We start from the raw sequence: 245496 nt of genomic DNA on the forward strand, positions 1-245496 counted from the left end.
TTACCGACAGCTGTGTGTTCCTAGGGAAGTCCCTTCACCTCTCTGGGCCTTGAATTACTCCTCTGTGATGAAGCTTTATTATGGTTCCTAAGGTTGAGTAACAGGATGATGATGTTGGTTTGGACAGAAGAATAGGAGAGCCACAGCTCTGGGTTTGGGTCTCAATTCAAAGTGTGATCTTGGGTGCGTCTCTGAGCCTCAGTGTTGCCATCTGTGAAATGGGGTTAAGAATATTCCCCATATTTGATTGTGGGGAAGATTAATTGAAATGATGCACATGAAAGATATATTATAAACTGCTACTGTCTGTACAAAGGTTGATTATGGTTATATCAGGCTCTCTCTCCTACCCTCACCATCCCCAATCTCAAATTCTAGTTTGGCAGTGCTGTGTCAGAGGGGTGCAGGAAGCCAGAGCAGATTGCCAGGAGATGCAGCTTGGCCCTTTATCCAGCCTGTTGCAACTGCTGCCAGGAGAATGAGTGGAGCAGAGGGGTGGAGAGAGGGGCACAGGCTCATCTGTGGTTGCTATGGCGCCCCATCCTGGATTTACCCATCTCTCCTAATGAAGCAAAGGGCAGAGGGTGGGAGATAGAGAGAGGATGGCTGGTCCCTTCACCCCCCTCCCTTCTCTCTCTGGAACAGATGTGGTGGGGGGGTAGAGGGAGCCTGGATGCTGGATAAGAGAGGGAGGGAAGAATAGTGTATCCGGATTAAGAGGGGATGGGGTGGGGGGGCACTCAGAGAGGAGGGAGCAGGGCCCTCATGCCTACGTCCAAAAGTCAGCTGATGACGTTAGAAGAGAAAACGGGTGAGACAGTGCCGGCAAGAGAGAGAGAGCACAGGAGAGGGAGGGAGAGCGGGAGAGGGAAAGAGGAAATTTGAGGATAGGCGGTGTGGAGGCAGGCAGCTCCTGGGCTGCAGCCAGCCTCTTTCTGGGCTCTCCTGGGCCCCAGGGTCTCTGCTTGCTGCCCTGAGGATGGCCACCAGGATACCCCCTCCTGTGTGGGGGCTGCTGGGCTGCTGCTTCCTCTTTGGGGTGCTGGGAGGTCCGCGGTCTCCCCGCTCTCTGCCCCCACTGTCCTCCCAGGTCAGGCCAGAACCCGAGCCCTCATGGGTGGCCCCGGACGGGGCCGAGGCAGCCCTGGCTTTTCTCTACTCTGGAGAAGCCCAGCTTCTGTCCGGGGCTAACTGCAGCGAGCATTATGAAGCCCGTGGGGCAGAAGCCAGACCAGCACTTCCCCCAATCCTTCAGAGGGCAGCAGGCACCCTTGCCCAGGCCGCCAATTTCCTCAACATGCTTCTGCAAGCCAACGACATCCGCGAGTCCAGTGTGGAGGAGGACGTGGAGTGGTACCAGGCCCTCGTCCGTAGCATAGCCGAAGGGGACCCAAGGGCGTACCGGGCTTTGCTGACCTTTAACCCCCCACCAGGGGCCAGCCACCTGCAGCTGGCACTGCAGGCCACCCGGAGGGGGGAGGAGACCATCCTTCAAGAATTGTCTGGGAACAGAGTGCAGGAGGAGAGCCTTCCCAGGGACCTGGACACCCCTACCCTGCAGAAGCGGGCACTGACCAATGACTTGGGGAGCCTCGGCAGCCCCAAGTGGCTACGGGGGGATGGATATCTGGGGGACATGCAGCACGTGAGGCTGTCTGTTCCCTTCCTGGAATGCCAGGAGGGCCGGCTTCGTCCTGGCTGGCTTGTCACACTCTCAGCCACCTTCTATGGACTCAAGCCAGACCTCAGCCCAGAGGTCAGGTAAGTGGGTTTGTGCAGGATTTGATGCATTTGTGAGTATGTGGGTATGTGGGGGGTGCAAGTACACCCAGCTGCGTATAGACCATTTGGCACTCACATATGTATGGGGGGCACAGATGTGTGTATTTGCATTCAGCTCTGGGAATCTATAACTTTGTGTTAATGCATATAAGTGTGAGGGTACATACTGCTCTAAGAATCAAGCCACTTACACGTATTTATCTGGGTGTGTCTATTTGTATTTATGTGTTTGAGCACATGAATGAATGTCTATGAGCGGGTGCGTATACGTGTTTAGGTGTAAACATATGTGTGGGTGCAGATGTGTGGGGAGAGGTCTTGGCCCCCAGCTCTAAGTAGTGGGTGTAAGAGGCTGGAGAGGGTGTGACAGTGACAATCCATGTACCAGGCATGTTGGAGGAGTCAGGTGGGCACCTTAGGAGTTAAACCTGCTGCTCTAATGAGGGCTTCTACAGGGAAAGGAAAAGTTTTGGGCCAGGGAGGGGGTCTGGAACTTCCTTCCAGGAGGTGGCTGAGTTCCAAGAATCACTACCCATGGCCATACTCTGATCTCACTGCCCTGCCTGTCCTCATCCAGGAGCCTCAAGTCATATTGCTCAGACAACTGAACTCCTCTCTCAATCAGAGTAAAGTAGGGGACTGGGAGCCCATTGGGAAGGGGACAGTAAATGGGGACAGTACTGCAAGGCATTCAACAATCAACATTGCTTTTTCAGTTATTGTGTCCCCATTCATTGTCCCCAGCAGGGTGCCCCCCTCCTGGCAGGCAGCCTGGCTCCTTGCCAGCTCTCTCCCCACTCAGGCCAGAGCACAGCTGAGGGGTAGCTAGCATCAGGAAGCTCCAGCTCAGGGCTTCTCCATTCCCTGTGTCCTTTGCTGGAATTAGTTTGGACCTGGCTTGGGCAGAGTGAGGGGGTGATTAATAACCGAGCCCTGTGTGTGTGTGTGTGTGTGTGTGTGTGTGTGTGTGTGTGTGTAAGTACAAAAATCCCCTTCAGAGCCCCAGTTCCCACATGTTTTGACATGCTCTCTACCCCTACCATTGATAGAAACTAGGAAATTATAGGATGTTGGAAACCTGAGGGGTGGAGGGGAGCAACCTTAGAGGAGAAGAATTTTTGCCCAGAGACAGTGAGGAGTCACTGAACTGGAGAAATGGAATACATTTTGTGCTCTCTTTCCCGACACGCTGCAGCCATGATGCTGAAGTTTGCGAAGCTTGCACCACGGTCTGGTGCCCAGGGACACACACCCACCTTGGCCTGCCTCACTGTGCCCCTAACTGTTCTTTCACTGCCCTAGGGGACAGGTGCAGATGGACATGGAACTTCAGAATGTGGACATCAATCAGTGTGCCAGCGGCCCAGGCTGGTACTCGAACACACACCTGTGTGACCTCAACAGCACCCAGGTAAGGATAAGGAAGATTGGAATCTGTGCACTAGGATCCGACTTCCCTCTCTTTTTCCCATCTTTGCCACAATCTGGCTCCCAGGAGGAGCTGACAAAGCCAAATCAGCCTCTCAAGACTTCAGAGAAGTCTCTAGTAATTAGCAAAGGTGAGATACCAGGCTTTTTGAAAGTGAGGCTACTTACAGCCCAACCTCTCCCCTTTACCTCCCCACCCCCACCCCACCCCCAGAGAGCCACTTCTCCTTTCCTCTGAAATCTCAGTGTATCTCCCTCTCTGCTTTCCTTCCTGGTGCTCAACGCTCCAGGATCCTTCCCCAATGCCACTCCTGAACCTCTGTTAACCATCCTCTTTACCTGCCTTGGACCACATTCTCCATGTCGAAAGAGCTCAACAGATGCTCCACTGATGTTTATTGAAATAAATGGAACTAGTTGGAGTGTGGGAAGAATCCAGCCAAAGATGTTTGAAGAGTTCTGGGATTGGTGAGGTGACAGAACCCAGGCCAGATGCAGGCAGAATCAAAGTCGCAGATGTAGGTGAGTCAGGAGTGGTGGAGGACAATGACCGGCATTTCTGCAAGCCTAGCAGGGGGAATCTGGGAGGTCAGTGAACTAATCTGTTCCACATTCCTGCCTGCATGCTTGTTCCTGAGCTGAACTGAAACCAGAGTGAGCTTTGCAGCTTACTGGGAGGTGGGGTGGGCTTGGGCATAATCTCTCTTTGTACACAGGTGGCCCTGCTGCTCTTCAGGACACACGTGTTTGGAATTCTAAGCCCTGGGATGGAGAAGGGCTCCTACTGTCCAGTTTACTTTTTAACCCAATCATACTCATTTCTTTGGGTATACATTTGTCTGATTGTGGGGCAAGAACAGAGTATGTTCTGGTGTTCCAGACAAGAGGGGAAGCTGGGCCACAATTTTATAAGCCCCAAGCTCTAATCCTGCTAGGTGATGTTAGGGCATGAATATGGAATCCCCCAAAGTTACCCCCCCCCTTTGCCCCTCTGATGTCTGTTCCTCGCCACTCTCCACAGCAGATCTGACCTCATTCATGAGCTCATCTTCCTTATCTGGCTTTGAGACATGTTTCATCCCCTGCAGGGCAAACATCAATGGGAGGAGGTGGCATAAAGGGCTGGGCTTGGCATCCCACCAGCCTGGCATTAGCCTGGCATTAGGGCTGGAGAAAGTAGTCCTGTGCCAAAGCCAGATGGCCCCTGACAGAGGAAGCTGCTCCTCCATGGGAGACTTTTCAACCCACCCATGTGCCAAAGAGAGCAGCTGATGCGAGGACCTTTAAAGCAGGAAACAGACACACAAAGTGTGGTTGGGCTCAGAGCTCTGCTTGATGTCCATCTCCTCCCAGCACCTTGCTATAGCAGCTGGTGGACACTGGGGGTCTCCTGTCACTTTCAGTCTTAAAAAAATGGGTGATCCATTGCCATTTCCTTTGCTTGGGGTCTCTTTGAGAAGAGAGGCAATAGAGCGGGTGGGGTAGGTTTTCCATAGAAGGAAGGCTTCCCAAGGGCTTCTGGTGGGCTTCCCTAGTGAGGAACCAGGTGCCATGGATAGGGAGTTAGATGAGCCCTCCGTCTCTTCTCAAGAGGTAATGATCTTCCAGGGAAAGTCCCCCTATAAATACATATCATGTGTGTTGTCCTCACAGTGTGTTCCCCTGGAGAGTCAGGGCTTTGTCCTTGGCCGCTACCTCTGCCGCTGCCGGCCCGGCTTCTACGGGGCAAGCCGCTCTGGGGGTATGTAACCACGGTGAGGGGCAGCCAGGCATTTTACAGGCTGGGCTGGTGGGGGAGCTTCTGGAAAAGAAAGGCAGGGTCAGGGTGAGACACTGGGAGGAAACCCACAGGGCAGGGGCAGAAAGCGGAGAGGAGAACGGCAGGCAGGGTCCAGTCTGGGGTGTGTGTACCTTTTGAGAATGAGCTTACACCATGCCTATCTGATAGAAGTTGTCCTTTCAATCAGCCCTAGCCAGGATCACCTCTACCTGTCACTCCACCTTCCCCAAGGACTACCCACTTCTACCTCATTCCTCCCCCTCCCAACCCCATCCCATGAGCTACAGACCACAGGAGGGCAGGGAGGAGGTAAGCGGTGACCATGAGCTGAGAAGCCTGGGGTCTCGGATTGTACCAGCCGTTCTCCTCTCCCCACACCCATCTTCTTCTTTACAGGGTTAGAGGAAAGTGCCCGCCAACCTACTGAACAATTTGGGTCCCTGCAAGGAAGGCTGCTGAGGTGCCAGCCATGTTCTAAGGGCTGCACCACCTGCATGGATGCCACACCGTGCCTGGCGGAGGAAGCTCCAGTGCTGCGGGCGGCAGTGCTGACGTGCCAGGCCTGCTGCATGTTGGCCGTCTTCCTGAGCATGCTGGTCTTATATCGCTGCCGCCAGAGCAAGGCGAGGAATGCCCCACGTCTCTCTCCTGCACACAGGCCATGCCCATCTCAGGTTTTTACCATGAGCTGGAGACCTGAGACTACCTAAGACTAGAGCTTGGGAGAAATGGGTTATGATCTTAATTTTCAACCTAACTCACTACCTGACATAAGGCAATGACTTCTCTGCCTTAGATGTGCTTCCTCATCTGCAAAGTGAAGGCGTTAGACTTGATTCAACAAATGCTTGTTGAGTGTCTGGTCTGTGCAAAACCTTGAGCATTAGGGAAGTGATTTTGAACCTCATAGAGCTCCCAGTTTAATGGAGGAACAGACAGGAGTAAATAAAATGATGGCACATGAGACAGGGGCTTGGATGGAATTGTGTGGTCAGTTGCTGTGGGCGCTCAGAGAAGGGACCCATTTGTTCTGCCTGAGATGGACTGGGACTCTTTAGAGTCAGGCTTGAAGGTTTACTGGGTATGTATCAGGCAGATAAAGGGGTGTCATATTCTAAACAAGGAAACAGCCTGACCCAAAGGTTGGAGGCAACCATGAGATCCCTTCTGCAGCAGGGACCAGGGTGGGCTTTGGTGGGGCATAGGGCTGGGGTGGTGGGGAATTATGTGAAACCTTGGCCTTAGTCAGGCTTAAGCCCAGCAGAGCTGAGAGCCTGGGGTAGGGGCAGGGGCATAGTGATTGATAGAGAGTGGGTGGGGGGCAACGTTACAGGGTGAGGCCTTAGCCCCAGAGCCACTAAGTGACCCCTAAAGAAGTCAGAGACCCTCCCACCCCAGGGCCCAGGCTCTGCCCTCCTGCTGCCCTATTCACACACCTCCCTCTCCTGACTTCACAGAGGATCCGGGCATCTGGCATTATCCTGCTGGAAATCATCCTTTTCGGATCCCTGCTGCTCTACTTCCCTGTGAGTCTGTGGTCAGAGGCTGGCCTTACCTCTCAGGCAGGATCCCCCACAGTCCCAATCGAGCACCCTCCAAACCCTTGGAAACCCTCTTCCTCTCTGCCCTCTTGGGAGGGATTCGGCAACCTTGAATTTCCCTACTCCTACCAAAAATGACAGGTTATTTAAGTCAGTCCTGGAGCCAAACAGCTCCGGGCTTCAAACAGCTAGCTCTATGACTCACTGTGTGACCAAGAATAAGTTACTTGACCTCTCTGATACTTAAGCTGCTCTTCAGCAGAATGGAGGTGAAGACACCTCCATTGCAGGGCTGTTAGGATGATGGGCAATGATGTGCTGAGCATAAAGCCCAGTACATGGCAAGAACACAGAGAGGAGCAGTTATTTTTTTCTCCCCACCCCCAGGTCTTCATCCTGTACTTCAAGCCCAGTGTATTCCGCTGCATCGCTCTCCGCTGGGTCCAGCTGCTGGGTTTTGCCATTGTCTACGGCACCGTTACACTCAAGCTTTATAGGTAGGGCCTGGGACAGACCCTGCTCCCATGCTGCTCACCCAGATCACCCCAGATCATTCATAGAATGGAATTCTTCAAAGTTAGACCATTGCCAGCTTCCATCGCCTGTGACTCCAAGACCTGCCCCCAGCACTAGAGCCCTTCTCTCCATGCAGTTTTTTTTTGGGGGGGTGGGGTAAGGAGAGGCAGTCAATCCTCCTTTTAGGTGTGTGAGGAAGGGAAGCAATGGCTGGAGAGGCGAAGGCCCTGGTTCCCCTGGCCAATGCACCATATGTGCACACTCTCACCTTGCAGAGTGCTGCAGCTGTTTCTATGTCGAACGGCCCAGCGGACACCCCACTTGAGCAGCGGGCGGCTGCTGCAGCGTCTGGGGCTCCTCCTGCTGCTTGTGCTGGGCTTTCTGGTGCTGTGGACAGCAGGGGTCCTGGAGGGAGGCATTCAGCACACGCCCCTGGTGACCCGAGGCCATACTCCCTCTGGCCGCCACTTCCACCTCTGTCGCCACGACCACTGGGACTACGCCATGGTAGTGGGTGAGCTGCTTCTGCTGAGCTGCTCATTCTGGCCCCCACCTCTGCACCTGAGGCGTCCTCCCCTCCTGCCCTGTACCCAGACCCCTGGCTCTTGGCCCAGTCACCCCCCCCCCAGCATGCCCTACAGAGAAAGGGGTGGCATGGCTGCTGAGATGGTGTGTCTCTCCCCACTTCCCGACAGGTGAGCTGCTAATCCTGTGCTGGGGCAGCTTCCTCTGCTATGCCACCCGGGCTGTGCCCTCTGCCTTCCATGAGCCACGCTACATGGGCATTGCCCTGCACAACGAGCTGCTGCTCTCCACAGCCTTCCACACTGCCAGGTGAGGACCGTCCCACATACCCATGCCTCCTCCTACCCCAGTACCACCCCTCACTTCGCCCGGGTGAGGTTACTCCCATCCCATGGTCATCCTTGCAACTTTGCTATGCTGTAGCAAGGTGAGGACAGTCCCCCACCGGTATCTTTTCCTACATCACGGATACTCATCCCGCACCCCACATCTCCCTCAGGTGAAGGGTCTTAAAACCCAAAGAGTGGATGCACACCCCACTCCTAATTCCTCCCCCAATCCTAAAGCCACCTCTCCAACATCCGCATCACACCCCTTCCATGCGTGTGCAATCAACCCTGCCTTCCTCCCCCTGCCTGGTGCCTCCGTAAGGACCTGGCCTCGTGGTGGAGGCAGAATCAATTCACAGAGCAGGCCCTAGCAGAGTTGTGTGCTTTAGGCAGCCAGAGAAGGTGAGCCCTGCGAGGGCTTCTTGGAGGTGGGGAATAATCTGAGCCTTGAGGTAGGACTGACACCCTGGAGAGGGCAGGGAGAAGGAGGGGCATCTCCAGGGAGACTCAGAGCTGGAGCGGGGAGAAGAGCCAGTGAGGCAGAACAGGCCTTTCCCACGTGCAGCTAACCACCCCCTCCTGGCCCCACCCGCAGGTTTGCCCTGGCGCCCTCCCTGCACCCGGACTGGACCCTCCTCCTCTTCTTCTTGCACACGCACGGCACAGTCACTGCCACGCTGGCTCTGATCTTCATTCCAAAGGTGAGGGCGAACTCCCCTTCCTGGATGTGAGAATGTGCAATACCCTCCCATGCCCCGTGCGTGAGGCAGCCACCTTTGTGAAGGGACACTGAGGTCTACTGCGGCCACTGCGGCACCCTTTGCAGGGCAGCGTGAGTAGGACAGAAGGTGCTGGGGTGGGTGAGCCTTAAGCCAGAAACGGACTGAGAGGAGGAGGTGGGGAAGCAACTGCCTCTCGCTTTCCCTGCTTCCACTTCCTGGGTAAGAGCTAGGGCTGGAATACTTGTGACACCGGTTGGAAGGTTGGCAGACTCTAAAAATCTGTTAGGAAGCTGTGTCTTATAAGAGAGATAGGTGAAGGAGTTGAAGGGCATGGCTAGGAATCGCAGGGCGCAGGAGATTGGGCTCCCTATCCTGGCCTCCAAGCCACAGAAGATCAGGAAGAATGAGGGGGAGCAAAACTCTGCAGAGCCCAGAATTCTGAATTGTAGAGGAAGGTTCATGAAAAGAAAGGGTGGGTTGGAGTAGGAGTGGACGGGAGTCAAGGTGAGACTTTTTCGCACTCGTGTCCCTCCCTGGCTAGTTATGGAAGCGGGGCGCCCCTTGCCGGGAGGAGATGGTGGATGAAGTGTGCGAGGATGAACTGGACCTGCAGCGCTCAAGCTCCTACCTCAACAGTAGCATCGCCTCAGCCTGGAGCGAGCGCAGTCTGGATCCTAAAGACATTCGGGTGCGTGCCACTCTTCCCACCTGCTCTGCAGGACCTGGCAGAGTAACTGCTGCTGTCCTGCCACCTGGGCCACTACTGCACGTCTCCCCTTCTCCTGGCTTTCCCTCTCTCCAAGACCTGCCTTCTCCATCCGTCACCCTAAACTGCTTCCCCTGACTCAATTCAAAGGAGGCCACACACTACCCAAGTGGAAAGACCCCAACAATTCCAGAGCCCGGAGACCTGAGGCTCCAGGCCACATGAATTACGGCAGAGCCACGAGCAGAGCCCTAATCCCTCATGTCCTCCACTCCCACTCCACAGTGGCATTGTGGGGAGCAGGTTGGGGCACCCCTCAGCCCCCAGCAGTCCAGGATAGTTGGTCAGCCTGAGGCCAGCTGTGGGGCTGAGGTAGTTCAGGCTGAGAATGGCTACCAGGGATTTCCACACCAGGATGCCGTTTTCCTGGACCTGGTGGAATTTACAGAAAGGAAGTTCTTCCTGGTTCTTACAATAGGAGGGCATCCTTACTCTTATTTTCTGCTGAAGGGGGTAGGGAAGAAGGAGACCTGGTGATCAAAACCCATTGTTTTATAAGACGTAAGGTGTAGGATCAATCTCAGGAAGTCATTTTGTCTATTCTCTCTACCTCCACTGTGGCCACCTCTTGTTTATACGCCTCACAAAGGAGAGTCTACCACATCATCCAATTCCTCATCCCCACTGCCCCCTCCTCTCTCTCTCCCCTGCATCCTCACCCTCTGAGCCCTGCTTTCTGTTCCCCTGGGATAAGCTAAGACCCCAATCCAGCAAGAAGGCCAGGGAGTGTGGATGGGCACGACCATAGCCGTGCCCACCCTTAGCCCGCCATCTTCCGAAGCAGCAGCCAATTGTCTACCCTACCCCTGGGCTGGCTCTGGGGAGAAATCCAGAGTAGAAAACAGGAGAGATTTTCAAAGCTCCGTTCCATTATTTGCACTTCACTATGGCGCTTTACATGAATACATATATATATTACTCTCAAGGAAGCTAACACAGATTGGCCAATTACCATTATTTTAGAGAAGTGGAGGCTCAGAGAGGTCATGAAAAGAGCATAGGGTCACATGAAGTGTCAGCAGTTTAGAACCCAGGTTCCCTGTCCCCTAAGTCAGTGATTTTCCACCAGACCACAGTGCCCCAGAGAAATGCATGCTGCATCCTCCGAGCTGAGTGGATCCAGCTCACAAGCCTTTGGTGTTGGGTCTTGGGTGAATGGTGGGGTGAATCCTGAGGCAGTCTTGTTTAGAATTGGGGAGGAGACCTAGCTTGGTGGAAAAGAGACTGCCCCCTAGATGGTCTAAATAAGTGCTGAGGGGAAGAAGAGAGCAGCTGCAGGGTGGGGAGAGCTCAGGCCGTCCCGTCTCAACATCTGCTCTGCTCCCTGCGCCTCTCCCCTCAGGACGAGCTGAAGAAGCTCTACGCCCGGCTAGAGGTGCACAGGACCAGGGAGATGGCTGTCAACAACCCCCACCTGACCAAGAAGCGGGGCAGCTCACGCCAGGGGCTGGGCCGTTCCTTCATGAAGTACCTGGCTGAGTTCCCCGAGGCGCTGGCCCGGCAGCACTCCCGGGACTCGGGCCCCCCAGGCCGCAGCAGCCTACCCGGCTCCTCCCGCCACCGTCTCCTCAGCTTCAGCCTCCAGGAAGCCAAGGGGCCGCTGGCCCTGCGCAAATCCCGCAGCACCTACGACCACCCCAGGGAGCAGGACCCACCTCTCCTCGACTCTCTGCTGAGGAGGAAGCTGGCCAAGAAGGCCTCGCGGCCTGAGAGCCGGGAGTTGGCAGAGGGGCCCCCTGCCCTGGGCTTCAAGTCAGCCAGCGCCCACAACCTGACGGTGGGAGAGCAGCTCCCCAGGGCACGGCCCGCCTCTCTGCAGAAGTCGCTCAGTGTCGCGGCTGGCTCCAGGGAAAAGGCCCTGCTTGTTGCCAGCCAGGCCTACCTGGAGGAGACCTATCGGCAGGCGAGGGAGCGGGAGTTGCAAAAGAAAACAGAAGCGACCTTGGTGAACCCGGTGCGGAGGCCATCAAACAGAAGGCTGGAGCGAGCTGGGGCTGCCCCCCTGTCAGCCCCGCCTTCCCCTACCAAGAGCAGGAGCGTGGACAGCTCCCACGCTTCAGGGAAGCTTCACGAGGAGAACAGGCAAAGGCTGCCTCACTCACCCATGAGGCACCAGGTCTCCACACCCATCTTGGCCCTGTCTGGACCGTATGTGGGAGAGCCGAGGATGCTGTCTCCCAGTTCCACCTTGGCTCCAGCTTTGAGGCCACCTCCAGCACCAGCCCCAGCCCCTGCCCTGGCACCAGCCTCAGTATCCCCCCAAAGCTCCAGCTTACTCACCTACATCTGCCCCTGGGAGACTACAGAACTGCCAGTCAAGAAAGAAAATGTGGCCCAAGAAAGTCTCTCAGGGCCAGAGAGAGGCAACCACTCGCCTGCCCCAGCTCGGGCCAGGCTCTGGAGGGCCCTCTCTGTTGCAATAGAGAAAAGGGGAGCTAGGGAGAATGAGATGTACACAGAAGATGGCGGTTGCCAGGGGGAAGCTAATGATGTGGGTGAGGACAGACCCAAGATCTCTAAATCTCATAGCCTCAAGGCCCCTGTTCAGCAGGGCTCCATATGCAACCTGGGACTTGCTATCAAAGCTCTGACCCGTTCTCGGAGCACATACAGAGAGAAGGAGAGTGGGAAAGAAAGTTCTGAGAAAGGGGAGAAGGACAGAGCTTCGGGAGAGGGCATGGGGGCAGCCCTCAGATCTCCTGGGGTAGGTCGGCCCAAGGCAATGAGTAAGCAGGCTGCCCTTGCCTCCTGTGATGATGAGGAGTCCCTCCAGAACCAACAGAATGCTCACACCAGCAGAATCCTCCAAGTTTATCACCAGGGGGGTAGCCAGGAGCAAGAAGACAGAGACAGGAAGACATCCCAGGGCCTATGGGAGGGGAAAGCTGAGAGAGCGGACAAAACAGGGCCTGACACACTGAGGCAAGCCAGGCAGGACACAGCTGGGGACAACAATGCTGAGAGAACAAAAGAAGCCCCTTTGGGGTGTTGGGAACCACCTAAAGCTGGCCTCCAGCCCCTGGGCAGCGCTGACCACAGGGTCACAGTGGTATGCCCCTGGGAAGTCACTGACTCAGAAATGTGTCAGCTTGATGGTAGCAACAAGGCCAAAATCTGCCCCTGGGAGGTGAGTGAAGGAACTCATGAGAGGAGGGCATTAAGACAGGATCTAGTTGACTCCCAAGAAAAGCGGGGGAAAGCCCCAGAAAAATCAGAGCCCAAAGAAGTGATTGTCATTGTTCAGAAAAAGCCCGAGAGGCTGGTCAGGGGGCAGGAGGCCGTATACCCCTGGGAGAGCACCGATCCTGGGGGCCTGTCCCCTAGATTAGCCCCTCAGGGCTCTGACAGAACTAAGGGCAAGTCTGAAGCAGGGGGCAGTGTGGAGGCTAGGGAGGTGGCTATGTGTCAGCAGGAAGCCACTGGCTCAGGAGCTTATCAGCATGATGTCACCAGGGCAGAGCTCTGCCCCTGGGAGGCAAGGGAAGGGCAAGAGAGTGGGAAACCATTCCAGGAGGTGGTGAAGGGGCTCCCCCAGGAAAAGCAGAACCCCCCCAAGAAGGCAACATTTTGGAATGAACAGAAACTGGGTGGAGACTGGAAATCTCTCTGTCCCTGGGAGAGTACAGATTTCCGGAGCCCATCAGTGGTCTCAACTCAGGCCCCAGGAACCCCAGAGTCCTCCAAGAGTTTGGAAAGTAGAGTCTCTGAAGAGTGTCCACAGGAGGTAGGGGATGCTCCTGCTGCCAGGAAAGCAGAGGTCTGTCCCTGGGAGTTGGATGATGAGATAATAGGGAAAGAAATGCTGAGTCAGGGGACAGGCAGAGAATCTCTCCAGGAAAAGGGGAAAACCTCCAAAAAAGAGAGCTTTGCAAAGAAGCGTGAAGAAACTGCAAAAGCAGTGCAGAAATTAAGTCAACAGCAGGTATGTACCTGGGAGAGCGCAACCCCCGGACACTCCATCCCATGTGTAGACAATTCCTTTTCCAAAGCTGGTGACCAACTCCTAAGCGATGGAGACAGCAGAGCAACAGAAGTGTGTCCACGGAAAGATTTCAAGCTAAAGGTAAAAGATGCAATATCTATCAAAGCAGAAATCTGTCCCTGGGAGGTAAACGAAAGGACAACACAGGACTGGACATCGGGACAGGCTTCAAAAGGAGAATCTGAAAAACACAAGGAGAAAATACCTGGAAAATCAGGAATCAAAGAAATAGATGCCAATGCTTGGGAAAAGCCTGAGGGGCAGATTCACAAGCAGGAAGCAGTCTGTCCCCAGGAGAGTGTGAACCCTGGCAGCCTCCCCCCACAGCCAGGCCCTCAAGACACAGATAAACTCCAAGCCAGTTTCCAGATGTCAAGCAGTATTGGAAGCAAAACTACTGAGATCTGCCCATGGGATGTGGAGGAGACCCCGACTTTTGGGAAGACAAAGATCTGTCCCTGGGAGGTGAGTACTGGAGCAGGGGAGGAAAGGGCTTTGGGAGTTGACACCATTATGAAGTTTGCAAATGATACAGGAAAAACTCCTGCAGCTTCTGGAACCAGAGAGATATCTGTTTTCCTTCCAAATAAGCCAGAGAGAACAGCTCGAGAGCGGGAGGTAGTCTGTCCCTGGGAGAGCTTGGATCCCCAGGGCTTCTTTCAGCATTCAGATACTCTGGACACTGACAGACCAAAGGCTGGATTCCAGGAACTGGACCATGTGGGGGTCAGGACAGCTGAGGTGTGTCCCTGGGAAGTAGAGGAAGCTCCTGCCAGTGAAAAGTCCAAGGTCTGTCCCTGGGAGGGGAATGAAGGAGCTACTGAGAAGGGATTGGGACAGGAGATGGAGAGGGACTTAGCAGGACAGAGGGAGAGAACTCTGGAAAAGGAAAGACACACCTCACTGGGAGAAGATACATCAAAATGGGAGGCAAAACAGCCAGAAGACGTTTATGCTCGGGAGGGCAAGGACTTGAGGGAACCCACTGTTCAAGTCCCTGAGATCGCAGATTTATTCAACAGCATGAGCAGCAAAGTGGTAGGGGGGCATTCCTTGGCAGCTAATGATGAGGCAGAGAAAGAGGGCCTAAGACAAGACCCAAAGAGGGCCTCTCTCCCAGAACATGTGATAACCAGAGAAAAAGCTGCATCTTTAAAAGCAGAATTCACTACTGAAAATGGAAAAAGAATAAGCGATGAGCTGCCATCTGTCTGTCCATGGAAGAGTATAACCCCCTCCTACCCAGACAGTCAGTGTACCGACCAACCTGAAGCCAGCTCCCTCCTGGGCAGTGTTAGGGACAGAGTTACTGAGCTGTGCCCATGGGATGTTCCCCACCCAGATGCTTATGAACCTGATAAAAGCGCCACAGCTGAAATCTATCGCTGGGAGACAAATGAAAGAAACGCTAAGGAAGGGGTGTTAAGACAGGATGGAAAAGGGGAATCCCAAGAGGAGAAAGGGAAAGCCCCAGAAAAATCAGAGCCCAAAGATATGGCAGCAATTCAGAAAAAGCCAGAGAGGGCAGATATGAGGCAGGAGGCTGTGTGTCCCTGGGAGAGTCAAGAGTGTGGAGGTCTGTCTCCACAACCGGCCCTCCAAGTTTCTGATAGAAACAAAGGCTGTTCTGAGGCAGCAGACGGTACAGGCACCACGGTAGCAGAAGATCGTCCACGGGATATGGAAGAGGCTCCCTCTGCCAAGAAAGCAGAGATCTGCCATTGGGAGATGAATAAAGGAACAGCAGAGAACAGGGGACTAAAACAGGAGGTAGACTCACAAAGGCAAGGAGAGATGTTCCTTCAAAAGGTAAGATCTGGAGGGACTGTGGCTCACTTTTCAAAAGAAGTAGCAGAATGCAGCAGAGAGCAGGAGACAGAATGCCCCCTGGAAGGCACAGGTTCAGGAGAGCTCTTTCCCCAGTTAGATGTCCTGGACACTGACCAATTCAGAGTCAGTCACCACAGAGCAAGCAATATAGGGAGCAGGACAGCAGAATTGTGTCGATGGGAAGTCACAGATCCAGAAGGAAATAAAATAAAGAGCACCATGGCAGAAATCTGTCCCTGGGAGGGAACTGGAGCTCCAGCTGAGAAATCTGGCCTCTTAGCTTTAACAGCCATTCAGACAGAAAGCTTCTTCCCCACAGCATCTGAGAAATCACCATGCCTTTCAATCCACGGGCCTCTGGGCAACTTCCTTCCAGAAAGCAAAAGCCTCTGCCCAAAGGTAAGCAGACCAGCCACTATTTTTACTCTGGAAGGTAAAATAGAACCCCAAGGACATTCAGGGCTTGGGCCAGGAACCAGCTTATCCTCAAAGCTAAGACTCCAAGATGCTGAGCCTCAGAAGTCTTCCTCTTTAACTGAAGATCAAGAAGAAGCAGCTTTTAGAGCTCAAAATGAAGAACTCATCCCTCCAACTGCCTATCCCTGGGACAGGGAGTAACACCTCCATCAGAGAAGGTCAAACACAGAGCTGGTTTTCAGGAGCCAAGATCCTTCCCAGGTCCTAGGTGTTCCTAAAAAGTTGAATCAAAGACACTTGGCCACTTTCCTTCCCAGGAAGGCCAGAAATCAACTTATTCCAAAGGCAAAATGTACAAAGAGGGGGCAGCTTGGACTCCAACATGAAATCCCACCCTCTCTTCACCTCCAACTCTTCTTCCTGCTCCAAGGGACAAAGTCTAGGCCCCCTGCTTCTAAAGAACCCTCCCATCCAAGTAGAGTATTCACACAAGCTGTCTGAATTTGGACACCTGTAAAGCCAATATGAAGGATGAAAATGAAAGGAAGTCAACAGTGCGCAGCCTACGTTTTCTCATATGGAGACCCCATTCTTCTCTCAAGTCTACAAAGGGACATTTCTTGAGAACCACAGAAGACATTGGTAATATAGGGACCATGGGCCATAGTAAACTCCTGGCCTGGGACTTTACCCCTCTGTAATGATAGCTGTGGTTGATTTGGACAAGAGAGTTATAAAGATCACTATAGGAATCTTGAAAAGCCACTTAATTCAAGTTCAAACAAGAGAAATTTGGGGGGAAACGTGAAAGTGATTAAAAATAAATGGCTGAAATGCCTTGAGGACCTTGTCATTTTAACTTTAGATTTCCCACTTCTGCTTTATTCTCACACCTGACCTGCTAGACTGCTGAAGCAGAGACACACTTTCATCCATAACATCACCTGGCATCCAAAGCAAAACCAGAAACAGAGAATCTAGGAGGAAAAACAATTTCTCCAGGTCTTTGTCACACCGGTGATGGTAGACTTCTCCCTTCCAGACATCCTTGCTCCCAGGCCAAGGGGCTTGCCTCTTGCAAGCGTGTTTAGATGTTCTCCCTCTTACTGCCCCATTCTTGCAGTCTCCTGAGATCATCTCTCTCACTCATACTTCTCCTCCCAGCCTTTCAGTGCTGTCATTACAGGGACCCCTCTCTGTAGCCAATGCAACTGGAACCAAGGAGGAACTCTGCTTTTGAGGTGAGAACCATTCCAAATCACCAATGTTAACAGTAGGGTAAATTGTGTGTGAAATTTTTTGGCTGAAATATTATTCAGCCATAAAAAGGAATGAAGTTCTGATGCATGTGACTACATGACCAAACCTTGAAGACATCTTATTGCGTGAAATAAGCTAGACCCAAAAGGACTAATATTGTTTGATCTCACTGATAAGAAATGATTGGAATAAGGAAATTCTTTTTCAGAAACTACATACAGGTTGTCAGGGGTTCAGGAGGGGATAGTGAATGGGGATTTAAGCTTAATTGGTCACTTCTGTCTGAGTTGATGGAAAAGTTTTGGTAATGGCTTGTGGTAGTTAGGCTCAGGTGTCAACCTTGGCCAAGTGAAGGTGCCTAGTTCTGTTGCATGGACATGAGCCATTGGCATGTAAAACTCATCTATCACTGATTGCATCGGTTATCAGCTGGGGGTTGTGGCTCCTACCATGAGGGATGTTTAATTTAATTGACTGGATGCTTGAGAGCTCAACACAGCACAGCCCAAGCAGCTCAGCATACCTCATCTCGGCACTTGCAGCTCAGCCCAGACCTTTGGAGATCTTAGAAAGGAATCACCCCAGAGAAAGCTGTGGGAACCCAGAAGCAGGAAAGAAAAGGTCAACAGAAATCGCCGTATGCCTTCCTGTGTAAGATAGAACCTCAGATGAAAGTTAGCTGTCTTCCCTCCGAAGAACTATAAGTTTTAAACTAAATAAATCCCCCTTTATTAAAAGCCAATCCATCTCTGGTGTGTTGCATTCTGGCAGTTTTAGCAAACTAAAATATGGCTGATGACAATGGTAGCACAATACTGTGAATATAATCAACACCAGTGAATTATATATTTGAATGTGGTTAAAAGGGGAAATTTTAAGTTGTGTGTAAGTTACTAGAATAAAAATTACTAAAAACCTAGGACAGTACAACACTAACAATGAATCCTAATATAAACTATGGACTACAGTTAACAGTATAATTATAATATTAATTATGACAGGTACCACACTGATGCAGTGTTAATAGTAAATTGTGTGTGTGAGGAGGGATATATAGGAACATTCTCTGCATGATTTTGCTGTAAACCTACTTCTCTAATTAAAAACAAAAAACAAGGTACCTGTATCAGTGTCCTTCCCTGAGAAACCTGAGAAAGAAAGGAGATTCTGTTTATGGTCAACACTATACCAGCCTCTGCACTCAAGGAGGGTAATATGATGGGGCAGTTGAGAGGTCTGAGAGTCGTGAAAAGGGCATCATGTAAACACAATGCCTTCTTTTTTGTTTTGTTTTATTAATAAAACCAATCAACATAAAATATGAACATTCTTTTTTCAATCACATAGTTGTATATTCATCATCATGATCATTTCTTAGAACATTTGCATCAATTCAGAAAAAGAAAACAGAAAAAATTCATACATATCATACCCCTTCCCCCTTCCATTCATTGATCACTAGCATTTAAATCTACTAAATTTATTTTGACGTTTGTTCCCCCTATTATTTATTTTTAATCCAAATGTTTTACTCATCTGTCCATAAGGTAGATAAAAGAAGCATCAGACAGGTTTTCACAATCACACAGTCACGTTGAGAAAGCGCTATCATTATACAATCATCTTCAAGAAACATGGCTACTGGAACACAGATCCACATTTTCAGGCAGTTCCCTCCAGCCTCTGTTATGCCTTAACTAAAAAGGTATTATCTATTTAATGTGTAAAAATAATCTCCAGGATAACCTCTCGACTCTGGAATCTCTCATCCATTGACACTTTATTTTGTCTCATTTCTCTCTTCCCTCTGTTGGTCGAGGTTTTCTTAATCCCTTAGTGCTGAGTCTCAGCTCATTCTAGGATTTCTGTCCCACATTACCAGGAAGGTCCACACCCCTGGGAGTCATGCCCCACATAGAAAGGGGGAGGGCAGTGAGTTTGCTTTTGTATTGGCTGAGAGAGGCCACATCTGAGCAACAAAAGAGGTTCTCTTGGGGGTGACTCTTAGGCCTAATTTTAAGTAGACTTAGCCTATCCTCTGTGCGGTTACGTTTCATATGAACAAACCCCAAGATTGGGGGCTCAGCCTATTGCTCTAGTTGTCTCCACTAATGCCTTCTTTCTTACTTCTCCCTAGCCCAATTCTCTTCTTTCAACAGTAAGGTTAGGCTACTCTTGCCTAAGCACTGCTAGATAGGAGTGCTGGAGTTTGAATATGCTACCAGAGGAAATGAGGGAGGTAGAAAAAAAAAAATCACTAGTTCAAAGAAGTCCCAGGATCGGCAGGGATGAGGTGGGAGTGGAAACCAGCAGGCTAGAAATGGCAGAGCTGGGCAGGGGCACTAAAGATGGCAATTAATCCCCACCCTCTAACTGTACAGACAGTGATGTCATTTGTGTGGACGAAAGACAGTAAAAGAGACAAAATACCCAATGGGGTATTTGTGAGTCTGCATGCAAATACTTTGTGAAGTTACAGGACTTCAAAAGAAAAATCAGCAGAGTGATGCATTTACAAAAAAACAGCAGAAGGAATGAAGGCATTCCTTCAGGGACCAAATGCTGTTGTTTCCATATTCGACTTACCCAGGTCCCTTGCCCTGGGCTTTCAAGTAATTGAAGTCCGTTATTGCTTTGGGTTCTGGCTAGTTAATCCCTAGCTTCTGAGCCAATGTGAATTTTGCTAACTGCTCCCCAGAACAATTCCATGTCTGGTTTAGCTGGGAAGAGCAAAGTACCTTCGCATCCACTCTTGTCAAATAATCCACAGGAAAAGAAATAAAGAATCCTGTTCCTTGACCATCGCAGTTGGCTCTAGCGTGATACTGATGATTTTCTTTCTCAAAGTTTTAAGACAGGACAGGTAAGCCTGCTCCAAATTCCAGGGTGAAAACACTGCAGCTTTCAGGACTCGGGGGCTGTTTGGCTAATTCTCTGTCAGTGCCTGGCTCTGTGGCTGACACTACAGATGGTTTCTGCATATTACTTCATGTCAATCCTTCACATCTAAGGCCGTTTGCTCAGTTGGATTTGATTCCAAAGGGAAATGAAAATTGCTCTTATCCTCTAGCTCCCTAGGGGCTTAGCTGCTATGCTTAGCTGCTATTCAGGATTATCTAGAGACCCAGAGACAGATCCAGGAGAGTGGGTGAAACAGCTTATATGATAAACACTCTTTTTACATATCCAAAGAAATCAAAGTATCATTTGCCCATTAAGTGTGTTTGTTTCTCCGCTTCCCCTCCCTCCATATTTCCCAGCTGTGGATTCTGCTCAAAGCACCTTCCTTCTCACTTTGCTTTAATCCAGGGCTCAGGCAAATGGGATGTGACCAAAACTCACTTGGGCAGTAATGCTGTAAACTGACGTACATTTTAAGCCAAAAGGGCAGAGATTTAGTAGCAAAAAACAAGTGGCTATTTTGGAATAACCCATCAGTGCTGTTTCTGCCAGAAGTGTATACATCTTTGTTTCCACAGTCTGTACTCAGCAGCTGTGGTAAAAATACTAATTTTCCACCGGGAGGCCTGACCAGTTTGCTCCTTTGCTGAGATGATAACTTTAGGACTGAACATTTAAGCTATTCTTGAGAAGATTTCAGTTAGTTTGGACTCTCAGGACATGGTCAGAACAGATTAATCCTTACCCTAAATGACAAACTCCTTAAAAAGAAAAAAAATTAGCCAATCTTGTTGGCATGCAGTGATTTCCCTTGTCATAGCTCAGATGATCCCTGAACACATGAGCACCTGATGTCCCACATCCACCTCCTGACTGCCCAGCTGGAACTGAGGAACAAGGAGGGGCTGGGCTTTTTCACTTTACACAGGTCTACTACATTTGCCTTCCCAATGCTGAGCTGGAAAGAACTGTCACCATCTCCAGGAGGTGCTAAAGATCAGGGAACCATGTCTTACAGATGGACTTTCCAAATACATCAACACTTCCAGGGCCCTGCCTCCCCCTGCGTTCCCCCAGGCTTCCTGTGAGGATACCAGGATGCAGCTGATAATTAAGAATACACTCCAGGGCAGGCCACGGTGGCTCAGCAGGTAAGAATGCTTGCCTGCCACGCCTGAGGACCCGGGTTCGATTCCCGGTGCCTGCCCATGTTAAAAAAAAAAAAAGAATACACTCCAAACACAGAAGGAATAAATGATTTATTTGCATTTATATTCTTCTATGAAATGCAAATATTGATTCAGGAAGTCAGTGTATGAGAAAAGACACTCTGAAATGACTTTTTATAAACACAAATTATTTTTCCCAAGTCTGGATTTCCTGGAATTCACCTCAGTCACAACTAAGCTTTTCTTCCACTTCTACCATCTGAAGGTCCAGCTATTACCAGCCTGAACCAGGGGACATGTACAGAATCCACCACAGCTTGTTCAATACCCTGACAGTATTTTATTTCAAACTATGTTGCCTGTCCTGTGATTAGAAATAGAACACTCCCAGTTTGCTCCCAACAGTCACTACTGTGGGAAAAACTGGTATAAGATGTTCTCTGAAACATATCATCTTTCATCTAGACTCAGAAGCTAGAAATACAATTAAAAAAAAGAAAGAAAGAAAGAAAAAGGAGAAAGAAGCAGTGGAAGTCCATGGCTATGCCTACAGGCAACCCACCAGGGCCCAGCCATGGTTGTTGAAGATGAGGCTGCTGAAAAGACCTAGGAGGACAGAAGAAAACAAAGATAGTTCTTTCTACTGCATGACAGAGATATGTGGCTTCTCGGCTCCCAGACTCAGATATTTTACAGCTTCTAGCTGCCTCACAACCTGTTTCACCTAGGAGATATTTTTGCCATCAGGCTAGTTGAGGTTTATGGGCTTTCCCTTGTGGCTCTTCATAGTCTTCCCATGGTTTCAACTGGGGACCAGGGATCATCACCGTCTGAAAGAACGGAAACTGAGTTACATACCAGCAAAGCCCATGGCTAACACCACATGAGCCATTTCCCCCACAAGATTCCCCTTCCCTGGTGCTATATATCCTCTCTCCACTAAGTGGAGCCCAAGAGAAACAGCTTAGGATGTCAAAATTACTGTTTCATCTCTCTCAAACCACACAAGTTGTCTTACCTTAAGGATGGGCTGCTTAGGGGGTGCCCATGGGGGAACGATCTTTCCATGCATTCTCCAGTTCCCATAGGGGTTTACCAGGTGCTTTTCAAATACAACATACTCCAGGACATCCTTGGGTACATCTTCCTGTCCATACATCAACCGTCCAAACCGGTCATAGATGGCCAGTGTCTACAAGGATGAATGCAGATATGGCCTGTTGGTTCTCAGGGTTTTATTTTATGCCAAACAATTATGAAAGAACCAAAACAAAATTTTTAATAGATGGAAAAAAATTATCTCCAAATTCTGAATAACTATTGACACTTTATTCTTAGAGGATTTTTTTTGGGGGGTAAGGAGAGTGTAGAACAGAGTATTTTTATACCATGTCTTAGTACAGCTAACATTAACCAGTGGAAGAAACAGAAACAGAGCAAGGAAGGTCATGGAGAACGCTTCCACAGAACTATAGTCCTGGGCAGCTATACCCAGTACCCCAGAAGTAGATGCCCACCGAGAATGAAGAAAAGCTGGAGGAAAGCAGGCTGGTGCCTCTACCTGCCGGGTATGCATGCGTACGGTGACCTGGCCATACATGTTGCCCTGGTTCACGAGACTTGAACAGCGAACCTGAACCACCTGGGGTGGTTCTAAAGATTCCACGAAGCACCAGCGGACGGTCTTATATTTGATGTCCCAGACCATGTCCTAAGGGGAGAGGGAAACAAGTTCAACTGGGTTTTTCCTCCCTTTAGGGAAGCTGGTCCTGCCACACCTGCTTTTGCTTTCTCTGATACTGAGACCAACAGGCAACATTTACCCCAAGTGCTTTCTTGTGCTTTCTCTCTCACCTTCCCAAGATTTGATCGAGTTATTGCTCAAACTAATCTCAAGCTTATCTGGAATATGCCTCATGACAACTCACTTTTCATTCTAAATCACAACCCAAGACCCACCTACCTCGAGGTAACTTCTCCAAATCAATGAAAATCCATTCAAATTGTCAGTATACCCAATACACCATTATTTTTACATACACTTTTTCATTTTATTTTAATTTTGAAATAAGTTCAAACTTCCAGGACAGTTGCAAAAATAATACAAAACCAAGTCAGAGAACTCCAATATGCCAGTACACTTTTATAATCTAATTATTACATGTACTTCTGTTGACCGCCATGTCTTCCCTCCCCCTCACTTTTGTGTGTATATGTGAGGGGGAGGTGCATGGTCTGGGACTCGAACTTGGGTCTCCCCATCACTTTTAACAGAGAGAAGTGGCTTAAGTTAACTATACTTGCTCCTGGGGACATTAGGCTGAACTAACAGAAACTGAAGTTCTTCTCCTTAAATCTCTAATTAAACCACAAAGTATAATTCTTAGCTGTACCCCAAAAATACCTAACACCACTGGTAGCACAGAATATATATGCCTCATTCATTTTTTTAAAAAATAGGCATGTGTAAGTATGGCCTAACGTAGCCCATATCTTGACCTCAGGACCTGCACTCTGTGGTTTCAGTGATGGTCATCCTCTCTCTAACAGCCTTGCCAGGACCTTTCCAGAGTTTGCATCAAGTCACTGTCACTCAGTCAAAGGTAACAGATCTGAAGATACAAGAACTCAAGATTGTGCCCTAAACTTCCTGCACTTTCAAAACCAAAGGTGATATCTAGATATCACTTAGATGTCTGTGGGTGATATCAGGCATCCCCACAGTTCTAAGGAGGGTGAGAGCCTACCGGAAAACAGTGTTCTGTCACCAAAGTATGAAGCCGGTCATGGTCTGAGCTAGAAGAGAAAGAGATACAGATCACTAACTCCTCCTTTTATGATATCCTGTATGGAAATGGAAAACGATTTATTTTTACAAACATTTCCTGAATACTTACTATAAGTCAAGTTATATGCTAAGTTTTAGGGACACAGAACTGAGCAGTAGCATGATTTACCAGAAAACCTTGAGATCTAATAGCAAAGTAAAGTTATGTGAATCTCAGGAGCAGAAAGAAATTTCAACATTACTATATTTCCTTTAAGATGAGCAAGTGACCCTCACTAGGACTGATTTTTGCTCTAAGCTGGTATGGGAAACAAAATCCAACCAAATAACAATCAAGGACTCACCTCCTTTGACTTCTGACACATCATCAGTATCAACTGTCTCGGCCTTGTATCTTACACCATTATCTTTGAAACAAGCCAAAAAATAATCCTCTTTTTTTGTGTGTTCCTTTCTTATTTTTTTTATCTCCATCCTTGTTGCTGCCAGATTGCCTAGAATACTGATTCTATAGAATTACAGTTAGAAAACAGGCAGCAACCTCCAACTCCTACAGACACAAGATTTTAGGAAGTGTGGTGGTTTGATTCAGTTGTCAACTTGGCCAGGTGAAGACACCTAGTTCTGTTGCTGTGGACATGAGCAAATGGTATGTGAACCTCATCTGTTGCTCATTACATCTGCAGTGGGCTAGGAGATGTGCCTGCTGCAATGAATGATGTTTGATTTAATTGGCTAGTGCTTAAATGAGACAGCTCAACATAGCACAGTCCAAGCAGCTCAGCATACCTCATCTCAGCACTCGCAGCTCAGCCCAGGCCTTTGGAGATGCAGGAAGAAATCACCCTAGGGAAAGTTGCTGGAACCCAGAGGCCTGGAGAGAAGGCCAGCAGAGATCACCCTGTGCCTTCCCACATAAGAAAGAACCTCAGTTGAAAGTTAGCTGCCTTTCCTCGGAAGAACTAACGAAAAAAATCCCCTTTTATTAATAGCCAATCCGTCTCTGGTGTGTTGCATTCCTGCAGTTAGCAAACTAGAACAGGAGGGTTCCCAACTGAGGGGTTTTACATAAACCTAAGACCACAGATTAGTTTCTGTCAGATATATACATGATTTTTCACCACCATTTCATATAGCTTAGGCAGTTTAGTTCTTTGTTCTCTTTGAAAAATCTCAAATTTCTAATCCTGGAATGGGTAAGAGACAGGCTTTAACCTGCCCATCTGCTTCCCTCCCACCTTTATTACTAATAGGAAAGGTTCCAAGTCACAACCTTTTCTGTTGCTCTTGACCAACTAGACTGAGTTGTGGTGATAGTTACCATGACCACTATACTTGGCACCTCTGATCGACACTTTCACCTCACTCTCCTGGCCCAGAGCTCTTCAGCAGAAACATATTCCCTTTCCTATGAGTTCACTTACTATTTTGCAAATGAAGTTACACTGAAAAAGAATGTTTCTGCTGACATAATGGACTGAGATCATGTGAAACTACTCCCACTATATACATCTAGGAATGTATGATAAAACATAACAATACACATACATACATATATACTTTTAAATACTCTAGCCTAGTTTATAAGAAAGGTAAATCCTCAGATGCCAGAAAGGAAAGCATGAATTTGATATGACAACCTGAGGGATGACTAAGGAATTTTAGCTTCTCAAAGGGCAACAAACTGCCACAGAGATATTTTCCTAAAGCTACCACTTTCAAAAAACTGCATCTTACAAAAAAAAAAAAAAGATTGCATCTGCTGCAAAAGGGAGATTAGAGAAATAACCCATCAACCACCAACCCAGAGACAAAGTTTGTCTCTGTCGAGAACTCTGAGTGGGAGACGAACATAAAAAGCAAAACACTACTGTGAAAAATTAAACCCCCAAGCCCATTTATACAGATTTGGATGCAGAATTTATGCTACCTTTATGTTTTAGTAATTCTTATTTCCTACTCCTAGGGTTCCTTGCAGAAGCCAACACAAAACTTCTCAAGCTCCTGTACAAAATGGCAACAAAGGTGGAAGATGAAGAAAAAGGCATGGAGAGATTTCCAGACAATTACCCAGACACATGACCTTGGACCTGAGCCTTCATTTGGGTGCTCTGGCCTTCAGGCACATTGCATGTTGGGAACTGTATTTGGGTCAAAGGTCCCTAGAGCGGCTGAGAGCCTGTGAGACATTTGTCCTCTGGCAAAGAAAGCTAATGCCTCTGTGGCAATTTCCACTCAAGTGATTTGTGGAAACCTCTGCTTCCACCTTGGTGAATAAAGGCTGGCCCCACTGGGCTTGAAAGTTCTGGATATATTTTAAAAAGCATTTTTTTATATTGTAAAACAATATTCCAAGGATAGTTACTATCCTGATAGAAAGATGAAGCTGAAGGAAAGCAATTCACCAAAGAAGAGATACACGTTGCAGGAAAGAATGTGCAACCTTACTAATCAAAGAAACATAAGTTTAAATGCACCATTTCACACTTATCAAAAGAGCAGTGTTCTTATTGATGTGAGCCGGGCACTCTCTTATATTGCTGGTGAAACTATGAAGTAGAAAACCTTTCTTGAAAAAAATTTGGTTGCATTTATTTTTTGTAAGCCCTTGAATGCTCCTCCTCTTTGACTCAGAAATTCTCTGACCCAGATTTTCATTATTTATTATTTTATTCTCGAGGAATGGAGTACCTTTAAACTCTTCATCCTCTTTGACCTAGTAATATCACTTCTAGGAATGTATCCTGACGAAATTATCAAAAATGCAATCAGAGATTCCATTTAATAGATGTGCATTCCTTAATACGATTATGTTGGTTTCTCATCAGAAATCATGGGGGCAAGAAGACAGAGGAAAAACATATTTAAAGTGTTGAAGCAAAAATTGCCAACTAAGAATTCTGTATCTGGCAAAACTATCATTCAAAATGAGGCAGAAATTAAGACATTCCCATAGAAACAAAAGCTGAGAGACTTTGTCACCATTAAACTAGCCCTACAAGAAATTCTAAAGGGAATTCTACAGGTTGAAAGTAGAGGACACTAGACAATTGACTAAGCCACATAAAATAAAGATATCTGGTAAAGATAATGACGTGGTAAAAAATAAATATAAGTACTATTGTATTTTTGATTTGTAACTCCATTTTTTACTTCCTACAGGATATAAAAGGCCAATGCACAAAATATAATGATAAATCAATTATTTGGGACTCACAATGTATAAATAAGTAATTTGTGACAAGAACTACATAAAGATGGAGAGTGGAGTAGGATAAGAACATAGTTTATGTATGCTATTGACATTAAGTTGGTATCAAAGCCAATGAGATTGTTGTAGATTTAGGATGTTAAACTTAAGTTCCATGTGGTATTGTGCTTTGAAATTTATTGCTTTTTTGTATATATGTTATTTTTCACAAAAAAGAAAAAAAATTGATTGTGATGATACAAAAATATTTATGCCTTCTAGCCTCCCATATTCTGGAGCAGCGAGAAGGAAAATTCTAAGAGGGTCATGTGGTGGCCCATGACAAATTCTGAGATCTGTCCTTTAACTACCTGTTGAAGAGTGCTTTGAAAATTATTGCTTTTTTATTTCTTTGCTTTGTATGTATGTTATATTATACAATAAAAAAGTTAAAAAAAAGATGTGCATTGCAGGTTATAGAACTAAAAAACTGGAAACAAGTAAATGCTTAACCAATGGTAAATGACTAAATAAATTATAGTATCTTCACTTGATAAAAAAAGGAGATATTAAAAGTATGTTTTTTAAGAATATTTTATGTTGAGAAAATTTTCATGCTGTAAGATATGAAAACCGCAAAACTACATAGCATTGTGAAAAAATTATCAAAGAAAAGAAAATAAAAGATTAATAATTAATCCTGGGAAAAAAAATTTCTCTAGAGGGCTGTTCTAGTTTACATAAGCTGCTAGAATGCAATTATACCAGAAAGGGAATAGCTTTTAAAAAGGGGAATTTACTAAGTTTTAAGTTTGCAGTTCTAAGGCTGTGAAAATGTTCAACTTGAAGCAAGGCTACAGAAATGTCGAAACTAAGGCATCCAGGAAAAGATACCTTGGTTCAAGAGGCTGATGAGATCCAGGATTTCCCTCTCAACTGGAAAGGCACATGGCAAACATGGCAACATTTGCTAGTTTTCTCTCCAGGTTTTTTTGTTTCATGAAGCTCCCCTGGGGGCATTTTCCTTCATCTTCAAAGGTCTCTGGCTACATGGGCTCTACAGGCTTGTTCCAAAATGGTTCTCTCTTAAAAGGTTCCAGTAAACAAACCCACCTTGAATGAGTGAAGACATATCTCCACGCAAACCATCTAATCAAAAGTTACCACCCACAATTGGATGGGTCATACCTCCATGGAAACAATCAAGAAGTTCCCACCTAGTATACTGAATGAGGATTAAAGAACTTGGCTTTTCTGGAGTACATATCAGTCTCAAACTGGCACAAGGGCATATTCATAATTCAGGTTGCATGGAATTCTTTCAGAAGAAACAATCTCTACTGAAAATGAGTTTACAACTAAACATCACAAAACACACCTAGAATCTTCCTAGCAAAAGTCAATAGACAGGGTGGGCCTGTCTATTGAGAAGATTTAAAAAAATCTTAAAAGAGAGATTTAAAAAAAAAATCAGATTTTCTCAAAGGAACAAGATTAGAGTGACTGCAGATTTGTAATCAGTAATAAGAGGCCAAAAGAAAATGAAATAGTATTTTTGAAGCATTGTAAGAGGGAAACTATGAACCTAGGATTCTATACCCTGCTAAACTATCATTCCAAAGTAAGCACAAAACAAAGACATTTTCAGACAAAAATAGAGATGGTACTATAACCTTTGCTGAAAAAACAGATTAAAGGATGTATTCCAGAAAAAATCAAATCCAGAAGGAAAAAGTGTTGAAACCAAAGGAAATGGTAACCAAAGAGCAGGTAACTATAAATTAGCATTTACAGTAAAAATAATAACACAATAATTCAGGAGGACAGGGATTAAAAACAGGATGAGGGTGGGCAACAATGGCTCAGTGGCAGAGTTCTCACCTGTCATGCCAGAGACCCGGGTTTGGTTCCCGGTGCCTGTCTATGTTAAAAAAAAAAAATTAGGGTGGTTTTCACTTCCAAACTACTACAGACCATCCCTCTTACAGAACTGGAGAAACAAAGACTGGATGTCAGAGGCCACATCAGTCATTTATAAGGAACTCCCCCAAAGGTGATACCCCCAGAATAAAGGTAATCAAGAAATAAATTAGACTTTGCAAAGACCAATGCCCAGCTTCAAACTAGTTCAATTCCTATTGGAAAGTGATCTGCAGCCTTTACGTAACTGCCTGCCAGCAGTAAAAAAAAAGTAAATTCTTCTCTAAAAGATAACATGATCCAGAGTACTGAATTATCTCTGTTAATTTTTCATATACGAGGCATGCCATTTAATCAAAAAACAAGGAAGAATACTAAAAAAAGACAAGAACTAATCAAAAAGTAAAAGGAGGGGGGGTGGGGAGATAAGAAACAGACCTATATGAGATCCAGATTTTTGATTTCTCAGACACAGACTTTAAAATAACTGTGATTAGTATATTCAAAAATTAGATGACAGGTTGGAGAATTTTAGCAGAAAACTGGAAGCAATAAAAAAGAATCAAACGAAAATCCTAAAAGTGAAAAATACAAATAACTATAAAATAAATTAAGAACTCAATAGATAGGTTTAACAGTGGATAGTGCACAGGAAGAAAAACCAAAGGTTTCCAGACCGAAGCTGAAAGGGGGGAAAAAAGATTGGAAAATAAAGAAAAGAGCCAAGAACATTCGGCACAGTGAAAAGATCTAACTTATGTGCATATTCAGAATCTCAGAATGAGAAGAAAGAATGAACAAAATAACATTTAAAGTGATGTATGGACTGAGATTTTCCAACATGACAAAAAGTATCCGGAGATTTAAGAAACAATAAAGGACTTCTGAGAAGATGGTGAACAGGATAGGCTGAGTTCACCCCTGTTTCATAGAATAACAAGAGAAGGGACAGAAAAATGACTAGGACTGCAGTTCCGGGGTGCAAATGACCAAAGAAGATCTTCTACATTATATAGGGAGAACCTGGATGAAAAAATGGAGAAATTGAGATGGAGAAAACAGAGTGAGTGAGCTTGGACATGACCCAACAGGGGATAAATGGCAGCACGCGGTAAACTGTGGACCCGAAGGAATAGACAGTCCCTCTACTCCGGCCTATCCCACAGCTAGCTTGGGAGATCTTCCCACATAGCTCCATAGCCAGGAGCTCCTGTGGGAAACCCAGAAGCATGCCCAGATGCCCACCATGACAAGGTGTCTTGCTAGGCACTGCGAATAGCCACCCTGCACTGGGACCAATCGCCCCACCATGCGCCAGGACCAACCGCCTCCTACACTAGGACCAACCACCAGGCATTTCCAGGCTGGCTGTGGGCAGCTGAAATACCAAGCTCCACAGCCAAGGTCATCCCAAGCAGGAGCCTGGGGGCCACCAGACCCATAAATGGACTCTCAGCTGAGTATACACTGCTCACTCCCCTGTCCTAGGGCTAGAGGCTTTCAGCATGCACTGAGATCAGTGGCCCTGGCTGGAATCACAGTCTCCAGCTTACTCAGACACTCACCACAGTTGGGGAGAGCCAGGCTGGAAGGCAAGAGGTGGCTCAAGAGTGCCATCTATTGAGCTAGTGATCAGTGAAAGGGAGGGGTAAGGGATATGGTATGTATCAATTTTTTTTTGTTTTCTTTTTCTTTTTCTGAATTGATACAAATGTTCTAAGAAATGATCATGATGGTGAATATACAACTATGTGATGAAAAAAAGAATGTTCATATTGTATGTTGACTGGTTTTATTAATAATAATAATAAAAAAAAAGAGTGCCATCCATTGAGAAGCTTCAAGTACAACTGCATGCCCTCCATGAGATTCGAGCCTTGACTTGGAGGGGAATTACTGACAAGCCAAGTACAAAAAGGGACCTTCAACACAAACCTAAGCAAATACAAAACCTTGGAGGAGTGAAGGAAACTAAAGCGGAAAATAACCTAATCAAGTAAATCAAATGCCCTGAGCATAACAGAAAATCACAAAGCACATGAAGATTCAGGCAGATATGGTCGATCCAAACAACTAAGTTAAAACACCAGAGGGGACATGGAATTTGGAACAATTAATCAAGGATGTTCATCAGGAAATAAAGAATATCAGGAATTTGGAAAAATTAATCAAGGATGTTCATCAGGAAATAAAGAATATCAAGAAGACAGTGGAAGAGCATAAAGAATAATTTGAAAGACTAAACAGAAAAATAGTAGCTGATCACAGAGATGAAAGATGCTGTACACCAAATTAAAAACATACTAGAGACACTTGTCAAAAATCAGTTGACAGGAGAGTGCCAAGATGGTGGCTTAGCAAGGTGTGGGATTTAGTTCGTCCTCCAGAACACTATTAAATAGTCAGGAACAGTACAGAACAACTGCTGGGGCCATGTCAGTGACTGGACACACAGCATACCCTAGTCTGGACCAGCTGCAAGCCCCCCCAGAACCGTGAGATCCCCCAGCCGCGGGGCCAGTGCCCCTCCCCCACAGGCTGCTTCCCAGACAGGAAAGGAAAGGGACTTTACCAGTAGCAGGGGCTGAGTGCAACTAAGCTTCAATTGTAGAATTAATTCACAAATTCTGACTACTAAAAATAGGCCCCCAACTCAGCTGAACCTGGTCAAAGCAGAGGTTGCTGGTTTTTGCCCTGGCACCGAGGGGACAGGGATGATGGAAAAAGAAACAGAGGTTTTTTGTTTGGATCGGATAGCACATAATACTTGAAAGGGTCTGGGCTCTGAAGGAAAGGAGGGGGCACACAAGATATGAAGGTACACAAAGCAACATACCAACTTATGCTCTTGATTGGCAAACCTGAGGAATGGGGGTCCTGCACTGAGAAAGCTTTTTCTCTTTCTTTCTTTCTTTTTTTTTTTTTGTGGCTATGTTACTACAAAGGCTGGACTGCCTTTAGATACAGCTGCAGAGCTCCTCAGGCTGCAACTGTCCCAGGCACAGGCAGAAACAAGCTTGTTGGAGAACTTGTCTGGAGCCTGTGCTTTCCCCAGGAGAGGGGTGGGGCCCAGCTCAAGGGGATTCCCTCCCTCACGGAATCCAGACCCCAGGGTTTGGAAATTTGAAGCAATTAAAGCCAGTCTACAACCTCTCCTCTATCTCCACCAAGCCTCCATCAGGGAGAGTCTGCCGAAGTTAAAGGTACCACATAACCTTATGCTGGTGGGACCCACAGGCAGACAACCGCCACATACTGGACAGAATAGGAAAAACACAGAGTCCAGAGGTTTCACAGGAAAGTCTTTCAATCTGCTGGGTCTCACCCACAGGGAAAACTGACACAGGTGACTCTTTCCTCCTGAGAGGAGGGCAGTTTGGTCTGGGAAAATCTGGCTGGGATCAATAACACCTAAGTAGACCCTCCTAAGGGTCGGCGGGGAAAGGCCCATACAGGCAGGGGCAGAAACAAGAAAAAAAGAACTGAAAAATTCTGCTCTGTTAAACAAAACCTAAGCTAGCGGTCCATATAACCTAAACTGAATATCAAAGAACAGACTGACAACAAAATCATCCAGGAAGAAAATCCTAGGTAAAAGAAGTGAAAACAATCTCCAGAATAAACTAATTAAGTAATTAAATGCCTGGATGCCAGCAAAAAATAATGAATCACACTAGGAAAATTGAAGATATGGCCCAAAGGAACAAACCAACAATTCAAATGAGATACAGGAGTTGAAACAATTAATTCAGAATGTTCGAACAGACATGGAAAACCTCAGCAAAAATCAAATCAATGAATTGAGGGAGGCTATAAAGAAGGCAAGGAATGAACAAAAAGAAGAAATCGAAAGTATGAAAAACAAATCACAGAACTTATGGGAATGAAAGCCACAGTTGAAGAGATGAAAAAAACAATGGAAACCTACAATGTCAGATTTCAAGAGGCAGAAGATAGGATTAGTGAACTGGAGGATGGAACAGCTGAAATCCGACAAGAAAAAGAAAACATAGGGAACAGAATGGAAAAATAAGAGCAGGGACTTAGGGAACTGAATGACAGCATGAAGCGCATGAATATAGGTGTTGTGGGTGTCCCAGAAGGAGAACAGAAGGGAAAAGGAGGAGAAAAATTAATGGAGGAAATTATCACTGAAAATTCCCCAACTTTTATGAAAGACTTAAAATTACAGATCTAAGAAGTCCAGCGTACACCAAACAGGAGAGATCCAAATAGACGTACTCCAAGACACTTAATAATCAGAATGTCATATGTCAAAGAGAAAGAGAGAATCTTTTTGAAAGCAGCAAGAGAAAAGCAATCCATCACATACAAGGGAAGCCGAATAAGACTATGCGTAGATTTCTCAGCAGAAACCATAGAGGCGAGAAGACAGTGGGATGATATATTCAAATTACTAAAAGAGAAAAACTGCCAGCCAAGAATTCTATATCCAGCAAAATTGTCCTTCAAAAATGAGGGAGAAATTAAAACATTTTCAGACCAAAAAATCACTGAATTTGTGACTAAGAGATTGGCTGTGCAAGAAATACTAAAGGGAGCATTAGAGGCAGATACGAAAAGACAGGAAAGGTGTGGAGAAGAGTGTAGAAATGAAGACTATCAGTAAAGGTAAAAAGAAGAAAAATTAGACATGCATATAAAATCCAAAATGCAAAATGGTAGAAGAAAGTATTACTCGTACAGTAATAACACTAAAAGTTAATGGATTAAACTCCACACTCAAAAGACACAGACTGGCAGAATGGATTGAAAAACAGGACCCATCTATATGCTGTCTACAGGAAATACATCTTAGACCCAACAATAAACATAGGTTGAAAGTGAAAGGTTGGGAAAAGATATTTCGCGCAAATAACAATCAGAAAAGAGCAGGAGTAGCTATACTAATATCCAACAAATTAGACTTTAAATGTAAAACAGTTAAAAGAAATAAAGAAGAACACCATGTATTAATAAAAGCAACAATTCAACAAGACATAACAATCATAAATATTTATGCCCCGAGCCAGAATGCTCCAAAATACATGAGGCAAACACAGAAAAGAGAAATAGACACATCTACCGTAATAGGTGGAGACGTCAATTCCCCACTCTCATCAATGGACAGGACATCTAGACAGAGGATCAATAAGGAAACAGAGAATTTGAATAATACAATAAATGAGCTAGACTTAACAAACATTTGTAGAACATTACACCCTACAACAGCAGGATACACCTTTTTCTCAAGTGCTCATGGATCATTCTCAAGGATAGACCATATGCTGGGTCACAAAGCAAGTCTCAATAAATTTACAAACACTGAAATCATACACAACACTTTCTCAGATCATAAAGGAATGAAGTTGGAAATCAGTAATAGGCAGAGTGCCAGAAAATTCACAAATATGTGGAGGCTCAACAACACACTCTTAAATAACCAGTGGGTCAAGGAAGAAATTACAAGAGAAATCAGTAAATATCTTGAGGCAAATGAAAATGAAAATACAACATATCAAAATTTATGGGATGCAGCAAAGGCAGTGCTAAGAGGGAAATTTATTGCTCTAAATGCCTATATCAAAAAAGAAGAAAGGGCAAAAGTCGAGGAATTAACTGTCCACTTGGAAGAACTAGAGAAAGAACAGCAAACTAACCCCAAAGCAAGCAAAAGGCAAGAAATAATGAAGATTAGAGCAAAAATAAATGAAATTGAGAGCATGAAAACAATTGAGAAAATCAACAAAACAAGAAATTGGTTCCATGAGAAAATCAATAAGATTGATGGACCCTTAGGGAGGCTGACAAAAAGAAGAAGAGAGAGGATGCAAATAAATAAAATCAGCAATGGAAGAGGACACATAACCACTGGCTCCACAGAAATAAAGGAAGTAATGAAAGGATACTATAAACAACTTTATGCTAATAAATTCAACAATGTAGATGAAACGGACAACTTTCTGGAAAGGCATGAACAACCAACACTGACTCAAGAAGAAATAGACAACTTCAACAAACCAATCGCAAGTAAAGAAATTGAATCAGTGATTAAGAAGCCCCCCAAAAAAGAAAAGTCCAGGACCCGATGGCTCCACATGTGAATTCTTCAAACATTCAAGAAAGAATTAGTACCAATCCTGCTTAAACTCTTCAAAAAAAATTGAAGAGGACAGAAAGCTACCTAACTCATTCTATGAAGTTAACATCACCCTCATACCAAAGCCAGACAAAGATATTACAAAAAAAGAAAACTACAGACCAATCTCTTTAATGAACATAGATGCAAAAATCCTCAACAAAATTCTAGCAAATAGAATTCAGCAGCACATTAAAAGAATTATACACCATGACCACGTAGGGTTCATCCCAAGTATGTGTGGATGGTTCAACATAAGGAAATCAATTAAAGTAATATACCATAACAACAAATCAAAGCAGAAAAACCACATGATCATCTTGATTGGTGCAGAAAAAGCAGTTGACAAAATTTAACATCCCTTCCTGCTGAAAACACTTCAAAGGATAGGAAAAGAAGGGAACTTCCTCAAAATGATAAAGGGAATATATGAAAAACCCACAGCTAACATCATCCTCAATGGGGAAAAACTGAAAACTTTCCCCTTAAGATCAGGAACAAGACAAGGATGTTCACTGTCACCACTGTTATTTGACAAGAAAAATACAAGGCATCAAAATTGGAAAGGAAAAAGTAAAACTCTCACTGTTTGCAGATGATATGATACTATATGTCAAAAACCCTGAAAGATCCACAGCAAAACTACTAGAGCTAATAAATAAGTACAGCAAAGTGGCAGGTTACAAGATCAACACTCAAAAATTTGTAGTGTTTCTATACACTAGTAATGAACAATCTGAGGGGAAAATCAAGAAAAAAATTCCATTTACAATTGCAACCAAAAGAATAATATATTTAGGAATAAATTTAACTAGAGACACAAAAGACCTATACAAAGGAAACTACAACAAATTGTTAAAAGAAATCACAGAAGACCTAAATAGATGGAATGGCATACCGTGTTCATGGACTGGAAAACTAAATATAGTTAAGATGTCAATTCTACCTAAAATGATTTACAGATTCAATGCAATACCAATCAAAATCCCAACAACTTACTTTTCAGAAATAGAAAAACCAATAACCAAATTTATCTGGAAGGGCAGGGTGCCCTGAATAGCTAAAAGTATCCTGAGAAAAAAAATAAAGTCGGAGGACTCACACTACCTGACTTTAAAGCATATTATGAAGCTACAGTGGTCAAAACAGCATGGTACTGGCATAAAGATAGATATACTGACCAATGGAATAGAATAGAGTATTCAGATATAGACCCTCTCATCTATGGACAATTGATCTTTGATAAGGCCGTCAAGCCAACTCGCCTGGGACAGAACAGTCTCTTCAATAAATGATGCCTAAAGAACTGAATATCCACATGCAAAAGAATGAAAGAGGATCCATATCTCACTGTCCATACAAAAATTAACTCAAAATGGATCAAAGACCTAAACATTAGATCTAAGACCATAAAACTGTTAGAAGAAAATGTAGGGAATATCTTATAAATCTTATAATAGGAGGCAGTTTCCTAGACCTTACACCCAAAGCATGAGCACTGAAGAAAGAAAGAAATAAAGGGGACCTCCTCAAAATTAAGCACTTTTGTGCATCAAAGAACTTCATCAAGAAAGTAAAAAGACAGCCTACACAATGGGAGACAATATTTGGAAACAACCTATCAGATAAAGGTTTAATATCCAGAATATATAAAGAGATCATTCAACTCAACAACAAAAAGACAGACAACCCATTTACAAAATGGGCAAAAGCCTGAACAGATACTTCTCAGAAGAGGAAATACAAATGGCCAAAAGGCACATGAAAAGATGCTCAATTTCTTGGCTATTAGGGAAATGTAAATCAAAACTACAATGACATATCATCTCACACCCACCAGAATGGCCATTATCAATAAAACAGAAAACAACAAGTGCCAGAGAGGATATGGAGAAAGAGGCACACGTATCCACTGTTGGTGGGAATGTCAAATGGTACAAACGCTGTGGAAGGCAGTTTGGTAGTTCCTCAGGAAGCTAAATACAGAATTGCCATATGACCTGGCAATACCACTGTTATTGGTATTGTTAGGTATCTACTCAGAGAACATGAGGGCAAGGACACAAATGGACATTTGCACACCAATGTTTATAGCAGCACTATTTACAATTGTGAAGAGATGGAAACAGCCAAATGTCCATCAACAGACGAGTGGCTAAACAAACTGTGGTATATACATAAGATGGAATATTATGCAGCTGTAAGACAGAATAAACTTATGAAGTATGTAACAACATGGATGGATCTTAAGGACATTATGCTGAGTGAGATTAGCCAGAAACAAAAGGACAAATACTGTATGGTCTCACTGATATGACTGATGTTAGTGAATAAACTTGGAGAACTTCATAGGTAACAGAGACCATGAGGAGACAGAAATAGGATAAGATATTGGGTAACTGAAGCTGAAGGGATACAGATTGTGCAACAGGACTGATTATAAAAACTCAGAAATGGATAGCACAATACTACCTAACTGTAATACAATTATGTTAGAACACTGAATGAAGCTGAATGTGAGAATGATAGAGGGAGGAAGGCTGGGGGCACAAATGAAATCAGAAAGAATGATAGATGATAAAGATTGAGATGGTATAATCTATGAATGCCTAGAGTATATAATAATAGTGACTAAATGTACACATTAAAAAAATGTTTTTGCATGAGGGAGAACAAAGGAATGTCATTACTGCAGGGTATTGAAAACAGATAGTAATTAATATTTTAAAATTTTAACTTACGTGTGAGACTAAAGCAAAAAATGTTTATTTGGTACAAAATTTGTATTTGACTACTGCATTTCCTAATATAACTTATGTAGACAGCTTAACTGAACACTGTAAGTACATGAAACCTTGAGTAGGGCACGAGATTTTGTTGGTTTGTCTAGAGTGATGCCCGATAAATCCCAGAGTGATTCTATCAATGAGCGGAAAAGCACCTGCAAAGAACTCTTCAGGGAAGGGTGAGAAAGGGGGAAAACTCAACTTCTCCAAGTTGAATTCTTGATATTCACAAAAGCAGTGGGGACAACAAAAGCAATAGGCTGAGCCCCCAATCTTGGAGTTTATTCATATGAAACTTAACGCCACAAAGGATAGGCTAAGCCTACTTAAAATGAGGCCTGAGAGTCACCCCCAAGAGAACCTCTTTTGTTGCTCAGATGTGGCCTCTCTCTCCAGCCAACACAAGTAAACTCACCGCCCTCCCCGTCTACATGGGACATGACTCCCAGGGGTGTGGGCCTTCCTGGCAAGGTGGGAAAGAAATTCTAGAATGAGCTGAGACTCAGCATCAATGGATTGAGAAAACCTTCTCGACCAAAAGGGGAAAGATTGAAATGAGACAAAATAAAGTGTCAAGGGCTGAGAGATTCCAAACAGAGTGGAGAAGTTATCCTGGAGGTTATTCTTAAGCATTAAATAGATATCACCTTGTTAGTCAAGATGTAATGGAGAGACTGGAGGGAACTGCCTGAAAATGTAGAGCTGTGTTCCAGTAGCCATGTCTCTTGATGATGATTGTATAATGATATAGCTTTCACAATGTGACTGTGTGATTGTGAAAACCTTGTATCTGACGCTTCTTTTATCTACCTTGTCAACAGATGAGTAGAACATATGGAATAAAAATAAATAATAGGGGGAACAAATGTTAAAATAAATTTAGTTTGAAATGTTAGTGATCAATGAAAATGAGGGGTAAGGGGTATGGTATGTATAATCTTTTTTTTTTTTTCTATTTGTTTTATTTCTTTTTCTGTTGTCTTTTTCTTTTTCTGAATTGATGCAAATGTTCTAAGAAATGATGAATATGCAACTAAATGATGATATTGTGAATTATTGATAATATATGTAGAACAGAAGATCACATGTTAATGTTTTAGTTTGTATGTTAAATTTCTTTTTTAATAAATAAACTAATTAAAAAAAAAAGATGTGATTTTCCGCGCTGTGCCGACTGTTGAGCGGAGGCATGGAACTGGGGCTAGCGGTGGATGCGAGGCCCATCAGGAAGTGTTCCTTTGGGGCTAGAGTCTAGGTATATATGAATGCAAAACCTCATCCATTCCTAAATAAGCCCAGGATTTTCAACTGACAGGATCACTTCTCTGTAGATCACTTGCCCAGTTCCTCCTCCAGAGCAACTACTAGGTGAACAGAAACAGTGCAGAACAGCTCCCGGGGCCACGGCAGGGAATGGACACCCAGCGTACCCCAGTCTGGTCTGACTAGACTGACTGCGAGACTCTGCTGCAGTGAGATCCCCGAGCGCGCGCGACTCCCCGAGCAGCGGCAGCTGGCGGCCGGAGCACCTCCCTCCCTCCTTCCCGGGCCGGCTGAGAGTCTCGGAGAGGCAAGTTTCCCAAGCCGCGGCGGCCGGCGCCCCTCTTTTGCGGGCGGCTTCCTGGACCGGCTACGAGTCTCGGATCAGAGGGCTACCCAAGCCGCGGTGGCCAGCAACCGGTGCCCCTCTCCCGCGGGCGGCTTCCTGGTCCAGTGGCGAATTCCCCAGGCCACGGCGGCCGGTGACTGACGCCACTCCCCCGCGGGCGGCTTCCTGGTCTGGTGGCGAATTCCCCGGGCCGCTGCGGCCGGCGACTGACACCCCTCCAGGAAGAGGAGGGAATTTCCGACAGTGGCAGGGACTGGGTCCAACCAAACACCAATAGGGGAATTAATAAAGGAGCCACAGGGTCCCCTCAAGCCGCGGCGGCTGACGCCCCCACCACGCGTGGCCCCCTGGACCAACTGAGAGAATTGGATCGGAAATCCCCAGGCCGCGGAAAACGGTGACCGGGGGGATTCCTTCCAAACACGTGAGACAAACGTGTGCCACGAGCACCACCTACTGGGCAGGATAAGAAAAACAGAACCCAGAGATTTCACAGAAAAATCTTACAACCTTGTTGGGTCGGACACCCAGGGAAATCTGACTAAATGCCCAGACGCCAGCAGAAGATAACGGTCCACACTCAGAAGATTGAGAACATGGCCCAGTCAAAGGAACAAACCAATAGTTCAAATGAGATACGGGAGCTGAGACAACTAATGCTGAATATACGAACAGAAATGGAAAACCTCTTCAAAAATGAAATCAATAATTGAGGGAGGACATGAAGAAGACATGGGCTGAACACAAAGAAGAAATAGAAAAACTGAAAAAACAAATCACAGAACTTATGGAAGTGAAGGATAAAGTAGAAAAGATGAAAAAACAATGGATACCTACAATGATAGATTTAAAGAGACAGAAGATAGAATTAGTGATTTGGAGGATGGAACATCTGAATTCCAAAAAGAAACAGAAACTATCCGGAAAAGAATGGAAAAATTTGAACAGGGCATCAGGGAACTCAAGGACAATGTGAACCGCACAAATATACGTGTTGTGGGTGTCCCAGAAGGAGAAGAGAAGGGAAAAGGAGGAGAAAAACTAATGGAAGAAATTATCACTGAAAATTTCCCAACTCTTATGAAAGACATAAAATTACAGATCCAAGAAGTGCAGCATACCCCAAAGAGATTAGACCCAAATAGGCGTTCTCCATGACACTTACTAGTTAGAATGTCAGAGGTCAAAGAGAAAGAGAGGATCTTGAAAGCAGCAAGAGAAAAACAATCCATCACATACAAGGGAAACCCAATAAGACTATGTGTAGATTTCTCAGCAGAAACCATGGAAGCTAGAAGACAGTGGGATGATATATTTAAATTACTAAAAGAGAAAAACTGCCAACCAAGACTCCTATATCCAGCAAAATTGTCCTTCAAAAATGAGGGAGAAATTAAAACATTCTCAGACAAAAAGTCACTGAGAGAATTTGTGACCAAGAGACCAGCTCTGCAAGAAATACTAAAGGGAGCACTAGAGTCAGATACAAAAAGACAGAAGAGAGAGGTATGGAGAAGAGTGTAGAAAGAAGGAAAATCAGATATGATATATATAATACAAAAGGCAAAATGTTAGAGGAAAATATTATCCAAACAGTAATAACACTAAATGTTAATGGACTGAATTCCCCAATCAAAAGACAGAGATTGGCAGAATGGATTAAAAAACAGGATCCTTCTATTTGCTGTCTACAGGAAACACATCTTAGACCCAAAGATAAACATAGGTTGAAAGTGAAAGGTTGGGAAAAGATATTTCATGCAAATAACAACCAGAAAAGAGCAGGAGTGGCTATACTAATATCCAACAAATTAGACTTCAAATGTAAAACAGTTAAAAGAGACAAAGAAGGACACTATATACTAATAAAAGGAACAATTAAACAAGAAGACATAACAATCATAAATATTTACGCGCCGAACCAGAATGCCCCAAAATACGTGAGGAATACACTGCAAACACTGAAAAGGGAAATAGACTCATATACCATAATAGTTGGAGACTTCAATTCACCACTCTCATCAATGGACAGAACATCTAGACAGAGGATCAATAAAGAAATAGAGAATCTGAATATTACTATAAAAGAGCTAGACTTAACAGACATTTATAGGACATTACATCCCACAACAGCAGGATACACCTTTTTCTCAAGTGCTCATGGATCATTCTCAAAGATAGACCATATGCTGGGTCACAAAGCAAGTCTTAACAAATTTAAAAAGATTGAAATCATACACAACACTTTCTCAGATCATAAAGGAATGAAGTTGGAAATCAATAATAGACAGAGTGCCAGAAAATCCACAAATACGTGGAGGCTCAACAACACACTCTTAAACAACGAGTGGGTCAAAGAAGAAATTGCAAGAGAAATTAGCAAATACCTCGAGGCGAATGAAAATGAAAACACAACATATCAAAACTTATGGGACGCAGCAAAGGCGGTGCTAAGAGGAAAATTTATTGCCCTAAATTCCTATATCAGAAAAGAAGAAAAGGCAAAAATTCAGGAATTAACTGTCCACTTGGAAGAACTGGAGAAAGAACAGCAAACTAACCCCAAAACAAGCAAAAGGAAAGAAATAACAAAGATCAGAGCAGAAATAAATGAAATTGAAAACATGAAAACAATAGAGAAAATCAATAAGACCAGAAGTTGGTTCTATGAGAAAATCAATAAGATCGATGGGCCCTTATCAAGATTGACAAAAAGAAGAAGAGAGAGGACGCAAATAAATAAGATCAGAAATGGAAGAGGAGACATAACTACTGACCTCACAGAAATAAAGAAGGTAATAACAGGATACTATGAACAACTTTATGCTAATAAATACAACAATTTAGATGAAATGGACGGGTTCCTGGAAAGACATGAACAACCAACTTTGACTCAAGAAGACACAGATGATCTCAACAAACCAATCACAAGTAAAGAAATTGAATTAGTCATTCAAAACCATCCTAAAAAGAAAAGTCCAGGACCAGACAGCTTCACATGTGAATTCTATCAAACATTCCAGAAAGAATTAGTACCAACTCTCCTCAAACTCTTCAAAAAAATCGAAGTAGAGGGAAAACTACCTAATTCATTCTATGAAGCCAACATCACCCTCATACCAAAACCAGGCAAAGATATTACAAAAAAAAGAAAACTACAGGCCAATCTCTCTAATGAATATAGATGAAAAATTCTCAATAAAACTCTAGCAAACCGTATCCAACAACACATTAAAAGAATTATACATCATGACCAAGTAGGATTCACCCCAGGTATGCAAGGATGGTTCAACATAAGAAAATCAATTAATGTAATACACCATATCAACAAATCAAAGCAGAAAAATCACATGATCATCTCAATTGATGCAGAGAAGGCATTTGACAAGATTCAACATCCTTTCCTGTTGAAAACACTTCAAAAGATAGGAATACAAGGGAACTTCCTTAAAATGATAGAGGGAACATATGAAAAACCCACAGCTAATATCATCCTCAATGGGGAAAAACTGAAAACTTTCCCCCTAAGATCAGGAACAAGACAAGGATGTCCACTATCACCACTATTATTCAACATTGTGTTGGAGGTTCTAGCCAGAACAATTAGACAAGAAAAAGAAATACAAGGCATCAAAATTGGAAAGGAAGAAGGAAAACTATCACTGTTTGCAGACGATATGATACTATACGTCGAAAACCCGGAAAAATCCACAACAAAACTACTAGAGCTAATAAATGAGTACAGCAAAGTAGCAGGTTACAAGATCAACATTCAAAAATCTATAGCATTTCTATACACTAGTAATGAACAAGCTGAGGGGAAAATCAAGAAACGAATCCCATTTACAATTGCAACTAAAAGAATGAAATACCTAGGAATAAATTTAACTAAAGAGACAAAAATCCTATATAAAGAAAACTACAAAAAACTGCTAAAAGAAATCACAGAAGACCTAAATAGATGGAAGGGCATACCGTGTTCATGGATTGGAAGACTAAATATAGTTAAGATGTCAATCCTACCTAAATTGATTTACAGATTCAATGCAATACCAATCAAAATCCCAACAACTTATTTTTCAGAAATAGAAAAACCAAATAAGCAAATTTATCTGGAAGGGCAGGGTGCCCCGAATTGCTAAAAACATCTTGAGGAAAAAAAACGAAGCTGGAGGTCTCACACTGCCTGACTTTAAGGCATATTATGAAGCCACAGTGGTCAAAACAGCATGGTATTGGCATAAAGATAGATATATCAACCAATGGAATCGAATAGAGTGCTCAGATATAGACCCTCTCATCTATGGACATTTGATCTTTGATAAGGCAGTCAAGCCAACTCACCTGGGACAGAACAGTCTCTTCAATAAATGGTGCCTAGAGAACTGGATATCCATATGCAAAAGAATGAAAGAAGACCCATATCTCACACCCTATACAAAAGTTAACTCAAAATGGATCAAAGATCTAAACATTAGGTCTAAGACCATAAAACAGTTAGAGGAAAATGTAGGGAGATATCTTATGAATCTTACAATTGGAGGCGGTTTATGGACCTTAAACCTAAAGCAAGAGCACTGAAGAAATAAATAAATAAATGGGAGCTCCTCAAAATTAAACACTTTTGTGCATCAAAGAACTTCATCAAGAAAGTAGAAAGACAGCCTACACAATGGGAGACAATATTTGGAAATGACATATCAGATAAAGGTCTAGTATCCAGAATCTATAAAGAGATTGTTTAACTCAACAACAAAAAGACAGCCAACCCAATTACAAAATGGGAAAAAGACTTGAACAGACACCGATCAGAAGAGGAAATACAAATGGCCAAAAGGCACATGAAGAGATGCTCAATGCCCCTGGCCATTAGAGAAATGCAAATCAAAACCACAATGAGATATCATCTCACACCCACCAGAATGGCCATTATCAACAAAACAGAAAATGACAAGTGCTCGAGAGGATGCGGAGAAAGAGGCACACTTATCCACTGTTGGTGGGAATGTCAAATGGTGCAAACACTGTGGAAGGCAGTTTGGCGGTTCCTCAAAAAGTTGAATATAGAATTGCCATACGACCCAGCAATACCATTGCTGGGAATCTACTCAAAGGACTTAAGGGCAAAAACTCAAACGGACATTTGCACACTAATGTTTATAGCAGCGTTATTTACAATTGCAAAGAAATGGAAACAGCCAAAATGTCCATCAACAGACGAGTGGCTAAACAAACTGTGGTATATACATACGATGGAATATTATGCAGCTTTAAGATAGGATAAACTTATGAAGCATGTAATAACATGGATGGACCTAGAGAACATTATGCTGAGTGAGTCTAGCCAAAAACTAAAAGACAAATACTGTATGGTCCCAATGATGTGAATCGACATTCGAGAATAAACTTGGAATATGTCATTGGTAACAGAGTTCAGCAGGAGTTAGAAACAGGGTAAGATAATGGGTAATTGGAGCTGATGGGATACAGACTGTGCAATAGGACTAGATACAAAAACTCAAAAATGGACAGCACAATAATACCTAATTGTAAAGTAATCATGTTAAAACACTGAATGAAGCTGCATCCGAGCTATAGGTTTTGTTTTGTTTTGTTTTGTTCTTACTATTATTACTTTTATTTTTTTTTCTCTATATTAACATTCTATATCTTTTTTGGTTATATTGCTAGTTCTTCTAAACCGATGCAAATGTACTAAGAAACGATGATCATGCATCTATGTGATGTTAAGAATTACTGATTGCATATGTAGAATGGTATGATTTCTTAAAAAAAAAAAAAAGGTCAGCACAATACTACCTAATTGTAATGTAATTATGTTAAAACACTGAATGAAGCTGCATCTGAGCTATAGTTTTTTTTTTTCTTATATATTTTTGTACTTTTTATTTTTATTTTTATTTTCTCTCTATATTATCATTTTTTCTTTTTCTGTTTTCTTGCTATTTCTTTCTCTAAATCGATGCATATGTACTAAGAAATGATGACCATACACCTATGTGATGATATTAAGAATTACTTATTGCATATGTAGAATGGAATGATTTCTAAATGTTGTGTTAGTTAATTTTTTTTAATTAATTAAAAAAAAATGGACAGCACAATAATACCTAATTGTAAAGTAATCATGTTAAAACACTGAATGAAGCTGCATCCGAGCTATAGGTTTTTGTTTTGTTTTGTTTTGTTTTTTACTATTACTTTTATTTTTTTCTCTATATTAACATTCTATATCTTTTTCGGTTGTGTTGCTAGTTCTTCTAAACCGATGCAAATGTACTAAGAAACGATGATCATGCATCTATGTGATGATGTTAAGAATTACTGATTGCATATGTAGAATGGTATGATTTCTAAATGTTGGGTTAATTTCTTTTTTCCGTTAATTAATAAAAAAATAAAAAATAATAAATTAATTAATTAAAAATTAAAGAAAAAAAAAAAGATGTATTGGAGAGGCTGGAGGGAACTGCCTGAAAATGTAGAGCTGTGTTCCAGTAGCCATGTTTCTTGAAGATGATTATATAATGATATAGCTTTCACAATGTGACTGTGTGATTGTGAAAACCTTGTGTCTGATGCTCCTTTTATCTACCTTATCAACAGATGAGTAAAACATATGGAATAAAAATAAATAATAGGGGGAACAAATGTTAAAACAAATTTAGATTGAAATGCTAGTGATCAATGAAAGGGAGGGGTAAGGAGTATGTATGTAAGAATTTTTTTCCATTGTCTTTTTATTTTTTTTTCTGAATTGATGCACATGTTCTAAGAAATGATCGTGATGATGAATATGCAACTATGTGATGATATTGTGAATTATTGATTATATATGTAGAACGGAATGATCATAAGTTAAGATGTTTGTGTTTGTCTGCTGCTATATATATATTTTTTAATTAAAAAATTAAAAACAAAATAAAACTATAGTTCTTCAGAGAAAAGGCAGCTAACTTTCATCTGAGGTTCTGTCTTACACAGGAAGGCATAGGGTGATCTCTGTTGGCTTCTCTCCAGGCTTCTGGGTTCCAACAGTTTTCCCCAGGGTGCTTCCTTTCTGTATCTCCAAAGGCCTGGGCTGAGCTGTGAGGTGATGGTGCCCAGTTGTTCTGTTGCTGTGGACTTAAATCATCAACATATGAAATCCATCTAAGGCTGATTATATTTGCAATCAGATGAGATGAGGTATGCTAAGCTGCTTGGGCAGTGCTGCTTTGAGCGCTCTCATTTAAGCATACAACCAATTAAATCAAACGCCTTTCACTACAGCAGACACTCCCCCTAGCCAACCAGAGATGTAATCAGTAACAGATGAGCTGCACATGCCAAACAGCTCATGTCCACAGCAACAGAACTAGGTACTTTCACCTGGCCAAGCTGATACCTGAACCTAATCACCACATAGGGAAACTTCCCTTATCCCTCTCCCAGGCTTGGAGCAGAATTTATTTCACTTCCAGCACCAGGGGTAGTCTGTGACTCAGACTTAGCACCCAGAGAATTGTTTTCCATAATAACCATGATTGGTTCAGGAGGTGTAGTGGGAAAAAAAAAGTAAACAAGCTCAGGAGAGGCAATAGAACTTGTAGTGTTGCTGCTGGGAGACAAGCACACCTTCTTTCTTGCTAAACCCAAATCTGGGAGGCTGTAGCTATTGTCTACTAGATAGACATGGTAGCTATTGTTGCCAGCATGCGGAATCTGAGAATGAAGTCCACAGGGAAGAGGACAGATTCAGAAGCAGAGAGCCTGGATCCTGGTAATATTATTTGATCTGCACTCAAAACACCCAACATTTGCACTTTATGTGCACCTAAAATATCCAAACTACACAGAGTGAAAGATTCAAACTGCAGCAGTTAGGTTCAGGTGTCAATTTAGCCAGGCGATGGTGCCCAGTTGTTCTGTTCTGTTGCTGCGGACTTAAATCATCAGCATATGAAACTCATCTATGGCTGATTACATTTGCAGTTGTGTAAGCCGAGTGCCTTCTGCAATGAGTGAGGCTTAAAAGAAGAGTCAGAACAGAGAGCTCAGAGCTCAGACCCAGATATTTGGAGAGGAAAAAAGGAACTCCCCAGGGAAAGCTGTTTGAACTCGGAAGCTGAGGAAGGGCCAGCAGATGTTGTTGTGTACCTTCCCATGTGACAGAGGAACTCAGATGAAAGCTACCAACCTTTCATCTAAATTTGTAACTAAATAAATCCCCTTTATAAAAGTCAGCCCATTTCTGGTGACTGCATCTGGGCAGCATTAGCAAACTGAAACAAAGTGAATCTGACCTAGAAAGGAGAGAAACAAGGTAGAAAATAGAAGTTGACAGAAAACTTGAGATAGAAGCTGCTATACTGTAAATAATGAAATCTAGGACGAAGGGGCAGCACAATGTGTTAGTAACAGAGGTAACAGAGCAGCTGAAAGTTCAATTCTTACCAAGTCCAGTTGTTATTAAGAAATGTATTGAAGGAATATTTGGCACAAACAACTGAGGACTGCAAAGCACACACAGATGTAGCATAAAGTCATGCAGAAATTTGATTTATTCTTGGACTACACTCTTCACATGGACTAGGAAGTTCTTTCAAATCATTAAATATTCAGATGACCATCTCTTCTATTAAATTACAGTACGTATTCTAGGCCATTCAGGTCAAGTTTTTACTCCCTTTGAGAGTTTGCAACATCAGTTGATTGTCAGGCTTTTCAACATTTATCCCCTGGCTTCAAGCAAGCATCAGAAGTAATAAAGCTTGCAATCTTTCCAAGACTGAAAAATGAAAACTAACTACAAAATCATGATCTCAGAAAGAGAACTATAGAAATTATTCATGGGGGGGCAGGGGAGAGGTATATAAGTACAACACATGAATATGTATGGAAGATAAGATCATGGTTCAATGCCTATATCTTCTAAGACCAAAAAAAAACCTTATATAAAAGTATATTCCATCAAAAAGAGATGTGGAAATCCTCTATTGATAAATGTGATGTATCTGTATATACAATACAATATTATGTTATTTGTTAATAGAAAGATATTCACCATATATTATCAAAATGTTAAAATTTAAAAAAATAATAGATACTATGTAATTTTGTTTGTTAAAACCTAAAAATGTAGTGAATGCTGTCATAGATTGAATTATGTACCTGAATAAAGACATGTTCTTAATCTTAATTCATATTCTTATGGGTATGAACTCATTTGTAAATAGGACCCTTTGAAGATGTATTATCACTTAAGGTGTAGAAGCATTTATGAATAGGATCTTCTAAGATACTATTCAGGTGTGGCCAACTGAGTCAGCCTAGGCCTTAGTTCAAATTACTGGAGTGCTTTATGAGCAGAAGAAATCTGGACACAGAGAAAACACACAGAAGGAGCTGGAAGCCTGCAGAAACCAGAAGAGCAGAGAGAGATAGTCATGCAGCAGGAGACAGAGATGGAACCCAAGGAACCCTAAGGACTATAGCAAGCCAGCACCAGAACACTACAGACCTGGGAGAAAGCACGGCTTTGCCAATTCCTTCATTTCGGTCTTCTAGCCTTCCAACTATGAGCCATCCTTTTGGGTGGTATTTGTCATAGCAGACCAGGGAAACTACGACAGTGCCCCTGCTATACTACTTCTACTGGACCAGTGCACTCAAACTCCTGCTACTATAAAGGGTACCTGCTGATAACCTCACCACTATCCCTTTTCTCAGGAGAAAGGCACTTAGCCAAATAGGAACTGCCTTGCCCAGAAAGTTACAATGCCACCTCCCAGGAACATTCCACTTTCAGTGACTGATTTATACAGGGTAAAAATACCTCACCCCATAGTCTCAAATTCAGACCAACCTGTGATACAGTCCATGCTCCGAGTTCCCCAAGACACCAACAAAGTAAAACCTCAGCTGTTTCCCCAACATTCCTCAGCTGTTTCCCCTGTTCTTCTCTGCTCCCCTCACTTTCCTTGCCTTGGAGCACTTCAATTAATAGTGTGCATCTGACTCTCTTTCTCAGGCTTAGTTTCTAGGGAACTAGACCTAAGAGAGACATAAAATAAAATGTTAAAAAGTAATTCTGCATCAAGGGATTGAGAAAAACTTCTCCACCAAAAGGGGGAAGAGTAAAATGAGACTAAGTGTCAATGGCTGAGAGATTCCAAACAGAATCAAGAAGTTATCCTGGAGGTTATTCTTATGCATTAAGTAGATATCACCTTGTTATCCAAGATGTAATGGAGAGGCTGGAGGGAACTGCCTGAAAATGTAGAGCAGTGTTCCAGTAGCCATGTTTCTTGATGACGATTGTATAATGATATAGCTTTCACAATGTGAGCGTGTGATTGTGAAAACCTTGTGTCTGATGCTCCTTTTACCTACCTTGTCAACAAAGGAGTAGAACACACAGAATAAAAATAAATAATAGGGGGAACAAATGCTAAAATAAATTTAGTTTGAAATGCTAGTGATTAATGAAAGCGAGGGGTAAGGGGTATGGTATGTATAATCTTTTTTTTCTTTTCTGTGTTCATTTTATTTCTTTTTCTGTTGTCTTTTTATTTCTTTTTCTGAATTGATGCAAATGTTCTAAGAAATTATGAATATGTAAATTAAGTGATGATATTGTGAATTACTGATTATATATGTTGATGTTTTATTTGGTTTGTTTTTTTTTAAATTAATAAATAAATTTTTTTTAAAAAGTAATTCTGCAGGTACTGGGATCAGAGACAGGTTTCAGTTTCTTCACTGTGCTCTTTTCTAATTAAAATATAGTATTTGCATAGTAAAAATAAATTATATAACATTAAAAAAAGAATGCATGTTAAACATTTCAATGATAACCACTAAAAGAACAGAATTAGAGTGCATTCTTTCCAAACAAGTGAAGGGATTAAAAAAGGGAGAAGGAAATTTTATCAAGTCAACACATTAAAGGAGAAAAAGAAGCAAAGAGAAATGATAAACATAATAAAGAAAATAGTGGTAGAAAAAAACCAAATATACAAAAAACAATGTTGAACAATAAAAACAGTAGGTTTTTATATAAAGGATATATACAATGATACATTCGATGTATTTTTATAAAAATACATAAAACAATAACATATATTGTTTATAGATGCATATATGCAGTGAAAGTATAAAAAATATGCATGGAAATGACACCAGGATAGAGTCGTTATCTCTACGAAGGGAGAGCGATGAAGAAATGGGAGATGGGGCTTTAATTATCTCTAAAATGTTTTATTTCTTCCCCTCTGTCCCCAAACTAGGGATTTCTGAAGCAAATATGACAACTTGTACACATTTTTAATCTGGATGGTACTATTCTATGTATTTGAAATTATTTCATAATTTTTTTTTAAAGTTTAAATAAATAAAAGTGAAAAAGAAATAATTTATGAATTAGAAAGTTCAGGTTTTGATTCTATCTAAAGCCAAGTCACTGCCACAGCTCAAAAAAATGTCAGGAACAGTGCAAGAACTGATACTTTAGACCATTCCTGGTTCCTCGTGTGACTTTCTTCTCTCTCCAACAATCCTGACTTTTCCCTTGGTTGAACCAAGAAAAAGCTAAAAAATTTTAAAATAAACTTATTCAAATGAATTAAGGAAAGGGAAATGTATAGACACAAGACAAACACACAAAAAGGATCACGATGAATTAAGGGACCAGGTTTGATAAAAACAGCAGCCATTCCACCACACAGTCCCAATAGCTAGCTGGTGGTGAAGCTGTGACAGACCAAATGGTGAAAGCTCCCAAAAGCAGGGAGAGGAGAAAAGGACAGCTTTACTCACTAATTATTTCCCACAGAAAGTTTTCTGACTCTAGTACTCTCATCTGAAAAAAAAAGAAAAGAAAACTCTGCCCAAGAATAGCTGCTGCTAATAGAATGGGTACCAGATAGGGAGTCACTTACTTGTTTAGACAAAGGTGAGCTTCAATGAAGATATCCTTAGCTTTTTCAGCAAAGTCCTTTGGTTTAAAATTAGCATCATACTCTTTTATCTTCCGGAGTCTGTAAAATTAAGCATGATAATATTTCTGAAGGAGACGTCATAAAATTTTTATAACACTTTATATTATCCTCCATTTATATCTGTCCAGTTATTCAACAATTATTTTTTCAAAATGTCAAGTCCTGTAAATTTAATCATCTAAAACTCTCTCAAATCAACTATTCTAAATAAAGACCAAAGTTCTTCATAGTGAAATTTCAGAATTCCGGGGTCAAAGAAAATAACCTATAAGCATTAAGAAAGAAAAAAAGCTTTCATACAAAACATCAAGAGTCAGAATGACAATGGGCTTCTCAACAGCAACATTGAAAGTTAGAAAGATAATGAAGCAATGCTTTTAATTGGGGAAAAATTATTTCTAACCCACAATTCTATACCTGGGAACATTAGAAATCAAGAGAGAATAACAACTTTTTTAGACTTAGAAAATTTCAATTGTACTCTTTGTCAGGAATCTGCTGGGGAATGTGCTCCACTTAAACAAGGGAATAAGTAATGAAAGAGAAAGACATGGGATATAGGAAACAGGGAATACAACACAAAAGAGAAGCAAAAGGAATATTAGGATGATGGTAAAGATAGATCCTCTTGCTGGTGGGAATATAAAATGATACAGCCACTTTTTGGAAAACAGTCTGGCAGTTCCTCAAAAAGTTAATGAAATTACCATGTGATTCAGCAACTGCACTCCTAGATACATACCCCAAATAAATGAAAACCTATGTCCATACATGCACATGTATGTTCATAGCAGCATTATTCATAATAGCCCAAATGTGTAAACAATCCAAATGTCTCTCAACTGATGAATTCGTGGTACACAAAAATCTTATCTGGCAATAAAAAAATGAAGTACTGATGCATGCAACAATATAGATGAACACTGAAAACATTATGCTAAATGAAAGAAGCCAGTTACAAAGGACCACCTATCATATGATTCCATTTATATGAAATGTCCAAAACAGGTAAATGCATTAAGACAGAAAGTGCCTTAGTTGTTGCCTAGGGTTAGAGGGGGCTGGGGGAATGAGGTGTTAGAACTAGGGAGATTGACTGGGTGAAAGCTAAGAGGTATGGGGATTCTTGGGGGTGATGAAAATGCCCTACAATTTGTTATGGAGATTGTTGCACAAATCAGTGAATATATTTAACACCATTGACTTGTACACTTCAAATGGGTGAATTGTATGGTGGGTGAATTATATCTCAATAAAGCTGTTAACAAAAAAAAAAGGATGAAAAAAGCTGTTTTTTTTTTTAAATAGGATCAGAGAATGAGAAATATATGCATATATGAGGACATATGCCATATTTAGAGGGCTAAATTCTCATCTTCTAAAGTGAAAACTCAGTTAGTACCAATACAAATATGCTATTTAGTTCACATAGACAAATGCCAAAATAACCAGTTAAGAGTTGAGAGTAAGTGGCTCTAAGAAGAAGAAAAGGGGGCAATGGAAGAGAATAGTGGGGAGTGAAATATTTTATAAAAAGCTCTATATAACTATTTGACTCTGTATAACTCTGATACAATTAAATACTACCATACTACATTTTTAAAACCTACCTACTTCTCCCCTCCCTGGTCTAAACTACCATATTTTCCCTGAACTACTGCCAGAGCCTCACAACTCGTTCTCCCATATGCACCCTTGCCTTCTTTCCACACCAATCCACTCTCCACACTGTAGGCAGAGTAAATTTTGAAAGATCAAACCTTTATCAAGTCCTTTCTTCATTTAAACTGCCGTTTCCCAAAAGCTTTTGAATGAAGTTAGGGTGAGAAATTCCTTAGCATGGCCGTGCCTATTTCTGCAGCCTCATTTGGCTCCTCTCTTGCCCTCATTTCTCCAAACACACTGGCTTTATTTGTTTACCATTTACCATGTTCTTTACACTTCAGAGTCTCTCCTTGTACTGTCCTGTCTCCCTAGAATGCTCTTCCTCACAATATTCCTCTATGTGGTTAACTCCAAACTATCCATTAGGTCCCAGCTTTAAATGTCATTTCCTTAGGGACACCTTCCCTGACCTCTCAAATCAAGTCATGTTTCCTTGTCACATGCTCCCATGGAACCAGGACTTCATATACCCGTAAAATAATTATTTAATTGTGGGCAATTAGTATTTAATGACTTGTTTTTCTCTCCTAAATGATCACTTTGATGATAAAACCACGTGTTCTGTTCACTATTGTGGACTTGACCATCACAGAGTTCAAAGTCCAGAAGGAAATACATGAAAGGAAATAATTGCTTGCAGACTTGAAGATAAAAGTATACAATTACAATTATAGTAAAGGCAGCTCCAAAAGGAATCAGGGAAGGCTTAAAAGTAGACAAGATACTTGAACTGGGTCTTGAGGAATGAGATGGCATTGTCAGACAAAGGAAGGGGCATGTAAAAGCATGCACAGTACAATCAAAGAAATGCAATAAATTTGGAAATGTTGAAGTACTACGGTGAGAAAAAAAGGGACAGAATATGACAGTGGAGGGCAAGGCAAAGACAGGTTATGAGATGCCTTGAATGCAAAGAAATGTGGATTTTATTCTTCAGTCATTAGGGAGCCACAAAACAGTTCTAAGCAAGGAAGATAACATGACGAAATCTATATTTAAAGAAATAAATTATGGCCACATGAAGAATTAACATTGACTCAGTATTACTTGTGCACATAAACCTATACACAACTCTGAAGAAACTATGATTTAATCAGAGCTAAAATGAGAAATATGAAGTGTTTTTATCCCTTCAACTAAAAGAGAGAATAAAAAGAAAGTTCAGGGTTATGCTCCTTAACTAAGGTCCAGTTAACTCTCTACCACAAGTCTGACTTCTTGACCCTTCCTGGCTTTTCCTACCCTCTGAAATATAAACTCTAAGAGACTTCTTAAAGTAACAGGATCTAATAAATATGTTCTCATTTACTATTATTTTAAATTTTAAAATACGTGATCACGAAGGGTCCTATAAATTCCAAAATAAACTCCCTAACTAGCGTGACAAAAACTACCAATACAGGCTGACACACTAAGAATAAAAATGCCCACATTTCTTCACATCAAATACAGACTCTATTACAGAAGAAGAGCAATACTGTCAAGTTATCCGGGAAGTTATACCAAACTCAACCCAAAAGGTCTTTCTGGGATAAAGAAGCAACAAGAAACTCATTATTCTAATATGAACTCTCAGTTGTCCCAGACACCTACGAAAACTGTGATGCCACATTCTTCTTCAGTTGCTCAGTTCTCTGTTTCAGTCCTTCCTTTGAAAGAGATGACATACGAGCATCACCTTCAGGAGGAACATAGGCATCAAGAATACTAGCTGTAATGAGAGAAGGAGACAGTGAAGAAAGTTTTGAAAAGACTGAGAAAAAGTCACCTTGAGATATTATAATATTGGGAGGAATCCTGGATATAAAGTGTAAAGAAAGAGACTTGCATGCGGAGGGATACATGTTTCATTAGAAGTATGGAATAAAATAATTTAAGTCTCTCCTCAAAGCCTCACTTTTCACTTCCACAAAATGGGGAGATTTCATCCTTGTCTTGTTGGAATAGTGTATAAACAAGATCAAAGATGACCCATTAAATATATATAAGGTTAATCATTATTGAGACTGAACTGTTTTTGTGGTTAACTTAATGCTGTCAATTATATTCCAGTCATTCTACTTCCCAGAAGATCTCTGACAGAAGGGGATTGGGTGCGAGTCCCAGAAATACCATACCTCACCTGTACAGGCTAGATGTATGGGACGCTCCATACGTTCCTGAGGAATGACCAATCCTGCTTTCCGCATATGTTCTATAAACTCCTTTTCTGTTTTGTATTTGGATTCATAAACAGGGGGTGTAAAACGTTTTGCAGTTCTCACTGGAATTACAGCTGCAGACTGAGTCACCCGGGCTGGCTGGAAGGTGAGAAAAAGATTAAGTACAGATAACCTGGGGGGAAAGTCTATCTTGAACAAGCTCTAAGTAAAGCCTTATAGAAAGAATCAGTCAAAGAATGACTGAGGAACAATCATAAAGCCATTTATCAGAGGAAAAATACATTATTACCTAACTTACAGGTACCTCTTACTAGAAGCCAGTAAGCAACTTTTATTAACATTATTCAACATTTACTTAACGTCTTCCATGAACCCTTCTACATAACAGGACTTTCGCTAACTCCTAGGGATGAAAAGTTGATTAAAGTAAGGCTTCTGCTTTCAAAGAACTGTATTTAATGGGGAACTTAAATACGAACCCAAGACTGAAATAAACGGAAGGTTATTGTTTAAGCATTCTCTTCTTGACACCTTCTCCACATCTACTCAGATTATAATCTACTCATTCTATTGAGAGCCTCACGTTAATTTTATTCTGTCCTCTTTCCCTATTGACCATGAGCTCCTTAAAGTCCCAGGGGCGGAGAGCTTTTCTTTCTGATCATAAAGTTTGCTAAGACAGGGACAGTGACGATGTGGAAATCCCTCCTTTCTAGCTACTGTTCATTTAGCACCATATTCATGAAAATCAAGAAGCTAGCCCACCTTCCAAGCCATTACTTCGCTCCCTTCAGTAAACCCCCTGACAGGAAGAAACTCAATCCTCGCGTACTCGCTCACCATCTTGGGCCCGCCCAGGACTTCGTTACTCAGCCACTGAACTGAGAAACCAGGTCCCGTCTACCCCAAACTCTTTCCCAGCCTAAATCAGATCTGTAGTGTCCAAGAGCACCAATGACAACTACAAAACGATTATTTCCCTCTACTCACTCCGTCCCCTTTCTCCAGATCTTTGGGTCCTATCTGCTCAGTTCCTACCCACCTGGTGAGACCACCAGCACCAAACCCTGGGTAAGTAAAACAATCCCCGTGGCATAGGCGCTGCCATTTTGTTCACGCAAAGGCCGCTGGGATGGAAGCTGAGAGTGAAGCGCGTGAGAAAGGGAGAAGACGCATTGGGCGGGGCTAGCTCCGAGTGGAATTTTCCAGGGCGCGCGCCCTCTGCCGAAGTGTTTGCGCTGCGCGGACGCGCACGTGCGCGTGGGGGTTAGGGGCAGGGTCGAGGCCGGTTGCGCGTGCGCAAAAGGTAGCGTTGTGGTAGGATGAAAAGCACGGCTCTCACGCGCCCGGAACTTTTTTTTTCTAGCGCTCGGGCGAGGACTAGAGCACGAACTGCGCTTGCGCACGGAGCCCTTGCCCAGTTTGGGTTGCTGCATGTTTATGTTTGGAACATTGCTGCACCTTACTTTCGGTAAAGAATAAGATGTTTTCCTTCTGAAGTTGGAGAGCTCTGAGACAAGTGCTTTAATTCACTGCTTAGAGTAGGTCGAAGGTACTTAGATATCACATAAAGGGCGAGAATGAATAATTTGAGGGTTCTTTCTGACCTCGATATGTCAGGTAACCTTAAACCTGAGCCCTAGTTTTGCCATCTGTACCATGTGAAGGAAATTATTCCTTACTGTCCGTTAAGGGAGGTAATGAGGTCTATGTTTCCTGAAACAAAAGATACGTGAACTGATGAAAATCTTTTTTGTTTGCCATTTTGAGAACGATTCATAGGTTTAATATTGTCATCCAAAAATGGCTTATACTTAGAAGTTGTTTACCACGAACAGGCCTTTTTCCAAGCCTTTTACATTTATTAGCTCAATTCATTCTCACAGAAAACAAGAATAAAATTCCTGTTGTAGGTATGTAGTTGGGGCATAGGGAAATTAAGAATGTAATTTATCTAAGATCACACAGCAGAACTGGAATTCAAATTCCAAGAAATCAAACTCCAGAACCCAGGGAGGTAACCGCTATGCCGTACTGCCTCATATTCAGCTATTACACTGTTGAGATCATCATGGAAAATCTAATACTGTAATCATTACTGAATGGCAAATACTCTCAACACTTATTCCCTAGTTATTTTATTGTGCCAATTAGTGTTTAGTGAGCACACACTTAAAATATTTTGCAATGAAATGTTAGGCGCTATGGCCATACATAGAAGAGCTTAAAGGCTGCAATAGACTTGCCACAAAAAATCCAGGTAAAGTGCTAGTGGGAGAGAGACTACTTTTGGGCTTGGAGGTCATATGTTTTGCCTTAATTTTAATTATACCTTAAATTCTTCAAGGGTAAAATGTCCCCACAAGTCTTAGCTACAGCACTGAACTTATAGAATAACACAATAATAGTGAAATAAAATTAGGAGCCTTCTGTATGTATCAGTTAAAAATATATATTAAGGGTGCACGGGTGGTTCAATGGTAGAATGCTTGCCTTTCATGCGGGAGACCCGGGTTAGATTCCTGGACCATGCACTCCCTCCCCACCAAAAAAAGTTAAAAAAAATATATTAAGCATTAAAATGAGAAATATCTATTTCTTATCTACTCCTGTCTACCCACTCTACGCCCTAGAAAATGTAGCTTGAATTCTTTTTACTGGTCTCCCCACTGAAGTATTGAAACCCCACTCCATGGAGGAGTGATTATTGATTAATTCAGGACATTAACCCAGTCCATTTGGGATTATCTGCTCCATTGTTGAGTCATGTTGGCCTCATTCGGTAGCCAACACATCCCAGATCATCTCTGTCCACTCTCTGATCATTCAGGGAACGCAAAGTTGTTCCACAGCAGCCTGGATTTTAATAAGGGGAGTCAATACCATTTAATTTATACTGAGATGGATTATAAATTTTTTTATTAACTGCTCTTTTAGAAAATTCCTATTATTCTCCTACCTAATTAACTCCTGCTGAGAAAATAACCCTAGCAAGAATATTTCTTAATCTTACAACCCTAGCAGTTCATATTTCATGAAAGAAAAAAGCGAAGGATGATGTTCTAGTTTGCTAGGTGCAGGAATGCAATATATCAGGAACAGAATGGCTTTTAAAAAGGGAATTTAATAAGTTGCTAGTTTACAGTTCTAAGGCCGAGAAAATGTCCCAATTAAAACAAGTCTATAGAAATGTCCAATCTAAGGCATCCAGGGAAAGATACCTTGGTTCAAGAAGGCCGATGAAGTTCAGGGTTTCTCTCTCAAGTGAGAAGGCACATGGCGAACATAGTCAGGGCTTCTCTCTCAGCTGGAAGGGCACATGATGAACACGGCATCATCTGCCAGCTTTCTCTCCTGGTTTCCAGCTTCATGAAGCTCCCTGGGAGGCATTTTCCTTCATCTCCAAAGGTTGCTGGCTCATGGACTGTCTGCTTCATGGTGTTGCAGCATTCTCTGTTCTCTCCTAATCTCCCATTCTCCAAAATGTTTCCTCTTTTATAGAACTCCACTAAACCAATCAAGACCCACCCAAATGGGTGGAGACACATCCCCCCTAATCCAGTTTAACAACCACTCTTGTTGGTTTACATCTCTGGGGAGATGATCTAATTACAGATTCAAACATGCAGTATGAATAGGGATTATTCTGCCTTTACGAAATGGGATTTTGATTAAAACTGGCTTTTCTAGGGTCCATACATCCTTTCAAACCAGCACAGATGAAAAGATGTTTCCCTGGTGATATGAGAAAGCAGAAGGAACTTGTGCAATTAGAGGAAGGAATAAGGTGGTTAGGGGCTAAGCTTTATGAAGAACAGTTTTGCATGTAGTAGACACAATAGTATTTATTCAATGAATAGATGGGTAGAATCCCAGATGAAATTATAAGGCAGAGGGCAAAGTTAATTTCCCGTTTCTCCAAATACAAGGGGTTTCTGGAATCCTTTGTTGTGCTATTGAAACTTCCAAATGGATCCCAAAGGAAATGGGATTCCCTATAAGCAATGGGGCATATGCATGCCTTTTTTTTTCTCCCAGTAGAAAATGCCATCAAAGATTGGAACTTGTGAAATTCTACTTGAAAACCTACATTCTAGGGGAAGTACAGTTGATTTAGGCAATGAAAGTCCTTCTGGAGAATTGGGAGAATCCGATTCTAAGCAATATGATGCTTTGGAATGACACAAGTAGTTGGTTTGCCACGTGGTTATATTATACCTTCCTTCCTGGAAGTTGAGAGCATGGGGAGCAACAGAAGTGAATTATCCAAGATAAGGTAACATGGAAAAAACCAAGAATATTGACTTTCTAAGAAATGTTCTTGACTGATCTTTAGGTAACTATATTAGCAGACTTCTCTGTCACTCCAAGAGTTAACTATCCATGGCTCTTGCATAGTGGCTAAGAGTGCTATAGTGCCTGAGTTCACATCTTTGTTCCATTTCTTTTCCTCATCTATAGAAAGGGGGCAATTGGTACCTAACTCACAGAGTTGTTATTGACTCAGAAAATGAATTACTACCCATCTCCACTGGGGTTAGTTATGGCCACTTTTTCCAAGCTGTGTGATAACCCTGGAAAGGACGTATGAAACCTAGCAGAATCCTGGCGAGGACTGTTCTTTGTATTGAACCTCCTTTATCACGGAGTCCACCCCAGTGCAGTGTCCCTAAAGCAAGAAAGTGCCTAACCTCAATATGAACTGGAAGTCCTCAGGAAGCCTTTTATGTACCTGTTTCTCCTAGGGAGCAGTTCTCACCTCTGTTGAAATTAAGGCCATTAAAATACGAGTTGTTTCCAACCAAAAAGTGATTCATTATTACTGTCCTACATGACTTTCTTCTCCTAGCTGTTGTTCTTTCTCATCTATCCTTCCAGCCATCCCTGCTGCTGAAAGCCTTTTCCTTTACCTCTTACTGCCTGCTCCAGACTCCTTATTCTAGAGATATGCTCAGGAAGAGATATTGCTCATCCTGGCTCAGACACAAAAGAAACCCATGCATTCCACTGTTTAAGCTAATTCTAGAACTAATCCCTTGCCTTTCTTGCTCTACTTTTGTCGCAGATGGCTAAATCAAGCAATAATCCTAAAAGGGAATTTCAGGCTATTTGTGATTTCCCCTCTCCCTCCATACCATATTATGGAGGAAGGGCAAATCCCCTGAATAAGAGTAATCTTTTTCTAACCCACTTCCATTCTTACCTCTGCAGGGGAAGGGAGACAGAAATAAATGACATCTTAGTGCTGGGAACTTGGGGAAGAACTGCCAGGAGTGTCTGGAGGGCTCCAAGCATAGGGTTCCAGGAGTCTGGGGGTCTGTTCTCACATGCTGGGGTATGTACAGAAGGGCCTATGAACTTGAAAAGCAATGCCTAGAGTAGTACTGGCAATAATAGGCACTCAAAAATGTATTAAAAGAAAGAATAAAAAGTATATGGGGTATGGACAGATGAAGGCAAAAACAATTCCCTGGATATATCTACCACTCTTATGTCACCTGCGGTAGTTAGAGTCAGTTGTTAACTTGGCCAGGTGAATGTACCTAGTTTTGTTGCTGCGGACATGAGCCAATGGTATGTGAACCTCATCTGTTGCTGATTTTCATCTGCAGTCGGCTAGGAGGCATGTCTGCTGCAAGGAATGGCGTTTGACTTAATTGGCTGGTGCTTAAATGAGAGAGTGCAAGTAGCACAGCCCAAGCAGCTCAGCATACCTCATCTCAGCACTCGTAGCTCAGCCCAGGCCTTTGGAGATGCAGAAAGGAATCACCCTGGGGAAAGTTGTTGGAACCAAGGGGCCTGGAGAGAAGCCAGAAGAGACCATCCTGTGCCACATAAGAAAGAACCTCAGTGGAAAGTTAGCTGCCTTTCCCCTGAAGTACTAACAAAATAAATCCCCTTTTATTAAAAGCCAATCATCTCTGGTGTGTTGCATTCCAGCAGCTAGCAAACTAGAACATCACCCTTATATGTACACAAAGTTTTGGCTAAAATCAATCAACAACCCATAAGGAGGTGTGATACAGTAGTAAGAACTTTGGATTGGGAGGCAGGCGACCTGAGTCCTTGTCTCACCACTTTTGACGCTGACTTGCACTGTAGCTTTATAGAAGTCACTTCACATCTCTGATCACTAATTTTCCTCATTAATAAATAAAATCTCTCTCTAGTCCTAAAAGCCTACAGTCACATGTGATGCATATAGAAGTCCTATTACTGATATATAAAAGGTCTAAACTCATTTATGTCCTCAGAGTGACTCTCTTTTGAGGTCCCTTGTGAATCAAGTGCTTGGCACACATTTTTCCTAGCCTGTATTCCCTTCCTTTACTCCACCTGGACCCTGACATACAAACGTATATCTTCCAACTAACCATTCTTTAAGGATGCTTCCAGTGGCTGGGTGAGGGCTTCCTTCCTAACTTTGGGGTTGAAGCCAGAGAGGCTAAGTGAATGCGAGAAACTTCCACTAGAGGGTACCAAGGTTGCATTGAGATCTCAGTTTTCAGGGAAGCCTGTGCACACCCAACAATTCTAGGATTTTAAATACCTATGTAATTCAGAGATTTAGAGCACTCTGTTCATTGTCCATTACTTGGTCTGCTCCTGACTGCCAGTTGGAAGGCTTTAGAAGTCTCTACTACTTTGACATCATTTTGATTAGATGATTTCAAATCATAGGTAGCTTGGTATATTGGAATCTATGGGGACTTTGGCAACTGATATAGGCCTGGCTCCTCAACTTCCAAACTCTCGGAGCAAATTACTTAAATTCTGTAGGTCTTAGTGTCCTCCTCTGTATAATGGGGATAATAATACCTCCTCAAAAGTATCTGCAAAGTCCCCTTTGGGGAATGGTGAGAACGGGGAGAAATTCAACATCCCCAAGTTGAATTCTTGATATTCTCACAAGCAGTGTGGACAACCAAAGCTATAGGCTGAGCCCCCAGTCTTGGGGTTTGTTCATATGAAACTTAACCCCACAAAGGATAGGTCAAGCCTAGTTAAAATTAGGCCTGGGCGGGCCACGGTGGCTCAGCAGGCAAGGATAGTTGCCTGCCATGCCAGAGGACCCGGGTTCGATTCCCAGTGCCTGCCCATGTTAAAAAAAAAAAAATTAGGCCTAAGAGTCATCCCCAAGAGAGCCTCTTTTGTTGCTCAGATGTGGCCTCTCTCTCCAGCCAACACAACAGGCAAACTCACCACCCTCCCCGTCTACGTGGGACATGACTCCCAGGGGTGTAGACCTTCCTGGCAACATGGGACAGAAGTTCTAGAATGAGCTGACACTCAGCATCAAGGGATTGAGAAAAACCCTAGAATGAGCTGAGACTCAGCATCAATGAATTGAGAAAAACTTCTCGACCAAAAGAGGGAAGAGTGAAATGAGACAAAGTGGCAATGGCTGAGAGATTCCAAACAGAGTCGAGTGCTTATCCTGGAGGTTATTCTTACGCATTAAGTAAATATCACCTTGTAATTCAAGATGTAATGGAAATGTACTAAGAAATGATGAATATGCAACTATGTGATGATATTAAGAATTACTGATTATATATGTAGAATGGAATGATTTCTAAATGTTTTGTTTGTTAATTTTTTTAAATTAATAATAATAAAAAAGAGATGTAATGGAGAGGCTGGAGGGACCTGCCTGAAAATGTAGAGCTGTGTTTCAGTAGCCATGTTTCTTGTGATGATTGAATAATGATGTAGCTTTCACAATGTGACTGTGTGATTGTGAAAACCTTGTGTCTGATGCTCCTTTTATCTACCTTGTCAAGGGACAAGTAGAACATATGGAATAAAAATAAATAATGGGGGAACAAATGTTAAAATAAATTTAGTTTGAAATGCTAGTGATCAATGAAAGGGAGGGGGTAAGGGGTATGGTAAGTATAAATTTTTTTTTTCTGCTTTCATTTTATTTCTTTTTCTGAATAGATGCAAATGTTCCAAGAAATGATTATGATGATGAATATGCAACTATGTGATGACAATGTGAATTACTGATTATATATGTAGAACAGAATGATCAAAATATGAATGTTTGCATTTGCTTTGTGTTTTTTGGTATTTAAAAAAATAAAATAAAAAAAATTTTAAATACTTAACAAGTAAAAAAATAATAATACCTCCTCATAAGGCTCTTGTGAGCACTAAATGGATCATATATGGAAACGTAGTCTAAAATTGTTTTTGCACCAGAGGAGAGTTCTAAGAACTATACCACAAACAGGTAATGTTGTTGAGGAAAGAGAGGTGGATTTGCAGGAGCTGAGCACCTCCAACCAAAAATACATGTTTTCGCCATTTTTCTCTTGAGTCTTCCAAGTTGTAAGGCTACTGTCGCTTGGCACTCCTCAGCCTTTTCCCTCAATCCTGCTCTACCATCTATGCAAGTCAAGCCATGTCATTACTCTGCCCTTTTCTTATTAGGGTTTCCTTGGAGGTGAATTTAGTTGTGACTTCCTTCTCTTCCTCCTAGATGAAAAGTCTCTTTGTATTTTCCCTGTGTTTTCTAAAGTGCACAACTCCACCAAGCTTTGCTCTTCCCTTTTCTCTCATCCCTCCTACAGTCACTCCTGGGGTAGAATATGCTAGCTATTTCTGAGACTGGGAAAGGGAGAGGAACAGTGTGACCCGGGCTTGTGTGTCAGAAGACACATTACAGTTGTAGGGCAAACTAAGGTGAAACCTCAAACCAGAGGCCCCAGGGCAAGCAGCTGTGAGGCCCACCCCTGAGATCCTCTCTCATCTCTATCTCACCCCAGAGGTTTCCTGGCAAAAGTGGGAGAGGTTGGTATCAAGTACTTGAACCCTGACTCATTCTCTGACCTAGTTGGCTAGTACCCAGTTATCTCCCAACACTTTGGTAGCAACAGGACAGTGTCATCCCAGGACACAGAAGAGAATCAGAAGAGAACAAGAAAGCAGACCACCTATTTATATCATCCCATCTGACGATCCCAACACCAGACAAGCAGTGTACAGTCCTCATGGTTTTATATATCACCCAGGCGGGTACACTGGTTATGAAATGAGCAAAATCACCTACACTAAGGAGACTGGCTATTTTCCAGACTGCTTTATAAAAACAGTCATGCTAAATTTTCTCAAGAAACAATAAAATAATTATTTTGTTTTACGTGAGCAGGGGAAAGGACAGGGGGAGGAGGAGGGAAGGGACTAGAGAGAGTGCTGAGTCAGGAAGTGACCAGTCATTTACACACTGTGAGTCAGGGGCCTATCCTGGGACTTAACTCAGGTTTCCCAACCCCACCCCAAATTCCATTCCTCTTCCCTTCACCCAGTTACTTATAGACTACCGTAGTGTTAATACTAAGTTATAGTATTATAACTTTCTAAAGAGTTATAATAACCTCAAATTATTGAGGGTTCAGCAGGAAATCAATTGTATTACACTTCTGGGCTTCATATGTGTCCTGTGTAATATTTGACCCATGGAAAATGTGAGATAATTGTCTGTTGCTTCCCAGGCAGGTTGTTGGAAACACTCTAGAGTTGTCTAAGTTCAGAGAAGACCAAAGTAGTAGTTTTTGATCCTCTCTGAGGTCAGGTCTCAGAGAGAAGAGATTCCAGTTCCAAATCATTCATTGTTTCATGACACTAATATCTTTGGGGTGATGGAAAAGTTTTGGTAATGGATAGTAGTGAAGGTAGCACAACATTGTGAAAGTAATTAACGTAACCGAATTATATACTTGAAAGGGTTAATATAGGAAATGTTATGCTGTTTATTTGTAACCACAATAAAATTATAAAATTAAAAAAGAAAGAAAGAAAGAAAAGAAAGAGGACCCTAATATCTTTTTGGGTCACTATACCACTGGATGCTGAAAACTTTCTAACCTCTCTTTTATTCAAAGGTCCCAGTTTCTCCTGACTTCCTAAAGCCATTAGCTGGTTTCCAAAAAAGCAGACTTTAGTCTCATCCCTTGGCAGAGAGAATGGAGTTATTGCACATAGGCCAGAACATTCTTTCTGCCAGAGTTCCCCATCTGGAAGAAAAAGTTTCAAAGTTTCCAGGATAGCTGCCTAAAAGGGCGGAAAGGAGAGTGAGCCATAGGGAGGGAAGAAGAAAGTTACAGGGCTGCTACCCCAAGCTGCGTAGTCTGAAAAAATGATCAGACTCAGTAAGTCTAAACACCTGACTCAGTAACACCACACTTTCTCCCTTCCCCCTAACCTTTAGCCAGGATTTTTTCCCTCTCCATTCCTTTATCCTTTACACGTACTTATCTATTGTGATTGTCCCACTTCAGAATGTGCTTTCCCTAAAACTTTCCTAGACTACTTCTTAATGTTTCTCAGAAAAATAGGATTGCAGAGTTAGAAGGAACTTTCACGAAACCTGTGATCCATGAGAGGACTTAAGTGGGTCCAAGAAGCTTCAAAATAGAATGCCATTTATAGTGTGTATGTGTTATCTTTCTGGCGAGAAGGTCCATAGCATCTACAAGATTCTCAAAGGGTTTCATGGCATACACCTTCCCTTCAAATACTACGGATCATGCGGTTCAGTGTTTTTCAGATTGAGGCTGAGAAACAATTGGTAGGCCATGAAGTTAATTTTGTGGGTCACAACCTCCATTAAAACAAACAAACAAAAATAATAATATAGAATAGAAAATAAGGACATTAACTTTTGAAATATTTGATTCAAAATACACACACACACACACATATATAAAACTTTTCTGATTTTACATATATATGATATCAAAATATCCAACCTCATTCATTTAATCTGCCAGATAGTGCTTTAGTCCCCAGGAATATAAGGATGAAAGAGACACGTTTCCTATGCACAAACAGTTTACCATTTGTAGACAAGAGACAAATACACAAAAAAATTACAAAATAATGATGTGTCACTATGGAGACAAGCATGAGATACAAGGTGGTTCAAAGGAGAGCATGACAGACCATTTGGGGAGCTCTGGTGAGGCCACAGAGATGAGTTATATGAATTTGCAAGAAGCAGAGTAGGGAGAGATGGGAGACACAGGCTGGACCATAGAGTGTTTCACTGAATGCAGAAAATTCTAAACATCCTCAGTAGAGGGTCACCCAGTTTTTCCCGGTCCTTCTTAATGACAAGGAACTAGAGCTTTGTAAGGCAATTCATTCTGCTCTTGAGCATGTGATTGTTACAAAATTCTTCCTATATTGAGGTAATATTTGCTTCCCTCTTTCACCTAATGATTTCTGTTTGACCTCTGTAGCAATGTAGTTCATTACAAAATGAACGTACATCTTCTTGTATTAGGTTGAAACAAATGAAATTGCCATTTTTTTTTTTGGTAAAAAATGGTTCAATATTGGCAATTTCACATAGTTAACCTAATACATTTCAATTGGCTATTTGAGGACATCTGTTATTTATCCACATTGGCATTGTCATCTCCATATTTAGAATTTCTAAACTCCATTAAACTCTTCCTTTACTGGAGAGGTATCTCCTCCATCTTGCTCTCTTATTGGGTATATACTACTTTATCAGTATCTTTCTTAATATGTGTCATGCAGAACTGGTCAATTCAAAATAGATTAAGACTATTATCTCTCAAATCTCATTATATCATGATTTGACATTGTATCTTTTCATGAAACTATCACTGCTCTGGGTTTGGTAAGACTGTCTTTTTCACATAAAATGCTGTCAAGCCAGTTTTACTCCTTCCTGTGCAATTGATTTTATTTTTAACCAAAATGTAGGTCTTAATTCTATTCCTGCTAAGTTTCATCTTGTTGATTTTGGCACCTTGTTCTAATGTGTTGAGATGATTTTAAATCTTGCTTCTATCATCCATCTTACTAATTGTCTTTCCCAGCTATATCACTATCCAAGTTATTGATTTAAAAATATTTAATAGGACTATAAGGCTCTTCTCTATGTTGATCTGAATCTCTTAATATCCTTTGAGTACAGTTGAAAAACTAGTTAAAAATCCACATAATTGTGATTATCCACCCACAACCACCCAGGCTCATTTCCTTGGGTCCATCTTTGTGTTCTGCTGCTTCCTTTCTCTGTTCTACCCCTGGTCAATTAAATAAAATAGATCCATCCAGGCATCTACACAGGCACCTACACAGCTACAAATCTCTGAAGTTGAGAGACAAATACCAGCTGTGTTTAAAGGATCATCAAGGACCTTTTCTCTTGTTTGATCCCCACTGGCTGACATGCTGATCCACCCTCCATGCAACTGTGAGACTCCGTCATTGCCAACTTTATTCTTCTACCAGCCATGACAAACAAGATGTTTTTGTGTTCTAGGTGCTTAGACTCTAGTTTGGACTTTGGCTTGGCTCTTGGTGCACTCCTTCTACCTTTGGGAGAATTCCTCTTTATAGCTTGGTGTAATACCACTGAATTGTATACTTGAAAGTGGTTAAAATGGGGGGGATTTTATGTTGTATATATGTTTCCACAAAAACAATTTTTTAAAAAGATACTTTGCTATTCTACAATTGGAAATTTCAGATTGCTTCTAATTTCTTTCTCCTCTTCTCATTTCTCCTCTTCATTCTCTCCTTCTCTGATTGCTCCCCAATCTGGAACTCCAAATTCTTCTCAATTATACAAAATAATTCAGCTCTTTCCAGCTCCTACTACTTAACTCTGCATTAAGTACTACTTAACTATGCAAACCTCAACATCTAGAAGTCATCCTTCTTAGTAATAGCAATTTGAACGCTAATGCATATCAGCCCTTTTAATCCTTTCAACAGTCTTATGATTTGGCACTATTATCACTATTTCGTGGTTGAGGAAACTGAGGTATAGAAAAGTTAGGTAATATGTCCAAGGTCATATAGTTAGAAAGTTGCACAGATACAACTTGAATCCAGTTACTACTTGAATTCAGACAGCAGGTCTCCTACATACTCTTGGGAGAGTAGTTTATGGGGGTCCCTATCAAATTCTAACCTCATTTTCTTAGGGATCCCCAGGATACAACTGAGGCTCTGTTCTCTATCCTGATCCCTACCTAGCCCACAGTCTGTTCTATTGGCAACTCTGCCTGTAAAAAGGTCTGTATCAGCCTAGAACAAACAAGTTCTAGGACTGCCTTAGTCTGTGGCAGAGGTCAAAGTATGGGCAAGGGTAGAAGGGGACATCAGTCAGGCCCTCTTCCTCTGCAGAGGTGCAGCCTCCCAGTTCTGGTCTCTGGGTGTATCCTTCCAGACAGAAAGGGAGCAGTTAGCTTAGTCAGCCTTCTCTTCCCTGGAACCTGGCACACCATGAAATTCAAGAGATGCCTGAGGCCAATTTAGGTAAGTTCCACACAATAAACATTGAGTCCCAAGGATGGGCCAGGCCCTGTGTTGGGTTGAGGTACAATGATAAATAGGTTACATGCTTTAGAGGTGAAGAGAAGTATTTTAGCTGCCAGTTACCTTCAGTGGAATAAGTACCTTGGTAGCTAGAGACCTGAGTGTACTATTTGGAGTGAGTGAAAACAAGAGGAAATAGGGAGGAGGGAAAGTAGAGATAAGGTTTTATCCCAGGGTTTTTGATTTTAGGAAACCAACCTGATTAGAAAAAGAAATAACTCTGTAAGGATTGCTGGCAGAGGGGAGGCACCTTCAAAAGCACTGAGCTCTTCAACTCCAGGTGAGGTCAACTACATTCCTGTTTATCTGGAATGGAGGGCAAAGGGCAATCAGGGAAAAGTTTCAAGATCCATAATAGTGGGAGGTTCTGTGAAATGTTAATTCCTGCTTTTTCTTGGCAGTTTTTCTGGAATTTGTGATGAAATCTAGTGAAACTACTAGTGACCACAGCTATTTCCCTGCTTCTAGGTGGCTGGCTATCACCTGAGCCATTCCAGATAGCAAGCTGCTAGGAATTTTTTTTCTCATTTAAATAATAAAGAGAAGGTACCATTGTTTTTGTTTTTGTTTTTGGTGGGGGTGGTAGGAAGGAAAGAAGAGAGAGGTTCATTTTCCAAGAGCAGTGAATAAGCAAGCCACATACTCTACATTCAGGAGACGTTCTTGCAGGAGAAAGAGTCGTGGACAAGAGACCCTGTTACTGGTTTCAGATCTGCTCCAACTCATTGTGAGCTTTAGAAATTCACAGCTTATCTGTACATCCATTTTCTCATTTTTTCTGTGGGAATAAAAAATTCTTTTCTTTTGATGATATTGTGAAAATGAAAGAAAGGAATAATAGGTAAATATTTCAAGTCCTTAGGAAATATTACTCCTTAAAGATTTATTTTAATGGTTTTAATAATTTCTCAGACTATTTCAGGAAAGTGAAAAGGCCATAGTCAATATGCCATTTTAAAAATAGATGCTGGGGTTATTTAGAGGGCCTCTTTTGAGTAACTTCCTCCTCTTAATTGGGTCAGAAATTCTGGCATTGACAGAGACATAGATGGGCCAAAATAGAACTTAACTGTTTTACAACTTCTGGTTCTCAACAGATACCACTTAATCATTTGGTCCCATTTCCAAAGCTAAGTTATTAAAGTATGGGCCAGTTCTAATAAAGAAAATACTTATGAAGAAAGATGGATAACAAAAAGAGAAGGCAAAAAATAAGTCAAGAAAAAGCCCAGTGATGAACTACAGAGTGGTAATAAAATGTAGAAACATTGGCAAATATATATAATAAAAGTCCTATGAACTCCATGGCAACATGGGACAGGAATCCTAGAATGAGCTGGCACTCAGCATCAGGGGACTGAGAAAACCTTCTCAACCGAAAGGAGGAAGAGAGGAATGAGACAAAATAAAGTGTCAGCGGCTGAGAGATTTCCAACAGAGTCGAGAGGTTATCCTGGAGGTTATTCTTATGGATTATATAGATATCCCTTTTTAGTTTATGATGCATTGGAGTGCCTAGAGGAAAGTACCTGAAACTAAAGAGCTGTGTTCCAGTAGCCATTTTTCTTGAAGATGATTGTATAATGGTATAGCTTTTGCAATGTGACTGTATGATTGTGAAAACCTCGTGTCTGATGCTCCTTTTATTTAAGGTATGGACAGATGAGTAAAAAAATATGGATAAGAAATAAACAAATAATGGGGGGATAAAGGTTAAAATAAACTGAGCAGATTGAAATACTAGTGGTCAATGAGAGGGAGGGGTAAGGGGTAGAGCATGTATGAGTTTTTTCTATTTTCTTTCTTTTGCGGAGAGATGCAGATGTTAAAAAAATGATCATGGTGATGAATACACAATTATGTGATGATATTGTGAGCCATTGATTGTAACCATGTCAAGAATGTATGTTTACAATAAAAATATTTTTTTTAAAAAAAGGCCTATGGATATCATAATACAATACATGATATGTTCAGTGATATTACATGATATGGTCAATATATTGTCTCTCATTAGGAATGCTCAGTTCAATGTGCTGTGTCAATCTGCAGTGCAGGCAGTGCTAATGCAGAATTTCTATCAATCCCTGCAAATGAATCTGTGATGCCTTGTCTTATATAATTTATTTTTGATTTTTAACTGAATAAGCGTACATACCACAGAAGAAGTGATCAAAGGGGTTCAATCTGTAAAAAATATAAACTATTATCTATGCTTCCAGACTTTATTGCCACCCTGTAGCTTCCACAGAAACGACAGAGAGAATAGAAGGGAAAAAAAAAAAACAATGGATCCTTATCTAGAGAAATATAGAGAAGAAAATTAAACATGTATAAAATGACCATGGGAACAAAAGTAGGGAGAAAAAATCCAAATCCAGGTGTGCCGGTTTGAAACTGTTATGTTCCCCAGAAAACTCATGTTCTTCAATCCTGATTTAATATGTAGCGTGGGATCTTTTTGACTAAGTTGTTTCCATGCAGATGTGACCATTTGTGGGTAGGACCATTTGATTAGGTGGTTTCCATGGAGATGTGCCTCCACCTATTCAAGGTGGGTCACTTACTGGAGTCTTTTAAGAGGGACCCATTTTGGAAAAAGCTTCAGAGCTCACACAGACAGAGACATTTGGAGATGCAGAAAGAAAAAAAGAAAATGCCCCCAGGGAAGCTGTTTGAAACCAGAAGCCAAAGTATCAGCAGATGACAGCCGTGTGCCTTCCCAGATCAACTTTTCTTTCTTTTTTTCTCTTTTTGGCATGGCAGGCACTGGGAATCAAACCTGGGTCTCTGGCATGGTGGGTGAGAACTCTACCTGCTGAGCCACCATGGCCTGCCAGTTGGATATTTTTATGGCCTTAGAACTATAAACTTGTAACTCAATAAATTCCCTTTATAAAAGCCAACCTATTTCTGTTATATTGCATTTCCAGCAGAATTAACAAACTAAAACAGGGAATTGAGAGAGATAGATCTTCAAGAACATAATGTAATGTGTTAAGGGGAGAAGACAGTGAGACGCACAGTAAAAAAATATATAGTTCAGAAAGGAAGCAGCAATTCTTCAGGGAAATGTCCTAAACTTCACAAATTGTTGAATGCAGCCCCCCTTATTATGTCTGTAAGCATAATAACTTTTTCCAAAATTAGTAGAGTTGGAAAGGACTTTAAAGATTAGTAGAGGCCTTGCAGATACCACAGTTCCCCTCCTGCAGCCATGGTCAACCCCACTGTGTTCTTTGACATTGCCATTGACATGAGCCTTTAGGCTGCATCTTCTTCGAGCTGTTTGCACACAAAGTTCCAAAGATAGCAGAACATTTTCGTGATCTGAGCACTGGGAAAAAAGGATTTGGTTATAAGGTTTCCTGCTTTCACAGAATTATTCCTGGGTTTATGTGCCAGGGTGGTGATGTAAAATACCATAACAGCACTGGTGGCAAATCCATCTATGAGGAGAAGTTTGATGATGAGAATTTCATTCTGAAACATATGGGTCCTGGTATCTTGTTCTGGTCAAAGCTGGACCCAACACAAATGGTTCCCAGTTTGTCATCTGCACTGTTAAGACTGAGTAGTTGGATGGCAAGCATGTGGTCTTCAGCAAGGTAAAAGAGGGCACGAATATTGTGGAAGCCATGGAGCCCTTTGGGTCCAAGAATGGCAAAACAGCAAGATCACCATTGCTGGCTGTGGATATATGTAATAAATATGCTTTGTGTTTTGTTTTTACCACCAGACCACTCCTTCTGTAGCTCAGGAAAGCATCCCACATCTCCTGGTCTGCCTCAGTATCCTATCATTGTGCTCTCGCTGCAGTTCTTTGGGTTCTACATTACCTTCCTCTTCCAAGTCTAGCTGGATTGCAGAGTTAAGTTTATGATTATGGAATAAAAACTTAAAAAGAAAAAAATATTAGTAGACTTGGAAAGGACTTTAAAGATTATCTAGTCCAAACACTAATTTTATAGATGAGTAAATTAAGACACCGAGAGCTTCTAGAGACAGATAAAGGATTTGGGTGGCACAGCTGGAAAGCCAGACTATTCTGATGACCCTCAAGGAAAAAGAATGTCTTTTAATAGTTCTTAATATTTAAACAAAACAGGTGATGGAAACCCATCTGCTCTTGGATGGGCCAAGTTATGCACCATCTGTTAAGGAAGAGCTAAATGGGAACTCAAACTTTATTCCTCCTTGTCTTGTTCTGGCCATTCTCTGGGTAAAATTACATCAACCTTGGCACTTACAGAAAGAGATCATGGGGATTCTGAACATTGAGGAGGAAAGAGTGTCTGTTCTCTGTCAGGCTGACCTGGGTTCTGGCACTAGTTATCACTAAGTAGCCACTGAGATCTGGGCAAATTAATTAATTCATGCAGTCCTTGGTTTTCCAAAACGGGAATAATCTACTTCATGTGGTTCTTGGAGGAATAAGTGAAAGAACTACATAGTATAAAATAGAAAGGGGGCCGGCCACGGTGGCACAGCAGGCAGAGTTCTTGCCTGCCATGTTGGAGACGTAGGTTCGATTCTTGGTGCCTGCCCATGTAATAAATAAATAAATAAATAAAAAATAATAAAATAAAAATAAAAGGGAAAGGAATTCACCAAGGTAATAAAAATGGTGAATATTGGGGTGGGAAAAAAAAGCCCTCTTCCTAATCAGGAATTTTTTTTTAACTGCAAATAAACAGCAACGTGATACCAATTTCACCAAATTGGCAAAGATGAAAAGGAAACAAAACTAATATTCAATACAGGAAGGTGTGGAAGCAGATATTCTTTTTTTTTTTTTTTTTTTTTTTTTTTTTAAAGGAAAGACAGAGAGAAGGAAGGAAGGAAGGAAGAAAGGGAAACATTTTTAAACATTTTCTTGTTTTATTGTATTCTGTTTCTCCGTTTTTGTTACATGGGCTGGGGCCGGGAATCGAACCGAGGTCCTCCGGCATAGCAGGCAAGCACTTTGCCCGCTGAGCCACCGCGGCCCGCCCAGATATTCTTATATATTGTTGAAACAAGTATAAATTGGCATATTTCTGGAGGTAATTTTGGGAATGTGTATTAAGAGCATTAAAAAATGTTCACACTTGTTAATCTAGTACATTATTTCCAGATACTTAGTCTAAGGAAACAATCATATGTAGGGAAAAAAGGATATATGTATGTTTGTCCCTATATGTTCTTTATATGATAGGAAAAAGTATAGTAAGTGACGAGTTCCTCTTTCCCACATGGCACAACCTTCCTCTCTTCTGTTAGCCAAGAAGAATGCTTTGCTCCTAGTAAAATGAGGATTGGGCTCTGGAGAAAATGAAATATAGCTTTGATTTAATTTACATCGAAAAAAAGGCATATATTTACAGGAAAGGGAGTAGAATTTTATCAGAAAAATTGGAGAGGAGGAGAGGATGGGAAGTGGTAAAAGGGAAGGGTGGAGAATGGGGCGGGGGGAAGAAGGCAATGGAAAGGAAGGAGGAGAGAAGGGTAAGGAAAAGGGGGCTGGGGAAGGGAAGGAAGAAGAGGAAGGCTAGTTGGAAATGAGGCTTCAAGTGGTTGTCCTATGTGTGAGGTTACTAAGAGAGAGATGGAGAAGAGAGGATTTTTAGAAGCTATGCATGAGATTATTTTCTTTGAGATTACTCTGAGTGTTTTGGTTTGCCAAACCTGCTGGAATGCAATATACCAGAAATGGGTTGGCTTTTAACAATAGGGATTTATTAAGTTACAAGTTTATAGTTCTAAGGCCATGAAAATGTCCACATTGAGGCATCCAGAGAAAGATACCCTGACTCTGAAGAAAGGCCAATAGTATCCTGGATTCCTCTGTCACATGGGAAGGAACATGGTGATGTCTGCTGTTTCCTCGCTCCTGGGATCCACTGCTTTAAGTATGTGTGGGTCCTTGCTTGCTTTTCAGAGAACAACTCTCTGAGCTCTCTGTTGTCATGTGAGTCTCTTCTTAGTGTTTCCCAGGCATCTCTCTCCCTTTGTGTCCTTTATTTGGTTTCATCTCTCTACTCTCTGTTTCAGCTCTGAACTCTCTATGTTTTCTGTCTTTTATTCTCTTCATAGAGGTCTCCAGTGAAAAGGATCAAGACCCACCTTGAATTGGGTGGGCCACGTCACCAGAGAAACAATTAAATTAAAAGGTCTCACCCAATACCAGATCTGCACCCACAGAAATGGATTAGATGAACATGGCTTTTCTGTGGTATATAATAGATTCAAACCAACATAGAGAGACAAGACTTTCTTTTCTTTTGTTCTCTCTTCCCTCTCCTTTTTATTCTTCCTTTCTTCTCTTCCTCTTCATACTCATGCTTTAAAAGCTATTGTTCACTTTTATTCTTACTCCTCTTTTCCTTTGTATTCTTTTTCGTTTTAAATGCTGGAATGAGTGTTCTTTAAAATCTTAGCATTGGCTGTCCATCAGCTTGGTTTTATATGGTTTATATTTAAAACAACAAAAAAGCAGAAACACTCTATTATAGCCAAGAATAGGAAATTAGTTAAATAAGTTAAATATATATCCATAGCCATGAAATTGTTCTGAAGAATATTTAATAGTATGAATATTTTTAATGCTATATTAAGTAAAATAGTTCATGTCCTAATATATTAAGTATATGTGTGTTATGTATATGTACATGAAGACAGACACTACCAAAATGTTAATAGTGATATTTTTGGAATTACTGATTATTTTTATTTACTTAATGCTCATCTAAATTTTCTGAATTCCATATATTGACCAAATAATACTTTTGTAAACAGAAACCCACTCACAATACATTTTATTTTTAAACGTGAGCAGCACAAGAACCATACAACTTCTAGAAAAAAACACAGAAGATTATCTTTGTGACTTTGGGAGAGGCAAAGATTTCTTGGCAGGACACAAAACATGAGCCATAAAAGGAAACACTGAAAAATCGGACTTCATCAAAATAAAAAATGTATACTCACCAAAAAGATACAAATAAGAAGATGAATTGATAAACCAAAGAACAGGAAAAAATATTAATGTAACATATACTTCACAAAGGACTCATATTAAGACAATATAAAGAATGTCGATAAAACAACAAAAAGTATGACCAGCCTTAAAAAATGGGGAAAGACTTGAACAGTCACTTCACACACACACAAAAAAGATAAATAAATGGCCAATAAGCCATGAAAAATACTTGCAGTAAATGCTAGGGTGTGTACCCTAATTCTACTTTAGCTATGAGGAACTTATCAATTGTTGGTAAGGTTTCCAGCAGACAACCCTCAACTGTAAGCTCAGTTCAAGGATTGCCTCAGCTGAAGAGCCCTGATTTGCCTAAAGTCACTCCTTCTTCCTAGGATGGCTTGCATCCAGTGATTAATTAATAGGGGAGTCTTAAGGCCTAGCCCCTCCCCAAAACTCAGAACATCTTTGAAGACTCACTCAGCTTCAGTGCTCTTCTTAGGTCAGCTGAGGTCTCTAATCATAGCTCAATTTCTTTCTTGGCCCAATCCTGCTTCCATCTCTTCTCTTCCACAGGTATGGATGCCAAGAGCACACCCTTAAAAACTTCCAACCCACTAATCTCCCTCTCAAGTTAAAATTCTAATGAGATACCATTTCACATCCACTAGAAGGTTGAAAAATGACTGATGACACTAAATATTGGTAAAGATGTGGTGAAACTGAAACTCTCATACATTGCTGTGGTAGTCTAAAATGGTTCAACCAGGTGAGATGATTAATTGGCAGTTTCTTATAAGTTAAAAATACATTTCATCTACAATCTAACAATTCCACTCCTAAGTATGTACCCAAGAGAAATAAAGACATATATCCAAAAAAAAAAAGACTTGTACAAAAATGTTCATAGTAGCCTAAGTTATAATAGCCCCTAAATTTAAAAAAAAACAAATGTCTATCGATAAAATAATGGCTAAATAAATTGTGGTACAGTCATAAAATACTACCAAGCAACAAGCAACATACTGATACACACAATATGGATAAATATTAAAAAAACCATTATGTTGTGGAAAAAAGCCAGACATACACACACACAAAAAAAACACATACTGAATGATTCCATTGATACGAAGTACAAGATCAGGCAAAACAAATCTATGGTGATAAAAATCAGAGAGTAGCTGCTTCGGTGAGGTGAATCTCAGGGGTTGGGGATTTACTGAAAAGGGCCATGAGAAGATTTTCTGTGGCGATTAAAAGATTCTATATTTTGGGCGGGCCGCGGTGGCTCAGCGGGCAAGAGCGCTTGCCTGCCGTGCCGGAGGACCCCGGTTCGATTCCCGGCCCCAGCCCATGTAAAAAATAAACAAACAAACAAAATATAATAAAACAAGAAAATGTTTAAAAATGTTTCCCTTTCTTCCTCCCTTCCTTCCTTCTCTGTCTTTCCTTCCTTTAAAAAAAAAAAAAAAAAAGATTCTATATTTTATTTTGGGGTGGTACTTTCACAGTGGTTACAAATGTTACAAAATAGTCATTTACCTGAACATTTAAGATTTGTCCATTTTATCGCATGAAAATTATACTTCAATAAAAGCTTATTTACAAACACAAAAGTGGGTGAAACTACACACTCAGAAAATGTTTAATCAACAAGTAAAGAGATGACTTTTCTAAAGAATCAAATTATTAATCATTATGGAATAGATTCCACTCCCCTGGGTTATGGTGAATTGGGAGATTCTGTGGGAATCCTCCTTGATTAAAATCCTATGAATATTTCTTTTCATAGGATTTTTTCCTCCCTCATTAAAATATTTAAGCTCTAATATCCACAGGAGTGGCAGAATCAGGTCTATGTCTGACTGCTATTGCAGGTGAGTGGAAATGCTAAAATACTAAGAGAGAAAAGTGATGAGAGGAAGAAATAAAAAACGATAATTGATTTCCTAGTGTGATGTATCAGTACTCAACATTATCAATGAATAGTTTTTTTAGCATGAGTACGCCCCAACTACTGCATATCTATCCCATGCAATATTTGGAGCATACTCATGCTTTAAAAGCTATTGTTTATCTGAAATTCAGATTTAACTAGGGGTCCTGTATTTTATTTGACAACCTTTGTACCGGAGAGAGCTACTTGGCATAACCTGTTCATTACTTTGCAGAGCAAGAGGTCCCAACCTAGCTGAAGAGAACTGAAACTTTCTTCTGCTCTGTTATTTCTACTCTGTCTCCTTATTGCTGAAACATACTGAGGGAAAAACAAGCACATGTAAATATATAGATTAATGGATTAATTGTGCTAAATAAAGAGTATACTTTATTTCCATCTCTGGGGTTTGGTTATGAAGGTGCTAAGGAACTAAGATTAACCACATGAACTTCCATACCTAGAAACTTGTTTCTCTTGCTAGGTTTGCTCTTCCTAGTGAATAATGAACAGATTCTATTTTGTAAGCCATTTGAGTCAGACTTCAAAGATGTTACAGGAAAATATATATTTTTTCTAATGAAGTTATCCTCTACCCTTTCACTAAGGGATTTCCCTATATTATTCTGCTTTTACAGGACTTGTCATACAATGTCAGATCTCCAGGGTAGAAGCCTGCTTCTCATTGTGGCTATTACCTAGTACTACAAAGGTGGGTTAAAAACAGCAAAGTTGCTGTGTCTGATTTAAGCACTCATAGAGACAACATTCTTTTCAGCGTCAGCTGATGCTCTGCAGCACAGGATTCTCTTACTCTCATTTGAGCTGCCTGGTTATTCTAGCAATCAGATCTTTCTGTCTCCTTCCTTTCACCTGGCCTTGACACTAGCTATCATGTGTCCTCTTTGCCTTGACTCACAGGCACACAATTCTTCTTTCATTTTCTTTAAATTCAAATGCCAGAATATTGGAATTTCTAGTACATTTACATGGCTTATGTCAACAATGTAATGGAGTATTTAAAATCAGGCCTGTCCTGGGAAATCTAGGACATGTGATCCCCCTCATATTTCAACAGTTGTCCTCTGACAGTTACCTAGGATAACAAAGATATCCGGAAAGGGGGCAGGTCTGGGAGTCAGGAATTCTTTTCATCAAGGCTCCAGTCATTGCTTTGCAGTTAACCTTGGACAAATTACTGTGTCGATCTCTGTCCCATGTCCATTTTTTATCCTCTTTTATTCAAAGTCCACTATAACAATAATAAAAAAGAACAAAGCAAAAGGAACTCATTCCAAGTTTCTTTTGCTATCTTTAAAATTTAAACTCCGAGTCCGAGTGTTTGTAACATGGCATACTGGGCTTCTCTGTTCCTTTACTATGAAAGGGGGAAAAGTTATCATGGGAAAAAAACAGATCTTAAAGAATTTTCCATTTTAATTCCTGGTTTCGAAGAAAGATAGAACATGCATCTGCTTTCAAGAGAACAGCTTGTAAAAATCAAGCTTGACCAAAACCAAGCCTGAATCTGATCAAACCTCAAATCTTAGTTCAAATTTACAGAAATATAGGACACAGAGGAACATGGTAAACACTATCAAAAGGACACAATCAACAAAACAACCGTGGGAAATTCGGCAAGACAAATCACTGGGTTTCTTCAACAACAAAAAATTGGCAAGACAAAAATAAATGGAATGGGAACCTATAGATTAAAATAAAGTTAAAAGACATGTTAACCAATTGTAATGTATCAAACTTGTTTGGATACTGGTTGAAACAAACTGTAAAAATGAAATAAAAGTTTTAAAAAAGAAAAAAAAAAATCAAGCTTGAGCCCAACCTGGATAGAGCTACAGTGCTCTAATTCATGAGAAAAATTAAAGGAGACCGGGATTATAAACTAAAGAAAGTGATTTGCCCTTTCATAAAGTAGTAATAACACGCTCTGTAAAATAGTGAAATAATGACCCTCTTTTTCCTTCCACTTCCTCAGTTCCTTCGATCACTCTCCTCCCTGTAAACTGGTATCAACTTCCTTTAATATTGAGATAAGAGGGTAATAAATCACTTTAGTAAAAGTACATAGGGCCAAACCAAGACATTTTGGCATCTCTTGGCACTGAGGCACATCAGGATAGGGCACAGCAAAAATACAGGGCTTCCTGACGCATAGTTCCTAAAACTGTGGCCTTTGCTTCATAACTTATGTAGGTTTGGGGCCAAAACAGTATAAATCTCTCCTGAATGGTTTGAATGGTGCCTTTCTGCCTAAAGAATCTGTCTTTTTTTTTGGCCTGTCCTAATTCCTGATGCCAAGGCCCTGTGGTTTCTGTGCTATGCCTCGTTCTAAATGAATGTATATTTTATACAGTGCGATCACACTTTGAACTAAAATAGACAATATCCAGAAACCTGCTGGTATGGCTTCCCAGGGGTAAAGAATATGACTAGTCTGCATCACTTTTTGTCTCTTTGGCTTCATCTTGAGTCCATACACAATTACATTGTCATCTATATCTTATTTAAAGAAAGTAAAGAAAGGGAAAGAAAAAAAGAGAGGAAGGAAGGAAGAAAAGGTACCAAATCCTAAAGGCTAGCTTCAGGACTATTTTCCTAAATTCATCTTAAAAATGTTTATCTTAAAATGAAAGGGTCCTAGATGCTCACCTTAAAGTCTATTTTCAGCTTTGGTGTTATTTATTAGGGACAAGATGACTCAGTTCAGTCCTGTGAATAAGCAGGCTACAAGCCAACTTCTAGCTCCCCTATACTATTTTAAGTATTCATTAATTTTGATTCTTATGCAAATTCTGTAGGGAGGCTAACATACTCATCCTCAGATATTTAAGATATACAGCTAACATTCCTGGGTAAATTGCTGTCATAAAATCACACCCCATGAGATGTGATTCTACCAGTTTGGCAGGCATTAATGTCTTGGATCTTTTCTGAGAAACAATACCAGATATCTGTTTAAAATTTCATTCCACCCTTAACCTAGGGTCAGACAAAGGTCAGATTATTCTCTTTGTGAGGCATGAAATCAGGTATTGAGTGAGGACTAATTCTGATGTTAATTCTTCTTGTCAGGGACTTAAAAAGCAAACACATGTCAAAATCAAGTCTGAACCCAGTCGGATAAAACTACAACCTGAAGAGAGCCAACGGTGGAGAAACTGAGGCATTTGACTATTTGTTTCCAAGTTGTTGAGACTGCTAATCCTCTTGGCTACTTCACCTGTGTGGTTCAACCTGCGTGCACACTTCTTTGTTTTTGTTTTTATAAAATTTGAAGTCAAGGCAAGCATCATTGTTAATTGCAGAATGCTAAATCCAGAACACGGTAACCTTTAAAGACTTGGGAATCCATGAGAAATGTAGCAGCATTCTGGAGACCCACACATCAACCACAGATGTGTGCATTTGTGCCTGCGGCAGAGTGCTGGCTTCACTCCAGGGGCAGGTGAAGCCTGACCTCACATTCAGCCAAGCCCTGGTTGCTTAAGCCTTCAAATGAGGACATAGCCAAACAGGTTTATACTAATTTGAAGATCACCAACAAAGGGGCTGGGTTTAGTCATCTAGATGACATTCATTCAGGATTGGCAAATAACTCTGGAGAGTGCTTATGAAAAAGAAGGTAGGAATACTGAAAAAAAAAGAGAGGCTAGAAAGGAAGACAGGTAGAAATGTATGACTTTTTCAACTTCCTGAATATCAACAGAAATAAAATTCTTTCTGCCCATGATGACCTTTTTTTGGCCACACCTAGATGCATAATGTCTGTCACCCTCAAGTATATTTATACGTATATATCATATTATTATATCATATATAGTTGTTATCCATCAGTATAGTATATATTTTAAAGTACAGGGAATTAACTTACTTCCCTTTAATGAAGAACGCAGGATGGGAAGGCAAAATTCTATCCTCTCACATTTCCAACAGTCATTCCAACGGCCATTCCAACGGCCATTTTAAGTTAAAAACAGTCAAGGCTGGGAACTCATGGCATCAGCTTCCTATGGCTTGCTCTCCAGCTTTTTGTGTTCCTAGTTTTTGGAACCCCTTCACCATATTCCGCAGGTAACACTCCTATTAGTATAATGAGAGTTATAATAATTTTCATGCCTGAAAATGACATCGCAGGGCATAATTTCTAAAGGAGGTTAAATATTAACAGTCATGCTTTGTTTTTATCTAATGTGGGAGGTTTTACAATGGTCTCCCAAACTCTTCACATCTTTTTTCTTCCTTTCAATGTTCCACTGACAGTTAGGGTTTCTTTCCCTTCTGGCTGAATATTTTGGCTCCCTAACCCAACTCCTTTATATTCTCTTTGCTTTGAAATATGTCTTTCAATGCCTTACATTTGTTCTGTATGTCCTTTATTCCAATCCTTTAACATTCTACTACCAAAAGCATTCTGATATTAAGAAAATGCTAGGAATTTTTTTAGAAACTCCCAAGCCAAGGTGAAATAGTACTTTTCTTTGAAAAAAGCATGCATAAATCTGCTTTATAGATGGGAAAACTGAGGCAGAAAAATCATGAAATCTGCTCTGTTTCCTAGAGAAAGTCAGTGATAAGACTGGGATTATTTCCTCAAGTTAGATTCTCAAACTAGTGTTTGAAACCTGAAGACAAAAGTGCCCAAGACTAGAATAACTTTGCCAAAGGTCTTTCTTTATTTTTTAAACTTTTGGTTGAAGTATATAGAGACTTGCATAGGTTTTTTCACTTGCAGATTTTCAAGGGCTTAGGTAACAGAGAAGTTTAGAAATGTTAGAAGTGAGGCTAATGACCTTAAGACATTACTGATTTCCCCACCCCTAAGGAAATTAATTTCCAAGGGCCTTGTCTTCCTCATTTCAGTTATTTGAGAGACTCTCGCGTAGGAAATATATTAGGTTGTTATTCAGTCTCATTTAAGGATGTTATATATTACCTTTCACTGCTCCATCCCAACTTGAGATCTGGATTCACTCTTGATTTGCTTCCCTAGATCCTCCTGCATCATGGGACTTGAGCAGCAGAGGATCACAATTACTGCTCCCATGAAGTCCATGGGCCCATTTTTTTCTGTGTGTTTTACTTTTTCTGAGATTTGTATAAAAAAGGTTGCCTGTAGGTAGGGAGGGTAAAATATTATTCCCTTGTAGTCAATCAGGTCAATAACAATTGAGATGTACCTTGTGAAGGGTCCAGTTCTGACAGTTATAAAAAAATTGAAGGCAAGCTCTCACTAGTAATACATCTTGCAGAGGTACACATATAAAGCAAATTAAAAACACAATTACAGAACAACAGAGTAAATATAAGTAAGTCAGCAAAAGCCGCGTATCTGGAGCTGATGAGAAAAGGGTTGGAGTTGGGTGGAATTAGTCAATGGAGACTTTCTCGAAAAGGTGAGTTTTGGAGGAAGGGAGGGGCACAGGCTTGCGGAAAAGAATGAGGTCATACCAGCAACAGAAAATGGAATGAGCAATGGTAGAGAAGAGAGAATGAACATGCTGTATAGGCCAACTGGTAAATGGGTCATCTTGCTAACACTAGAGAATCTACCTTAAAGTGTCAGAAGAAACAAGTCTGGGGAAATGGTCAGGACAGTCCATGGGGAACCTCAAAAGGTTATAAGTCAAATTTGCTTTAACAAAGGAGAGCTTTATAGGTTTTTGCATAATGAAAATAATGTTTTAAGAAGCTGAGTTACAAATGGATTATAATTAAACGAAATTGAAAAGTTATAAAAATAGGGAAGTTGCTATAAAATTCTCTAGGAGAGAAATATTTTTTTCTGGGTCTCAATGCCAGCTCTGCCCTTTATTAGCACGTGCTAATTATCCGCTGTGTGCCCTTGGACAAGTCATTGGTTCTGTATGCCTATATTCTCATCTGTAAAATGGGGATAATGGTACTCACCTAACAGATTTGTTGATAGGATTAAATGAGTTAAGACATGAAAAGTGTTTAGTAAGTACTCAATGTTAGCCATTATTATTCAAGAAGTGGTGATAGCAATGCACCCATGTGACAAAAGGCCCTGAATCATATCTCAGTTTGGAAGGATTGCAGCTTTTCTGTCTTTCTATACAGGAGGGTATGATTCAGAGTATAAGAGGGCAGGCCTGGTGTCCAGGATTATGTTGCCCACTACAACAGCCACTAGCCACATGTGGCTAATGAGCACCTGAATTGTGGCTAGTCTGAATTGAGATGTGTTTTAAGTATAAGATCTACACTAGATTTTGAAGATTTAACAGGAAAAAAAAAGTTAAATATCTCATTAATATTTTTATATTGATTATATGCTGACATGGTAATAGTTTAGATATGTTGGGCTAAATAAGCTGTATAATTAAAATTAATCTCACCTGTTTCCTTTTTACTTTTTTAAATGTGACTACTAGAAAATTTTAAGTTACTTAGTGGTTCAAGTTGTATTTCTATCGGACAGCACACTGGTCTAGGACAGCATTCTGAATTGAGTTTTGGAAATTAAGGGGTTCGACCTGAGAAGTTTTTAGAAAGGAATGTGAGGATTATGTATGAATCTCCTTGACACTTAAAAAAAAAAAATAGATGTACCTCAATTTGAAAGATATTTTACAGAATTAAGTGAGCCATTAAAGAGGCCATGTCAGTGAAAGATCTTTTAGTTTTAAAAAAAGAAACAGATGAAAATGGGACAAGGTGAAAAATCTTATTTTAAACAGTAAACCATGGAAACAAATTAAAATTTTTTCCTAACTTTTGGAATCACTCCTTCAAAGCTCCAAATAGCACTGGTTTGAATTAACCTGGGTTAGTGAAGGTTTTCTGACAAAATTTTTTCAAATCATTCCTTGAAGTTGCTAGTTAAAATAACAGGAAAAATAAAGCTCAAGGAGTCTCACGTCAGGGCTTTCCGGTGATATAAAATAAAACTCAATTTGGGGGTTTGCTTTGAATTAATGTTAAAAATTTCACTGACAGCATTTACTGACCGCCCGCACAGACCATAACTAGCAAAGACAGGTAAAAGGCCGCACGCCTTTCCTTCCGCTTCGCAAGTGTTTCGAGCTCCTTCCGGCTAGCAGGGCATCCATCTATGGGATGGCTTCGACAGGTGCAGCGCTGGGAGCCGCCTCCTGCCCACAGCTCAGAAGGGTGACCCCGCGCTCGCCCTCTCCGCTCCGCCCCCTGACCCAGCACGCGCGCGCACGCTGGCGGGGGCGTGCCCGGCTGGCGGGGCCGCGCACGCAGCCGGCGCTGCCTCCTCCCTCCCTCCCTGCCAGCCCTCCTCCCCTTTCCTCCCCTCCACCCCCTTCCCGGTAGGCAGCCCGGCCGCCTGCCCGCCCTGCCTCTCTCCCGGCCCCTAGCGCTCCGGCTGGGTCTCTCCCCCGCCCCCCCCCCTAGGTTTCCCCGGTCGCCCTCCTCAGGCGGTCGCTCGCGCTCGGTGGATGTGGCTGGCAGCCGCCGCCCCCTCCTTCTTTCGCCGTCTGCTCTTCCTCGGCCCTCCGCCTCCTCCCGTCCTCCTTCTCCTCCTCAGCCGCTCCTCTCGCCGCCGCCTCCACAGTCTGGGCCTCGCCGCGATGCCGGAGAAGAGGCCCTTCGAGCGGCTACCCGCTGATGTCTCCCCCATCAACTACAGCCTTTGCCTCAAGCCCGACTTGCTGGACTTCACCTTCGAGGGCAAGCTGGAGGCCGCCGCCCAGGTACAGCGACCCTCCGGCGCCGGGGGGTGAGCTGCGGAGCAAGCAGTTAGGCCGCGCCCGAGGGCTGGGCTGGGCTGGGCTGGGGGCCCGGCTGGGAAGGGCGGGCCTCGGCGCTTCGGGGCTGGGGCGGGGGAGACTGGCTGGGAGAACCGGCGCGCCCCTCTGGGCGGCCGCAAGGCGCCGGGTCTGGCGTGCTCTACCCGGCTCTGCCGGGGTCGCGCTGCGGGGCCTGCGGGCCCGGACGGTGAGCCTCTCAGGGTCGCGCACACCTGTGTGGGGCTTTCTCCCGGGCCTTCTGGGCTTGGGAGAGGGCGGAAGGGTGTTGGGGGAGGCCGAAGGGGTCTCGGAGTCCACCCTCCGTCTCAGTGTCCAGAGGTCTTTTCTCTGGTTCATTTCACACCCTACGGGGAATAGATTGGAAAGGGCGGTCATCTGGTAGTCCGGCCGCCGCGCTGTAACAAGGAGGGGAGCTTCTAGAAGGGGGGAGAGGGCGAGAACGAGAATGTTAATCCCAGGCAGCCTTGCTGAGTTCTCTCCGCCTGCTCCAGCCATGGGTGCTTTTTTTTTTTTTTTTTTTTTTTTTAACTGATCCGCCCCTTCCCTTTTCCCCGCAAGTGACAGTGCAGCAGTGACTTTGTTCTCCCCTAACCTCTAGAGAAACTGCGGCAGAACCCCATCTCCCCTTTTTTACCCTTGACTTCCTTGTTTTGAAGCCTTTGAAACAGGTGGATTTAGTGCTATAGTGATGGTTGCTTAGCAGCACCTTTTTCTCTGAAAGAAGCTATTAGTTATAGGATGCTATTGGTGAACTATTCCATTACTCTTCATTGCAGTTTTGGTGAATCATTACCCCGCCCCCCGCCCCCCACCCCCCGCAACAGTATCCGAAGTATTGTTTGATTTTGGAGGCCATTACATAGGTGCCCAACAAAGGTACTTACAATAGACTTTTGTAGTACTATGTTATATGAAGTCTGCAGTGGAAAATGGGAGCTGTTTAGTAGCTACCTTTAAAAATAGTGATGGTCAATATAATTTCTTTTCGGACCTCAGCAAGGAAATGGGGCCCATAATCAAATCAGTAGGTCTCAGCCTTAAGAATAGGGTGTATGTTGAAGCAAAATCAAAGAAATGTACACTAGTAATCAAATGAACTGAAGGTAGGCAGTTGTCTTTGAAAGCCAAGAGGGTCCAATAGTCAGATTGGGAATGTGTCTAAAAGTGTAGAGTTAAAACGTGTGCTGTCAGATTTGGGGCACTGATGTGATAGCATGAGATTTTTAGGGTCTGGCTGCAGCATTAGGCAAAAATCCCCGTGCAAGTCAGGTGACAGAATTTTTCCATTAAGAAAGGGAATCAGAATGAGGGCATTTGGGTCTAAATTAGGATTTGAGGGGGCTCTTTGGGACACTGTAACGTTTCAGCCAAGTTACTAGAGTGTTTGATGTAATATATTGGCAGGGGGTAGATGGGAGAGATTGTAAACAGTAGTGTGTCTTGTGACTTGGCAAACCTGCTGGAAGAGGGACCTAGTGATGAATGAGTTTGCATTATGTGAACAGACTAACGTTTAAAAAAGTATCGTCTTTGTCTTTACACTCTTAGTTGGTATAATGGCTTTCATAATTTTGGGAAGCATGCGTATTTAGAAAAAATATTTAGAAAAAATGGTCAAAGAATTTAAAAAGATTAATTATTATGAAGTGACAGCTTTATTTAAGTGTTAGGATAGAACAACAAGCAGTGACATGCTTCTTCTTCACTCTTTCTGTTTGCTTTTCAAAAAAGATGAGCAACATGTAGATTTGTTGGGTCATTGAGGGAGCGTGAACTAATACCAGATAATAACAAGGAAATCTGATACAAGGAAATAAATGAATTGGATCTTTTTAGTAATATGAACATTTCAGACATTTCTTTTCAGCTAGGTGACAACGCAAAGATGATAGTAAATCTAACAGATTTTAGTAAAGGATGATTGGACTTTTAATTGCACCCATTGCCACATTTGGAAGTATAAATGAGGTATTAATATTAGTAAGAAGTAAAAAAGCATATATTAATGTTTTTGAAATCATAGAGTGGAGCAATGTGTTTAAATTAATAATGTTAGAAATATTTTATTGTGGAAAATTAAAAATAGTGACAAAATTCGTATCTCTAGACACCTAGATTTATGACTGGTATCAGGCTAGTTTCTTTTTTTATTTTATTTTTTTTACGTTTTATTAATAAACCAATCAACATACAATATGAATATTCTTTTTTTATCACATAGTTGTATATTCATCATCATGATCATTTCTTAGAACATTTTCATCAATTCAGAGAAAGAAATAAAAAGAACAGACAAAAAATTCATGCATACCATACCCCTTACCCCTCCCTTTCATTGATCAATAGCATTTTCAGGTTAGTTTCTTAACAGTTGGAGTCATATTACACAAAGTATGCAAGTTACTCAGTTGCTTTAGTTGCAAAATTTTATGATAAGCTCAGAATATTTGTACAGGTTACGTATTAGGAAATTAGTGGAATTTTAACCTGGCTTGTGGTATGAACTCCTGGGGAAGGTGAAGAAATTAGTCAATGTGCAGTGATTTAAAAATTAGTTGCCTTTCAGATGAGTGGGTGTGGTCTGTTTCAGTAGGTTTTGAAAATGGTTACCATGGGTCTAGAGAAATGGGACATTCTTCCTCCCCTACCTTTTTCTCTGATTTTTTTTTTTTTTTTATCATGGGCAGGCACCGGAAATCGAACCCGGGTCCTTGGGCATGGCAGGGAAGGAATCTTACCTGCTGAGCCACCGTGGCCCGCCCCCCTACCTTTTTATATTGGCTATTATTTGAATGCAGTGGATTATTGTAGATATTTCAATTTCTGACTCTTTTGCTTTGTGGATAAGTAGTTAAAATGGGTTATGATTTTACAAATGTGGTACAATTCCTGGTTGTATGAGTCTGTTGTGGTTGGTACTGTAGTTGGAAGGATTTTACCTGTGCCAGAGAAATGAACGTCATTCTTTAAGCCAGAAATCAGGATTTCTGATTCTGCCAACAAAGTATTCATATTGGTGTTGATTAAATCTGAAACTAAGAGAATAGTTACAGATATAGTTTTGGCAGTCTAAAAACTTGGCGCCTAAGTGGATGTTATTGTCAACTCTGTGTTAATGGAATTTTCTACCCAAATTTTGCATATTTTCCATGCAACTCTTTTGGTAGTTTTTTATTACTTTGTAAAAAAAAAAAATACATAAAATTCATCAAATTCATCACTTGTCCAGCATTGTGCCAGATGACTATATGATCTTAAGAAATTATCTAAATTTGAAAGATTGATAAGAAAATGAACTTTAGTTTTTCTGAACTGTTCCTTGAAATGCATCTGTGGGGAAACACCCAATTATAAGAAACTTTTATGTTAGGGTTTATCCATTATCATCAAGCAGTGAATTCTGCAGTGGATTTTCCAAATAACTGAACTTTACCTTTTGAGACACTTTGACTTAAAATATATTTACTTATTTGGATGGGAATATTTCTAAAATGAAGTATCTTTTTAAGCAATATTTGATTATTCCTTATAATCTAGATTTTTTTTTTAAATACTGGCTATCATTCTGAGAAATTGCCATTAGTAGTAGAATACTTAAAACTGTGGAGACTACCTAAGATGTGTACTATAACTTTTTAATTTCATATCTGTCTTTGAAGTTTTTTGTTTTCTTTACTCTCAGGTTATCATTTCTTATTGCTGATTGTGCTTTGTAGCTGCCTATTGTGCAATTTTTTCCCTTTTCTGTTTTACTGAGCTTGATCCAAAGAGGTCTTAGTACCCAGATAAACAAGCTCATTTGAATTTAAAAATAAATAATTTCTAAGTGAGGATTTGATGGATTCTTTTCTGAGTGAAAGATATGAGCTTTTTGGACTTTGTATCATATCATGTATCCTGGCTTTTCATACAGGCCTGTTTTTTTTATTGTATAGTGTAACATATATACAAATCAAAGAAATAAAAAAGCAATAGTTTTCAAAGTGCTCTTCAGCAAGTAGTTACAGGACAGATCCCAGAATTTGTCATGGGCTACTATATGATCCTCTCATATTTTTCCTTCTAGCTGTTCCAGAGTAAGAGGGCTTAAATACTATTTTTTATCATTGCGATTGACTTTTTTTCCCTCTTTTTTTTTGTGAAAAATAACATATATCCAAAAAAGCAATAAATTTCAAAGCACAGCACCACAAATAGTTGTAGAACATATGTCAGAGTTTGACATGAGTTGCAGTTTCACAATTTTAGTTTTTTACTTCTAGCTACTCTAAAATAGTGGAAATTAAAAGAGATATCAATTTAATAATTCAGCATTGATAGTCATTTGTTTAATCATCTCTTCTCTGTATAACTCCACCATCACCTTTGATCTTTCCATCCCTCCCTTTAGGGGTGTTTGGGCTATGGCAATTCTAAATTTCTTATATTGGAAGGGTCTGTCACTAATATGGGCTGGGGAGATGGAACTATCTGATGTTCTGGAGAGGCTGGGCTAAGTTTCAGGACTTACCTGTACCACGGACCCATCTGGAGGTTGTAGATTTCTGGAAAGTTACTCTAGTGCGTGGAAGCCTTGTGGAATCTTATCCCTTGGTGTTTTTTAGGATTGGCTGGAATGGTCCTGGTTGGGGGGTTGGCAGGTTATGATAGGTAGCAAGGTCTAATGGAAGCTTGTGCATACAGGCCTTTTAAAAAAAAAAATTTTTTTTTAAAGCTTCCTGGTTCTGGAAAATTGATGTTGTCTAATTTAACCTGGACAAATATGATCTAGAGTAATAAATTATCTATGACACTACTCTGAACTTTTTTATATAAATGAGCCTATTTCTATTGTAAAGTATCTTATATTCAACCTTCTACAATGTGCTCTTTTAACTATCCATTTTGGGTGCATGGGTGGTTTAGTGGTAGAATGTTCACGTTTCATGCAGGAGACCCAGGTTTGATTCCCGGACCATGCACCCAACAACAACAACAAAATGTCTATTTAATTTGAAAACTGGCTCATTTTAAATTTACTAATTATTTCTCTGTATTGTCTTTAGGAATTATAGCATCATTCCACCAAGGCAATGATTATTATAAAGTTTTAATGATGAAATATCTTGTTAGGCAAAGTCACTCAGGCTTTAGACTGATTGACATTTGCAGTTGTCACACTGGAGATTTCCATTTATTGAAATCTCAGGACTTTGGCAATGAATAAAAAATCCTCTTGGCCTTTACTATAGTAAATGTAAGGTATTTTCCTGAGTGATTTTAGTGACGACTCATTCAGGAAAAAATGAACTCAGATTGCTGCCTCCCACCTCCTAGGAAACTTCCACTGTAAAATTGTCACCAAGGGTCAAGCTACCTTTTTAGTAGAGCCATTACGTAGTATTTGGTTCACTTGAAGTGTAGTCTGTATAGTACTCCAAGAAGACTTTAGCCTGGGTTTGAGACAAGAAAAGATACGTTAACATTCCATTCTTTAGTATGTCAAATGGAAAAGTTGAAAATGAATTTTATCAAAACAATTTATAAGCCAACTTTAACATTTTACTTCTAATTTAAATTTGGAAACTGAAGACCTTAATGTGGAAATGCCTTTGAATTGTTACTTGTGATTTCATAATGAAATACAGGTAATATTTGCTAACATGATGGTGTTAATATGTGAGAAATCGCATCCTACATCATCAGGTCAGTGGTATTGTTTGGGAAACATCAAAAAGAACGTTAGAGTCAGCATGTATGTTTATATCCACGCTGATGTTTTGAATTACTTTCCTGGGGCAGTACATATATGCTAATATTCAAAGTGCACCAGTTCTTAAATTTTCTATCATTCTGATCAGAGACTTTACACTTGATCTTAGCCAAAAGGCCGAGAAGCGGTGATCAGAGACTTTATATACTTAAATGAATGTTGTTAGATGATATTCAGAGTAACATCTTTATGGTTAGAACAACATTTAATCTTTTTTGTTTGTTTTCAGGATGTTTTATTTCTTTAAAACAAAAGGTCTTAAGAAATTACAGCAAAAAAGAAACATGGATCTTTTTTATGTTATTTTTACCCTCGCCTTATATGCTTGGTATATTTCATTGGAAAAGAAAGCATGTCAGCACAATGCAAAGTGCTAAGAGAGGGGTGAAGTTGGAATTTGGTTCCATCCTTCTGACATCCTGGGATCAGGGGACTGGGAATGTTGAAAGAGGAGATTTTTTAGCCAAAGTGAATTTGGGGGCTGATTCTGGGGTGGCGGTGTTGGTGGTGCTGGGCGGTTGGGGCGGGGCCATGGGGAGTGGAAATGACAAGCTCCTGAACCACATCCCGGATATGCCTACGGCCCCCATCTATTTCCCTGCCCCTCTTCTTGGGCCACCTTGGGCAGAGTTGATGCTCAAGAGTTGTTCAATAACAGCAATTAAAATAGAACATATTTAATCTTGTTCTGTATATGTGTTAATAGTAAATGATAACTGTAGGTATTAGGAACTAAGCTCTAAAAGAAGCGCTTTCTACGGATTATCCCATTTTTGCTCACCTTTAAATGAATGCATCTCTAATATGGGAAAGAGTATACTAACCCATTTAAAAGATTTTAGTGGAGTTCTATTTTGATGATAAGTATTTTTGTTCCTTTGGTTCTTCCCTCCCACTCTTTCAGAAATGACAGTATCTTGAAAAAAAAAAAGTAGCTATTCAATAAGCAGCCTTATTTGTTAATATAAACAGGTAGGTTTTCTCTAAATACAGGAGGAATTGGAATATACTTGTAATTAAATTGGATGGTGGAGACTGTGCCTTTCTAAATAAAGTACACACTTTCCCTTAGAATGGTTACTGTAGTAGTGTCCTAAGTGTGATTTGGCATATGCAGTGTTATACAGGTATCTTAATATTGATAGATATTTGCTTGGCTACCATTAAATTTGTAGATTTTGGTGGTTGAAAATGTGCTTGCCTAGGTAAGGATTAAGACCAGTAACTAAACCACAGTTATTCTTCTGTTGGCATAACCATCAAACTCGAAAAGATCTGTATTTTAAAATTCTACTCTTTGAGGCATATTCCAGTAAGTGCTTCATTTCTCTGTTTCTGAATTGCTTTGTTTTGATTATTTTTAAGCAGTTTATGAATAGTCAAAGAGTTTTTTTCTTTTTTGTTTTAGTGTAGCACTATAAAAGCCAGTTGAGACATAAAGGTTTAGTGCTATTATATTCTTTTTTTTTGACATGGGCAGGCTCCAGGAATTGAACCTGGGTCTCTGGCTTGGCAGGTGAGAATTCTGCCACTGAGCCACCATTGCCCCACCCCAGAGTTTTTTCCTTTTTTTCTTTCTTTTTTTTTGCATGAGCAGGCACTGGGAAACGAACCCGGGTCTTGGGTCTCCCGCATGGCAGGTGAGAACTCTGCCTGCTGAGCCACCATGGCCCCCAGAGTTGTTTTTGAACAGTCTTTTTCTGTGTAAAAAATCTTCCTTGAGGATACCAATAAGCTGCCGTTCACGTCTTGTGCTCTTTTGACTACTGCAGCCATTTACATTCTTGCCTGGCTGGCTCATTTTGGCCTTTGTTTGTGATTTAGGGCATCTGTATTTTTATTATTTTGAATTAGATCATTCACATGTCTGAAAATAAATTTGAGATTTTATTTAATGTAACAAAGTAAATGTGCATAAACAAGGTTACAGCCAAATTGAAAAATGGGCAAGGATTATAAATAAGCAATTCACAAAGAAAAACTCAATGGCGAAAAAAAATATATGAGAAGATGCTTAGTAATCAATGTTACAGTAACCAAGGAAGTTCTAAAATGAATGCCATTAAACACCCATCAGATTGTCAAAAATTTTAAAGTTTTTTTGAAGGATTTCTCTATTCTCTGCTGATAGGAATGTCAATTGAAACCACTTTTGGAGGATATTCTGGCAATTCTAATAAAATTCAACCCAGGAAGTCCACTACTAGGTGCGGAGAAGTTCTCCCACGTGTACACAAGAAGAAATGTAGCAAGATGTTTATTATGATAATTGTTTTAAATAACAAAAAAGTGGAAATAATCTAACTTCCTTCAGGAAGGGAATGGATGAATAACTGTGCTTTGTTCGTAGTATGGAATATTACTATGCAGGAGTGAAGATGAATGAAATGCATCTACATCTGTCAGCATTAACTAACCCATTAAAACAAAAACATGTTAAATGGAAAAAGTAAGGTGCCAAAGGTTATCATACGCAGTTTGACTCCATTTGTGTAAAGTTTAAAAAGCATTGTTTGTGGAGCTTCAGCTATGTAGCAGAAGTACTAAAACATACACAGGAAACATGTACCAGCAGTCTCAGGATAGTGTTTATTACCTCTGAGGATTGAGAGAGAGAGACAGGTATTTTCGTTATAGATATAGCTATAGATTTTTTTTTTTATCTGAAACAAATAAGGCAAAGTTTATTTAATCTTGTTGGAAGTGGTTGTATTACATCTGTAATGTTTCTTTGGGAAAAGAAAAAATTTAAAAGAGAGTTTTATGGAATTTTGGCATTATAGACTATGATACGGCCTTCTTCATCATAGGCGGCCTCATTGTGGGTGTGTGCAGGTTAAAATACATAATTATTGCAATATATAAGAAATGTTTCATAATTAAAATTTTTAAATCAAGTTTTAGATAGGAAAATTTGCTTCTTTTTGGCTCACTGGTCAGCTGTTTAAATACTGTGAAGTACTTATGCATTTATTATTGCATTTGATATAATTTGGAAAAAATAAATTGCTTTGGAGTATTAAAACTCCTCTACTCATTTATTTCTACTGATGCATAAGTAGTCTACGTCTTAGTGGAGTTTGGGTTAAAAATAGTCTAGATCTTAGTGGAGTCTGATTTGCCTGTGAACCAAGATCAAGCTTAATATATTATTAACCTAGGGTATTCCTGACACTGATGATTTCTGTACCTACCCCACCCCCTTTCCAGGTGAGGCAGGCGACCAATCAGATTGTGATGAATTGTGCTGATATTGACATTATTACAGCTTCATATGCACCAGAGGGAGATGAAGGTAAGAACCATGTTCTGTTCCCATTTTAATTTGCTATCTGTGTGTGTACATGTTTGTGTGTGTCTATGTACAATATAAACATTTTCAGGTTAAGATATCAGTGTTTGTTACTTTGGATGTTTATGGAAGATATTTGAACAGTGTGATCTGACCATATGAGAGAAAGGAAATAATACAGTATAAATTCTTCTTCTGACATTCAGTTATTTTGTGACTCGAGGCATTCCTATTTTATAAGTATAAAATGAAAAATATAATACCATGTATGTAAGACTGAAAAATTATTAAAAAAAATTAAGGACTTTGAACATGAAAACTTCACCGAGGGGGCTTAGTCTATATATTTGGTTTTTTCTTTTCTTGGACTGTAGATTAAAATTGAGATAATAACTCTTACTCATAATTGGGAGAAAAATATTTGCTTTATAAGACTGAATGTGTTAGAAGCAAGATGATGGAGTTAGTTACAAAGGAAGATAGGTTTGTTTTTTTAAAAAACATGGTATATAATGTGTGAGAATTCTATTGGCATCTTTAAAATGAGAACTATTTTAGATTGGGTATAGTAAGGATTACATAGAGTAATCAGTTTTAGCCTGAAATCTTATTCCCACATAAGCTGTGTTTTTAAAAGTTATCAAGTTTGGCATAAACTCATACGAGTACATTAATATTGGATCTGAATTGCTTTTTACTCCTTACTTCATTTTGGCATTCCTTGTCAGAATGTCTTAGAAAGTATTCTCATTTGATAAAAATTATGTTAGAAATTTGACCTTTTAAATTATAGGTGGTACTACTCTTTCCCCTCTTCATAATATTGCAGGAAGCATACAAATAATACTATAAGACTTAGAAATATTCACTCCATGAATTTTTCTTAAACTGTCTTGCCCATAGAAAGATGAAAAATTAAGTAGCAATCGAGCATGTTATTGCCAAGAAGTGCTTTATAAATGAAATCAAACAACTGTGATTATAAGTTTAAAGGAACAGATCTGTCGAATGGACTTGAATGAGTGCCAACTTAAAAAAATTGTTTGATAAGTGAAAGAGTGATTATTTAATGTCTTAACTGTGAAGAAAAATGGAAGCACCTTAGCCAGGCAAGCTTTCTTTGTCATAGGTAGAGAACATTAAATTTCAACATAGAGGGCTTTATAGTGGTATTCATTATATAGATAAGTAAATTTAGTAAAACAATAGTGCACACTCTGGTTGGCATGATTTCATCTCAGGCTAGTTTTTTTTAGAGAACTTACATGTTTTGAACATTTGTAGCTGAATGGCCTTAGGTTCATAATGATCCTCATCCAAGTAAGCAGTGTTACTCTTCTCACTAAGAGGGTCAGATGAGAAATGAAAACTTACAGAAAGTGAAAAAAAGATTTGGAAAGAAATTCAGATAAAACATTAAGTTTATTTTTAGATGAGTAAAGTGTTTTTCTTTAGAACTAGTTAAGGTATATTTCTCAATCTTTTTTTTTTGAAAAACCCATAGTCGTGTGTGAGCCCCTTTAATGTTAGGGTGTAAGAGAATGGGAAGTTGTATGAATTTGCTATTTTAAGATTTGGTTCAAGAATAGGGATAGATTTGGCCTTCCAGTTTGTACATAGCTTAATTTCTTCTTGGAAATAGACACATTTCATGATTTTTTACCATACGGAAAGGTATAATATGCTGTTTCTTTAGAAGTTAGTAGTTGTGAATTTGACTGCCTGCTATTTCCAGGACTCTGTGCTGGTGCAAGGGAATAAATGAGCCAATAGGAGAGATAACATTATTTAATACAGTTAATCTCATCTAGTACTTAATACTTAAATGATTGCCTTCTGCAAGATTCATTTAGATATCTGTAGGTGCTAAATCTTGGTGCTTGAAGGTAAAATCAGAAAAATATTTGAAGCATGAAATTGTTGCTTCTTTGTGTAAGTTTTTAATTGATGAAAAATGCCATCATGTGATATGTGCCATAAGGCTGAAAGACTTATTGGCATGTGCCTTCTTAAATTAAGGCACTATCTTTTAAACAGAAATAATTTATTTTAAAACCTATTTGAAATCTTACTTTGTAATATTTAAAAAATGAGACATCAGTAAGAAAAACGGCTGAAAACTGTTTTTTTACTGTTCTGCACTTCAAGGGTTGGTGAAATCACTAGCACTTAAGCCAGTGCAAGGAATGCACCTCCCTACACAGTGCAGGGATTAGTATTGTCATCAGCTTCTGCAAGAAAAATACGAAACTCTTGAGTGCCTGAACTCAGGTCCTGACAGGTAAAGAGCCTTTTAATTTATCATTAATAAATGGCTTGGGCTTAAGCACGTAAAAAATGATCACTTAAGAGTTTTGTGCTAACTTTTCCCTTAGTATACTCTGTCAGGTATATATTTGTAGAATTAGTTGTGTAAGAAAAGAATTTCCGTCTGTAATATAACATTTCGTACAAAGTTCTAATAATGTAGTATTAGATCTCACAGCATCACTTTGTTTTGTCCATTTCAGGCATATAAATTTTAGCATGTTTATTCTTGAAGTAGGATTGTATATTTGAATGTGTGCATATGTATGCATGTGTATGTTTACTGGAAGGATAAACTGTTAACTTGACAAAAATGAATGGTTCTCACGCTTGATCATAAGCCCTTATTTAACTATTACATATTGTCATATTGTATGTCTATCGATAATAAGCATAATAACCCCCACTCTCTGTTTACAATACAGCTGTTTGTCATTCAGAAAATCTGTGCAGCTTAAATGTTTAGCTAAGTGCTAGTACTCAAGATAGGAAGATTGAAAAAGAAGAGAGAAAATACATTTCTAATGCGTTGTATTGAAATTTAGTGTAAAAATGATAATGGAAGTTTCATAAAGAAATTTTAAATGAAAAGGATCCGAGTATCACTACAGTTCTACAAATAATGATAGAACCTTAAACCAAGGTTCCTGTTGAGGTTAAGCAAATAACAAAAATCAATGACTTGCACTAGGTATAGGAAATTAAGAATGATGGGGCAGAGGCCAAACCGAAAAGTACATCTCCCACATACAGTTATTCAAGTTTTAAACTTATTTGCTATACAAAACATTTCTGTGATATAACAACTGTTGTTCATCTTTTCCTTAAAACAGGACACTACTTTTTTTTTATTGGCTATGGCTTTGTTAGTTTCTTTTTAGCTAATATTTTCAAGTATTCCTAAATTTAGTCTCTTAATATTAGTCCATTTTATAGCAGTGCCCAGCACTACCATATCAGGATGCTTCCTTAAGTGGTTTAATGCATAGAGCTACACTGTCTATGTGTGGTAGTTGTTAACCACATATGAATATTGATCACTTGAAATCTGAATTGAAATGTGCTGTAAGTGTAAAAGGCCACCAAATTTCAAAGACTTAGTATTTTAAAAATGTAAAATATCTTGTAATTTTTATATTGATTACATGTTGAAATAATAATATTTTAGATATAGTGGGTTAAAAATATTTATTATAGGTAATTTCACCTGGTTTTTTTAAACCTTCTTACTAGAAAACTTAAAAATTAGATTTGTGGCCTGCACTGTATTTCTGTTAGATAGTGCTCATATAGAGAGCCCTTAACTTATAAGTGAATTTGTTCGTTCAGAAAGCATTCATTAAGCACCTATTATATGTCAGATACTGTACTAAATACATCAGGGATATAAAGAGAAAAGACTGTCTTTGTGTTCATGGTTGTGTTTCATAAGTTTGAAACTCAATTATTTTTTGGGGGGGGCTGTATCATATTACTTAAGTTTCCTACTGATACATTGTATTTTTTAAATTGTGAAATATAACATTTATACAAAACAGTAAATTCCAAAATACATTTTAACAAGTAGTTCCAGAACAGATTTCAGAGTTTGGTATTGGTTATAGTTCCACAATTTCAGGTTTTTCCTCCCAGCTACTGCAAGACACTGGAGACTAATAAGAAATATCAATGTAATGATTCAGTAGTCATACTCATTTGTTAAATCCTACCTTTTCTGTGATAACTCATCTTTTTCACAGTCTTTAGGGATATTTGGGTTATGCCTATAATAACTTATTTCATGCTGAAAAAGGGTGTCCACAATATGGGATAAGGGGATGGAATTGATATTCTCGGGGATACTTGCACCTCTGAATTTCAGAACTTATCTGGCCTAGGAACTATCTGAAGATTTTAGGTTTCTGAAAAGTAAACTTAGTGTGTGAAACTTGTGTAGGATCTCAGCTATAGACCTGTGTGTTCTTTAGGGTTAATAGGAATCATGTTGGATGGAGTACAGTGTATTTTTAAATAGCAATTAATACTTGTTAAAGACACGTACTCTATGAGTTTTCTTTCTTTCTTTTTTTTTTTAAATTTTTTAAAAAATATAACAACAAATATGAACATTCTTACCATATGATCATTCCATACTTGGAATATAATTAGCAACTCACAATATCATCACATAGTTGTATATTCATCACCAAGATAATTTCTTGGAACATTTGCATCAATTCAGAAGAAGAAATAAAAAGAAAAAAACTCATACACATATACCCCTTACCCCTCTGTCTCATTGATTATTTCCATCTACCCAATATATTTTAGCCTTTGTTTCCCCTATTTTTTTCATACCCCTTATCAATCCCTTTCATTGATCACTAGCATTTCAATCTAGTAAATTTCTTTTAACATTTGTTCCTTCTATTACTTATTTATTTTTTATCTTTTTTTTTGCATGGGTAGGCACCGGGAATCAAACCTGGGTCTCCAGCATCACAGGCGAGAATTCTACCTGCTGAGCCACTGTGGCGCCCTCCATATATTTTACTCATCTGTCCATACTGTAGATAAGAGGAGCATCTGACACAAGGTTTTCGCAATCACACAGTCACACTGCGAAAGCTATATCATTATACAGTCATCTTCAAGAAACATGGCTACTGGAACACACCTCTACATTTTCAGACACTTCCTTCCTGCCTCTCAAATATACCTTAACTAAAACGGTGATATCTATATAATGCGTAAGAATAACCTCCAGAATAACCTCTTGATTCTGTTTGAAATCTCTCAGCCATTGACACTTTTTTTGTCTCATTTCTCTCTTCCCCCTTTTGGTCGAGAGGATTTTCTTAATCTCTTGATGCTGAGTTCCAGCTCATTCTAGGATTTCTGTTCCCACGTTGCCAGGAAGGTCCACACCCCTGGGAGTCGTGTCCCATGTAGAGAGGGGGAGGTTTAGTGAGTTTCCTTGCTATGTTGGCCGAGAGAAAGACGCCACATCTGAGCAACAGAAGAGGTTCTCTTCGGGGTGACTCTTAGGCCTAATTTTAAGTACTCTTAGCCTATCTTTTGTGGGATTAAGTTACAGATGAACAAACCCAAGATTGGAGGCTCCGCCTATATATATATATATATATATATATATATTATATATATATATATTTCACCTTTGTTACTAATTTACCTAAGGTTTCATAGGCCCAGGTATTCACAGAGAAAAGGTCCTTTTTCTCGGAAAATGCTTGGACTCAAAGAGGACAAGATAGACTCATCAAGTAAGTTTGCTAGAATAAGCTCAGCCATGTTATAAAAACAGAAGTTAGATACAGGTAAGAAAGCAAACATTACAGTTCAGTTCGGGAGGCAGGTGCATCAGTATGTAAGTTCAGTCTAATCAGTGTTACCTGTGCTAGTGTCAAGGTGGGTATAAATACTGGAATATTCTGGGACATGAGAGGGGGAGTTTCTAAAATCCCGAATCATATTGAATATCACACATTTTAATTTTTTAGTACTTTCCACTATGATGTTAACTCTTTGAATTAGATGCTTAGGATATTTTGCCATTTAGCCCCAGAAAAACCCAGGATCAGGATCATTGGAGACCTTCATAAATATCTGCCAACTAATTTAATGTTTAGGGGTGATAGAATAAGTTCATTTACACTGAAGACTTTTGACACTGACTCTGAACAGTTGTTTAAGGATCAGGTGGATGCTATGGACCCTCTCTCTACTTATGCAAATATGTAAACAAAGTCAGATATGCTACAGCCAATCTGAGGTGCTTTGTTTCTCCCTTGAATTCCGTAGTTAACCTATTCGCATTTTCTGGACTTCAGTCTTATTATGAATTTTGGGGGACAAAAGGAAAGGAAGAGTAATGGAACTGAAGAGAGACAGAATTGATTATGTCCTAGCCAGCCCTCATGAAAGTTTTATTTCCAAGATGGATATTCTCCCTTGATAGCTGTTTCTTTCTCTCAGGTTTTCCTATATTGGTACCATTTAATCCAGATAAAGAGGGGGAATTTAGAGTGGCAGTATACAGAATGGATCACCAGAGGTCAGTGGTAGGTGAAGACATAAATAAGTTTATGCACTCCGTGTTTGTTCTATAGCATGGTGAAAATACGGGCCTCTTTGCATCTGCAATGATCTTCCATCTCCTCATCCCCTAAGATATCTCTATTTTGTGACAAAAGCCACTTAGCAACACGGTTTTAATGTAAGAAATGACCCATTGACTAACTCAGGATGGTAGAAATTTTTCATCCCCAGATCCCCCCAAAATCCATCAAGGTTATAAACTTTATCTTTCTTTTGAGATTTGAAAATAATTTTAATTCCACTTTAAGTTATGAGAGCATGACATTTCAAGTGGAAAACTAATGTATCACCAGAAATTACTTCCATGTAATCTGTTGATGTTCTACTCAACTTTGCCATGTACTCTCTGTTCATTTTTAAACAATTTTATTCGTGCATCATACAATCCAATCTAAGTAAATAGGCATGCCTTTGCCACCATAATCTAATAAAGACATTTTCTTTTCTTCTGCATAGAATCTATACCCCTCCCCATGCAACCCCTCTGCTTTTTCTGTTTGTTTTTATATTTTTGTTGACAAATCTTCACACACACACATTTCATACATGGGTCTATAATCAGTGGCTCACAGTATTATCACATACTTGTATATTTATCACCATGATCATTTTTTAGATGTTTTCATCACTCCAGAAAAAGAAATAAACAAAAATATACATCCCATACCCCTTTCCTCTCCCTCTCATTGACCACTAGTATTTCCATCTACCCAGTTTTACCTTTTGTCCCGTTATTTATTAATTTTTTATCTATATTTTTTTACTCATCTGTCCATACCCTGGATAAGCATCAGACACAAGGTTTTCAAAATCTCATAGTCACATTGTGAAAGTTACATCTTTGTATAGTTCGTCAACTTCAAGAGTCAAGACTACTGGAACACAGCTGAACAGTTTCAGTTCCTTCCCTCTAGTCACTCCAATATGCCATAAACTAAAAAGGGATATCTATATGATGCATAGGAATAACGTCCAGGATAACTTCTCAACTCTGTTTGAAATCTCTCAGAACTTTATTTTGTCTCATTTCTCTCTTCCCCCTTTTGGTCAAGAAGGCTTTCTTAATCCCTTGGGATTTACACCCCTGGGAGTCGTGTCACAAGTAGGGGAGATGGCAGTGAGTTCACCTGTCAGGTTGGCTTAGAGAGAGAGGCCACATCTGAACAACAAAAGAGGTTCTCTGGGGGTAACTGATAGGCCTAATTTTAAGTAGGCTTAGTCTCTCCTTTGCAAGAATAAGTTTCATAGGGGTAAACCCCAAGATCGAGGTCTCAGCCTATCGATTTGATAATCCCCACTGGTTGTGAGAGTATCAGAAAATCTCCAAATGGGGAAGTTGAATATTTCCTTCTATCTCCCCATTCCCCCGAAGACACTTTCAAATACTTCTTTATTCATTGCCCAAATTACTCTGGGATATATCCGGCATCACACTAACCTGGACAAACCAACAGAATTTCACTCCTTATTCAAGATTCCATGTACTTATGGTGTTCAGCTAAACGGACCATACAGTAAAATTAGGAAATGCGCTACCCAAAATATAAATTTTGTACCAAATAAACATCTCCCCCTTTATTCTCACACGAGAACAAAGTTCTAAAATTAAACAGAAATTAAATTTCTAAAATATGGACAATATCACCCTTAACCCTGTATTCTGATCTATCTTAGTTCTATCCAAATCAGTTTCATTCATATATCTGCTCAAAGTCTGATCCCTTTTTCAGCTTTTTAAACAGTTCCTGTATGGGACTGCTAACTGTCATAGCTTCAGAGATCTAACTCTGAGTCTCAGGTGTCATATAAATACCCGAAGTTTCTGTGAACAACCAGGTAATAAACGAACAGCTCAGTATCTCAAAATTAAGAAATAACAGTTACAACTCCTGAATATATGTCAATGCTGTAAGAGCTTAAAATCTAGAACCCTTCACAATAGGCCCCAACCTGATAAACCATGTTCTTGACTTCAGTTCACTGAGATTTTGTAATTAGTCCATATGATTGAGTCATGATAAAATTTGTTTTTTTGTTCCTGTCATTTCATTCAACATATAGTCCTTAAGGTTCATATACCTAGTTGCATGCCACACAGTGTCACTCCTTCTTGTGGCCCCTCAATAGTATAGTGTATGTATATTCCACAGTTCCTCCTTCCATTCCTCCGTTATTATACTCTTAGATCACCTCCATCTAAGAATTATGAACAGTGCCGCCATAAGTACCATTGTGCAAATGTCCATTCTTGTCTCCACACTCAGTTCCTCCATGTATATACTGAGCAGTGGGGTTTCAGGGTCATATGACAAGCCCACCCCTAGCCTCCTATGAAACTACCACACTGCCCTCCAAGGGGCTGCTCCTCTCAGTTTCTCTATGAACAATGAATAGTTACATCTCTTGCTCTGCATTTTTTCTAGCACTTGTTTCTCTCTGTTCATTTTTTTTTGGAATGCTATGTGGCAGGATCACATTTCATTATTTTTCCATATAAGTAGCCTGTCATCGCAGCACCATTTGTTGATTTTTTGTTTGTTTTTCCTTTTTTTTTGGAAAGTACATGGACCGGGAGTTGAACCTGGGTCTCCTGCATGACAGATGAGAATTCTACCACTGAACTACCCTTGCACCTCCTTCTGTTCTTTTTTTTTTCTTTTATGTGGGCAGGCATCAGGAATCGAACCTGGGTCTCAGGCATGGCAGGTGAGACTTCTGTTCATTTTTAACAGTTTTATTCACACATCATACAATCCCGCCTAAGTGTATAGGCATGCTTTCACCACCGTAATCCATAGGAAGACATTTCCTTTACTTCCGCAAAGAATTCTTACCCATCTCCCATGCTCCTTGCCTGTTTACATTTAGTTTTGGCATACCACCTTTGTTACATTCAGTGGAAGCATATTACAGTGTTACTGTTGACTTATAGACCCTAGCTTGCATTGCATATACTATCCATTTTCAGTTCCTTATAATGTTGGCATTCACTTGCTCTCCCTCATGCAAAAAAAGTTTTTATATTTGTACATTTAATCACCATTATTGCCTACTCTAGTATTCCTAAATTATATCATCTCAGTCTTTATTCTCTGTCTTTCCTTCTGGTTTCATACATGCCCCAAGTCCTCTCTCAACCATACTCACATTCAGCTTCATTCAGTGTACTTATATTATTTTGCTACCATCAGGTAGTGTTGTGCTGTCTATTTCTGAATTTTTACAGTGAGTCCTGTTGCATGGTTTGTAGTCCTTCCACACTTCCCAAATGCCCAATCTTGACCCTCTTTTATCTTCTGATAACCCGTGTTTTTTTTGTTTTGTTTTGTTTTGTTTTTTTAGCGTGGGCAGGCACCAGGAATCGAACCCGGGTCCTCTGGCCTGGCAGGCAAGCAGTCTTGCCTGCTGAGCCACCGTGGCCTGCCCATAACCTGTATTCTTAGCTTTAACGTTCAAACTTCACTCATTAGTATTAGCTCATATTAGTAAGACGATGTAGTATTTGTCCTTTTGTTTCTGCCCAGTTTCACTCAGCATAATGTCCTCAAGGTTCATCCATGTTATTATTACATGCTTCATGACTTTATTCTGTTTTACAGCTGTGTAGTATTCCATTGTATATATGTACCACAACTTGCTAGCTAATTGTCTGTTGATGGACATTTGGTCGGTTTCCATCTCTTGGCAGTTGTAAATAATGCTCCTATAAACATTGGTGTGCAGATGTCCATTTGTGCCCTTACCTTCATTTCCTCTGAATATATACCTAGTAATGGGATTGCTTATACATATGGCAGTTCTATACTTAACTTCCTGAGGAACTGCCGAACTGCCTTCCAGAGCAATTGTACCATTTGACATTCCCACCAACAAACAGTGGATAGGTATGTTCTTTCTCCACCTCCTCTACAGGACTTGTTGTGTTCTGTATTTCAGAATCAAATTTGTATGTGGCAAATGTTTTTAAGTTGGACACTGAACTTTAGCAAAGAAAGACTCTATTTTAATGTTTAACTTTTTTCTGAGACAGAATCAGTGATTTATGTCAGTAATCTCTGTAGGTTAAAATGTGGTTGTAATGAAACTCAGGATGGAGAGTTTTTCTGAAGCAGAAAAACACAGCAGTTTTGCCATGGGCTGCACTTCTAATTTCTGCTAGCTGTCTGAAATGTAAATGGTTGAAAGGGTGAACTGAACGGTTACAGATTGATTGTATAGATGCTCTGCTAGAAAGTTATTCGAAGTACATGTTCTCTTTGACCTCTTTGTATATACATAAACTGATAATACAAATTTGAAAGAGAAGAGATCCAGTTTACTACTTCAGTGGTTCAGATTTCATCTAAGTAAAATGAAAAAGGGGAAAATTTGAGTGTGTTTTTAGCCTAATGGTGAATTACTTGCATTCACATATCCAAAGCCTCAAAATTTCCCTAAAAGATTGCAGTGGGCTTTCTCATTCATATAGAACTGTTTTATTTCAAGTCCCCGCATCACCATTTAATAATATTGTACATTTTGGTGTATCACTTACCTCTTTTGAGACATAGCTTCCTCCTATTTTAATAGGAATAATATCTCCATCCCCTCATCCTGCTTCCTAAAGGTGTAACCACTTTCAGTCTTAGTTGTTACAGTCAGTGAAGATTTAAATGCACTTCCATTCCTTTTCCCTATCTCCTATTGTACTATTATAGTTACATGTTTTTTACATTTTATTGTTTAATTGGGAATACATGTACATGGTATATATATAGTATATAACCTATGGTTGTTTCTGTCCTTGTATAATTCCCCCTGAAATTTTTGATTACTTTGGTTTTTTTTTCTTCATTTGTTTAGTTTTCTTTGTACTTACTGGTAGTCTTTCTACATCTTCCAAAAGTCCCAATCAGATAAACTGTCAATCCCATTTTTCTTCCTTGGGATCTTTCTGCTAGAGCTCTCTGTCCTTGTTCTCCAGTCTGGAGTGGTTTCTTTCCAGACCTAGCCCCCACAGCAGTAGCTAGGCTTCCCTACATTGTTCTGGAAATTTCCTTTGAGTTTCTCCTATATTGGATCCTTTGTTTCCTGGATTCTGTGTTTTCCTCTTAGTTTTATCCTTTGATTTATTTGGTAGAATACATCCTTCTCCATTATCTTTCTGGATAGAGTTTGTAGAAAGAAAAAATTCTGAGGCTTTACCTCTGAAAATGTCTGTAATGGGGATAAAAGTGAATTTGCATTAAAAGCAGACTAGGAGGGCAGGCCACGGTGGCTCAGCATGCAGAGTTCTTGCCTGCCATACTGGAGACCCAGGTTCAATTCCCGAAAAAAAAAAAAAAAAAAAAGCAGACTAGGAGTTGCATTTTCCTGACTTTCAGTTTTAGACAAAAAGAAACGCTTTCTGTGTTCTCAGCTAAGTTTATTATCATTGATATTTCATATGTGAAACCCCTCTAATGCGAGGGGTCTAATGTCTAGCTGTCTTTTTTTATGCAAATTTCTTGATATATTCACATACCATATAATCATCCAAAGTGTACAATCAGTGGTTCACAGTATCATCATGTAGCTGTGCATTCATCATCACAATAGATTTTTTAATATTTTCATTACTCTAAAAATAAAAATTAAAGTAAAAAAGAGCACCTAAAACATACCCCCACCCCTATCCCCTTATTATTTATTTATTTTTTGTCTTTATTTCCTTACTCATCTGTCCGTACACTGGGTAAAGGGAGTGTCAGTTACAGGGTTTTCACATGATCACACTTTAAAAGGTATATAGTTATACAGTTGTCTTCAAGACAGATCCACCAATTTTAACATTTTTCCATATTTACTATATCATTCCCTCTATCAATCTGTTGATTTTCTAAACATTTGAGAATCAGTTGTATATATAATGTTCCTTGAACGTATAATGCGTCCACATTTATTTCCTGAGAAAAAGGATATTCATTTGTTTAACCGCTTTATGTACAGTTATCAAGTTGAAGAACTTTAATATTGATCTGAAGTTTTCAGTCCATATTCTAATTTTTCCATATGTCCCAGTAGTGTCCTTTTGGGCCTTTTCTCTTCCATTGCTAGATCCAGTTCAGATCATATATTGCATTTAAGTGTCATTTTCTCTTTAGCCTTTCTCTCTCTCTTTTTTTAATTGTGAAAACATATTCAATATAAACAATCCCATCTCAACAACTCCCAAGTATAACATTCATTTTGGATTAATCACATTCACAGTATTGTGCTGCTACCAGCCATTACCAGAACTTTCCCATCACCCCAGACAGAAACCCTATAGCGGTTATACATTAAGTTCCTGTTCTAGTTTGCTAGCTGCGGGAATGTAACACACCAGAGACGGATTGGCTTTTAATAAAAGGGGATTTATTTTGTTGGTTCTTCAGAGGAAAGTCAGCTAACTTTCCACTGAGGTTCTTTCTTACGTGGAAGGCACAAGATGGTCTCTGCTGGTCTTCTCTCCAGGCCCCTGGGTTCCAACAACTTTCCCCGGGGTGACTTCTTTCTGCATCTCCAAAGGCCTGGGCTGAGCTGCTAGTGTTGAGATGAGGAATGCTGAGCTGCTTGGCTATGCTACATTGCGTTCTCTCATTTAAGCACCAGCCAATTAAGTCAAACATCACTCATTGCAGCAGACATGCCTCCTAGCCGACTGCAGATGTGATTAGCAACAGATGAGATTCACGTACCATTGGCTTGTGTCCGCAGCAAAAGAACTAGGTATGCTCACCTGGCCAAGTTGACAACTGAATCTAACTAACAGTTCCCATTCCACCCCCTCCTGCCCTGGTAACCTGTACTCTGCTTTCTGACTTTATGCATTTGTGTATTCTAGCTATTTTGTATAAGTAGACTTAAAACAATATCTGTCCCCTTGTGTCTGACTTATTTCACTCAACATGATATCTTCAAAGTTCATCTGTATAGTGGCATGTATCAGGATTTCATTACTTTTTTTTTTTATTAACGGAAAGAAAAAAAAAGAAATTAACACAACATTTAGAAATCATACCATTCTACATATGCACTCAGTAATTCTTAACATCATCACATAGATGCATGATCATCGTTTCTTAGTACATTTGCATCGGTTTAGAGGAACTAGCAACACAACAGAAAAAGATATAAAATGTTACTATAGAGAAAAGAAATAAAAGTAGTAATAATAGTAAAAAAAAAAAACAAACAAACCCTATAGCTCAGATGCAGCTTCATTCAGTGTTTTTTTTTTTAATTTTTTTATTAATTAAAAAAATTAACTAACACAACATTAGAAATCAATCCATTCTACATATGCAATCAGTAATTCTTAATATCATCACATAGGTGTATGGTCATCATTTCTCAGTACATATGCATCGATTTAGAGAAAGAAATAGCATGACAACAGAAAAAGAAATAAAGTGATAACACAGAGAGAAAACACAAATAAAAATAAAAAGTACAAAAATATATAAGAGAAAAAAAAAAAAAAACTATAGCTCAGATGCAGCTTCATTCAGCGTTCCAACATAATTACATTACAATTAGGCAGTATTGTGCTGACCATTTTTTTTTTTAGACATCATACCATTCTACATATGCAATCAGTACTTCTTAACATCATCACATAGATGCATGATCATCGTTTCTTAGTACATTTGCATCGGTTTAGAAGAACTAGCAGTATAACAGTAAAAGATATAGAATGTTAATATAGAGAAAGAAGAAAAAAAATAAAAGTAATAATAATAAGAACAAAACAAACAAAACAAAACAAAACAAAAACCTATAGCTCGGATGCAGCTTCATTCAGTATTTTAACATGATTACTTTACAATTAGGTATTATTGTGCTGTCCATTTTTGAGTTTTTGTATCTAGTCCTGTTGCACAGTCTGTATTCCTTCAGCTTCAATTACCCATTATCTTACCCTGTTTCTAACTACTGTTGGACTCTGTTACCAATGACATATTTCAAGTTTATTCTCGAATGTCTGTTCACATCAGTGGGACCATACAGTATTTGTCCTTTAGTTTTTGGCTGGACTCACTCAGCATAATAGTCTCTAGGTCCATCCATGTTATTACATGCTTCATAAGTTTATCTTGTCTTAAAGCTGCATAATATTCCATCGTATGTATATACCACAGTTTGTTTAGCCATTCTTCTGTTGATGGACATTTTGGCTGTTTCCATCTCTTTGCAATTGTAAATAACGCTGCTATAAACATTGGTGTGCAAATGTCCGTTTGTGTCTTTGCCCTCAAGTCCTTTGAGGAGATACCTAGCAATGGTATTGCTGGGTCGTATGGCAATTCTATATTCAGCTTTTTGAGGAACCGCCAAACTGCCTTCCACAGTGTTTGCACCATTTGACATTCCCACCAACAGTGGATAAGTGTGCCTCTTTCTCCGCATCCTCTCGAGCACTTGTCATTTTCTGTTTTGTTGATAATGGCCATTCTGGTGGGTGTGAGATGATATCTCATTGTGGTTTTGATTTGCATTTCTCTAATGGCCAGGGACATTGAGCATCTCTTCATGTGCCTCTTGGCCATCCGTATTTCCTCTTCTGGTAGGTGTCTGTTCAAGTCTTTTTCCCATTTTGTAATTGGGTTGGCTGTCTTTTTGTTGTTGAGTTGAACAATCTCTTTATAAATTCTGGATACTAGACCTTTATCTGATATGTCATTTCCAAATATTATCTCCCGTTGTGTAGGCTGTCTTTCTACTTTCTTGATGAAGTTCTTTGATGCACAAAAGTGTTTAATTTTGAGGAGCTCCCATTTATTTATTTCTTTCTTCAGTGCTCTTGCTTTAGGTTTAAGGTCCATAAAACCACCTCCAGTTGTAAGATTCATAAGATATCTCCCTACATTTTCCTCTAACTGTTTTATGGTCTTAGACCTAATGTTTAGATCTTTGATCCATTTTGAGTTAACTTTTGTATAAGGTGTGAGATACGGGTCTTCTTTCATTCTTTTACATATGGATATCCAGTTCTCTAGGCACCATTTATTGAAGAGACTGTTCTGTCCCAGGTGAGTTGGCTTGACTGCCTTATCAAAGATCAAATGTCCGTAGATGAGAGGGTCTATATCTGAGCACTCTATTCGATTCCATTGGTCGATATATCTATCTTTATGCCAATACCATGCTGTTTTGACCACTGTGGTTTCATAATATGCCTTAAAGTCCGGGATCGCGAGACCTCCAGCTTCGTTTTTTTTCCTCAAGATGTTTTTAGCAATTCGGGGCAACCTGCCCTTCCACATAAATTTGCTTATTGGTTTTTCTAATTCTGAAAAGTAAGTTGTTGGGATTTTGATTGGTACTGCATTGAATCTGTAGATCAGTTTAGGTAGGATTGACATCTTAATTATATTTAGTCTTCCAATCCATGAACACGGTATGCCCTTCCATCTATTTAGGTCTTCTGTGATTTCTTTTAGCAGTTTTTTGTAGTTTTCTTTATATAGGTTTTTTGTCTCTTTGGTTAAATTTATTCCTAGGTATTTTATTCTTTTAGTTGCAGTTGTAAATGGGATTCATTTCTTGATTTCCCCCTCAGCTTGTTCATTACTAGTGTATAGAAAAGCTACAGATTTTTGAATGTTGATCTTGTAGCCTGCTACTTTGCTGTATTCATTTATTAGCTCTAGTAATTTTGTTGTGGATTTTTCTGGGTTTTCTACGTATAGTATCATATCGTCTGCAAACAGTGATAGTTTTACTTCTTCCTTTCCAATTTTGATGCCTTGTATTTCTTTTTCTTGTCTAATTGCTTTGGCTAGAACTTCCAACACAATGTCGAATAATAGTGGTGATAGTGGACATCCTTGTCTTGTTCCTGATCTTAGGGGGAAAGTTTTCAGTTTTTTCTCATTGAGGATGATATTAGCTGTGGGTTTTTCATATATTCCCTCTATCATTTTAAGGAAGTTCCCTTGTATTCCTATCTTTTGAAGTGTTTTCAACAGGAAAGGATGTTGAATCTTGTCAAATGCCTTCTCTGCATCAATTGAGATGATCATGTGATTTTTCTGCTTTGATTTGTTGATGTGGTGTATTACATTAATTGATTTTCTTATGTTGAACCATCCTTGCATACCTGGGATGAATCCTACTTGGTCATGATGTATAATTCTTTTAATGTGTTGTTGGATACGGTTTGCTAGAGTTTTATTGAGAATTTTTGCATCTATATTCATTAGAGAGATTGGCCTGTAGTTTTCTTTTTTTGTAGTATCTTTGCCTGGTTTTGGTATGAGGGTGATGTTGACTTCATAGAATGAATTAGGTAGTTTTCCCTTCACTTCGATTATTTTGAAGAGTTTGAGGAGAGTTGGTACTAATTCTTTCTGGAATGTTTGATAGAATTCACATGTGAAGCCGTCTGGTCCTGGACTTTTCTTTTTAGGGAGCTTTTGAATGACTAATTCAATCTCTTTACTTGTGATTGGTTTGTTGAGGTCATCTATTTCTTCTTGAGTCAAAGTTGGTTGTTCATGTCTTTCCAGGAACCCGTCCATTTCCTCTAAGTTGTTGTATTTATTAGCGTAAAGTTGTTCATAGTATCCTGTTATTACCTCCTTTATTTCTGTGAGGTCAGTAGTTATGTCTCCTCTTCCATTTCTGATCTTATTTATTTGCATCCTCTCTCTTCTTTTTTTTTGTCAATCTTGCTAAGGGCCCATCAATCTTATTGATTTTCTCATAGGACCAACTTCTGGTCTTATTGATTTTCTCTATTGTTTTCATGTTTTCAATTTCATTTATTTCTGCTCTAATCTTTGTTATTTCTTTCCTTTTGCTTGCTTTGGGATTAGTTTGCTGTTCTTTCTCCAGTTCTTCCAAGTGGACAGTTAATTCCTGCATTTTTGCCTTTTCTTCTTTTCTGATATAGGCATTTAGGGCAATAAATTTCCCTCTTAGCACTGCCTTTGCTGCGTCCCATAAGTTTTATATGTTGTGTTTTCATTTTCATTCGCCTCTAGGTATTTACTAATTTCTCTTGCAATTTCTTCTTTGACCCACTTGTTGTTTAAGAGTGTGTTGTTGAGCCTCCACGTATTTGTGAATTTTCTGGCACTCCGCCTATTATTGATTTCCAACTTCATTCCTTTATGATCCGAGAAAGTGTTGTGTATGATTTCAATCTTTTTAAATTTGTTAAGACTTGCTTTGTGACCCAGCATATGGTCTATCTTTGAGAATGATCCATGAGCACTTAGAAAAAGGTGTATCCTGCTGTTGTGGTATGTAATGTCCTATAAATGTCTGTTAAGTCTAGCTCATTTATAGTAATATTCAGATTCACTATTTCTTTATTGATCCTCTGTCTAGATGTTCTGTCCATTGATGAGAGTGGTGAATTGAAGTCTCCAACTATTATGGTATATGTGTCTATTTCCCTTTTCAGTGTTTGCAGTGTATTCCTCACGTATTTTGGGGCATTCTGGTTCGGTGCGTAAATATTTATGATTGTTATGTCTTCTTGTTTAATTGTTCCTTTTATTAGTATATAGTGTCCTTCTTTGTCTCTTTTAACTGTTTTACATTTTAAGTCTAATTTGTTGGATATTAGTATAGCTACTCCTGCTCTTTTCTGGTTGTTATTTGCATGAAATATCTTTTCCCAACCCTTCACTTTCAACCTTTATTTATCTTTGGGTCTAAGATGTGTTTCCTGTAGACAGCATATAGAAGGATCCTGTTTTTTAATCCATTCTGCCAGTCTATGTCTTTTGATTGGGGAATTCAGTCCATTAACATTTAGAGTTATTACTATTTGGATAATATTTTCCTCTACCATTTTGCCTTTTGTATTATCTATATCATATCTGACTTTCCTTCTTTCTACACTCTTCTCCATACCTCTCTCTTCTGTCTTTTTGTATCTGACTCTAGTGCTCCCTTTAGTATTTCTTGCAGAGCTGGTCTCTTGGTCACAAATTCTCTCAGTGACTTTTTGTCTGAGAATGTTTTAATTTCTCCCTCATTTTTGAAGGACAATTTTGCTGAATATAGGAGTCTTGTTTGGCAGTTTTTCTCTTTTAGTAACTTAAATATATCATCCCACTGTCTTCTAGCTTCCATGGTTTCTGCTGAGAAATCTACACATAGTCTTATTGGGTTTCCCTTGTATGTGATGGATTGCTTCTCTCTCGCTGCTTTCAAGATCCTCTCTTTCTCTTTGACCTCTGACATTCTAACTAGTAAGTGTCTTGGAGAACGCCTATTTGGGTCTAATCTCTTTGGGGTGCGCTGCACTTCTTGGATCTGTAATTTTAGGTCTTTCATAAGAGTTGGGAAATTTTCAGTGATAATTTCTTCCATTAGTTTTTCTCCTCCTTTTCCCTTCTCTTCTCCTTCTGGGACACCCACAACACGTATATTTGTGCGGTTCACATTGTCCTTGAGTTCCCTGATGCCCTGTTCAAATTTTTCCATTCTTTTCCGGATAGTTTCTGTTTCTTTTTGGAATTCAGATGTTCCATCCTCCAAATCACTAATTCTATCTTCTGTCTCTTTAAATCTATCATTGTAGGTATCCATTGTTTTTTCCATCTTTTCTACTTTATCCTTCACCTCCATAAGCTCTGTGATTTATTTTTTCAGTTTTTCTATTTCTTCTTTTTGTTCAGCCCCTGTCTTCTTCATGTCCTCCCTCAATTTATCGATTTTGTTTTTGAAGAGGTTTTCCATTTCTGTTCGTATATTCAGCATTAGTTGTTTCAGCTCCTGTATCTCATTTGAACTATTGGTTTGTTCCTTTGACTGGGCCATATTTTCAATTTTCTGAGCGTGATCCGTTATCTTCTGCTGGCATCTGGGCATTAAGTCAGATTTCTCTGGGTTCTGTTTTTCTTATCCTGCCCAGTAGGTGGCGCTCATGGCACACGTTTGTCTGCGGGTTCCACCAGTGAAAGTTGCTGTGGGTCCTTTAACTCTGGAAAACTCTCGCCGTAGTGGAGGTTCGGCAGCCGAAGCGTCTTGGAAGAGTGCCAGCCGGCCCGGCGGTCCGAACGCGGGGAGGGTCGCCGGCCGCCGCAGCACGGGAAAGCGCCCGACCGAATTTCCTAGTCGACCCTGGGCACCAAGCGTGGCGGGAGGGCGCCAGCTGTCGCAGCCCGGGAGAGTGCACTGTTCCCATCCGGACCGGGGAGTCACGTGTTTGGAAGGGACCCCCCGGTCACCATTCTCTGCAGTCTGGGGATTTCCGACCCAACTCTCTCAGTTGGTCCGGGGGGGCCTCGCGTGGTGGGGGTGCCAGCCGCCGCGGCCCAAGTGGACCGCCTGCCCAATTCTGCCAGCTGGCCTGGGAAGGAGGAAGGGAGGGACTCCAGATGCTTGCTGTCCCGCCCGGGAAAGCCCGTGCCCCTCGGTGATCTCACTGGAGCTGGTTCTCCCAGACAGCCATTCCAGGATGGGGTACGCCGTCCCTTTGATCTCCGTCGTGGCTCCGGGAGCTGCTCTGTATTGTCTGCACTCCCCCAGTAGCTGTTCTGGAGGAGGAAAAGTGAGGGTGGCAAGGCTGTCGAGGCCGGTGGCGGAGGAGCCGGTGAAGGTGGAAGAGGGCACGGTGGTGGTTGGAGAGCCGCCGGAGCAGGAGGGGGAAGAGGAAGAGGGGAGAGGAGGGCGGGCGGGCTGGCTGCTGCGGGGCGTGGGCGCCGCGTGCCGGGCCAGCGGACAAAGAGGGGAGAGGAGGGCGGGCGGGCCGGCTGCTGCGGGGCCTCATTACTTTTTAAGGCTAAGCAATATTTCATTGTATGTATATACCACACTTTGTTTATCACTGCATCTGATAGACATTTGGGTTGTTCCCACTTTTCTGCTATTGTGATTAATACTGTTATGAACGTTGGTGTACAAAGATCTGTGCGAGTTCCTGTTTTCAATACCAAAATCCTTTTGGGTATATGCCGAAAAAGAAGAATTACTGGGTCAAGTTATAGTTCTGTGTTTATTTAGATTTTCTTTCATAAATTATAAACTTACATAATAAAGTTCAGTTTATTGAGATTTTATTTTATAGTTTATAGTTGTTTCTTTTTTAAATTTTTTAGATTGTATAATATAGTGTATATATATATATATATATATACACACAAGCACACACACACAAGGAAAAAAGGCAGTAGTTTTCAAAGCACTTTTCAACAAATATTTACAGAACAGCTCCCAGTGTTTGTCATGGGCTACCATACCATCATCACAGATTTTTCCTTCTATCTGCTCCAGAATATTGGAGGCTAGAAGGAATGAATTTTATTTTATCATCACAATCAACTTTTTTTTCTTTTTTGTGAAAAATAACATATATACAAAAAGCAACAAATTTCAAAGCACAGCACAACAATTAGTTGTAGAAGAGATTTCAGAGTTTGGTATGGGTTATAGTTCCACAATTTTAGGTTTTACTTCTAGCTGCTCTAAGATACCAGAGACTAAAAGAAATATCAATATAATGATTCAGCCATCATACTCGTTTTTTTTAATTTTGCATTCTCTGTATATCTCTACCATTACTTTTTTTTCCCCTTTTATTTGGGATGATATTAAAATTATTTTAAATATTTACAAATATTTGTATAGAAACAACTTTCAAATACATAACAATATTAAATTAATGCATACATAAATAACTTTAAACATTCCTTGTTATTCTCCTAAATAAACCAGATGTTATATACCATAATATTAAATGTGACACAAATTATTCATTAAATTACTTGAGTGATTACTAAGTAAATGAAATTGTTCAGGTGATTCTGAGTCTGCTGCGGTCATCACCAGTTAAATTAGGTTTCTGTCTGGACCATGGTTTAACAATAGGGAACTACATCAAGCTTGTCTCGTGACTTCTTCATTAAATTTTAATTCATTAGACGACTTGTTTTCTTAGCACACAGAGAATATCTCTTAAGGTGAACAATATTGGTCATGGTCTAAATCTCCTAATAATCCTTATAATAATCTCAGAGATTTTTATATATTCAACATCTTTATTATCAAGTATATATAAAAATAATTTATTGGAATGTCTTATTCAAATTCATGACAATTTTTCACTTTTGTCATCAAATAAGTTCATTTTCATATTTAGATAAACTAATAATTTTCTTTTAGAATGTATACTTTCTTATATTTTAATAGCATATAATCTCTCTTCATTTCTCTTTTCCCATAGTTTCCCTTTGTTTCAAATACCCAATCAGTTTTGTCATTTGTTGAAAGAAAATCTTTTAGTCGTAGGACCCCTGGCATGGCTACTCTATTAAACATTAAACCAAATAATTTTAAATGTATTTATTCTTAATTTATTTAAAAATAACAGCAATAAATCCATTACCCATCAACATAAATAACATCTCTTTTTGAAAAAATAAGAGTATTTTCCAAAACAAGTGAGAAGAAGCTGTCATTTTATATTTTTACAAATCTCTTTAATGTCTGACTTAATAGAAGATAGCTTGATTCTCTTATCTTTTTTTGCGTTCATTCAGTCCCAATGTGTTGTTTGGTTGAAGTGTAATAAGAAAATCTGTCCTCACAAATCCGTAGTTGGAAAAAGGAGGAGTGTCTTAATAGCCTTTTCAGATAATTGTGAATATTCTTCTTTGATATTACACCAAAACTTGACAAGTGGTGTTTCTTAAAGGTTAGTTACAATGTGGAATCTGGGACCACATCCATGCACTTTTCATACCCAGTTGCATGAAAATCCATCAGCCTGTGTTGCCCTTTGAATGGATCTTTTACCTATACCTGGTTTTGTACATCACACATTGTTCATTTGGAAAGTGTTGCTTCACTGGGTTATGTATATCTTTCAGATGATCTCATCAGAAATGTCCTTAAGTATTGGGAAGCTCAGAATGGTAAATGTCAATTTTCCAACCTTCTAAATTTTGCTGGGAAGCTCATATTTATCATTGACAATAACTACTACCAGTTGATTTTCTCGAAATGACAAGGCTCACTTGATTCATTTTCAAAAAAATGTCTTTTAAATACCCATGTCTGAATAACCAGTTTCTCTCTCAGTTGTGCTTTCAAAGAAAAATGGTGTTCCATTGAAACAGTGGCTAGTTTAGGTGTAACTCAAAGATCTGCACAATGCTTTTACCTGAAGACAACCACCATACCTCAGTTTGCAGCTGAGGGCTTTTTGTATAGTTCCCATTTCATCACACTCTATTAAAAGACATGTAATCAAGGGTTGAGGTTTAATAAAAGGAATAATTTTTACTGCATCATGGACATTCTTTTTTTTAATTAAAGAGTTATATTGTGATAATATGTATACAACACAAAATTTCCCCTTTTAGCCACACTTTCATCTAAGAAATTTAGTGAATTATCATGTTGGTTTTAAGCTGTTATGTATCCCAGAAAAGGCATGGTCTCTCAGTCTGTTAATGTTCAAAGTTTTTAATATAAAAACAGTTCTTTTTTAAAAAAATTTTTATTAATAAAACCAATCAACATACAATATGAACATTCTTTTTTTCATCACATAGTCGTATATTCATCATCATGATCATTTCTTAGACTATTTGCATCAATTCAGAAAAAGAAATAAAAAGAAAGCAGAAAAAGATTGATACATACCATATCCCTTACCTCTCCCTTTCATTGATCAGTATTTCAATCTACTAAATTTAAACATTTGTTCCCCCATTACTTATTTTTATTCCATATGTTCTACTCGTCTGTCCATAAGGTAGATAAAAGAAGCATCAGACACAACGTTTTCACAATCATACAGTCATATTGCAAAAGCTTTATCATTATGCAGTCATCTTCAAGAAACATGGCTATTGGAACACAGCTGTACATTTTCAGGCAATTCCCTCCAGCCTCTCTGTTACGCCTTCACTAAACAGGTGATATCTATTTAATGAGTAAGGATAACCTCTCTACTCTGTTTGGAATCTCTCAGCCACTGACACTTTATTTGGTCTCATTTCTCCTCCCTTTTGGTCAAGAAGGTTTTCTCAGTCCCTTGGTGCTGAGTCCCAGCTCATTCTAGAATTTCTGTCCCATGTTTCCAGGAAGGTCCACACACCTGGGAGTCATGTCCCATGCAGAGAGGGGGAGGGCAGTGTGTTTGCTTGTCGTGTTGACTGAGAGAAAAGTCATATCTGAGCAACAAAAGAGGTTCTCTTGGAGGTGACTCTTAGGCCTAATTTTTTAATTATTATTATTTTTTAATTAAATTTTTAATTTTTAAAAACAACAAACATTATTAGCATATGATCATTGTGCTCTACATATATAATCAGTAATTCACAATATCATCACATAGTTGCATATTCATGATCATCATCATTTCTTAGAACATTTGCATCAATTCAGAAAAAGAAATAAAAAGACAACAGAAAAAAATTCATACATACCATACCCTTTACCCTTCCTTTTCATTGATCATTTCAACCTACTAAATTTATTTTGACATTTGTTCCTCCTGTTATTTATTTTTATTCCATATTTTACTCGTCTGCTGATAAGGTAGATAAAAGGAGCATCAGACACAACATTTTCACAATCACACAGTCACATTGTGAAAGCTATATCATTATACAATCATCTTCAAGAAACATGGCTACTTGAACACAGCTCTACATTTTCAGACAGTTCCCTCCAGCCTCTCCATTACACCTTAACTAAACAGGTGATATCTATTTAATGCCTAAGAGTAATCTCCAGGATAACCGCTCCATTCTGTTTGGAATCTCTCAGCCATTGACACTTTATTTTGTCTCATTTTCTCTTCCCCTTTTGGTCGAGAAAGTTTTCTCAACCTCTTGATGCTGAGTTCCAGCTCATTCTAGGATTTCTGTCCCATGTTGCCAGGAAGGTCCACACACCTGGGAGTCATGTCCCACATGGAGAGGGGAAGGGTGATGAGTTTGCTTGTTGTGTTGGCTGGAGAGAGAGGCCACATCTGAGCAACAAAAGAGGTTCTCTTGGGATTGACTCTTGGGCCTAATTTTAAGTAGGCTTGATCTATCCTTTGTGTGAGTAAGTTTCATATGAACAAACCCCAGGATTTGGGGCTCAGCCTATTGCTTTGGTTGTCTCCACTGCTTGTGAGAATATCAAGAATTCTCCACTTGGGAAAGTTGAATTTTCTCCCTTTCTCACCATTCCCCCAAGGGGACTTTGCAAATACTTTTTAACTCACTGTTCACATCATTCTGGGATTTATTGGGGCATCACTCTGGACTAACCTATAAAATCTTATGCTCTACACAAGATTCCATGTACTTATGGTATTCAATTAAGCTGTCCACATAAGTTACATTAGGAACTGTACTAGTTAAAATATAAATTTTGTACCAAATAAACATTTTTTGCTTTTGTCTCACGCATAAGTTAAAATTTTAAAATATTAATTATCATCTATTTTCAACACCCTACATTATTGACATTCCTTTGTTCTTCCTCGTGCAAAACATTTTTAAATTTGTACATTTAATCACTACCATTATACACTCTAGGCATTCCTAGATTATTCCATCTCAGTCTTTATCATGTATCTTTCCTTCTGAATTCATTTGTGCCCCCAGGCCTTCTCCCTCTATCATTCTCACATTCAGCTTCATTCAGTGTTCTAACATTATTGTATTACAGTTAGGTAGTATTGTGCTATCCATATCTGAATTTTTGCAATCAGTCCCGTTGCACAATCTGTGTCCCTTCAGTTCCAATTACCCAATATCTACCCTTTTTCTCTCTCCTGATAACCTCTGTTCTTAACTGAAGTTATCCAAGTTTATTCATTAATGTTAGTTCATATCAGTGAGACAATGCAGTAATTGTCCTTTTGTTTCTGGCTAATCTCACTCAGCATAATGTCCTTAAGGTCCAGCCATGCTATGTCTGTGTCTTTGCCCTCATGTGCTTTGAGTAGATATCTAACAATTGTATTACTGGTTCATATGGCAGTTTTATATTTAGCTTCCTGAGGAGCCGCCAAACTGCCTTCCACAGTGGTTGTACCATTTTACATTCCCACCAACAGTGAATACGTGTATCTCTTTCTCCACATCCTCTCTAGCACTTATCGTTTTCTGTTTTATTGATAATGGCCATTCTGGTGGGTGTGAGATGATATGTCATTGTGGTTTTGATTTGCATTTCTCTAATAGCCAGGGAAATTGAGCATCTTTTCATGTGCCTTTTGGCCATTTGTATTTCCTCTTCTGAGAAGTGTCTGTTCAAGTCTAAAAGCAGTTCTTGAATCTACCATTTTACCCTGTAGTTTTTATTTGTCAGATCTATATATTCTTTCCTTCTCTCTCTTTTTATCCTTTAAATTACCATTATTTGTGGTCTTCAGTTCTGTGCTTTCCTCCAGACCTCCCTCTGTCTTTTTTTTTTCCCCTCACTGACATGACTCCCTTTAGTATTTCTTATAGGGCAAATCTTTTATTGATTGATTCTCTTAGTCTTCATTTGTCTTTGAAGATTTTAATCCATCCCTCAATTTTGAAGAACAACTTGGCTGGATAAAGAATCCTTGGCTGGAAGCATTTCTCATTCAGGCTATTAAATATATCATACCACTACTGTCTTGCTTCCATGGTACCTGTTGAATAGTCCAAACTCAGTGTTAGGTGTTTTCCCTTGTATGTAGTAGATTGCTTTTCTAATGCTGCTTTCAGGATATCTGTTTCTCTTCACAATTTCATAGTTTGATTGGGATGTGTCTTGGAGTAGGCCTGTTTGGATTTATTCTATGTGGAGTTCATTGGGTCTATTTGATTTGCATATTTAATGTCTTTTATAGGAGTTGGGAAGTTTTATAATGTCTTCAGTTAACTTTCTAAGCCCTTTTCTCTTCTCCTTGTGGGATACCAGTTTTTCTTATGTTTGTTTACCTCTTATTGTCTGTCATTTGCCTAAGATCCAGTTCCATTTTTTTCCATCTTTCTTGCCATTTATTCTTTTGTGTGCCCTAGTTCAGTTGTTCTGTCTTCTAGCTCACATATTCCTCCTTCTGCTTCTTCAAATCTCCTAGCATGTGTCTCTAGTATATTTCTAATTTGGTTTACTGTACCTGTCATCTCTTGTGAGACCTGCCATTTTTCTGTTTAATCTTTCAAATTCTTCTTTATGCTCTTCTAGGGTCTTCCTGATATCCTTTATTTATTTATAAATGTTCTTATGTAATTGTTCCATATTTACTGTGCCCCCTCCAGAGTTTTGATTTGGTTGTTTGGCTGGGCCATTTCTGCTTAGACCTTCATGTGCTTTGTGATTTTCTGTTGTGTTTGAGCATTTGATTATCTTAGGTTATTTTGAAAATTGATTTCCTTCACCCATCTAAAGTTTTGTATTTACTTGGTTTTGCATTGAAGGTTCCCTTTTGCACTTTGATTGGCAGTAATTCCCCACCATACCAAGGCCTATATCTCATGCAGGGGGTATAGTTCTATTGAGGGTCTATTAAAGGCCATGCAGGGGTGCACGGATACTTCAGTGGCAGAATGCCACCCACTATTTGGGCGATCGGGGTTCAATTCCTCACGCATGCACACCCCATCCCAACCCCCAGGACCGCAGTCTCAGTCATTCTCTCTCCATCCCCTATTGTGTCCCATGGCACGGGTGAATTCAGTCCACCCCACTCCACCATCTTCCCAGAAGTCTTTCCACAATCACTTTTGATCTTTGTCCCACTGTTTAGGGATATTTGGGCTGTGACCATTCTGAGTTTTTCATGTTGGAAATGGCTGTCAATAATATGAGGTAGGGTAGATGGGACTAGTTTAGTTCTGAAGAAGCTGGCCCTTCTAAGTTTCAGGACTTATGTGGTCCAGGGACCCATGTGGAAGTTGTAGGTTTCTAGAAAGATACCTTAGTGCATGAAACCTTTGTTGAATTTTATGTATTGCTCTAGGTGTTCTTTATGATTGTCTGGAATGGTTTTGGTTGAGGTTTGGCAAATTATGATACATAGCATGTAATACACCATGAAAATCAAACCAGAAAAACCACATTATCATCTTGATTGATGCAGAGAAGGCATTTGACAAAATTCAGCATTCTTTCCTGTTGAAAACACTTCAAAGGATAGGAATAGAAGGGAACTTCCTTAAAATGATAAAGGGAATATATGAAAAACCCACAGCTAATACCATCCTCAGTGGGGAAAAACTGAAAACTTTCTCCCTAAGATCAGGAACAAGACAAGGATGTCCAGTATCACCACTGTTATTCAACATTGTGTTGGAAGTTCTAGCCAGAGCAATTAGACAAGAAAAAGAAATACAAGGCATCAAAATTGGAAAGGAAGAAGTAAAACTCACTGTTTGCAGATAATATGATACTATATGTCGAAAACCCTGGAAAAATGCACAGCAAAACTACTAGAGCAAATGAACGAGTACAGCAAAGTGGCAGGTTACAAGATCAACATTCAAAAATCTATAGTGTTTCTATACACTAGTAATGAACAATCTGAGGGGGAAATCCAGAAACGAATTCCATTTGCAATTACAACCAAAAGAATAAAATATTTAGGAATAAATTTAACTAAAGAGACAAAAGACCTATACAAAGAAAAGTACAAGAAATTGTTAAAAGAAATCACAGAAGACCTAAATAGATGGAAGGGCATACCGTGTTCATGGATTGGAAGACTAAATATAGTTAAGATGTCAATTCTACCTAAAATGATTTACAGATTCAATGCAATACCAATCAAAATCCCAACAACTTACTTTTCAGAAATAGAAAAACCAATAAGCAAATTTATCTCGAAGGGCAGGGTGCCCTGAATTGCTGAAAGTATCCTGAGGAAAAAAGATGAAGTTGGAGGTCTCACGCTGCCTGTCTTTAAGGCATATTATGAAGCTACAGTGGTCAAAACAGCATGGTACTGGCATAATTATAGATCTATTGACCAATGGAATTGAATAGAGTCTTGATATAGACCCTCTCTTCTATGGACAATTGATCTTTGATAAGGCCGTCAAGCCAACTCACCTGGGACAGAACAGTCTCTTCAATAAATGGTGCCTAGAGAACTGGATATCCATATGCAAAAGGATGAAAGAGGACCCATATCTCACACCCTATATAAAAGTTAACTCAAAATGGATCAAAGATCTAAACATTAGGTCTAAGACCATAAAACAGAGGAAAATGTAGGGAAATATCTTATAAATCTTATACTTGGAGGCAGTTTTATGGACCTTACACCCAAAGCAAGAGCACTGAAGAAATAAATAAATGGGAACTCCTCACAGTTAAACACTTTCATGCATCAAAGAACTTCATCAAGAAGTAAAAAGACAACCTACACAATGGGAGACAATATTTGGAAACAACATATCAGATAAAGGTCTAGTATCCAGAATTTATAAAGAAATTGTTCAACTCAACAACAAAAGGCCAATCCAATTACGAAATGGGAAAAAGACTTGAACAGACACTTTTCAGAAGAGGAAATATAAATGGCCAAAAGGCACATGAAGAGATGCTCAACGTCTCCGGCCATTAGAGAAATGGCCAAAACCACGAGATATCATCTCACACCCACCAGAATGGCCATTATCAAGAAAACAGAAAATGACAAGTGCTGGAGAGGATGTGAAGAAAGAGGCACACTTAACTCACTGTTGGTGGGAATGTCAAATGGTGCAACTGCTGTGGAAGACTGTTTAGCAGTTCCTCAAAAAGCTGAATATAGAATTGCCATATGACCTGGCAATACCATTGCTAGGTATTTACTCAGAAGACATAAGGGCAAAGACACAAACAGACATTTGTATACCAATGTTTATAGCAGCATTATTTACAATTGCAAAGAGATGGAAACAGCCAAAATGTGCATCAACAGACGAGTGGCTAAACAAGCTGTGGTATATACATATGATGGAATATTGTGCAGCTGTAAGACAGAATAAAGTTATGAAGTATGTAACAACATGGATGGACCTTAAGGACATTATGCTGAGTGAGATTAGCCAAAAACGAAAGGACAAATACTGTATGGTCTCACTGATATGAACTGACATTATTGAATAAACTTGGAATATTTTTTTGGTAACAGAGACCATCAGAAGATAGAAATGGGATAAGATATTGGGTAAATGAAGCTGAAGGGATACAGATTGTGCAACAGGACTGAATATAAAAACTCAGAAATGGACGGCACAATACTCCCTAACTGTAATACAATTATATTAAAACACTGAATGAAGCTGTATGTGATAATGATAGAGAAAGGAGGGCTGGGTGCACAAATGAAATCAGAAAGAAAGATAGACGATAAAGATTGAGATGGTATAAGCTAGGAATGCCTAGAGTGTATGATATTAGTGACTGAATGTACAAATTTTAAAAATGTTTGTGCATGAGGAAGAACAATGGAATGTCATTACTGCAGGGTGCTGAAAATAGATGGTAATTAATATTTTAAAATTTCACCTTATGTGTGAGACTAAAGCAAAAAATATTTTGTACAAAATTTATATTTTGACTAGTGCATTTCGTAATATAACTTATATAGATAGCTTGATTGAACACCATAAGTACTTGGAACCTTGGGTAGGACATGAGATTTTGTTGGTTTGTCCAGAGTGATACCCCGATGAATCCCAGAGTGATTTGATCAGTTAGTGGAAAAGGATTTGCAAAGTCCTGGGAATGGTGAGAACGGGAAGAATTCACCTTCCCTAAGTTGAATTCTGATATTCTCACAGGCAGTGTGGACAACCAAAGCTATAGGCTGAGCCTCCAGTCTTGGGGTTTGTTAATATGAAACTTAACCCCACAAAGGATAGGTCAAGTCTACTTAAAATTTAGGCCTAAGAGTCACTCCCAAGAGAGCCTCTTTTGTTGCTCAGATGTGGCCTCTCTCTCCAGCCAACACAACAAGCAAACTCACCACCCTCTCCCTATCTACGTTGTACATGACTCCCAGGGGTGTGGACCTCCCTGGCAACATGGGACAGAAATCCCGGAATGAACTGAGACTCAGCATCAAGGGATTGAGAAAAACCCTAGAATGAGCTGAGACTTGGCATCAAGGGATTGAGAAAATCTTCTCTACCAAAAGGGGAAAGAGTGAAATGAGACTAAGTGTCGATGGCTTAGAGATTCCAGAGTCTAGAGGTTATCCTGGAGGTTATTCTTACGCATTAAGCAGATATCACCTTGTTATTCAAGATGTAGTGGAGAGGCTGGAAGGAACTGCCTGAAAATGTAGAGCTGTGTTCCAGTAGCCCTGTTTCTTGAAGATGATTGTATAATGATTCAGCTTTCACAATGTGACTGTGTGATTGTGAAAACCTTGTGTCTGATGCTCCTTTTATCTACCATGTCAACAGACAAGTAGAACATATGGAATAAAAATAAATAACAGGGGGAACAAATGTTAAAATAAATTTAGTTTGAAATGAAAGTGAGGGTAGGGCGTATAGTATGTATGATCTTTATTTTTTTCCTCTGCTGTCGTTTTATTTCTTTTTCTGTTGTCTTTTTATTTCTTTTTCTGAATTGATGCAAATGTTTTAAGAAATGATGAGTATGCAACTATGTGATGATAATGAAAATTACTGATTATATATGTAGAATGGAATGATGTGTTAATGTTTTTGTTTGTTCTTAATTTTTTAAAATTATTAAATAAAAAAAATTATGATAGGTAGCAATGTCTAACTGAAGCTTGGGTAAGAATGACCTCCAGAGTGGCCTCTCAACTATATTTGAACTCTCTCAGCTACTAATACCTTATTTGTTACACTTCTTTTCCCCCTTTTGGGCAGGATGTAATTGTTGATCCCATGGTGCCAGGGCCAGACTCCCATGCTGCGAGGGAGACTTTCACCCCTGAATGTCATGTCCCATGTAGAGGCGAGGGCAGTAATTTCACTTGCAGAGTTAGGCTTAGAGAGAGTGAGGACACATCTGAGCAACAAAGAGGTCCTCCAGAAGCAACTCTTAGGCATATCTGTAGGTAAGCTAAGCTGTGTAGTTTATAGTTTTTTTTTATTGTGACATATTTAGGAAGTCATTGGAAAATTCAAGGACATTAATATTTTCCTCTAAAAGTTTAGTTTTCTTTTTTCTTTTTTTTTACATGGGTCAAGCCCAGGTCTCCGGTGTGGCAGATGAGAGTTCTGCCTGCTGAGCCACCATGGCCCACCCAAGTTTAATGATTTTAACTTTTACATTGTGGTCTTTCAGTTAAAATTTATATGTGGTGTGAGGTAAGAATAGATGTTCTTTGTTTTTGGGTGCATGGTCTGGGAATCGAACCTAGCTCCCACATGGAAGGTGAGCATTCTACCACTGAACCACCTGTGTACCCCTAGACATTCATTTTTGAGGTATATGACAATCGATTGTCCTAGCACCATTTGTTATAAAGATTGTTCTTTCTTTTTTGAATTGCCTTGACACGTTTGTTGAAAAATTGACCGTAAAAGTGGTCGGCCTATTTCTCGACTCTATGTTCTGTTCCATTTTAAGTCTTGAAGTTGGGTAGTGTGAGTCCTCTACCTTTGGTCTGTTTCGAAATGATTTTGGCTATTCTAATATTGTTAATTTTCACTTCAATTTTAGAATCAGCTTCTGTAAACAAATCCTGTTGGTATTTTTATTTGGATTGCATTGAATCTGTTGGAAAGAACAATATTGATCCTTCTGATTTCACGAATACGGTATATCTCTCTATTTCAGAGTTTGTTATGGGTTATCATTCCACTATTTCAGATTTTTCCTTCTAGCTACTCAAAACACTGATGGCTAAAAGAAATATCAATATAGTGATTCAGGGGTCATCCTCATTTGTTGAATCCTATTTTCTCTGTTATAACTCCTTCTCCTTTGATCCTTCTCCCAATCTGTAGAGATCTTTAGGCTTTGCCCATTCTAACTTTTTCATGTTGATAATGGGTGTTGAGAATTAAGGATAGGGGAGTATAATTAGTTGATGTTTTTGGAGAAGCTGGTTGCTCTGTGTTTCAGGATTTATCTAGCCTAGGAACCCTCTAGAGGTTATAGGTTAGTATAAAACTTATATAGAGTGTCAGTTAGAGCCCTAGGTATTCTTAAGAGTTAACAGTAATGATATTGGTTGGGGTTTGGCAAACCACAGGAATTAGCGATGTCTAGCTGAAGTTTGCTTAAGAGTAGCCTCCAGAATAGCCCTCAGCTCCATTTGAACTCTCTTAGCCACTAATGCCTTATTTTGTTACACTTCTTTTCCCCTTTTGGTCAGGATGGCATTATCTAGCCTGTGTTGTCAGGACCAGACTCATCCTGGGAGTCATATTGCATGTTGTCAGGGAGAGTTTCACCCTTGAATGTCATGTCTCATGCAGTGGAGAGGGTAATGATTTTCCTTGCAGAGTTGGTATTTTGTTTATCTTTTAAATTTATAAAAGAAATACATGCTTGTGATAAAATAAAACAATACAGAAATAAGTATAAGATATAAAAGACCTCTTCTTCCCTCCTTTCATTGCATGGTGTAGCCCTCCAATCCCATGAGTAACCAAGTATTGCTAATAATCTTAGGAGTTCTTTTATACATGCAAATTATTTTCTTTTTAATCACAAAAGTTAGATTATGATAATTGACATGTTATTTTGCAACATACTTTTGTAACTTAGCATGGTGGACATCTGTTAAGACAGTGTATAAATTTATCTCACAGAGGCCTAGTATTCCTTTGTATGGCTATACCATTTTCTTTTTCTAACAAAAATTTTCCATTTTTAGTGTCTAGTGGCCGTAATTACTTATAAAATGCTGTGCTGCCGTCACCATACCTAAGCTTTTTATCACCCTAAACTGGAACTCTGTACCATTAAGCAATAACTCTCTATTCTTACTTCTCCCCAGTTCCTGGTAACCTCTAATCCACTATCTGATTCTGTGAATTTGCTTATTCTAGATATTTCATTTAAATAGAATCATACAATGTTTGTTCTTTTAGGTTTTACTTATATTTCACTTAGCATAATGTTTTCAAGGCATGTATCATTTTCTTTTATTATGGTATGTGGTTATTTATATAATAAATTTGCTATTTTAATCATTTTGAAGTATGGAATTTGGTGGCATTAATAACATTTACAATGTTCTGCAACTATCACCACTATAATTCCAAATTTTTTAAATTATCATAGTCAGAAACCTTGTACTCATTAAACAATAATTCTCGATTCTCTCCCCCAGGATCCCCACCTCCCCCAGATCCTGGTAACTTCTGATCTACCTTCTGTTTTATGAATTTGAGATGTATTGTTTAAAAATAATACATTTATTTAATTTTGCATATTTTAGTCCTTCCCCCTTTTGCTATTATAAACAGTAGTGCAAAGGACATATAGGCATACCTCATTTTATTTTGCTTCACTTTATTGCTCTTCAGAGATCCTGTATTTTTTACAAATTGAAGATTTATGGCAACCCTACATCAAGCAAGTCTGTCGGCACTCTTTTTCCAACAGAATATACTTTCTTCATGTCCCTTTGTCACATTTTGGTAATTCTCACAGTATTACACATTTTTATTATTATTATATCTGTTTTGGTGATTGGTGATCTATAATTTTGATAATACTATTGTAATTGTTTTGGGGCACCACAAACTGCACCCATACAAGATGGTGAACTTAATTGATAAATGTTGTTTGTGTTCTGACTGCTCTACTGACTGACTGTTCCCCCCATTTCCCTCCCTTTCCTCGGGCCTCCCTATTCCTGGAAACACAACAATATTGAAATTAGGCCAATTAATAACCCTTCACTGGCTCTACATGTTCTAGTGCGAGGAAGGGTCAAATATCTCTCACTTAAATCAAAAGCTAGATATGGTTAAGCTTAGTAAGGAAGACATGTCAAAGCTGAATATGGAGTGGTGCGATGGTGTTTCGGTGGCAGAATTCTCACCTGCCATTCCAGAGACCTGGGTTTGATTCCCGGTGCCTGCTCATGTAAAAAAAAAAAAAAAAAAAAAAAAAAAAAACTGAATATGCTGAAAGCTAGCCTCTTGTGTAAACAGTTAGCTAAGTTGTGAATACAAAGGTAAATTTCTTAAAGGAAATTGAAAGTGCTGTTTTATGAATTTGTGTTTTCAGTGAGCACATGAGTAATAAAGTGAAATAGCCTTATTGCTGATATAAGGACAGTTTTAGTTGTCTAGATAGAAGATCAAACCAACCCCAACATTTCCTTAAGACAGAGCCTACTCCAGAGCAAGTCCCCAAATTGCTACAATTGTAGGAAGGCTGAGAGATGTGAAGAAGCTGCAGAAGAAAAGTTAGCAGCTAACAGAGGTTGGTTCATCATGAGGTTTACGGAAAGATTCCATCTCTGTAACATGAATACAAGGTGAAGCAGAAAATGCTGATATAAAAGCTGCAACAAATTATCCAGAAGATCTGGCTAAGGTGTTTGATCAAGATGGCTGTACGAAACAACACATTTTCTGGGTGGGCAAAACAGCCTTCTATTGGAAGATCTAGGACTTTCATAGCTACAGCAGAGAAGTCAATTCCTGGCTTCAGAGCTTCAGAGGACAGGCTGATCTCTCTCTCTCTCTCTCTTTTTTTTTTCCCCCATCGAATCTTTTTAAAAATAATTTATTTTTATTTATGATACATAATAAATAATTTTATATAATTTTATTTTTCATATTAAAAATAAAATAATTTTTGTTTATGATACATACACACATTCTTATCATATGGTCATTCCATTCTTGTTATATAATCAGTAACTCACACTATCATCACATAATTGTATTCATCATCATGATCATTTCTTAGAACATCTGCATCAATTCAGAAAAAGCAATATAAAGAAAAGAGAAAAACATTCATACATACCATACCCCTTACCCCTCACTTTCACCGATTACCAGCATTTCAGTCTACTAAATTTATTTTAACTTTTGTCCCCCTATTATTTATTTATTTTTAATCCATATGTTTTGTCTGTCGATAAGGTAGACAAAAGGAGCATCAGACACAAGGCTGTCACAACCACACACTCATGCTGCAACAACCATATCATCATTCAGTTATCTTCAAGAAACATAGCCACCAGAGCACAGCTCCACATTTCAAGCAGTTCCCTCCAGCCTCTCCATGACACCTTAACTAAACAGGTGAAATCTGTTTAATGCGTAAGAATAACCTCCAGGATAACCTCTGGACTCTGTTTGGAATCTCTCAGCCATTGACACTTTATTTTGTCTCATTTCATTCTTCCCCCTTTGGTCGAGAAGATTTTCTCAATCCCTTGATACTGAGTCTCAACTCATTCTAGGATTTCTGTGCCACGTTGCCAGGAAGGTCCACACCCCAGGAGTCATGTCCCACATAGAGAGGGGAAGGACAGTGAGTTTGCTTGCTGTGTCACCGAGAGAGAGAGGCCACATCTGAGCAACAGAAGGTTCTCTTAGGGGTGACTCTTAGGCCTAATTTTAAGTAGGCTTAGCCTATCCTTTGCGGAATTAAGTTTCATATGAACAAACCCAAGATTGGAGGCTCAGCCTATTGCTTTGGCTGTCCTCACTGCCTGTGAGAATATCAAGAATTCTCCACTTGGAGAAGTTGAATTTTCCCTCTTTCTCACCATTCCCCTTAGGGGACTCTGCAAATACTTCCCTATTCACTGTTCAAATTGCTCTGGGATTTATCTGGGCATCACTCTGGACAGACCTTCAAAATCTCATGACAGGCTGATCTCTTAATAGGCCCTAATGCAGATGGTGACTTTAAGTTGAAAACAATGCTCAAGTGCCATTCTGTAAAGCCAGGAGCCTTAAGAACTGTGCTAAATCTACTATGCCAGTGCTCTCTAAATGGGAAGAAATTGATTTCAACCCTCCTGGATGACTTTGAGGAGTTCAGTACTTCAGTGGAGAAATAACTGCAGATGTGGTAGAAATAGCAGCAAAACTAGAATTAGAAATGGAGCCTGAAGATTGAATTGCCACAATCTCATGATAAAACTATATTTAAAAATATTATTATTGACAAATCTTCACGCACATACAGTCCATATATGGAATGATAAAACTTTAATGGATAAGGAATTGCTTCTCATTGATGAACACAAAAAGTGGTTTCTTGAGGTAGAATCTATTCCTGGTGAAGATGTTGTAAACATTGTTGAAATGACAACAAAGGGTTTACATAAACTTAGTTGATAAAACAGTAGGGGGGTTGGCGAGGATTGGCTGCATTTTTGAAAGAAATTCCGTGGTGGATAAAATGCTATCAGACAACATTGTGTGCTGCAGAGAAATCTTTTGTGAAAGGAAGAATTGATAGATGTGGTAAACATCATTGTTGCCATATTTTACAAACATGCCGCAACCACCCCATCCGTCAGCAATCACCTCCCTGATCAGTCTCCAGCAATCAACGTTGAGGCAAAATCCTCCACCAGTAAAAACACTGCAGCTTGCTGCAGGCCCAGGTGATGGTTAGTATTTTTTAGCAATAAAGTATTTTTTAATTAAGGTATGTTCATTGTTTTTTCTTAGGTATAATGCTGTTGCACACTTACTAGAGTACATTTTAGTGTAAGCATAACTACTATATGCAGTAGGAAACCAAAAAATTCATGTGATAAGTTTTATTGCAGTGGTCTGAAACTGAACCCGCAGTATTTCTAAGGTATGCTTGTATTTATGCATCTGTGAGAGTATACCTACAAGTTGGATGAAAAATGAGAGTATTGTATTAAACATTTTAACAAATCTTACCAAATATATCACTTAAAAAGTTGCATTGATTTATAGTGTTATCAACAGGGTAGGAAAATGCTTGTTTCTTTATACTGCCATTAAGCTGGATGTTATCAGTCTTTTTATTCTTTGTTGATAATGAGAAATGAAAAATACATTGTTTTAATTTGACCGTATTAGTGGGTTTGAATATCTTTTCATATACTTTTTGGATTTTTCCTCTAATAATTGTAATTTTTAAAATTCAATTTTGTATTGATTTGAATATGCATATTATATATTGTAGGTAAACTCTTTGCTGTATGTCTATATTTATATGTATCTTTTGCCATAATAGTCAAATCTGGCAGTTGAGTGACTTTTAAAAATTAGCTTTCTACCTCCATGATTAGTCTTCAACTTACTAAAAGACTATTTTGAGTTTGAATCTTGAGTTCTCTTGTGGTATTGTTCTATATTTTTATACCCTGTTTAAAATTTTTGGACTTGATTCAATATTTGGTAATATGAGTCAACAAATTAGAATTCCTAACTAACATTTTATTGACCATCTGTTGCTGAGTAATCTTGGGATTTATCCAGAAATATAGAACTTGCTTCAAAATAATCCTTAATAGATTTTTTATCAACTCCATCTTGAACATTAATCTACTTTTCTATCCCCTTTCCATTTTTTTGAAAAATAATGATAAGAGTATTTAAAATAGAAAGTAAAGCTTTCTTTCTCATTTCTTTATTCCAGATACATTAGCAATTTATTCATACTAGGTATATACAAACTTCCTAATGATTTAGATTGCTGAAATTGTGCCAACTACCCATCAGTGGGCTATTTAGTTTTATTAAGGAGGTCACCATCGGTTTCTTGTTATATTTGCATCATTTTTTACAGAATCTGCCATGAGATGCTTGACAGCTACAAGAAATTTTAATGACAGTGTTGGAGAGTATGAATCCCCCCCCCACGTCCCATTTCCCACTTTAATGCAATGTCATTCTGAAGATATACTCTTCCATTGGTGGTTCCAAAACCACCATTATATGGCTGCCTCATAAATAGTTAATATTTTGGTTTATTTAATCTTTTTGATGTATATATAAATAATTGCACTAGAAGCAATTACCTTTGACTAATGGTAGAACTTGAATTAATATCATGGAAAGTCCCCCTTCTGATTCTCTAGTTCTGCCCCTTAGCTCATCATTCAAATAAATTCCCTTGCCTTATATATAATAAAGAGAGTTGTTATTTTTTTTTTTATTAATTAAAAAAAGAATTAACAAAACAATTAGAAATCATTCCAATCTACCTGTACAATCAGTAATTCTTAATAACATCACATAGTTGCATATTCATCATTTCTTAGTACATTTGCATCGATTTAGAAAAAGAAATAAAAAGACAACAGAATAAGAATTAAAACAATAATAGAAAGAAAAAAAAACAAAAACAAAAAACCTATACCTCACATGCAGCTTCATTCAGTGTTTTAACATAATTGCATTACAATTGGGTAGTATTGTGCTGTCCATTTCTGAGTTTTTATATCCAGTCCCGTTGTACAGTCTGTATCCCTTCATCTCCAATTATCCCTTCTCTTTTTTTTTTTTTTAATTAACGGAAAAAAAAGAAATTAACCCAACATTTAGAGATCATACCATTCTACACATGCAATCATTAATTCTTAACATCATCACATAGATGCATGATCATCATTTCTTAGTACATTTGCATTGGTTTAGAAGAACTAGCAACATAACCGAAAAAGATATAGAATGTTAATATAGAGAAAAAAATAAAAGTAATAATAGTAAAATCAAAACAAAACAAAACAAAACAAAAACCTATAGCTCAGATGCAGCTTCATTCAGTGTTTTAACATGATTACTTTACAATTAGGTATTATTGTGCTGTCCATTTTTGAGTTTTTGTATCTAGTCCTGTTGCACAGTCTGTATCCCTTCAGCTTCAATTACCCATTGTCTTACCCTGTTTCTAACTCCTGCTGAACTCTGTTACCAATGACATATTTCAAGTTTATTCTCGAATGACCGTTCACATCAGTGGGACCATACAGTATTTGTCCTTTAGTTTTTGGCTGGATTCAGAGAGTTGTTATTTTTAAAGCATTTTTTATTGTGGAATATAACATATACAAAAAAGCAATAAATTTGAAAGTACATTGTAAGAAGTAGTTATAGAACAGAGTTCAGAGTTTGGTTTGGGTTATATTATACAACTTTCGGTCTTTACTTCTAGCTGCTCCAAGATACTGGAGACTGGAAGAAAGATCAATATAATGATGTAGCAGTCATGCTCATTTGTTAAATCCTCTCTTCTGTGTTGTATTCCTCCTCCTCCTTTGATCCTTCTCCCAGTCTTTAGGGGTATTTGGGCTATGTTCATTCTCACATTTTCATATTGGAAGGGGTGTCAAAAATAAGGGAAATATATAAGATTCTACAAAGATTCCATGCACTAAGGTAACTTTCCAGAAACCTGCAACCTTCAGATGGGTCCCTGGACCAGATAAGTCCTGAAACCTAGAGGGCTCAGCCTCTCCAGAACATCAGCTAGTTCCATCTCCCTACCTCATATCATTGACAGCCCCTTCCTTCCAACATGAAAAAGTTAGAATGGCCATAGCCCAACCCCCTATAGTGTGGGATAGATCAAAGGTAGGAAGGTAGCATTTAACAAACGAATATGATTGCTGAATCATTGCATTGAATTGATATTTCTGTTAGTTTCCAGTGTCTTAGAGCAGCTAGAAGTAAAAACCTAAAATTGTAGAATTGTAACCCATACCAAACTCTGAAATCTGTTCTACAACTAATTGTGCTGTGCTTTGAAATTTATTGCTTTTTCATATATATTGTATTTTTCACAAAAAAGAAAAAAAAGTGGATTGTGATGATAAAAAAAAAATTATTCCTTCTAACCTCTTATATTCTGGAGCAACTACAAGGAAATATCTGAGATGATGGTATGATAACCCATGACAGACTCTGGGATCTGTCCTGTAACTACTTGAAGAGTGCTTTGAAAACTTTTGCTTTGTATATATGTTATATTATACAATAAATAGAGTAAAAAATATATATATATGGGACACGGGGATAGAACTAGTTGATGTTCTTGGAGAGGCTGGCCTCTTGATTTCTGTCCTAGGAATCTATCTGGATGTTGTAGTTTCTGAAAGGTAATCTTAGTGTGTGGAACTTTTGTAGAATCTCAGATAAAGCTCTACGTTTTCTTTAAGATTGACAGAAATGGTTTTGGCAAACCCTGGTGATTAGCAATATCTAGCTGTAGCTTGCCTAAGAGTAGCTTCCAGAATAGCCTGTCGACTCTATTTGAACTCTCTTGGCCACTCATACTTTATTTTGTTACATTTCTTTTCCCCCTTTTGTTCAGAAAGGTGGTGTTGATCCCGCTGTGCCAGGGGCAGTCTCATTCCTGGGAGTCATGTTCCATGTTGCTGGGGAGACATTCACCACTGGATGTCTTGTCTCACGTAGTGGGTAGGATAGTGATCTTACTTGCAGAGTTGGGCTTAAAGAGAGAGAGAGAGGCCACATCTGAGCAACAAAAGAAGTTTCCTGGAAGCAACTCTTAGGTATAACTGCAAGTAGGCTTAACCTCTCGGCTACAGAAATAGGCTTCACAAGAGCAAACCTCACACACCTGTGGCAAAGGAGTCTAAGACATCTTGCAAATTGGGGAGGAGCATATCCAAAGCTAGTTTGGTTTCCACGAAGAAGAGACTCAAAAGGATCAGCTCTTTCTTAAGAATGTCAAAGCCAGCTTTTCTACAAAATCAGCAATTTCTCCCTGCAGTAATGCTATGGACATCATGTCGAAGATGGAGGGAACAGCATGGAGGCCATCCTGGAGACGGGGGAATGTGACCAAGGGGGTGATGATCGGTGCCGTGACTTCTGAGACAATAGTCAGTGACCTTTGAATCCCATTAAATAGGAGAGAGCCAGGAGCTCTAAAGAATACCAGGGTTCAGGGGATTAGTTGCAGATAGCCTATTTCAGTTTTTCTTAATTCAGTTTTAATAAAGAATACTATGACCTCAGGAAAAAAAAAATCAAGGGCTCAAGGTCATTGGGGGGTTCCTAATGTTTGAGACAGTATCACGGGTTTCCCCAGTGGTAAAATTTATAGTTCCATATTTTTCCTCCCTTCCCTCAAGGAACTTTTACCAGTACTTTTTTTTTTTAATATTTTATTGAGAAATCTTCACACATATGCAGTCCATCCATAGTATACAATCAGTGGCTCACAGTATCATCACATAGTTATGTAGTCATCACTGTGATGATTTTTTAGAACATTTGTATCACTCCAGAAAAAGAAATGAAAAAATTTCATGCATCCGATACCCCTAACCCCTCCCTCTTTTTAACCACTAGTATTTCAATCTACCCAATTTTTTTTACCCCTTATCTCCCCCTATTATTTATTTATTTATTTTTAATTAAAATTTTTTAATATATTAAAAAGAAGCTGTGGGTTTACAGAATAATCATGCAAAAATACAGGACTCCATACACTACCACTCCCACTGTTCTAGTTTGTTAGCTGTACAAACAGATGGCTTTTTAAAGGGGAAATTTAATAAGTTGCTAGTTTACAGTTCTAAGGCCAAAGAAATGTCCTGGTTAAAACAAATGGAGACTTCCTGGAAGATGGCGGCTTAGTAAGACGCGCGGATCTTAGTTTCTTCTCCAGGACACCTACTAGGGGAGTAGAAACGATACAGAAAGCGCCCAAAGCCACAACAGAGATAAAAAAGACAGCGTACCCCATCCTGGAACGGCTGGCTGGCTGAGAGAAGCAGCTCGGGTGAGATCGCCGAGGCGCGCGGGCCTTACCGGGCGGGGTGGCAAGCGGCCGGAGTTACTCCCTTCCCCCTTCCCGGGCCGGCTGGGAGAATTGGAGAGGCGGTCCCCTGAAACAAAGACGGCTGGCGCCCACACCACGCGCAGCCCCCGGACCAACTGAGAGAATTGGATCGGAAACCCCCAGGCCGCGGAGAACGGTGACGGGTGGGGGAGGCCCCTTCCAAACCCGTGACTCCCGGGGAACGTGCACTCTCTCGGGCGGGCTGCTGCCGCTGGCGCCCTCCCGCCACGCTTGTTGCCCAGGGCCGACTAGGAAATTCGGACGGGCTCTTTCCCTGGCTGCGGCGACCAGCAACCCTCCCTGCGTTCGGACCCCGGGCCGGCTCAAGCCGTTTCGGCTAGCGAACCCCCAGGACGGCAAGAGTTTTCCAAAGTTTAAGGTCCCACAGCACCTTTTACTGGTGGGACCCGCAGACAAACGGGTGCCACGAGCGCCACCTACTGGGCAGGATAAGAAAAACAGAACCCAGAGATTTCACAGAAAAATATTACAACCTTGCTGGGTCCAACACCAAGAGAAATCTGAATAAATGCCCAGACGCCAGCAGCAGAAGATAACTGTCCACGCTCAAAAGATTGAGAATATGGCTCAGTCAAAGGAACAAACCAATAGCTCAAATGAGACACAAGAGCTGAGACAACTAATGCTGAATATACGAACAGAAATGGAAAACCTCTTCAAAAATGAAATCGATAAATTGAGGGAGGACATGAAGGGGACATGGGCTGAACATAAAGAAGAAATAGAAAAACTGAAAAAACAAATCGCAGAACTTATGGAAGTGAAGGATAAAGTAGCAAACATAGAAAAAATAATGGATAGCTACAATGATAGATTTAAAGAGACAGAAGATAGAATTAGTGATTTGGAGGATGGAACATCTGAATTCCAAAAAGAAACAGAAACTATAGGGAAAAGAATGGAAAAATTTGAACAGGGTATCAGGGAACTCAAGGACAATATGAACCGCACAAATATACGTGTTGTGGGTGTCCCAGAAGGAGAAGAGAAGGGAAAAGGAGGAGAAAAACTAATGGAAGAAATTATCACTGAAAATTTCCCAACTCTTATGAAAGACCTAAAATTACAGATCCAAGAAGTGCAGCACACCCCAAAGAGATTAGACCCAAATAGGCGTTCTCCAAGACACTTACTAGTTAGAATGTCAGAGGTCAAAGAGAAAGAGAAGATCTTGAAAGCAGCAAGAGAAAAACAATCCATTACATACAAGGGAAACCCAATAAGATTTTGTGTAGATTTCTCAGCAGAAACCATGGAAGCTAGAAGACAGTGGGATGATATATTTAAAATACTAAAAGAGAAAAACTGCCAACCAAGACTCCTATATCCAGCAAAATTATCCTTCAAAAATGAGGGAGAAATTAAAACATTCTCAGACAAAAAGTCACTGAAAGAATTTGTGACCAAGAGACCAGCTCTGCAAGAAATACTAAAGGGAGCACTAGAGTCAGATACAAAAAGACAGAAGAGAGAGATATGGAAAAGAGTGTAGAAAGAAGGAAAATCAGATATGATATATATAATACAAAAGGCAAAATGTTAGAGGAAAATATTATCCAAACAGTAATAACACTAAATGTCAATGGACTGAATTCCCCAATCAAAAGACATAGATTGGCAGAATGGATTAAAAAACAGGATCCTTCGATATGCTGTCTACAGGAAACACATCTTAGACCCAAAGATAAACATAGGTTGAAAGTGAAAGGTTGGGAAAAGATATTTCATGCAAATAACAACCAGAAAAGAGCAGGAGTGGCTATACTAATATCCAACAAATTAGACTTCAAATGTAAAACAGTTAAAAGAGACAAAGAAGGACACTATATACTAATAAAAGGAACAATTAAACAAGAAGACATAACAATCATAAATATTTACGCACCGAATCAGAATGCCCCAAAATACGTGAGGAATATACTGCAAACACTGAAAAGGGAAATAGACTCATATACCATAATAGTTGGAGACTTCAACTCACCACTCTCATCAAGGGACAGAACATCTAGACAGAGGATCAACAAAGAAATAGAGAATCTGAATATTACTATAAATGAACTAGACTTAATAGACATTTATAGGACATTACATCCCACAACAGCAGGATACACCTTTTTCTCAAGTGCTCATGGATCATTCTCAAAGATAGACCATATGCTGGGTCACAAAGCAAGTCTTAACAAATTTAAAAAGATTGAAATCTTACACAACACTTTCTCGGACCATAAAGGAATGATGTTGGAAATCAATAATAGGCAGAGTGCCAGAAAATTCACAAATACGTGGAGGCTCAACAACACACTCCTAAACAACGACTGGGTCAAAGAAGAAATTGCAAGAGAAATTAGCAAATACCTCGAGGCGAATGAAAATGAAAACACAACATATCAAAACTTATGGGACGCAGCAAAGGCAGTGCTAAGAGGGAAATTTATTGCTCTAAATGCCTATATGAGAAAAGAAGAAAAGGCAAAAATTCAGGAATTAACTATCCATTTGGAAGAACTGGAGAAAGAACAGCAAGCTAACCCCAAAGCAAGCAAAAGGAAAGAAATAACAAAGATTAGAGCACAAATAAATGAAATTGAAAACATGAAAACAATAGAGAAAATCAATAAGACCAGAAGTTGGTTCTATGAGAAAATCAATAAGATTGATGGGCCCTTAGCAAGATTGACAAAAAGAAGAAGAGAGAGGATGCAAATAAATAAGATCAGAAATGGAAGAGGAGACATAACTACTGACCTCACAGAAATAAAGGAGGTAATAACAGGATACTATGAACAACTTTACGCTAATAAATACAACAATTTAGAGGAAATGGACGGGTTCCTGGAAAGACATGAACAACCAACTTTGACTCAAGAAGACATAGATGACCTCAACAAACCAATCACAAGTAAAGAAATTGAATTAGTCATTCAAAAGCTTCCTAAAAAGAAAAGTCCAGGACCAGATGGCTTCACATGTGAATTCTACCAAACGTTCCAGAAAGAATTAGTACCAATTCTCTTCAAACTCTTCAAAAAAATCGAAGTGGAGGGAAAACTACCTAATTCATTCTATGAAGCCAACATCACCCTCATACCAAAACCAGGCAAAGATATTACAAAAAAAGAAAACTACAGACCAATCTCTCTAATGAATACAGATGCAAAAATCCTCAATAAAATTCTAGCAAATCGTATCCAACAGCACATTAAAAGAATTATACATCATGACCAAGTAGGATTCATCCCAGGTATGCAAGACTGGTTCAACATAAGAAAATCAATTAATGTAATACACCATATCAACAAATCAAAGCAGAAAAATCACATGATCATCTCAATTGATGCAGAGAAGGCATTCGACAAGATTCAACATCCTTTCCTGTTGAAAACACTTCAAAAGATAGGAATACAAGGGAACTTCCTTAAAATGATAGAGGGAATATATGAAAAACCCACAGCTAATATCATCCTCAATGGGGAAAAATTGAAAACTTTCCCCCTAAGATCAGGAACAAGACAAGGATGTCCACTATCACCACTATTATTCAACATTGTGTTGGAGGTTCTAGCCAGAGCAATTAGACAAGAAAAAGAAATACAAGGCATCAAAATTGGAAAGGAGGAAGTAAAACTATCACTGTTTGCAGACGATATGATACTATACGTCGAAAACCCGGAAAAATCCACAACAAAACTACTAGAGCTAATAAATGAGTACAGCAAAGTAGCAGGTTACAAGATCAACATTCAAAAATCTGTAGCATTTCTATACACTAGTAATGAACAAGCTGAGGGGGAAATCAAGAAACGAATCCCATTTACAATTGCAACTAAAAGAATAAAATACCTAGGAATAAATTTAACTAAAGAGACAAAAAACCTATATAAAGAAAACTACAAAAAACTGCTAAAAGAAATCACAGAAGACCTAAATAGATGGAAGGGCATACCGTGTTCATGGATTGGAAGACTAAATATAGTTAAGATGTCAATCCTACCTAAATTGATTTACAGATTCAATGCAATACCAATCAAAATCCCAACAACTTATTTTTCAGAAATAGAAAAACCAATAAGCAAATTTATCTGGAAGGGCAGGGTGCCCCGAATTGCTAAAAACATCTTGAGGAAAAAAAACGAAGCTGGAGGTCTCACGCTGCCTGACTTTAAGGCATATTATGAAGCCACAGTGGTCAAAACAGCATGGTATTGGCATAAAGATAGATATATCGACCAATGGAATCGAATAGAGTGCTCAGATATAGATCCTCTCATCTATGGACATTTGATCTTTGATAAGGCAGTCAAGCCAACTCACCTGGGACAGAGCAGTCTCTTCAATAAATGGTGCCTAGAGAACTGGATATCCATATGCAAAAGAATGAAAGAAGACCCATCTCTCACACCCTATACAAAAGTTAACTCAAAATGGATCAAAGATCTAAACATTAGGTCTAAGACCATAAAACAGTTAGAGGAAAATGTTGGGAGATATCTTATGGATCTTACAACTGGAGGCGGTTTTATGGACCTTAAACCTAAAGCAAGAGTACTGAAGAAGGAAATAAATAAATGGGAACTCCTCAAAATTAAACACTTTTGTGCATCAAAGAACTTCATCAAGAAAGTAGAAAGACAGCCTTCACAATGGGAGACAATATTTGGAAATGATATATCAGATAAAGGTCTAGTATCCAGAATTTATAAAGAGATTGTTCATCTCAACAACAAAAAGACAGCCAACCCAATTACAAAATGGGAAAAAGACTTGAACAGACACCTCTCAGAAGAGGAAATACGGATGGCCAAGAGGCACATGAAGAGATGCTCAATGTCCCTGGCCATTAGAGAAATGCAAATCAAAACCACAATGAGATATCATCTCACACCCACCAGAATGGCCATTATCAACAAAACAGAAAATGACAAGTGCTGGAGAGGATGCGGAGAAAGAGGCACACTTATCCACTGTTGGTGGGAATGTCAAAGGGTGCAACCACTGTGGAAGGCAGTTTGGCGGTTCCTCAAAAAGCTGAATATAGAACTGCCATACGACCCAGCAATACCATTGCTAGGTATCTACTCAAAGGACTTAAGGGCAAAGACACAAACGGACATTTGCACACCAATGTTTATAGCAGCATTATTTACAATTGCAAAGAGATGGAAATAGCCAAAATCTCCATCAACAGAAGAGTGGCTAAACAAACTGTGGTATATACATACGATGGAATATTATGCAGCCTTAAGACAAGATAAACTTATGAACCATGTAATAACATGGATGGACCTAGAGAATATTATGCTGAGTGAATCCAGCCAAAAACTAAAGGACAAATACTGTATGGTCCCACTGATGTGAACGGACATTCGAGAATAAACTTGAAATATGTCATTGGTAACAGAGTTCAGCAGGAGTTAGAAACAGGGTAAGACAATGGGTAATTGAAGCTGAAGGGATACAGACTGTGCAACAGGACTAGATACAAAAACTCAAAAATGGACAGCACAATAATACCTAATTGTAAAGTAATCATGTTAAAACACTGAATGAAGCTGCATCTGAGCTATAGGTTTTTGTTTTGTTTTGTTTGTTTTGTTTTGATTTTACTATTATTACTTTTATTTTTTTCTCTATATTAACATTCTATATCTTTTTCGGTTATGTTGCTAGTTCTTCTAAACCAATGCAAATGTACTAAGAAATGATGATCATGCATCTATGTGATGATGTTAAGAATTAATGATTGCATGTGTAGAATGGTATGATCTCTAAATGTTGGGTTAATTTCTTTTTTTCCGTTAATTAAAAAAAAAAAAAAAAAAGAGAAGGGATAATTGGAGATGAAGGGATACAGACTGTACAATGGGACTGGATATAAAAACTCAGAAATGGACAGCACAATACTACCCAATTGTAATGCAATTATGTTAAAACACTGAATGAAGCTGCATGTGAGGTATAGGTTTTTTGTTTTTGTTTTTTTTCTTTCTATTATTGTTTTAATTCTTATTCTGTTGTCTTTTTATTTCTTTTTCTAAATCGATGCAAATGTACTAAGAAATGATGAATATGCAACTATGTGATGTTATTAAGAATTACTGATTGTACAGGTAGATTGGAATGATTTCTAATTGTTTTGTTAATTCTTTTTTTAATTAATAAAAAAAAAAAAAAAAAAAAAAACAAATGTATAGAAATGTCCAATCAAAGACATCCAGGGAAAGATACCTTGGTTCAAGAAGGCCAATGAAGTTTACGGTTTATCTCTCTAGTGAGAAGGCACATGGTGAACACCGGGCTTCTTTCTCAGCTGGAAGGGCACATGGCAAACACAGCCTCCTCTACTAGCTTTCTCTCCTGGCTTCCTGTTTCATAAAGCTCTCCGGGAGGTGTTTTCCTTCTTCATCTCCAAAGGTCACATGTTTGTGGACTGTGCTTCGTGGTGCTGCACCATTTTCTACTGTCTCTGAATCTCCAGCTTTCTCCAAAATGTTTCTTCTTTTATAGGATTCCAGTAAACTAATCAAGACCCTCCTTTATTTCTGTGAGGTCAGTAGTTATGTCTCCTCTTCCATTTCTGATCTTATTTATTTGCATCCTCTCTCTTCTTCTTTTTGTCGATCTTGATAAGGGCCCATCAATCTTATTGATTTTCTCATAGAACCAACTTCTGGTCTTATTGATTTTCTCTATTGTTTTCAATTTCATTTATTTCTGCTCTGATCTTTGTTATTTCTTTCCTTTTGCTTGCTTTGGGATTAGTTTGCTGTTCTTTCTCCAGTTCTTCCAAGTGGACAGTTAATTCCTGCATTTTTGCCTTTTCTTCTTTTCTGATATAGGCATTTAGGGCAATAAATTTCCCTCTTAGCACTGCCTTTGCTGCGTCCCATAAGTTTTGATATGTTGTGTTTTCGTTTTCATTCGCCTCGAGGTATTTACTAATTTATCTTGCAATTTCTTCTTTGACCTACTCGTTGTTTAAGAGTGTGTTGTTGAGCCTCTACGTATTTGTGGATTTTCTGGCACTCTGTCTATTATTGATTTCCAACTTCATTCCTTTATGATCCGAGAAAGTGTTGTGTATGATTTCAATCTTTTTAAATTTGTTAAGACTTGCTTTGTGACCCAGCATATGGTCTATCTTTGAGAATGATCCATGAGCACTTGAGAAAAAGGTGTATCCTGCTGTTGTGGGATGTAATGTCCTATAAATGTCTGTTAAGTCTAGCTCATTTATAGTAATATTCAGATTCTCTATTTCTTTATTGATCCTCTGTCTAGATGTTCTGTCCATTGATGAGAGTGGTGAATTGAAGTCTCCAACTATTATGGTATATGTGTCTATTTCCCTTTTCAGTGTTTGCAGTGTATTCCTTACGTATTTTGGGGCATTCTGGTTCGGTGCGTAAATATTTATGATTGTTATGTCTTCTTGTTTGTAATAGATTCTTTGTTCTTTTGTTTTTGAATTGTATGATTTTTTTTATGTATACATGATGTCAAACCTTTATCCGATTCTTGATTTCCAAATATTTTCTCCCATTGAGTTTGCTGCCTCTTTACCTTTTGACAAAGTCTTTTGAGGCACAGTAGCATTTGATTTTGAGGAGTTCCTATTTTTTAATTTTTTTCTTTCTTTGCTTGTGCTTTGGATATAAAGTTGAGGAAGCTACCTACTATTCCTAGGTCTTAAATATTTCCTTGTATTTTCTTCTAGCAGTTTTATGGTACTGGCTCTTTTATTTAGGAAAGAGTTTTTTATTTGAACTTTCTCTCCACATCAAGATTCTTTGCTTTTTGCGTGTGATAATTTGTGTAGTCATTCAAGGAGTTTTTATTAAATACCCATGCTTAAGTGACAGTTTGTTAAGTGTGTAAGGAAATCTGAAATTGCTTCTTTATCTATTTAGGAAACAAAACTAATTGCAAAAACAGAGACAAGCAGAAGGCCATGTTTTCAAAGAGGAAGAATTTACATGGTGTTACCATTAAGATAAAACCTCAAGTTTCTAATTCCTGATCTTGTTTGGATTTCTCAGTTTATCTGTGAAGTGTGTTCTGGTTTCGATGCAGAATGGATCCATTCTCAAATAAGTAATCTTTTAGTGATAGTAGCTCAAACATGTTATATTGAAAAATCAAACCCCTGTGTTAGAAATAACTTAATTTCTTTTAAGTGAATCAGAAATAAATAGCATGAAGTCTGGCGTTACTACATATTTACATTCTTTCACTTTCATTTTAGTTGTTTTGAATCACAGCAAAAGTCTCTCTGATAAAGAGTGGGCGGTTTGCATATGCTTAGGTACATATAAAGTGTATGAGTATATAAGTTTTAATTTTTTTCTTGTTAATATTTGTTGTTTCCAAACATGTAATATGTGGTTTGCCTTAGTCATTGCTTTTTTAGGTGGCTTATCATTTGTGTATAGAAGATACATTTGTCTTCTTTTTTAAATTTTTTTATTAATTAAAAAAATTAACTAACACAACATTTAGAAATCATTCCGTTCTACATATGCAATCAGTAATTCTTAATATCATCACATAGGTGTATGGTCATCATTTCTCAGTACATATGCATTGATTTAGAGAAAGAAATAGCACGACAGCAGAAAAAGAAATAAAGTGATAACACAGAGAGAAAACAAAACTAAAAATAAAAAGTACAAAAATATATAAGAGGAAAAAAAAAAAAAACTATAGCTCAGATGCAGCTTCATTCAGCGTTCCAACATAATTACATTACAATGGGCAGTATTGTGCTGACCTTTTTTTTTTTTTAGAAATCATACCATTCTACATATGCAATCAGTAATTCTTAACATCATCACATAGATGCATGATCATCGTTTCTTAGTACATTTGCATCGGTTTAGAAGAACTAGCAATATAACCGAAAAAGATATAGAATGTTGATATAGAGAAAAAAAATAAAAGTAATAATAATAAGAACAAAACAAACAAAACAAAACAAAACAAAAACCTATAGCTCGGATGCAGCTTCATTCAGTATTTTAACATGATTACTTTACAATTAGATATTATTGTGCTGTCCATTTTTGAGTTTTTGTATCTAGTCCTATTGCACAGTCTGTATCCCATCAGCTCCAATTACCCATTATCTTACCCTGTTTCTAACTCCTGCTGAACTCTGTTACCAATGACATATTCCAAGTTTATTCTCGAGTGTCGATTCACATCATTGGGACCATACAGTATTTGTCTTTTAGTTTTTGGCTAGACTCACTCAGCATAATGTTCTCTAGGTCCATCCATGTTATTACATGCTTCATAAGTTTATCCTGCCTTAAAGCTGCATAATATTCCATCGTATGTATATACCACAGTTTGTTTAGCCACTCGTCTGTTGATGGACATTTTGGCTGTTTCCATCTCTTTGCGATTGTAAATAACGCTGCTATAAACATTGGTGTGCAAATGTCTGTTTGAGTTTTTGCCCTTAATTCCTTTGAGTAGATTCCCAGCAATGGTATTGCTGGGTCGTATGGCAATTCTATATTCAGCTTTTTGAGGAACCGCCAAACTGCCTTCCACAGTGGTTACACCATTTGACATTCCCACCAACAGTGGATAAGTGTGCCTCTTTCACCGCATCCTCTCCAGCACTTGTCATTTTCTGTTTTGTCGATAATGGCCATTCTGGTGGGTGTGAGATGATATCTCATTGTGGTTTTGATTTACATTTCTCTAGTGGCCAGGGACATTGAGCATCTCTTCATGTGCCTTTTGGCCATTTGTATTTCCTCCTCTGAGAGGTGTCTATTCAAGTCTTTTTCCCATTTTGTAATTGGGTTGGCTATCTTTTTGTTGTTGAGTTGAACAATCTCATTATAAATTCTGGATACTAGACCTTTATCTGATATGTCGTTTCCAAATATTGATTCCCATTGTGTAGGCTGTCTTTCTACTTTCTTGATGAAGTTCTTTGATGCACAAAAGTGTTTAATTTTGAGGAGCTCCCATTTATTTATTTCCTTCTTCAGTGCTCTTGCTTTAGGTGTAAGGTCCATAAAACCGCCTCCAATTGTAAGATTCATAAGATATCTCCCTACGTTTTCCTCTAACTGTTCTATGGTCTTAGACCTAATGTTTAGAGCTTTGATCCATTTTGAGTTAACTTTTGTGTAGGGTGTGAAATATGGGTCTTCTTTCATTCTTTTGCATATGGATATCCAGTTCTCTAGGCACCATTTATTGAAGAGACTGTTCTGTCCCAGGTGAGTTGGCTTGACTGCCTTATCAAAGATCAAATGTCCATAGATGAGAGGGTCACATTTGTCTTCTTGAGTTAGGTTCTCTAACCTTCAGACACGGTCAGGTACCTAACAAAGTAGATACTTTTTCAAAATCATATTTCTTAATAGTAATGGTAATAAAAATAATTAAGACTTCAGTGTTTACCATATGGCAGTCACTAAGCTCTTGACATATATTAGTTGATTTGGACAATTTGAGGCACAGAAAGGCTATCTTATTTAACTTACTCTATGCCATTAGATTGATAATTAGAGCAGGGATTCAAATCTAGGCAGTTTGCCTCTAAGAGTCATGCATAAAACTACCATACTCTACTGCTGGTCATTAACCACACCATATTGCAACTATCTGATTCTAAATTACTTCTGATTAGACTCTTAAGTTCTTTAAGGACCAGGCATCATGATTGATTCTTTTTCACCTGTGGTCTACCATAGTATCTGGCATATATAGTAGGTGTTCAGGAAGTAGTTATAGAATGAAGCAGAATCTTAAGAAATGGAGTACCTGTCAGGTTTGTTAGGCTTTATTTCTTCATGTGTTTATTTTGTTGCATTTATGGGTAACAAACTTACAATATATTTGGGATTGTTTTGTCATTGGCTTTAACTAGTGTTTTACTTTTCTTTAAGGAATGATTTCAAGATATTTAGTAATAAAAATTTTATAAATGTTCTAAATATTAAGAAAATGCCAAGTATCAACATTTTTGAAAATTACAAAATTTCAGATTAAATTGAAAAACTGATTATATAATATTGTATTATATGCAGAGCTATTTTTAAATATACTCCAAATCATTCCTTCCAACTTATTTTTCACTTGAAGGCATTAATAGAAAATAATGTTTTCTGGTATACTGGAAAGAGGAGGGTCATACCAGGAGGGTGGCAGGGGTACTGTCCTTGCTCCAGGCCTTGTCTGACTGACTCAAGAGCTGAGTAAATCTGTATCTTGCAAACCTGTAATCCATATTTGAAACTGCGACAGAACAATTGGCAAGCTCTGCTGTAAGCAATTTCAAAAAAGTTAAAATTGTAAGCAGTCTTAGCTACCAGTTAGTGCTCATTTTGTTTATTTGTGCCTTCCCTTTTTTCCTCGTGGTATCTAGTGCTTTGTCTATTTTATTAGTCTTTTCACAGAACCAAATTTTGCTTTGTTGATCCTCAACTGAATGCTTATTTTCTGTTTCTTAAACTTCTGCTCCTTGTAAGTTATTGAGATTTGTTTGCTTTGTCTTTTTTTTAACTTCTTTAGATGGATAACTGGCTTGTTAATTTTCAGCCTTTTTTTTTTTTAGTATATTCATGGAGAGCTATAAATTTTCCTTTTAAAAATTTACTGCTTTTAGCTGCATCCCATGCATTTTTTGTTTAGGAAAAATTCTCCATGTGGTGGCTGTGGCTGTTGATATTTGTTGATGCTACTCTTCCTTTTTTAGGTTTTTTTTTTTTCTTATAACAATATTGACATGCTGTAACCCGTGTATACTAAAAGTGTATAATTTGATATGTGTTTACGTTTACAACCAGGATAATAAACATATCCATCACCCCCAAACTTCTCATGCCTCTTGGGAATCTGTTGCTTTCCTCCACTCTCCATCCTCAGACATCCAATGACCTACTTTTACATTTTTTGACGTTTAGTATTTTTCTCATTCTGTTCAGAATATTTTCTGATTTCTGGCCCTTGTTCAGAAATGGGGGTTTAATAATTATCTTTTTCTTTTTTATTTCTAGTTTAAAATCACATTATTGTCAGGAACCATACTGTATGATTCCGTTCCTTTGCAGTTTGAGTCATGCTTCGTGGTCCAAGATTTGGTTACTTTTTTAAATGTTTGTTATATTCTTGAAAATAATAATGATTCTGCATTGTTGGGCCTGATTGTTTTATATATGTCTTATCGGATCTCACTGTTAATTTTGTTAAATCTTTATTCTTATTTTGTTTTGTCCATTATTCGTTAATGTTTGCATGTTGTATCTTTTCCCATGCCTTTACTTTCAACCTTTCTGTGTTCTTATGTTTTAGATGTATCTCATGTAAATAGCATATTATACTTTTTTTTCTTCTTAGATCCAGTCTGATAATCTTTTAACTAAAGCATTTTGATTAATTTGCACTTAATATAATCACTTATATTTGGCTTAAAGCTGTCATTTAATTATGTACTTTATCTTAGTCTCTTTTGATTTGAGAGATTTTTTTTTCAAATTAAAAAACCCATTTCTTGACCAATGCAAGAATCTTAGAGTGCATAATCTTCATTTATCTTCCTTCTGGTTTCCATGCTGTTGTTGTGGTTTAGTTTAATTCTCTTATTTTTTTTTTATTTATTTCTAACTCATAAAATATTATGTTATACAGTGTTATGCTCATTTAGATTTACCCAAATATTTAGTATATTTGCTGTTTGTCATTCCAGAATTCCTTCCAGAGTCATTTTCTTTTTACTTAAAGAAAGCCCTTTATATCATTGCTCGGTATGGTTCTGTTGATGGCAAAGTCTGTATTTTGGGGTTTTTTTTGAGTTTACCTTTTGCTTTTTCTTATTTTTTAAACCTTCATTTTGAGAAGAGGGTGTTTAACAATTCTGACTTTATTGAAGTATGATTTACATACAATAAAATGCATTCTTTTTTTAGTGTCCATTTTACATTTTGATGAGTCTTGATAATTATGTACACTAGTGTTACAACCTTCATTTTTTTTTAACTTTTTAGAATTGTGAAATATATATACAAAAAAACAATAAATTTCCAAGTACATTTTAACAAGTAGTTATTGAACAGATTTTAGAGTTTGGTATGGGTTACAATTCTGCGTTTTTTTCTTCTACCTACTCCAAGACACTGGGGACCAAAAGAAACATCAATATAATAATTCAGAAATCATACTCATTTGTTAAATCCTATCTTCTCCGTTATACTCTTTCTCTTTCTTTTTTAATGTTAAGTAGCATATGTGTAAAACAATAAATTTCAAAATACTTCGCAGCAATTAGTTGTAGAACAGATTCAGGTTATAATTCCACAATTTTAGGTTTTTCCTTCTAGCTTCTCTAAGGTGCTGAAGACTAAAACAAATATCAATATAATGATTAAGCAATCATACTTATGTGTTAAACCCTACCTTCTCTGTATAACTCCGCGATCACCTTTGATCTTTATCCTGCTTTTTATGGGTATATGGGCTATGCTTATTCTAACTTTTTCATGTTGGAAGGGGCTATCGGTAATATGGGATGGGGGATGGAACTAGTTGTCATTCTGGAGAGGCTGGCCCCTCGGCATTTCAGGACTAATCTGGTCCAGGGACCCATCTTAACTTTCGTATTTGAAGATTATTTTCACTGAGTATAAAATTCTGGTTTGGCAGTTGTTCTAGTTTGCTAGCTGTCAGAATGTAATATACCAGAAATGGAATGACTTTTAAAAAGGGGTATTTAATAAGTTGCTAGTTTACAGTTCTAAGGCTGAGAAAATGTCCCAGTTAAAGTAAGTCTATAGAATATCCAATCTAAGGCATCCAGGAAAAGATACCGTGATTCAAGAAGGCTAGTGAAGTTCAGGATTTCTCTCTCAAGTGGAAGGGCACATGGCAAATGCAGTTCTAATTTCTCTCTCTTCTGGAAGGGCACATGGTGAACACAGCATCATCTGCTATCTTCTTCTTCTGACTTCCTGTTTCATGAAGCTCCCTGGAAGGCATTTTCCTTCTTCACCTCCAAAAGTTACTGGCTGGTGAACTCTTCTTCTCATGGCTATATTGTTCTGCTGTGCTATCTCTGAATCTCCTTTGTTCTCCAAAATGTTTCCTCTTTTATAGGACTTCAGAAACTAATCAAGACCCACCAGAATGGGTGGAGACATGTCGTCACCTGATCCAGTTTAGCAACCACTCTTGATTATATCACATCTCCAGGGAGATGATCTAATTACAGTCTCAAATATCCAGCATTTGATAAGGATTAGAAGAAACGGCTGCCTTTACAAAATGGGATTAGAATTAAACGTGGCTTTTCTAGGGTACATACATCATTTCAAACCAGCACAGCAGTTACTTTCTTTTACGTTCTTTCAGCACATTGATGACTTCATTCAACTGTCTTCTTTCTTCCGTTGCTGCTTTTGAGAAATTGGCTCTTAGGCTATTGCTTCTTTTGTGATAGTCTTCCTCCCAACCCCACACCCCAGCTTTAAAAAAAATTTCTCTCTGGTTTTCGGGAGTTTATACCATGCTGAATTGAATTTCTTTTTATGTAGTATGCTTGAAATTTGGAGGGCTTGGTGCATATATGGTACCTTTAATTGATTTTTATTTTTATTTTTATTTATTTTTTGTTTTACATGGGCAGGCACCGGGAATCGAACCCAGGTCCTCTGGCATGGCAGGCAAGCGTTCTTACTGCTGAGCCACCGTGGCCCGCCCTTTAATCGATTTTTAGAAAAGTCTCAGTTATTATCTCTTTAGATATTGCTTCTGCTCCCTTCTGTCCCCTAGTCTCCCCTCCTGGACTCCAATTAAATGTATGTTTGACCTTCTAACAGTCATCCATATTTCTTATATTTCTTATCGTCCGAAAGTGGAGTGGTTTACCAGGACTGCCAGTCGTGATTTCAGTGGGCCCAAGACTCCTAGAATGCAGGTTTCCTCCTTCTGGAATCACATCCTCTTGTAGACTGACTTACCTTGTTGCCCTTTGATGCTTTTAAGAAGAGACACTCCCATTCCCACCCCATCTGCCAGCTAGCTTTTTAGTTTTGGGGGAAAGTGGAGTAAGGTAGAAAATTTGTTCAAATTAAATTAAATTTTTACCATTAATAGAATTAAAGTCTTAATTTATTTTTATAGATGAGAAAACTAAGATGCAGAAGTTAGTAATAGTGTAAATTTAAGTTTAATTTTTTCTGCTAGTAATAGTGTAAATTTAAGTTTAATTTTTTCTGCTAAATTTTTATAGTAAAATATCAACCTTAGTTAATTATAAACTTCCTTTTTTATGAAAAACACAATATTTAATTTTAATACAATAATCCTATGCATATTACACAGGATTATAGGAAATACAGTTTGATATATGTCAATTCATTTTTATTTAAAAAGATGTCATTTTCAAAATAAAAAATAGGCCTGTTTTTTAAAATTTATTTATTAGTTAAAAAATTAAGAACAAACAAAAACATTATCATATCATTCCGTTCTACATATATAATCAGTAATTCTCAATATTATCACATAGTTGCATACTCATCATTTCTTAGAACATTTGCATCAATTCAGAAAAAGAAAAAGACAAAAAGAAATAAAATGATAACAGAGAAAAAAAAAAGATTATACATACCATACCACTTACCCCTTGCTTTCATTTATTGCTAGCATTTCAAACTAAATTTATTTTAACATTTGTTCCCTCCATTATTTATTTTTATTGATAGGCCTGTTTTTAAAGAACCACTTAAATAGGGTTTTGAAAACTGCAATGTTTTATTTACAACAAATAGGTGGTAGTCCAAAAGCATTTGTAGATGTGTATGATTTAAAAAAACCATAATTATTATTTTGGCATTCTTTTGGCAAAGGCCTTTATATTCACAAGATATCTACAACGATCTATGAAAGTAAAATCAATATTGTCCATTAATGTAATTTGTATCTAAACATAAATTTGAACAACCAATATAGAGTCATCATTTAATTTTTGATCTGGACCCATACATGCCAAATTTAAGTGAGTATTACTCTACTTTATAGAGGGCGCATTTCTCATTTCAATACAGTTTGCCAGCAAACACATACCCAGACATCCCTGAATCTGTATTAGGGGATCGATGAGTACCTCTAATAAGTGATTTATAGCCATATGTGCTATTAGCTGGATCCTAGAAGTTCAGATTTTATACGTTTAGAATACTCTTCAGCGTCTGTGCCAAAGAAACAAGAACTGGATCCTGAACTACATTTAAATTATGGAAGGAGCCTCTGAAAAAAATTAAACATTAGTAATGGATTAACAACAGATACCAGATATTTCTCAAATTTAGAGAAATATATAACTTCCCAGTTTTCTCTAATAAATCCCTTAAAATTGAATTAAAAGTAAAGTACATTTACAGTAGATTATTTCTTATCAAAATATCCCAATCAAAAATGGTCTGGATTTGGGCAACACATTTTCAGTAATCATTAAAGTTTAATTTACCCTTGTAGCATACAATGACACTCTTTAAAGAAACCATCTTCTTCCTACTGTGCAGTGGTCAATTTCAAAGCCAGTCCAAGTTTATCTAGGATATGGACAGATGAGTAAAAAATATGGATATAAAAATAAACAAATAGGGGGAGCAAAGGTTAAAATAAATTGGGTGGATGGGAATACTAGTGGTCAGTGAAACGGAGGGGTAAAGGGTATGGTATATATGAGTTTTTTCTTTTTTTTTTTCCGGAGTGATGCGAATATTTGAAAAAAATGATCATGGTGATGAATATACAACTGTGATGATATTGTGAACCATTGATTTTATACCATGTATGGAATGTTTGTATGTTAAGAATGTTTGGGTTTGTATGTTTTTTCAAAAATATTTTTAAAAAAGCAGTTCAGGCAAATGAGTTTAGAAAAAAACAGCAAATTCATCTCAATCCATGTAGCGTATGTTGCAAAGCAGTTTCTGTTTTGAACAATGAAATGGATGAATCTCTACACTCAATATCTGTTTTAACATTGTGCTGATGGCAGCCAATTTTAGGCAGAGATAGCTAAGCCCCATAAATATGGGAATGCAGAAAACAGAAAAATATTGTGGAAACTTAGCAGTTCTTTGACTTCATCAAATGATTACGTATCAGTTTCAGTTATGATCCATGTATTCTTAGAGTATTCTGAATCTTAAGTTTTAAGCACTTGTTGGCTGTCTTGTGCAGATCTATTGAAATTACCTTCTTTTAGCTTACTTTCTCTTTTCTCTAAGGTCAACCAAAAAATACTAGACGTTTTCATATACCACAAAAGTAAAACAGCAGGCTGGAGTCACTCTAATCAAATTGAGGGCAATTTCTTTGTAAAATCCACTGGTGCTTTCTTTCCTTTATGTTGTCATGATTGTATCCAATACACCCTTGTAAAAAAGGTGTTTGTTGATCCTGAAAATGAGCTCTCACAACTTGATGCAGGTTTGTTGATGCCACAGCGAATATTTTGGATAATGCTGCAACAGATACCTATTACACTGTGCTCAACTGGGATTTTGGTAATGTATTAATATGCTAGGTGTACTTCAGTTTCAGCAATTCATATGCCATAAACCATGTGAGGTTCCAGACAGCTCAGAAACAATTCCCTTCTATAATCCATGCACACCTTCATACTTAAAAATTTTCAGAAGTGTATCAAACATTTGTTTATAGTGTGGTGGAGTGTTACATCGCCATCATACTGTAACATAAGGTGAACTTTTGCTACCCATAATGGGTTTGTAATAAAGAGTGTCATGGCTCTAACTTCAGCAGCTGAGACGAGGTATTCTGTTGCCTCTAACCATTCAGCTCTTCCTTCTGTCTGATATGATTTGATGCATAATAACAGTGAAGTGGATCTTCATGAGATTGAGCGGATGCAGCATGAGATTAGACCAAACCCCACCGCTTACTTCTGCCACCAGATTCTTGTACTGGATATGGCGGAAAATTGTGCGCTTTGTCATTAACCCAGATGTGACTGGCTCTGGCCAATCAAAGGCTCTGGGCTGGCTAGCACCATGGTCACTGCCCGGCAGCAGCAGAACTGCAAAGGATCTGAGCATCGATTCCAATGCAGGAGAACAGGAGTGAAGCCGGGAGACCCTAGCTCAGAGGGGTTAAACTTCTTTTTAGAATATGAATCTAGCATCTTACAAGAAATTGTTCTGTCTTTATCTTGGAGTTGTTTATAAATGAGTACATAAGGGCTTTATCATTTTTTAAATGGTTATATAGTATTTCATGGAATGAATTTGTCATAATTTATTAAACCAGTCTTCCCTTAATGGACTTTAAATTATTTCCAGTCTTTTGGAATTCCATGCTGTAGTAACATCATTGTACATATCTTACATTATTTTACACATTAGAAGGTATCTGTAGAATAAAATTCCTGGAAATGATAGATTGTAATCTCATTACTGGATCTTTGTAATTTTGATTGATATTGTCGAATTATACTTCAAAGGGACTACACCTTATACCAATAAACTTATACCAATTTGTTAACCATGCACCCTCATCAGTACCATATCTTCTAAAACTTTTAAATCTTTGTTAAACTGATAGGCGAAAAATGGTTATCTTGTGGTAATTTTACATTTCTTTTTATCACAAGTAAGATAATGATAATCTTTTCATATATTTAAATAACATTTGTATTTCCCTTTTCTGTTTTTTGTCCATTCCTATCATTTGTCCATTTTTTCTTTTTAAATACAATTTTATTGAGATATATTCACATACTACATAATCATCCAATTGTCTCACACAGTATCATTATATAGTTTGTGCATTCATTATCACAATCGATTTTTGAACATTTTCATTACTCCAAAAAAAGTGAAAATAAAAACAAAGTGGAACATCCAAAACATCCCGTCCCCTCTACCCCCCACATTATTTATTTTTTGTCTTTATTTTTTTTACACATCTGTCCATACACTGGATAAAGGGAGTGTCAGGAACAAGGTTTACACAATCATGTAAAAGTGCTATAGTTATACTATCATCTTCAAGAATCAAGGTTACTTGATTATAGTTCAACAGTTTGAGGTATTTCCCTCTAGCTACTTCAGTATACCAAAAACTGCAAAGGGATATCTGTACTGCATAAGAATAACCTCCAGAATGATCTCTGGACTCTATTTGAAATCTCTCAGTCTCTGAAACTTTGTTTCATTTCTATTTCCTCTTTTGATCAAGAAGACATTCTCAGTCCTAAAATGCCAGGGTCAGGCTCATCCCTGGGAGTCATGTCCCACGTGGTGGGGGTGGCAGTGAGTTTACCTGCATAATTGACTGAGAGAGGTGACATCTGAGCAACAGAAGAGGTTCTCTGGGGGTGACTTTTAGGCATAGTCATAAGTAGGCTTAGCTTCTCCTTGTAGGAATAAGTTTCATGAGGGCAAGCCCCATTTGCCCATTTTAAAATTGAGTTTTAGCTCTTTTTTATTGATTTTTTAAAAATCATTTCTTTATAAGTAAAGGAAATGAATCCTTTCTCCATCATATGTATTGTAATTTTTTTTCTCCCATTTTGTCATTTGGTTTTGATTTTGGTTATGGTCATTTTTATAATGCCAAATATGTTTTACATTACATTTGTTTCTTTTATGACTGCTGGGTCTCAAGGCATGTTTAGAAATGTTTTCCCCAGATGGTGATTATTTTAAAAAATCAATATAATAATTTTATTTTTAAATAGAAATATTTTTCTATCTAGAATTTATTTTGATGTTAGTTATAATATCAAATGTAATTTTTTTTAATTTTTTATGTTTTTAAATACCAAAAAACACAAAGCAAATGCAAACATTCCTGTTTTGATCATTCTGGTCTACATATATAATCAGTAATTCACAATATCATCACATAGTTGCACATTCATCATCATAATCATTTCTTGGAACATTTGAATCTATTCAGAAAAAGAAAAAGACAACAGAAAAATAAAACAAAACAGAAAAAAAAATTATACATACCATACCCCCTACCCCTCCCTTCATTGACCCTTTTCCTTACCCTCTGGGAAGCAGCCTGTTGGGGAGGGGCACCGGCTGCCGCAGCTTGGGAAACTCACATTCTGGGTGAGTTTGCAGCTGGTCCAGACTGGGGTATACTGTGTGTCTGGTCACTGATGTGGCCCCAGGAGCTGTTCTGTACTGTTTCTGGTTATTTAGTAGTTGTTCTGGAGGACGAACTAAAACGCACACGTTGCTAAGCCGCCATCTTGATTATCTCCCTTAAATATAAATTTTTTTGTTCCTACACTATTGACAATGTTTTCCCACATCCAAAATGTCACCTTTACTTTACATTGAATTGTATATGTGTTTGATTACCTTTTCTAATCTGTTGCATTGTACGTTGCATTATTCCTGAAACAGTTCCATACTTAACCACTGTTATAACTTTGAAATATGTTTAATATCTGGTAATCTGGTTGGGCAAGTCCTGTTGTTACTCTCATTAAGTCTCATTTTCAGAATTATTCTCTCCTCTATTGATCCTCTTTTTCAGACTTCTAATTTAATTGATTTTTGCATGTGAACATTAGGGTTAGAGTGTCAAATTAAAAAGATAATCCTGTTGATGTTTTTATAAAGATCATGTTTGTAACTTTAAGAGAATCAACCATTTTAAGATTAACCCTAAATAAGACTATTATTTACCTTTCCATTTTTGTCTTTTGTGTCTTTATGTAGTGCTTAAACTTCCTGTATATTTTATATATTTCTTGTTAAATGTATTTCTTTCATCGTTTTTGTTTCTGTTAAAAATGAGTTCTTTTCTTCCTTTATATCCTCTAGCTTTGGGGATGAAAGAAAGCTATTGATATCTGTATATTAATTTGTATATTGTCACATTTCTGAATTTTCTGTGTTTGTAGAAATGATGAACTTTTTAAACTTTTTTTAATTATATAATATATCATATATACAACGCAAAGAAGTAAAAAAGCAGTAGTTTTCAAAGCACTCTTCAACAAGTGGTTACAGGACAGATCGCAGAGTTTGTCATGGGCTACCATACCATCCTCTCAGATTTTTCCTTCTTTACGCTCCAGAATAGAGGAGGCTAGAAGGAATAAATACTTTTTATCATTACAGTTACCTTTTTTCTTTTCTTTTTTTTTGTGAAAAATGCCATATATACAAAAAAGCAATACATTTAAAGTACAGCACAACAATTAGTTGTAGAACAGATTTCAGAGTTTGGTATGGGTTACAGTTCGAGAATTTTAGGTTTTTACTTCTGGCTGCTCTAAGATACTGGAGACTAAAAGAAATATCAATTTATATATTCTTCTTTAGTGCTCATGGAACATTTTCCAGGATAGATCACATGCTGGTGCACAAAACAGGTCTTTATACATTTAAAAACACTGCAGTTATTCAAAGCACTCTCTGATTACAGTGAAATGAAGCTGGACATCAATAACTACCAAAGAACAAGAACTTTGACAAATATATCAAGATTAAATAACACACTCTTAAACAACCAGTGGGTAAAATAAGAAATTGCTGGTGAAATCATTGGTAATCTAGAGATGAATGAAAATGAAAATACAACATATCAGAATTTACAGGATGCAGCAAAAACGATGCTGAAAGGGAGATTTATTGCCCTAAATGCCTATATTAAAAAACAAGAAAGAGCACACAAAATCAAGGACTTAACTGCTCTCCTGGAGGAACTTGAGAAAGAACAGCAAACTAACCCCAAAGCAAATAGAAGAAGAGAAATAACAAAAGATTAAAGCAGAGCTAAATGAATGGGAGAACAAAAGAACAATAGAAAGAATCAATAAAACCGAAAATTGGTTCTTTGAGAATATCAGCAAAATTATGGGGCCCCTAGCATGGCTGAAAAAGGAAAAAAAAAAGAGAGAGAGAGAGAGAAGATGCAAATAAACAAAATCAGAAATGAGAAGGGGTGAGTTACTCCAGACCCTGAAGAAATAAAAGAAATCGTAAGAGGATACTATGAAACTTTATGCCAACAAACTAGACAATTTAGATGAAATGGATAAATTCCTGGAAACACAAAACAAGCTGTACTGATTCAGGAAGAAACAGAAGAGCTCAACAAAATCAGTCACAAGTAAAGAGAATCAATCAGTCATCAAAAATCTTCCTACAAAGTAAAGCCCAGGGCCAGATGGCTTCATGGGGGAATTTTTCAAACATTCTAAAAAGAACACACACCAATCCTGCTCAAACTTTTCTAAAAAAAATGAGAAAAAAGGAATACTGCCTAACTAATTTATGAAGCTATTATCATTTTAATACCAAAACCGAGTGAAGATGCTATAAGAAAGGAAAATCTACAGGCCAATCTCCCTGATGAACAGAGATGCAAAAATTCTCCCCTAAATGCTCGCCAATCAAATCCAACAACACATTAAAAGAATGATACAGCCCCCAATGCTGGGGTTTGTTCATATGAAACTTAACCCCACAAAGGATAGGTCAAGCCCACTTAAAATTAGGCCTAAGAGTCACCCCCAAGAGAACCTCTTTTGTTGCTCAGATGTGGCCTCTCTCTCCAGCCAACACAAGGAGAAACTCATCGCCCTCCCCCTCTCCATGTGGAACATGACTCCCAGGGGTATGGACCTTCCTGGCAACGTGGGGTAGAAATCCTAGAATGAGCTGGAACTCAGCATCAAGGGATTGAGAAAATCTTCTTGACCAAAAGGGGAAAGAGAAAAATGAGACAAAATGAAGTGTCAAGGGCTGAGAGATTCCAAACAGAATCAAGAGGTTATCCTAGAGGTTATTCTTACACATTAAATAGATATCACCTTGTTAGTTAAGGCAACAGAGAGGCTGGAGGGAACTGCCTGAAAATGTATAGCTGTGTTCCAGTAGCCATGTTTCTTCAAGATGATTGTATAATGATACAGCTTTCACAGTGTAAAAATAAATAAATGGGGAACAAAGGTTAAAATAAGTTTAGATTGAAATGCTAGTGAGCAATGAAAGGGGGGGTAAGGGGTATGGTATATATGAATTTTTTCTGTTTTCTTTTTACTTCCTTTTCTGAATTGATGCAGATGTTCTAAGAAATGATCGTGATGATGAATATACAACCTGTGATAATATTGTGAGTTACTGATTATATATCAAGAGTGGAATGATCATATGGTAAGAATGTTTGTGTTTGTATGTGGTTGTGTTTAATAAATAAATAAATAATTTGGGGAAAAAAGCAAAGAAGCATTATTTTTGGCCACTAAAAAAGGGCACTGCTCTATAGGGCCCCTTTTCGTATTTCACAAAATACTGATTAAACTTTTAGTGTCTGTTGATTAAGAAAATCATAGTTCTTGGTTGTCCTTGTGTTTCAAACCTAGTTAAAATAGATTTGGTTTTTTGTTAATAGCAGTAACATTTAAAGTGTGAGACATTTCAATGTCAAGACAATGTTTTATATACATGTCGTTACACAAGGGATCAGGGAGTCAGTCCTGTGACCTGTAGTCCACGGGCTGGAAACTATTTATTCTTTATATTTATTGTTCTATATAATATAGCACTTATGAATAAAAGATTAACTTGAGATATTAGAAGTCCATTGAATCCGTTTTCTTAAAGTTACTGTTTTCCAAAGGCGTGTGAATTTATTTTAGCAAGTTCTTATTTAGGAGAAACACTGAATCTAGATCTTATTTAATAGGCAAAGCAGGAGTTACTTTATAACCACTGATTATGTTATTCATTGATACATGAAATTGGCTTTAATGGAAACAGTAGACTCCCTCCGGGCAGTGTGTCCTTACCAAAGAAAAGGTATTGTATTCCTCTGGCAGCCTGTTATAGCAGAAGGGGAAGACCAGTTTAAAATATTAAGTGACAAGAACAATGGCAGATCAGCTCATTCTTTTGTTTATTCATAGTGGGACTTTAATGGGCCATAGGTGGGGAAGGAGAGCAGCAGGTGGTAATTATAGTGAATTAATTAAGGTGGATTCACTGAGGAAGGCATGGAAGCTGGGACATTCATTTCATGAGGTTCCTGGTATTCTTGGGAGAAATGAGGAGGCCTATTTCAAGAAAACATACTGGACCAAATAGCATGCTTACACAAATGTTGAGCAGAAAACTTTTTATTCTGGAATACCTTACATGAAAGAGGTTCTACAGTTATTGAGTGCTTGCCTTCTTTTATTTATAGAGTATCTCTGCATGTCAGAGGAATATTACCTTCTGCAAAGACTGGCTGATTTTATAAACAAGGTGAACTATTTTACCTTCTGTGTTCTCTAGGGACGAGTATGGTTTTTTATTATGATTGGCCCAATTGTACAGACCTAAGCAAGAATGCATGCTTCTTAATAAACCAGACTTGTAAAAGTCTGAATAGATTTATTTAATAAGTGGGCTTGGTATAAAAACTTGACCACCATCTCGAAACAAGTATTTTTTTTTAACATTTTTTTGTTGTATAATATAACATTTATACAAAGCAAAGAAAGAAAAAAAGCAGTTGTTTTCAAAGCACTCTTCTGCAAGTAGTTACAGGACAGATCCCAGAGTTTGTCATGGGCTACTATATATCATCTCAGATTTTTCCTTCTAGCTGCTCCAGGATATTGGCGGCTATAAGGAAAAAATATATATTTTTTATCATCACTTTTTTCTTTTTTGTGAAAAAATAACATATACAAAAAAGCAATAAATTTCAAAGCATAGCACAGCAGTTAATTGTAGAACAGATTTCAGAGTTTGGTATGGGTTACAGTTTGAGAATTTTACGTTTTTACTTCTAGCTGCTCTAAGATACTAGAGACTAAAAGAAATATCAATTTAATGATTCAGCAATCATAATCGTTTGTTAAACCCATCATTCTCTGTATAACTCCACCATCACTTTCGATCTTTCTCCCACTTTTTAGGGGTATTTGGGCTATGCCCATTTTAACTTTTTCATGTTGGAAAGGGCTGTCACTACTCTGAGGTAGGGGAGATGGAACTGGCTTAATTCTGGAAAGGCTGGCTACTCTAGGTTTCAGGACTTACCTGGTCCAGGGAACCATCTGAAGGTTGTAGGTTTCTGGAAAGTTAAACTATTGCATGAAACCATTGTAGAATCTTATATATTGCTCTCAGTGTTCTTTAGGATTGGCTGAAATGGTTTTGGTTGGGGTTTGGCAAGCTATGATAGGTGTAGCAATGTCTAACTGAAGCGTACATAAGAGTGACTGCCAGGGTAGCCTCTTAATCAAAAACAATATCTTTAAAAAGATTTTTAAACTTTAAAAAAATTTTCTTAGTTAATATATACACATGATGTCAAATTCAAAGTACAAATTCATACACAGTACAAATTAAACCTCCCAGTTCCCCTTCTTAGAGACAGTTCTCAGTTTCTTTCATATCATTTGTCAGGTTTTATACATTTACAGACATACATATATTCATGTATATATACATAGGAAGAGTGTACACAAATGATAATATACTGTATACATGGTTTTGAACTTTGATAAGTTATAGTCAAAATTATCTTACTTTTATAAACAAGTAAGACGTTTAAAAATCCAATTCATAAGTCCATCTTATTATATGAAATCTGTAGATCTGTATTGTCATGAATAAGCTTTTAAAGTATAAGTGAACCTCTTGCAATAGTTTTGAGTATAAGATTGTTCTTGTCATGGTTTTATACATTGTATGGTTAAAATCAAATTTAACTTCTATTTAATAGACTACTTAAACATAAGCACTCACACATGCATGCTTATACCCACATATATATGTTTATATCCATATATTCGAAATGCTAATTATATTTAAAAGAATTTTACCTTTGAAATGTAATTTTAATGAGTGGCCTTGTTTAGTGTATAATGAATTAGTTATAGTTTAATTAATATAGAACTGTGTTAGGTATGTAATGATCTAGAAAAGAGTTATTTCCTTTTTTGTGCGTGTTTTATCTTATATTCACGGGTTTTAATTTTTATTTTTTTACTTTTTTTTTTAATTGATAAAACCAAACGACATACAAACACAAACATTCTTAACACATGAGCATTCCTTACTTGGTGCACAATCAGTGGCTCACAATATCATCACAGAGTTGTATATTCATCACCATGATAATTTCTTAGAACATTTGCATCATTCCGGAAAAGGAAATAAAAAGAAAAAAGAAAAAACTCATACATACCATACCCTTTACCCTTCCCTCTCATTGACCACTAGTCACTAGTATTTCCCTCTACCCAATTTATTTAAACATTTCTTCCCCCTATTATTTATTTATTTTTAATCCATATTTTTTACTCATCTGTCCATACCACAGATAAAAGGAGCATCTCGAGAACAGGGTTTTCACAATCACACAATTACTTCTCTAAAGCTTTATCATTATACAGTCATCTTAAAGAAACATGCCTACTGGATGGAACACAGCCCTACAGTTTCAGGTACTTCCCTCTAGCCTCTCTAATACACCTTAAACTAAAAAGGGGATATCTATATAATGCATAAGAATAGCCTCCAGGATAACCTCTCAACTCTGTTTGAAATCTCTCAGCCACTGACTTTATTTTGTCTCATTTCTCTCTTCTCCCTTTTGGTTGAGAAGGTTTTCTCAATCCCTTGATGCTTAGTCCCAGCTCATTCTAGGATTTCTGTCCCACATTGTCAGGGAGGTTTATACCCCTGGGAGTCATGTCCCATGTAGGGGAAGACAGTGAGTTTGCTTGCCATGTTGGCCGAGAGATAGGCCGCATCTGAGCAACAAAACAGGTTCTTTGGGGGGGGGGGGGGGGGGTGTGACTCTTAGGCCTAATTTTAAGTAAGCTTAGCCTATCCTTTGTGGGGATAAGTTTCATATAAACAAACCCCAAGATCGAAGGCTCGGTCTATTGATTTGGTTGTCCTCACTGCTTGCAAGAATATCAGGCCTTCTTCAAATGGGGGAGTTGAATTTTCCCCATTTCTCGCCATTCCCCCAGGGGGACTTGCTAATACTTTTTATTCATTGTTCAAATCACCTTGGCAGTTATCAGGGCATATCACTCTGGACAAACCTACAAAATCTCATGCCCTATCCTAAGCACATCTCATGCCCATGTGCTTAGGATGTTCAATTAATCTGTCCATGTAAGTTATATTATGAAATGTACTATTCAAATTATATATTTTGTACCAAACATTTTTTCGCTTTAGTCTCACACAAACGTTTAAGTTTTAAAATATTATTGACCATGTATTTTCAACACCCTGCAGTATTGACATTGCTTTGTTCTTCTCATGCAAAAATATTTTGTAATTTCTATATTTATAATATCATTGTACACACTAGGCAGTCCTAGATTATACTATCTCAGTCTTTATTGTCTATGTTTCCTTCTGGTTTCATTTGTGCCCCCAGCCCTCCTCCCTCTATCATTCTCACATTCGGCTTCATTAGAAAAGAGTATTTCTTAATGATCATAAGCAGACATTATGCTAAGTACTTTAAAAATTTAATCTTCAAATAACTAAGTAGGTATTGTTAAGATTTTAATTTTATAGTGTGGAAACAGGCTTGGAGAGTTGAATAACCATATGTGCCTGATTATAAGGTTCTCTCCTCCTTATAATCCTTGTAATATTTTAGGACATTTGCATTACTTCAGAAAGTGAAAACCCCAAACATTCCATACCCTTTACCCCTCTCTTTTATTGACCACTAGTATGCATGCTACCCCATTTTAAGAATTACTGTAGAGGTAGGTTAACTAAGACAGTGCATTTTGTCAGTGGAACAGAGCAAAACATCTAGAAATAGATCAATACAAACGTGGGCAGCTGACTTTTTTTTCTCTCTCTCAATAAAGTTATACAGTCATCTAGGAACAGGGCTACTAGATTATAGTTCAATGACTTCAGATATTTCCTTCTAGCTATTTTAATACACTAGACACTAAAAAGAAGTAAATCTATGTAATGAGTCAGTGGTCACAGTCATTTGTTAAATCCTAATTTCTCAGTTACACCTATTCCCTTTCATTTGATCTTTCTGCCAATCTTCAGGGATATCTGGGCAATGACCATTTTAACTTCTTCGTGCTGGAAAGGAGTTTTGTGGAGTAGAAGAATGAATCTGGTTAATGTTCTTGGAGAGACTGGTACCTCTAGATTTTAGGGCTTATATGGCATAGGATCAGTCTGGAGGTCTTAAGTTTCTGAAAAAATAAACTTACTAAGAAAATCTTTACAGAAATTTAGATAGAGCCCAGGGCATTCCTTAGGGTTTTCAGACTGCTGATTGTTGGGGCTTGGCATACCATGGTAGGCTGTGACACCTGGCTAAAGCTTACATAAGAGTAGCTTCCAGAATGATCTCTTGACTCTATTTGAAATCTCTTAGCCATTGAAACGTTTCTTTGTTCCATTTCTTTTCCCTCTTTTAGTCAAGAAGGCATTCTTAATCCCATGATTCCAGGGCCAGCCTTATCCCTGGGAGTCGTGTCCCATATTGCCAAGGAGTCTTAAACTGGGAGTCAAAATCATTAACGTTTTAATTTCATTTTCTTTATCTGTAAAATAAAGAAGGTTGGATTAGAGGATTATTAAAAGTTCTTTTAAAATCTAAAATTAGTTAGTGGGGCCAAGATGGCGGCTTAGTAAGGTGCGCGCGTCTTAGTTCCTCCTCCAGAACAACTACTAAATAACCAGAAACAGTACAGAACAGCTCCCGGAGCCACGACAGACACCAAACACACAGCGTACCCCAGTCTGGACCAGCTGGACTGGCTGCGAGACTCCGCAGTGGTGAGTTCCCCGAGCAGCGCGCGCTTTCCCGGGCTGTAGCAGCTGGCGGCCGGCGCCCCTCCCTCACGGGCGGCTTCCCGGATGGCTGAGAGTCTCGGAGAGGCGAGTTCCCCAAGCCGCGGCAGCCAGCGACCGGCGCCCCTCCCCGACAGGAGGCTTCCTGGTCTGGCTGCGAGGCTCGGATCAGCAAGTTCCCCAAGCTGTGGCAGCCGGCGACCTGCGCCCCTCCCCTACAGGCGGCTTCCCGGAGGGAAAGGAAAGAGTCTCCAACAGTAGCAGGAACTGAGTCCAACCAAACACCAATAGTGGTATTAATAAACAAATTTTGACTACTAAAAATAGGCCCCCATCTCAGGCGAAACTGATCAAAGCAGAAGTCCCCTATTGGGCTAACTGAAAAAGAGGAAAGGGGGTGAAACAGAGCCTTCTGCGGCTGTTTCTACGGAGGCTTGGTTGCCTCTGGACTCAGCACCGGGATTACACAGGTTGCAACTGCCCCAAACGCAGAAACAGGCTGCTTTCAGGGCTCTCTACCACCTGAACCTTCCCCACAGGAGGGGTGAAATGCAACTCAGGTGGAATCCCTCTCTCAAGGAATTCAGATCCCAGGACTTTGCAATTTGAAGCCATTAAAACCAGCCTACAACCTTTCCTCTGTCTCCACCACGCCCCCAGCAGGGAGAGCCTGCCAGAGTTAAAAGAGGCACAACATCTTTTGCTGGTGGGACCCGCAGACAGACAAACGCCATATACTGGGCAGGATAAGAAAAACAGAGCCCAGAGACTTCACAGGAAAGTCTTTCAACCTACTGGGTCTCACACTCAGGGAAATCTGATTAAATGTCCAGACACCAGCAAAAAATAACAAATCACACCAGGAAAAGTGAAGATATGGCCCAGTCAAAGGAACAAACCAATATTTCAAATGAGATACAGGAGCTGAGACAACTAATTCTGAATATACGAACAGAAATGGAAAACCTCTTCAAAAACCAAATCAGTAAATTGAGGGAGGACATAAAGAAGGCAAGGAAAGAGCAAAAAGAAGAAACTGAAAGTCTGAAAAAACAAATCACAGAATTTATGGGAATGAAAGATACAGTAGAAGAGATGAAAAAAACAATGGAAACCTACAATGGTAGATTTCGAGAGACAGAGGTTAGAATTAGTGAACTGGAGGATGGAACATCTGAAATCCAAAAAGAAACAAACTATAGGGAAAAGAATGGGAAAATTTGAGCAGGGGCTCTGGGAATTGAATGATAATTGAAGCGCACAAATATACGTGTTGTGGGTGTCCCAGAAGGAGAAGAGAAGGGAAAAGGAGGAGAAAAACTAAAGAAGAAATTATCACTGAAAATTTCCCAACTCTTATGAAAGACCTAAAATTACAGATTCAAGAAGTGCAGCGCACCCCAAAGAGAATAGATCCAAATAGGCGTTCTCCAAGACACTTACTAGTTAGAATGTCAGAGATCAAAGAGAAAGAGAGGATCTTGAAAGCAGCAAGAGAAAAACAATCCATCACATACAAGGGAAACCCAATAAGACTATGTGTGGATTTCTCAGCAGAAACCATGGAGACAAGAAGACAGTGGGATGATATATTTAAATTACTAAAAGAGAAAAACTGCCAACCAAGACTTCTATATCCAGCAAAATTGTCCTTCAAAAATGAGGGAGTAATTAAAACATTTTCAGACAAAAAGTCACTGAGAGAATTTGTGACCAAGAGACTAGCTCTGCAAGAAATACTAAAGGGAGCACTAGAGTCAGATACAAAAAGACAGAAGAGAGAGGTGTGGAGAAGAGTGTAGAAAGAAGGAAAATCAGATATGATATATATAACACAAAAGGCAAAATGGTAGAGGAAAGTATTACCCAAACAGTAATAACACTAAATGTTAATGGACTGAATTCCCCAATCAAAAGACATAGACTGGCAGAATGGATTAAAAAAACAGGATCCCTCTATATGCTGTCTACAGAAAACACATCTTAGACCCAAAGATAAACATAGGTTGAAAGTGAAGGGTTGGGAAAAGATCTTTCATGCAAATAACAAACAGAAAAGAGCAGGAGTAGCTATACTAATATCCAACAAATTAGACTTCAAATGTAAAACAGTTAAAAGAGACAAAGAAGGACACTATCTACTAATAAAAGGAACAATTAAACAAGAAGACATAACAATCATAAATATTTACGCACCGAATCAGAATGCTCCAAAATACGTGAGGAATACACTGCAAATAGTGAAAAGGGAAATAGACACATATACCATAATAGTTGGAGACTTCAATTCCCCACTCTCATCAATGGACAGAACATCTAGACAGAGGATCAATAAAGAAACAGAGAATTTGAATATTGCAATAAATGAGCTAGACTTGACAGACATTTATAGGACATTACATCCCACAACAGCAGGATACACCTTTTTCTCAAGTGCTCATGGATCATTCTCAAAGATAGACCATATGCTGGGTCACAGAGCAAGTCTCAACAAATTTAAGAAGATTGAAATCATACACAACACTTTCTCAGATCATAAAGGAATGAAGTTGGAAATCAATAATAGGCAGAGTGCCAGAAAATTCACAAATACCTGGAGGCTCAACAACACACTCTTAAACAATCTGTGGGTCAAGGAAGAAATTACAAGATAAATTAGTAAATATCTCGAGGCGAATGAAAATGAAAGCACAACATATCAAAACCTATGGGACGCAGCAAAGGCAGTGCTAAGAGAGAAATTTATTGCCCTAAATGCCTATATCAAAAAAGAAGAAAGGGCAAAAATTCGGGAATTAACTGTCCACTTGGAAGAACTGGAGAAAGAACAGCAAACTAACCCAAAAGCAAGCAAAAGGAAAGAAATAACAAAGATTAGAGCAGAAATAAATGAAATTGAGAACATGAAAACAATAGAGAAAATCAATAAGACCAGAAGTTGGTTCTATGAGAAAATCAACAAGATTGATGGGCCCTTAGCAAGATTGACAAAAAGAAGAAGAGAGAGGACGCAAATAAATAAGATCAGAAATGGAAGAGGAGACATAACCACTGACCTCACAGAAATAAAGGAGGTAGTAACAGGACACTATGAACAACTTTATGCTAATAAATACAACAATGTAGTTGAAATGGACAGGTTCCTAGAAAGGCATTGTCATGGTTAGGGACAGGTGTCAACTTGGCCAAGTTATGGTACCTGTTCATCTGATTGGGCAAGCGCTGGCCTGTCTGTTGCAATGAGGACATTTCATAGGATTAGGTCATGATCACGTCAGCTGCATCCACAGCTGATTCCATTTGTAATCAGCCAAAGGGGAGTGTCTTCTGTAATTAGTGATGCTAAATCCAATCATGGGAAGCCTTTTAAGGAGGACTCAGAGGAGACAGGTTGCATTCCTGCTTTGGCTGGTGAGCCTCTCCTGTGGAGTTCATCCAGGCCATCCATTGGAGTCATCGGCTTCGCAGCCTGCCCTGTGGATCTGGACTCTGCGTTCCTGCGGTCACGTGAGACACTTTCATAAATTTTATATTTGCAAGTGTTCCCTGTTGATTCTGTTTCTCTAGAGAACCCTAACTAATACATCTTGGTACCAGGAGTGGTTCTTAAGGAACAGAATCTTAAAAATGGGTTTTTATGAATGGTTTTCTACTCTGACTGGGCTCAGAGACACTAAGGACTCTGATTCCCGTAATCAGAATGACACTCCCAATCCATGGACTCAGTTGGCAAAGGAGATAGTCAAAATATCATCATTCGATTCTCCTAATGCTTCGCTTGTACGAAGCCAGACTGTGGGGGATAATGTTTTTGACACCTTTACAGAGTTTTGTAGAAATAAGAGTTATAGAGATGTTGGTTGGTTGTTGTTAGATACACTGTCTACATTAAAGGGTGAAAGGGATGGGCTTAAGGCTTCAAACAAGAAGCTTAAGTGCCGTCTGAAAGATGTAGAGGTTTTTATGAGTATCCTGAAGGAAAATTTTATTTCCTGTAGCCGTAGACTTGAGATCTCTGAAAATCAGACTCAGAATCTTATTGTTAGAGTAGCAACTTTACAACGTAAACTGAAATCTCAGTCTTGCATGGTGTCTGCCGTTAAAGTGAGGGCATTGATTGGAAAGGAGTGGGACCCTGAAAAATGGGATGGTGACATATGGATTGATAGTGATGTTGGGGGTGAGGTTGAAAACCTAGACCATGCTGAGCCTTCTTTAGATAACCCTGTAATAGTCTGCCCTGAGGACATAGCCGCCCCACCTCCAGCCTGCCTTGAGGAATTGGCCACCCAACCTCCTCCTGAAGGGATTAGCCCTAGAGTGATTAATCCTGTTTCACCAGATGAAACTGCAAATGAAAGCCCTGAAGCAAATGGCTTGGAAGATACTTCTAATTCTTTTCATGACCCACCCCCACCACCCCTCATTTCTTCTAGACCTATAACTAGACTAAAGTCCCAACAGGCCCCTAAAGGTGAGGTACAAAGTATCACACATGAGGAGGTACGTTATACTCCAAAAGAACTGTGTGAGTTTTCCAATTTATATAGACAGAAATCAGGGGAATATGTGTGGCAATGGATTTTAAGAGTGTGGGATAATGGTGGGAGGAATATAAGGCTGGATCAGGCTGAATTTATTGATATGGGCCCACTAAGCAGAGATTCTGCATTGAATGTTATAGCTAGAGCGGTTAGAAAAGGTGTTAACAGCTTGTTTGGGTGGTTGGTTGAAACATGGATCAAAAGGTGGCCAACATTACCTGAGGTTGAAATGCCAGAACTGCCCTGGTATAATGTAGACGAGGGGATCCAGAGGTTTAGAGAGATTGGGATGTTAGAGTGGATTTATCATGCAAAGCCTGCTCTTACACCCCAGGAATGTCCAGAGGATGCACCTTTTACCAGAACAGTGAGAAATAAATTTGTGAGACTAGCACCATCATCCCTCAAGAGCTCTGTGGTTGCACTTCTCTGTAGGTCAGATATTACTGTAGGAACTGCTGTCACTGAGCTGGAATCCTTAAACACAATGGGGATGACAGGATCCCGAGTTGGCAGAAGCCAGGTGGCAGCACTTAATCACCAAAGACAGGGTAGACGTGGGTATTATAATAGACAACAAACTCAAAGGAGGCATCAAAATTATATGACACGCAGAGATTTGTGGCATTGGCTAGTAAATCATGGGGTGCCTAGAAATACAATAGAAGGGCAGTCTACTAAATTCTTGTTCGAGCTGTATAAACAAAAGAGTTCTAGGTCAAGGGAACAGAAGTCTAACCTGAATTACAAAAACACAGAGTCACGGCCCCTTAATCAATTTCCAGACTTGAAACAGTTTACAGACCCTGAGCCCCTTGAATGAAGGGGAGGCCAGGTCCCTATGGGGGAGAAACCTGTTACACTGCCACAAATTTATACTGTTAACCTTCCTCTAAGTCTTCCCCAAGGAGACCGACGGCCTTTTACCAGGGTAACTGTGCATTGGGGAAAAGGAAATGATCAGATATTTTGGGGATTATTAGACACTGGTTCAGAAGTGACATTAATTCCAGGGGACCCAAAACGTCACTCTGGACCACCAGTCAGAGTGGGGGCTTATGGAGGCCAGGTGATCAATGGAGTTTTAGCTCAGGTCCGTCTCACAGTGGGTCCAGTGGGCCCCCGGACCCATCCTGTAGTTATTTCCCCAGTTCCGGAATGTATAATTGGCAGAGACATACTGAGCAACTGGCAGAATCCCCACGTTGGTTCTCTAACTCGTGCAGTGAGGGCTATTATGGTGGGAAAGGCCAAGTGGAAGCCACTAGAACTGCCCCTACCAAGCAAAATAGTAAATCAAAAGCAATACCATATTCCTGGAGGGATTGCAGAGATTACTGCCACTCTTAAGGACTTGAAAGATGCAGGGGTGGTGATTCCCACCACATCCCCGTTCAACTCTCCTATTTGGCCTGTGCAGAAAACAGATGGGTCTTGGAGAATGACAGTGGATTATTGTAAACTCAACCAGGTGGTAACTCCAATTGCAGCTGCTGTTCCAGATGTAGTATCATTGCTTGAGCAAATCAATACATCCCCTGGTACCTGGTATGCAGCTATTGATCTGGCAAATGCTTTTTTCTCAATAGCTATTAGTAAGGACCACCAAAAACAGTTTGCTTTCAGCTGGCAAGGTCAGCAATATACTTTCACTGTCCTACCTCAGGGGTATATCAACTCTCCAGCCCTATGTCATAATCTTGTTCGCAGAGACCTTGATCGTTTCTCCCTCCCACAAGACATCACACTGGTCCATTATATTGATGATATCATGTTGATTGGACCTAGTGAGCAAGAAGTAGCAACTACTCTAGATTTACTGGTAAGGCATTTGCGTGTCAGAGGATGGGAGATAAATCCAACAAAAATACAGGGGCCTTCCACCTCAGTAAAATTTCTAGGTGTCCAGTGGTGTGGGGCATGTCGAGATATCCCTTCTAAGGTGAAGGATAAATTGCTGCATCTGGCCCCTCCCACATCCAAAAAAGAGGCACAACGCCTGGTTGGTCTTCTTGGATTTTGGCGACAACATATTCCTCATTTGGGTGTGCTACTCCGGCCCATTTATCGAGTGACCAGAAAAGCTGCTAATTTTAAGTGGGGACCTGAACAAGAGGAGGCTCTGCGACAGGTCCAGGCTGCTGTGCAAGCTGCTCTGCCACTTGGGCCATATGATCCAGCAGATCCAATGGTGCTGGAAGTGTCAGTGGCAAATAGAGATGCTGTCTGGAGCCTTTGGCAGGCCCCTATAGGAGAATCACAACGCAGACCCTTAGGATTTTGGAGCAAAGCCTTACCATCTGCTGCAGATAACTACTCTCCTTTTGAGAAACAGCTTTTGGCCTGCTACTGGGCCTTAGTAGAGACTGAACGCTTAACCATGGGCCACCAAGTTACCATGAGACCTGAGTTGCCTATCATGGGTTGGGTGTTGTCTGACCCACCAAGCCATAAAGTTGGGCGTGCACAGCAGCACTCTATTGTAAAGTGGAAATGGTATATACGAGATAGAGCCAGAGCAGGTCCTGAAGGCACAAGTAAGTTACATGAAGAAGTGGCACAAATGCCCATGGTTTCCACTCCTGCTGCCACATTACCTTCTCCTTCCCAGACCAGAGCTATGGCCTCTTGGGGTGTTCCTTACAGTGAATTGACTGAGGAAGAGAAAACTCGGGCCTGGTTTACAGATGGTTCAGCACGATATGCAGGTACCACCCGAAAGTGGACAGCTGCAGCATTACAACCCCTTTCTGGGGTGTCCTTGAAGGACAGTGGTGAGGGGAAATCCTCCCAGTGGGCAGAACTTCGAGCAGTGCACATAGTTTTTCATTTTGCTTGGAAGGAAAACTGGCCAGAGGTGCGTTTGTATACTGACTCATGGGCTGTTGCTAATGGTTTGGCTGGATGGTCAGGGACTTGAAAAGACCATAATTGGAAAATTGGTGACAAAGAGGTCTGGGGAAGAAGTATGTGGATAGACCTTTCTGAGTGGGCTAAAAACATGAAGATATTTGTGTCCCATGTGAATGCACACCAGAGGGTGACTTCAGCAGAGGAAGATTTTAATAATCAAGTGGATAAGATGACCCGTTCTGTGGATACCAGTCAGCCTCTTTCCCCCGCAACTCCTGTTATTGCCCAATTGGTTCATGAACAAAGTGGTCATGGTGGTAGGGATGGAGGTTATGCATGGGCTCAGCAACACGGACTTCCACTCACCAAGGCTGACCTGGCTACAGCCACTGCTGAGTGCCCAATCTGCCAGCAGCAAAGACCCACACTCAGCCCCCGATATGGCACCATTCCCCGAGGTGACCAGCCAGCTACATGGTGGCAGGTTGATTACATTGGACCACTCCCTTCATGGAAGGGGCAGCGATTTGTTCTAACTGGAATAGACACATACTCTGGATATGGGTTTGCTTTCCCTGCACGCAATGCTTCTGCCAAAACTACTATCCGTGGGCTTACAGAATGCCTTATCCATCGTCATGGTATTCCACATAGCATTGCTTCGGATCAAGGAACACACTTCACAGCAAATGAAGTGCGGGAATGGGCACATGCTCATGGAATTCTCTGGTCTTACCATGTTCCCCATCATCCAGAAGCAGCTGGATTGATAGAACGGTGGAATGGCCTTTTGAAAACTCAATTACGGTGCCAACTAGGTGGCAAAAACTTGAAAGGCTGGGGTAATGTTCTCCAGGAAGCTGTGTATGCTCTGAATCAGCGTCCGCTGTATGGTGCTGTTTCTCCCATAGCCAGGATCCATGGGTCCAGGAACCAAGGGGTGGAAATGGGTGTGGTGCCACTCACTATTACTCCTAGTGATCCACTAGGAAAATTTTTGCTTCCTGTCCCTGCTACCCTGAGTTCTGCTGGTCTACAGGTTTTAGTTCCAAAACAGGGTGTGCTTTCTCCAGGAGAAACAACAGTGATATCACTGAACTGGAAGTTAAGGTTGCCACCTGGCCACTTTGGGCTACTTATGCCTCTGGATCAACACACCAAGAAGGGGATTACATTATTGTCTGGGGTAATTGACCCTGACTATCAGAAAGAAGTAGGACTGCAACTACATAATGGAGGTAAAGAAGAGTTTTCTTGGAATATAGGAGATCCCCTGGGGCGTCTATTAGTACTACCATGCCCTGTGATTAAAATCAATGGAAAACTGCAACAACACAATCCAGGCAGGACCACTAATGGCTCTGAGACTTCAGGAATGAAGGTTTGGGTCACCCCACCAGGCAAAGAACCACGGCCAGCTGAAGTGCTTGCTGAGGGGAAAGGGAACATGGAATGGGTAGTGGAAGAAGGTAGTGATAAATATGAACTTCGACCACGTGATCAGTTACAGAAACGAGGACTGTAATGCTGTTTTGTTTGTGTTATACTATTTAAGTTTTAAGATATCAAGTTTAAGAATGAATGTTGCCCAAGGATTTGCACGCTATTCTGGAGAGATTTAATGTGTTTCCAGTTATATGCAGGACAGTTGAGTATTGTCAGGTAAAAGAAAAAATGTGTGCTTATTTGTTTTCATTTGGAAATTAAGTATGGTCTAAGGTGATATATATATATATATATATATATGTGCCAAGTTGACAAGGGGTGGACTGTCATGGTTAGGGACAGGTGTCAACTTGACCACGTTATGGTACCTGTTCATCTGATTGGGCAAGCGCTGGCCTGTCTGTGGAATGAGGACATTTCATAGGATTAGGTCATGATCACGTCAGCTACATCCACAGCTGATTCCATTTGTAATCAGCCAAAGGGGAGTGTCTTCTGCAATTAGTGATGCTAAATCCAATCATGGGAAGCCTTTTAAGGAGGACTCAGAGGAGACAGGTTGCATTCCTGCTTTGGCTGGTGAGCCTCTCCTGTGGAGTTCATCCAGGCCATCCATTGGAGTCATCGGCTTCGCAGCCTGCCCTGTGGATCTGGACTCTGCGTTCCTGCGGTCACGTGAGACACTTTCATAAATTTTATATTTGCAAGTGTTCCCTGTTGATTCTGTTTCTCTAGAGAACCCTAACTAATACAGGCATGAACAACCAACTTTGACTCAAGAAGGAATAGATGACCTCAACAAACCAATCACAAGTAAAGAAATTGAATCAGTCATTCAAAAGCTTCCCAAAAAGAAAAGTCCAGGACCAGATGGCTTCACATGTGAATTCTACCAAACATTCCAGAAAGAATTAGTACCAACTCTGCTCAAACTCTTCAAAAAAATTGAAGTGGAGGGAAAACTACCTAATTCATTCTATGAAGCCAACATCACCCTCATACCAAAACCAGGTAAAGATATTACAAAAAAAGAAAACTACAGACCAATCTCTCTAATGAATATAGATGCAAAAATCCTCAACAAAATTCTAGCAAATCGAATCCAGCAACACATTAAAAGAATTATACATCATGACCAAGTAGGATTCATCCCAGGCATGCAAGGATGGTTCAACATAAGAAAATCAATTAATGTAATACACCATATCAACAAATCAAAGCAGAAAAATCACATGATCATCTCAATTGATGCAGAGAAGGCATTTGACAAGATTCAACATCCTTTCCTGTTGAAAACACTTCAAAAGATAGGAATACAAGGGAACTTCCTTAAAATGATAGAGGGAATATATGAAAAACCCACAGCTAATATCATCCTCAGTGGGGAAAAATTGAAAACTTTCCCCCTAAGATCAGGAACAAGACAAGGATGTCCACTATCACCACTATAAATCTTACAGATAATTAAAATATTATAAGAATAAATGGTGCCTAGAGAACTGGATATCCATATGCAAAAGAATGAAAGAGGACCCGTATCTCACACCCTATACAAAAGTTAACTCAAAATGGATCAAAGATCTAAACATTAGGTCTAAGACCATAAAACAGAGGAAAATGTAGGGAGATATCTTATGAATCTTACAATTGGAGGCGGTTTTATGGACATTTGCTGAATTTTTTTATTTGGTTCTTTGCTTGTTTGTTTGGAAAGTGCATAGGCTGGGAATTGAACCTGCGTCTCCTTCATGGCAAGTGAGAGTTCTACCACTGAACTACCCTTGCACCCCACTTCATTTCTTTTTGTAGCTGAATAATAATCCATTGTATGAATGAATCACGCTTTATCCATTCATTAGTTGATGGACATTTGAGCTGTTTCCACTTTTTGTCTAATATGAATAATGCTGCTTTGAACATTTGTGTACAGATTTTTTGTATGGACATATGTTTTAATTTCTCTTGGGAATGTACCTGGGAGTAGGATTGCTGGATTATATGGTGACTCCATGTTTAACCCTTTTGTGAATTTGCCAGACTGTTTTCCAGAACATCTGTACCGTATTACATTTCCACCAGCAGTGTATGAAGGATCCATTTTCTTTACATCCTTGCTCACACTTGTTATTACTGTCTTTTTAATTATAGCCTTCCTAATGGGTGTAAAGTGGTATCTCATTATTGTTTTGATTTGCATTTCTCTGATGGCCAGTAATGTTAAGCATCTTATTATGGACCTTATTAAGGCAACTTCTGTTTGACTGGCAGACTTTTCCTTTCAGATTGGGGTGGGATGTGATTGGAAGTTCGTCTACTTAGTTCTTTCCCCAAAGTGTCAAGTAAACATCTAAAGTGTTTCTTTTCATTCCTGGTGGAGAGTAAGTCAAAGTCTTAATTCGCATACATGTTTTAACTCAATTTCTATAAAATGTATTGAAAAAGAATATTATTGAAAGTAAGTGTGATTTTTATTAGTTAGAATTATATAGTCTGTTTTGGGTTGTTAATCTGTCTTTAACACTGAAATCTTGGTAAGTTGTTGAATCTCTCAAATGTTCATGAATGAAAATGCAACATAGAAAGTAATATAGTCACAAGAATGAGAACGCATCATACTTGGGAATCTTGTAGAAAACCCTTGTCAGTTTATAGATGTTCTATTTCCCTTATGTCATCAAAGTTTTGCAAATTGATATATAGGATGTGTAATAATTTTTAAGGAGAAAACTTAGGTCTGGTAGCCTAAAAAAAAAAAAAACTAATTTTACTTCATTTCATTATTTTGAAACTGTATTCTTGTTTGTAGGAACTTAATTTATTAATTTAAGACTATTCTGTTTAGTAGACATATTGTTCTTAAAAATGTTAATTGCTGTGATTTGGATTTGGTTTTATCATTTCAGTCAGACTTGTTGAACTAATAACATATACATTTTTCCATTTCAGAAATACATGCTACCGGATTTAACTATCAGAATGAAGATGAAAAAGTCACCCTGTCGTTTCCTAGTACTCTTCAAGCAGGTAAGAGACAGCTTTTAAAAGCTATGTGATAAACAGTGAATGTTTTCTTCCAAAGGAATTCATTTTACCCCCTCGTTGTTATTAGCAGATTAAGGTTATGATAAAGCTTGTGAAAGAGGGCTACTAGAGTTTTTTCTAAGAAGTTGGGCTATGAAAAGAAAGGTTTCTAGCAACTGTGAATCTGTATTCTTTTTAAGCAAACAAAAAACCAGAACAAAAACTAATGACATTCTACCCTAGAACCTAATGCATTATTTTTCACTTTTTCAGTTTCAGCTTTTTAAAAATAGATATATCTAACTCCATCATCTACTAATTGAATGCAGATCTCTGAGATGTGGGGCTTATGGATTTATATTTAATTTACCACAGATGATTTTTGATGTACAACCAGTGATTGGACAGATATTATGCTAGTGAGAGCAAAGAAGGAAATATTTGTCAACATGTTACTATGTTAGGTATGAAAGCACAAAGAAAATCAGTTGGTAAAACACTAAGACCTGGTTAAATGAGTAAATGAAAACTAAAGATAATTTGCAGGAAAGAAAATGCAAATGTCTAATATATATTTCAAAAGATATTCAGCTTCCTATAAGTGAGAGATATCAAAACAAGTTACCGATGTACCAGTTTTTGCCTGTCTTGTAAGCTGAAATTTAAAAAATCTCTCAATCATGTGGCTGCCTTGCCATTAATGATGAGAGTGTAATTTATTTGGAAAGCGTTCTGACAATATGTATCAGGAGTCTAAATATGCTCATGTCTTTTAACCTAGCAGAACTGTTAAGGAAAAATTATAAGTACAAAAAATGCTTTAGGCCTAGAAATATCCATTAAAACATTACTTGAAGTTAGTAAAAAATTAGAATTAATGTAATTGTCCAACAAAAGGGAATTGTTAAACTAATTATGACATATGTATGGTGAAATATATATAATGAAAATAAGATTTGTAGATTTTTAATAACAGTAAAGTGTTTATTGTAAAGTGAAATTGAAAAGCAAAATATTAAATTGCATATACAATGACAAATCATTTCTGAAAAGGTACAAATAAAATGACTTCTGGGTTATTTCTTGGTATTGACATAATTGGTGATCTTTATTCTTATTTATATCTTTTCCTGGTTTCCAAAATTTTTATCAGAGAATCTGTGGCCTTGATGTAAAAATATTTTTAAGAAACATTTAAATTGGAGAAGTTTTTTCTTTTATTTTGTTGCTGTTGGAGGTCTTTCATTCTCGTTATTCTAGGTTGATGTTTTCATGTGTAAAATTAGTATAAAAATAAATGTTTTGCCATGAGCATGTTTTTACAAAATAACGAAATATGTAATGTCAAAATTGAAATTCCTTCTCTCTGAGTCCTTCCACTTCCATTGTCTGGCAAATCCTTCCGGAAAGTTTCTGTATGTGTGTACATTTTAACTCACAAATAAGATCACAAATCTTAGTGCCTTACAACAGATATTTCTTGCATGGGCCATCAGGACTGCTGATCATCTTCCGCCTTGTCCCTGACTTTGCTGGGCTCAGCTGGACTCACAAGTCTTCTCATTCCAGGACCCCATATTGAAGAAGCAGCCACTATCTGCAATATGCTGTTCTGATGCATGCAGAGGGCAGAAGCTCAGATGTGGAACAGCCAAACCACAAAGACATATTTAAAACTTCTGCTTGGATGGTGGTGTAGTTCTTGTCCACTCACATTCCACTGACCAAAGCAGGCAGCATAGCCATGCCCATAATCAGTGGGCCAGTAGTTACCAGATATTTGAGAAAAGCAGATGATTGAGCAAAAAGCAAAACAATAAGTATAATAGAAATATGGAAACTTTGAAGAAGTGAAGACAATTTGAAAGAAAGTTTGAAAAAACCAAAAACTAATTAGTAACTTTTTGGAATTAAGAGAGGATACTGGATTCATGATATAAGAACAGGACAGGATGCCATCAAAAAGGAAGAACTAGAGCAAGAAAATTTTTGGAAGTTATAAAATGATAAAAAATGTAAAACCCATAGAAGCTTTAGAAGATTAAACTGAGGAATCTTCCAAACAGTAGAAAAAAACAGAGATAGAAAACAGGAAGAACAATCCGACAGGTCCAGTGTCCATCTCTTAAAAGAGACAACAACAACAAAAAAAAAAAATGGAAAGAGGAAATTATGAAAGATATAAAATAAGATTTCTCTGAACTGATGGGGCAGGTGCCTTCAAATTAAAGGGACTTATTTAATAAATGTGAAAATCCCACGTCAGAGTAAATTGTGATACTTCAGAACTTTGTGGGTAAAATAAGGGTCTCAATGGATTTTCACTTGGGGGGGAGGCGGGTGAGAAGAGGGAGGGCTAGTGAGTTCAAGGACCAGAATAACAGTATACTTATCAAAAGGAACAATGGAAGCTAGACTTTAATGAAACCATTCGTTTAAAACTTTGAGTGAATCTGATTTTCAGCTTATAAATTCTCTGGTTAACCGAACTATGAATTTAAGATGGAGGTAAAATAAAGATATCTTCAGATTTGCAAGGTCATAGAAAATGTAATACTTTGTAAAAGATGTGGGAGTGGTGGATGTAACTTAGCTAAAACCTCATATTCTGTATTAAAAAGAAAATGACGTCTAAAATTTAAAAACAAAGAAATTGCTATATAAGCAAGGTATTTAGAAGTCATATTGAGAGTTGAAATTGATTGCTTCTAGGGGCAGTGTGGGAAGTAGGGTAGTATTGGGCGGGGACTGCTGCTTTTATTTCGTACTATATGAGTCTTAAACTATAGTGTAACTATTACTTTCATAGAAATAAAATAAATATTTTTATTAAAAAAAATTAACAAAACATTTAGAAATCATTCCATTCTACATGTACAATCAGTAATTCTTAATATCATCACATAGTTGCATATTCATCATTTCTTAGTACATTTGCATTGATTTAGAAAAAGAAATAAAAAGACAACAGAATAAGAATTAAAACGATAATAGAGAGAAAAAAAAACCTATACCTCACATGCAGCTTCATTCAATGTTTTAACATAATTACATTACAATTAGGTAGTATTGTGCTGTCCATTTCTGAGTTTTTATATCCAGTCCTGTTGCACAGTCTGTATCCCTTCAGCTCCAATTACCCCTTCTCTTTTTTTTTTTTTTTAATTAACGGAAAAAAAGAAATCAACCCAACATTTAGAAATCATACCATTCTACATATGCAATCAGTAATTCTTAACATCATCACATAGATGCATGATCATCGTTTCTTAGTACATTTGCATCGGTTTAGAAGAACTAGCAACACAACAGAAAAAGATATAGAATGTTAATATAGAGAAAAAAATAAAAGTAATAATAGTAAAAAGAAAACAAAACAAAACAAAACAAAAACCTATAGCTCAGATGCAGCTTCATTCAGTGTTTTAACATGATTACTTTACAATTAGGTATTATTGTGCTGTCCATTTTTGAGTTTTTGTATCTAGTCCTGTTGCACAGTCTGTATCCCTTCAGCTCCAATTGCCCATTGTCTTACCCTGTTTCTACCTCCTGCTGGACTCTGTTACCAATGACATATTCCAAGTTTACTCTCGAATGTCCGTTCACATCAGTGGGACCATACAGTATTTGTCCTTTAGTTTTTGGCTAGACTCACTCAGCATAATGTTCTCTAGGTCCATCCATGTTATTACATGCTTCATAAGTTTATCCTGTCTTAAAGCTGCATAATATTCCATCGTATGTATATACCACAGTTTGTTTAGCCACTCTTCTGTTGATGGAGATTTTGGCTGTTTCCATCTCTTTGCAATTGTAAATAACGCTGCTATAAACATTGGTGTGCAAATGTCCGTTTGTGTCTTTGCCCTTAAGTCCTTTGAGTAGATTCCCAGCAATGGTATTGCTGGGTCGTATGGCAATTCTATATTCAGCTTTTTGAGGAACCGCCAAACTGCCTTCCACAGTGGTTACACCATTTGACATTCCCACCAACAGTGGATAAGTGTGCCTCTTTCTCCGCATCCTCTCCAGCACTTGTCATTTTCTGTTAAAATAAAGTTTTTTAATTATAAAATCTTTAGAACAGAATGATCATATGTTAAGAATGATTGTGTTTCTTTCTTGTCATGTTTTTTTAAAAATTTAAAAATTAATTTAAAAAATTATAAAATCGCATCATTGCAAACAATATTGTCTGTCCACATTAAAAACAATGGAAGTCAGTAGTAAAAGAGAAACAGAAAATTCCTTTTTGTGATTTTGGAAAAGTTATTTCTCTGAATAATTAATTTGTCAAAGAAGACTTGTTTTGGAAATTAGAAAATATTCAGAACTGAATAATGAAACTGCCACATGACAGAAAACTTGTTGAATGCAGGTAAAGCATTACTCACAAAGGATATATAGTTAAAGAAGAAGGTCTGAAAACTAGTTAGCTAAGCATCAAAAGAACAGATGACTTGAATAAAGTAAGAGTGAAATAAAGAGTTAAGAGCAGAAATTAATGAAATAGCAAATGAAGAAGAGTGGTGCAATAAGAATAAGAAACTTATTTTTTAATAGTCCAGAAGCATATACAGACCTGGCAAGCATAGTAAAAAGAGAGAACATAGATTCAGTTGTTGTTTCAGCACTGGAAAATATGTCTGCACCATTCATTAATCAATAAATTAATGGCATTATATTTATCAGAAGAAGTCAGAATGTCAGACTAGAATTCACAGGTGGGAACAGACAGAAACTACCTAATATTATAGAAAATATTCACATATATACACATATCTATATTTTTTATAAGCTGTGCTAAGTACTGTCTTTTGTGCATCACAAATAGGCATGTGTTTAATCCTATCAGCCTTTTGTGAGATAGATTTTTTTTTTATTAGTCCCAGTTTATAGATAAAGAAACTGAGGTTTAATTAAATTAGACCAAGGTCAACGCAGCTAGTAAGTGGTGAGCTTGGATTTGATCCCTAGTGGTTTAATTCAAGAGTCTCTGTGCACTTTCAGCCACCACATTATATGTCTTTATATTTTTAAAATTAAATATTTAAAAAATAATACATGTACATTGCTTGAAATTCAAAAGGTATATAGTGAAAATTCATTTACCTTTCTATGCCTGTCTTGCTCTCTCAGCTCTACTCCTCAGAAGTAACCAATTTCATTTGTATCTTTCCAAAACTATATGATGCTTTTGTAAGCATTGTTGTGTTGATTTATTTTTAAAACACATAAGTTAGCATGCCACACATAATATTCTGCGCCTTTCTTTTTTTTCATTTGCCATATATACTAGAAGTAATTTATTATCAGTATATAAGAGCTGCATCATTCTTGAAAAGGATTATTTATAGCAGACATTTTAAATGGTCAAGCCTTTTCCAGTAAGAGAAGGAACAAGTTTGATTATTATAACCATTAATACATGATAATTCAGCATAGTTTTGGAGAGTTTTAGCTAATATAATATGAATAAATAACTGATGTAAGTATTAGAATAGAATTAGTAAATATGCCTGTATTGAGTATTGAGTATGTGTGAATATCTGTTGAAACCGTTGGCTTTCACATTTTCCCAAGGTTCTGTGTTTGAAGTTAGTCATTCTTTGCTTTAAGAATGAAGTTCTTGGGGAGGGATCCAAGATGGCGTCTTAGTAAGGTACATGCGTCTTAGTTCCTCCGACTCCAAATCAACTAATAGGTGAACAGAAACAGTACAGAACAGCTCCCGGGGCTACAGCAGGGAATGGACACACAGCGTAACCCAGTCTGGGCTGGTTAGTTTGACTGCGAAACTCGGCTGCGGTGAGTGAGATCCCCGAGCGGCGGGCGATTTCCCAAGCAGCCGCAGCTGCGGTGGTCCGAGCTAATCCCTCCCTCCTTCCCCGGCTGGCTGAGGGACGCGGAGAGACAAGCTTCCCAGCCAAGGCGGCCGGCGTCACACTTTTGCGGGCGGCTTCGAGTCTCGGCTTCGAGTCCGCGACTACGAGTCTCGCATCAGAGGGCTATCCAAAGTCTGGGCTGGCAAGTCTGATTGCGAGATTTGGCTGCGGCGAGACCCCCGAGCAGCCGCAGCTGCGGCGGTCCGAGCTAATCCCTCCCTTCTTCCCGGGCTGGCTGAGAGACTCGGAGAGACAAGCTTCCCAGCCAAGGCGGCTGGCGCCACACTTTTGCGGGCGGCTTCGAGTCTCGGCTTCGAGTCCGCAGCTACGAGTCTCGGATCAGAGGGCTATACAAAGTCTGGGCTGGCAAGTCTGACTGTGACTCTTGGCTGCGGCGAGATCCCCGAGCAGCGCGTGATTTGCCGAGCAGCCGCAGCTGCGGCGGTCCGAGCTAATCCCTCCCTCCTTCCCGGGCCGGCTGAGAGTATCGGAGAAGCAAGTTTCCCAAGCCGAGGCAGGCGGCGCCCTTCTTCTGCAGGCGGCTTCGAGTCTCGGCTTTGAGTCCGCGGCTACGAATCTCAGATCAGAGGGCTATCCAAAGTCTGGGCTGGCTAGACTGACTGCGAGACACGGCTGCGGTGAGACCCCCGAGCGGCGCGTGATTTCCCGATCAGCGGCAGCTGCGGTGGTCCGAGCTACTCCCTCCCTCCTTTCTGGGCCGGCTGAGAGTATTGGAGAAGCAAGTTTCCCAAGCCGAGGCAGGCGGCACCCCTCTTTTGCGGGCGGCTTCGAGTCTCTGCTTCGAGTCCGCGGATACGAGTCTCGGATAGGAGGGCTATCCAAGCAGCGGTAGCCCCCCCCCCACGGGAGGCTTCCTGGTCCGGTGGGGAATCCCCCAGGCCCGCTGCGGCCCGCAACCAGCCACAGGGTCCCCTCAAGCCGCGGCAGCTGACGCCCCCACCACGCGCGGCCCCTGGGGATCCAACGGAGAGAATTGGATCCGAAATCCCCAGGCCACGGAGATCGGTGACTGGGGGAGACCCATTCCAAACACTTGAGACAAACGTGTGCCACGTGCGCCACATACTGGGCAAGATAAGAAAAACAGATCCCAGAGATTTCACAGAAAAATATTACAACCTTGCTGGGTCCAACACCAAGAGAAATCTGAATAAATGCCCAGACGCCAGCAGCAGAAGATAACTGTCCACGCTCAAAAGATTGAGAATATGGCTCAGTCAAAGGAACAAACCAATAGCTCAAATGAGACACAAGAGCTGAGACAACTAATGCTGAATATACGAACAGAAATGGAAAACCTCTTCAAAAATGAAATCGATAAATTGAGGGAGGACATGAAGAGGACATGGGCTGAACATAAAGAAGAAATAGAAAAACTGAAAAAACAAATCGCAGAACTTATGGAAGTGAAGGATAAAGTAGCAAACATAGAAAAAATAATGGATAGCTACAATGATAGATTTAAAGAGACAGAAGATAGAATTAGTGATTTGGAGGATGGAACCTCTGAATTCCAAAAAGAAACAGAAACTATAGGGAAAAGAATGGAAAAATTTGAACAGGGTATCAGGGAACTCAAGGACAATATGAACCGCACAAATATACGTGTTGTGGGTGTCCCAGAAGGAGAAGAGAAGGGAAAAGGAGGAGAAAAACTAATGGAAGAAATTATCACTGAAAATTTCCCAACTCTTATGAAAGACCTAAAATTACAGATCCAAGAAGTGCAGCGCACCCCAAAGAGATTAGACCCAAATAGGCGTTCTCCAAGACACTTACTAGTTAGAATGTCAGAGGTCAAAGAGAAAGAGAAGATCTTGAAAGCAGCAAGAGAAAAACAATCCATTACATACAAGGGAAACCCAATAAGACTTTGTGTAGATTTCTCAGCAGAAACCATGGAAGCTAGAAGACAGTGGGATGATATATTTAAAATACTAAAAGAGAAAAACTGCCAACCAAGACTCCTGTATCCAGCAAAATTATCCTTCAAAAATGAGGGAGAAATTAAAACATTCTCAGACAAAAAGTCACTGAAAGAATTTGTGACCAAGAGACCAGCTCTGCAAGAAATACTAAAGGGAGCACTAGAGTCAGATACAAAAAGACAGAAGAGAGAGATATGGAAAAGAGTGTAGAAAGAAGGAAAATCAGATATGATATATATAATACAAAAGGCAAAATGTTAGAGGAAAATATTATCCAAACAGTAATAACACTAAATGTCAATGGACTGAATTCCCCAATCAAAAGACATAGATTGGCAGAATGGATTAAAAAACAGGATCCTTCTATATGCTGTCTACAGGAAACACATCTTAGACCCAAAGATAAACATAGGTTGAAAGTGAAAGGTTGGGAAAAGATATTTCATGCAAATAACAACCAGAAAAGAGCAGGAGTGGCTATACTAATATCCAACAAATTAGACTTCAAATGTAAAACAGTTAAAAGAGACAAAGAAGGACACTATATATTAATAAAAGGAACAATTAAACAAGAAGACATAACAATCATAAATATTTACGCACCGAATCAGAATGCCCCAAAATACGTGAGGAATATACTGCAAACACTGAAAAGGGAAATAGACTCATATACCATAATAGTTGGAGACTTCAACTCACCACTCTCATAAATGGACAGAACATCTAGACAGAGGATCAACAAAGAAATAGAGAATCTGAATATTACTATAAATGAACTAGACTTAATAGACATTTATAGGACATTACATCCCACAACAGCAGGATACACCTTTTTCTCAAGTGCTCATGGATCATTCTCAAAGATAGACCATATGCTGGGTCACAAAGCAAGTCTTAACAAATTTAAAAAGATTGAAATCTTACACAACACTTTCTCGGACCATAAAGGAATGATGTTGGAAATCAATAATAGGCAGAGTGCCAGAAAATTCACAAATACGTGGAGGCTCAACAACACACTCCTAAACAACGACTGGGTCAAAGAAGAAATTGCTAGAGAAATTAGCAAATACCTCGAGGCGAATGAAAATGAAAACACAACATATCAAAACTTATGGGACGCAGCAAAGGCAGTGCTAAGAGGGAAATTTATTGCTCTAAATGCCTATATCAGAAAAGAAGAAAAGGCAAAAATTCAGGAATTAACTGTCCATTTGGAAGGACTGGAGAAAGAACAGCAAGCTAACCCCAAAGCAAGCAAAAGGAAAGAAATAACAAAGATTAGAGCAGAAATAAATGAAATTGAAAACATGAAAACAATAGAGAAAATCAATAAGGCCAGAAGTTGGTTCTATGAGAAAATCAATAAGATTGATGGGCCCTTAGCAAGATTGACAAAAAGAAGAAGAGAGAGGATGCAAATAAATAAGATCAGAAATGGAAGAGGAGACATAACTACTGACTTCACAGAAATAAAGGAGGTAATAACAGGATACTATGAACAACTTTACGCTAATAAATACAACAATTTAGATGAAATGGACAGGTTCCTGGAAAGACATGAACAACCAACTTTGACTCAAGAAGACATAGATGACCTCAACAAACCAATCACAAGTAAAGAAATTGAAGCAGTCATTCAAAAGCTTCCTAAAAAGAAAAGTCCAGGACCAGACGGCTTCACATGTGAATTCTATCAAACATTCCAGAAAGAATTAGTACCAACTCTCCTCAAACTCTTCAAAAAAATCGAAGTGGAGGGAAAACTACCTAATTCATTCTATGACGCCAACATTACCCTCATACCAAAACCAGGCAAAGATATTACAAGAAAAGAAAACTACAGGCCGATCTCTCTAATGAATATAGATGCAAAAATCCTCAATAAAATTCTAGCAAATCGTATCCAACAACACATTAAAAGAATTATTCATCATGACCAAGTAGGATTCATCCCAGGTATGCAAGGATGGTTCAACATAAGAAAATCAATTAATGTAATACACCATATCAACAAATCAAAGCAGAAAAATCACATGATCATCTCAATTGATGCAGAGAAGGCATTTGACAAGATTCAACATCCTTTCCTGTTGAAAACACTTCAAAGGATAGGAATACAAGGGAACTTCCTTAAAATGATAGAGGGAATATATGAAAAACCCACAGCTAATATCATCCTTAATGGGGAAAAATTGAAAACGTTCCCCCTAAGATCAGGAACAAGACAAGGATGTCTACTATCACCACTATTATTCAACATTGTGTTGGAGGTTCTAGCCAGAGCAATTAGACAAGAAAAAGAAATACAAGGCATCAAAATTGGAAAGGAAGAAGTAAAACTATCACTGTTTGCAGACGATACGATACTATACGTCGAAAACCCGGAAAAATCCACAACAAAACTACTAGAGCTAATAAATGAGTACAGCAAAGTAGCAGGTTACAAGATCAACATTCAAAAATCTGTAGCATTTCTATACACTAGCAATTAACCAGCGGAGGGGGAAATCAAGAAACGAATCCCATTTACAATTGCAACTAAAAGAATAAAATACCTAGGAATAAATTTAACTAAAGAGACAAAAAACCTATATAAAGAAAACTACAAAAAACTGCTAAAAGAAATCACAGAAGACCTCAACAGATGGAAGGGCATACCGTGTTCATGGATTGGAAGACTAAATATAGTTAAGATGTCAATCCTACCTAAATTGATTTACAGATTCAATGCAATACCAATCAAAATCCCAACAACTTATTTTTCAGAAATAGAAAAACCAATAAGCAAATTTATCTGGAAGGGCAGGGTGCCCCGAATTGCTAAAAACATCTTGAGGAAAAAAAACGAAGCTGGAGGTCTTGCACTGCCTGACTTTAAGGCATATTATGAAGCCACAGTGGTCAAAACAGCATGGTATTGGCATAAAGATAGATATATCGACCAATGCAATCGAATAGAGTGCTCAGATATAGACCCTCTCATCTATGGACATTTGATCTTTGATAAGGCAGTCAAGCCAACTCACCTGGGACAGAACAGTCTCTTCAATAAATGGTGCCTAGAGAACTGGATATCCATATGCAAAAGAATGAAAGAAGACCCATATCTCACACCCTACACAAAAGTTAACTCAAAATGGATCAAAGATCTAAACATTAGGTCTAAGACATAGAACAGTTAGAGGAAAATGTCGGGAGATATCTTATGAATCTTACAATTGGAGGCGGTTTTATGGACCTTACACCTAAAGCAAGAGCACTGAAGAAGGAAATAAATAAATGGGAACTCCTCAAAATTAAACACTTTTGTGCATCAAAGAACTTCATCAAGAAAGTAGAAAGACAGCCTACACAATGGGAATCAATATTTGGAAACGACATATCAGATAAAGGTCTAGTATCTAGAATTTATAATGAGATTGTTCAACTCAACAACAAAAAGATAGCCAACCCAATTACAAAATGGGAAAAAGACTTGAATAGACACCTCTCAGAGGAGGAAATACAAATGGCCAAAAGGCACATGAAGAGATGCTCAATGTCCCTGGCCATTAGAGAAAAGCAAATCAAAACCACAATGAGATATCATCTCACACCCACCAGAATGGCCATTATCAACAAAACAGAAAATGACAAGTGCTGGAGAGGATGCGGTGAAAGAGGCACACTTATCCACTGTTGGTGGGAATGCCAAATGGTGCAACCACTGTGGAAAACAGTTTGGCGGTTCCTCAAAAAGCTGAATATAGAATTGCCATACGACCCAGCAATACCATTGCTGGGAATCTACTCAAAGGAATTAAGGGCAAAAACTCAAACAGACATTTGCACACCAATGTTTATAGCAGCGTTACTTACAATCGCAAAGAGATGGAAACAGCCAAAATGTCCATCAACAGACGAGTGGCTAAACAAACTGTGGTATATACATACGATGGAATATTATGCAGCTTTAAGGCAGGATAAACTTATGAAGCATGTAATAACATGGATGGACCTAGAGAACATTATGCTGAGTGAGTCTAGCCAAAAACTAAAAGACAAATACTGTATGGTCCCAATGATGTGAATCGACACTCGAGAATAAACTTGGAATATGTCATTGGTAACAGAGTTCAGCAGGAGTTAGAAACAGGGTAAGATAATGGGTAATTGGAGCTGATGGGATACAGACTGTGCAATAGGACTAGATACAAAAACTCAAAAATGGACAGCACAATAATACCTAATTGTAAAGTAATCATGTTAAAATACTGAACGAAGCTGCATCCGAGCGATAGGTTCTTGTTTTGTTTTGTTTTGTTTGTTTTGTTCTTATTATTATTACTTTTATTTTTTTTCTCTATATTAACATTCTATATTTTTTTCTGTTATACTGCTAGTTCTTCTAAACCGATGCAAATGTACTAAGAAACGATGATCATGCATCTATGTGATGATGTTAAGAAGTACTGATTGCATATGTAGAATGGTATGATGTCTAAAAAAAAAAAAAAAAAAAAAAAATGGTCAGCACAATACTGCCTAACTGTAATGTAATTATGTTGGAACACTGAATGAAGCTGCATCTGATCTATAGTTTTTTTTTGTTTTTTTTTCTTTCTCTTATATATTTTTGTACTTTTTATTTTTATTTGTGTTTTCTCTGTGTTATCACTTTATTTCTTTTTCTGTTGTCGTGCTATTTCTTTCTCTAAATCGATGCATATGTACTGAGAAATGATGACCATACACCTATGTGATGATATTAAGAATTACTGATTGCATATGTAGAATGGATTGATTTCTAATGTTGTGTTAGTTAATTTTTTTTAATTAATAAAAATAAATAAATAAATAAATAAATAAAAAAGATGTAATGGAGAGGCTGGAGGGGACTGCCTGAAAATGTAGAGCTGTGTTCCAGTAGCCATGTTCCTCGAGGATGATTGAAGAATGATATAGCTTTCACAATGTGACTGTGTGATTGTGAAAACCTTGTCTCTGATGCTTCTTTTATCTACCTTGTCAAGAAACGAGTAGAACATATGGAATAAAAATAAATAATAGGGGGAACAAATGTTAAAAAAAAAAAAGAATGAAGTTCTTATCTTTCAAATTTTATTAGACCGCACAAGTGGTCTGTCTGCTGATAATGGTGTAAATATTAACATATCTTAGGAGAAGTTTTGTGTTTAGCCTCATCAAACTTCACAGTCACGCCAGCTGTTACATAATTGAGTAATATATTTGTTTTTGTTTTTTTTTCTTTCTGAAATTAACACCATTCTAGAATAGTCAAGTTACCATAACTTAAAGCCTGACAGACTTAGAATTGGTGATTAAATGTCCTCTTTACAGGATAGCATTTATATGGAGAAACACTACTAGGTATTAACATTTTGAGTAGTGAAAATCAGGTGGATCGTAAGAGTGATGACACAAAGGCAAAAGACCTTTACTCCCTTTTCTGTATGTTTTAAAAGACTTAATACCCCAAACATATAAATATTACATACGTTGGAATGTTGAAATAAGGTATCTAATTGGAGGAAGCAGTATCAGTCATGTAAGTGAATAGGTATGAAATTAGACAGTCTGGCAATAAATTCTTCAATATGGTATAAATTTGATTAGTGAAGTTTATCAAAAAGACCTTTCCCCCCTGAAAATTATATTTTAATAGTAAATGCTTTATAATTAGTATTGTGTAATGTGACACTAATTAAATTTATCAATGATTAAAAAAAAACTTTAACTTGTGTTAAAGGTATCTCTTTTATTAAGAAATAATCATTAGCTTCTGTTTCTTTAACTGAGTTTTTGTTTTGGGTTTTTTTCCCAGCACTTTCTTTAGTGATGGCTTTGCTCCAGTGGTCTGAAATTTCTTACTTGAAATTAGTCCCTGAATCAGTTTGAGGCACATAAGAATATCAGTGGAATTATTTCATAGACAAACTTTGCTTTTGTCTGGAAACAGTTTTGCAGTTTGTCATTTGCTTTGTTCTGTAGACTTGAACTGCTCTTGACTTCTGTACCTTTCCAAAAGCAGATTCAGTTTTAGAGGATGAAGATTTGATTTTGAGATCATCCAAAAGAATATGTCAGAAAGAGTCAAGAACATTGTGAACAATGTCAGTGTCATTGTTATAGAGCCTTCTGAAATGATTCTGAAGATTTAAAAACATTAGGCTTTCAAGCTTTGGTATGATTGTCTCATTACTTTAGAGTCATCCCACGTATTTCATTTGTTGGATTCCCAAGCTGTAGACCCTATTATAGGTACTTTAAAAGAATCAGTTACAAAGTCAGCATTTTTCTGTTTTTGTGTGTGTGTGTGTGTGACTTGATTTGTAGACTGTAGAATGGGTTTATTGTTTTGTCATACATCTAAACTTAGCACATGACCACTAGATAATAATTGTAACTCTTTTTGTGTTGAAAAAGAAAGTATATACTCAAAAACTCACGTTGTAGCTAAATTGCTTTTGCTCTTATGCAAGAATAGAATAAATATTTAAGTTGCATTTTATTTGCATTTAATAATTGACTGATTAAATATTTTTAATAATATCAGATTTAAAATTATTGAAGTAATGAAGAGTTTTTATGTACAATTGTTGATTAAATCATCGGTATTCCCTATAGTTCTTATAAAAGCATGAAACCAGTATTCCATTTGGATTGAAGAGATGGTGTCTTGTGTTAACAATAGAGTAATTACATTTCTCTTTCTGTGTATGTTGTTGTCTCAGTGGGCCAGTTCACATGGTGTAATTGGCTAAGAGCATGAGTTTTGTATTAAAATAGGCCTAATTTTTTTTTTTTTTGTAATTATGTGTCCATAGACGAGTTACTTTTTAGCCTGTTTCCTGATCTGAAAAAATGGGGGCAACCTCTGAGTTTATATATATTTAAATAGCATTTTTAAAATCACCATGCCCAATAGCATGTGTCAGGAATTTAAATATTTATTTCCTTTTCTGTTTTTATCTTCATGTATTGATAGAGATTAAGATAATAAAGAACTTTTAAGCAGTCATCCTAGATATGGCTGTGTAAGATTTGATTTAGGATTAGTCTGCTCTTTACTTTGGTAAATACTGTATTCTCTTCAATGTCAGAAAGAATATTTGAGAAAGGAAGGAATGATTTGAACATTATAAATAGCCAACTAAAAATAGTGTCATGAGGACATATTTTTGATTGTTTGTACTTAACTCCATAAAAGTGGCTTTCATTTATCATCAATCACAGGCACAGGAACTTTAAAGATAGATTTTGTTGGAGAGCTGAATGACAAAATGAAAGGTTTCTATAGAAGTAAATATACCACCCCTTCCGGAGAGGTGCGCTATGCTGCTGTTACACAGTTTGAGGTATGGATTATCCTTCTCTAAAATACTATGATTCTTAATTAAGCATTGTGACAAAGGTCTGTTTATCTTGGGTGATTATTTGAGGCTAGGTGTCTTCAGTCATCATTATTTGTGGTTTTGGAATTTTTCTTTCATATTCAGCCAGTTGTCTCCTTCTGTAGTAAGGAGGGAATTAACAGTGTGGGTTGGGAAGTAAATGTATATAGGTATTTATTTGAAGAAAATTTAATTACCTGAATTCCTTTTGTACTGTGTACCTTTTCTAATTAGTTCCATCCTCTTAATATTTGACATCTGTGACTTTTGCTATTAAAATAACTATCTCATTCCTTTTCTTCTTTGACTTTTCTTTATCTTAATATATCTTATGTGCAAATTTTTATTTTTATTTTATTTATCAGGATTTGAAAGTTACAACTTGTTTCAAATCAACTAGTACTTTTAAGTATTTAATCTTGGGGGATGGGGTAAAAGCACCCCCTGACATTTGGAAGCTGTTTTGGCCCTCATAAATAGTCCATACTGTTCTCCTGTTGGACATAAACGATCTCACAGAATATCAACCTTATACAAGGTTGCTCTGAACTATGAGACAAAAACAAGGTCACTGCACCTCCTATAAAATACCAAATATACCCCTTCTCTTGGTTAAAACGAGTGACTTCTACTTCTTTATCAATTACAGTTTTACCCTTGGTCTACTCTGCCCTCCTTATAGGAGAGGTTTATTAAGATACCCACTCAGAGAATTGCCCCTGCATTCTGACAGTAGCCAGTCTAGATCAATTTCCAGCTTCCTTAAACCCTCAGCCAAATCATCTAACCAAAGCCCAAATCGTATAATAGATTCTTTCTTACATTCTTGTGAAGATACCCCATGGTTCCCTGTGGTGTTTGAGTTCCCTAACTTGTTCAACTACAAGTGTAATATAATTGCCTTACATTTTTTCCCTTATAAAGATATGTAGATATTGTTCCAAAGTCTTTGGCATTTCATTTTGTCAAGGGGAGGAGTCACAAGTAGAACTTTTCTCCCTTTATAGGTATCATGTTTGTTTTATTCTTCTTGATTGCTTGTAAAATTATTTCTTTGACCATGAAAATTTAAATTTTTCACTGGGTGTTTACTTTTCATTAATTTTACATGGTACTTAGTGAGCCCTATTTGATTTTCCAGTTCAGATACATTTTCAGTGTTAAAAAGTTTTCCTCTATTACATCTTCACTATGATTCTGTTCTGAGCTCTTTTCCAGGAACGTTAGTTAATTTTAGGTTTAGTTCGAATGTTTCTTCCTCAAACACATCTTGTATTGCTTTCATCACTTTGTCCTTTGGATGTTTTAGAAGATTTTCTATCTTGTTTTGTATGTCATTCATTTTGTTTTCCTATAGTTCAATTCATTTTTTACTGCTGCTTTCTAATTAAATTTTTCTGTGGTATCATTTATTTCCTTACACTGTACTTACTTTTCATATGTCTTATTTATTTCTTGATAGAATCCATGATTTCTTTAATTTTTTTGAGAGTACAACCAGCCATCTAAAATTTTTCCTTGGAGAAAGCCTTCTCCTAAAGTATGTGCATATTTTGTTGCCTCCTTTCATAATGCAGAATCTTTTTTTTTTCATAATGCAGAATCTTGTCATTGGTTCCATTTTATAAGTTTTTCTCTTTACTAAAGTTTCTTTATTTTATAGCTGGGAGTATTTTGCCAAACCATTAAAAATTTTATTTTCTGTTTAACAAGCTTGTTTTATTTGTAAGGAAAAAAATCAGATCTCCTGAAGTACTGGTCACATGGTCAAAGTTGTATCTGTAGTTTGTGGAAATATCATTTAATGAATGACCCATTTTGAATTGATAGAGCATCTGCCTTTATTTCCATTGCTGCCATTCCAGGTAAAATAAAAAGCAATCAAAAATTCTGAAAATATTTTTATTTTTTAAAATGTCAAAGAGGCATCCTATCCTTTTCCTAGCTCTGAATCCTTACATTGTACGGTTGACTACTTTGTGCTCCATGGTATATGAATATTATTGATGAGGCCATTTGCATTAAATTTGAAATGTTGAATATTTAATAAACAAACACATAATTGCAAATGATTCTAATACTGTAAACTGTTCAGAGCTTTGGCAGTCATGTTCCCTTAATAATTTCTGATATGGTGATGATTTGTGAGCTTTGTGTTTTATTTGTACTCAGTGCCTACCTCATTGCCTGGCATTGAGTAGTAAATATTTGAAAGTGAATGAATGAGTGATTATAGATAGAGAGAAATGACAATTACTTCATGAAATAGCATGTTAAGTTAATTCATTGATTGATCTTTATATTTCATATTCTTTTCTTAAGGCTACTGATGCCCGAAGAGCTTTTCCTTGCTGGGATGAGCCTGCCATTAAAGCAACTTTTGACATCTCATTGGTTGTTCCTAAAGATAGGGTAGCTTTATCAAACATGGTATGTACGTGTTTATAAGTATATTTAAAATTTTAATAAGCTTTTAGCATATTTCGTCTGTTCCTTAGATGGAATAACATGAAACCACCTAACAGTGGTTTGTACACTTGGTACATAACAGGAATGTGGTTCGTAATTTTATTTTTTATTTCTAATAAGCCCTTTATTTCTTAATTGCCTTATTTAGAGTGTTTTCCCCCTTGTGGAAGAAATATCCTTGTAAAATACATTAATAATTTTATCTACTTCTTTTAATTTGAAGATTTAAATAATTTACAGATTTAATAAGTTACTACATGTCGGGAAAATGTCTGGCATTCTTATTAAACACCAAAAGATATAGCCACATAATGAAGTGTATTTAAGTTTTGGCTGATGGTATTCTTGAAATATGTGCTCTTTACCCATGCCCATTGCTCTCATTCAGAGAGAGTAAGCATTCATCACTTGAAATAATTTATCTGGGATTGCCTTGTTTAAGAGGTAAAGTAGCCAGTATCCCGTGAAATATAATTCTTGGGACCTTGCAAAAGCCTAGTGGTTTTTGCCTCCTTATTGGTAGAGGGAATTCCATGGGTAAAATAGCCATTCTCTTCTCAAATATTCTCAGAGAGGAAGCTAATATATTAAATGGAAATTTTTCATTTACACTTTAGTCTGAATGTATTTATCAGGTCTGTTCTTGAGTAAGTCTTCTTTGGAAGAAAAAAATGGAGAGCCTGTCTAGGAAAGAGGAGAACATCCAAGGGAAATAGGGATGTCAGAGGTAGTAGAGAGTTCTTCACAAATTTGCTTAAATCTGACTTTGATATGGAGAATGCTCTAAATCCATAAATTTGTTTCCTTTGAATGGCAGTTTCCACAATTATTAACAATTATTGTCTCCTCATTTTACTTGAAAACTATTGAGGTCTTCTAATATGTCACAGTGTGTGGCATATAATAGGTATTCAAGAAAAGTTGATATCTCATTTCTCTCACAAGTTCCTGGGGGGTTTAACACTTCAGCTGCCAACTTGTTAATGCAAGTGCTTTATTAGATCCCTTTCCTTCTTAATTGGAAAGATCTTGATAGCATTAAAGCATTGGGGTAGAGAAGTAAACAGTGCTGTAAGGGGGAAAGGAGAGGCAATAAAACCTATAGCTTGGGGCTAGAGTTTGCTCTAAGGCATTTAATGTAAATCTGTTTAAATTTTCCTTTTTTTTTTTTTTTTTAAGAATGTAATTGACCGGAAACCGTATCCCGATGATGAAAATTTAGTGGAAGTGAAGTTTGCCCGCACACCTGTCATGTCTACATATCTGGTGGCATTTGTTGTGGGTGAATATGACTTTGTAGAAACAAGGTCAAAAGATGGTGTGTGTGTTCGTGTTTACACCCCTGTTGGCAAAGCAGAGCAAGGAAAATTTGCGTTAGAGGTAAATGTACTTGAAGAGGATTGTTCCAACAGTCCATAACTACAGGTTGGGGAATTTACATTTCTGATCAATTACTAGTACATTTATTATTTAATATGAAATTTGTTGTGCTTCTTTAGTTTATTTTTGGAATTTTGGGAAAACCAATGTTGGTATTACATTAATATTTTATAAGATGATTAAAAGAATATGGGTAGAATTTATCTGGGGAATGGGTGGGAAAAGATGTAATTCTGTTTTTCATTCAGTGTTTTAAATGGACCAAAGTTTGTATAGAAAACCTGGGGCTAAGGCAGTTTTTGGAGATAGGGCTCCCTAGGACTGGGTTCTAGAAACTTTATATACTTTGACCTGGAACAGGATTCCTTTGTGGATTTCTGAATGAATTACAATTAAATATTTATCAGATGGTTCTTTTGTTTATACTTTTATAGGTTGCTGCTAAAACCCTGCCTTTTTATAAGGACTACTTCAATGTTCCTTATCCTCTACCTAAAATTGATCTCATTGCTATTGCAGACTTTGCAGCTGGTAAAGTAAATTTCATTTTATTGCTGAATTGTAATAACTTCTTTTGAATTTTGTGATTTTGAGGAAGACGTATGTATAAATATCAATAAATGTTTATATTTATTTTATGAAGGTGCCATGGAGAACTGGGGCCTTGTTACTTATAGGTATGTTAATGATGCATTACTTTGCCTTATCTTTTCAGTCCCTATTACCATATGGGTTTCATTCCTAATTGCAGTTGAGTAGATTCTGTTCTGTGATCTTGACAAAAATTTTCCTGCTCCTCTCTTGTTCTGTAAAATTTCAAGAATGCAGATGAACCCCCTCTGGTGTTACTATCTGAGGGTGTAAGATTTTTAAATGAGCATCTGGCATTAGTAGCATTTTTAGATATATTCTTGGCTGAGGTTCTCATTTTGGTGCCTTCTCTTCCATAATTTCATAGTTATTAATACAGATTGAAAAGCCTTCTCTGATTTCATATCTTGTAGCCAAGTTTTTACGTGTCTATCACCACAGTAGAAACATGTGGGTTGTATAGTTTTTAAAACAGAGTCTATCAACAGATTTTTCCCTTCTACTTTTAATTACCTTCTTAGATGAGCTCAGTTTTGAACAGCCTGCTTGGTGTTCTTTTTGGGGCTGTGGAATGCATCTTTCTTCCACTCCTCACCTTCTTGTAATGGAAGGACTGTCTTCTCTGTCTAATTTGCACAATAATCCCTAATGCCTTAGACAAAGTTTTTGTAAACTTTCATGCAGCTGTTTTATCAAGAGACTGATAACCAAACTTGTATCATATCTTTGTTCTTCTGTTGTATGAATTCTATTGGGGTAGTCTTTTATCTTTCTGGATTTTTTTCTATCCTGAATACTCCAAGGTAATGTGTTTTTTTGACATCTCTAAAGCCTAACTTGACCATTTCATTTACTGTTATGACTCTCCCCTACTTGTGCATGCCTTTTTTTACTGCAGTGCTTCTATTTTATTGTTTTGTTTTTTAAACACAGGGAGACTGCATTGCTTATTGATCCCAAAAATTCCTGTTCTTCATCACGCCAGTGGGTTGCTCTGGTTGTAGGACATGAACTCGCCCATCAATGGTTTGGAAATCTTGTTACTATGGTATTTAATATTTTTAAGTGCTCAAATATATTTATCTTCATCCTGCTGCACGTTATTTTGGCTACATAGTATTTCAGGTTTGGCTGGAACTTTGTGCCAAAAAGTAATTGTGACAGAAAAATATATTTAAAAGATCCACCTTGAAAACTGTTTATCAGAATCTCTGTGTTAATCAAGGGCATATAGACAGTTTTTACAACAGAAAACACTTCTTAAACTATTGCAGAATTTGTAAGATGAATTAAAATTTCCAAACGAACCATTGAAATCTTTGTTTATCAAAATGTTTGCATTCATGAATCTCTTTCAGTCTTGACTTTTCACTCCTTTCTAAATATTGTCTATGGAAGTTAACTGTGTTAGCACTTGGAAGCATAAGATTTAATAAATGAATTAGAAGTGCAATAGGAATTAATGAACTGAGGATTCTGGAGCTAGCCACTTTCCTGACAGCATTTTAGGCTGCCAGAGACAATAACCTGACTTGGATGTTGGCTCATTCTGCTTTATAAGTTGCTAAGTCCATGTGTCACAGAAATAAGTAAGACATCTAGCAACTATTACATATCTGAGAGAGTTTTTAAAGAAAGTCAGCCCTTGAAAGTAAATTCTTTCCTTTTGCTTAAAATGTTATTTAGGGCATGAAAAAAAACCCTTTAGAAATATAATTTCATGTAGAAGTAGGTGTGCTAGTACCTTTCTTCCTAATGCAGCAAGTTTGCTACCTCCTACCAAACAGAATATTTTTGCTCCTCTTTGAGATTTTAGAAGCTAATAAAATGAATTTCATTTTAATAGGGGAAATATGTACATTCTCATTTTTACTGGATTTAAATAATTAGTTATTAGATGCCAATTTTTTCATTATCTGAAATTCTGAGGGTTTAGAGAGATGGACTGGGAGAAAACTTCAGCTTTGTACCAGCTATCTTCATGGAGGCTACTAGTTAAATAGCACAAAGCATACAAAGTGACAGTAGCCACTTATCACTTAATATTGAAAATATTTTATCTTTTAAGTATTTCATAATGGACATTTGTTTTCAACATTGCATTAGTTCTTTGCCATCTATCTTGCATTCAAATCTTGGCTTCTTTCTGCAGGAGATTTGTTCAGCTTTCATGAAAATTAGATGGAGATGTCTCTTTTTTTAAGTTGATTTTGTCTATAACCCAGTATATTCTTTGCATTCAACTCACTATAAATTCTTACTAATAGGTGAGCATTTTAGTCTTCCATACATATTTAAATATCATTTATTACTGAACTATTTATTGCCATGATATTTCTAATAATTTTACTTAATCCCCATATAAGCAGTATTGCTTTTCTTTTTAACCAAGGTGCTTTATAAATTGCAGGTTTTCCTTGCTTGCCCTTGGTAGTTTTTTGTTTTGTTTTCAGGGAGAAATCCTTTGTAAGCTAAATTATTTATGACAACATTTTTCTTTTCGGCTCTTGCCTACATTTATTTCTTCCTCTTTTCCACATACAGGTTTCCCCCCTCCTTGTCTGCCTTTGGTAGTAAAAAGTTCCTTAGCAATATTTTGAAAATATCCCTCAGGCATATTCTTATCATCAGTTAAACTTTATATCCCATACTCCTTACCCTTTCCTTTCATTGACCACTAGTATTTTAATCTCCCCAATTTATTTTGCCCCTTATCCCCCCTATTATTTTTTTTATCCATTTTTTTTACTCATCTGTTCATACCATGCATAAAAGAAGCATCAGATATAAAGCTTTCACTATCACATGGTCACATTGTAAAAGCTATATTGTTATACAATCATCTTCAAGAATCAAGGCTACTAGAACACAAAGTTGTTAGTTTTTGAGTATAGCAGAAGGAATATTTTCAAAGTAGTGGAGTAATAAGCATTTTGTTTTCTTTACATATTTCCATCTTTTGTTTTTAGGAATGGTGGACTCATCTTTGGTTAAATGAAGGTTTTGCTTCCTGGATTGAATATCTGTGTGTAGACCACTGCTTCCCAGAATATGATATCTGGACTCAGTTTGTTTCTGCTGATTATACACGTGCCCAGGAACTTGATGCCTTAGATAACAGTCATCCTATTGAAGTGAGACATGCTTTCCAACCACTGGCCTTTAGACTGCTCTCATTTTCTATGAAATAAGTTGTTTGTTATAGAGATACTTAAGATTCTGGAAAAAAGAGAAAAGAGTCTTATATGAGCGAATTCATTGTTTTTATAGTTCATATTTCCAGTGTTGAAAAATTTAACAAGAACAAGTTCTAATTATGTTTCTTTTTAAGGTAGGCCCTATAAAATTTTGTTTTTTCTTGTAGAGGCAAGTGCTCTGTACTTATAAACATTCACTAAATTCTTTTTTATTGGGTGGTATTGGAAAACCATAAGCATTGGGGAACTTTGTGATTCCATTGTTTGTTTTAATGGAAGTTCTGAACATATCCTTTTATTGTTGCCATTGTCTGTTTTTTTTTTTTTGCATATTTTAATTATCTTGACTTAACCTGACTTTGCTTTAGGTAGCTCATAGGCATAAATTTTGCCTCCCAAGAGCTAGAGTTTTAATCCTGCTTTGACATATTTAGCAGGCGTCTTATATAATTGTCCATTACAGCTAGGGCAAAGAAATCAAATGTTTTTCACACCTCCACTTGCCCTCTGAGAATAATAGTGACTTGCCTCTTGCCTTCCAACAGATCTGAGCCAGGACCAGTACCCAAGCCCTAGGCAATGATAGGGATCATGTTATACATTCTTCTTTATAAGTTACTATACATTTTTTTTGAGGCTTACCATTATACATTATGAATGAGCTCAAGATAGATAAGTATCTATTGAGTTAGGAGGGTTTGCCTAGAAAGCTTTTATGTAATTCAGTATTACAGGCTGTCTGCTTCCTGTCATAACCCTGAATCACACTGTCTGCCAGGTCAGTGTGGGCCATCCTGCTGAGGTTGATGAGATATTTGATGCTATATCATATAGCAAAGGTGCATCTGTCATCCGAATGCTACATGACTACATTGGGGATAAGGTAAAAAAGCAGTTTGAAAACTCTTCCATTCTTTTATGATGAAATCAGAGAGTTTTACATGAAAAAATGTCTAATTCTATTTGGATAAAGTTATTAAATATTTTTTTCTAGAATCTAGAAGAACATTACTCTGCTTTGGCTTGTGTTCCTTTCTTTTTATATTGATTATTGTGGTCTCTTAGATGAATAACGTTTAGTATGTTTGGAGGTGGGAGGCTGGAATAAAAGTTAAAAGCAAGGGCAGAAGTATGGATTCTTAAAGTCAGTAGACATCTGAGGAAATCTGTTTTTAAGTACGTCTGACACATAATTTGAATGCATGAGATTTTGAGTACTAATATGAAAAAGATCTGAGATCTCACTCTCCTGGATTTTAAAAATTGTGTTTTCTCAGGACTTTAAGAAAGGAATGAATATGTATTTAACCAAGTTTCAACAAAAGAATGCTGCCACAGGTAATCTTTCATAGTTTGAGATGGGGGGGGAAGTATTGGCACTCTATCCAGGTTGGGAAAAAATAAAATATTTTTGTTCTAAATGGATAACACTCCATATGATGGACAGAAAATAAAATTGAATTATGAAACCATGTAGTAAGTCAGTGAATCAACATGAATCAGGACCTATTATCCCATTGGTCATCTGCCAGTATTGTTTCCATAGTTCAATGTTTCCCTGTACAGAATCTGAAGAAGTTCTGTTTACCATACTAGAGCTTGCTCTTTTTGGTCACTGCCTAGTTTTATTGCCCTAAATCAATAATTGCACATTAAAATAGCTAAAAATTAACCATTTTTAGAAGTCAATTCACAGAATGACAGTTTGTTAAATATAGTGTCTTAAGAATTTTTGCATATGATGATCTTTAATTCATTGGCTATCAGGGTCAAATGGAAGAATAAAGACCTAGAATTGCTTGAATATAAAAAAGCCAAACTTGGAATTATCAGTTCTTCAGTGGACAAAAATGTTTTAAAAAGACAGGCTTTTGAATTTAAAATAGATTGTTTGCCTCTCTGTTCAGGTTATGGTGTAAGCTTACTATTCCACTCCTCTCTTGTAAATTTCCTTTTTAGTTTGTAAAATGGAGAGGGTCTCTGTTCCTTCTTGTGGGGCTGGAGAAAATGTACTCCTGCAAATTTTATAAGTCTACTGCATGTATGTATGTATGTTTGGGGGATAGAGCTTGTGCTTGTTGAACTGTAATTTGTGTACAACCACCTAGGATCTGTTAAAATGTTTCTAATTCAGTAGGTTTGGGGTGGGACCTGAGATGCTGCTTTTCTAACTAGCTTCCGTGTGAAGCTAGTGCTGTTGGTTTGTGAACCACACCATACCATTTAACAACTTTTTGTTTTTGCTTTTTGTGAAAAACAATAGACAGTTGAAATACATTTCAGTTACCATCCATGGTCTTAATCCTCTTTCAGCACTCTGTCTGTTCTCACTACTCTTTCCTTAGTTCATGCCTTCCTGGCTTTTCCAACGAAATTCTGCAGTTGCCTGTTGGTTTACTGTTTCTTGCCATATCCCACTCCCTTTAATTTCATCTTTCACACCTAGGCTAGAGTTACCTTTCTAATATAAATATCTGATTGTATCACCCTACTGATTAATAATAACTGAGATGACCAAATTCCTTTCAGAAATATAGAAAAATCTGTACTTCTTCGAAAATATGCAGATTCTTGAAGAATTCAGCTTTTGGCTACTTTTTTAGCTCCATTTACTGTTACTCTAACACATACACCCTCTATTTTTTCAGCCTCATTGAATATTTAAGTGTTTTTCTTCTGTGCATGCCACCATTATAGTATTTACCACATCATACAGCTGTTTTGCTGTCCTTAACATCAGTGATGTTTGACCATGAGTTTTACTTTAATTTCATCAATCAGAGTATTTTTTAACTTTTGTTAGTTGAGTGGGTATGTATAATGGTTTTAAGTTTGTGAGTGATTCATTAGTAGTGATATTCAACATGTTGCCATATGTATGTTTGAAAAGACTATCTTTTGTCTATTGTAATTTCTAACTTTTCTTATAAATTGGAACAGTTAAGAACATTTTAAAATTAAACCAGTGTTTATAAAAGTTTACTAAATGGGGGGTAGGGCATCAGTTTGGCCCAGTGTTGTTTCCTAAACCAGAGAATTGAAGGAACCAAAGAATTGGTCCATAGGGGTGATGCTACAGTGTCAAGAGTTAAATAAAATTTCTGGCTTGATTGAGGAAGTAAGTATTTTAGATTTTCATTATTTATGTTTATCTTCTAGAGGATCTCTGGGAAAGTTTAGAAAATGCTAGTGGTAAACCTATAGCAGCTGTGATGAATACCTGGACCAAACAAATGGGATTCCCCCTCATTTATGTGGAAGCAGAACAGGTAAACTTATTAAAGGTCCTTCAATTGGTCTGATATTGTATTAAATGAAATTCAGGACAATTTTATTAAATTTGCTTTTATAAATTTCTAAATGACTTCTACACTAGTCCTTGTACTCTTTTCTCAGTAGCTTATAATCACTACAATAAATAGTTTGCTACCTACATCCTTAAAATTATACACATACTTATGGTAGAAAAATGTCTTGTTTACTCTTAATGTCTCCAAATAAAACACTAAACCTGTTAATATAATTCTAAAACCACCAAGTGGGATTTATTCCAAGATGCAAGGATGGTTTAGCATTGAAAAATCAGTGTTTTGATTTATAATCACTGCATTAACATAATAAAGTACAAGAACCACATGATTACATCAAAAGATGCAGGAAAAAAAGCATTTGGTAAAATCCAATACCTGTTTACAGTATTCTTTAAAATTGTTTTTTACTGTTAGTTGAATAACAATGTGATTTTGTTTTAGAATTACATTCTGTTAGTTGAATTGTTACCTGAATTCAGAGAAGAATGGGTTGTCTTCCAGTCTGACTACGAATTACACATCAACCTTTAATGTGTATCAAAAAGTTTATCTTGACTTAGTTTCATTTTATGAAACTAAAAAAATTCCTGCTCTTAAACTTCATTGCCATTCAAGCCCCATGCAGGTTTTATTATGTGCATAGGGAATTAATTGCCATTTATATTTTAGGGAGGAAGATTCATATCTCTTTTTTGATATGTGTTTGTTCTTGTACAGTCCATAAAGCTAAATACATTTTACAAAGACCTTCTTAATGTGGCAATTCAAAGTTTGTAACAGAACATTCAAAATGTACCCAAATTTACATGGAATATTTTCATAGTAAAGTATACACATTGGGGTTCCTCTCAGTCAGAATGGTACAAGAATTTGAAAAAGGCAATTGAGGGAATGGAATTGATCACATATGATGGAAAAGAATACCTGTAGATTTAGGTACTGTTGTAAGCATCTTTTTCTTTGTAGTCTTTTTAAATCCATTTTGAACTAGTCCATTATAGGATATGACTAATCAGACTTGACATTGACACTGTATATAGTGTAGTTTTTCACTTTACCTTCCTTTTTAAGAGTAACAGCCTACAAAAATAGTTGTTCCTTTCACCGAGGGGTGACATCTTAGAATGTCATTCCCTCAAAAACTATAAACACCTCAAAGCTATTAAACTGTTTAATTATTACACATAAATCTTGACTATTAGACCATTATTTTCTTCTTCAAGCATAGGAAGCAAAGCACAATAGTTTATCAGAATAGAGGTCACCTAATACTCCACTTTCTCCCAGTGTTAGTGAGACTCAGCTTTTTAATCTAGCTCCTGCAAGGTCTTGCGTTCTTTGTTTTGCTGTTTGTTTGTCTACAATCACAATTAGACTCAGCATATTATGCTGCAATTTTGTAAAGTCTATCTGTGACTCTTCATTCCTTTAAGAATAGGAGAGCTCTACAATTTATAATATATAATCTACTTTTTTAGACTCTTTTTTTAACATGTAGGCACTGGGAATCGAACCCGGGTCCTTTGGCATGGCAGGCAAGCATTCTTGCCTGCTGAGCCACCGTGACCCACCCATATATAATCTATTTTTACTTTACATTCCCTAAATCTAAATATTTTTGCTTTAATTCTGAACCAATTTAAAAGTCATTTGTTAACTTTTTCAAGGAAATTCAAGCTAATCAGTAGTGTGGTGCTTTGTTTTTTTATATTAGAGAAGTTGTAGGTTTACAGAAAAATCATGCAATAAAATGCAGAGTTCTGATATACCATCCTGTTATTAAAACGTTGCATTAGTGTGATGCATGAAAGAACATTTTATAATTATACTATTAACTGTAGTCCTTCATGATACAGTTCACTGTACTGTACAATTCTATGATTTTTTAAAAAATTTTTATTCTATTAACATATGCAACCTAGAATTTCCCCTTTCAAACACATTTACATATACAATTCAGTGCTGGTAATTTACATTCACAATATTGTGCTACCATCACCACCATTCATTCCCAACACTTTATGATCACCAAAAATAGAAACTCTGTACAACTTAAGCATTGACTCCCCATTCCCTATCCCACCCAGTCCCTCGAACCCATATTCTAATCTCTGACTGCATGAATTGCATTTTCTAATTATTTCATATCAATGAGATCATGCAGTATTTGTCTTTTTGTGTCTGGTTTATTTCAGTCAACATGATGTCTTCAGGGTTCATCCATGTTATCACATGTATTAGAATTTCATTCCTTTTTACTCCTGAAAAATATGCCATTGTATGTATATACAACATTTTAATTTATCCATTCATTGGTTGATGGACACTTGGGTTGCTTCCATCTTTTGGCAATTATGAATAATACAGCTAGGAACATCAGTTTGCAAATATTTATCAAGTCCCTGCTATCAGTTATTTTGGGTGTATATCTGGAAGTGGGGTTGCTGGATTGTATGGTAATTCTAACTTAACTTTCTGAAGAACTGCCAAACTCCTCTACAGTGGCTGTACCAATTTACACTCCCACCAGCAGTGAGTGAGTGTTCCTGTTTTTCCACATACTCTCCAACACTTGTAATTTTCCATTTTGTTTTTGTTTGTTTGTCTATTGTTTTTTTTAATGGTAGCAATTCTAGTGGGTGTATCTCTTTGTGGTTTTGGTTTGTATTTCACTAATGGCAAATGATGTTGAGTATCCTTTCATGTGCTTTTTGGCCATTTGTATATCTTTGGAGAAATGACCAAGTCTTTTGCCCATTTTTTGTAAATGCTTTAAATCTTTTTATTGTTGAGTTTATTGTAGAATTTCTTTTTATAATCTGAAATGTTACCCTTTTGGGATAAGTGGTTTCCAATATTTTTCCCATTGAGTAGGTTGTTTTTTCAGTTTATAATGATAAATTCCTTTGATATGTAGTTTTTAATTTTGATAAGGCCCCATTTATCTATTTTTTCTTACATTGTTTGGGCTTTGGGTGTAAAATCTAAGAAACCATTGCCTAACATAAAGTCCTGAAGATGCTTCCTTACATTTTCTTTTAGGAGTTTTATTGTTCTGGTTCTTATATTTAGCTCTTTCATCCATTTTGAGTTGATTTTTGTATATAGTGTGAGATGGGGTCCACTGTTGTTCTTTTGCACATGGACATCCAATATTCCCAGCAGCATTTGCTGAAGAGACTCTTTCCCAATTGAGTGAACTTGGCACCCTTGTCAAAAATCAGACGTTTGATGTCTGTTTTAGTTTGCTAAAGCTGCGGAAATGCAATACACCAGAAATGGACTGGCTTTTATAAAAGGGGGTTATTTAGTTACAAATTTACAGTTCCTCAGAGGAAAGACAGTTGGCTTTCCTCTGGCTTTCTCTGTCGCCTTGGAAAGGCATATGGTGACGTCTGCTTGCCTTTGCTCCCAGCTTCTAGGTTCGAACGGCTTTCCCCGGGATCATTCCTTTCTGCATCTCCAAATGTCTAGGTCTGAGATGCTCTGAGCTCCTCTCTTCTGACTCCTTTTAAGCCTCACTCATTGTGGAAAGTACTCCCCTTAGCCAGTCACAGATATAATCAGCCATAGATGAATTTCACATGCTGATGATTTAAGTCCATAGCAACAGAACTGGGCACCAACACATTGGCCAAGGTGACACCTGAACTTGACACTACAGATTTCTGAACTCCTAGTTTGATTCCATTAGTCTGTATATATCTGTCCTTGTGCCAGTACCGTGGTATTTTTCTCTCTCTTTTTTTCTTATTTATTTATGCATAAAACAACCTTCTCAACAACCTTCTTTGTATAACAGAAGTAGTACAGATGAATTGTAGAAAATTTGAAAATACAGATAGGCAAATTGAGAAAAAAACTAATTCTTACTGAACAGTGAATATCCTTAGTGAATACTCCTCCAGATTTTTCTCTGTGCATTTTTTTAATCAAATGTTTATTCTGTAACCTGCCTTTTTTTTTTTTAACAGTTTTATTCATGCACCATACCATCCATCCAGAGTGTATAAATCAGTGGCTCTCAGTTACCGTGCTGTTTTGATTATTGTGGCTTTATAATAAGTTTTAAGATCAGGAAGTATCCTCTGATATTATTCTTTTCCAGTTGACTTTGGCTATTCAGGAAAAATACAAATTTAAATACTGGCTTTCTGTTTCTGCAAAGAAGGCTGTTGGAGTTTTGATTGGAATTACATTGAATCTGTAAATCACTTTGGATAGATTTGGCATCTTAACAATATTTAGTCTTCCAGTCCATGAACACAAAATGTCCTTTCATTTATTTAGGTGTTCTTTTAGTAGTGTCTTACAGTTTTCTGCATACAAGTCTCCTTTACATCCTTGGTTAGAATTATTCCCTAGATATTTGATTCTTACAGTTGTAAATAGGGAAAGTTTTCCTTTTTTCTTTCCAATTTGGATTGGATGCCTTTTATTTTTCTCTCTTGCTTATTGTTCTAGCTAGAACTTCCAGTACAATGTTGAGTAACATTTGTGACAGTGGACATCTTTGTCTTGTTCCTTATCTTAGAGGGAAAGCTTTCAGTCTTTCACCATTGAGTAGGATGTTTGTTTTTCATTTGTGCCTTTTATCATATTGAGGAAGTTTGCTTCTGTTCCTAGTTTTCTAAGTATTTTTATCCAGAAGTGGTACTGGATTTTGTTACATGCCTTTTCTGCATCAGTTGAGATGATCATGTATTTTTTTTTCCGTTCTGTAAGTGAAGTGCTGTTGCATTCAGTTTGTCAGTATTTTGTTGAAGATTTTTGCATCTGTATTCATAAGGGACATTAGTCTAGTGGTTTTCTTTATTTGTGGTATCTTTATCTGGTTTTACTGTGGGAGTGATGCTGGCCTCATAGTATTGAGTTAGGGACTGCTCCCTCCTTTTCAATTTTTTGGAAGACTTTGAGCAAAGCAGGTGTTATCCTTCTTGGAATGTTTGGCAGAATTCATCTGTGAAGCCATCTAGTCCTGGGCTTTTCTTTGTTGGGTTGTTTTGATGACTGATTCAGTCTCTTTACTAGTTATTGGTTTGTTGAAATCTTCTGTTTCTTCTTGAGTCTGTGTATTAGTTTGTGTGTTTCTAGGAATTTGTCCAACAACTAATAGGTTATCCAATTAGTTATTGTACAGTTGTTCATAGTATCCTCTAATAGACCTTTTTATTTAGTGAGGTTAGTGGTAATGTCCCCCTTTACATTTCTGATTTTAGTTATTTGTGTCCTCTCTCTAAAGGTTTATTAGTTTTTTTGTGTTTTTTAAATCTTTTTAAAGAACCAGCTTTTGGTTTTCCATAATTTTGAGGAATGTTACTGTGTTTAAAACTCCTCTGCCACCTTTACCCCACAGAGGTTGGAACAATGGCTGCCCTAAGAGCAGCCCCCAGTGATCTGAAGTAGCTGATTAAAGGTAGAAATCTGGGATCAGACCACATATACCTGGAGTTTGGAGGACTAGTTCTTTAAGTCCCACCCTGGCACCAGCAGACTTCACAAGGAGCTGGAGCTTCAGTCCCCCTGCTGCTGGCCACGAGGCTAGGGTAAGGGAAATGGTAGCCACTGCAGAAAGGGTGAAACTCACCAGTCTTCATTGCAGTTTACCAGCCTCTTTCTCCTCATCCTCCCTGGATGCTGCACAGTGTTCCCCTAGACGCCAGAGTTTCAACATGGTTGATTCAGACAGTTCCTCCCAATTCAGTAGTTGTTTGGTGGAGGAATTCCTGGAGGTTCCTACTCCATCATATTTCCACAATCCTCTGGTGTTCTTTGAAGCCACTAGTGATGTGGTAGTTAAGTTCCCTAAGAATTTCTTCCTGACATCAGGTTGGCCATCACATCCTAACTCAGTTTTTTTTTTAATTTGAAAAATTATTTTCAATTTTGTCTCTTGTAGTCATTTTATCCATCAAGGTCATTGGACCAATTTTACATTTGATTTAATTAATCTTAAGTCTGTTATGTCTTTTGTTATTTGAAATTTTCTAGGGCTTAGTGACAAATGATAAATGAAACAAATGACTGCATATTGTTGAAATATTTTTTAAATATATATATTGGCCATTATTGCTTCTGACCTTTTATTTATTTGCACAATTTTTCCTCCTGACTTTTTTGTGTTCACTACAAAGCTCATCCTTTAACAAGGCATGTGCTTCTTTCATGTTTCCTAAAATTGAATTCTTAAATATTGGGTCTACGAGCTAATCTAGGTTACCACTTCTTAGAAGTGGAAAGTACATAACCTTTCTCTATGAAGATGAAATTAACTTGCTGAAGTATTATTTTTTATTGACTTTCCCTTTGAAAACTTTAATACTCTAAAGCTTTTGAGAACCTTTTCTCATCTGAGTGTCTTTTTTTTGTACAAATCTTTTCCAGGAGGCCATATTACATGGAACCTGGCCTTTTATTCACAGTATTATTATTTTGAGGGATAAATGAGAAATAGTTACTTATTTCTATTCTGTTGTATCATTTTCATCACCATTCCATTTTGTTACTCATGAATGTTATGTTCATGAAATGTTACTCATGAAACATTTATCTGTACTTGCTCCCCAGTCTACTTTGTCACAGAAATGTTTTTCCTCTCTGCCAAAAAAAGTGTTGATATTACTACAGCCTTTGTTTTGCTTCTTTAGGTAGAAGATGACAGATTACTGAGGTTGTCCCAAAGAAAGTTCTGTGCCAGTGGGCCATATGTTGGTAAGCAGATGACTCTTAAGTGGGAGCCAATCAATGAATTTGGGTACCCATACCTGTAGTGTTCCTCCAACTAATAGGGAATAATTATCCATTTTTTATTTAGAATTAAATAAAAACAAGGGAATAGTTACTAGAATGAATATGAAATGCAGAAAAGGAGATTTGTGAGTTATTTGTGTTTTTCACGTTTTTAAATAAATAAGAAGCTTGATTATTTCTACATTTATTATATACCAGTCATTGTATTAAGCATTATCACTGGCCCTTATTTTGTACACTTAGTAACTCTGTAAGTAGATGGTGGTATTTCCATTTTACAGATGAGTTAAATTGCCCAAGGGCATCTAATAACTTAAAGACTAGGAATTCAAACAAAAGTGTCTGACTCCATGAGTGTGTGTTCTTACCTACTATTAGACACTATTTTCTAAATGTTAGATTCTTTAACCCAGGAAATCAATTAAAAAGAAAAATCAAGAAGTAAAGTATTTTTTTTTGTACCTTTCTCAGTTCCTTTAAACAGTAGTTCCCAACGGGGCAGTTGTATATCAGAATCAACTATGTTTTTTCATATTCTATCCACCAAAATCTGATGCACTCTACTGGGGTTAAAGGGTACAGTTTCTACCCTTAACTTTCCTTAGCATTGAGAATTATTCTTGCGATGAATATGTCTGACAAGTCAGAGGACAGATTATTATCCACATAAATTGATAAATGTCACAGTTGCCATTTCTGTCCCATACCAATAATCTGCATTGTCAGATAGACAGTTTCTACAGATTTTTCTAATGCTCTGGGACCAACATAGGCAACATTAAAACCTGAAGTGTCCAAGTTTCAAGAGGAGATTTGAATTCATCATTTAGTCTGATAGTGTAAAGCTGTATGACTTGTGAAAATAGCTCCATAAAATATATTGTACAGTGACTGTCTTGGTTGGCATCTTAATACAATGTCTGTTTTGTTGTCTGGCATCCGAGACAGCATATCTCCCTTACAATAACTTTGGCTTTTACATGTGGCTCCTCTGTGTTTACATATGACTCCAAAAGCTCCTAGGATGTAAACTATCACAGCAATAAAAGCCTACCTTTCAGTTTTTTAGCTGTGTGTGTGTGTGTGTGTGTGTGTGTGTGTGTGTACTTTTTCTTTTCGCATGAGCAGGTACTGGGAATCAAACCCAGGTCTCTGGCATGGCAGGCGAGAACTCTGCCACTGAGCCACCATGGCCCGCCCAAGCAGTTGTGTATTATTTTAACAGTAAAATTGGTGCTGTTTTGTTTTGTTTTGTTTTGTTTTTTGCATGCGCAGGCACTGGGAATCAAACCCAGGTCTCTGGCATAGCAGGCGAGAATTCTGCCTGCTGAGCCCAATTGTTGCTGTTTTATTGCTCTGTAAAGGGAAAAGAACATTTAGAGTAAAAGCATTACATTTGTATTTCTACAAGTAGTACACTGTTCCCTTTTTTTTAGACATTGTGATTTTGCCAATCAATTTTCTCATCCTTTGTATTAATATTATTCAGGTAACCTGGAACAGTTCATGTACCACTAAAAATGAGCTATTGATGTAAAAGTTAGACTCAAGCCCATGGCTAGGACAACACCAGCCCTCTCCTTCTTACCTTCCATTTCTTCCAGTGCAAAATTATTTTTCAAGTTTTCTGTTTCTTCTTTTCTTGCTTAAGGAGAAGACTGTCCCCAGTGGATGGTTCCCATCACAATCTCTACTGGTGAAGATCCTCACCAGGCCAAACTGAAAATTCTAATGGACAAGCCAGAGATGAATGTGATTTTGAAAAATGTCAAACCAGACCAATGGGTAAAGGTGAGTTCCAGAAATGGCATGGCTATTTTTATCTTACCTAAATTGATTTATTTCTCTCCTTTATGCATCTATGGCTATCTCTAAGTTCTACTGCTCCAGTTTAGACTAGGACTTTGAAAGGGGAAAAAAAAAAACTTTTCTAAACTTCCCTGTGTGGAATTTAGGACCAATTCCCAAGTAATATTATTGTCTAGAGATTTGCCTTATATTAGCTAAGGGAGTAGTAGGTAAGCAGATAATAGGGATAGAATTAAAGAAAAAAAAATAGTAGACTGTGTCTAAAGTCACATTAACCAAAACATTATACTCTTGCAAATCCAAACTGCCGTGTCATTGTAATGATAGGATAACTTCAGGGTTATCATCGTATGTGTACAAATATAACGAAATGAGTGAGATACTTAATAATCAGTTTGTATCATTGAAATGTGAAATTCATTTATCTAGTGTTTTAAAACTGTTTCACAAAAATAACAGTGGATAAATATTATTTTTAATTATTCTGTACTCAGTACCTTCCATACTGAAGGTAACTACTACAAACTTCTAGCAATTGTAATTAATGGCAATTATAAATTTATGGTAATTATACATTGTCTCAGACTTTAATTGTTTCCTAAGAAGAGCCAGTTCTCTCTTTTAATTTAAAAATATACTCTGTGAAAAAATATAGCCAGTGGAATGCTATATTACCATTTGAATATATAATCTGGAAGATTATGTAGCAATATTTTTCTTATGAATGAGAGGTTATGTATATGATGATTATAATTAGGTAAATAAAAGTATTCTTACAGTAAAAGATAAAAGAGTAAAATAAGTCATATTAGAATTGTGGAATGATTTTTATGTTTATATATAAATATTTCCAAATATATCTTCTGACTATTTGTTAATAGTCTTTAGAGAATAATGGCAGTCTTACTCCAAAAATTGTGTGAAATTGTCTGTAGGTCCATGTAATTCTTTAAAATTTAGGACTTGAAAATTACTATTCTGTCAAGGCTCCGGGCTCAGTAGATTAATATTTGTAAAGATTTAGTCTTCCACAGAGATGGGACTCTGTGAAATTTATATTATACTATATAAAAATATATAATAACAGGGAGCACAGAATGAGAAAGAGTTCCTTTAATCCTGTATAGATAATTGTAATGCCTGGAAACATCTAGAGAATATTAACCAGATTATCAAAAAGTATTGGCAAAGTCCCCTGAAGGAAGGGGGAATGACTATGAAACTATTAAACCTTACCACCAGGGAATCCCATGATACTGTGTCAAATTTTAGGGATACCCAAATCAGTAGGCCGTGCCCTTGATCATGAGGCTTACTCTTGTGAAGCTTATGTAGGTAGCAGAGAAGCTTAGACTACTTATAGGAATGCTTAAGAGTTACTTCTGGAGGACCTCTGTTATTATTCAGATGTGGCCTCACTCTCTCTAAGCCCAACTCAGCAAGTGAAATCATTGCCCTCCCACTACGTAGGACATGACATCCAGGGGTGAAAGACTCCCTGGCAACATGGGAGAGGACTCCAGGGATGAATCCAGACCTGGCACCATGAGATCAACAATTACATCCTGACCAAATGGGGAAAAGAAGTGTAACTGATAAAATATCATTGGTAGAGAGAGTTCAAATAGAGTTGAGAGGCTACTCTGGAGGTTGCTCTTATGCAAACTTCAGGTAGACCTTGCTACCTATCATAATCTAAAAACCCCCAACCAAACCATTCTAGCCAATCCTAAAGAACACCTAGGCAATTTATAAGATTCCACAAGGGTTCCAGGCACTAGAGTAATTTTCCAGAAGCCTACAACCTCCAAATGGGTCCCTGGTCCAGATAAGTTCTGAAACCTAGCCCAGCCTCTCCAAAACATCAGATAGTTCCATCTCCCTACCCCATATTTTGTGACAGACCCTTCCAATATGGGAAATTTAGAATTGCCATAGCCCAAACAACGCCAGTGAGAGGGCTGGAAAGATCAAAGTTGATGGTGGAATTATACATAGAAGATAGGACTTAACAAATGAATATGAATGCTGAATCATTAAATTGATATCTCTAATTCTCCAGTATTTTAGAGCAACTAGAAGTAAAAACCTAAAATTGTGAAATTGTAACCCATGTCAAAATCTGAAATATGTTCTACAACTAATTGTGGTGCTATGCTTGGAAATTTATAGCTTTTTTGTATATATGTTAATGTTCACAAAAAAAAAAGAAAGAAAAAAGTTAATTGTGATGATAAAAAAGTATTTAACCCCTCTAGCTTCCTATGTTCTGGGGCAGCTAGGAGGAAAAATATGAGAGGATCGTATGGTAGCCCATGACAGACTCTGGCATCTATCCTGTAACCACTTTTTGAAGAGTGCTTTGAAAACTATTGCTTTTTTATTTCTTTGTTTTGTTATACTATGCAATAAAAAAAAATGGAAAGATAAAGCAATTAACTAAAAAAAAACATAATATGCTATACAGACCTATAGCACTGAGATTAGAAATAGAAACTTATTCATATTATTTCCTCACTCCTTGCCACATTCTTCCTGCTGTCCCTCACTTTGGCCCTTACATTTACAAGTTTCTGTTTTCATTTGTCACTGTATTGATCTTTGACAACCAGTTTCTGTCTTTATGTGTTGTTTTAATTCCTATCTGTTAGCATGTACTGTGTTTGTTACCTTTCATCCAGATGTATCTGAAACTAGAACTCCTTTCATACCAACAAAAGGTTAAATTAAAAAAGAAGTAGAACTATTTAATAGTACGTATTGGATATCGTTTCAGTTAAATCTGGGAACAGTTGGGTTTTATCGCACCCAGTACAGCTCGACCATGCTGCAAAGTTTATTACCAGGCATTCGTGACCTTTCTCTGCCTCCTGTGGATCGACTTGGACTACAGAATGATCTCTTCTCCTTGGTGAGCACCTCTGATTTCAAGTACCATGGTGAATTTTGTTGATTAAAAGATTTTGCTTTTCCTAGAATGTCCCACTGAAACAAAATTAGAAGAATATGGTTCTTCCAAATGTTTGCCACCTTTTAGAGCAAAGGAGTCACTAATTAGCATGACAAGATTGAACCTTTATAATTTACCAGGAACAAATCCCATTTAATCACTGCTAAGCTAGTTTTTGCAAGTCTTTAAACTATCCTTTGTAAGGCAGATGTTTGAATAGAAGTAAATGTGAACCTTGAAGAAATCTCCCTCCTGTTACATTTTTTTAATAATTAATTCATAGTAGTTTATATTTTTTTTACAAATAGTGGTTATACTTTGCTGGCAGACTAGAATCTTTTTAACATTCTGTTATTTCTTGTATAATTGTCCATTAGCTTTAGAATTTATGTTTATATTTGGCTTTGTTTCAAAAAGGATTTAAATTAATATTTAGTATAATTATCATCTTTATGACTTTGAACTATAATATGGGCTAGGTAAGATGTCTTTGACTATGATAAAATTGTTAGATCCCTCCTAGTTTTCTGTTAAATTGGACTTGAAGTTTTCCCTCTCCTCTGCAGTAACTGGTTTTGGATTACTCCTCTGTATAAACACAGATTAGCATTGATGTGCAGAACCTCACATTTGCTGATCTCATTGCTGACAAAGACCTGTCCCAGAAGAGTGGGATATTTGTGCAGTTGGCTGCTATAACAGAAGTTCTTTTTCTTAACTCTATTAGTTGGTTCTGAAAAGACTCTGAATCTGAAGTACCTTCTAGTTTGTACTCTTTTAGAAATAAGTAAAGGACAGGATAAAGTTGACAGAGTTTGCAGGTCCAGTTTTGAAAGAGCCTCTGTCAAAAACCAAGGCCCCAAATATTTTTGCAACTTTTCTGAATCTGAAAAATATAAAAACAGGAACAAAGTTAAGTCCGTCGAAACTGAATAGAAATAGGAATTTTAATCCATTTTTTCCCCAAGTTCTTCCCAAACTGGTGTAATTTTGGTGTAAGTTTTTTTAAGGAGCTTTTTATAAATAGCAAAGAAGCAAATAAGGAATGTTGTCATAATATGATTTTTATTCTTACAGTGCTCTTCTGAGCTTATATAGTCTCATTTTCTTTAAACCAAAGAGATGACTAACTAGCAGAAGATAATACCACAAATGCATGCTTGTATTTTTTAATTTTATATTTGTTTGTAGACTAGATTAATTTATGCTTTTTCCTATCCCAGGCTCGAGCTGGAATCATTAGCACTGTAGAGGTTCTAAAAGTCATGGAGGCTTTTGTGAATGAGCCCAATTATACTGTATGGAGCGACCTGAGCTGTAACCTGGGGATTCTCTCAACTCTCTTATCCCACACAGACTTCTATGAGGAAATCCAGGAATTTGTGAAAGATGTGTTTTCACCTATAGGGGAGAGACTTGGCTGGGATCCCAAATCTGGAGAAGGTAACAGATGTACTAAATAGTCAGAAATTTTCATGTTTTTACTCAGCTAGGATAATTCAATAGTATCATCTTTGAATCTACTAGATGTTACTACCTATTCAGCCATTCAGACATTCCCATTAGGATTTAAAATTCCTTTAAGCCTACTGGTAAAGCTACATGAAGTGGGTGTAGATATAGAAAAGAGGCCTGAGGACTGGGTTTTCTAGGCAGTCTCGGATTTAGAGATTGCCTTACATCATATAACAAGTGAATATTAGAGCCAGAGTTATAACATTCTTCTTGAACTTCACAACAGCATCTGGTTAAATTCTCTATTAGTGTGCTATGATTCATGGTATCCTATGATTTTTTTTAATTTTGTTTTTTTATTGAGTTATTTAAAAAAAGCAACGCATTGAGCTTTAAATATTACAGTTCAGTGAGTTTTGAAAAATGCATACAATGATTCCATCACTCCAGAAAGCTTCCTGAGGCCTCTTCCCAGTAAATCCCTGCAGCTAGAGTGCCTTTCCTCCCTCCCACAAGGAAACACTGTTCTCACTGCTTTCACCATAGATTAATATTGTCTCTTCTGTGGCTTCATATAAATGGAATCATATGTGTTGTGGTCTTATATCTGGTTTCTTTAACTCAGCATAATGTTTTGAGATACATCCAGATTATTATTCCTTTTTATTGCTGATGAGCATTTCATTGTATGAATATTTCACAATTTGCTTATCTCTTGTACTGCTGCAGTCTCTCATTAGATTTGTATGTGTATCTTTTTAGAGATATAATCCACATATCCTAAATTTCAGCATTTTAGAGTATACAACTCAGTGTTTTTTAGTATATTCACAGGGGTAAGCAACCATCACTACTAATTCCAGAATGTTTTCATCATCCCCAAAAGAAACCCCTTTCTGAATAGTCACACCTCCTAGCCCCTGGCAACCACTAATCTGTTTTCTGCTATGGATTTACCTTTACATATAAATGGAATCATACAATGTGTGGCCTTCTGTGTCTGGCTTCTTTTACTTAGCATAATATCTTCACAGTTCATCCATGTTGTAGCATGTATCAGTACTTCATTCCTTTTTAAGGCCAAATAATATTCCACTGTGTGAATATATTCTACTTTTTGTTTATCCATTCATCAGTTGGTAGACATTTGGGTTCTTTCCACTTTGGGGCTAATGTGAATAATGCTGCTTTGAGTATTTTTGTACAGTTTTTTTTGTATGGGCATATATTTTCATTTTTCTTGATTATGTACCTGAGAGTGGAATTACTGGATCATATAGTTTCCAAAGTGTTCTCACCATTTTAGTCTCCCACCAGCAACATAGTAAGTTTCTAATTTTTATACATGATTGCCAACACTTGATATTTTCCATTTTTTTATTATAATTATTCTAGTGGCTATAAAGTGGTGTCTTCTTGTGTTGTTTTTTTTTCCATTGTGGTCTTGATTTGCATGTCCCTAATGACTAATGATGTTGATCTTATTATGTACTTACTGACCATTTGCATATCTTTGGAGAAATGGATCCATACGATTTTTTTTTTTTTTTTTTTGCATGGGCAGGTACCAGGAATCAAACCTGTATCTCCAGCATGACAGGCGAGAACTCTGCCTGCTGAGCCACTGTGCCCCACTCTTTTCTTTTTGGATCCATAAGATTTTGAGTTATAAAATTTAAGATTTCAGTTGTTTACAGGGGGCATCCTAGTCCTGTTCTCTCTCTGAACCTTGGGTAAAAACTGCACAATCTAAGCCTGTTCCTTTCACACGTAATCCTTCGGTAATTAATTAGCCTGAGTGAACAGTTAGTAAATTCAGATAGTTGGCATTTGTGACTATAAACAAGATGAACAAATTTATTTGCTTGTCTAGTCTGTTTAGCACTTCATTTCACTCTTAGAATTTGAAAAATTTAAGTTGGGTTTATCTCTAAGTATTAAAGTAGTTGATTGTGTTTGTTTAAAAATGTAAACATGGTATAAAACAATTATAAGACATCCAAGTGGCATGGTTGTAAAATAGGCTTTTTAAGTATAGTCTTATGTCTCCTTTACTTCCCAATCAGGTCATCTAGATGCACTCCTGAGGGGCTTGGTTCTGGGCAAACTAGGAAAAGCAGGACATAAGGCAACATTAGAAGAAGCCCGTCGTCGGTTTAAGGATCACGTGGAAGGGAAACAGATTCTCTCTGCTGATCTGAGGAGTCCTGTAGGTTTCCATAATGAATTATCTTGATATTTAAGTGAAAGCACTGTTCTTTATAACATGGGACTTCTTAAAAGTAACCAAAAACTGACCCCAACCATGTCTGATTCTATTTTAATATATGCCCTTTAGGTGGTTCGTAGCCAGCTTTTCATTTTTTTAAAATTGATCAGTCAGCACTGAAATGCTGAAAGTTGATTATCAGTGCACATTTCTGAGACTGCTGGTGTGCTCCGCTGTTATTACATTCCCTCTACTTTTGTGGCTGTTGATGTGAGCTGGTGGCTCTTTGTTACAATTTGTATGTAACATCCACTTGCAGTTATTTATAATTTTTTTAATTAACTTTCTGTCTCTTCTGAACATTTAGAATGTTTGAAACAAGCTACATTTAATGAAATGTCTTCTTTTTGTTCCTATATTCTCTTGTAGGTCTATCTGACTGTTTTGAAGCATGGTGATAGCACTACCTTAGATATTATGCTAAAGGTGAGTGAGCATATTTGGAAAAGGCTCTTTTCCTGCTCTTTGAACTTGGATTGACACACAGAATATGAACTTTTGATGGTTAAAAAAAAAAAAGTCCTGGCAAAGGAAACAGAGCACACAGATAAGCAAATTTCAAGAAACTGAGAGAAATATATGTCTGTTCATGTGTACTACCAGTACTATTGCAAATAGCCTTATTTTAATCACTGCCCCTTTTTTGCTTAAATTGATACATCTTGGAACACTGAAACATTTCATAACACTGAAATGTTCATTTTTAAGATTCTTAAAAATTTCACCTTCAATGTAAACATACTTGGGGTTCTGCCCATTTTAATCTTTCAACAGGTGATCCATATAGAAAATTACTAAAGGGATAGATGATCAGGTATCTCATATGTTTCAGCTATGCCTGTGCCCCTTATTAATGGACAGGAAATTAATTCATTTGCCTGTACAGCCTCTGTAATTTTTCCAGGTAACTGTCATATAATTAAACTCTGGCTAGAGCAAAATATAGATTAAAATATCCATGTCCTTATAAGGCATATCATCTGTTTGAAAGTTCTGATTAACAGTAATAATGTAAAACAAGTGCTTTCTTCAGTCCCTGTCTATGCAGTTATCAGTCTGTAAGGAAATAACTTGACTATATTGGTTGCTTTAGAAGTGGAGGGAGTCAAATCTACTTATTCTCATCAAATAAAATCTGCACAATGTGCCTAAAAACCCAAACCATCCATCAGACCTATAAAGCCCATTCATTAAAAGATTACTATCTGAGGGGGGAAAAGTACAGAAGTGGAGATTGTGCTTTGCTACTTGTCTTAGTTTGCCAGGGTTGCTCTGACAAATACTACACTATGGGTTGGCTTTAACATCAGAAATGTATTATCTCACAGTTTGGGAGGCTTGAAGTCCAACATTAGGCTGTTGGCAGGGCTTGCTTTTGCCTGGAGTCTCATGCTGTCTCTCTCTCCCCCTTTCTCTCTCACTCTCTCTCTCCTTCAGTCCTTTCCTCTGTTTCCGCTAACTTCTGGCTTCTACTTTTGTATCCCGTTTCCTTTGCTTAAAGAACTTCAGCCATTCTAGATTAATGGTGGCCCTCATTCAGTTTGGCCATTCCTTAACTGATAATAGCATCTTCAAAGCTCCTGTTTACAAATGGGTTCAGAACCACAGGACTGGGAATTAGGACTTGGATTGTGTCTTTTGTGGGGGCCATGAGTCAATCTCCAATGCTGTTCCTGCCTTTAATGGATAATAATAATTCCTTAGTGGATCAGATGCTTTTCTCATTCCATAAAAAGCTCGATTACTGCTATTCTCAGGATTGCAAAACTAATTTTTAGTATTTTAATTTTAAACAAATCCTATTTAAAATCATCAAAATGTTTTGAAAAATATAAACATTTAAGAAACAGTACTTCAAAATGTATCACTTTGACTACCCACTTTATAGATAGGTTTCTTTTTTAATATAAAAATTGTTTTGAATATACTATTCAATTTAAACGACGTTTTCTTTTCATATTCTCTGAACCTGTGCACTCTGTTCTTTCTGTGTGAAATAAAATATTTTGTATTTTGTTTGCTAAAGGTGTGGGGAAAAATAGGGGTTCTGAGAATTTTATAGCAAATAGTTTGACATTTTCATGCCATGGCACGCTTTTAAGAATTTATACAACTATGCATATTTCATAAGAGTTTGCATTTAATACAAGGATGCTCAAAATAACTCAGCTTTACTATGGGAAAAGCTCTAATGAACAGGATTCTTTAAGAAATTAGTTGGTAGGAGATGAGAATGACTGTTTCCGTTGGTGATTTAAGAATAAGGAGAATAGAAGGTACACAGGTGGTTCAGTGGTAGAATCCTTGCCTGCCCTGAGGGAGACCCAGGTTCAATTTCTAGCTCATGCACCCAGAAAACAAAATAAAAGAATAATGAGGATTAAAAAAAAGAAAAAAAACTCGTGTATTTGAAATGTAGTGTTACAGTGCCCTCTAGTGGATTAATATAACAGGTTCCTCTTGGAAAACTTCCTTCCTAAAAGCCAGAGTTCAGACCTTGAATATTGGAGCTGAAAAGGACCTTAGAAATCGTCAGTCCACCCCCCACCTCCCCATTTTACCAATGTGGAAACTGAGAACCGGAGAAGTTAAGGACTTACTCAAGATTATACAGCTAGTTAGAAGCAAAAGTAGGACTAGAACCCAGGCTTCCCAACTTTCTTTCCCTTTTACTATACTGCAAGACTTCAAAGGAAAGGAAGAGGAAACTGTGAGCTGTTATGGGGTCTCCAGACACTGGTCAGTGTTAAATCTTAAGGGGAAAAAAGATCGAGAGAGTCTATAAATTAAATTGTCTTGGAGAGTTATCTTACACACTTGCAGTTCTCATTTTTTAAATATACTATTTTGCTTTTGATAGTGAAAAAAGTTTTTGTTTATTCAGTATGAAAGATTTAGAGATAAGAAAAGTATAAAGAAGAAAATAAAACCTGTAATCAAAAAAGCACTTCGTGGGCGGGCCGCGGTGGCTCAGCGGGCAAGGTGCTTGCCTGCTATGCCGGAGGACCTCGGTTCGATTCCCGGCCCCAGCCCATGTAACAAAAACGGAGAAACAGAATACAATAAAACAAGAAAATGTTTAAAAATGTTTCCCTTTCTTCCTTCCTTCCTTCCTTCTATCCTTCCTTCCTTCTCTCTGTCTTTCCTTTAAAAAAAAAAAAAAAAAAAAAAAGCACTTCGTAAGAATGAAGAATGTTTGTGTTTGTATGTGGTTATGTTTAAAAAAGATATGACTTAAAAAACAATTTTAAAGATATGACTCCAAAAAAAAAAAGCACTTCACACTTCACAAAAGTAGCATGTATAACATGACCTCATTCTTGGTTAGTATTGTATATGTAGTAGTAATTTTAGTTCTTTATAATTCTCTGTTCTGATATTTTAGAAGAGAATGTGAGTGTTTAAAAACATACAATCGCATTGATCAGAGACCTTTTAATGTTAATTTTTAATATATTTTCAAATTTTATCCCCTTCACACTAATATTTTAAAATATGGGATCATTTTTCTTTGTCTCAACTCTTTTTTTCACTTAATATATTAAAGAGCATTTTTTATGTCATCAGATATTTTTAAATTGTAACTGTCAGTGATGCATCATTATTTCTATAAAGATATAATTAATTGTTGAACATTTAGATTGTTTTCAATTTTTCACTCATAAATTAACTTGATGGTCTTTTATGGCACAATGATAGTAGTGATTAGTTTGTTCATTTACCATTGAATATTAGACATATATCAGTAATGTAAAGAATTAGGCCATGACAAATTTACCTCTCAGATCTTGATGTTAACCTGCTCAGAACTGATTACAATCTATATATCTAGTGACAAATGACAAATATAGTGTTCAAGCATCTTGAAGACTATTCTCACCTTAATTCCATTCCCTGCCAATCTTACCCAGTGAGAAGGAACGTAGAGCAGAAGTTTTACCTTCCTAGGGGGAAAGCTCATATAAATGTCCAAAGCTTCTATGAAGAGTAACCATCTGTATTTTTTTTGCTTTTTCCTGTAGCTTCACAAGCAAGCAGATATGCAGGAAGAGAAAAATCGAATTGAGAGAGTCCTTGGGGCTACTCCTTTGCCTGAACTGATTCAAAAAGTCCTTACCTTTGCACTTTCAGTAAGTTAAAATGAGAGCTGTTTTTTAGGGGGAATTGTTACCCATTGATCTATGGAAGTTTCTTTGATTCATTATCCTCTTGGTCTGTCTTAATTCTAAACTAAGGCTTTGGAAAATTGGTGTGAACTTTTGTTACTGACTTCTATTATCTATTATAATATAGATAATTATAATAGTTGAGAGAGAAAATAAGTTCTGACTCCAGAATAGGCATTATGAGGACAAAGACGTCAACACTGGCAAGCTCAATGAGCCCTATGCCTCCTTTCTGTCTCTTGCTTTCTTTAACTTGTGGGATACCAAGCAAGTATCTGTTGAGCAAACCGTTTGTTGATACCTGTCCCAATGCCCCATTCTAAATTTGATCTTTAGGTTAAACATTCTCCTCTTTACTGGAAGTTTCTGGTTCCAGTTAGCCTAAAACAAGGAATGAGTGTCTTCAGTGAAGCTTTGGTTCCTTGAGTACCCTGAAGACATGTTACCCTTTCTGGTGCACTAGACTTTTAATGTCTTTCTATTTTTAGGAAGAGGTACGTCCACAGGACACTGTATCAGTAATTGGTGGGGTGGCTGGAGGCAGCAAGCATGGAAGGAAAGCTGCTTGGAAATTTATAAAGGACAACTGGGAGGAGCTTTATAATCGATACCAGGGAGGATTCTTAATATCCAGACTAATAAAGGTATGTGAGCATTTTTATTTTCAATATCTCACTTATCGTTACTGTGTGACATCCATGATTCACTGCACCCTTAGATTATTATGGACTTGGTGGGGTTTTTTCCCTCCCCCCATGAGCAGGCACCCGAGTCTCTAGCATGGCAGGTGAGAATTCTGCCACTGAGCCATCGTTGTACTGCCCTGAACTTTTAATAGTTTCCCTAAATAGTTATTAGCTTTGTTAACTGGCTTCTCCATCCCACATCCACACCTTCTACAATAAACTGGAGCTGGAAGAGAACAGAATAATTTGATTTTAGAGTAAATGGAAGTTGTTCCCAGCCTCTTTTAGTTGTGCTTAATATTATAAACTATTGTTTTTCAGCTATCAGTTGAGGGATTTGCAGTAGATAAAATGGCTGGAGAAGTTAAGGTAAGGAAAGTACTGTTTACTTTTCACTTTCCCATCCAGTAAGTAAAATACTACCTAACCAAGTTGTCATCCTAATATATTGGGTGATGTTGTAATTTTGTGTTTTTGCTTAGACAAAAACAGCTTCTATCTTTTATTTTGGGGGAATGCAGGAGGGGAGACTATGGGTTGTGCATGTGCTGGGAATGAAACCTGGGTCTCTTGCACGGCAGACGAGCGCTCTACCACTGAACCACCTGTGCACCCCTTAGATTATATCTTTAATGTCAGGAGAATTTAGAGTTGGCATCATTTTGGGGGACACTGAAATGGTTGAAAGAACATGGACTTTGGAGTCTCTTAACCTGGGTATAAATCTATGCTCTGTCCCTTATTAGCTGATGACTTTGACCAAGTTTTAAGTGTCACTTTCACCTTCTTCTTGAAGGCAAGGGGTCAGATGTGAATTTGAAAGTTCAGAGAACTATAATATAGTTTGGTTTACTTTATGAGCCATTGTTAGGAATAAGTTGTTAAGATGCCAGATCTTCTAGAGAAAACAGTGAAAGACTTGGTTTCCACCTTTATTTACATTATAGTGTGTTGTGTATAAACAATTATTTTATTATAAAGGTAATAAATACATACTATGATGGAAAAATACTTGAAAGGATACAGGTAGTGGCCAAGCTGCAGCTGATGAGATAGGTAGGGGGCTAAGATAGGCAGGGCTTTGTAGTCCTATTGAGAATTTTGTTATGACCTTGTAGGACATAGTAAACATTTCCTAAGAATAAAAAGCCCTTGAAAGGTTCATAAACAAAGATATGACTTGATCTGATTTGTATTTTAAATTTTTCAGTCTGCCTGTAATGTGGAGGACCTTTTAGAAGAGGGGAAAAAGGATGTTCAGAAACTAAATCTCTAAACAGGAATGATATAGTAACTTTGATGAAGGAAACAGGGGCTTGGTTTTATTCGTCTTTAATTCAACAGATATTTACCGAGTGGTTTCTCTATGTATTGAACATATCTGGGGGAAGAAGAAGGAAGAGTTAAAAGATAATTATCATATTTCTAGTTTGTGACTGGTTGTGCTTTTGTTGAGATAGAATTGGAGGGAGACTTTTATCTAATTCAGGCCACAAGAATCCAGCCATAATTAGGAACCTTTGGTGCTGGAGCCACAGTGATCTATGTAAATAAGATTATTGGTTTCTAAAAGGCTTTACTTAATCTGATGGATTAGTCACTCTCTTTTCTATTCCTGTGATGGCTAGTTCAAAGGAAAAGCTCCCCATCCTTTTGCTGCTTGGTATTTAAGAGTTGCTTCATTTATTATAAAGCTATTTCATTAGAAAATAAAGTTTATTCATCTTTAATCAGTAAGCATTTTGACAAATTAAAACAAACTCAAACATTTTTAAAAAGGTCAGTAGATTCTCTCTTGTTACTATTAACTTTTTTATTGTATATTATATATACAAAGCAAAGAAATAAAAAAGCAATAGTTTTCAAAGCACTCTTCAATGAGTAGTTACAGGATAGATCCCAAAGTTTGTCATGGACTACCATATGATCCTCTCAGATTTTTTCCTTCTAGCTGTTCCAGAATATAGGAAGCTAGAGGGCTTAAATATTTATCATCGCAATTAACTTTTTTTCCTTCTTTTTTGGTGAAAAATAACATATATACATAAAAGCTATAAATTTCAAAAGCATAGCACCACAATTAGTTGTTGAATGTATTTCAGAGTTTGACACAGTTATAATTTCACAATTTTAAGTTTTTACTTCTAGCTGTTTTAAAATACTGGAGACTAAAAGAGATATCAATTTAATGATTCAGCATTCATATTCATTTGTTAAATCCTATCTTCTCTTTATAACTCCGCCATCACCTTTGATCTTTCCAACCCTCTCTTTAGGGGTATGTGGGCTATGGCAATTCTAAATTTCTCATATTGGAAGGGTCTGTCACAAAATATGGGGTAGGGAGATGGAACTATCTGATGTTCTGGAGAGACTGGGCTAGGTTTCAGGACTTTTCTGGACCAGGGACCCATCTGGAAGTTGTAGGCTTCTGGAAAGTTACTCTAGTGCCTAGAACCCTTGTAGAATCTTGTATATTGCCCTAGGTGTTCTTTAGGATTGGCTGGAATGGTCCTGGTTGGGGGGTTTTCAGGTTATGATAGGTAGCAAGGTCTAACTGAAGTTTGCCTAAGAGCAACCTCCAGAGTATACTATTAACTTTTGATTAGGTTTTGAAGCTTATGATATTCCTGTGTACAGGTACAAAGAGTTGCTTGTTTTCTTTTAGTGTGGTGATGTGGAAATATGAAAAATATAAACAAAGTTAGGAAAGCATGTGTGGGTGGCAGTGATAAATTCTCATGAGTGAGGCTCATGGATCCTTTATGAACCAATGGATATTTTTTCATAACTTGATATTAACTTGTTACTAGGAATGATCATTTAACATAACACAACTCCTGCATTTTGGCTTATTTTATACCAGGCTTTCTTTGAGAGTCACCCAGCTCCTTCTGCTGAGCGTACCATCCAGCAGTGTTGTGAAAATATTCTGCTGAATGCTGCTTGGCTAAAGCGAGATGCTGAGAGCATCCACCAGTACCTCCTTCAGCGAAAGGCCTCACCACCCACTGTGTGAACCCTGAGCTACCACTGCAGTTCTTCTGCTTAGCTGCAGGGATAAGTTGGAGCTACAACAGCTGATTCATATGCCAAGAATTTGGAGTCTTCTTTCAAACCAGTGGGGGTTGGACAATGAATGTAGTTAACTGGTTCCTACTCACACTCCAGAATTAAATTCTATTGAAAAAGGAAAATCAGCAATTCAGCAAAAAATAAAAAAATAAGAAATGTAAATGTAAATATGATAGTAATAAAATAGAGCATAATGAAACTGTGAAATTTCCTGAAGCCTTGTCAGTGGTTAAAAGTATTTAACACTCTCCTGTTAATGACAGATGTTCTGTTTTTATAACCTACCAAAAGGAAACTAGAGGCTTCTGGGTCAAGATTTTTGTGAAGTGGGTTCTGCAAGCAGCCTACAAGCCAAGGGTAGTGGCCATTGCTGGGAACAGTTAAATATGAAAGGCCAATAGCTGGTATAATACAGTCTGAGTCTGTACATAATTCCAAATGAGTTTCTTTTTTTTTTGGCATGGGGGACTGATCAGGAAGGTATATTTTCCTGCATAACACAATCCAAACCAAGGATTGTAGTTTTCCTCCTTGCCTTCCCTTCTGTGTGACCCCTTGGCCAAAAAAAAAGATGTTTTTAAAAACAAAACAAAAAAAACCCACTTACCCTTTTCTGGGTTTTTTCCTATCCCTTAGTTCCACCCCCAGCCTCCACCCCCGGTGTCTTTCTTAGATAAAGAAATAATAAGGAAACATCTTTCGTAGCTACATGAAATAAGAGAAACTGATTTACATTATTTTCTTTCTTTTTTAAGATGACTTTTAAGAACCCTGAGAGACAATAGAAATCAAAAGGTTTTGAGCCAGACCTTCCTGAAGGAGTTATTCTGCTGAAAATGGTCTTAGTAGTCCAATAGACCATCTATTGAACCTTTTCATAACAGTGTCTGCACTGGCTTCTCCTGGTTCATTGTGTGCATTTGAGAAGTCAGGGGTAACTGCTGCAGGGTCAACACATTACTGGTAACTGGTTTAAAAAAAAAAAAAAAGACTATAAGCCTACCTGTGCCACTCTTTGCTTCAACAGTGTATCCTACTAATAAGCCTCACCTGTGTAATCCAGTGAGTTTTAATTCTCAATCTCATTCCCTTCCTCTTCCCCCCTTTTTTCCCCTCTTTTATTTTCCTTAAAAATTTTTTTGTGTGTGTTATTAACAGGAATTCATATTTGGTGTGGCTTAACTGTATTTCAGAAGGTCATAAGATGTGAGACCACTTCCTTGAAACATTTTGTGCTATTGTTTTAAAAAAATAATAATTAAAAAACAGTTGGCGTTAATAAAAATGTCAATGTGAAATTGATGTCCTGATTTCTTCTCTTTGATATTAAAAACTTTCATATCATTGAATAGGATTATAAGAGCTTTTACTACCATAGGATTTCTTGCACCTGGAAAAACCTAGTTCCTGACCTAATGAATAGAACAGAAAAATCCTAAGATTCCTTCTAAATTAGTTTAGAATTCTTGAACACTCAAGCTCTTTAGTCAAGCATTTAGGAGTTAACTTGAGACCTAACAGTTATTTTGCATTTATTGAGGAGTCCATGTGCCACGCCCACACTCAGCACTGCCCAGTAGGCCATCTGGGCATGTGCTTAAGGAACCAGAAAGACTGAGAAAATTTCAACTTTAAATAAAGAACACAGAATTTTATGATCAGAAATTCTGCAAAGAAGTTATTTTAGTTTTAGCATTCATAGAAGTTTTTATATAATAGTTTAGTGCTTTGAATTATATTGGGGGAAGAGTTGTGCTGTATATCTTCCATCTTCCTTTCAGAACCATTCCCCATCCTGCTCTGGGTGCTAGGAAGTATTGACCCACATGGACTGTATTAATGTATTTCCTTCCTTCTGAATTTTTCCAATTAGCACCTACAGAATATCAGAAGACATGAAGAAAGGGCAGTCACAGATTGGCTATGCCCTTCTACCTAAGTCCACACTAAGTCCACAGTTCCTAGTAAGCAGCCCTTTTGGGCATCTAGTTCTGTCCCTTTTACCCCTTCAAATTTAGGGATTGTAGGAACTATGATATTGCTAGCTCTGTATTACTCTATTATTCCTTATTGGTTTTTCTAAACCCTGCCCACATCTTTTTTATTAAACTGTCTTCAAATTACCTATTTGAATATATTACCTGTTTTCTACTAATACCTTGACTGGTTTGGGTATCACAGTACTGATGCTTTGCATCTCTGAAGGTCTTAATCCAGACTTTTCTGTCCAGACATCTTAATAAATTGTTTTCCAAATAGCTTCCTATATATGTAATATACCTGGATATTTTATAGGTGAGAAAGCAGGCTCACAAAAATTTAGGTCAACGATTTAGTTTCAAAACAAGCAGGTCTCCAAAACCTGTTTTTCCCAGCTAATTGTCAAGTCTCCGCAATTAGTTCAGATAGGCTGGACCCAGGCAATAGCTTTAAAGATACCTGATGACTTTCCTTTTTTCTAATATTTTTTGGTTATAAATTTTAGTGGAATATTTACCAGCACACCATTGTCCATGGATTCATTGACTCCATATAAGTACCTATAGTTATACTCTACCTTTTATCTTAATAATGGTATTTTTACCAAAAAGTATTTCCACCCACTGCTATGTTCCAGTTTTGACCTTCATCTCTGACAATTCTGGAATTTAGGCCTGCCTGTACATTCATCGTGAACCTCTTTTCTACTGAGATGGCCAAATAGTGATGTTAGAATATAGGCAGGAATGAAGATCAACAACACCAAACAAATCTCTACTTACAAATAAAGGTTGTTCTTGAGTTACAATAAAGAAAAATTGTGGACATGCTTAAAAAATTTAGAGGGAAATCAAAACTTTGGGAAGAAAAATGAATATCTTTTTGCTTCCTGTAGAAAGTTTTGTTATCTTTTTTGATTAAGAAGCAGTAAAGCCTTTTAAAACAATGGGTGGTGGTGATGGTGGGTGAATTCTAAAGTAGTCACAAAATAAAAAGCTTGGTAATATGTTTACAGTGCTGGGTCTATACTTGCATAATTTTTCTTTTCATTTTTATTCTAATAACATTCAACATAAAATTTCCCTGTTTTTTAATTTCCCCTTTTAACCATATTCAAATAATTCAGTGCTGTTAATTAAATTCACAGTGTTGTGCTACCATCACCACCATCCATTACCAAAACTTTATAATCAACCCAAATAGAAATTCTGTATAATTTAAGCATTAACTCCCCATTTCCTACCCCCAACCCAGCCCCTGGTCACCTATATTCTAACTCTATGAGTTTGCTTATTCTAATTTCTTATCAGTGAGATATTTGTCCTTTTGTACCTGGCTTATTTCTCTCAACATGATGTTTTCAAGGTTTATCCAGATTGTTGCATAAATCAAAACTTCATTCCTTTTTAATGCTGAATAATATTCCACTGTATGTATATACCACATTTTATTTATTCATTCATAAGTTAGTTGCTCAGCATCACTTTATTTTTATTGTAAACAACAAACATTCTTGACATGGTTACAATCAGTGGCTCACAATATCATCACATAGTTATGTATTCATCACCATGATCATTTTTTTGAACATTTGCATCTCTCCAGCAAAAGCAAAAGAAAAAACTCATACCTATACCCCTTACCCCTCCCTCTCATTGATTACTAGTATTTCAATCTACTCTATTTTAATTTTTGTTCCCCCTTATTAATTTCTTATGTACATTTTTTACCCATCTGTCTATACCATAGATAAAAGGAGCATCAGACACAGGGTTTTCACAATCACACGGTCATACTGAGAGCTATATCATACAGTCATCTCAAGAAACATAGCTACTGGACCACAGTGCTACAGTTTCAGGTACTTCCCTCTAGCCACTCTAATACACCATGAACTAGAAAGGGGATATCTATATAGTGTATAAGAATAACCTCCAGGATAACCTCTCAACTCTGTTTGAATTCAGCCACTGACTATTTTGTCTCATTTCTCTCATCCCCCTCTTGGTTGAGAAGGTTTTCTCAATCCCTTGATGCTGAGTCCCAGCTCATTCTAGGATTTCTGTCCCACATTGCCAGGGAGGTTTACACCCCTGGGAGTCATGTCCCACTCAGCATCATTTTTGACTGAATAATAAATTGCCTGATGAGAACAGAATCTGTTCTTCCAGATACTAGTTTTAGGATCTCAGAATTGGTATTTATAGAAGACTTTCTTATCTTTGCAAAATACCCAAGAAAGACCATTCCTTCTTATACCAATCCTAGTGCAGGGAAAGGTGTTTGGTTTTACACAAACCAACTTTGGCTTCAAATGCAAGAATAAGAGACATCAGACCCGATCAACTGCCCTAAGAACCAAATTAGGGTTGGTTGCTCCACAGTAAGTTTGATGACAAATGTAATAGATGTCAGTGGCAGATGAAGGAGAGTCGATTTGGTTGTTACTGTCATTTGTGAAGAACTCTGATTGCTTCTGCAATTCTACTGCTAGTTATTTGGCAGCTCTCACTTTTGCACAAGAATTAGCACCAGTGAAGGTACATAGTTTACTACCATAATCTGTGCTTTTTCAGGGAGGTTGCCAGCAGTTGAGAGCAGACAAGCTAAACACCAAATAAGATGATAACTGAGAAGAAAGAAAAGAATTAAATTTTGACAGTTTGGCTGACTCTACCTCCGGGACACCCCCCCTCCCACACACACACACACAACGAACCTGAACATTTACTGTTGGTTTGACAAATTGTGCAGGTATATTGTACACTGCAGTTTCAGCGCACTCTGATTAGGGTTGATTAATATCAACCTTATATTAATTCTTCCGAATATTCTCTTCCTAATGTTTATTAGTTTGTACTTCTAAAGACATTAAGGGGAAGAAGAAATTACAATCAGTATATGGAATAGCTCTAAAGGGTAAATAGGAGAAGTCTCAAAATAAGAATACAAAATAAAAGAAGGGGACAGAGAGAAATTTTTTTTTAAGAAAAAGTACAAAACAAAATATTTGACATTAATGAGAATGAATGAGACTGTTGTTTTTCTTTATAGGTCAGTTCTCTCTTATCAATGGAGCACTTGAAGGTTGGAAGAATGTAAAAGGTGTAGTAGGATCAAGTTAATGCTGTGGCCTTTATGAAGTGTATAGATGTGCCTCCTGTCACTTTATTCTTAAAACAGAAATGAAGTAGACTCTGTTGTTATCTCTATTGGATGAACAATAAACATAGCACATGACTTACTTAAGATCTCTTGGCTACCAAATATGGGCTTCTTTAGTAGCCCCTGCTGACACCCTCATTCCTTATTCCCAGCAGATGAGAGGTCCTAGACCCATGTGTCCCAATACAATAGTCACTAGCCATATATGGCTATTTCAATTTAATTTAAATTTTAAAATGCTCAGGGCGGCCCATGTGGCTCAGCAGGCAGACTTCTCGCCTGCCATGCTGGAGACCCAGGTTTGATTCCTGGTACCTGCCCATGAATAAAAAAAAAATTGCTCAGTTTCTCAGTTGCAGTAGTCACATTTCAAGTGCTCAATATCTACATATGGCTATCAGCTACTGTATGGTATAGCAAAGACTTTATCGCTGAAGAAAGTTCTACAGACCCACCTGTTCTACACCTAGTATACACAAGTGAATTTTTTTCTGCATAGTAGAAAAGTTACATAATAAAACAGAAAGTGACCATCCATCCTTCTTAAAAACCCACCTCCTATGACAACTGTGATTAACAGGTAAGTTTGGGGCATATTCTTCCAGCCATGTTTTTTTTTTTTTCACTCTGTGCGTTTTGAGGATTTTTATTAACGGAGCTAGGCTGTATCCCACTTTGATTGTCCCTCTGTATACCCCATGCCACAGTTTTTGCATTATGAAGCTAAGTTAGGTACAGTTCTGTGACTCCTGATTAGCTCTAAGGAAGTTAATAGCCAAAGACTACTTATGAATAAAGTAATAGTTGTCAAATGAATATCCTGAGAAGGGTTTCTTCCTTGTTCAAATTCATTCGTTCATGAACATTTCCCAGCCTGATTTCCTGATTTTAAATGCCAGTTTTGTGGAGTGAACGCATTTAAGGAATGTGGCTTTAAGTTCTTGGCTCAGTTAAAGTGGCTCATGTAATGAGCTCACTCAATGTTCTTTCCTCACTGGAGATGTGAGCTCAACTATATTTGGAACTAACACTTGCAATCCTATACATTGCTGCCTGGCTGTTTAGTACAAATGTTGGTTAATATCACCATTTGCTGGATTTAGGAAGTTATATGGTGATAGGTTTCACAGACTCTGGTGAGGAAAGATGTAGCAGGCTTGAAAAAGAAGTCCTTCTCAGAATCCCAACCTGTAGGGATTTTAAAAGCTTGCTTTAGTTGTTGAAATGAGGCCATGAGCTCCTCCTGAGTCTGCCTATAGGCTAAATGGCTGCCATGGCAGCCTAAGCAACTGTGCTCCTTCCACTCTTAGATTTGCCTCATTAATTTGGAGTCTATACCTCACTGTTCCCAACAAATACGACTGATGTGCCCTATGTCTATAAATGACTCAAGGGTACACCCATCCAAGGAATGACCTGAGCTAGAATAGTCTGGGTAGCTTTAAATGACTCCATCATTTGTGACCCCCCCTTGATCATCCCAAAATGCGGGACAAAGGCTCTCACTAAGCTGTAAACACCACAGAAACAACAGAAGAGATTAAAATAGCATCAACCTTTTCTAGTCATTATCAAATAAGATAGTTCCACTGCACTGTAACCTCCCAACCTATGATATGGTAGATGTGCATACTGGACACTGACTTTGTTACTGAAATTTCTGAAGAACTTTGTAAGAAAAGTCCCATAGCATTACACATAAGGGCAACATGGCAGGCAAAATTCTGATGCATTAGTTCTATGGCTACGAAATCCCAGCAACAGTGGTTACAAAGGCTTTCAGGTCAAAAGGGTATGGTACTAGGCACTGAAGTTGTATCAAATAAGACAGACTTGGTCTCTGCCATCATGGAGATTGCAATCCAGCTTGCAATCCCTTCAATCCAGCAGCAGGGGAAAGAGAATACCGAATGAGTAATTTTGTGACGAGTCTTTGGGACATGGGAAGTGCAGGGTTCTATAAAATGGTATTACTAGGGAATCCACCATAGCCTAAATGTTCAGGAAAGCCTCCCTTGAAGAAATTTTACCAAAGTGAGATCCGAAAGATAACTAGTTGTTAGCCAGAGAGAGGAGAGGGAAAGGTATTCTAGGCAGAGGAAATAGCAGTGCAATGGGCCTGTGGCTAGGAAAAAACCTACCTATGTAAGGAACCAAAGCAACCTGCAATAGAGGAAAGAGAGCTCTGGGGAAAGTGGTACAAGTGGTCTGGAAAGGCCAGACTAGGGAAGTTAATGGTTCTGAACTTTAGCTAAAGGACAATGGGAAACCATTAGTTTTGTCATTTGTAAAGTGAAAATAATAATAGCTATCTCATAGGGTTACCAGGGAGGAAAATGAGAATACAAGTGAAAGTTCTTTGTAAATTTTAAAGCATTATTGGAATACTACTTTTATATAAGTAGTAATAATAAGCTGTGCTGCTTTCTTAATAGAACTCAATTTATTTTAATCTTTAGAACCCAAGAATTCTGATCCCCTCCTAAGTGGAAATTTAAAATATTCTATAAAACCAACTCACTACAGAGAACTGATGAAAAGGCTAGAAGTTTACTTCAGACGAAACTTCCAGTGTGTGTGTCTCATAAAGCCCAGGGGTGAGCCCAGCTGCTTAGAGCAAGATCACACCATTTATGGCAATGTATATTTCTTTCTCAACTCCAACTGGACTCCCCAACACCGCTTTCAGAAAAGATCCACATTCTGCCTCCCTCTCGAACCCACCGGGGTTCCTTCTGATTTCTTCTAACCAGGGATTGAGCCCAGCATCAACCAGCTCAGCTTTTGTGGACACTCTTATTTCCAAAAATTGCAGTCCTCTTAGCTACTCATAGCAAATAATTATCCTATTAAGCATCTGCGTTTCACTTTAGGAAAAACCCAACACCTTTCAAAATCCACGACGTTTGATTCTTACATTGTTTCTGTGAAGTAGGTACAACCAGTAGTCGAGTTTCATGGAATTGTTGCTGGATTTCGGCTTCCAGGTTCTTGGCCATGCCATGAGAAAGAATTCAAGGGTACAGCGCAGTACAGAGTAAAGCAAATAGAAAATTTACTGAGTACACATGTGAGAGGACATGTAGGCATTCTCACAAAGAAAGAGATGAAAAAGGCAAGAGGTGAGAGGCAATACAAGGCCATTTGCTTTTAATAGATTAGCTTTGCTTCCCTTTCCCCTTCCTTGTTCAGGGCTTTCTCCTACCCTCCCTTCTCTCCATGGTGGTGCCTGGTGGTAGATAGTGCATTTGGAAGGGCTAGTTGGCTGCACCCCTCTCTATAGATGACTCATTCAGGTGAGGGCCATTTGACTCCAGGGTTAGTTGCCTGTGGGTGTTTCCCATAGGTATGGTGTCTGTGTTAGATGGGGGCCTCCTGACCTTGATTAACTGTCCTTACTCAGAGCTCCTTCATAGATTTTCTCTCTCCCCTCTCTCCCTCTTCTAGCCTGCCTCAGAATGGGTGAGAAACCTGGGCCTTATCTGGGAGTGTGCACAGATTTAGCAAAGTAATTATCAAAAATCCAAATCCCATAGCACAATACTACCTAACTGTAATACAATAATGTTAGAACACTGAATGAAGCTGAATGTGAGAATGATAGAGGGAGGAAACCTGGGGGCACAAATGAAATCAGAAGGAAAGATAGACAACAAAGACTGAGTGGTATAATCCAGGAATGCCTCAAGTGTATAATGATAGTGACTAAATGTACAAATTTAAAAATGTTTTTGCGTGAGGAAGAACAAAGGAATGTCAATACTACAGGGTGTTGAAAATAGATGGTCATTAATATTTTAAAACTTTAACTTATGTGTGAGACTAAAGCAAAAAAATGTTTATTTGGTACAAAACTTATGTTTTGACTAGTGCATTTCCTAATATAACTTATGTGAACAGCTTAATTGAACACCATAGTACATGGAACCTTGAGTAGGGCATGAGATTTTGTAGGTTTGTCCAGAGAGATGCCCCGATAAATCCCAGAGTGATTTGAACAGTCAATAAAAAAGTATTGGCAAAGTTCCCTTGGGGCAATGGTGAGAAGGGGAAAATTCAACTTCCCCAAGTGGAGATTTCTTGATACACTCACAAGCAGTGGGGACAACCAAAGCAATAGGCTGAGCCCTCAATCTTGGGGTTTGTTCATATGAAACTTAACCCTGCAAATGACAGGCTAAGCCTACTTAAAATCAGGCCTAAGAGTCACCCCCAAGAGAACCTCTTTTGTTGCTCAGATGTGGCCTCTCTCTCTCTCTCAGCCAAGAGGACAAGCAAACTCACTGCCCTCCCCCTCTCTACACAGAACATGACTCCCAAGGATGTAAACCTTCCTGGCAACGTGGGAAGAAATCCTTGAATGAGCTGGACTCAGCATCAAGGGATTGAGAAAACCTTGACCAAAAGGGGGAAGAGAGAAATGAGATAAAATAAATATCAATGGCTGAGAGATTCCAAACAGAGTTGAGAGGTTATCCTTATGCATTAAATAGATACCACCTTTTTAGTTAAGGCATAACCTTCCTCTTTGCCTGTACAACACTGAATATTACAAGAATAGAAGCGCACAGCTTTTGCAGGTGCAGGCATTTGATTTAGCCCCCATTACCACACACCCCTCTTCCAAGCTCTGGGTAGAACAAGCCAGACACAGTTCTTCTACAGAGAATAGATTACCATAAATACCCACCAGAGGTTGCAAAGTTGCATGTTTCCTTTGAATTACACAAAACTTTTTAAAAACTCTTTGAAAATTTAAATGTTGGCATTTAACAATCAAGATATTTCACATAAGAATACAGATTTTCCTCTTTTCTTGAAAAAATTACATCTGTTATAGATATCTGGAGTAAAGTATATACCAAAGCCCCTACTCTACCTGGATCCTTCATTGAAATTACCTGACTGATCCCAAACATCTGAATTTATAACCCTCACTCCATACAGACCAAGTCTTACGTACATACACAGTCTCACACCTCTGTGACCCTGGAACCTGTACAGGGCTTATTCTATTTGAATGGAATTTTGGGAATGTTATTGAGATCTTTGTCAAAATGAGAAAACAAGATTTAGCCACTCCAATCTATCCAGGATGGATCTTAAGTTAATCATCTTTAGCATCTTCCCAGAGGTCCAGGAAGAGATATTTACTCTATCAGACTTCTTTTAGGTCACTCCTCTCCAGTGTCTCTTTTTTTTCACTCAACTCCTTTGTTCATTCATTTATTCAATTATTCAGATTTTTTTATTAGTACTTCTAAGGGTGCTAGGACAGTGGCCACAAATCCTTTGGAATGAGATGGGGAATTAAGAAATGCATCACCAGGTGTCAGGAAACCTGGGTTCTGATAGAGGCACGAAAGCTGACTTGTGTGACACTGGGCAAGTCACTTCACCTCTCTAGAACTCAAGATGTTTTCTGCAAAATGGACAGTGGGAAAATAATACAAATACCAACTTCAGTGCAGGCAGGCCCAGGTGATGGTGATAATGCCATCTAAGTGACTGAATACTGTGCAAGTATTAGGCATGGTCATCATCTCAAACTGTGGTTTCAGTGGTGACTCAAGTGATCTTAGATATATTTAAAAAAAAAAAGAAAGAAAGTCAGGTGCTGGGTTAGGTACCAGAACCATAGAGTTGAAAGAATAAGAACCTGCCCTCAAATTATTCACAAATAAACTGGGGAAAATAAACACAGAACTAGAAAAAATTTTTGCAATATTGTTCTAGTTTGCTAGCTGCCAGAATGCAATATACCAGAAACGGAATGGCTTTAAAAAAGTGAAATTTAATAAGTTGCTAGTTTACAGTTCTAAAGCCAAGAAAATGTCCCAATAAAAAAGTCTATAGAAATGTCCAATCTAAGGCATACAGGGAAAGATACCTTGGTTCAAGAAGGCCGATGAAGTTCAGGGTTTCTCTCTCAAGTGAGAAGGCACAGGGCAAACACAGCGTCATCTGCTAGCTTTCTCTCCTGGCTCCCAGTTTCACAAAGCTCCACAGGAGGCGTTTTCCTTCTTCATCTCTAAAAGCCACTGGCTCGTGGACTCTCTGCTTCATGGTGCTGCAGCATACTCTGCTCTCACCGAATCTCCTTCATTCTCCAAAATGTTTCTTTTATAGGACTCCAGAAACTTATCAAGACCCACCCGAATGGGTGGAGACATGTCACCTAATCCAGTTTAACAACCACTCTTGATTAAATCACATCTCCAGGGAGATGATCTGATTACAGTTTCAAACATACAGTATTGAATAGGGATTATTCTGCCTTTACGAAATGGGATTTTAATTAAAACATGGCTTTTCTAGGGTCCATACATCCTTTCAAACCAGCATAAATATAATGTAAAGGGCCAATGTATTATATTCTGTATTCAAATATACACAACTAATCTTTCCTATTGTGGAATGAAATTTGGGTATAAACCAATAATGCTATTTTTGATGAATCAAAAGTTCTCAAATTAGTTAGCTGAACACAGGTTTAAAGCTTCACATAATCCTTCCCAGGTGTAAATATTAAATAATGTAGTCCACAAACCCTTTGCTTAGGCCCATTTTTCTTGATATTTTAGTTCAATATTTAATTTGTTAATTTATATTATTATTTTATGAACTGAATTTAAATAATTCAATTGCTACTTAAAGAACCAAAAGAAAACTGGGATAGCTGGAACAAAGGGAGCTCCTGCTGGCTGGAATGTGCTCATGATGGCAGGACCATGCTGGACCAGAAGCCCGTGCATGCAGGGGTTAGTAGAGATCAATATACTGTTTGCAAAATCATGCTTCTGTAAATATTCATAACTAAGCAATTAATGATGATGCTCTGTTTCTTTTTCAGTTTCTAAGTTTTTTCCTGGTGTCAAATATTAATAAAAACAAAAGTGGTTTTTATATGCTCAGTTTTCTATGTCAATATAATTAACTTATTCTCCACTGTTCACCCAAAGTGTAAAAAAATCTTCGCTCTTTTCATTTCATCATATTTCTTGGAGACATCCTTCCTGGAGTCTTCTGTCCTCCTCCAATCTTGACTGATTGTTCTTTAGGCCTGCTACTCAGCAGTCACCTCGGGATTTCCCTTCGTCACCATTTTAGGGATTCCCTTTACTTCTCACCTAGATGGACTATTCTGTTGTCTAAATTACACGGCTTCCTGTTTCTTGGTTTATACTGTCCTTTTGGTGCACCACATCCTCCAGTAATTTCCTGAGAAAGAGTACATGGATGAGAAGTAAAATTTTTAAGATTTCACACATCTAAAAATATGCTTACTCTACTGAATTGACAATCTGGTTAATTTGTAAAATTCTAGGTTATAAATAATTTGAAAACATTCCTCTGTTGTCTTTCAAAATTGCCCCTAAAGAGCAAGATGACATTTGGATAGCTATTCCTTTGAATATGACCAGCCTTTTTTTTATGGAAGAATTTATGCTCTTCTATTTACACAGTGCTCTGAAACTTCATGATGGCATACCCTAGTGTGATTCTTTTTCGTCATCATGTTGGATACACTAGAGGTCTCTCATTCTGGAAACCTAGACTATTTAGTTCTGAGACAATTTCTTTAATTATTCCTTAAATGATTGCCTCCCCTCCATTCTGACCTAACTTTTAACCTTTTCATTTTTTCATGTGTGCCTATTTCCCAGCTATTTGGTATTTTTGTTTTGTTTTGCTTATGGATGTTTCCTCAATTTTCTCTTCCAACCTTTCCATTGAAGTTAATGGTTATATTTTTAAGCTCTGTTTTATTCTCTAGTGTTTCTTTATATATACATATACACACAAATATGCCCCATTCTCACCCACCCCTGCCCTGGTAACTTGTATTCTAGTTTCTGACTCTGGGAAGTTGCATATTCTAATTATTTTACATCACTTAGCAAGATCATACAATATTTATCCTTTTGTATTTAGCTTACTTCACTCAACATGGTGTCTTCAAGGTTCATCCATGCTGCATGTATCAGAACTTCATTCCTTTCTATGATTGAATAATATTCCATTGTACATATTTACCGCATTTTATTTATCCATTCATTGGACACTTGGGGTTGCTCTCACCTTTTGGCTATTGTGAATAACGTTGCTGTAAGCATTGGTGTGCAAATAATCTCTGCTTTCAAATTTTGGGGGTATATACCTAGAAGTGGAATTGCCAGGTCACATGTTAATTCTATACTTAATTTGTTGAGGAATCACCAAACTGTTTTCCACAGCAGCTGCACCATTTACATTCCCACCAACAATGATTACTCCACATCCTCTCCAACACTGATTTTCCCTTTTTTTTTTTAACAGTAGCATTTTTAGTTGATGTGAAATGGTTATTTTTATTTTTTTTTTTTGCATGGGGAGGCACCAGGAATCAAATCGAACTGGGGTCTCTTGCATGGCAGGAGAGAATTCTGCCACTGAGCCACATTGCATCGCCCTCTCCTTGAGGTTCTGATTTGCATTTTCCGAATGGCTAATGATATTGAACATCTTTTCATGTGCTTATTGCACCTCTGTATAACCTCTTTCAAGCAATGTCTATTTCAGTCCTTGATCCATTTTTAATTGTTGTTGAGTTGTAGGAGTTCTTTATATATTCTTGATACTAAATCCCCATCAGATACGCGGTTTCCAAATATTTTCTCACATTCTGCAGATTCTTTTCACTTTCTTGATAATTTCCTTTGATGCACAAAAGTTTTTAATTTTGATGAAGTCCATTTTGTCTATTACTTCTCTTTTGCTTGTGCTTTCAAAGTGAAGTCTAAAAATCCATTCCCTAATACAAGGTCTTAAAGATATTTCCTTATGTTTTCTTCTAGGAGTTTTATCTCTTATTTAGGTTATTGATCCACTTGGAATTGATTTTTGTATAGGTGTAAGATAGGAGTCTACTATAAACACCTATACAAAAATTAATTCAAAATTATTTTGCATGTGGAGATTCCATTTTCCCAGCACCATTTGTTGATGAGACTATACTTTTCCCATTGAGTGTACTTGGGACACTTGTCAAAAATAAACTGGTACAAAAAATTGGTTTATTTCTAAACTCTCAATTCTGTCCATTGTTTTATATGTCTGTCCTTTTGTCAGTACCACATCATTTTGATAAATGTAGCTTTGTAACAAATTTTGAAACTTGGATGTGTGAGCCCTCCAACTTTGTTCTTTTCAAGAGGGTTTTGGCTATTTGGGACTGCTTACCCTTCCTTATGAATTTGATAATTCACTTTTTCCATTTTGTAAAGACAGTTGTTTCAATTTTTACTGCAATTGCATTGAATCTTTATATTGCTTTGAGAAGTACTGACATCTTAACAACATTAACTCTGCCAATCCATGATCACAGTATGTCTTTCATTTATAAATCATCCTTTTTTTTTTAAATGCAGTCTCATAAAGAGTTGAACTAATTTAAATTCTTAAAAGTACATTTTGGAGTGGGGGGAGTAATAAGTTATATCAGTTTTCATTTAAAATTGAATTATGTTAGGAAAAATATGTCAATATTTTAATGGTGGATATAATTAAGGATTACAAGTGATTTCTGCTTCTTTTTATTCTTTTAAAAATTTCTATAGTGAGGAGCATGTATTACTTTGATAATCACAAAAAGAACAAAGGAAGGAAATAAAAAATTGAGTGAATGAAAGCAGAAAGCAGCTGAGGATGTTTGGCTCCATCTCCAGGTTCTTTGGCAAAACAAGGCAGGCCGCTAGGATGGGTGAGGAGAAATAACTAAATAATTTGCTCCATTTAGCTTTGCTCAAGCTTCTCTGAGATCCTCCCAAGTTTGGATTCAGGATGCTTTTACCAATTTGTTCTTTATTTGATTTTTTTTTTCTTCTGTCTCCCCAACACTGCATCCCTTTTAGCTCTGGGAAGAATACGTTTAAAAAATCATCACCTATTTTCCAAAGATCAGTTACAGAAGGATAGTTGTGTCAAGTGATATAGGGGCCTTGAGCTTAATAATCCTTTTTGAACATTTTTCCCTACCTCTTTTCTTTGATTTTAATAAAAGAAGTTCTAAAACTTTTTCTGATTAAAAAAGCAATACATTAGGGTGCATGGGAGGGTCACTGGTAGAATGTTCACCTTCCATGTGGGAGATCCGGGTTCAATTACCAGACCATGCCCCTCCAACCCGCCCAAGAAAAAACAAACAAAAAAAGTAAGTAAAAAAGCAATACATTTTCATCAAAGAAAACGTGGAATACACTGAGGAGAACTAAAAAAGCATAGAAAAATTATCTGTAAATCCAGAGACAGCCATTAACAACATTTGGCTTATACATTCCCACTTTTTTTTTTCTCTTCAAGGTTACAAAAATATAACAAAAACTTTTTTCTTTGAACATTACATAACACCTTATATATTTTGCATAACTTTTTAATTGAAGTATACTATGCCTACAGAAAAATGAATGCAATCAACTAACCTTAAGTACACAGTGTCCCTTAAAGCAAAGAGGCCTAGATTTAACCCCTCTACCAATCAGTCAACTTTGCTCAGTAGAAAATGGCATCAGGGTCATGGCCTCACTGCTCCTCCCATCATAGCGAGTCACCTTACACATCTGTGCTGTGGGTCATAAGGGGGACTGATTAGGAAAATTTTAGCTCATCTCTAATATTTACTAATTCACCCACATAACAGAAACTGCTGAAAATCTCCTGGCACAAGATAATTGTAGCGAGTTCCTTCACAGAGGGGCTTCCATTTATGCTCACACCACCCTATGAGATGTTTCACAGATTCAAAAGGTTACATAGCTTGTTCAGAATCACACAGAATGAAATAGTGGAGTAAGACAAAAACGTTTTTTTCTCTTCAATTTCAGAATTTGTTCATTTTTTAAAATTAAAAAGTGTATTTATTATGAATATTCCCAACATACAAAAAAGCTATAGAGAATATAAAAAACTATGTACTCCAATACACAGCTCAGGAAATACAAGCTGAAATTCCCTGCCTATTCCTCTCCATTCTACTAAACCATGTGGCCTTCAATTTCTCTCATTCATTCCACAGTACAAGCCAGAAATCCGGTAGACACAATACACTTCCCTCTTTTTCGAGACAATCACCAAACCAACTGATTTTGCTATCTACTTCTATTTCCATCATTATCCCCACCTTTCTCCTTGCTACAAGTATCATCTCTCACCTAGATTACTGCAATGGCCTGCTGACCGGTCTACCTGCATCTATTCTTGTTCCTCTCCAATCTATCTCCACATCACAACCATCCTTCTTGAAACCTTTCAATAGCTCCTGTTGTATCCCCTATATGATACAGATAAAACCCCTTTCAGTCTGCAAGGTCTCTTATGGTCTTGGCCCCACTTAACTCTCCAGCTTTATCACAACCCCTTGTTCTCCATGTTTTGGGGTACTGGCCTTCTTTCAGTTCCTTGAAGACCCCAAGGCCCTCCCACCAAGGGGCCTTTGCACATGTTGCTCCTCCCTTCATCACCTGAGTAACTAACTCCCTTCCCATCCTCTAAGCTTTCCCTGAGCCTCTGTCTGGGTCATTCCTTGGCATCTTTCACTTTCATAACTTTATATTTGGATGTGAGATTAACTAAATCTATGTTCATTAGTACACCGAAGACCAAAAACTTCTGAGCACAAAATACAAGCCAAATAGATGCATATTTATACATCTATATATACATAATATGCCAGGTAGTGTTATTAGCACTTAATATATATTAACTCATTTAGTACCTCCCAACAACCCTATGAAGTAAATACTGTTATTAGCTCCATTTTACAAGTGAGGAAAGTAAGTCACACAAGCTAAGAAGTGGTAAAGCTGGGTTATGAACCCATGCAGTCAATTCCCAATGTGTTGCCCAACGCTATGGGGCTTCACTAGCATTGTCAAATACAGAAGAGTGCTTTGGATACAGCTTGTCACCTATCACCTAAACACTATCACCTGTAATTATTCAATTTTGGTTTTGGTAAGGATCTTATATATGATGGAACTCTGCTGCAAAACTTATCTTCCCAGCATTTTATTTCAGTTAGTTTAACAATCAATTTGCCTTCCGAACTATGGTGTATATTACAATGGAATATTGTGTGGCTACAGAAAGGAATGAAGTCCCATGAGGTGAACAAACTGTGAGGACATTATTTTGAGCAAAATAAAAAAATAAAACCAGAAAGAGAAGGACAAATATTGTATGGTCTCTTTTAGAAACTATATTATGAAAAAATTAGGAGCTAGATTATAAACTCTTACAATAGTCACATTTATTCCTAAGATTTAAGTTTTACTTCTAGATTCTGAGATGCTATGCTCTTTGTGTACAACCTGTTATTTACCTGGAACTTTGGGTACTGGAGTGACAACTAAGACTCAAAGTGGGAGTTCTGTAGCTTTCAAAGACCTACAGCAGGGCCATGATGGCTCAGCGGCAAGAATGCTTGCCTGTCATGCCAGAGGACCCAGGTTCGATTCCCGGTGCCTGCCCATGTAAAAAAATAAAAAATTTAAAAAATAAAAATATAAAAAAAAGACCTACAGCAACTGTTAAGTCAAAAAAAAGATTAGACTTCAAGTAGAGATAAGAACAAAGCTGATCTGCTTGGGACTGAGGTAAATCAGAATACATGGTAAATAATGTTATTGTCTGTATTATATAATTCATCTACTATATGAAACTGAAAGAAGAGATGCTTATTTTATCCAAACTTAAATTTTCTGTAGCACACAATCTAACAACCAAAAAATCAATTTGCCTTCACTGGCGTTATCATGACTAATACTGAGCAGAGGAGATGGCCCATCAAACTTCTGGAGGGCAGGAAAAAGTTGGTTTGGAGTGAAACAAAATTGTGTATCATTCAGTGAGTAAACCACGTCAGGACAATTCAAAGACTGTCCTGTGCTCACACAAGCTTCACTGATTCCTAACAAAGTTAAACTTCATCTATCAGTTAACAGATGAAGCAAAAGGCTGGAGCTAGGTGGAATACTAAACCTGAAAAGATCAATAAGTTACAGGATGGTGTGAGGAATGGTGTCCCCTCACTTTCAGCTTCAGGACTGCAGATGTCTCTACTTTTCGTTTCAGAGGGTAGCTGGCCAGATTTTCCTATATCTTCAGTGGAACCTCTCAGCATGGACAAATTATCTCCTGGGTTTTCCCAGTGTGGTTCAAGTAGGGCAATTACTTCGTAACACCAAGGCAAATGAAAAATAACTCTCTTCAATCAAACCTATGATCAATAAGGTAAAAAAATTTAACAGTCTAGGAAATTCCTAACCTGGGGCCCATGTACTATGCCACGTTTTCTTTATGTGCATTTTGCTAATCCTTTATGCCCATACACCCATTCTTTCTGGTTCGCAGATGTGTTTTATAAGGTAACCTTTGGAAGATGAAATTCATCTCTATTCCTTCAATTACCTGGTAGCTAAAGACCGGGCACTTAAGAGGAATCCAAATGCCTATCCGTATTCGAGTTAGGACTTGTTACAGCACAGGCCTAAAACCCCCCCAAAAAATGTAGGACTGCTAATGCATTCATCTCCTTGGAGGGGAAGCCGCATGCAGGGTGAAGGGCAGTCAGGGGCACTACAGTCTATCCTGACCAGGCCACTATCCGGCTGTGTGACCTTGTAAAATTCCATACCCTCTCTGGCCTCAGTTTCCACATGTGCAAAATTAAAGTTGAACCAAATGGTCTCCAAGGTAGTTCCCAAACGAAAGTCTGGTGCCAAATAGACCTAACCATTAAAACAGCTTCCTGTGAGCGCGGCAGAGATTTAACGGTCTCCCCTCCCCCGCTCAGGACCGCCAAGCACTCACACAACACACCCCTCGGAGCAAGGGCGCTTTCTCAACCGCAGCCCGAAGCGGCCCGAGCAAAGCGCCGCCCCTTCCCGGGGGCGTCCCATCGTGCCCTGCGCCGGGCACCCAAAGCACCCTGGCGCCTCCCGCCTTC

At 38.3% G+C, this 245496-nt stretch overlaps 3 protein-coding genes and 2 pseudogenes across 7 annotated transcripts; 3 read left to right on the plus strand and 2 right to left on the minus strand.

Moving 5' to 3' along the window:
• Positions 1–979: 979 nt before the first annotated feature.
• GPR179 (G protein-coupled receptor 179) lies at positions 980–18311 on the plus strand. Its single transcript, XM_077164608.1, has 11 exons — positions 980–1761; positions 3085–3193; positions 4864–4951; positions 5387–5613; positions 6448–6516; positions 6919–7028; positions 7323–7561; positions 7743–7881; positions 8497–8602; positions 9165–9311; positions 10732–18311. The coding sequence occupies exons 1-11, from the start codon at positions 980–982 to the stop codon at positions 15817–15819; spliced, it is 7104 nt and encodes a 2367-aa protein (XP_077020723.1). The 3' UTR covers positions 15820–18311.
• Positions 18191–56385, minus strand: MRPL45 (mitochondrial ribosomal protein L45). Of its 2 annotated transcripts, XM_077164606.1 has the most exons (8): positions 56252–56385; positions 55170–55347; positions 54641–54758; positions 51323–51421; positions 23696–23744; positions 22510–22659; positions 21967–22140; positions 18191–21778 (listed from the first exon to the last, which is right to left on the minus strand). In XM_077164606.1, exons 1-8 carry the CDS (start codon positions 56315–56317, stop codon positions 21692–21694), a joined length of 921 nt encoding a protein of 306 aa, XP_077020721.1. In that variant the 5' UTR covers positions 56318–56385; the 3' UTR covers positions 18191–21691. The 2 variants fall into 2 exon arrangements, with proteins under 2 accessions (XP_077020721.1, XP_077020722.1); XM_077164607.1 differs by lacking the exon at positions 18191–21778 and having other exon boundaries at positions 21986–22140; positions 22466–22659.
• Positions 56386–71794: 15409 nt separating this feature from the next.
• Positions 71795–72283, plus strand: LOC143685908 (peptidyl-prolyl cis-trans isomerase A pseudogene; annotated as a pseudogene).
• A 9077-nt stretch (positions 72284–81360) lies between these two features.
• Positions 81361–227669, plus strand: NPEPPS (aminopeptidase puromycin sensitive). Of its 4 annotated transcripts, none has more exons than XM_077164602.1 (24): positions 81361–81566; positions 85012–85177; positions 94197–94281; positions 176951–177028; positions 192102–192223; positions 194582–194689; positions 195908–196108; positions 196543–196639; positions 196752–196785; positions 197633–197747; positions 199669–199833; positions 200675–200779; positions 201174–201234; positions 203056–203165; positions 209855–209918; positions 211609–211748; positions 214543–214677; positions 215940–216159; positions 218238–218380; positions 218810–218866; positions 222463–222570; positions 223095–223250; positions 223614–223661; positions 226159–227669. In XM_077164602.1, exons 1-24 carry the CDS (start codon positions 81376–81378, stop codon positions 226309–226311), a joined length of 2862 nt encoding a protein of 953 aa, XP_077020717.1. In that variant the 5' UTR covers positions 81361–81375; the 3' UTR covers positions 226312–227669. The 4 variants fall into 4 exon arrangements, with proteins under 4 accessions (XP_077020717.1, XP_077020718.1, XP_077020719.1 ...); XM_077164604.1 differs by lacking the exon at positions 85012–85177 and adding an exon at positions 96427–96559 and having other exon boundaries at positions 81548–81566; XM_077164603.1 differs by lacking the exon at positions 85012–85177 and having other exon boundaries at positions 81454–81566.
• Positions 153582–154433, minus strand: LOC143685618 (solute carrier family 25 member 32 pseudogene; annotated as a pseudogene).
• Positions 227670–245496: the final 17827 nt, after the last annotated feature.

Source organism: Tamandua tetradactyla, chromosome 6, assembly GCF_023851605.1.
Source record: "Tamandua tetradactyla isolate mTamTet1 chromosome 6, mTamTet1.pri, whole genome shotgun sequence".
In the NCBI taxonomy this organism is placed as follows: Eukaryota; Metazoa; Chordata; class Mammalia; order Pilosa; family Myrmecophagidae; genus Tamandua; species Tamandua tetradactyla.

What these genes read in the sequence shown, in the direction of transcription:
- GPR179 (XM_077164608.1), top strand. Translation starts at nt 980, where the DNA reads ATGGCCACCAGGATACCCCCTCCTGTGTGGGGGCTGCTGGGCTGCTGC. An exon ending in CCCTGCTGCTCTACTTCCCT is followed by an intron (nt 6,517 to 6,918) that starts GTGAGTCTGTGG and finishes CCCCACCCCCAG; the next exon opens with GTCTTCATCCTGTACTTCAA. An exon ending in GGACTACGCCATGGTAGTGG is followed by an intron (nt 7,562 to 7,742) that starts GTGAGCTGCTTC and finishes ACTTCCCGACAG; the next exon opens with GTGAGCTGCTAATCCTGTGC.
- NPEPPS (XM_077164602.1), top strand. Translation starts at nt 81,376, where the DNA reads ATGAAGAACGCAGGATGGGAAGGCAAAATTCTATCCTCTCACATTTCC. An exon ending in GGGTAGCTTTATCAAACATG is followed by an intron (nt 194,690 to 195,907) that starts GTATGTACGTGT and finishes TTTTTTTTTAAG; the next exon opens with AATGTAATTGACCGGAAACC. An exon ending in TCCTTACCTTTGCACTTTCA is followed by an intron (nt 222,571 to 223,094) that starts GTAAGTTAAAAT and finishes TTCTATTTTTAG; the next exon opens with GAAGAGGTACGTCCACAGGA.
- MRPL45 (XM_077164606.1), bottom strand. Translation starts at nt 56,317, where the DNA reads ATGGCAGCGCCTATGCCACGGGGATTGTTTTACTTACCCAGGGTTTGG. An exon ending in GGTGCTGGTGGTCTCACCAG is followed by an intron (nt 55,348 to 56,251) that starts GTGGGTAGGAAC and finishes CTCACCTTCCAG; the next exon opens with CCAGCCCGGGTGACTCAGTC. An exon ending in CATACATCTAGCCTGTACAG is followed by an intron (nt 54,759 to 55,169) that starts GTGAGGTATGGT and finishes CTCTCATTACAG; the next exon opens with CTAGTATTCTTGATGCCTAT.